Consider the following 243,793-nt stretch of genomic DNA (forward strand, 5'->3'; position numbering starts at 1 on the left):
CCAGTATCAGGGTACAGTGAACCTGATATCCCCAGTGTCGGGGTACAGTGACCTGATATCCCCAGTGTCGGGGTACAGCGGACCTGATATCCCCAGTGTTGGGGTACAGTGAACCTGATATCCCCAGTGTCAGGGTACAGTGAACCTGATATCCCCAGTGTCGGGGTACAGTGACCTGATATCCCCAGTGTCTGGGTACAGTGACCTGATATCCCCAGTGTCGGGGTACAGCAGACCTGATATCCCCAGTGTCGGGGTACAGTGAACCTGATACCTTTCAGAGTCCTGGTTCAGGTGACCCCAGTTTCATCCAACCGACGGTGTCTGGTTTTTGGCATGCAGTGATCTCTGAATATTTTGGGGAGTTTGACAGCAGTGTTGCTGAAGTCCGAGTACTCAGTGGACTGTGTGTGGCAATGGACAGCCCTGTTGTGCCCTGTGTTTCCGTGCAACCTTGCTGTTAATGTGTCTCGTGAGGCTAGTCGTCCAGTGCCCACTCCGTGTACCACGGGGAATGCTGAACATCTGCAAAAGCCAGGTTGTACCACCTGCTGCTCTCTGACATACTACAAGGATGCAGGTCAGTGAATCAATCGACCACTGCAAGTTGTCCCCAGTGTGTAGCTGGTGCTTGAGGGTTTGCTGATGACAGTGACATTCCCTTAGTCTGTTGAACAGAGTGTCAGGGCAATACATCTGTGGATGGAACCACCCACACCATTGAGACTGCTCCAGCTCTAATATGAAAGAGGTTGCCTCATCAAGATCAACACTGTCGCCCTTGAAAACCGTTAACAGAGACAACCTCATGCTGCAGTGGTGTCTGCAGGAAGTAAGGTACAACAGTGAGAACCGATTCCTCACACGTTGCTCCTACGTAAGAATTGGCAGCAGAAGTCGGTCACATGGCCAGTGAAGCCTGCTCCGCCATTCAGTAAGATCATGGACGATCCTACCACCTCTCCCCCGTAACTCTTAACTTCCCGTGCTATTTAGGAGATCTAGGCCTCATATGGAGCCAGTGATCATTAATGGAGAATGTGTGGAGCAGGTTAAGACCTACAAGTATCTGGGAGTACAGTTAGACGAGAAGCTAGACTGGACTGCCAACACAGATGCCTTGTGCAGGAAGGCACAGAGTCGACTGTACTTCCTAAGAAGGTTGGCGTCATTCAATGTCTGTAGTGAGATGCTGAAGATGTTCTATAGGTCAGTTGTGGAGAGCGCCCTCTTCTTTGTGGTGGCGTGTTGGGGAGGAAGCATTAAGAAGAGGGACGCCTCACGTCTTAATAAGCTGGTAAGGAAGGCGGGCTCTGTCGTGGGCAAAGTACTGGAGAGTTTAACATCGGTAGCTGAGCGAAGGGCGCTGAGTAGGCTACGGTCAATTATGGATAACTCTGAACATCCTCTACATAGCACCATCCAGAGACAGAGAAGCAGTTTCAGCGACAGGTTACTATCGATGCAATGCTCCTCAGACAGGATGAAGAGGTCAATACTCCCCAATGCCATTAGGCTTTACAATTCTACCTCCAGGACTTAAGAACTTTTTAAAAGCTATTATTAATGCTTTTTGAGATAGTGATTTAGATGCATATCATATTTTTTACTGAGTTAAGTATTGTATGTAATTAGTTTTGCTACAACAAGTGTATGGGACATTGGAAAAAAAGTTGAATTTCCCCATGGGGATGAATAAAGTATCTATCTATCTATCTATGCAAACGCCTGTCTAACTGTGTCCTAATTATTCTGCTTAGCTGTGTCCTGACTGGATTTCAAAGGTTTCCTTGAGCCAGTTGCACCTGGATAGCTGGGAGTCCAAGACTGAGCAGGCACCTCAGCCCACCTGTCCTTTCTACGCATCTTCACTTAGCCTATTTGTCTGTATCCTTTTATGCCTTGCCTATTAAAGTGTCTCTCTAACTGCCTCTTAAGCATAGTAATGCTATCTGATTCTCTGAGTCAAATTCAGATCCCCTTCCAAACTCCTCCCCACACCTTAAACCTGTGGCTTCTTGCTTTTGATAATCCCTACCATGGGAAGGTTATTCTGCGTATCTACCCTCTCATAATATTACATATCCTGCTGCAAAAATTCTGCCTTCTCTCTTCCTGACATGTGCCATGTACTGTGTGTCCACTCTAGCTACCCTCAAGTAATGCTGGATCCCCACTGATGAAATCAGGAGCAAGGAGTAACCTCAACACGCAGACCAAATCCTGGACATGGCATTGCCCCAAGAAAAGCGTTATTCAGTGACAGTCTTGCAAGCATTTATGATCCCTTCAGTATCAGGAGTTGGTTACCTACTGAATATTAAAAGGCCGAGATAGAGTGGACGTGGAGAGGATCTTTCCATTAGTCGGAGAGTCTAGGACCGGATTGCAAAGCCACAGAATACAGGCATGAGGAAGTCTGTAGGTGGTGGAAATCCAAAGCAACACACACAGGACACGGGAGGAACTCAGCAGGCAGAAGTAATAGGCAGGCGAGTAGAAGTGAAAGGTAAGAGTGGGGGGGGGGGGGGGGGGGGACACAGAAATTTGTTCACCAGAAAGTGAAATCGATATTCATACCCAGACAGAATATAAGGTGTTGCTCCTCCACCAAGGGTGGCCTCATCTTGGCACAAGAGGAGGCCATGGACCTACATGTCGGAACGGGAATGTGTTCTTAGAACAGACCGAAAGGGAACACTGGGATCCAGTCCAGCAACATGGGCGCAGAGAGAGTGAGCAATCTTTTTCCAGGGTTAGGGAAGTGGAAATCAGAGGACAGAGCCTTATGATTACAGGTAAAAAGTTTTCATTAAAGACCTTCAAGGCAACTCTTTTACACAGCAGGTGATGGGTATATGGAACCAGCTGGCAGAGGAAGTAGTTGAGATTGATACACTAAAGATATTAAAGAAGAATGTGGACTGGTATATGTAAGAGGTCAGAGAGATGTTGGGCCAAGTGCTAGGAAATAGGACTAACTTGAATTTACACATTAGTCAGTGTGGACACGAGCTGAAGGGCCGTTTCCTGTGCAGTACAACACTATGGTTTTATGATATCAAATCATGGCAATTTGAAGAGTATTGACCCAAAATGTCGACCGTCTATTTCTCTCCACTGGTGCTGCCTGGCCTGCTGAGGTGGTCCAGTCATTTGTTTTGTTGCTTTTAATGCCTACCTCTCTCTATTCTGTTAACTTCCAGCAGGTGGCGCACAACTCTGTGGAAAGCTGTGTCAGTAACCCACACAAGCCCAGTTAGGTGGTTCACCCTTCATTTGCTGTTCCGTTACTTCCTTCCCCCGGGATAATGAATTTATTTTTGACAATCTTGGAAGAGTCATTCCACCTTATTCCAGGTTATCTTCTTCTCTCTCGCTTATCATGACACAGGAGGCCATCTGATCCATTGAATCGTTGCTGGCTCCCAGCAAACTCTGCTCTCCTATTCTCCACCAGTTGCCTAGTGTTAGTACATTGACTTTAAAATTTGCATCAATGAATCCCTTCGCTACTCCCTCTGGGACTGTACTGAGCATAGGTGGAGAATGGGGCAGTCAGCAGCAGGAAACGATCCATCACCCGTCTCCTCACCAGCCCCTGATATCTAAAGGGGCAAGGCATGTTTGCAGGACAGTTGCTGAGTGATGCTTCACAACCACCGGCATCAATTTAGGCTCAATTTCCTAACCTATGTTCCCAACTCCTAATTTACCGGGAGCTGCCTAATCTTTCCCTTCAACCATTAGTAGTGGAACCTCTACAGAGCGCAATTTAAGAATATGGAATTGATGTCGAAGAGTCAGTCAGCACAAAGACAGTTGCTTCAGATACCAAGTCTGCACCAGCCACCAAACACTTTTATACAATAGTCCAACACTAATCCCCTATCCCCATCACCTCCCCCCAGACTCTCTGACTCACCCATGCACTAGCAACAATTTACGATAGCTAATTAACCTGCCATCTCACTCACCTTCGGGATGATGAAGAAACTGGAGTACCTGGGGGAATCCCACGTGGTTGCAAGGAGAACGTGCACTGTAGACCAGGATTGAACAGGGATCACTGGAGCAGCCAATAAACAGAACACCAGTGCTGCCAGGTCTCTGACTTGCACCATTTCAGTAGCTGCTGACGAAAAACAACGGGAGCACTGCTTATCCAGAACTCAAACCATTCAGCACAGCATGCAGAGGCTTTAATGCTGTTCATTTTAAAGATGAAGTGCAGCTCCATGAATTTACAATGTGTTTCCCTGGAGGCTGAAGACTAAGCACTGCGTATGTAAGAGCTACAGAGATCTAACGTGCCAGACTTCTGGGAGTCATGCTTGTGGACAGAACAGAGGTGTGCTTCAAACACATCTTCCAATCCACTCTTGTTCACAAGACCACATCATGAGCAGAGAGTAGAGGGAGGAAATGTTTTAATAGAGTACTTTATGTTCTCAGACGAAAAAGAATCCTTGTGGCCCAGGGCAGACTAAAAGAGAATGGGTGCAGGTGATGACTGAAAGAAGACCAGTATGTGGCCCAGGGGATGATCCCTTTGACCAAGTTGGGGGGGGGGGGGGGGCGGAGGAAGGGAAGGAGAAGATATGGGAATAGAATTAGGCCAGTCAGTCCATCGAATCTACTCTGCCGTTTAACCCCATAAATTCCTTCTCCCTGTAATCCTTAACCCTCTCACCAATCAAGAACCTGTCAATCTTTGCCCAATTACTCAGCCTCTACAGCCCTTTGTGGCAACAAATTCCTCCTCATCTCAGTTTGCTTATTCTGAGGCTGTTTTCTTAGATCCTAACCTCTCCAATTAATGGAATCATTCTCTCCACATCCAATGTATCCAGGCTTTTCAGGAGGTTTCAATAAGATCTCCTCTCTTCTTTCTGAATTCTATTGAGTATAAGCCCAGAGATATCAAACACTTCTCGTGCATTAAGCTTTTGATTGGTGAGATCAGTCTTGGGAACTCCCTCTGGACCCTCTTACATCCTTTGCCCATCCTTCTATATATATATGTATATCCCTCAGCATATTTCAAATACAACGAACTCCTCACAATATTCCGAATGCAGTCATGTCAATGCCTCATGGAGCCTCAGCAGTACGTCCTTGCTTTTATGTTCTAGCCCTGAAAAGGGTTTGGTGCCAAAGATCTCAGGGAGGGTAGGGGATGATACGCTGATGGCAGAGGTTGGGTGATGAAAGGTGAGGACAAGAGGAATCTAATGTTGGTTTGGTGACAGAAGAGCATGGGAAACAGCATGTGTGCAGGAATGGAAAGGACACTTAAGGTTTAAAGTTCAAAGTGCAAAGTAAATTTTATTAACAAAGTGCATATGTCATACCCTGAGATTCATTTTCTTGTGGGCATACTCAACAAATCTATAGAATAGTAACTATAACAGAATCAAGGAAAATCCGCCCATCTAGAGTGTTCAGCCAGAGTGTAAAAGACAACAAACTGTGCAAATACAAAAAAGTAATAATAGTAAATAAATAAGCAATAAATTTTGTAATATGAGATGGAGACCTTGAAAGTGAGTCCATTGGTTGTGAGAAAAATTCAATGATGGGGCAAGTGAAGTTGAGTGAAGTTATCCCCTTTGGTTCAAAAGCCTGAAGGTTGAGGGGTAGTACCTGTTCCAGAACCTTGACGTGTGAGTCCTAAGGCTCTTGTACATCTTCCTGATGACAACAGCGAGAAGAGAGCATGTTGTGGGTGGTGGCCGTCCCTGATGATGGGTACTTCTTTCCTGCGACAGTGTTTCATACAGATGTGCTCAATAGTTGGGAGGGATTTACATGTGATTGACTAGGCCATATCCACTACCTTTTGTAGGATTTTTCTGTTCAAGTGATTTGGGGTTTCCATAGCAGACTGTGGTGCAGCCAGTCAATATACTCTCCACTACTCATCTATAGAAGTTTATCAAAGTTTTAGATGGCATGCTGGTGTTACGTATCCCGTAACTGGATCACTTACCAGCAAAGATAGAGAGGTCCGCTGAAGTCTGATGGTACCATTTTCAAACGTTTTTATTTATAAAGGGGCACAAAAGTAAGGTTAATACAAACATTCAGATACCATAAGTCGTCAATACTCAATCTAAAGCGCAGGTATAGTAATAACCAATAAGAAATAAACTCTATCGTTGTCTAGGGGTAATGTATATATTATCCGCTGAATATCTGAAAGTCTCTTGTGGTCACTGCAGTTCCACCAGCTGCCGTCTTTTGTGGTGTCGCGTTGGTGCACTTTGTTAAAGAGAGAGAGATAGAGATTAAATGAAACAGTTACCCGGCAGGGTTTTCCAACCTTTAGGAGTTCGATTCGTCGAAGCCTCGTTGGGGAATGGACGCTCACTTGTGGCCTCCCCTGTAGCTAAGCCGTTCTTTCATGGTGAGGTCACCAATCCCAGGCAAGGAAAAGACGCACACAAACCTCACCACCGGCTGTCACTATTAAACGCTGTCGCAGGATTTCTAGTGTGTCTTCTGGTGCGTCTGGGGGGCCGTCTTTACAACCCCTCTTTTATCTGAACTCACGGGGTCTCAGATGTCAATCAGGGTGGGATGATGCAATCTCTCTCCATCTCTCCACCCACGTTGCCCTGAGGGTATACACGTAGTACAGTTCCCAATTCACAAAGGTGTCTCCACGAGACAATGACCACAGTCGCCAGATTTGCCTCGCCGTGAAACCAGAGACACCGCACGTATCTCTCTCTTCTCTTGGGTCATTGACCCCCCCTTCACTAGGGCTCTGGCGATTCTCACAAAGGAGGGGGCTGGGATCATAACACCTCCCCTCTTAAAAACGTTTTTACCAGCAGTTAAAACGGAGTGGTACAGAGTCTTACAGAGTTTTAGGATTTAACATAGTACAAAAGCTTTTCTTTTAACTACAGAGCTGTACCGTCATACATTTTTCAGCATCTAAACAGTTAACGATTACAGTGTCACTTCCTTTAATATGGCAACATCTTGTCCCTGACTAAAGGCTGGTAGCATCAGATTTCAACAGGCAGGGTTCCAAGGGGGTTGTCTTTGTTATTCACATGCTTTGTCAAAATCCCGTAAAGCCGGTTTTTCTATTTAAAAATGGTGCCCCCATTAGCCGTCACCTCTTTTCCAGTGAGTTCCTACGTGGGGGACCTGGGTAATTTGGCGAGGTACTCTCCCGCCTTTCCGTTCCATAAGGGTTATTCCCTCAACACCGTGTCCCAAACTTAAATCATCGTGGGAATTTCCACCCAATTCTTTAATGTTACACAGGTAGCTAACCCTTTTGTCAAGACCATGCAGGCTGATGGGTTTCAGTTCGAACCTTTCCCTCAGGCCGCATTTAAATTTCGGCCTTTTCACAGCGCTCTCTTGAATAACAACAGCGTGTGGGGCACCTTTACATTCCAAATCCACCTGTAATCGATGCGCAGGCACCGCGTTACCAAGCCCTCATTTCTGTAGCTTGGTTGCCTCTTCTGACACCAATCTAAACTTTAAAATTTCTTCATTCGATTTGGGAACTACAAACTTTCCGTTCCCTTCAATAATAATGTTTATCCCCCCATGGTCGAGTTCCACTTTAAGGTTCACCACCCCTTCGTGTACAAACACCTGGGAACCTTCCCTTCCCCCACTTACCAGGGTTAACCCTGTCTTCACTGAACCCAGTCCATCTGACCCACAGGGACTGCATTCCTTTTCAACTGAATCAAATACCTCAGACCTTTTCTGAGCTCCATTACTAGGTTCAGTACCACGTGCATCCACATCTTGGACACACTCAAACTTCCCCTGATCCTCCCAGTTCCTCTCTGGGCAACTCCCTTCCGGAGTAAACTCAACCCCGCGGGCTGAAACAACCTCGTCTGTCAACCCAGCAGACCTCTCCAAGGTAATGGCATCCTTTTCATCTAGGACTGTCTTCATCTCATTATCGGGAACACCTTGATAACTCTCAACTTCTTCAAACAGGGCTGCCATCCCCGACAGATCATCCATGTCCAACTCTGGACCTTTTAACAGCTTTTTCCGGTTCTCATCTTTATTTCCTACCTCTAGGACCTTTCTCTTCGCTAAGGGAAGATCTCGCTCCTCTCCCTTAACCCCTTTCACTTTACTACTCTTCGGTTTACCACCCTCAGAACCCCCGTGGTACAGGGTCGGTAGGACCGTCTCGGCCAAATCAATACTGGCCAGATTTAAACTGCTCGCTGTCTCAGCTGCCTTTCTCGACAGGCTGCGAATGCTCGTGCTTGTGGTACAGACTGGAGATGCGAGGGGCGGGGCTGCAATCCTCACAGGCTGTTTGAGCCGTGTCCAAACCTGCCCCCTTGGTAAATCATTTCCGAGGAGGACATCCGCGTCAGTTCTCGGGAATTCTGATGGCACCCCTATTTCGACTGGTCCAGATACCAGCTCACAATCCATAATTACCTGATGTAGGGGCAGCATTTCTATTCTTGTACCTATCCCCTTCACGGCGACCATTCCCCTTCTCCGACCGAAATCTAGTATCTCACGGCGGATCAACGACAGCTCCGCCCCGGTGTCTCGCCAGATTCGGACGGGAATGGGTGGGTCTCCCCCCTTCACGGACACGGTTCCGGGTGACAGCCAAGTCTCTCACCCTTCTCGTACTCTGTCTACCCGGGGCTCTCTCATCGATTTACTGATTACCACGGCACACCCGATAGGGACCGCTACTCTCCCTGTTTCTGGCTCCTTTCTTGGAGCAAAGCACCTAGAGGCAATATGTCCTCCCTTCCCACAATTAAAACAGGTCAAGCCCGGAAATCTCGGGCCGCCTGGCCTTTCCCCCTCAACCTTACCACTAGCTCCCGGCGGGACCTCTGCCTCAGCCGGCGGACTTTCCCTACCGTTCCGACGGTCTCTCGGGTAACCTTTTGGCGAGGAAATCTTTATCCTGTGGGTTAGGGCATATTCATCTGCGAACCTAGCAATTTCTGAGATGGACTTATTCGCCTTCTCATTCAAATACATCCGGATCTCCTCCGGAACACAACCTTTAAATTCCTCAATCAGAAATAACTCCCTGATACGCCCATAATCCCCGTCCACCTGTTCCGCGGTGCACCAACGGTCCAAGAGCACACCCTTTTCATGGGCTAGCTCGGTATACGTTTGATTCCACCCTTTCTGTAAATTTCTGAACCTTTGTCTATACGCTTCAGGTACTAGCTCATAACTCCGGAGAATGGCCTCCTTTACTTTGGCATAATTCTCTGCTTCCCCTTCCTGGACGGCCAAGGCTGCATATGCTCGTTGTGCCTTTCCCTTTAACACACTCTGTAACAACGCCACCCACTGCTCTTTGGGCTACTTCTGATTTACTGCCACCTTTTCAAAAAGCAAGAAATAACTATCAACATCCGACTCTTCGAATGGAGGTACTACCCTCAACTCCCGACTAACATTAAACCTCTCCTCTTGATCTAACCCTAGATCTCTTTGCTCTTTCTTTAACTTCTCCATCTCCAAGTCATGCTCCCTCTGTTCTCGTCTCTCCTCATACTCTCTTTGCTTTTCAGCTCGTTCCCTCTCGTTCTTGGCTCATTCCCTCTCGTTCTCGGCTACTTCTAGCTCTTTTAGCTGAATTTCATGCTGTCTTTGCTTTTCAGCTTGGTCCCGCTCTTTTTCCACCTCTAACTCCTTTAGTTGGAGCTCCTGGTCCCTTTCTTTCTCTCTCTCAGCCCGTTCTTTCTCTCTCTCAGCCGCTTCCAGCTGCTTCATTTTAAATTCATGTTCCAACCTTAATTTCTCCAACCCTAGCTGATCCATTCCACTTGCTGGTACTTTTTCAGGGATATTTTCCAAGACCCCAGCTTCGAACACTTTCTTCCCAATGTAATACCGAGTTATGGCCCCTCACACCTCCCACTTTTTCATGGACGACCTCACTTCTGCGAGGTCCAATCCCTTCACCAAATTTAAAAAGTCTGATTTGGTGGCCGCCTTTAGCGCCTCCACAGTTGGGTTTTTCAAAAATTCATCCACGTCCATCTTTGCTGGTTTCCCGTCTGGCTACCCCCGTACCAGATCCAAATTTATTTATTTATTTATTTTTGACTTACAAACCCAATTCACTGCCCTCCCAATTTTGGTTTCAAATCTTGAGACGAGGCTCCCACGTTGTTACGTATCCCGTAACTGGATCACTTACCAGCAAAGATAGAGAGGTCCGCTGAAGTCTGATGGTACCATTTTCAAACGTTTTTATTTATAAAGGGGCACAAAAGTAAGGTTAATACAAACATTCAAATACCATAAGTCGTCAATACTCAATCTAAAGCGCAGGTATAGTAATAACCAATAAGAAATAAGCTCTAACGTTGTCTAGGGGTATATATTGTCCGCTGTATATCTGAAAGTCTCTTGCGGTCACTGCAGTTCCACCAGCTGCCGTCTTTTGTGGTGTCGCGTTGGTGCACTTTGTTAAAGAGAGAGAGATAGAGATTAAATGAAACAGTTACCCGGCGGGTTTTTCCAACCTTTAGGAGTTCGATTCGTCAGAGACTCGTTGGGGAATGGATGCTCACTTGTGGCCTCCCCTGTAGCTAAGCCGTTCTTTCGTGGTGAGGTTGCCAATCCCAGGCAAGGAAAAGACGCACACAAACCCCCCCACCGGCTGTCGCTATTAAACGCTGTCACAGGATTTCTAGCGTTTCTTCTGGTGCGTCTGGGGGGCTGTCTTTACAACCCCTCTTTTATCTGAACTCACGGGGTCTCAGATGTCAATCAGGTTGGGATGATGCAATCTCTCTCCATCTCTCCACCCACGTTGCCCTGAGGGTATACACGTAGTACAGTTCCCAATTCACAAAGGTGTCTCCACGAGACAATGACCACAGTCGCCAGATTTGCCTCGCCGTGATACGAGAGACACCACACGTATCTCTCTCTTCTCTTGGGTCACTGACCCCCCCTTCACTAGGGCTCTGGCGATCCTCACAAAGGAGGGGGCTGGGATCATAACACTGGATACCCACAAACTCCTAAGGAAGTAGAGGCAGTGCTGTGTTTTTTTCATAATTGCCTGAATGTACTGGGGCCAGGACAGGTCCTCTGAAATAACACCAAGGAATTTCAAGTTGCCAGCCCTCTCCATCTCCAATCCTTCGATGAGGACTGGCTCATGGACCTCTAGTTTCTTCCTCCTGAAGTCTATAATCAGCTCATTGGTCTTGCTGACATTGAGTGAGAGGTTGCTGTTATGACACCACTCAGCCAGATTTTCAATCTCCTATATGCTGATTCATCTCCATCTTTGATTTGGCTTATGACAATGTGATCAGCAAATTGAATATGGCATTGGAGCTGTGCTTAGCCACACAGTCATAAGTGTAAAGCAAGTAGATCAGGGGACTAAGCACACAGCCTTACTGTTGGAGATTGCGGAGGAGATGTTGTTGCCAATCTGACCTGACTGAGGTCTGCAAATGAAGAAATCCCAGGATCCAAGGCTTTGGAGCTTATTGATTCGCTTTGAGGAGATGATGGCATTAAATGCTGAGCTGTAGTAGATAAACAGCATCCTGATGTGTGCATCTTTGCTGTCCAGATGTTCAAGGGTTGAATGAAGTGTCAATGAGATGGCATCTGCTGTGGGCCTGTTGCTCTGGCAGGCAAACTGGAGTCAATCTAAGTCAATTCTCTTTTTTGTAATTTATTTTTTTATTGAAGTTCATCATCAAACAAACATTTCCATAAGATGTATTTCAGACATTGTGCATATATATCATATAATCATATATGTCACAAATCTCCACATAGTATTTATCTGAGGTATACATTTATAGAAAAGAGTGGAAAGAAAAAACTATGTACAAGTAGGGAGTGATCTTTTTTTACAACATATTCATTGATTTGAGAGAATAAAATCAGGCCTATGAGGCATTATGTAGTTAAACCATTTTTCCCAGTATGGATCAAATTGTTTCAGCTTATGATTAACAGATGCTGTTATCTTCTCCATTTTGTAAATGTCCATTGTAATTTCCATCCATGCATTTAAAGTTGGGCTCTCCTGTGATAACCATTTCCTAGTAAGAGTCTTTTTACCAGCCACCAACAGTATATTCATTAAATATTTATCTCTTTTCAACCATTCTTGAGGTATATATCCAAAATATATGGTCTTACTCTGTAAGGGTATTTCACATTTAAAGATGTCTTGTAGGGCATTGTGTATCCCCCTCCAATAGATTTTGATAACCGGGCAGTCCCAAAAAATATGATAATGATTTGCATTTTGATTTCCACAATTCCTCCAGCAAACAGGGAGGTTACTATCATAATGGGATTTCTGAGAGGGTGTAATAAAATATCTTATCAAGTTTTTCCATCCAAACTCCCTCCATTTCTGTGAACTGGTACACTTCCATTGATACCTCCATATTATTGTCCATTCTCTCTCAGATATAATTATTCCTCCTTCCTTCTCCCATTTTGTTTTAATGTATGAAGTTGAATGTGTTTTAAGATTTGACAACCCCTTATACATGCTTGAAATGATTCTACTACCGTTATCTGAATTATATGCTTTTCTAAATAGCTCTATCAAGCATGTAATTGCCTTGGTTACATTTTTAAGCATCTTATTAACATATTGTCGCATCTGTAAATACCGATAAAAATCTTGTTTTTCTAAGAAGTGTTTCTCTTTAAGCATTTCAAAACTGAACAGTGTTCCTTCTTTCATTATGTTGCAAAGAACTGTTATTCCTTTAGCTGTCCAGTCAAATCTAGCATCCAATTTATTTGATGTAAAATCTGAATCATATGCACACCATTTAAGAATTGCAATATCTCCCTCTAGATTATATTCTTTTATAGTAGTTTTCCATATTTTAAGAGTCAATTTCACCCATGGGTTATCAATAGTATTTATGTACCTTTGCAGGTTGTTATCAGCCAAAATTGCTTGTATGGGGATGGGAAGTACCCGCTCCTCAATGTTTTTCCATTGAGTGTCATATGATGGGTTGCACCAACACATCACAGCTCTCAACTGTGCTGCAAAATAATAATCTCTAAGAGAAGGCAAGCCCCATCCCCCCTTTTCTTTTGCTAATTGCAAAGTTTTGAGATGAACTCTAGGCCTTTTACTCTGCCAAATATACCTTGATAACATCTTGTTCCATTCATTGAATTGATTTTGATTAATCTCTATTGGTAGGGTCTGAAAGAGATATAACAGTCTGGGCAGTATATTCATTTTAATAGACTCAATCCTTGAACTGAGACCAAAAAAAGGAATCAGGTTCCATCTTGCCATATCTTCCTTAATTTTTTTTATATAAAGGCTGATAATTACATTCTGATAATTTTGCCAAATCTTTTGGCATAATGATGCCCAAATATTTGAAAGACTCTGTGTGCCATGCCCAGGGGTATCTACTTTCAATTTCTCTTGGTGGGCTATAGTTAAATGAAAGTAATTGGGTTTTATCTATGTTGATCTTGTATCCTGATAATTTACCATATTGTTCAAAGGATTGCATCAATTTAGGTAAAGAGTACGTTGGTTGCTCTAGATAGATGAAAATGTCATCCACGTAACAAGTCAATTTATGCTCTGTCCCCTGATATCTTCATTTTGTCTGATGTATTGAGCTAATGGTTCCAGATATAATGCGAAGAGTAGCGGTGACCATGCACAACCCTGTCTCGTGCCCCTTTCTAGGGTAAAACTATTTGATAAATATCCATTGATTTTAATCCTAGCAGTAGGGTTGTCATATAGTGTCTGTATAGTTTTAATAATTGTGTCTTGGAAACCAAATCTATGTAAAACTCTGTAAAGAAAATTCCAATTAACCGAATCAAATGCCTTTTCAGTGTCCACGCTTATCACTATTGCTTCGATTTTATTTTTTGTATATGATCCATAATGTGAAGTGTCCTTCGTATATTGTCTTGTGTTTGGCATTGTCGTATAAAATCTGTCTGATCATTACGTATCAGTATGGGTAGAAACTCCTTTAATCGTTTGGCCATGATGGAGGTAAATAATCTATCATCTACATTAAGAACGGATATTGGTCTAAATGACCCACATTCCATTTTATCCTTGCCTTCTTTCGGTATAGCTGAGATTATCGCTTCCTTCTAACTGGGTGGCTTTTGTACCTTTTTTAGAGCCCAGTTCAGTGTGGGGAGTAAAACAGGAATTAACTCGTTTTTAAATTCTTTGCACCACTCTGCCGTATACCCACCTGATCCTGGTGACTTGCTTAATTTAAGCCTACTAATTGCAGCTTTTAATTCAACTTCAGTTATGTCAGCAGTCATCGTTCTATTTTGTTCTTCGCTTAAAGTGGGTAACTCTAGAGAATTCAAGAAGGTGTCAATTTGGGTTATGCTTCCCCCTGGAACTTTGGAACATAGTTTTGTAAAACACTTCAAAAGCTTCTTGAATTTCACTTAGCTTATTTTTTTTTTATCATTTTTGTACTTGGCTCCCTAATTCTATGAATTGTATTTTCTGCTATCTTTTTTTCAGTTTCCACGCCAGTATTTTCATAGACTTTGATCCACTTTCATAATGTCTGTTTCAGAAACATTAAATTTTTCCTGATTTCTTGCATAGCCAAACTATTAATTTCATTCCTTAATTTTTAAATTTCCCCTAATGTATCCTGTGCCAAATTCAATTTGGTTTTTTTTCCCTAGTTCCTTCAGCTTATTTTGTAATTCCTCTAATGTTTTATTCCTTATTTTTTTCTTATATGAAGATATCGCTATAATTTTCCCTCCTAAGACAGCCTTCAGAGTATCCCATAAAATGGGAGGTGAAACCTCTCCATTATCATTAAATTCTAAGTAGAGACCAATTTCTTTTTTAATTTGTTCCTTAAAGTACAGATCATTGAGTAGACTTGAATTTAGTTTCCAAATAGTATTCTTCGGTTGTCGGTCAAAATCAACAGATAAATATATAGGTGCATGGTCACTTACATCTATTGTCCCAATTCCACAGGTGTTTATCTTGCCTTTGTCTTTTCCAAATGTTACTAAGTCAATTCTCAGGCAGGAGTTGATAAATTTCATCACCAACCTTTCAAAACACTTAATCATTATTGATGTAAGCGCTACTGGGTGATAGTCATTGAGGCAGGTCACTACACTCTTCTTGGGCACCGGTATAATTGAAGTCTGCTTGATACAGGTGGGTACCACACATTGCCGAAGCATGAGGTTGAAGATCTTAGTGAACACACCAGCCAGTTGATCACCACAGATCTTTTTTTACATGGCTAATTACCCCATCTGGACTTGAAGCTTTTCATGGGTTTGCCCTCCTGAAGGCAGCTTGCTCGTTGGGCTCAGAGACTGAAGTCATTGGATCATTAGAGGATGTGGGAGTTCATGATGGTTCCTCCATGTTTTGATGGTCAAAGCCAACAGAGAAAGCATTGAGTTCATCTGGAAGTGATGCTCTGATGTCTCCTATGTTGCTTGATTTAACTTGATATGCGGTGATAGTATTCAAGCCCTGTCACAACTGTTGAACAATCTTCACTGATTCAAGTTCGGTCTGGAAATTCCACTTCGCCCGTGAGGTACATGGACCTCTTGTGCTTTTCTTGGTCACCAGATTTGAATGCCACTGATCTGGCTCTCAGCAGATGTTGGGTCCGATTAGTGAAGACTTGGAATGATTTTGTAGGGACCCACGTGTCTACACTGTTTTAATAATGCCCGTGGTGTATTCATTCAGATCCACAGATGTGTCCTTGAACACAGCTCAGTCTACTGACTCGAAACAATCCTGTAGCCACTTCTCTGCCTCCTGTGACCACCTCTTTGTAGTCTGGAGCTTTGCTCTTTAGCCACTGCTTGAATGCAGGTAGGAGAATGTCAGCTAAGTGATCAGATCTCCTGAAATGCGGTCTGGGCATGGAACAGCGGAAAGGAATTCGTAGAGTTATAGAGGCACACAGTGGGAAACAGACCCTTCGCCCATCATGTTCATGCTGACCATTAGGTACCCAATTATACTCGTCCCATTTTCCAACACTTGGCCATGTTTCTTTATTTTCTCATCTAAATATGTTTTAATGCTTTGATGTAATGGCCTTTGGCAATATTGTAAAGCACTCACAATCTTACTTAACTCTTCTCATCTCACACAAGTAACAGTATACATTTTCCTTTAGTCTAGATTGCAACTCCTTTACAATAACTTTTATTAAGGAGGGCGTCCCTACTCCTAGAATTAATCCAGAATACTTTTGAAAACATTGCACACGTGTTCTATGTATTTATTAACATCATTGTCTTCTGCACCACACTGAGTATTTTATGCCAATCTACATTGTGAGAGAAACTTTATTGGAGTTTCTACTAGATCAGCTAAAGGTACATTTAAATCAAAATATCACTCATTCCCTTTGTACCCCTCTGCGTCCCAGCACACCCTTCCATCTGTGCCAGGGCACCAGATGGCATCGCCCAGTGCTCAGGAGACGCCACTTTCTTGTAACTGAGGGCGGGGGGGGGGGGGGTATAGCAGGTCATAGTTATCTAGTTCATCTTCAAACTCTGGTGCCAGTTGTTTCCTCATAAACTCTGAAGTAGACACTGTTATTCTTTCGGTGACTCCTCCAGTAGTTTTTATTCACTGTCTCTGTCCTTTCTCCGAGATTCAGCTCGCTGCTTTTGCATTTTATTTCTCCATTGAACATACAGGCAATCCTACATTTCCTTTCTTTAACAATAAATTCGTCGGCGCTCACTTATTCCATTCCACCTACTTCTCAACATAGTTAATGCTTTCTGGTCCGTAACGTACACACCCGCGACGGGGACGTTCATACGGCCATTCACGCACACTTAATCGAGGAACTCACGCATACTTTGGAATTCTCTTTTATTTCAACCACACACGGAGGGCACTGCGCAAGATCCGACCCTGTCCAAGGCAATTTGTTCGCGCATCCGCGGGTACCCAACCCGGTGTGAACAATCTCCTTCCGTCCGCGGGTTCCCCAACCCGGTGCGGACAATCTCCTTCCGTCCGTGGGTTCCAACCCGGTGCGGACAATCTCCTTCAGTCCGCGGGTTCCCCAACCCGGTGCGGACAATCTCCTTCCGTCCGGGGGTTCCAACCCGGTGCGGACAATCTCCTTCCGTCCGGGGGTTCCAACCCGGTGCGGACAATCTCCTTCCGTCCGGGGGTTCCAACCCGGTGCGGACAATCTCCTTCCGTCCGCGGGTTCCAACCCGGTGCGGACAATCTCCTTCCGTCCGGGGGTTCCAACCCGGTGCGGACAATCTCCTTCCGTCCGGGGGTTCCAACCCGGTGCGGACAATCTCCTTCCGTCCGCGGGTTCCAACCCGGTGCGAACAATCTCCTTCCGTCCGTGGGTTCCCCAACGCGGGGCGGACAATCTCCTTCCGTCCGTGGGTTCCCCAACCCGGTGCGGACAATCTCCTTCCGTCCGCGGGTTCCCCAACGCGGGGCGGACAATCTCCTTCCGTCCGTGGGTTCCCCAACCCGGTGCGGACAATCTCCTTCAGTCCGCGGGTTCCAACCCGGGGCGGACAATCTCCTTCCGTCCGTGGGTTCCCCAACGCGGGGCGGACAATCTCCTTCCGTCCGTGGGTTCCCCAACCCGGTGCGGACAATCTCCTTCCGTCCGCGGGTTCCCCAACCCGGTGCGGACAATCTCCTTCCGTCCGCGGGTTCCCCAACCCGGTGCGGACAATCTCCTTCCGTCCGCGGGTTCCAACCCGGTGCGGACAATCTCCTTACGTCCGTGGGTTCCCCAACCTGGTGCGGACAATCTCCTTCCGTCCGCGGGTTCCCCAACCCGGTGCGGACAATCTCCTTCCGTCCGCGGGTTCCCCAACCCGGTGCGGACAATCTCCTTCCGTCCGCGGGTTCCCCAACCCGGTGCGGACAATCTCCTTCCGTCCGTGGGTTCCCCAACCCGGTGCGGACAATCTCCTTCCGTCCGCGGGTTCCAACCCGGTGCGGACAATCTCCTTACGTCCGTGGGTTCCCCAACCTGGTGCGGACAATCTCCTTCCGTCCGCGGGTTCCCCAACCTGGTGCGGACAATCTCCTTCCGTCCGCGGGTTCCAACCCGGTGCGGACAATCTCCTTACGTCCGTGGGTTCCCCAACCCGGGGCGGACAATCTCCTTCCGTCCGCGGGTTCCAACCCGGTGCGGACAATCTCCTTACGTCCGTGGGTTCCCCAACCTGGTGCGGACAATCTCCTTCCGTCCGGGGGTTCCAACCCGGTGCGGACAATCTCCTTCCGTCCGCGGGTTCCCCAACCCGGTGCGAACAATCTCCTTCCGTCCGCGGGATCCCCAACCCGGTGCGGACAATCTCCTTCCGTCCGCGGGTTCCAACCCGGTGCAGACAATCTCCTTCCGTCCGCGGGTTCCCCAACCCGGTGCGGACAAACTCCTTCCGTACGTGGGTTCCCCAACCCGGTGCGGACAATCTCCTTCCGTCCGCGGGTTCCCCAACCCGGTGCGGACAATCTCCTTCCGTCCGCGGGTTCCAACCCGGTGCGGACAATCTCCTTCCGTCCGCGGGTTCCAACCCGGTGCGGACAATCTCCTTCCGTCCGCGGGTTCCCCAACCCGGTGCGGACAATCTCCTTCCGTCCGTGGGTTCCCCAACCCGGTGCGGACAATCTCCTTCCGTCCGCGGGTTCCCCAACCCGGTGCGGACAAACTCCTTCCGTCCGTGGGTTCCCCAACCCGGTGCGGACAATCTCCTTCCGTCCGCGGGTTCCCCAACCCGGTGCGGACAAACTCCTTCCGTCCGTGGGTTCCCCAACCCGGTGCGGACAATCTCCTTCCGTCCGCGGGTTCCCCAACCCGGTGCGGATAATCTCCTTCCGTCCGTGGGTTCCCCAACCCGGTGCGGACAATCGCCTTCCGTCCGCGGGTTCCCCAACCCGGTGCGGATAATCTCCTTCCGTCCGCGGGTTCCCCAACCCGGTGCGGACAATCTCCTTCCGTCCGCGGGTTCCCCAACCCGGTGCGGACAATCTCCTTCCGTCCGCGGGTTCCCCAACCCGGTGCGGACAATCTCCTTACGTCCGTGGGTTCCCCAACCCGGTGCGGACAATCTCCTTCCGTCCGCGGGTTCCAACCCGGTGCAGACAATCTCCTTCCGTCCGTGGGTTCCAACCCGGTGCGGACAATCTCTGTGCGTCCACAGAATCCAACCTGGACTGGAGCACCCTTTTTTTAAACTGTTGCAGCTTTCCTATGTCGACAACTAAAGTATTGCCGTACCTTGACTACTCCAGACAGGGGGAAATTGGCGTTTCGTCTGAAGACGCAGTCCTTGCTCAAATATGAGCCGCCTAGGATTTAGGACTGATCAGCTAACGGGGCTGAATGCCATTTACCCATATAGAAAATTCAAGGTGTAGCCATTCGGGTGGGATCTCTAGTACTGTCGTCGCTGATGAACTGGACTCTGAAAACTCACACTCGTTTCTTATTAACCTGTGCACAAAGGACAACATGGTAACTATCACCGCGCTGTCCGGCAGTCTGAACAGAGAAATGCCATTCTGGATATTGATCACTTGGCAAGCTGTGTGTGTTCAAATTCCTTACCTGCACGATCACTCTCCATTACAGATGTTCAAAATTAATAGAGACTACAAGCTAACAGCCGATGATAAGCAGCTCACAGAAAATGCTGGAGGGACTCGGCAGTTCCGGCAGCAACTATGGAAATGAGATTTAGGGCTGAGACCTCTTCGTTGGGACTGAGAAGGAAGGGGGAACACACCAGAATAAATAGGTGGGGGAGGGGTTGAAGGCTAGCCAGAAGGTGATCGGTGAAGCCAGGTGGGTGGGAAAGGTCAAGGGCTGGAGAAGAAGGAATCTGATAGGACAACAGAGTGGACCATAGGAGATGGGGAAGGAGGAGGGGACCCGGGGGTTGATACCTTGAAGTTAGTAAAATTATTGTCCCTTACTGGTGTGTGTGTCCCTTGTATCCTTCCTAGTGCCGACCATGTAACCTACTCTAGAAACTGCCTAGTGTTACCCTACCACATAGCCCTCTAGTTTTCTAAGCTAAGAGTCTCTTAAAAGAGCCTATTGTATCCACCTCCACCACCTTCGCTGGCAGTGCATTCCAGGCACCCACCACTCTGTGCATGAAAAACTTGCCTCTGACATCCCCTCTGTACCTACTTCCAAGCACCTTAAAACTATGCCCCCTCATGTTAGCCATTTCAGCCCTGGGAAAAAAGCCTCTGAATATCCACACGATCACTGTCTCTCATCATCTTATATACTTATATATCTACAATTTATCCTTGCCTGGACATTAACTAACCCTTGCCTTGCCACAACTTCCTCACAAGCATGAAACACACCTTCCCATCTCCTCCCACTTCTGCATTTCACAGGGACCATTCCCTGTGACTTCCTGGTCTAGCCTTCCATTCCTACCAACAACTCCACTTCAGGCCAGAGACAGAAAAACCATTCAGTTTAACACATGGACAAGGAATTGGTGTAGGAGGGAGGGCTTCAGATTTTTGGATCATTGGGCTCTTTTCCAGGAAAGGTGGGACATATACAGAAGGGATGGTTTGCATCTGAACTGGAGGGCGACTAATATCTTAGCACGCAGGTTTGCTAGTGTATCACAGGGGTGGTGGGGGGGGGGGGGAGAGTTCTAATTCTAAACCAGAGTTGTTGTGGGATGGGAACCAGAGCGCCTGAACAGATGGAGGATGGGTTGTGGAGAAAGATGTTAAGCCAAAGTCAGAAATCGAAAGGTCGAGCATGGTGGGACTAATGTTCTGAGCTGCGTATATTTCAATGCAAGGAGTATCATAGGAAAGGCGGATGAGCTCAGGTCATGAAGTTGTGTGTGGAATGATGACATTGTAGCCATTAGTGAGTCTTGTTTGCAGAAGGGTAGGACTGGCACTTGGTGTTCTGAGGTTCTGTTGTTTTAGATGTGATAGAGAGGGAGGGATTAAAGAGGAAGGAGTGTCATTATTAGTAAGGGAAAATGTCTCAACTTTGTGCTCAGTCAGAATGGACTGGAGAGCTTGTCCTGTGAGGCTTTATGGGTAGAAATGGGAAATAAGAAGGGTATGACCAGTAAATGGGATTATATTATGGACCATCCAACAGGATTTAGAGTAGCAAACTTGTAGAGAGATTGTTGACTGTCACAAGTAATATAGGTTCAAGTTCAAGTTTAATTGTCATTCAACCATATATGAATATCCATGAATACAGCCAAATGAAACAGCGTTCCTCCAGGACCAAGGTACAAAACACAGTACCAACAGTCACACAAACCACAAGGCATATGGAGCACATAGCACATATAAGATTGCAACAAAATAGAAAAATACAGTCACACAAAAATATAGTTCAAATCCCTGAGACCATGAATATTGCAGCAGTCTGCAGTTGAACACACCACATCATATATTAAAAGCAAACAGATAGCAAGGGACAAATTTGGTCCTCGGGAAGATCAGAGTGGTAATCTATGCATAAAGCCAAAAGAGTGGGGGAGATCTTAAATGGATTTTTTTGCATCTGTATGAACTTGGGAGATGGACACAGAGTCAATAGAAATGAGGCAAAGCAGCAGCAATGTCATGGAAACTATACAGATCATAAAGGAGGACATGTTTGCTGTCTTGAGGCAAATTAAGGTGGATAAATCCCCAAGGCCTGATCTTGTGTTCCATCAGACCCTGTGGAATGCTAACGTAGAAACTGCAGGAGACCTAGCAGAGATATTTAAAACATCCTTAGCCACAAATTAGGTGTTGTTGTATTGGAGGGTAGCTAATGTTGTTCCATTGTTAAAGAAAGGCTCTAAGAATAAATCAGGAAATTATAGGCTGGTGACATCAGTAGTGGGAAAGTTAGTGGAAGGTATTTTATGGGACCAGATATCTGAGTACTTGGATAGACAAGAACTGATTTGAGATGGTGAACATGGCTTTGTGCATGGTATATCATGCCTAACCAATCTTATAGAGTTTTTCAAGTAAGTTACTTGGAAAGTTGTTGCAGGGAAGCCAGTGAGTTTTGTTATCTACATGTACTTTGACAAGGTCCCACATGGGAGGTTGGTCAAGAAGGTTCAGTAGCTTTGCATTCAAGATGAGGTAGCAAATTAGATTAGACATTAGCTTCAAGGAAAAAGCCAGAGAATGATGGTAAATGATTGCCTGGAGGCCTGTGACTAATGGTGTGTCATAGGGATCGGTGCTGGGTCTGTTGTTTGTCATCTATTCCAATGATCTGGATGATAATGTAGTAAACTGGACCAGCAAATCTGTGAATGACACCAAGATTGAGTGTGTAGTGGACAGTGAGGAAGACTATTAAAGTGTAGCGAGCTCTTTGGGATTGTGTTGGGAGCTGGAGTGCATTGGGCTCTGAGGTTTTTAGAGCACTGGAATTGGTTAATTGTTGTTTAATGAGAGTCGTTAATTATTCAGAGTTCCTTTTGTTTTTTTCTTGAGTGACTCACTCTTTGTAATGTGGTCTCCTGATGCTTTCTGTTAAGATTATTTTGATAGGTTTGGGGATTCAGTGTTCTTTGTATTATTTAAACAGATGCCCAATTAGCGCTCATCATGGGGTCATAGTTTTGAGAATGTTACGTCTCATGGTGTTGCTTGGCTGAGACACCGATCTTCTGCTGGAATTCTGATGAATAAACTCTGGCTATCCTCTCTTCATCGGAGTCTGTCTTTCTTCTGCACTTGGGTTTCGACGCTGCCAATGCACATCTTGCAGCAGGATCTGGGCTGATCAATAAGCTCCAAGACCTTGACCTCAATACTTCATTGCACAATTGAATCTTCGATTTCCTCTCTTGCAGACTCCAGCCTGTTCGGATTGGCAAAAACATCTCCTCCACGATCTCCATCAGCACAGGTGCACCACAGGGCCTACCAATGACTGTGAGGCTAAGCACAGATCCAAAGCCATATTCAAGTTTGCTGATGTCATCACTGTTGTAGTTCGAATAAAAGGTGGTGATGTATAAGCATATAGGAAGGAGATTGAGAATCTGGCCATAACAACAGCCACTTACTCAATGTCAGCAAGACCAAGGAGCTGATTATTGACTTCAGGAGAAGGAAATTGGAGGGCCATGAGCCAATCCTCATTGGAGGGTCAGCAACTTTAAACTCCTCTTTGTTATTATTTCAGAGGACCCGTTCTGGGCTCAGCACATAAATGCAATTGTGAAGAAAGCATGATAATGCCTCTTTTTCCTTAGGAGTCTGCAGAGATTTGGCATGACGTCAAAAACTTTGACAAACTTCTGTAGCTGTGCAGTAGAGAGCGTATCGTGGCCTGGTTTGGAACCATCAATGCCCTTGAATGGGAGATCCTAGTGGATTCAGCTCAGTACATCAGGGGTAAAGCTTTACCAACCATTGAGCACATCTACATGAAATGCTGTCGTAGGAAAGCACCATCCATCATTCAGAGAAGCTCACCATCCAGACTATGCTCTTTTCTCACTGCCTTCAGGTAAAAGGTACAAGAGCCTCAGGTCTCACACCACCAGGTTTAAAATCAGTTACTACCCCTCAGCCATCAGTCCCTTGAACTCACGCCCATCATTTGAGATGTTCCCAAAAGCAATGATCTCACTTTAAGACTCTTTATCTTGTTATTTCATGTTGTCTTTATTTATTGCTTTTATTTATATTTGCATTTGCAGTTTGTTGTATTCTGCCCTTTGATTGATCTTTCATTGATTGATTAGCTGAGTATGTCCACAGGAAAATGAACCCCAGGGTTTATGTGGTGACACATATATACTTTGATAATAAAGTTTACTTTGACTTTCACCTTTTGAAGTTTGAAGGCAGCATCTATCATCAGAGATCCCCACCACCCAGTATGATGTTGGAAAGGTAATAAAGAATATTTTGACCTTTTTCCACAGTACAGGGAATACTTAAAAACTCTTGAAACAACACACACAAAATGCTGGTGGAACACAGCAGGCCAGGCAGCATCTATAAGGAGAAACACTGTCGACGTTTCGGGCCGAGACCCTTCGTCAGGACTAACTGAAAGAAAAGATAGGAAGAGATTTGAAAGTAGTGGGGGAGGGGGAAATGCGAAATGATAGGAGAAGACTGGAGGGGGTGGGATGAAGCTAAGAGCTGGAAAGGTGATTGGCGAAAGTGATACAGAGCTGGAGAAGGGAATAGATCATGGGACGGGAGGCCTCGGGAGAAAGAAAGGTGGGGGGAAGCACCAGAGGGAGATGGAGAACAGGCAAACAACTAAATATGTCAGGGATGGGGTAAGAAGGGGAGGAGGGGCATTAATGGAAGTTAGAGAAGTCAATGTTAATGCCATCAGGTTGGAGGCTACCCAGCCGGTATATAAGGTGTTGTTCCTCCAACCTGAGTTTGGATTCATTTTGACAGTAGAGGAGGCCATGGATAGACATATCAGAATGGGAATGGGACGTGAAATTAAAATGTGTGGCCACTGGGAGATCCTGCTTTCTCTGGCGGACCGAGCGTAGGTGTTCAGTGAAACGGTCTCCCAGTCTGCGTCGGGTCTCACCAATATATAAAAGGCCACGCTGGGAACACCGGATGCAGTATACCACACCAGCCGACTCACAGGTGAAGTGTCACCTCACCTGGAAGGACTGTCTGGGGCCCTGAATGGTGGTGAGGGAGGAAGTGTAAGGGCAGGTGTAGCACTTGTTCTGCTTACAAGGATAAGTGCCAGGAGGGAGATCGGTGGGAAGGGATGGGGGGAACGAGTGGTCAAGGGAGTCGCGTAGGGAGCGATCCCTGCGGAAAGCAGAAGGGGGGGGGAGGGAAAGATGTGCTTGGTAGTGGGATCCCGTTGGAGGTGGCGGAAGTTACGGAGAATTATATATTGGACCTGGAGGCTGGTGGGGTGGTAAGTGAGGACAAGGGGAACCCTCTCCCGAGTGGGGTGGCGGGTGGATGGGGTGAGGGCAGATGTGCGGGAAATGGGAGAGATACGTTTGAGAGCAGAGTTGATGGTGGAAGAAGGGAAGCCCCTTTGTTTAAAAAAGGAAGACATCTCCTTCGTCCTGGAATGAAAAGCCTCATCCTGAGAGCAGATGCGGCGGAGACAGAGGAATTGTGAGAAGGGGATAGCATTTTTGCAAGAGACAGGGTGGGAAGAGGAATAGTCCAGGTAGCTGTGAGAGTCTGTAGGCTTAAAGTAGATAAGCCGTCTCCAGAGATGGAGACAGAAAGAACAAGAAAGGGGAGGGAGGTGTCAGAAATGGACCAGGTAAATTTGAGGGCAGGGTGAATGTTGAAGGCAAAGTTAATGAAGTCAACAAGCTCAGCATGCATGCAGGAGGCAGTGCCAATGCAGTTGTCGATGTAGCAAAGGAAAAGAGGGAGATGGATACCTGTATAGACTTGGAACATGGACTGTTCCACAAAGCCAACAAAAAGGCAGGCATAACTGGGACCCATACGGGTGCCCATGGCTACACCCTTGGTTTGGAGGAAGTGGGAGGAGCCAAAGGAGAAATGATTGAGAGTAAGAACTAATTCCGCTAGACGGAGGAGAGTGGTGGTAGAGGGGAATTGGTTAGGTCTGGAATCCAAAAAGAAGTGAAGAGCTTCGAGACCATCTGAGTGGGGGATGGAGGTATATAGGGACTGGACATCCATGGTGAAAATAAGGCGGTGGGGGTCAGGGAACTTAAAATCATTGAAAAAATTCAAAGTGTGACAAGTGTCACGAACATAGGTGGGAAGAGATTGAACAAGGGGGGATAAGACAGTGTCAAGGTATGCAGAAATGAGTTCAGTGGGGCAGGAGCAAGCTGAGACAATAGGTCTACCTGGACAGGCAGGTTTGTGGATCTTGGGTAGGAGGTAGAAACGGGAAGTGCGGGATGTGGGAACTATGAGGTTTGTGGCAGTGGATGGAAGATCCCCAGAGCTGATAAGGTTGGTGATGGTATCGGAGACAATGGCCTGGTGCTCCTTAGTGGGGTCATGATCAAGGGGTAAATAAGAGGAGGTATCAGAGAGTTGTTGCTGTGCCTCGGCCAGGTAGAGGTCAGTACGCCAGACAACAACAGCTCCCCCCTTATCAGCGGGTTTTATAGTGAAGTTGGGATTGGTGCGGAGGGAGCAGAGAGCAGAGCGTTCGGAAGGAGTGAGGTTGGAATTGGAACAGGGTGTGGTGAAGTCGAGACGGTTGATGTCCCGTCAGCAAGTAGCAATAAAGAGACCCACAGCAGGTAGAAGACCAAAGCGGGGTGTCCATGAAGAGAAGAAGGGTTGAAGACGGGAGAAGGGGTCATCGGTGGGGGTAGGAGAATCCTTGTCAAAGAAGTAAGCTCGGAGACAGAGCCGGCGGAAGAAGAGTTCAGAAGAGTTGAAGGTCGGAGGGAATGGTGAAGACCCGGCACGGATGAGAGATGGGATCAGAGGGGGGAGGGAGGTTGGTAGTGTCAGTGGAGAGGGAAGGGTTGGGGTGAGAGGAAGATGGAGCCTCTGAGGGCCCAGGAGCTGACGATGGGATCTGAGGGAGAGGGGATTGCCGAGTGGTGGTGGGGGAAGGGGAGACGGGAGACACAATTGCAGCATGTGAAGACCCGGCCTGGAGTTCAAGGCTGGAGTCGCAGTCGGTGGTTGCGCAATCGCTTTGAAGCTATCCATGGTCGTGGGAACCCCCGTTGATGGTGCTGGAGTCCGGGTTTTCAATATGCCCTGGGTCGCTGGGGCAGCCGAGATCGACGGCCGGGGCAAATCCATGGCCGTTGGAACACGCGGTGATGGTGCTGGAGTTTGGGTTTTCAATATGCCCTGGGTCGCTGGGGCAGCCGAGATCGACTACCGGGGCCGGGGACGCAATACGAAGACCATGCTCTGGGGTCTGCAGATGGAAGATCTTGCAATCCTTGCAGGACATGATAAACTCAAAGAAACAGCGATCGCACGCATGGATCCGACGGAGGATGAAATAACGGACTGACATTGCAAACTGAGAAAAAGGTGTCCCGGAGGCGTGGAAGGGATTGTGATAGGGACGCCAGGTACCTTCTCATGGCGGAGAGTGTCGCCCTCAGAGCTCGACGGGAGAAACAACGGGAGGCAGAGTCAATTAAATGTGAGTACCGGGGATCCTCAGAAGGTCCAAATTGAGAAGCTCGAAAACGGATCCTAAAGCCAACTGGAGTCAGTTGGCGGCGGAGACACGTTCCAAGGAAGGATATATGGCTGTAATAGCGGGTCTGGGTCAGAATATGATCGAAAAGTTGAAGGGCCGAAGGAATTATAGATGGGGAGAAGCGAGAGAGGGTTTCACTGAAGTCCCGTCGAAGAGAAGGTTTAAACTTCTTCAATGTAGGCATCACTGGCAGAGGCTTCGCAGTAGTGAATTTAAAGAGCAAACACGAGGAAATTTGCAGATGCTGGAAATTCAGACAACAACACACACAAAATGCTGGTGGAACACAGCAGGCCAGGCAGCATCTATAGGGAGAAGCACTGTCGACGTTTCGGGCCGAGACCCTTCGTCAGGACTAACTGAAGAAAAGATAGTAAGAGATTTGAAAGTAGTGGGGGAGGGGGGAAATGCGAAATGATAGGGAAGACTAGAGGGGGTGGGATGAAGCTAAGAGCTGGAAAGGTGATTGGCAAAAGTGATACCGAGCTGGAGAAGGGAAAAGATCATGGGACGGGAGGCCTCGGGAGAAAGAAAAGTGGGGGGGGGGGGGAAGCACCAGAGGGAGATAGAGAACAGGCAAACAACTAAATATGTCAGGGATGGGGTAAGAAGGGGAGGAGGGGCATTAACGAAAGTTAGAGAAGTCAATGTTCATGCCATCAGGTTGGAAGGTGTTGTTCCTCCAACCTGAGTTTGGATTCATTTTGACAGTAGAGGAGGCCATGGATAGACATATCAGAATGGGAATGGGACGTGGAATTAAAATGTGTAGCCACTGGGAGATCCTGCTTTCTCTGGCAGACCGAGCGTAGGTGTTCAGTGAAACAGTCTCCCAGTCTGTGTCGGGTACACCAGGAGCACCGGACGCAGTATACCACACCAGGTGGTTCGGCGAGGAGAGGAGACGAAGATAGATGTGCTTGGTTGACCACTTCGGGTGGTCCTGAGCTGCGAGTCGAGGAGTTCGGAGGGGATCGAATGGTGGCCAGAAGACTTCAGTAATTAAGCTCCAACAGTTGTGCACAAAGTGGTTTGGACTTTGATAAGTTTGGCACCTTTTCTTTTCCTTCATATATACTGTATTGTTATTAATCACTTAGTTTTAGTAACCTTTATAAATTGTACTCATTTAATCGCATATGGTGTACTGTCTGTTTTTGGGCGAGGCGGGGACATCACACAGCATCCACACCAGCTGATTACCCAGTTTGGCGGGGCCGAAGGCTGCTCCCCCTAGATGAGAACGAGCTGAGCGAGCCTGAGGCGACCCGGGAGTTACATAATCAATTATGAGGCACAAAGGATTATATGCTTATAATACATAATTAATTTATTGAATTAAGTCTGCCCCTTGCTACTGAGCACCTCCCACCACCCACTTTATCTTTATCACCTCCCACTCCCTTCAGAGGATAACTACTTTGGTGTTTGAGAATGAGTGAGCAAGGCAGCTTTTAAAGGGTTAACAGATGCTTGGCGATGCAGTTTGTCAGAGTGCCCATGGTTAATGAAGGTAATTGAAAACTGAATCCCTTTGTCAGATTCCCAGTGCCTTTGTCCAACTCACCTTTGGATTGTGTTGATATTTCAGGTGTATGGGGAATGTAAATATCTGCTCACTCTCACTAACATAATAGCTAATTTTCCCACTGGGTCTCCTGTGATTTGCATTTGAAGCCTAGACAGCTGCCAATGAAACCATGGGACTCCAAGCCCAGACAAGCACACAGACATGTAATTAATGGGGCTCTCAGGGTCTGACTTTTGAGCACATTGACTGGGTCCCACAGAGGGGATGTTAACCAGGCTCATGAAGTGGAGTAATGGGGAGCCATTCATTTCTCCTGCTTTGTTTATGGTACTGCATCAATACCACATCCTCACCCCTTATTCCTGATCGAAGCCACTCATATATTCCCAGCCTTCTTAGTTCAAAGATCTCCTGGCATTCTATTCCCGGATAAACCTAGTAAACCGCAAATTAGATGTTGTTTAGACATGTTGGAGGTGGATTTGGGACCTTAAACCTTATCTTCCACTTGGGGACACTGGTCAGAGTTGGGTCTTGTTGGCAATCCTTTCCACACACAGTGTAGTTTATCACCCCGCAGGTAGAGGATGAGATGTGGGTTAATATTCTGATTCAGCTTGTTGTTACTAAATACAGATTAAAACAAAAAAAAATCTTTTTTGTAGTTTTCTACATCGAGAAAATTCATTAACAGATTCAGTAGGGAAAAAAAGAGCTACAAGTAAAAAAGTTTCTGATAAGTCAATTACTCTGACTGTTTTCTATAACTACATTAAGGGCACCAAGGGATGTGGGGTTAGTGCGGGTAGGTAGCACTGAGGTAAAAGGTCAACTACCATCATATCGAAGGGAGAGACAACAGCTGGGAGAATGAGAATCAGGTTTACTGTCACAGGCAAGTTATGAAAATTGTTGTTTTGTGGCAGCAGTACAGAGCAAGACATGAAAGTTACTCTTAAGTTACAAAAGTAAAGAAGTAGTACCAACAGACAAAGGTGTTCATGGGTTCAGGAATCTGCTGGTGAAGGGGAAAGAAGCTGTCTCTAAGATATTGAGTGTGGGTCTTCAGGCTCCTGTACCTCTTCCCCAATGGTGGTAACAAGAAGAGGGCATGTCCAAGACAGTGAGGGTCTCTAAGGATGAACGCTGCCTTCTTGAAGCACAACCTCTTGAAAGTAGAGAGGATTGTGCCTGTAACAGGACTTACTGAGTCTACAGCTCTCTGCAGCCTTTTGAGATCCTGTGCATTTAAGCTCCATCCAATTCCTCGGATTTCTGCTGTTCCACAATGCTCTACAAATATAACCCTACTAAATCTCCATTTTCTTCTAGTTCTGGCCCCTTGTACACCCGCAATTCCAGCCATGCCGTCGGGTGTCTGTGTTCATGCTCTAAACTACCCTCCCTGCCTCTAGCCTCCAACCCTCTAATCTCAATGGTTCCATTTAATATCAGAGAATGTATACTGTATATAACTTCTCCCTCTTTCCTACCTCTCTCTCCCTTAGAATTTCCTCCCTTTCTTTCTTTTTCCCTTCCTCCTATTCTCTCTTCATCTATTTCTCTCCCTCCCTCCATCTCTCTTAGTTTTCTTGTTTCCTCTCTCTCACTTCCCCTCTCTCTCCTTCCCTTCCTCTCTCTCCTTCCCCCGCTCTCTCTCCTTCCCCCCATATTCCCTCTTTCTTTCTCATGCTCTCTCTCTCTTTCCTGCTACTCGCCCTCTTTCTTTGCTCTTCATGATCGTCCTTAAGACACACGCCTTTACTGGTGGCTTTGGTCACCTGTCTTAATATCGTCCCCGTGCCGAGTCAGATTTTGTTTGGCCAGCCTCCTGTGTAGCTTTACCATGTCAGTTGCTGACGATGCCTGTGCCCTCTGGGTGACTCTTTCCAGCACTGGATGCTAGCAAAGCAAAGACATCCTCTGTGTCCAGAGTTGCTTTTGAGCAAACGACAGGAAATGCTTCTGATCTGAATGATATTCGAGAGTCTCCGTTGAAGGAGTGGGTGCTGGGCCCTGGAGATAGTTTTGTGCAGGAGGAAGTTGACACCGAGCCACAACTTGCACGTGGTCAGCCGTGGGGTTGGCGAGGTGGAGCTGGGAGTCCATTCACTGGAGGTTTCTTATCCTAATCTTCTGTGCATCCTGAGTGTGTGGCAGACCGTCAACATTCCTAACGTTTTTGTCGTTTTCTACATTGAGAAATCCACTAATAGATTCAGTAGGGACAAAAAGAGCTACAAGTATTTAACATAAGAGGTCGTGCAGATGCTGGAAATCTAGAGCAATACACATAACGTGCTGGAGGAGCTCAGCAGGTCAGGCTGCATCTATAGATGGGAAGAAACAGTTGACATTTCGGGCCGAGACCCTTGATCAGGACTGGAAAGGAAGAGGAAGAAGTCAAAATAAGCTGGTGGGGAGAGGGGAGGAGGAAATACAAATGGCTGGGTATAGGCGAAACCTGGAAAGGGGAAGGGGGTGAAATAAAGAGCTGAGAAGTTGATGGTGAAAGAGATAAAGGGCTGGAGAAGGGGGGTATCTGATAGGAGAGGTCAGGAAACCATGGAAGAAAGGGAAGGAGAGGGGGCAACACCAGAGGGAGGTGATGGGCAGGTAAGAAGAGAAGGTGTGAGAGGGAAACAAGAATGGGAGATGGTGAAGGAGGGGGGGGGGGGCAATTTCTGGAAGTTCAAGAAATCAATGTTCATGCTATCGGGTTGGAGGTTACCTAGACAGAATGTAAGGTGTTGTTCCTCCAACCTGAGTGTGGCCTCATCGTGGCTTCCAATACTTGCAATATTTAATACCTTTAATGATTATATGTCACATAGGAGGTGGCAGGAACGAGCTGTTGAAAACGGAGGCTGGTGGGGTGGAAGGTGAAGTCTGAGGAAGGGCAAGAGAATAGAATTGCAGCAAACGAAACGTTGGGTCCATGTCAACATCAGCAAAGTGGCATTCTAGCACAAGAGGAAGATTGAGAACATAGTGATGTAGAGGACAATGAAGTACTCATAAAACTTACCCACTGGTTTAACGTAGTCAAGTTTGTGCACAGCAAGATCCTACTGTGTACTACCACAAAGCCCCAGGGACCTAGGTTCAATCCTGACTTCAAGTGCTGTCTATGCGGAGTTTGCATGTTCTCCCTGTGACTACGTGGCTTTGGGTGCACTGGTTTCCTCCTGCGTCTCAGTTTTGTATGTTAATTGCCCTCTAGTGTGTAGGTGAGCAGTGGAATCTCTGAGGGTGGGGAAATGGAAAAGGTTGATGGGAAAGTGGAGCGATCAGGGATTAGTGTAACTGGGTGCTTGATGGTTGGGTAGACTCAATGTGCAGATTCTGCTTCGGTGCTCCATGATTCCATAACTTCAAATCCCACAAAGAGTGATGTGATAACAAGTCCTTTAGATACAGTTGCAAGACTGTTTCAGGCCGCTGAATGTTTCCATAAAGATACGGGAAGTCCACCTGCCTCTAAGATATAAGAGGGACAGCAGATGTTGGAAAGCTGGGTCAACACATACTAAATGCTGGAGGAGCTCGGAGGTCAGGCAGCATCTATGGAGGGAAATGAACTGTCAATTATATCCTGCTGAGATGCCAGTTCCTCCAGCAATTTGCCCTTGACTGGAGTAGGGCCCTTGCTGAGGCAAAGTGGGTGGTAATCAACAGGTTTCAATAGGTACATTTAATGTCAGAGCAATGTATACAATTTACATCCTGAAATTCTTTCTCTTCACAAACATTCGCAAAAACAGATGGGTGCCCCACAGAATGTATGAATGTTAAACATTAGAACTCCTAAAGCCCCCCCAAGATCCCCCTCCCATGCACAAACAGCAGCAAGGCACTGACCCCCTCCCACAGCAGCAAAAAAGTATTGGCGCCCTCTACCGAGGGCACTCAAACATGCAGCAAAGCATCAGTAAAGACACAGACTTGCAGTACCCCAAAGACTACTCGTTCACCTGGTAATTCGACATACCACAGGCTCTCTCTCTCCCTTATAAGGGAAAAAGAGGTGTCCCTATTTCACAGTGAGAGGGGCGACATAACAAACAACTCGCTGATTTATGGTGTTAAAAACCTGTTGCGTCACTTCTTCCGAGCTCTGCACCCAGAGAATTGGCCCTAGAAAGGACCCACAGCCCACGACAGCTAACCCACTGCTCCCGATGTTCCGTGTTCTTAGAACATAGAAAAAACTACAGCACAATACAGGCCCTTCGGCCCACAATGCTGTACTGAACATGTATTACTTTAGAAATTACCTAGGGTTACCCATAGCCGTCTATTTTTCCAAGCTCCATGTACCTGTCCAGGAGACTTTTAAAAGACCCTATCATATCCGCCTCCACCACCGTCGCCGGCAGCTCATTCTACGCACTCACCACTTCCTGTGTTAAAAACTTACCCATGACATCTCCTCTGTACCTGCTTCCAAGAACCTTAAAACTGTGCCCTCTCATGCTAGCCATTTCAGCCCTGGGAAAAAGCCTATGACTATCCACATGATCAATACCTCTCATTATCTTGTACACCTCTATCAGGTCACCTCTCATCCTCCGTTGCTCCAAGGAAAAAAGGCCAAGTTCACTCAACCTATTCTCATAAGGCATGCTCCCCAATCCAGGCAACATCCTTGTAAATCTACTCTGCACCCTTTCTATGGTTTCCACATTCTTCCTGTAGTGAGGCGACCAGAACTGAGCGCAGTACTCCAAGTGGGGTCTGACCAGGGTCCTATATAGCTGCAATGCGATGCCTCAGTCAGGCACAGGCCTAGAATCAGCTTGTCTCCAGAGCCACGAAAGTCTGGCGCCCTGAAGGTGCGCTAGTCTTCCAGGCCATATCCTTGGGATATCAAAAAGTGGCTGGTCGAGAGGCCCTGACAGCAGGTCCCATTCCCACAAAGGACCAAAGTCAGAGAGTAACTCCAGGTCAAGGTCTTCAAAAGAACCTTGAAAGATAGAAATAGAGCTGTTTCTGAAGATGCAAGCAAAGGAGTTGCTGTTTAGTGCCGTCATAATCATTGGCATCAGGGTTTGGAGTGGGACAGGAGACTGAGAACTTCAGCCCTGCCTGAAGGATGGTCCAAAAGGCAGCACCAAAACTAAATCCAAGGTCATTTCTTAGAGTCCTTGAGGCCTAGGCCGAGTGAGAGAGAGAAGTTGAACAGGTATTTGTGGAGGGAGGGGAGGGGAGGAGAGGTTGGTGATTCAGATATGGGGGAAGGTGAGGGGAGGCAGACACTGGAAGTGAGTCAGTTAGGAGTTTTGGGGGAGGAAGTAACTGACCACCAAACAAGATGCTGGTGGAACTGAGTGGGTAAGGCAGAGCCACAGAGGGAAACAGTTTATATTCTGGGTTGAGACTCTTCATCCGGGCTAAAAGATAAAGGCGGATCAGCGTAAAGAGGCAAAGGGAAGGGCTGGAGTAAGAACAGGCAAACAATGGCTGGATCCAAGTAAGGAGGGAAGAGTGAAGATAGTGACAGAGGCTGGGATGGGAAGGGTGAGGGGTAGAGGCAACAGAGGGCTACAAATAGTAAAAATTGATGGAAAGGGAAGGTGGAGGAGTATGTGAGAAATGGCCCATTGGAGTGGGTGGAGGAGGGAAGAAAGAACCATAGGGGCTGGCATGGGTGTAGGAGGAAGTGGGCAGACAAAGACAAAGGAGTAAAAAATGTAGCACATAGAACACTGGAGCACTGTACAAGCTTTGGCCCATGACGTCTGACCTTTTAACCAATTCCAAAATCAAGCTAACACTTCCCTCCCACATAGCCCTCCATTCTTCTATCATCCTCGTGCCTATCTGGGAGTTCCTTAAATGCTCCTAATGTATCTGCCTCAACCCCGGCAGGACATTTCATGCATTCACCATTCTCTTACCCCTGACATCCCCCCCATACTATCCTCCATTCACCTGAAAAGCATGCTCCCCTATATCAGCCATTTCCACCCTGGCAAAATTCATCTCTGGCTGTCCACTCAATCCATGCCTCTTATCATCTTGTACACCTCTATCCTCCTCAACCTCTCAACACACACTCTCATCCTCCTTCACTCCAAAGAGAAAAGCCTTGGCTCACTCATCCTATCCTCTTAAGACAAGCTCTCTAATCCAGGCAGCATTTTGGTAAATATCCTCTGCAGCCTCTGGAAAGCTTCTACGTCCTTCCTATAATGAGATGACCAGAAGGGAACACAATATTCTAAGTGTGGTCTAACCAGAGTTTCACAGAGCTGTTCTTGAACTCAGTCCCCTGACTAATGAAGCCCAATACCCCACATGCCTTCTTACCACCCCATCAACTCACAGGGCAACTTTGAGGGATCGTTGGATGTGCACCCCAAGATACCCCTCCATACTGCCATTAACCCCGTATTCTGCCTTCAAATTCGACCTTCCAGACTGAATGACTTCACACTTTGCCGCGTTGAACTCCACCTGCCACTTCTCAAAGGGGTGGAGAAGTTTACCCAACTGAGCACAGTGGGCAGGGAGAGCTCCAGTGTCGAAAGTTTAGCAAAAGAGCAGAGAAAATCGAAACAGGAGCAGGCCAATCGGCTCCTTGAGCGCACACCGCCCTTCAGCAAGTGTGGTTGACCCTGTACATCAGCGCCGTAGCTTCTATCTCCGCTGGCGTCGGGCTGTGGAACGAGGGCCTTCTGCAATAAGGCTTAGTCTACCGCACCCTAATCTCTGCGCTTTGTTGCCGGCCTGCAGCGCACTTTCTCCGTGACTGTAACACTCTGCTCTGCATTGTGCTAATGCTCTTCCCTTTGTACTATCCGGATGTACTTGAGTTTGAATGATTTTTCCGGATGACATGCAAACAAAAAGATTTTCACTGTACCTCAGTGCATGTGACACATATAAACCTGTTACCAATCCTGCCCGCACCCTCCGATCCCTCAATATCCCAGAAAGCGAGACAGTGCTGCTGGTTTACTGGCTCTCAGCCCGGGCAGGGAGGGGTTAAGCCGGGGAGGTGGAGTGGAGGACGGCTTTCCCGTCGCCAGGGAGCGGGCTGAGTGGAAACACAAGTATGTAAGTGTAAACAACGTGTCCAAGAGGGCGAGAAGCCCCTTCTCGATAGCAGTCGCCGAGCTCTTCGGCCGGGGAACCCCTCCCGAGCGAGGGGCGACTTCGGACAAGTTTGCGACTGGTGAGTGCCGGGGCTGAGCCGGAGCCGGAGCCCCGAGCATGGCCAACATCCAGTCAGCCACGGCCAAGAGCATCCGTCCCTTCAGGTCGAGCGAGGAGTATCTGGTGGCAATGAAGGAGGATCTGGCCGAGTGGCTAAACAAGATGTACGGGCTGGACACCGGGCTGGAGCGCTTCCTGCGGGACCTGGAGACCGGCTCCGTGCTGTGCCGGCACGCCAACAACGTCAGCCAGGTGGCCCACGACTTCTGCCAGGACTACCCGGAGCTCGGGGACAAAATGCAGCTGCCCCGAGCCGGTGTCATCTACACGGCGGCCGCTCAGCCCGGCACCTTCCTGGCCCGGGACAACGTTTCCAACTTCATCCAGTGGTGCCGTAAGGAGCTGCAGATCAAAGGTAGCCTGCCGGCCCGTCGCTGCTCTCACCCCGGGGTTCCCAGCCGCCCTGGAACCCCCTCCCCTCCCCTCCCACTGCGACCCAGTCCCCCTCCCCTAGGTTCCAGTGAGCACCCTCTGCTCCGCGTTGCCTGAGTGCACACTCATCTAGAGTTAGCCAGGGCTGCGTGTGGTTATTTGAATGTTGCACCCGTTCCCCTGGGGTTGTACAGTATTCCTAAACTGTTCATCGCTCCGTTGTTGACCTTTCTTTCCTCTTACTCAGAATACACTACTGACTCTCCACCATCTCTTTGTTTTCCTTTTGTTAAGAAGAAAATAATTTGCATTTACAAGCCTACAGAAAGCTGTAGGAACTCAACAGGCCAGGCTGAAGGGTTTCACCCGAAACATCGACTGTTCATTTCCTTCCACAGATGCTGCCCGAACCGCTGAGTTCCTTCGGCGCCCGTGGATGTTGTTCCCGATTCCAGATCTGCTCTCTCTTGTATTTGGGTTGGTCACAGGCTCAGGACACGCTGATTATATTTATGTTGCCAGTGGAGTAGTTTTCCCCCACTAAAGTGGGTATAATGTGATGCATTACTGATCCCAGTGACAGCAACAAAGTCTTCTCCAGCCCTTGATCTTTACCACCCACCTGGCTTCACCTACCACCTTCCATCTAGCCTCCTTCCCCTCCCCCACCTTTTTATTCTGGCATCTTCTCCCTTTCTTCTCAGTCCTGAAGAAGAATCTCAGACTGAAAAGTTGACTGTCTATTCAGTTCCATAGTTCTGCCTGACCTGCTGAGTTTCTCCAGCATTTTATGTGCATTGCTTTGGATTTCATAGACTTGCTTGTATTTATAAAGTTTTTATAATCTGTTTTCATATATTGGTTGAGGGATAAGTCAGGGCTGGGCCTTGGGCCTTCTCTCTAGGTATTAGAATACTCTGTTTCTATTCCATCCAACTGAGGACCAAGAGACTCAGTTTAATAAATCTTAAGTGGTGCATTTGCTCAGTCCTGCACGGGACGTAGCCCAGTCCTGTAAGGGTGGGTGACAAGCTGCATATGAAGAACTTTTTAATATTTTACTTCTTAGAAATTTCCTGGGGGTGTGAGATTTTTTTTTAAGGCTAGCGTTTGTTGTCCTTCAGAAAGTGGTGAACTAGCTTTCTGGGTTGCTTCTGGAATGCTGGTGGAGTTCCACAATGTAGACCCAACATCAATGAAGGAATGGTGATATATTTCAGTCCTGCTGTATGACTAGGTGGTGGTGTTCCCACGTTGTGCTTTTCGGTGGAAGTGGAGACAGGCTTGGGAGGTACTGTAGGAGTGGTGTAAGTGGCTACCTGCTGTGCAGTTTCTTGTTGCATCACAGCCAGTGAGCACAGGACACGGAGGGAACAACACACTTAGGGTGGTTGAGTGGATGCCAATCTGTGCCAACCCTATCCTCAGTGGTGACAAGCTTCTTGACTGTTTTTGAAGCAGGTGGAGAGAATTCCACCTTACTCTTGAAATGATTGTAAATGGTGGAAAGGCTTTTGGGCATTAGGATATAAACCATTTACTGTAGGATACCTAACTTCTAATCTGCTCTGCTTGGGTTTCCATTTAGTAGTGACCTGCAGGGTATTATTGTCAATGTTAATACCACTGGAAGTGAAGGGCAGGTGCATGAACTTTTCTTGTTGGTGAAGATCCTTGTCTGGAACTTCTGTGGTAGATTGTTAGATGCCACTAATCAGCCCCTGCCTGAATGTTGCTTCATGTTCTGACACTGCAAATAGAATTGGATGTAGTACTGTCATCGGTGATCTTTATTCTCACCTAGTTGGAAGGGACTAATATGATCAAGTGGCTGGAGGAGCTGAGGACCTTGTGTAGTAATATCGTGGGTCTGGGAAATAAGATTCAAACTAATGTAGTGTTTTCCGTTAATGCTCATGGACTTCAGTTTTGTATGATATAACACCACCATCAGATGCACACTCAATGCTGAAGACGGTCACCTTCACTTCATCTCTGGAATTTGCCTCCCTGTGAAGCCAAATTGAGGGTCACTAACTCAGACTTGTGTCCTTTCAGTTGTACAGGTTAGGGAAAAATGGGTGGGGGAGTGCTTCACCTGCTGCACATCGCTGAATACTTGAACTGCTAGCACCTGTGTGGTGACACAAACAGAAGTGAGACTATCACCAGACACATAGCTAACTGTAGCAATAGTGTTTTGCATTTCTAAACAATGCCACTCTGATAATCAGTATGTTTGGGACTTTGGTGCTGGACTGGCAGATTTTCTGGACCATTGAATGTTACTTGTTTTACATTAAACTTGCTGAATGTGAGTCCTTAAACTACACGAGCAGATGGTTAAAAGCTTGTGAAGATGAAGGACCTAGTGAGTAACATGGGGAATAAAGAGGCAGAGAGATTTAGGGAAGGAGTTGGTGGTATTTCCTTCCCATTTGAAGGCGCAGATACCAAAGTACAAATGATGAAAATTAGGAGAGTGCTGTTGATGAGAATTGGAAGTCCAGAGATTTTGGAGGGTGCAGGATAGAAAGCATGAAAGCTTAAGGCTAGCAGTCGGAGTGAGGCACTGAGCACAAGGGACCATGGAAGACTGGAGTAGGTAGTGTGGAAGTGGGAGGAAAGTCATGCCAGATGTCCTACCTCCAGTGGGCCTGAACCCTAAAATACAACATCATGTGCGATAGAGGGTGGGGGCGATTCTCTGCCGATGATTGGATGGATGCATGTGTCCCACCTGATGGAAGAGTGTTGGCAAAGGAAGATGGCATGATGATCCCTAAATTGGACCACTACCTGTAGGACTGAACCCCAACAATAGGAATACCTTTGTGAATGAATCTAATGATGTACAAACACCTGTAGGGTTGAACACCACCTGTGGTCTTCACCTTATGATGCGCCAAAATTAATATCCTTGGGTTTTGACCCCTCACCTTTGGGGAATATATCTTTGCTCAGAATCCAAGCTCTGGACTTCCCTTTCGATCTGTCCTGAAACCTGACTCTGACAGGGCTTTTCATCACCTCTCCTGACATCTTGCATGATGTGGCGCGAGATTTGGCCTGATGATCACTCTCGCGAGGAACCTGGGAATATTTGGATATGTCAGGGGCACAAGGTTTGTGATGGATTTGATTATGATTGGACTGCATTTAACATGGGCACCATGTGGTTAACTGTGGGCTGTGCCATCTTTTTAAGCTGTAACCAGATCCTGGTGCATCTGGTATTCAGCAGAGATGCCACTGGAAACCTTGTCCATACCACCCTGGGACCAGACTGTTTATAGCTTAACCTTCAGGGAAACTAACATCACAAAGCACTGACAAACATCAGCAAAAGGGAACTGATGCTGAAATTCACTGCCATTTGTAGCTCCATTTGTTCTTTGTTTTTCCTTTGATCTTTACCAGGTCTTGCATCAATGATGTTGGGAGAGCAGTGGTCTAAAGATAACTTCCACTTCCTTAACTTCATTTGCAGCTGGGATCTGCTCGTTAATGTGGAAAATTGGAGAGAATTATGAGGACAGCTTGCAGAAATTGATTTGCATTTCATTGAGTAAAAAATATTTTAAGGGAGATGAAGAGCAATTGTATCCTCTGGTTAATGAATTCAAGGGCTAGAAACTTTGCAAACTTGTAGATGGGTAGATCTACTTATTTGCAGATGATACCACAGTAGTGGGCGACATCTCAAATAACAATGAGATAGGGAAGAGGTAGAGAATTTGGTGATTTCCCACAATGTCAACAAAATAAAAGAGATTCTCGTAGACTTCAGAAAAGGAGGCAGTGCACATGCTTTGTCTACATCAACAGTGTTGAGGTTGAGATAGTTGAAAGCTTCAAGTTCCTAGGTCACCGATAGCCTGTCCTGATGCAACTACGTTGATGTCACGGCCAAGAAATCTGATCAACCCTCTACGTTCTCGGGAGGCTAAAGAAGTTTGATGTGTCCGTGACAACTTCTATGAATTTTTATCAAAGCATCAGGGAAAGCATTCCATCGGGATGCATAACAGCTTGGTATGGCGACCGTACCTATGACCACAGGAAACTTCAGAGGGTTGTAGACACAGCTCAGCACGTCACAGAGGCCAGCCTCCCCTCTACCTGTATGGCATATGACTGTAAGCACCAACAAAGGATTGCAAGGATTGCTGAAATGATGATCAGGGTCTCTCTTCCACCCATTTGAGTTATTTATCAGGAGTGCTGTGTATGCAGGGCCTTAGCATTGTCAATAATCCCTTCCATCCATCCAACAATTTCTGTTTCCCCCTATTATTGGGTAGGAGGTACTGTAACAATAGGACAGAAGCTGTTAGTGTGGGAACAGCTTCATCAGGCGGTAAGGCTATTGAACTCCCTGACACCAGCCAGGTCTCATCACGCATGAAGTGCCAGAAGCAGTATACTATTTACTTTTTAGCTTGTGTCATAAATGCACAGTTTGTTTGTGGTAATATTACTTTGTGTGTTGTGTCTGAGTTATATGTGCACAATTGTGCATCTTGGTCCAGAGGAACATTGTTTTGTTTGGTGGTATACATGTATATGATTGATAATAAACTTGAATTTAACTTCATCTATAATTCTTGCTGCCTTAGTAAAGCAGCCAGTATAATCAAACATCCCACCCACCCCAGACATTCTCTCTTCTTCCCTCTCCTATCGGGCTGAAGGGACAAAAGCCTGAAAGCACATACCACTGAATTCAAGGATTGTTTCAATTCCACTGCTATCTGACTCTTGAATGGACCTCTTGTATGATAAGATGGATGCTTGGCTTCACAATTTACCACATTATGATCTGGCATTGCTTTTGTTATATCTTATTCTAGTTAAATGCTCTGTGTAATGATTTAATCTATAAAAGTATTATGCAAGACAAACTTTTCACTGCATTTTAGAACGTGACATAATCAACCAATATCAAATGGAACCATAATGCATTTAGGGAGACCCATTGGGGCAAGGGAATGTGCAGTAAATGGGAGGATATTGAATCAATGAGGGAAATGAGGGACTTTGGAGAATATGTCCACTGATCTGTAATGGGAGTGAGATGGGTCAGCATGTTTGTTAAATTTTCTTTTTCACACACTTTTATTCTGTAACTATTTGAAAACACAATAAAAAAAGTTTAAAAAAAAAGGTCTAACCGAATGTTTCCACTTGTAGCTGAGGCACAGAATATAGGAGCAGGGAGTTTAGGGCAGAACTCTCTACACTCTTAAGTTGCTTTGTGCTGTATATGAATGGATCTGGGGGTGGAAGGGCTGGGGGAGATGTTGGCAATGTGGAAAGAATAACAAATAGCCCAGGTCAAATTAATTGTCATATGCACAGGTACAATAAAAAGAAGTTGTTGAAGCATCACTCAAACAGATGTCCTATCTTGCTCCTGTATGCTGATTAGTTCAAAGTAAATTTTAAGGCTCAAAAGGTTCAAAGGTTCATTTATTATCAAAGTATGCAACTCCAAAACTCTTCTTCTCCAGATAGCCATGAAACCAAGAAAGAAAAGAAAGGCAGCACGATCATCAGCCCCCAAATCCCCCCTTCTCTGCACAAAAAAATGAACAAAAACAGAATAGGCACATCAACCCCCAAATCCTTCCTCACCACAGAAAAAAACGGAACAAAATGGAACAGGCACATCAACTCCCAAAACCCCCTCCCCCGCACAAAAAAGGGAAGAGATCAGGCAAAAAACCACAGAATGTAAAAAAAACTGTAAGACAGGAACAAAAGTCTATAGCGCAAGTCTGTATCCGAAACGCAGAAACTTTCTCCGGTCACAGTGGCAGGCTCCCCCCCCCCCCCCCCCCCCCCCCCGGTAACGGAGCGATCAAAAGGCAGGCAGTCGGTGCTCTCCTTCTGCAGTTGCCTTGTCCTTTATTGGTGAAATGGAGTTAAACATCGGCTTGCGTCCCGTCCCGCAGTCTGTTCACCACGAGGTTCGTGCACGCTGCCTCTGCCTCTCGGAATCTTCTCAGAGACTGCAGAGCGCTGGAACACCCAAGTGATCTCCAAGCTTTCGCATTCACCTCGGTTTCAATCTCCCTCATCACTTTAATGGGCACACAATGGGAGCTTCAGTTGGTGAAATGGAGTCGAATATCGACTTGCGCCCCGTCCCACAGCCTGCTCACCATGAGGTTCGCGCCTCTTGGAATCCTCTGAGAGAGTGCAGAGCTCTGGAACAGCCAGGTGATCTCCAAACTGCAAATCACAGACTCCAACAATTCCAGAATCACATCCAAATGAAAAGCAAAAGTAATAGACATAAAAGATGTGACATATATAGTTTCGTGACCTATCCAGAAGATGTCAACCAAAGAAGTGTTGTATGCAGGTGCCATCTTGATTGTAAGTTTTATTATCAAAATACATATATGTCATGATATACAGCCTGAGATTCATTTTCTTGTGGTCATACATAATAAATATAGGATAATAATAACCATAACAGAATCAATAAATAGTTATCTGTATGATTGGTAGTTGGTATGGTCTCATTGGGCTGAAGGATCTGTTTCCATACTGTTAGAGTCTATGACTCTGGTTAGGTTACAGCTTGCAGCTGTGCATAAGTCTGGTCACCTACCTGCAGGAAGGATGTGATCTCCCTAGGCAGAATAGAGAGATGATTTGCAAGGTTGTGCCTGAATTAGAAAATTGTGGCTATGAGGAAAGGTCAGGGTTTTTTTGTTTGGGACAGCAGAAGTTTGACCAGGGTGAATAAAATGTGTGAGGCCTGAGTGGGTTCACTAAAATCTCCCTAAGTGAAAGGGTCAAAAGGATTGAAAGTAAGTGGTAAGAGGATCAGAGGGAAGGTGAAATGAATCCTCTTTGCACAGAGGGTTCTGGGGTCAGAATTCCCTGCATGAGAGGGTGGCAGAGGTCAAAGTCCTCACCGCATTTCCACAGTACTTGGATTTATGCTTGGACCTCTGGTGGCTGGTGGTGCAGTGACATCAGCATCGGACTCTGGAACGGAGGTTCCTGGGTTCGAGTCCAGTCAGGCCGTTCCCGAGTACGCTTTCCATCCGTGCCTGGTTGAGTGTTGAGCTCGCAACTCAACCTCCTAAAATAAAGAAAAAAATACTGTGAAATGTCTTTCGTTCCACGCCTTGTAAGGAATGCTGGCCTCTCAGGCCTGAGTCGACATCATCATCATCATCATCTGTAGACTACAGGGCCACAGACCTAATGCCGGAAGATGGGTTTAAGTTTGGATAGAGCTTTTATATCAGCACAGATGTAATGTGTGTGTTTTTTATGATGCTATGGATTAGAAGTGATTTGAGTGGCTGAATGGTCTATTTTTGTTCCTGATGTTCTTGTCCACTTGTATGAAGTGTGTAGATCTCTGAAGCAATATTGGTTAGCGAAGACGTCACCATATTGGTTGGAAAGTATTTCCAGTCATTTATTTCGAGATGGAGGCCCTCAGTGGTTTGGGAAAGGGAGGGTGCACCTGGCTTGTGGATTGAGCAGTTCCAAATGCCATTCCATTTGAGAGGTTCTGTTCTCTGTGTGAAGCTTTTGATCAGCTCTGATACTATTCGTGGAAGTTAACTCGTGGTCTAGTGTAGTTGAATGTGATACTAGTTACAGATGAGACCAGACACGTTGAGTGGAAGGTCTGTTCCTGATAGTCATATAAGGATTAGCCCAGTGATCAGAGAGTGTATTGCTCCCCGTTACACCACTGGCATTTCGGGCAGCAATGAAAGTCCTCCAACTATGGTGGTGTTCCTCTATCATAGTGGCTTCCTCTCAGTTTTCACTACTGTCAGTCATGCAAGACCCAGGTGGAGACTCGGGAATACCGTCGCACTCAGATGTAGAAGGATTCTTTATTGCTGTTTCCGTAACAATTTTTGTTTTTTGACCAGTCGGGGTTGTTAGCCCTGAGATGAACCCTGAAACCTGGAGATCTGGTGGACCACCAGTCTGTCCTCTACCCTTTGACCTGTTTGGCAAGGGTGACCCCTACCAAGTGCCGAACCATAAAGCCTTGACTGTAGTCAACATAGCTCTCTGGGTCATTAAGGCACGCAAGCCTCCAAACCCTCCGACAAGGTTGTGGTCCTCTTGGAGGATCAGAGACTCAATGAAGACCCTGCTGGAGTGGTCTTAGCCCTCTCCTGCTGTGTTACTGTGACATACCCATCAGCAAACGATGATAGAGTGGTGAAAACTCAGCATTGCTGCCTGCAAGGAGACCAATCTCAGCATAGGGCACCTACTTTGATAATAAATGTACTTTGAACTTCTTAGGCCAAGTAAGCAGGCTTGATCCTGACTTCCAGTGTGATCTTTGTGGAGCTTGCATGTTTTCTCTCTATCTACACGGGTTCTGCTGGAAGACCAGGTGTTCCACTTTCACACCCCAAAGACTTTGTGGCAGGCTCATTGTCTGTGGTAAACTGCCCTCCAGTGTAGGGAACTGTCAGATGAGCCCAGGGGAAGCTGACCAGCACTGCAGTGCCACGGAGGAATAAGGAGAAGGGAACAGGACTGATAGGGGGCTGGATGGCCACTTCCTGTATGCAGTAAGTAACAACTTTATTAATAAATAAATTAAAATGTGTAATATCCTGAAGATTCAACAGGCCAGGCATGTCTTTGGAGAGGGAAAGAGTGTTAACCTTTCAGGTCAGTGACTTAGCATCAGGCAGGATGACATTTGTCTCTGATGTCATTGGTACACCAATGATGTAAATAAAATGTATGATTGAAAGAAGATGTATTTAGAAGTTTCTAATCCAGTAGTACTAGGAAATCACACAATGTGCAGGTCAGGCAGCATCTATGGATGGGAATAAAGAGTTGACGTTTCAGGCCGAGAGCCTTCTTCGGTGTCTTCCAGCACAGGGTGTGTATTGCTCGATTTCCAGCAACTCCAGTACCTCTTGTGTCAATAGGAAATCACCCAGGCAGGACACAGGTAAAAGCAAGGAAAGCAGCAAGCACTTGAGAGTTTTCCTTGCACACGGCAAACGTCTTATTTCTATTTAGTTATTGAGATTCAGCGTGGAATAGGCCTTTCTGGCCCTTTGAGTCACACTGCCCACAATCTCCCAGTTTAATCCTGGGCTAATCACAAATTAATCAGCCTACCAAATGGTACGTCTGTCGACTGTGGGAGGAAACCCACGCAGTCACAGGGAAAACATACAAACTCCTTATAGGCAGCGGTGGGAATTGAACACAGGTCACCTGTACTGTAAAGCGTTGTGCTAGCCACTATGCTACTGTGCCGCTGTGAATATGTAGTGGACTATGGAGGGATTGCTGCACTGGCAGAGGTTGTCCTTTCAAATGGGACTTTCAAGCCAATGGGCTACATAGAAACATAGAAAACCTACAGCACCATACAGGCCCTTTGGCCCACAATGCTGTGCCAAACATCTACTTACTTAGAAATTCCCTAGGGTTACCCATAGCCCTCTATTTTTCTATGCTCCATATACCTGTCCAGGAGTCTCTTAAAAGACCCTATCGTATCCACCTCCACCACCGTTGCCGGCAGCCCATTCCACATACTCACCACTCTGTATAAAAAGTCTTACCCCTGACATCTCCTCTGTACCTACTTCCAAGCACCCTAAAGCTGTGGCCTCTTGTGTTTGGCATTTCAGCCCTGGGAAAAAGCCTCTGACTATCCACATGATCAATGCCTCTCATCATCTTATACACCTCTATCAGGTCACCTCTCATCCTCCATTGCTCCAAGGGGAAAAGGCCAAGTTCACGTAACCTATTCTCATAAGGCATGCTCCCCAATCCAGGCAACATCCTTGTAAATCTCTGCACCCTTTATATAGTTTCCACATCCTTCCTGTAGTGAGGTGACCAGAACTGAGCACAGTACTCCAAGTGGGGTCTGACCAGGGTCCTATATAGCTGTAACATTACCTCTCGGCTCTTAAACTCAATCCCACAGTTGATGAAGGCCAATACACCATATGCCTTCTTAACCACAGAGTCAACCTGCACAACCTGTTTGTCCTATAAACATAAAAGCTTCCACTGCACTCGGGTACTCGATCAACTTCAGTAAGCAACTGATCAGTTACCTCTTTACAGACTATATTCAAGTTGACTGTTTTAAGTATTACTGCAGTAGCTACACTTAAGATTATTCTTATCTGGTTTAAAAAGGTTGCTGAACCCTCAAGGTTGTTAAAACCACGGCACAAATCCAGTTCTTTGCACTGATTCCTTGTTTGCCTGTAACTAAATTGTTGTGCATTTGTTTTAATTGCAGACGTGCTCATGTTCGAGACAGAGGACTTGGTTCTGAGGAAGAACGAGAAGAACTTTGTGCTGTGTCTGCTGGAGGTAGCCAGGAGAGCTTCCAAGTTTGGCATGTTGGCTCCTGTCCTCATTCAGATGGAGGAGGAGATTGAGGAAGAAATCCGTGAGGAGATGGACCTACCTGCTGAGGTTATCCCTCCCAAACCCAAACCACAGAAGCAGTTGTGTGACTTCAAGAACCTGGATGAGATGGTGAGTGAGCTGTGAATGAGTGTTCAGGCCATGCTCCACGAGAAGTGAAGGGTAAGATGTACCCTTTACAGTTCATGGCTGCTGTGTGGATACCTGCACTGGTCCTTTGAATGAGCCATCTGATTGGTGCCACTTCTCTGCTCCTTCCATGTGATTCCACAGGCACGTGTAATAGAACTGCTGCCTCCCAGCCATGATAACCTGGGTTTGATCCTGACCTTGGATGCTGTCTGAGTAGATTCTCCCAGTGACTCTATGGGCTTCCCTTGGATGCTTTGGTTTCCTGCTACGTCCAAAGAGGTGCAGATCAGTAGATCAATTGGCCACTGTAAATTGATAGAAGTTGATGGGAGTGTGGGGAGAAGTAAGATGAATTAGTATAAATGGATCATTGAAGGTCGACACAGACTCAGTGGAGTGAAGGTCCTATTTCTCAGTTACATGACTGACTGTTTCTGGTTCCCCTTTGAAACCTTAATGTCTTACCAGCACCACATGACAAGCTGTGCACTAAACTGTGAAGCCAGCTCTCCTGATCAGTCACAGGAACATAAAACATAGCAACAGAATTGGTCTTTTGGCTCATGGAGTTTGCTTCACAATTCGATCATGGCTGACTTATTTTTCCTCTCAACCCCATTCTTCTGCCCCCCCCCCGTATTCTTTGATGCTCTTACTAATCAAGAATCGATCAACTTCTTGCTTTAAGTATACCCAATGACTTGGCCCCCACAGCTATCTGTGGTAATAAAGTTCAAAGTAGATTTATTAACAAAGTACATATACAGTATTATATGTCACCGTATGTAACCCTGAGATTCATTTTCTTTTGGGCATATTCAATAAATCCATAGAACATTAACCATAACAAAATCAACGAAAGACTGCCCAACCGGTGCACTAAACCAGAGTGTAGAACTGTGTAAAAAGAAATAATAATAATAAAAAATAAAAATAAATATTGAGAACATGAGATGAAGAGTCCTTTAAAATGAGTCCATTGTTTGTGGGAACACTTCAATGATGGGGCGAGTAAAGTTATCCCCTTTGAATTAAGGGCCTGATGGTTGAGGGGTAGTAACTGTTCTTGAACTCTCAAGGTTGAGAGTCCTGAGGCTCTTGTACCTTCATTCTGATGGCAGCAGCAAGAAGAGAGCGTGTCCTGGGTGGTGGAGGTCCCTGGCGTTGGCTGTTGGTTTTCTGCAGCAGTGTTTCATGTAGATGTGCTCAGTGGTGGGGAGGGCTTTACCCATGATGGACTGGGCCAAATCCACTACTTTTTGTAGGGTTTTCTATTCAAGGACATTGGTGTTTTCATACCAGGCTGAGATGCAGCCGATCAATGGACTCTACACTAGACATGTATAGAAGTTTGTCACAGTTTTAGATGTCATGCTGAATCTCCACAAACTCCTAAGGAAGAAGAGGTGCTGCTGTGCTTTCTTTGTAATTCCACTTGCATGCTGGGCTCAGGACAGGTCCTATGAAATAATAACATCTAGGAATTTAAAGTGGCTACAGGTCTCCACTTTTGATCCTCCAATAAGGATTGATTTATGGACCTCATGTTTCCTTCTCCTGAAGCCAATAATCAGCTCCTTGGACGTTCAGACATAAAGTAAGAGGTTGTTGTTTTGGCATCACTCAGCCAGGTTTTCAATCTCCTTCCTATATACTGATTTGTCACCACTTTTTCTTTGGTCTATGACAAAGTTCAAAATAAAATTTATGATTAGAGTACATACATGTCACAACATACAACCCTGAGATTCTTATTCTGTGGGCATACTTAGTGAACCTATAGAACAGTAACTGTAAACAAACTATGCAAATGCAAATATAAATAAATAGTAATAAATAACAAGCTTGAAATATCAATATAACAGAGTCCTTAAATGAGTCCTTAACTGAATTCAAGAACCTGATGGTTGAGGGGTTGTAACTGTTGAACCTGGTGGTGTGAGTCCTTCTACCTGATGACAGCAGTGAGAAAAGAGCCTGGCCTGGGCGGTGAGGATCTTTGATGATGGATGCTGCTTTGCTACAGCAATGTTTCATGTAAATGTGCTCAGTGGCTGGGAGGGCTTTACCCGTGATGTACTGGGTTGAATCTACTACCATTGGTAGGATTTTCCACTCAAAGGCATTGGTGTTCCCATACCAGGCCGTGATGCAGCCAGTCAGCACACTCTCCACATACACCTATAGAAGTTCAGCAAGGTTTTCAATGACATGCCAAACATCCGCAGACTCCTGGGGAAGTAGAGGCACTGTCTGCTTTTTTCACAATTTTATTTATATGAGAGGGCCAGGACAGGTTACTGTCCCTCTCTATCTCTGATCCTCTAATGATTACTGGCTTATGGACCTCTGGTTTCCCTCTGCTGAACTCTACAATCAGTTCTTTGGTCTTATTGACATTGAGTGAGAGGTTGTTGTTATTACAGCACTCAGCCAGATTTTCAATCTCCCTCCTGTGTGCTGGTTCATCAGCCCCTTTGATACAGCCCACAACAATGGTGTCATCAGGAACCTTGTATATGGTGTTGCAGCTGTACTTAGTCACACGTTCATAGGCTTAAAGTGAGTGGAGCAGGGTGCTAAGTACACATCCCTGCTGTGCTCCTGTGCTGATGGAGATTGTGGAGGAGATGTTCTTGCTAGTCCAAACTGAATGGCGTTTGCAAGTGAGGAAACTCGGGATCCATTTGCACAAGAGGGCCCAGGTCTTGGAGTTTATCAATCAGTTTTGAGGGGATGATGGTGTTAGGTGCCAAGCTGTAATCGATAAAGAGCATTTTGATGTATGCATCTATGCTGTCCAGATGTTGCAGGGTTGTGTGAAGCCAACAAGATAGCATCTGCTGTAGACCTGTTGCTTCAGTAGGCGAATTGGAGATCCAAATGCCATTCAGGCAAGAGCTGATATGTTTCAACATCAGCCTCTCAAAACACTTCATCAACGATGGTGTAAGTGCCACTGGGCAATAGTCATTTAGACTGGTTACCATGCTCCTCTTGGGCACTGGTACGATTGAAGCCTGCTTGAAGCAGGTGGGTACCACACACTGCTGAAGCAAGAGATTGAAGATATCCGTGAATACTCCAGCCAGTTGGTTGGCACAGGTCTTCGGTACTCAGCCAGGTACTCCATCTGGACCAGATGCTTTCCTTGGATTCACTCTCCTGAAGGCAGCCTGCATGTCATCTTCAGACACTGAGACCAAAGGATCATCAGGAGACAGAGAGGTGCATGATGGATCCTCTCTGTTCTGGTGGTCAAAGTGAGCATAGAAGACATTGAGCTCATCTGGAAGCAAAGCTCTGCTGTCCCCTATGCAGCAAGATTTGGCTTTGTTGGAGGTTATGGCATTCAAACCCTGCCAGAGCTGTCAAGCATCCCTCATTGATTCCAGTTCAGTCCAGAATCTCCACCGTCTGAGAGATGGCTATTTGGATATCATACCTGCACCTCTTGTAGCATTCTTGATCTCCAGACTTGAATGCCTCTGATCTGGCTCTCAGCAGGTTCCAGATTTCATTGTTCATCCAGGACTTCTGATTGGGGAAAACCCTGAATGATTTTGTGGGTCACACTCATCCACATCTGTTTTAATAAAGTCGATAATAACCCTAGTGTAGCCACTCAGGTCCTCAGTGGTCTCATTAGCAAGTTTGAATATGACGTTGGAGCTGTGCTTAGCCTCACAGTCATAAGTGTAAAGCGATAAAGAGCAGGAGGCTTGTGGTGAACCTGTGCTGATGGAGATCATGGAGGAGATGATGTTGTCAATCTGAACTAACTGGGGTCTACAATTGAAATTGAGGGTCCAATTGCATAAAGAGGTATTGAGGACAACATATTGGAGTTTATTGATTAGTTTTGAGGGGATGATGGTATTAAATGTTGAGCTGCAGTTGATAAAGGGCATCCTGATGTTTGCATCTTTGCTGTTCAGAATGAAAAGCCAATCAGATGGCATCTGATGTGGACCTTCTGCTCTAGTAGGCAAATTGGAGCACATCTAAGTTGCTTCTCAGGCAGTAGTTGATGTGCTTCATCACGAACCTGTCAAAAAACTTAATCACTGTGGCTGTAGGTGCCACTGGGTGATAGTCATTGGGGCAGGTCACCACACTCTTCTTGGGCAACTCAATATATAATGCATCTCAACTTGTATGTAGTATAACTCTCGAACAGCTTGAAGTGACAGGAAAAACTGATGGAAGAAAAAGTCATGGTCAACGGCTCATGACATTCATGGAGGTGTGCACTTATGACATGGCATAATGATATATGCCATTTTACATATAACCCGTAATGAATTATGTAAGCAACAAAGAATGCTTAATCAAACAATATATTTACAATATTAAAATAACTGAGACAGTAAATACACAACAAGAGGGACTTTGATGAACGTGAGGTCAGCATAGAACAGTCTAATGTGCTGGGACATGGTGAAGTTAACCAAAAAGAGGGTGTGCTGGATCTTTTGGAAATCTTTAGTATAGCTAAGTCCCAGGCCAGACGGAATTATACTCTGGTTACAACGGGAAGCATGGGAAGAGATTTCTGCACCCTTGGCAATGATTTTTCCATCTTCACCGGCCACAGGAGTAATACCAGAAGATTGGTAAAGAAAGGCGAACACTGTTCAAGAAAGGTAATAGAGATGGCTCTGGGAATCATAGACTAGTGAGTCTTGCATCGGTAGCAGGCAAACTATTGGAGAAGATTCTTAGTCAGGAGTTGTATGCATTTGGAGAAGTGTAGTCTGATTGGTGAGAGTTAGAATCACTTTGAAAGGGGCAGAATGTAGCCCATGAGCCTGATTGACTTTTTTGTGAGGGGAGCTCGCAGCCTTGGAGCTCGATTGACCTTCTCAAAGAAGTGAAAAAACAAATTGATGATGGTAGAGTAGTGGATGTGCTGGTTATGGATTTTAATAAGCCATTTGACAGAGTTCCCCATGATTCACAATGTCAGGAGGCATGGATTCGGGGAGTTATTGACTGTGTGAATTTGAAATTGGCTTGACCACAGAAGGCAGAGGGTGATAGTAGATGGAGTATAATCTGCCTGGAGGTGTGTGACTAGTGGTGATCGGCAGGGATCTGTTCTAGCACTCATGCTTTTTGTGATTTTTATAAATGACTTGGATGGGAGAGTGAAATGGTAGATTAATAAGTTTGCAGATGACACAAGGTTTGGTGGTGTCATGGATAATGTAGGAGACCATCATAGGTTCCAACAGAGCACTGCCAGGATGCGGAGCTGGGCTGAGAAGTGAGAAAAATGATCCAATATCTATCGCGCTTGGTACTGGTCACTTGACCAGTGCACACTTGTGGGCAGCTTCCCTCTCAGCCTTCCTGGTTAGTTGATGTTGAGGGCAGAGGGTTGTGAATCTTCTCTTCCCTTGATGAAGTGTCTATTAGTTCATCTGCTGGGTTCCTATCTTCATCAGCAGAGGAAGCTTCTGTAGCTTCCTTGGGCCCCACATCAGTCCACTGCATATATAATCCAAATGTTGCCTAATAATTCTGTTAGCTCAAGTTCTGCTACCTGACTGACAACTCCAGACAACAGTCATGGGCAGTTTTCATACTGCAAGATGCGTGTGTAGACTTTGTCTCTGGAACCAGACATTTACAGCCTGGTGTGTATATTGTATTCTTGTTTCATGGCTTCTCGCTGCAAGTTTGCTCCTGGATGGCTGGCTGTAGATCTAATCTTCTGCGTACTGTGCGGTTAAACGTTACTTACGCGGGCGATGCACTTGTAAGTTCATTTAGGGTAACCCGATACTGGAAAGGAAGCTGCTTAATTTTGTCATCAGGTCACCCTGTGTTTGTTTGGAAAAGCATCATTTCACTATTTTCACGGACGGTACCACCGAGCCATTTGATGCTACATGATATGGAGCTGTTGTCAGATGCCTAATGCCATTATTCACAAGAAATTGCTTAAGTTCTGCACTGGTGACGGCCATCTGTATCACAGCTGCTCTCTATGTTTGATCAAGTTCATTTTCTACCTTTGTGCCCACCATATACGGCACTGGGTGAGCCTTGTAAAACTTCTCTTAAATTTAGATTTAGCTGCTGGACCACGGTAATGACCCGAAGTATCAGCTTGGAAAATCTGCTGGTGCCTTTGTAATAGGGATATCCATGCTGGGCTCCCCCTAATATGGTTGATGCAAGACAGAATTGATGGTATCTTTTTAATCCAATTTCCATCTTGTAGTTGGGCTGTTGGCCTCCCCCTGACCACACGAGTGGTTAAGTGAAATAGGTACCCCCAGTGAACCACTGTGTCTGTAAAAACACCACGCACGTCCACACTAGCTCCCGTGTGGCTGCAGAACATCGAGTTCGGCTGTTGCAATTTTGGAATCTGGTGTAAGAGTAATTCGTGTGCAGCTGACCCAGCTTCCCACTCAAGTCTCACGGGTTGTTCGTCTAGTCTGAATGTAACCAAGTAAAGATGCTGTTTCAGTGGCCCAGTCATGGGTTTGGGCCAGAGTGGCCACTGCTATGCTCTGGTGTCTCCTTGCGTGGAGCTGATGGTTACACTTTGCCATTTTCTCATGGAGTGTTGCTCAGAGGAACACAGCTTCTCGAGGAGCCGTACCTACTGACAGGACTGGCCAACTGTCTTTCGGGGCTTGAAATTGGACCATTGGGCATGAAGTTCTTCACTGTGGAATCTCTGGCATCTCTGTGGAGGCTTATGCGATCTGCATGGAGTCTGCAGGCTGCGGGTGTGTATCCCCTGGCAAACATTGATGTTCTTGGAAGGGGGCTAAATCTGTGAAAAGCTCCTCTTGACTGCCTCCTGGTGGTGAGTTGTGGAGCATGCTTTGTCCCAGGACAAATGGTACTCTTCCGGCAGAATGCTCTCCTTTGTCCTCCCATATGGGGTTCCCACAATCAATGCTTGAATAAGCATAATTTCTTTGCATTTGCTCAGAGTAAAATCTTTGCACTTGCATTCCTGCATTGTTAGGTTGATGAAATAATCTATGTTTTTGTCAGGGGTTTGCCGTAGCTGTGAGAACCTATAGTGTGCTGTAAAGACATTGTTCAGCTTCCACCAAACATTGCACAAAGCCTCAGAAGCATTTGTCAGGTCATATTTATTCTGTAGGTGCACAGTATTAACGTATTTCTGCTTGAGTTCTCCCAAGTGTATGTGCAACTTGAGTTTTACTGATTCCTCCAGTTTTCCCGTTGGTGTTAAGATCGGTAGGAGTTGGATTTTATGTTGATGAGCCACTTTGTCTTGGATGGGTTTGAGTCCATTTAACCATATAACCATATAACAATTACAGCACAGAAACAGGCCATCTCGGCCCTTCTAGTCCGTACTGAACGCTTACTGTCACCTAGTCCCTCCGACCTGCACTCAGCCCATGACCCTCCATTCCTTTCCTGTCCATATACCAATCCAATTTTTTTTAAAATGACAATATCAAACCTGCCTCTACCACTTCTACTGGAAGCTCGTTCCACACAGCTACCACTCTTTGAGTTAAGAAGTTTCCCCTCGTTTTACCCCTAAACTTTTGCCCCTTAACTTTCAACTCATGTCCTCTTGTTTGAATCTCCCCTACTCTCAATGGAAAAAGCCTATCCACATCAACTCTATCTATCCCCCTCATAATTTTAAATAACTCTGTCAAGTCCCCCCTCAACCTTCTGCACTCCAAAGAATAAAGACCTAACTTGTTCAACCTTTCTCTGTAACTTAGGTGCTGAAACCCAGGTAACGTTCTAGTAAATCTCCTCTGTACTCTCTTTATTTTATTGACATCTTTCCTATAATTTGATGACCAGAACTGTACACAATAACAGTCTTGGGTGTTGTTGAAGTTGCATTTGTGCAGGCAGGTCAACCATATTCTTGACTTGGTCTTGCTGATGCTGGAAAGGGCAGGAGATGTCTCACTTCTGGCTACCTATCCTCCGATCCACTATTGTAGGCATGGTGTTTATGTGGTTGGTCCCACTGTGTTTCTGGTTAATGATGACCTTCAGGATATTGATAGTAATGCATGCACTAAGTAACATCAAAGCAGGTGTTTGACTCTCTCTTGGAGACTGACAAAGCCTGGTAGTTTTGTTCCATGTCCATCTATCCATCAGTCTGCACCAGAGGTCAGAAACAAACCTGTGTGGCTCTGCCCCTCCCCAGACTGTGTCATCAGTAAAGCCTCGACCACCTCCAAGAGGACCACAAACTTGTCATTTGATTTGGTGGCTTGCGTACCTCAATGACCTGGAGAGCTATGTTAGCTGGAGTCAGAGCTTTATGCTTTAGCTTTTGGTAGGGCCACCCATGCCAAACAGGTCAAAGTGTAGAGACCAGGCTAAGAGTGGTCCACTGGTCCTCCAGGTTTGGGGGTAAAGCCCAGGGTTAACAACACTGGCTGGTCAAACAAAACTGTTATGGAAGCAGCAATGAAGTATCCTTCTACATCTGAGTGCGACAGAATTCCTGGGTCTTGCATGACTGACGGTAGTGAAAACCGCGAGGAAGCCACTGAGATGATGAAGGAAGCCCTGAACACCACCAGAGAGGGAGGACTTCCATTATTGCCCTAAATGCCAGTGGCGTAATGGGCAGTAAGTAAAGACTGCCAATTGTGACGTGTCTGAAGAAGTGTTGAAGTTGTGAAAGCAGAATTTTAAATGCGCATTCATTTTATTTTTAACCCACAGGTTTGCCATCTTGTGAGTCGCTGCACCTGTCCAGAGCAGTTTCCCATGGTTAAGGTCTCTGAAGGGAAGTATAAGGTGGGAGACTCCAACACCCTGATTTTTGTGAGGGTGAGTGAGATATTTATTTCTCAGCTCTGGACTTTTCAAGTGATTATCCAGGTATTTTCTGCAGCCACCATTCTTCTAGACCAAGAGTTGCAAAGTCAAAGTCAAGTTTATTGTCATATGCACAGGTATATGTATGCACAGGTACAATGCAAAGCTTACTTGAAGCAACATCACAGACACGTAGCATCAGATAAGAGCATTCAAAGAAAAATATAAATTATACAACTAGAGCAAAAAACAATGTCGATTGTAGTGCCAAGTGATCAAAGTGGTCATGAGGTTGCTGCACTGAGGTAATGATTATGGTTGTTGTGCGAGGTGTTTCAGGAACAGAATGGTGAAAGGATGTAGATGTTCGTGGTTTGGGTCTTCAGGCTTCTGTACCTCTCGCCCAGCAGTAGCTGTGAGGTGGCCCAAGTGATGAGATCTTTGCTGGATATTGACTTCTTGAGGCGGCACCTCGTGTAGATATTGCCGATGGTGGGGAAGGATATGCCCGTGATGTATTGGACAGATTCTTGTGTTCCTGTGCATTGGAATTGCCATACAAGACCACGATGCCGCTAGCCATGTTCCCTTCAAAGTACATCTAATAAAGTTTGTTAGTGTGATCATTGACTTAACTTTCTAAAAGAGTAAATTTTCACTATTCTAGAGGTATTAAGGTTTTACTTCAATGCATGTTCCTCTACTATTTAAGGAAAATCCACACCCCAGGTCATTGATTTTTTTTGACTAAGGTGGTAACTCCTTGGAGGAAAGGAGTGGAGCAAGAGCTGGCAGGTGATGCATGGATACATGTGAGGAGGTGATAGGAAGATTGGCAAGGGGAGAGTGGGAATAGTGACAGAAAGGGATAGGTGGAAGTGACATAGCGCTGAAGAAGATGGAAACTGATAAGAGATGAAGGTGGAGCATGGAATAAAGGTACGGGGGGGGGTTAAGGAGGACATATTGGAACAGTGGGGGAAAAGAATCAGTGGGAGGGTGACGGACTGATGGAGGGTAAAGAGACATGGTAATAGGATCGAGATGGATCAGGAGGAATGTGAATGGGTGACAGAGGGAGCAGTTTTACTGGAAGCTGGAGAATTCAGTGTTCAACTGCCAGGTTGAAGACCACCCAGGTGGGCTATAAGTCTAGTTCCTGTAGTTTGCTTCTAGCCTCATCTTGGCAGTAGAGGATGCCAAGGACAGACATGTCAGCATGAGAATGGAATGGGAATTAAAATGCTGGTACCTGGGTGATCGAACGATTATGGCAGCTTCACCTGTACTGTTATGGGAGGGGAAGCACTGGCAGCTCAGTTCACCCTCTGAGGGTCTAAACTGAGCTAAAGACAGAAAACTAATCTCCTCTGAGGGAAAGAGTGTATAATAGATTTATTCAAACTCCTTGAGGATGGATCTAACTGAATCAACAAAGAGGAGCCAATGAATAAAGTGTATTTAGATTTCTGAAAGGCTTTTGTTAATCTGCATCTGATAACAGGTCAGGAGGACCTAAGGAAGTAGGAACAGTAGGGCATTTGGCCCCTCAAGCCTACCCCACCATCCAGCATGTTCATGGCTGATCCTCTCCAAGCTCTTTCTCCTCTACTGTGCAGTTGCCCACGACCCTCATTTCACAAAAATTTCAAACATTTAAAGGCTCTTCAAGGTCTTCCAGTCTCCACAAGCCTTGAGTGCAGAGAATCCCAGAAATTCACCACTCTCTGTGGAAAAAGTTTTAAATAACCATGCTCCCAGCCTTGGCTATGTTCCCTCATTAGAGATTCTTCCATTAAAGCAGGAGTTCCCAACATTTTTTATGCTATGGACTCCCAGCATTAACTGAGGGCTCTGTGGACACCAGGATGGCAATCCTGGTTCTAGAGGATACATCCCACCACCTACCCTGTTCATGCCCCCTAAAGATCTTGTGTGACTCATTAAGATCGCCTCACTTTCTTCTAAATTGTAAAGAGTACAGTGTAGATGTACTTCCTTTAGTCACTCATGATAGAGCCACCCTCTTGTCCCAGGAATGAACCTAATGAATCTCTGTTGGACTGCCTTTAATGCCAGCACATCCCAGTACGTTTCCGTGATTAAAGATTTGGTTATAACACAGAAGCAAAGCGATAGGGTTAAATGGGATATTTTCCAGTGCAGGGTCTCTCAGTTTCCCCCTGCAACCTCCCTGCCCCTTTCTGAAACTTAACTGTTTTAACCTGAATTATTCTGACACGTTAACTCAGTTAACTTTCCGCAGATGCTGCCTAGCTTCCTAAGTATCTGATTTTATTGAATTGAATTATTGGACAAGGACTAGATCAAATTATTATTGACCATGTAACAATTGCCAGTTGTTCTATCAGACTGGGCCATTGATTTTACTTATCCTTGGACACTAATTCCATCTTTTGATCCTGAAATCCCATCTTTGATTCTTACGTAAAGTTCACCGCAAACTGAATTCACGTGCTGTACACTGTTCCAGAAATGAAATTAAAAATGTAAAATTGTGTAGCTTATTGTTGAACACAAGACGTCAATGCTCCTGTTGCTCTTCTGCTGTTTTTCTCAGATTTTACGGAACCATGTGATGGTGCGTGTGGGTGGGGGTTGGGACACCTTGGAACATTACCTCGACAAGCACGACCCATGCCGTTGTACATCACTCGGTAAGTGCCTGCTGGTTAGGAATGGGTTAACTCGGGAGGACAGGGGTGGGCAGCATGGCAATAACTGAGTAACGGGACCGGCCAATTCAAAGTTTTGCTCCACTAATCACTTTGTTCACCTGACTCTTGAAGTTTTTCTTTGGTATAACTTGGGTAAGATTCTGTAAATTGCTGAGCATTGGAGAAAACCATCATTTCCCACGATCTGGTGTGGGTGAAGGAGGTGGGTAACCCACATTCCCATGGATACTTAGGAACGATTGATGAATACCAATTAGCCTGACATCAATGGTGGGGAAGATGCTGGAGTCAATTATAAAAGATGAAATAGTGGCATATTTGGATCGATCCGAGTCAGCATGGATTTACGAAGGGGAAATCAGGCTTGACTAATCTTCTGGAATTTTTTGAGGATGTAACTATGAAAATGGACAAGGGAGAGCCAGTGGATGTAGTGTACCTGGACTTCCAGAAAGCCTTTGATAAGGTCCCACATAGGAAATTAGTGGGCAAAATTAGGGCACATTGGTATTGGGGGTAGGGTACTAACATGGATAGAAAATTGGTTGGCAGACAGGAAACACAGAGTAGGGATTAACAGGTTCTTTTCAGAATCGCAGGCAGAGACTAGTAGGGTACTGCAAGGCTCGGTGCTGGGACCGCAGCTATTTACAATATACATTAATGATTTCGATGAAGGGATTAAAAGTAACATTAGCAAATTTGCAGATGACACAAAGCTGGGTAGTAGTGTGAAATATGAGGAGGATGTTAGGAGAATTCAGGGTGACTTGAACAGGTTGGGTGAGTGGGCAGATGCAGTTTAATGTGGATAAATGTGAGGTTATCCACTTAGGCGGCAAGAACAGGAAGGCAGATTACTATCTGAATGGTGTCAAGTTAGGAAAAGGGGAAGTACAACGAGATCTAGGTGTCCTTGTTCATCAGTCACTTAAAGTAAGCATGCAGGTACAGCAGGCAGTGAAGAAAGCTAATGGCATATTGGCCTTCATAACAAGGGGAGTTGAGTATAGGAGCAAAGAAGTCCTTCTGCAGTTGTACAGGGCCCTGGTGAGACCACACCTGGAGTATTGTGTTCAGTTTTCTCTCCAAATTTGAGGAAGGACATTCTTGCTATTGAGGGAGTGCAGCCTAGGTTCACAAGGTTGATTCCCGGGATGGCGGGACTGTCATATGTTGAAAGATTGGAGCGATTGGACTTGTATACACTGGAATTTAGAAGCATGAGAGGGGACCTGATTGAAACATATAAGATTATTAAGGGATTGGACATGCTAGAGGCAGGAAACATGTTCCCGATGTTGGGAGGAGTCCAGAACCAGAGGCCACAGTTTAAGAATAAGGGGTAAGCCATTTAGAACGGAGTTCAGGAAAAACATTTTCACCCAGAGAGTTGTGGATCTTTGGAATGGTCTGCTTCAGAAGGCAGTGGAGGCCAATTCTCTGGATGCTTTCAAGAAAGAGTTAGATAGAGCTCTTAAAGATAGCAGAGTCAAGGGATATGGGGAGAAGGCAGGAACGGGGTACTGATTGTGGATGATCAGCCATGATCACAGTGAATGGCGGTGCTGGCTTGAAGGGCCGAATGGCTTACTCCTGCACCTATTGTCTATTGAATACTGCTCTGGCAGGCAGGGCCCAGGTGCTGAACATGGTAGGCTGATTGAAAGGATCCACTTTACATTGGCCTGGCTGTAATTGTTTTGCTTGTTTACTCTTTTACTGTCCTTACACACCCTCCAGCCTCCTGCTGTCTTCATCGTGCTGAAGGGCCGATGGGGTAATGCTTTCCAATGATCATCCTATTTGGAATTGGAGTTCAGGTGAGGGAGAGTCACCCTGCTCTCTGTGTGCTGAGCTACTCAAGGCTTCCAGACAGGCAAATTCAAAGTACCTTTATTATCAAAGAATAAATTATACAATCTTGAGATTTGTCCACTTACAAGTAGTCACAAAACAGGAAACCCCAAAGAACCCAATTAAAGAAACAAAATAAATAAAAGACCAACACCTGATGTGCAAGAGAAAGGGGAAAAAAAACACAAATCATGCAAACAATTGAAGTGAACAACAGCATTCCGAACCAAATTGAGTCCTCCGACCCAAACCCCGGAGTAGGCCCAAAGCCTCACTTATTGGTTTGTCATATTAGTGGGCATGGAGCATATCAGCTGAGGCAGTCTTCATAGCCTCAGTGTCACAGAGAGAGGAGTGACCATTGCAGAGAGTGAGTGAAATAGGCTCTCGCCTCAGATCCTGACAGCTTTTCTTTTCAGTCTATCTGGGCCAGTGTTTAAATTGACCAAATAACTGACTATTCCCTGTTTCTGTGGCAAATTGTGTTAAATTATGGCCACAAAAGGTGTTTACAGTGATACTTTTAGTCGGGTTTTTTAATATTCTAACTACCAGTGAGCTGCCATCTTAACTGACAGATTGTGGCTTGTAAAACTCCTTGAGTAATAGGGAGGGAAATGGGCAGAATATTGTTCATTAACAACTCTTTACAGTACCAGTGACCTGGGTTCATTTCCCGTTGCTGTCTGTAAGGAGTTTGTACGTGTGGTGAACTACATATACCTGTCTGGACTGCTCCTGTGGCTCCTCCCACAGACCCCTGCTGACTGCTTCTGTGGCTCCTCCCACAGACCCCTGTATAAAGGCGATTGAGGCCTGAGCCCAGCCTCATTCTCCAGGATGTAGTGTTGTTCATTCTTCCAGTCAATAAAAGCCGATATCTCGCTTCTTACGTTTCAGAGTGAATATTGATGGTGCATCAGTACGTTCTCCTTGCATGCTAGGTTTCCTCTGCATTCTCCGGTTTCCTCCCACAGTTCAAAGTCATACCGGTTGGTCATTGTAAATTGTCTCGTGATTGGGCTCGGTTTAAATCGGGGGTTGTTGGGCGAAGCGGCTCGAAGGACTGAAAAGGCCTATTGCGCACTATTCTCAATAAAATAAAGTGTTATCAGACACAGCTATTAATGACTCGATGACTACCGTCCTGTTACACTCACATCCACCGTCATGAAGTGTTTCGAGAGGCTTGTCATGAGGCATATCAAGACCCTGTTGCCCCCCTCACTGGACCCCTTGAAGTTCACATACTGTCCCAACTGTTCAACAGAAGACGCCATTGCCATCACCCACCACCTGGACTAAAAAGACACGTACGTTCAGATGCTGTTCATAGACTTCAGTTCAGCATTCAACACAATCATCCCTCAGAAACTGATTGGAAAGCTGAGCCTACTGGGCCTGAACACCTCCCTCCACAACTGGATCCTAGACTTCCTGACTGGGAGACATCAGTCAGTCCGGATTGGGAGCAGCATCTCCAACACCATCACTCTGAGCACGGGGGCTCCCCAGGGCTGTGTGCTTAGTCCACTGCTGTTCACTCTGCTGACCCACGACTGTGCTGCAACACACAGTTCAAACCACATCATCAAGTTCGCTGATGACATGACCGTGGTGGGTCTCATCAGCAAGAAAGCAGAGTCAGCTTACAGAGAGGAGGTGCAGCGGCTAACGGACTGGTGCAGAGTCAACAACCTGTCTCTGAATGTGAACAAAACAAAAGAGATGGTTGTTGACTTCAGGAGGGCACAGAGCGACCACTCCCCACTGAACATCGACGGCTCCTCGGTAGAGATTGTTAAGAGCACCAAATTTCCTGGTGTTCACCTGGCAGAGAATCTCACCTGGTCCCTCAACACCAGCTCCATAGCAGAGAAAGTCCAGCAGCGTCTCTACTTTTTGTGAAGGCTGAGGAAAGTCCATCTCCCACCCCCCATCCTCATCACATTCTACAGAGGTTGTATTGAGAGCATCCTGAGAAGCTGCATCACTGCCTGGTTCGGAAATCGCACCATCTCGGATCGCAAGACCCTGCAGCGGATAGTGAGGTCAGCTGAGAAGATCATCGGGGTCTCTCTTCCCGCCATCACAGACATTTACACTGCACGCTGCATCCGCAAAGCAAACAGCATTATGAAGGACCTCATACAAACTCTTCTCCCTCCTGCCACCTGGGAAAAGGCACTGAAGCATTCGGGCTGTCACGACCAGACTATGTAACAGTTTCTTCCCCCAAGCCATCAGACTCCTCAATACCCAGAGTCTGGACTGACACCAACTTACTGCCCTCTACTGTGCCTATTGTCTTGTTTATTATTTATTGTATTGCCTGCATTGTTTTGTGCACTTTATGCAGTCCTGGGCAGGTCTGTAGTCTAGTGTAGTTTTTGTGTTGTTTTACATAGTTCAGTGCAGTTTTTGTACTGTTTCATGTAAACCATGGTCCTGAAAAACATTGTCTCGTTTTGCTGTGTACCGTACCAGCAGTTATGGTCGAAATGACAATAAAAAGTGACTTGACTTGAGTTAAGGGATTTATTAAAAAGACATCACAAGTGTAGGAAGTTGGAATAGGGAGTCAGAGGCAAACGATCAAGGGAAGCTTGGCAGAGTAGATCTGGTGCCTGTTGAGTTCCTATTCTCATTACACATGTAAGTAACCTGGATGAACATGTGGGTGAATTGTGCTGAATTTGCCAGTATCTCCGAGTCGTGGGCACAGCAGATAGAAAGAAAGCTGTTGGCAGGGTAGGAAGAAGAGTGGCAGACACCGTCAAAAGTAAAGAAATATGTTAGTAAGAAGGGGGCAAGGAACTGTACCTTAAGGAGTAAAATTATTAAAAGATGTGAAGAGGAGCATTGAAAGAAGTGATGGTACAAGCAAATAAAGACACAGTGGAGAGGATTCTTAACATGGTGTCTATTGGCACACAATATAAAAGGACGACACCTTGGTTTGGTTCCAATCTGAGTTTTGGGGGAGGTTCTGATTACACCATTTGCAGGAAGTCTGTGTAAACTTTGGGCCTAACCCCTATACATCAGCTATTGAGTGATATGGGTGTTGACCGATTTCCACTGATTGATCAATAATCTCTTGAATTTTCAACAGCGCACAAGCAAATGTCAAGGTTCAGCAGCCCACACAGAGCCGCCATGCCCACGCACGAGATCAGGGCTCGCTTGCCAACCAGGACAGACCAGCCAAACAAGCCACAGACAGCACTCATCCTGTCGAGGTCCCAAAGTCCCATGCCTCCAGTGGAGTGGAGACTCGCCGCACCCTCTGCTCCTTCCCTGAGGAATCACAATGCTGCTCCTCGATCCCCTTCACCAGACGTTCCCGTCACCTCTGGAGGTAACTCAGTCAAGAGGAATCCCCGGGACAAGTCAGAACCACGGCAAATATTTCAAGCCAGGTAGAGGAACAGAACTACGTGCTTTAACACAGGACAGGGCCATCCGGCTGAGAAAACAATAGTTATTTTTTCCTGCCAAAATTATAAAGAATTTGGGACAAAGCTGGGTAAAAAGAATAAGATCAGAGCCCGCCATTACCTCTTCGCACAGGGCACAAGCTCCAGGGAGAAATACACTCCTCATTCTCACAGATTTACTAAACAACAATAGCATATTACTGATTTCAGCCTATGTAACTTATCTATCTCATATCAACGTGCCCAACCCAGAACTTCACCTTGACTTGTGTGTTATAACTGTCAACACTGGGTTCTCTCTTTACAACTCGTGAAATATTTGTTGAATGTAATCATCGACCACAAGATCATAAGACATAGGAGCAGAATTTTGCCTTTCAACCCTTCAGGTCTTCTCTGCCATTTGATCATGGCTGACTTATTTTCCCTCTCAACCCCATTCTCCTGCCTTCCATAACCTTTGATGCCCTTGTCATCCTCTGCTTTAAATATACCCAGTGACTTGACTTCCAGGCTTGCTGTCTGTGACATGAACTCTACGGATTCACCACCCCCTGGCTAAAGAAATTCCTCCTCATCCCTGTTCTAATGGGATATCTTTTTATTCTGAGACTGTTCTCTGATTCTCCACTCTTCCACTATTGGAAACATCCTCTCCACCTTCACTTTATCTGGTTCTTCCAATATTCAGTAGGTTTCAATGAGATTCCACCCTCCCCACCCAACTCCTCTAAACTTCAGCAGTACAAAGCCATCAAACTCTTTCATTCCAGGGATTGTTCTCATAAACCTTCTGGACCCCCTCCGATGCCAGTGCATCCTTTATTAGATGCAGAAAATGCTCACAATGCTCTGAATCATTGTGGCACTTTAGGAAGTTCAGTAGTAAACTACAGGAGCAAGATCTAACAAGCAGGACTGCAATAACAGATCATTAGTTAGAAATGTTGCAACTACATTGTCAAATTTAGTATGTGTCAGTCATTTGCAATCAGAGTTCTATGATGATCTTAGGACTGAGTGCCTACTTGATTTTTTCAAACTCTTCCATAGTGCAATGTACATCTTCCCCCTTCATTCCCCCCACCCTGTCCAACATATGACCCAGGTATTTTATGGTGTTCAAAATGTTCTCAAACTTGTGTGGTTTAATTGTGTACTCCATGCTCTCTCAAAAATTGGCTTGGGATCAAGGTCAGTCTGTTTGATGTTGAAATACAAATATCATCAGGATAGAACATTATCCTTTTGATTCCTGACAATATTTGCTTCATCACAGCCTGACCAAGCACCAAAGGGTAAATGATTGAGCTGAAAAAAAAAAGCAGCACACACAAACTGCTGGAGGAACTCAGCAGGCCAGGCAGCATCTTTTGGAAAAGAGTAAAGAGTTGACATTTCGGACCGAGACTCTTCACCCAGACTGGAAAAGAAAGATGAGAAGTCAGAGTAGAACGGTTGGTGGGGGTGAGGAAGAAGTACAAGGTGGCAGGTGATGGGTGAAACCGGAAGGGGGGTGGGGGACAGCGCAGTGTAGAGCTGGCAAGTTGATTGGCAGAAGAGATAAAAGGCTGGAGAAGGGAGAATCTGATAGGACAGCATAGAAGACCATGGAAGAATGGGAAGGGGGAGGAGCACCAAAGAGAGGTGATGAGGGAAATGGAAAGATGGAGGGGACGTTATCGGAAGTTTGAGAAAGCAATGGTCATGCCATCAGGTTGGAGACTAGGTGCTCAGCAAAACAGTCTCCCAATCTATGTTGAGTGTCACTCATGAAATGCTAATGTTTCATTTTCCTTCGTTACCAATGATTCAACCTGCAAATTAACCTTTAGGTAATCCTGCAGGAGCCTCTTTGCACCTCTGGTTTCTGAACTTTCTCCCTGTTTAGAAAATAGTCTACACCTTTATTCCTTTGCCCAAACTGCATGCAACAATACATTTCCCTACACTGTATTCCATCTGCTATTTCTTTGTCATTTCTCTTAATGTTTCAAAGGTTTCAAAGATACATTTAATGTCAGAGAAAAGTATACAATATACATCCTGAAATGCTTTTTCTTCACAGCCATCTATGAAAACAGAAGAGTGCCCCCAAGAATGAATGACAGTTAAATGTTAAAACCCCAAAGTCCCCCCCCCAGCTCCCCTCCCTCCTGCCTGTAAGTGGCAGCAAACAACAATCCCCCCCTCGCCCCCACTGGCGAAATAAGCATCAGCACCCACCACCGAGCACTCAAGCGTGAGCAAAGCGACAGAACAGACACAGACTTGCAGTTACCCCAAAGACTACATTGTTCACCCGACATTCGACACACCACAGACGGTCTCTCCCTAATAAGGGAGAAAGAGGTGTCCGTTTCATAGCGAGAGGGGAAACATGACAAACAACTCGCTGGTTTACTATGTTAAAAGTCCGTTACATCTTTTTTTTTAGCTCTGTGCCCAAAGATCTCAGGTCTCTGGGCACACAACTGTAGATCTTCCATCTCCCCCAACGACACTCAGATCTCCTGCTGTGACACCGACCTTCGATCCACCCATCACCAGAGCCCCGGGATCCTAGGCCTCCAAAGGCTAGCCGAATTCTTAGGCCGAGCCCTTGGTGTGCTGAATGACAGCCAGTTGTGAAACACCAAGAGCGGGTCCCATTCCCACAAAAAACTCAGCATGGTTTAACCAGGATTTTATGGAGATGCAACATTTGTGGCTCTTCAGCTCAATTCCCCAACTAATGACGGCCAACACACCATACTCATTCATAACAACCCTATCAACCTGCATGGCAACTTTGAGAGAGCTATGGACGTGGACCCCAAGATCCCTCTATTTCTCCACACTGCTAAAATCCTGCCATTAACCCTATACACACTCTGCCTTCGTCTGACCTTCTGAAGTGTCTCACTTCACACTTTTCCAGATTGAACTCCATCTGCCACTTGTCAGCCCAGCTTCGCACCCTATCAATGTCCAGCTCTGATCCACACCAACTTTCTACACTATCCACCAACTTTGTGTCAACTACAAACTTACAAACCCACTCTTCCACTTAATCATCCAAGTCATTTATACAAATCACAAAGAGCTGGGCCCCAGTACAGATCCCTGAGGAACACCACTGGTTACTGACCTCCAGGCAGAATACCTGCTGTCAGCTGGTCACAGTCCCATTGCCGTTGGTTTCAAGTAATGCTGTTCAGTTGTAATTTCCTCATGTTTGTTTCATGTTCTTTCTGAGGAATTCATTGCCACAGGTGGTTGTAGGGGCCAGTAATTGAGTATATTTAAGGCAGAGGTTGATAGATTCTTGATTATTGAAGGTAGGAGAAGGGGAAAATGGATCAGCCGTGATGAAATGGCGGAACAGACTTGATGGGCCAAATGGCCTAATTCTGCTTCTATATATAATGATCTTGTGTTGTTCCCTACCCTCCCCTATCAATAGGTAGCCCTTTAGCCAATGTTAAAATGTGTTTGGTGAGATCTCCAAGAAATAATAGAAACACAGAGAACCTACAGCACAATACAGGCCCTTTGGCCCACAATGCTGTGCCAAACATGTACTTACTTTAAAAATTACCTAGGGTTACCCATAGCCCTCTATTTTTCTAAGCATATATCTCTTAAAAGACCCTATTATATCCACCTCCACCACTGTTACTGGCAGCCCATTCCACGCACTCACCACTCTCTGAGTAAAAAACTTACCCTTGACATCTCCTCTGTACCTGCTCCCCAGCATCTTAAACCTGTGTCCTCTCGTGGTAGCCATTTCAGCCCTGGGAAAAAGCCTCTGACTATCCACACGATCAATGCCTCTCATCATCTTATGCACCTCTATCAGGTCACCTCTCATCCTCCGTCACTCCAAGGACAAAAGGCCTCATAATGAACGTTTCCACATAAGAGACCTCAAAGAAATGTTGGGGTGTTTTGGGGTGGGACAGGATGAGGTGTCAAATGGGTCAGTGCAAACAGTGTTCTCGTTATGAGAGAGATTCCCTTTCTTATTTCCCTCAATTAAAGGGAAAATATTAGTGAGGAAGATAAGTGATGTAGAGAATACAATGATAATGGGACTGTGTGACTGTTTTCTGTGTAATAATCAGCATTATTAAATCATTCCTGTAGAAGTGTTGTACCTCTCAGCCAGGCAGTGATCACAGTGACGCTGTACAGGCAAATAGTACAGGCTATTTAGCAGTTTACCCAGGGAGGTATGAGGGAGAGCAGGGGAAAGACTTGTAGAAGTTTCTTCTCTAGCATCCTAAATTTAGCAGAAACTGAGGGTGGTGTCCACACAGCACTGGATGGTGTCTTGTCATGAAATAACAGTGGTGGAAAAGGTACCCCATGTTAAAGCCCTTACAGTTGGTGGAGTCTTGCTTACAGTGTAGCTACAGCATAGCCGCTGGTAGAGCTTTTGTCTCGCAGTTCCAGTGACCAAGGTTTGTGTGCAGTCAGCATGTTGAATGGCAAGAGCCCTCAGAGCTGATACATGAGGCAATCTTGATGTTAACCCTGAAGAGAAAGTAATGCCATTATTGCTCAAGTGACCCTCATCAGCATGTGATATACCAACACGTTTCTTAATCCTAACGTCGGTGAAGTTAGCCAGATAGTAATATCCTCACTGCTCATTCTTGAAGTCCATAAGACCATAAGGCAGAGGAGCAAAATTAGGCCATTCAGCCCATCGAGTCTGCTCTGCCATTCTGTCGTGGTGATCCCGGATCCCACTCAACCCCATACACCTGACTTCTTGCCATATCCTTTGATGCTCTGACTGATCAGGAAACCATCAACTTCTGCCTTAAATATACCTATGAAGCCTTGTTTCAATTGACCTCATCTTCTCTTCTGTTGCAGTTCCTCAAGTACTCAATCCCCCCACTCTTCAAATCCTGCCAGTGGTCCAGTCTCCACAACTTTCAGGGGTAGAAAATTCCAAAAATCTCACGCCCTCAATGAGGGAGAACTCCTAACCGCCTTGGATTTAAATGGCTGCCCCCTTGTTCAAGACTCTCCCATTGCACTTCTAGCCTGTCATGTCACCTTAACACTTTCTGCATTTCAATGAGGTTACCTCGCCATATTATTAAATTCTAATGATTTAAAGATACAACTCGTTTAGCTGATTTTACAGTCCTCATATCCAGGAATTAACGTAGTATGTTTGGACTGCCTCCAGTGCTAGTGTATTAATTTTGAGACACAGCTTGCAGACTTTCAGTGCTTCCGGCGTGGACTGGAGACGACTTCTTGATAATATCTCCGAACTGTCAAATTTTGATTTCAATGTTTGCTGTAAGCTCCGCAGCAGTGGGTATAGTTTCTGTGCACCATTTAATTAAATACTTTAATTATTTCACGTATCACTTTCTAGGGAACATAGCCCTGTTCTGTGCAGCCAGTTTTATTTTTAGAACCATTGTTAGTCTAATGAAACCGCATTTCACTTGCTTTAAGGCTGATATTGTCCATCCCCACTGACCAATAACGTAGTCCAGTTGGTGTTTGACCAGACCTTTACATAACCACACAGTAACTTGTGATCTCAATCTATTCGTATAAGAGCTAACATTCCATTCGCCTCTCACAATCCTGTTTTTTTTTGCATGTCTGACAGTGAACCTGTTCAATATCAAGTGCCCTTGGAAATGATAAGTGGGATAATCTTGACGTTAACTCTGAAGAGAAAGATTTTGTCTTTAATGCTCAGGTGGCACAACACGGGGATGTCAGCGTACCAGGTGTGGGTGACACTGCCTTGTGGTATATCTGTAGCTCTCTTTATACCAAGAGAGGAAATTAAACCAGAATGGAAAATCCACACTGTTCATCATGTTAGAATGTTGAAGCTAATTGAACCCCGTTGATTGTGACTACTGGTGAATATTTATCAGTGACAGCTAAAATGTAACCTTGAGTTCTGAAAGCGTGAGGGTGTTTAACAGTGCAGCCTGTTTTACCAGTTCTCTGAGGGCTCTGTAGGAATACAGTCAACAGTCAGGAACAGCAGTTGTTTGGGCTTACTTTGCCGGAAGCTGATGATTCCCCTGTGGAGCTGTTAAATTGATTCGTGCCACCGCCCATTGCAATCGGTAGGGAAGATGGCCTGCCACAGGAGATGAGATAAAGCACTGACCATGGCCTTGCCCGGGGCAGTGCTCTGAAACTGCTGATCTCCAGTGTACTGGCATCGACTTCCTTTCAACCTCCCATTTCCCCAGCTCACAAAGCTGTTGTGTTGGTTGCAGTAAGCAGAAGAGCCCTGTGTAAATGTTTCCACATCAGAGCGGGCTGTGTGCTCCTCCCGCAGACATTGGAATGTCAGACTCAACAAGCACATTAAGATGATTGTCAGTGAAGCCCGTCTCCGGGTTGCAAGAGCTCATCCAGTCTCTTGCTCTGCCAGTGGGCACTTTTTCAAAAACCCATCAAGGTATGGAGGGGATTGAAAATGCAGGTCCCACAGTTAACAGCCTAACTCTTTCATTACATAAGAATGCTAATTATCTGTCACCAATATTATTCACCAGGAACATTTTAAAGATGAACTTCATTCTCTGCTTTCTGGGGGGGCTGAACAGAGCTGGAATTGATTGTGTGGATAGTCAGATGCTTTTCCCCAGGGCTGAAGTGGCTGGCATGAGAGGGCACAGTTTTAAGGTGCTAGAGAGTAGGTACAGAGGAGATGTCAGGGGTAAGTTTTTCACTCAGAGAGTGTGATGAGATTGTGGAATGGGCTGCCGGCTACGGTGGTAGGGGTGGATACAATAGGGTCTTTAAAGAGACTCTTAGATAGGTACGTGGAGCTTAGAAAAATAGAGACCTATGTTGTAGCATAATTTGAGGCACTTTCTAGAGTATGTTACATGGTTAGCACAACGTTGTGGGCTGAAGGGCCCGTAATGTGCTGTAGATTTCTATGATTCTATAAACCATTCCTATCCATCTACCTGTACAAATGTACAACCTGTGATGTAGCCACCGCTACCACTTCCTCTAGCAGGTCACTCCATATAGCCCCCAACCTCTGAGGGGAAAAATTGCATCTCAGATCGACTGTAAATCTTTCTCCTCTCACCTTTCAGATATGCCCCCTTTCTTATACTCTCCTACCCTAGAAAAAGACTCAGCCAATCACTTGAGGACACCTGAAAGATGCATTAAACTCCTCATTTACATATGTAAGAGGGCCCATATTTTAGGGGTCCAACAAAAATGCCTGTGAATGGTCCATATTAGGCACATGATGTTATACAGTAAAAATATCCCTTTGCTCCACCTTCTGATCCATTGTATTCTTGCTTTCTCTATGCCTGAATGGCATTTCAAATGATGGCTAGTAAAGAGTTGTGCATGATCTGTTTCACTTCCTACTGATGGATGTTTCTGATTTATTACTTAGGCAGAGAGATCAGTCCTCGACTCCATCTTGCCAGATTTCAACCAGCTTCAACAGCAGTAAAGCCAATTCCAGCCTCACTGCTGCAGCAAGAACAGGAAGAGAGAAGACCAGGGCTTTGCCAGTGGCCGCAAAGCCCTATTCTACAGCCCAGGAGAGTAAGGGCAGTGCCTTATCGGTTGTGGACAAATCCAAAGTGCCAAGTCATTATTTTTTTCCTCAACAGTCAGAGAACAGGATGAGCTGTTCTTGGGTCAACACCCAGAGTGTTCCTTCCAAAATTGACCAAAGCAGCTCAGATATGAACAAGCAAAGCAGCAGGACTCACAAAGCTGCTTCAGAAATAAGCTCTGTAATCGCCAAGGGAATGGCGAGAAGTCACTCACCCGCACCCGGCCAACAGTGTAAGCTGCAAGTACCTCAAAGTGCTGAGCAGAACACTTTGCCTCTTTCCCCCTCTGCCATGGACCAGGGTGGTTGCTGGCAAGATTCCAGCTCCACCAGAAAACCATCAGTTAATGGATCAAAGAACCCAAATCTGCAAAGAAGTCCAATTCGATCAAGAACGCCAGACCCTTATAGCTTAAATAACAACAACAATAAAGACATGAACACCAGCAGGAGCAAAGCATGCTTACTCACACTGCCGCCTTTTCATCCAGTGCAGGAGTCAGAATTGTATAGATGCTTTGAAGATGAAATTGTGTCCAATATGAAAGCTCTGGGGTTGTGTTCACTTGGGGAAAATCTGGAGGAGGGTGAGCCCAATGAAGGTTCTCCACCAGGAAAAATGGCCAACTTCCCAGAGCAGAAGGAAACTCAAAGACTTAATGTGGGTCCTTCAGAGTACTCGATTTCCCCTTTGCAAGCTGGAGCCAACCATATCAACAATGGCAATCAGTGCTCCAGTTGTGGCAATGAAGCTTCCTCACCCTCGGCAAAACTTATCCAGAACGACAGTGGTTTTGGTGATGTTCTTACCGAGCTTGTGAGTGGAGCACCTAGCCTCAATCATGTGGACATTGAGAACTGGAAGACCTCCTTGCCACGTGATTCCAGTGCTGGACTCCAGCCAACTGGTTTGGATGACTTGGAAATGAGCAAGCCATTCTCTGACAGAGCTGCAGACCAAAGTTCAAATAAGGTTGGTTCAACATGTGACCAAAAGAGAAATTCTTTTAAGGGAGCTACAAGTAGAGATATACCAGTATCTCAAAATGCAACAACTACTCTTGAGCTAAATTCATTGTCCACCAATGAAGGATCTGACACCAACTCATCGTTTGATTGGCCAGTCCCATCCTACAGTCTTCAGAAGACCAGGGTTCAACAGGGGAGACAAAAGAGGTCCTTAAAAAAGCCAGAGAGAGTTCCTTCCATCTACAAGTTGAAACTTCGGCCCAAAATACGTCCCAGGAGGGACAACAGGCCAGAGAAAAAGCCATCCAGAATCCCAACACCATTATCCTACAGACAGGAAGATAAAGCATTAAAGAGCACCACAAAATCTGGAAGTTCACATAAAGCTTTCAAAGCTAACAGCAGAGTTGTGGGATCTCAGGTTCAGGGCAAACAGAAATCCTCTCTGAAATTGACACAGCCAGAAGATTTTGGCTCGGAAGAGGACAGCTGGCTTCCTCGGCATATGAACTCTAGGCAAGGCAGAATTTTAGAGAAACAATCCATTACAGGGAACACTGGGCAGGGAAATGAAGATAAGGGGTCTTGGGTTTAAAACCTTAAAGCCACACACACCTAATCTCCATCCATTGATATTTTTATGTGGGGTTATTGCTTTGTTTAAAACCAGTGTTTCCAAATCATTCAGTTGATCAACTGCATAATTGAAAAGCAATGCAAAGCATTTATCACTTTGCAAGCTAAAGCTTTTTCTAATAAAATTAAATGTGGTGATAACAGCACAGAGTAAAAATACATGTAAATACATTCTGGACATTTGCATGTCAAACATCCCCTCTGAATGTTAATTTAACCTGATGGGTATGTGGAGAAAGCTGAAATCACAACTAAAATTAAGTATTTGAAGGGCAGCGACTGACAGATCTTTTTTACACTGATCAACATATTTATTCATTACTATTTTGTAAACTGAGTGTTTTAGAAAGTCTATGAGTAATGTTTACAAATGCTGATTTAAAAATTTGTTTACAAATCATTTCACAAAAAAATTATAATAAGCATGATGTCACCACTGGGATTATTGAAGAAATTGGGCTGAAGCACTGACTTAACAGGATATTTCCTTTCTTTTGGTTTGATTGAACATTAAATCCTAAACAGAGACACAGGAAACTGCAGATGCTGGAAATCTGGAGCAACACACAAAGTGGTGTAGGACCTCAGTGGGTCAGGCAGCATCTTTACAGACAGTCTATATTTCAGGCCGTGGCCCCTTTCAACCCAAAATATTGACTCTCTATTTCCCTCCACAGATGCTGCCTGACCTGCTGAGTACCTCCAGCATTTTGTGTTTTGCAATGAATCCATCATCATCTCATGCTAGACCTGTTATTTCACTGGTTCTTGGACACCTCAGTCTCCAGTCTTGCTCTAAATTGTGATTAAGTACACTTTAGGGAAAATGGCAGGTTAGAATATGTGAATAGAGAGCAGGTTGATGTCAGGAAACACTTCTTCACACACAAAGGTGAGCAGAAATTAAGAACACACCAGCCAGCATTGTGCTGAAGCTGGGGTTTGCCTACTGAACCTCTGAGATGAACTAATGTTCAATGAATGTATGAACGATTTCAGATGTAAGGTGTGTCTGTGGTGTGGCAGGTTAGATCCATCAGGCTTGAGCTAAAAGAGCTGATGACAAGCTGCTTGACAAGCTGTTGACCTTTCATCCAAAACAGGGAGTTTTAGAGAGAAACATCATCATTATGCTGAAAGGTAACAAGGTCTGGATTTTTGGCTATGATCTTTGGAGGGAATATCCTCCTTTTCTATGCAAGAAGGTTAGCATCATGTTGGTCTATTTTATATCCAGTGAATGTTAACCTCTTGAATGGAAGGCAGTTTAGGTAAGAGTTCTGACACAGTTTTGGGGGGAAAATAATTAATTTCTTGACATGTATAACTTGGAAATAGATGAGTAACTATCCACTATTTTGAAGGAAAGGAATCCTGATGTGGTTACAGACTGAGAAGCTAAATTACAAATAGCGTGTCTGATGGAAGCTCGTAAATTTATCTTAACTCTTGTACAAGATGTTGGTGAGACCACATATTGTGTATTTGGTTACCCTGCTATAAGAATTTGTCATTAAGCTGGAAAGAGCACAAAGATACTATTGCCTGGATTCAAGGGCCTGAGTTACAGGACAAGGTTGGTCAGGCTAGGATTTTATTCTTTGAAGTGTAGAAGACCTTATAGAGGTGTATAAAATCATTGGGTGGGGGGGGGGGGGTTCGAGAAAGGATGAATGCATGCATTGCTTTCACAGGGAATTTGCAATATAAAACTAGAAAGCATAGGTCGTAGGTGAGTGGAGGAAAGTTTTAAGTGGACCTGAAGGGCAACTTCTTCAGACAGAGCCTTTACTGAGCTGCCAGTGGGGCAAGTACATACAACATTTAAATGATCTTCGCACAGGTACATGGATAGGAAATGTTCAGGGCTTATAGGCCAATGCAGACACATGGGATAAGTTTAGAGGGGTGTCGGAGTCTTGGCATGGGGCAGAGTTGGGGCTGAAGGGCCTGTTCCTGTGCCCTATTACACTTTGACGGTGTCTATCTTTGACACAGAGCAGTATAGACCAGGAATTTCAGAGATAAACCAGTGTTTAGTGCAGGGGTTCCCAAACTGGGGTCCACAGACTCCTCGGTTAATGGTAGGGGTCCACGGCATGAAAAAGGCTGGGAACCCCTGGCTTCGTGTGTTGTTTCGTTATTAGTGATGACCTTGTCATCACTTGTGAATGGAAGTCACTAAACTGCAGATACTGCAAGCTTGAAATAGAAACACAAAATGCTGGAAATGCTCAGTAGGTCAGGCAGCATCCGTTGGAAGAGAAAAGGGGGGAATACAGATGTCTTCTGAGTGTTTCTAGTATTTCTGCTTTATTATTATAGACCAGCATCTGTTCCACTGAAAGTGTGTTTGCTGAGGACTCCTGAGATCTGCACTCATTTTCCCCCTTAACACACCATCATTTGCAGGAAGTATTCATGCCAATTGGTTGTGAACAGGTTACGCTGTGCATCACTATTGCTCAGAATAAGTATTCATAGTAATTATGGCCAGTTGCCATTGTGTTCTGTTGACTTCTGTTGAGAACAGTGCACTAACCCCTCTTGGGTACGTTCAATTCTGTGGAGTTGAAAATTTAATAAGAAACAATTTTCTTGCCGTGTCTACCAGAATTTTTATTTTCCAGCCTATATCCTTTGTGAAACATAAACAAATAACCATTTTGTAATAAAGGAATTTTCATTTAAAATGTGATTTATTCACTGACACTGTTTGAAACTTTGGTGTTTCAAGCAGTTGTAAATCAAGGCAACTGGACTTGCTACATTGTCTGGAAGACGTTCTGCCACTCATCTGAGAGGCTTCTTCAGTTCTGATCCATGGTGGGTAATTTTCCGGCTTGTAAACTCTGTGAGTTGTTTAAAGGTATAGCAATCACATAAGGGCCATTAAGAGTCATAGAGGTAATGAGAGGGTCACTAGTCTTATCTTTGCATGAATGGAGGTGTGAATGGTTGTGGAGATGTTAGGACTGCATTGTAAGTGGCTGATAGGTGGTGTCATTCCCCATCCCTGAACAGACGGGATGGGGTATGACACCACTATCAGCTACTTACAATGCAGCCCTAATATCTCTACCCCGACATCTCCACAGCCGTTCAGACCTTCATTCATGCAAAGGTAAGACTAATGACCCTCTCATTACCTCTGTGACTCTTAACCACCCTCATGGGATTGCTAAACTATACCATTAAACAACTCAGAGTTCATAAGCTGGAAATCTACCCACCATGGATCAGAAGTGAAGAAGCCTCTCGGATGAGTGGTGAAATGTCTTCTAGACAACACAGCAAGTCCAGTGGCCTTGATGTACTACTGCTTGATATATAATGACCTAGATGACTGAGAACCTTGACAAATATAACCCTTGGTGTTATATCCATAGTGAAGGCTGCTTCCTTCCAGTTTCATGATGTGGACCGAGTGTGCCCTTGCCTCATCTGAGCTTCAGATGTGCTCATTGGTGCCTTTGTTACCTCTAGCCCAGTGGTGCAGGTGGTTCGATTGCTACCCCAGATTCGATCCTGACCTTGGGTGCTGACTATGTGGAGTTTGCATGTTCCATCTGTGACCATGTGGGTTTCCCCCCATCAGCTCCAGTTTCCTCCCACATTTCAAAAACATTGAGTTGGTGGATTAATTAACCATGGCAGATTTATCCCAATGTGTAGGTGAGTGTAAATTCTAGGGTTGCTAATAAATGGGATCAGTGTAAAAATGGTGCTTGATGGATGATTTGGACCTAGTGGGGAGAAGGACCTTACTGTATGACTCTCTGCTTGACTATTCCTGGTCAGCCTACATTATGATCTTATCCATTAGTCTGGGCAGTCTAACTTTGTTTGCATCATAGTTCTTGGGCAAAGACTCTGCTCTCATCTCAAGGCCAGCAAACTACAATCCATCAGGGCAAGCTATTGGAATAACAAGTCTGCATTTCTAAGGGACACTCTTGGTTAAGCAGTTTGGAATTGAATCCCATTGAAATTGAGCAGTTTCCCATCAGCCTGGTTGTAAATGCAACCGAGTCACTGTTGCAGTAGGAACTCTAACAGATCTACACAGAAGGGAAATACAGGGTGATTAGTTAATATCTATGTATAGTTACTAACTTGTGTTTGATAGGGGCAGTGCGGTAGTGTAGTGGTTACACTACAGGGACCAGGGTTCAATTTCCACCACTGTCTGTCAGGAGTTTGCTTGTTTTCCCCATGACCATGTGGGTTTCCTCCAGGTGCTCTGGTTTCCTCCCACAGTCCAAAGATGTACCAGTTGGTAGGTAAGTTGGTCATTGTAAATTGTCCCATGATTAGGATTGGATTAAATCTGGGAATTGCTGGGGTGATGCTGCTCCATTGTGTATCTCAATAAATAAATAAAATAAATTACTCTAGTAACAGATTATAAATTGGTTTATTATTGTCATATGTACTGAGGTACAGTGTAAACTTTGTTTTACATGCCATCCATACTGACCACATAGTCACTTAAGAGTATCGGGGCAGTACAAGGGAAAAGCAATATAATAGAATGCAGAATAAACTGTTATAGTTACAAAGTTCAGTGCAGACAAAAAATAAGGTGCAAGGCCATAACAAAGTAGATTGTGAGGTCAAGAATCTTACTGTACTCTGGGACCATCAATAATTCTATAATAGTGGGATAGAAGCTGTCCTTCAGCTTGGTGGTGCATACTTTCAGACTTTCATATCATCTGTCTGATCGGAGGGAGAAGGGTAAATGTCCCGGGTGAGTGGGCTCTTTGACTGTGCTGGCTACTTTACCAAGGCTTCAGGAAGCATAAACAGAGTCTATGGAGGGGAGGTTGGTTTGTATGATGTGCTAAGTTGCGTCCACAGGTTTCTTGCTGCCTTACCAAGCCATGATGCATCTGAACAGGATAGCAGTTAAATTCCTCAGAGCACGTTGTTCAGCATCAAAAGCTGAGATGGAGCAATGAGAGTGGCTGCGTAGAGGTGTGTCACCGTGCACTGTGGTGGTCTTTAGGCATCGACAATCATTCCATTAATTTTTGATAGTTTTTAAGATTAGCTTTATTTGTCACATCTACATTAAAGCCTACAGTGAAATGTATCATTTGTGTTAATGACCTACACAGTCCAAATATGTGCTGGGGATAGCCCACACGGGTCACCATCCTAGCAACGCTAACACAGCATATCCAAAACCTATTAATCTTAACCAGTACATCATTGGAATGTGAGAGGGAACCAGAGCACTCAGAGGAAACTCGGAGAGAAGGTACAAACTCCTTATAGAACGTGTCAGGAATTGAAATTCAATTGTTGATCGTTGGTACTGTAATGGCATTACACTAACCACTACACTACTATGCTGCTGATTGTGCTTGACATCTCTTGGTGTTCTTCTTCAACAAGGAGTTGGAACTGTGATATGGAAAAGTGAGGTATGTGGACCAGTAGACAATAGTAACTTTAACTATTGCTCACTACGGTAGTTGTGCCAATTTCCAGGCCTCTGTTGTAGCAGTGTGAGGTTTTCTCAGATCAGGGTCTTCCCTTTGACCTGACCCCTTGCAGATAAACTTCTTTAAGCCTCAATCACACAGAGACAGACTGAAGGCAATGTAAGTATCTCTAACATTGACAGAAAGCTCAAGCAAATGGCAAGGTGAGGCATTTCTTTGATCACATCATGCTGAGTACATATCTTGAGATTTCCTGTCAATTAAATGCCTACTAGATGTAATCATATGCCTTTGAAATGGTTGATAGTGATTCCTCGACCTGGAGTTGTTTTAAGGGAACTGTGGTTCTCTGTACTGTTTGCACTAGTTAGCTGTTGTCAGTATCTACGGTGCTTGCCCCACAGAAGGTCTGGCATTAGTTTGTTTTATGACGCTCTCAGAGTTACTTCATGTGGCCGGACTTACTTCCCACAAAGTCCTGAAATTCACTCAAATCTGAGATCAGCGATAGTCAAGCAGCAAGGTATATGATGTGGCGTGTTTGAGAGTTGGAGACTTGGAGATCTCTGACTACGATCAGTAGCTAGAGCAGCTGATTGTGTTATGTCAGGTGTGTAGACTTTAATAATATAATTTCTTGGCAAGGTTCCTGAACCGTAAGGTATAGGAGCACAATTAGGCCATTTGGCCCGTCGAGTCTGCTCTGCCATTTCATCATGGCTGATCCATTTTCCCTCTCAGCCTCAATCTCCTGCCTTCTCCTCGTATCCCTTCATGTCCTGGCTAATCAAAAATCCATCAACCCCTTTCTTAAATATATGTGAAGGTGTGGCCCCTGTAGCTGCCTGGGACAATGATTCACAGATTCACCACAGATTCACCACTCTCTGGCTAAAGAAATTCTTCCTTATCTATGTTCTAAAAAGACGCACTCTATTCTGAAGCTGTGTCCTCTGGTCCTACACAGGAAACATCCTCTCCACATCCTCTCTATCAAGGCCTTTCAATATTCAATAGATTTCAATTTGGTCACTCCACATTCTTCTGAATTCCAGAGAACGCAGGCCCAGAACCATCAAACGCTCTTCATATGACAAGCCGTTCAATCCTGGAATCATTTTTGTGAAACTCCTTCAATTTCAGCGTTGCTTTCTAAGATGAGAGGCCCAAAACTGCTCACGATATTCCAAAGTGAGGCCTCACCATTGCTTTATAAAGTGTGGATAATCTGTCTATGTATGCTGCAAAGACCTTGTGAGCATTGATGTGCATGATGGGACTATCTTTGGTACCTTTCCCTAACTACAGATCTTCGGGAGTGATTAGTTATTTTGGCACAGAATCCATGGGAAGGTATGAGAATGGACATCACATTCCTGTTGCTTTGTTTACACTGGCAGCTAATGAGTTCCCCATCCTTCAACAGTCACTGGCTAGTGACAGCGGTCAGCTCTGTGCAGACTTGTTTCATGTTTCATTGCAAACAATGCCTCTGGTTGTGGGTGAGGTGTTCCACAGACAAGTGTAGGGGTTAGAGTCAGTCAGAAACCGCTAACCAATGAACATTGACAACTGAATCCCAAAGCCTGGTGAGGGAAGGGGTCTTCAACATTTACTCTCAGTCCATGGAGTACGGTCTTCAAGAAATTTTGCTTCAGTCTAATTGGCTTTCACAGTATGTTCAGAGGAAGGTTCTCCACTTTTCCACATCTCCCTCTAGATGTTTGCTGCAGGAGGACCTCACCTACAGGCTGAGCACTCCTGAAGATGAGGTTGTCCATGGAACAGCAGGTGATAATGAAGTGCCCAATAACCTCTGGGGACACACTGCCAAGGAAATAGATGAGGTATTGCAGAGACAGTGATTCACACCTCAAAATCATAGATAAAGTCTTCCACTGGGTTCCTGGTGATCTCTGGCAATGTGTATCCACAGAAACATGTTTCCCCATGACTGAGAAATGTGTCTTCCAAAGAAATAAGTCCTGACCTAATCAATGCCACCTCTGTATGTCCTCTGTGCCAAATGTCATGTGTCCACCAACATGTTTTGTGACCATACATGTTGGGTTACATTTCCTGAGTAGCATCATTTGTAGATAATTGTGCTTCCAGCATTCCCTCACAACAGCACTGCTATTTTAATTGTCTGGCACTCAGGAAAACAGCACTTCACCATTCAATTCTGCTTCACAATTGCCAGTTCCAAAGGGTCAGAAAGGGTCCAAAGGCAGGAAGCTACTCAAATCTCTCTGAACATTTGTGATACGAATTTGAGCCATTACTTTGCTGAAAATGTTATTCATTAAAATAAATGATGGCATAAGTGCCATTTAAAAATTAATCAATTCAGCAAACATTGCTTGTTCTTTCTGTACAATTGGTTGCTCTGGTATAAATCACTGGAGAATGTTTTCCTGAAAGAACTGATTATTTATGTAAAAAGTGCATGGCTTCACACTTACCTGGAATTATGATTGCTGTATCGGGCTTTGCTAACTGGTTCTTGCACGTAATATCGTCTAAAATGTTATGGCCAGACGTAGTTCATTTTTCTCAAGGGATAAACTGAAATGCAGAGATGTTACATTAATCTTGCTTGGAAATCACAAGAGCTGATGCCAGGTAAAAGGGTGTGGTTTACGCAAGTGTCAAAGATCGGTAACAATAGTGAGTGTGGCTTGGTCTGCCCTGAAGTGTGTGGTGGACTTGTGTCACTGATGCACAGGTCCTTGCTGTATCTGTTGGATTTCAAACTTGGTGATGAGTTGCTACATCACAGCTCCAGATAGCTGGAATCCTCACAAAATACTGATGGAACGCAGCAGGCTAGGCAGCATCTATAGGAAGAAGCACTGTCAATGTTTTGGGCCGAGACCATTTCTGACCTCTGGTGCATTGTGTGGGAACTTTGTACAATACGTTCTCTTTCTGATTGCATGTGTTTCCCCAGCTTACTCTGGTTTCATCCCACATCCCAAAGACATTGTAGCTGGTAGCTTAAGTGAGCACTGCAATTTGTCCAGAGCAGTGTGTAGGTTTGTGGAGAATTTAGAGGGATAGAAGAGGTAGGGAAAATTAATTGAGGAATGGGATTGCTTGGAGAATCAGCCTAAACTTGATGGGCTGAAATGGGCAATGAGGAAAAGTAGTTTGGTGTGGGATAATTGTCCCTGGTGGCTGTAAACTTTTTCCTGTTCTCGTGAGGACAACAGGAACTAACGAGTCAGTAGGAACTCTGGGACAAAGGTCCTAGCATGGTTCAACAAGCAACCAGGAGAAGACTTCATGTATCACAATATATATTAACACTTTAGCTGAGGGAATTAAATGCTCAAATTAGTGGATGTCACAAATTTGGGTGGGAGTGTGAACAGAGAGGTTCTGGTGTGATTTGGGCAGGTCAAGTCAGTGGGCAAATACAAGGCAGATTTAGCGTAATATAGTTGAGCTATATACTTTAGCTAAAACAGGAAGACAGATTATTACTGAAAGGGAAGGTTCTTTAAGGCTTAATTGTTCTTGTAAAGCAGTCACTGAAAATATGCATGCATATGGTTAAGAAACCAAAAGGTATGTGGACCTTTATTGTTACACGGTGCTAACCTGTCCTGATCTAATGATTCATTAAACTGCTTGAAACATTGAAACCAAGAATGGGGAACCATCTTCCTGTTGCTCACTAATGTGGCTACCTCCACCACACCTTCATTGAGTTGTCAGTGGATAGGGAGATTAATGTGCTGAGGGCTCTTGTAACATGGTATGGTAGTGTAATGGTTATCACAATGGTTTACAGTATCAGTGACTCGGGTTCAATTCCCACTGCTGACGATAAGGAGTCTGTACTTTCTGATCATGACCATGTGGGTTTTCTCCAGGTGCTCCGGTGTCCTCCCACAGTCCAATGATGTCCTGATTGGTAGGTTAATTGGTTGTTGTAAATTGTCCCGTGAATAGGCTAGGGTTAAATCGGGGGCACAGCTCAAAGGGCCAGAAGGGTCTTCCCTGAGCTGGATCTCAATAAATAAAGAAAAACACACCACCTCTCCAAACCCCAGGATTCTCTGAAGTCTAGACTAATCACAGCCTTTTTCCCCTCCCTCTGCTCTGCTGTCAAAACCAGAATCACTCATGCTAGTTAAGTATCTACATACAATAATTGAGAAGCTTCTTCTCCCAACCCAGTTCTTCCTGTCCAGTATTGGAAGAACCCTTCACTGTGGATTTTCTCCACTGAGCCCTTGTGGTGGCTGTGCCAAGCTTCAGCACGCACTCTCGCAGCCTGGAAGGTGCCAGTGGGCAGCTTTCCTCCATGAACATCTTGATGAGCTGGCAGACCAAAGGGCGTCTTTCACCAAGTTGATGATCTTCCAGCAGCACTTGTTCAACTTTCCGAGTGTCCCTGGGACCAGCCTGTAGATCAGGGAGTCTCTGTCACACATCTTCTCAGGATGAACCCTGACATTGGCCCTTGCGTGGTTCTCCATATCCCCTTGGCAAGCCCACAGTCTCATTCCCACTACAGTTACCTCACAGGAGGAGCGTGGCTGAACTGATGTTCTGGGCATGCAAGAAGAATCTGGCTGGGTGAGCACAATATTGGTGCCTGTTGGTGAGATCTGGCAGTGAGGTGTTCTGCCAAATGGTCTGGACAGTCTGCTCAGAGAACCATCCTACTGTATCCATTGAGTCCTTCTCCTGCAGGATGTTCCGTGATGACCACTTCCTGATGTACCTGAGATCAAAGGTGTTGGTCTGGAAGAACTTTTCCACAAGTAGTGCAGCAATGTCCAGCTGGCTGGTACATTGCACAGCAGTGGTGCCTGACCCATCCTTTGCAACACTGGGGACAGACTGAAGATATGACACGCAGTCACATCATACTCGGTGCCCATGTACTTGGGTTCCACACATAGCCAGAGGCAGCCATACACAAATGTGGTCATCAGGATGACGGGGACACTGGGTATGGTTTTGCGCCTGTTGTCCAGGCACTTGTGCACTGTGACTTGTTTGACTTGCTCCCTCTTAGATCCACAGCAGAACTGGAAGACGGCTCAGGTGATTTTCAACATGGAGGAGCGGGGGAACGGGCCACACCTGTGCCAGGTACAGCCAATTCTTGTTGCATGCCCTGGCCTCTCTGAACCAGACCCCTAGTATCTTCAGTTAATCAGGTCTGATGGTGAAGGGAACTCTGGATTGGCTGGGCTAGTTGCTAAAGAACATGGCCTCATTCTTCACACTGATTAACAATGACTCCTGATGCCAACTCAATCTGTGAACTGATCTCAGATCCAAGCAGAAAATGGTGATGTCATCCATATACAGGGAGGTTTTCACTTGAGTCCCTCCACTACCTGGCAATGTTTTTTTTCCATCCAAATTGAACTCTCACTTTATTTTAGCTACATATATTTTTCCAGCTATTAATTAGTACATTGCTATTCATAACAGGGGCTTTCATCATGGATGAGGAGTCTTGTGTTATAACCACTAGTTCCCAGATGTTCCTTCCTGATGATTTCTACAAGTCACAAGTTGATAAGAAGTTAACTTCTAATGATGCCAGAAAAGGAGTCAGTATTATGGCTCTTTCCATCCAAGCAACTCTGTATAATATCCCAAAAGATGTCCTTGACCATTCTCATTGACGATGACAAAACTTGGACCCGGGTTACCCAGATCAGTTTTGTTTCCCCTTTTTCTTAAGGGCACGTTGACTATGAGTGTTTGTCCACTCTTCTGAAATTCTCTCAGGGAGCAGTAAACAATAGAAATTACAGGCAAGACACTCTCACAGCAAATGTCCTGCTCACCTTAAGCCCCTGTGTTAACCCTTTTATGCTCCTGTCCTTCCAGATGGAGAGTGGGCAATCCTGCCTGACTCCAGACAATGGGGAACCTATCTGTTTCCCACCCCATGATTTGGACTGCTCTACAGATGTCTGTGTGGAGCAGTTGTATCCAATTCCTGATTCCTTCCCCAAAGCCCATTTTGTACAGCATGCCCACCATCAATGTGTGTGATATCCTGTAGAAGGCTTTCTCCTGGTCCAAGTTGACCAGGCAGTTGTTCATGCACCTATCCCGCTCGTAGGTGATGGTATCCCTGAACAGCGTGAAGCTGTCAAATATCTTCCTGCCAGGTACAGCACAGGTTTAGGCTAGGTAGATCACTTGTCCTAGAGCAGACTTGTCCCTGTTGCTGACGGCTACAGACAGGATCTTGAAATCTACATTCAACAGTGAGGTGGGTCCCCAATTCCTGATGGTATCCCTTTTCCCCTTTTGCTTGCAGATGAGGGTATTGATGCCCTTCCCCATGGAGTCTAACATGCTGCCTGCTAACATTGTATAACATTGTAGCATAACATTGTACACTTCCAGCAGATCTGACTCTATCCAGTCCCACGGAGTCAATACAAGTCAAACTGGTAAGTTGTCACTTCGTGGAGTTTTATAGGAGCAAAGGAATGAATGGGCCCAATATGTTCCTCCAGAATGAGTGGCTGGGCCAGACTCTCCCGCTTGCTGTTGTCTCATACCTCCATGATAGAGGACGGGATATTCTGGGAGGCTCTGCTGGATAATGCAATTGAAGTCACTGACCGAGACATCACCAGCAGCGGTGGGAGCTGCTAAGGCTGATCAGCACTTCATTCCATATGGGAGCACTGCGCACATTAATTAGCCAGAGTGGAATGTTTGGTACATTAGGTCTGCAAGGAGGAGATGCCTCCCATCCATCTCCCTGACGTGGGTGATTTGAGAAACCCCAGGCCTGAAGTGTTGACAGTCATTGCTCTCCCCACAGAGACAAACCATCGGACTGCCATCATGACCACCTCCGACAGCTGCAGAGGTGTGGTAGGCAGCACATCAGCCTTGTCCTTAGCAAGTTATTGCAAAGCATTGTCACCTCACACAGCGCTCTTCATATTACGTAAGTTTTATCACCCAGGACTGAGTTCTGGAATCAATCTGCCCACAGCTTTGGTGAACAGAATCAGAGTCTGCTGGGTCCTCTCACGGGTGTGGCAATGCTGGTGGTGCATCTGGGGGGAGGCTAGTTTCTACTCTAGCTTCGACATCCTACTCTAGTGGACCTGCATCCTCCATCTCTCTGAGCTGGTCTGCTCCCGGACTCCCGGAGTTTGAGGGTGACGGCTCCCTGGAGCTGAGGGCTTAGGACCTCTGCTGCTCTGGTTCTCAGGGCTGGGAAATGGTCAACAAAAATTCTTCTTCATCCCTATTTGCCTGTAGGGTCCCTTCCACTTTGTCCTCTCTGGTTTTGTGGTTCCTTTGCCTGCTTTGTCAGTTTCCCAAATTTGCTTCATCCTCCTATTAAAGTACACTCTGGACTTGGGATGTATAGCAAAGTATCAACTTCAGCAACCAAGTTTAGACCTGAGCATGGACTGTAGGTTAAATTGGAAATGCAGCTCTGGACAATGGGTTCCTAGAGCTGTGAACAGCTTAATTGAAAAACCACACAATATTGATTAATGTTCATTTTAGGTGTCTGGAGTGTGGGTGCAAAGGAGGAGGTGTGAAAGTTGTGTGTAATTCAAAGGAAGCGTTGTTCTTACGTTGTAAATATAGAATTGCCCTTTGATCTTTAGCACATAAAATGTCATGTAATGTTGGGTGAAGCAGGCCTCTCCTCCAAAAGGGTCTCAATATGATGCTGGCTGAGTCTCCTTTTGTCAAATGAAAGACTACTTCGTATCTACCAGCTATGTCTCTCTGGTGACTTTATGCACACTACAACACTCTGACTAGGAGAGGTTGCTGGCATCTGTCTTCTGCCCTGCCCTTTTCTTCCCATTCTCTTTATACTCTTGGATGGTGTCTTCTTAGACCTCTTCCTTTTCACTACATACCTTTCTTCTTCTTGTCCATCTGCACTAGCCTCCTCCTCTGATTCCTCTTCATGTTGTGGAGGGACCTGGAGAGTGAGTACTCAGGCCTCTCCTCGGCCCCAGTCTTTGTTTCAGCCTTGGCTTTGGCCACTGCACTGAAAGTGGGGGTGTCAGCATTTCTTTGGGCATTGTCAGTTCCAGCTTCCGCTCTTATTCGCCAAGTGTAGATGCCAACACTTTTTGTGAAAGCCTTGCAGAGGCAGCCCTCCTCTCCACACAGGTTGCAGAAGTATTTTTCCCTGTAGTTTGTGGTCTGATGGCCTTTGTTCTTGCTCATGACTAGGCTTGTTGGAATTATGGCACAGCCTGGGTTGATTGGCATTCACTCTGTAACCATGTTTCCCTTTGATGGCAAACACATAAGGAGGGTAGATGGCAGCACAAATCACATCTACCCTCAGTTTGACATTTCTCTTCTCTTATGTCTTTTGTTCCTTTTCAAGGTGGTTGTGGTTCTGTCGGAGTCTGTGACCTATAGTTCAAACTGCAAGTGGTGGGTTTTCGGACCAACTGTGCAGCCCAGAGCTTTGCTTTCTCCATGAATGGCCTGGAAGACACGCGCGCTTGGACTGGGAATCTGGAAGCTGGGGAGAGGCCCAGTGGATGACCGGGCTCTTTGCTGATTTCACTGACCGACGCAGCGTGAGAGACGAACACCAAGACTGGAACACCGAGACCACGGGCGGTGCATTGGCTAATTGCTGCTGCTGTCAGAGGAAGACCCCTGTACTCAAGTGATCTCTCGCCTCTCCCCGCTCCCCTCCCCCATCTCCCCACCCCCTCGAGCGGGGGACTTGGAGAGTGACACGGAAGATTGTAACATTGGAACAATGAGTTGGTGTCGTTTAGTAGGAGTGACCTCCTTCTCTTTCGATGGAGAGAGGGAGCCTGTCGGAAATAACAAAGTTATGGACTGTAGTTTTGATGCTCCCTGAATCAAGTTCTCCTGGGGGAGGGGGTCTTCTGCTGTTGCTTCCATGGTGAGGGGGTGGGGGGTGTCAGTGCTTCTGCTGGCACAAGTGGGGGAGTCAAAGCTTTTGCTGTTTCTTATATAAAGAGAGAGGGAAAGGGTCTTTGGGGCTTCGATGTTTCTCACATTCATTCCATGGAGTTTCTTGTTTCATGGCTATCCGTGAAGAGTACGAATTTCAGGTTGTACACTATGCATATTCTCTTGTATAAAACAAACCTTTGAATCTGGCACTTACTTGTCCAAATCCCAAAGATATCCTTGACCTCCCTTTGTATTAACACGTCAGGAGGGTGATGACATCATAAGTTGAGCATGTGCACTCTGATCACACGCTCCTTCTGAAGGTGGAGACAATGGCTGTTGTTTCAGTAGTGACAGAAGAGCCTTGTTCCCCTTTCCCAAAAATCCTGCACTTGAAAGTGATATCAAAGAAACCACCACTGGTGAAGTCTTGGATGCAGAAGATGTCCTTCACCTCAAACCAGCAACACTGTTTCATTGGAGAGGACCAGCAGGACCACCCAGTGAAGAAATGAAGGCGATTTCCCTAACCCCCCCCCCCCCACCCCCACAGTTATGATTCCTCACTGCCATCTTGTGAGTGTTTTGGAACCCTGGTCCTCCTGGCGAAGTGCTCCTACCTACATCTATCCTGGCTAAGCTTGAAAGTTGATTACTAGAAAGGGATTAGCTTAGTTTTTCACCTAGCATGAGGATCCAGCCTTACAGTACGTCGGCCTTATTGGCATTATTTGCTTGCGAGGAAGCTGTCTTGTCTTCCGTTCCCAATGTCGGTGTCTACAGAGAGCCACTGTGCAGAGATTACATAATCATAGCCAAAAGGCTGAGTCAGCATTGAGTCACACTGAAAAAGGCCTTTGCCCACCATGTTAGAGGCTTCACCACCCCCAAACTAATTGATTGGGAAGCCCTGAAAGAATATATTTTGGTGATTGGGCTTCTGAAGAGAAAAACAAGGCACAGAAAATTCTGGATCTCCTGTCTACCTACTTCACACCTCTCAGCCCACTGAAAGTTAGTAACATCCTGACATTTACCTCAGAATCTCAATGTATAAATCACTTTCTCAAAGCTTTTGCCAAAACCATAAATACTTTCCTCTGGTTACTGAGCCCCTGCCCGTGGTTCATTGCTTCCTACCTACACGATCACATAGGTGACTCTAGCCTACCTCTTAGTGCAGGTTACTATCAAAAAGAATCAAAGGGGAATTGGCTCTTGAATAATAAGTACAGGGACCAATAAGATTGCTTCCTGTGAGCCACTGTAGATCAGATGGGCCAAATGGCTGCCTTCTTGTGAAACAAGCTATGGAAAAATAACCACGTTAGCACCATGGGTCAATTTTTCCAAAACATTTTCAGCTCCGTCCCAGGTTCCCCAGGCTCCTGCAAACCTCATTTTCCCATCTGTGTACAGATTTAGCAAATCCAGAGGTACTCAAGGCTTTGACAACTTAATAAAATATGATGCCCGTTGTGGACACCATGCTCCAGTTGAGGGCCAATCAGCAGCTCTTTAATAGGAATATTCTTCAGTTCTTCATTATTTATGTTTTGTCCCTCCTGTTGCTTGCCCTATTTAAAACTAAAGAGATTTTTCCAATTTAAAATAACTATAAATCTGAATAATTTAAAAATAATTGGCTTTAAATGATCTTCTAAGAACTGGTGATCTACAACTTAAAGTTCTTCATGCAGACCTCCCCACTGCTTGGGATACATAGCCAGGCTGAAACTTGAAGCTGGGCTCAGTGTATATCTTGAACCAGGTGCATCATGGACTGAAACACAGCTAAAGGGGCCGATTTCCACACAGGTAAATTCTTAGGCGCCTGTTCATGGCCTGGATGTATTGCAAAGCAAGTGAATGACTTTGCTCAGTAGGGGATTTCTGACACAAGGCTATGGAGATGATTATTGTCCCTTTAATAAGAGGCAGTGCAGAGGGAGATGGGATCAGTGCAATTTCCCATGTCTCAAAAGCACCATTGAGGAGGAGAGTTAAGCAGAAAGAGACCTTTCGGGCTGCAATGTCTATGCTGAACGCAATGCCAAAATAAACTAAATTCCATGATCCATAACCCTCCATTCTGTACATATTTATGTGTCAGTCTAATGTCACTATTGTATCTGCCTCCACCACTATTCTGGCAGCTCATTTCAAGCTGTGCATAAGAAACCCTGCCCCATGTATTTCCTTTAAACCTGCCCCTCTCATTTTAAATGCACGCACCCTCTAGTATTTTTCACTTCTACCCTGGATAAAAGATTCTGACCATTGACCCCATCTATCCCTCTCATAATTTTATTAAAAAAGTCAGGTCTCCCCTCAGCCTCTGACACTCTATCTGGGCTCCACAGACCTCTCAGTTGATGGTAAGGGTTCTTGGCATAAAAAAAGGTTGGGAACCCCTGCAGAGCATAGAATCCAAGTTTATGCAAACCTCTCCTCCACTTGTATCCAGGCCCTGTCCTGGTAAACCCCTTCTGTACCCATCCTCTCTGTAATGGGGTGACCAGGAATGCACACAATACTCCATGTTGCAGGCTAAGCAGAGCTTTATATCGCTGCAACATGACTTTCTTGCTCTTCTACTCAATGCTGTGACAAGTGGCAGAAAGCACAGCTAATGCCTTCTTTACCACCCTGTTTTCTGTGGCCACTTTCAGGGAACTATGGTCTTGGATCCCAAGATTCCTTTGTACATCGGTGCTGCTAAGGGTCTTGCCATTAACTGTATACTTTCCCCTTGCATTTGGTTCCCAAAATGCAACACCTCCTTTTCCAAAGTGTTTCCTGCTTACCCATTAACTGCCTAAAATTCAGCAGCACAGGTGAAAGGAAGGAAGATTGTCTTTCACCAACCAGAGAGAGGGGAAAGACAGACAGAGGTAAACTCAGCAACGGGATGGAGAATAGAGAGAGACGTTGAGTGTTGGTATCCATGTTACATTGTCTCACGTGACAAGGGTGGTAGAGTGGTGCAGCTCAGGGTACCAGAGAACTGGGTTTGGTTCTGTCTGTCAGTGTGGAGTTTGCATTTTCTCTTTGTGATGACATGGGTTTCCCCTCGGTGCCCTGATTTCCTGCTATATCCCAGAAATGTGCAAAATGGTTTATATTGCCCCTGAGTAGAGATGGTGATGAAAAAAATAAACATAGAAACATAGAAAACCTACAGCACAATACAAGCCCTTCGGCCCACAAAGTTGTGCTGGACACGTCCCTACCTTAGAAATTACTAGGTTTATCCCATTCCATGCACTCACCACTCTCTGAGTAAAAAACTTACCCCTGACATGTCCTCTGTATCTGCTCCCCAGCACCTTAAACCCATGTCATCTTGTGGCAACCATTTTAGCCCTGGGAAAAAGCCTCTGACTATCCACACGATCAATGCTTCATCAGGTCACCTCTCATCCTCTGTCGGTCCAAGGAGAAAAGGCCGAGTTCACTCAACCTATTCTCATAAGGCCTGCTCCCCAATCCAGGAAACATCCTTGTAAATCTCCTCTGCAACCTTTCTATGGTTTCCACATCCTTCCTGTGGTGAGGCGACCAGAACTGAGCACAGTACTCCAATCGGGGTACTTTGGTCATGAGAGTAAATTGCAGGGGAAAGGCACTCATGGAACCGATCTGCTGAGAGTTCATATGAATTTAGTGGGTTGAATAGCCTCTTTTGGTGCTGTATTGAGATCTAAATAATCTCCAATGAGATCCAATAGAAACATCTATCAACATAAAGCTTTATTGACTCTGGCATCCTTTTATTGTCTATTCAAGGGATGTGGACTTCCCATAGTGAGTCTCCTCTACATATTTGAGACACGACGTATACTGGAGGACTGCTTCATCAAGCACCTTCACTGCATCTGCCAGCAAAGTTTGGCTCTCTCAGTGACCACCCCTTTTAATTCTACTTACCAGTCCCATTCCAACCTGTTGGTCTACGGCCTCCTCTATTGCCACAATGAAATTTTGAGAGTATAAAGTTTGCAGGTACCTGTCAGAATAAAAGGTAAAGATAACAGATTTAGGGAACCTTGCTTTTCAAGAGATATTGAGACCCTGGTTAAGAGGTGCATAGCAGGTGGGGAAAATTAGGTATTTACGGAATATAAGAAATGCAACAGAACACTGAAGAAAGAAATCATGAGGTTGCCTTAGCAGACAAGGTGAAGGAGAATCCTAAGGGATTCTACAGATATGTTAAGAGCAAAAGGGTTGCAAGGGACAAAATTGGTTCCCTGGATGACCAGGATGGCAGTCTATGCATGGAGCCAAAAGAGAAGGGGGAGATCTTAAATTGATTTTTTGTATCTCTATTTACTTGGGAGAAAGACACAGAATCTGTAGAAATGAGGCAAAGCAGCAGAGAGTTTATGGACCCTATACAAATTACAGAGGAGGAGGGGCAAATTAGGATGGATAAATCACCATGTGTTCCCTTGGACCCTGTGAGAGGCAAGTGCAGAAATTGCATCGGACCTTATCGAAGATATTTAAATCATCCTTAGCGACAGGAGAGGTACCAACATTATTGAAAGGTATTCTAAAAGACCAGATATATGAGTATTTGGATAGATAGGAACTGATTAGGGATAGTCAGCATGACTTTGTCTGTGGTAGGTAGTTTCTAACCAATCTTAAGAGTTTTTGAGGAAGTCAATGCAGTGTATGTTGTCTACATGGACTTTAGCAAGGCTTTTGACAAGATCCTGCATGTGAGGTCGGTCACTTAGCATTCAAGATGAGGCAGTAAATTGGATTAGACATTGGCTTTGTGGGAGAAGCCAGAGAGTGCAGTAGAGGGTTCCCTCTCTGTGGAGGCCTGTGACTAGTGGAGTGCCACCGGGATCAGTACTGGGTAGGATGTTGTTTGTCATCTGTATCAATGATCTGGATGATAATGTGGTTAATAGGATCAGAAAATTTGTGGATGATACCAAGATTGGGGGTGTAGTGGACAGCGAGGAAGAATATCCAAGCTTGCAGCAGGATCTGGACCAGCTGGAAAAATGGGCTGGAAAATAGCAGATGGAATTTAATGCCAACAACTGTGAGGTGTTGCACTTTGGTAGGACCGACTAGGGTAGGTCTGACACAGTGAATGGCAGGACACTGGGAATTCATTGAAAGTGGTGGCACAGGTAGATAGGTTTGTAAAGAGAGCTTTTGTCACATTGACCTTCATAAATCAAAGTACTGAGTACAGGAGATGGGATGTTGTATACAATGTTGGTGAGGACTATTTTGGGGTATTGTGTGCAGCTTTGGTCACCTACCTACAGGAAAGATGTAAATAAAGTTGAAAGAGTACAGAGAACATTTACAAGGACGTTGGCACATCTGGAGAACCTGAGTTATAAGAAAAGATGGAACAAGTTAGGACTTTATTCCTTGAAACTCAGAAGATTGAGAGGAGATTTGATAGAGGTATACAAAATGATGAAGGGTATAGATAGGGTAATTGCAAGCAGGCTTTTTCCATTGAGTTTGTGTGGGACTACAAATAGAGGTCATGGGTTAAGGGTGGAAGGTAAAATGTTTATGGGGAACATGAAGGGAAACCTCTTTACTCAGAGGGTCATGAGAATGTGGAATGAGCTGCCAGCTTAATTTTAATGTTTAAGAGAAGTTTGGACAGGTACATAAATGATAGGGATATGGAGGGCAATGGTCCAGGTGCAGGTCGACCGGACTAGACAGTTTAAATGGTTTGGCATGGACTAGATGGGCTGAAGAGCCTGCTTTTTTTGCTGTACTTTTCTATGACTGTAATGGGGCCACTCTCAGGCTGGAGGAGCCACATCTCGTATTCTGTCTGGGTAGCCTCCCACTGGATGGCCTGAACATTGATTTCTCTAACTTCCAGTAATTTCTTCTCCCTCCCCCTCTCTTCTTTTTAAATTCCCCATTCTGGCTCCCCTCTTAACCCTTCCCTTCTCCTCGCCATCCTCTGGTGCTCCTCCTCCTTATCTTTTTCCCATGGTCCACTCTCCTCTCCTGTCAGATTTCTTCTTCTTCAGCCCTTTACTGCTTCCACCTCTCACCTCCCAGCTTTGAATTTCAACCCTCCCCCACCTACCCACCTTCCCCCCCTCACCTGGTTTCACCTATCACTTGCCGGCTTGAACTCCTTCCCCCCCACCCCCCAAACACCTTATTCTAAATGCTTCCCCCTTCCATTCCAGTTCTAATGAAGGGTCTCGACCTGGAACATTCTCCATGGATGCTGCTCACCAGCTGAGATCGCCCAGCATTTTGTGCTTGCTGCCCAGCATGAACTGTCCATATTGGAGGCACTGTTCCCTCTAAGCCGGGCAGGTGCATTGTCACAGAAATGCTCCCGTGCACATGGCATTTGTTGCCAAGCAGCTGGAATTTCTTTTCTATAATGTTAATATAATTGTGAAATATCCTGTAATTATGTATTAATGAATATAATCCATAAATTTTCCAAGTAATAAATGTACCACAACTTTTACTTTGAAACATTTTAGGCCTGTTACAAATTGTACCAATAAACACAGAATGGAAGTCTGTAGCTAATTTTTAATAAAGCACTGGCTGACTGAACGCTGGCACCGTCTCGTCAAAACATTTTACTTTTGCCATTGGGCCTGTCAGTTATTTTCACCGCCTGGCACCATTTACTTGTGTTGTGCGATGTGTTTGTTTGATGTCCATTACAAAAAAAAAATTAAATACCGCACATTTTTCAGGCTGTTTAAAAGTTTCCTGCTCAGAGCAATGCTCAAAGCTATGAAATAAAAGAGGGAACATTGGTGGAAAGAAAGGATTTGTCCATGTTTCAATTTCTGCATCATCTGAAATGTTGATAATTTTACCTACCTCCCCTCCACACACACACACAGAGCCAAATGTTGCTTTACCCACTGATTTCCTGCAGCAGATTGTCTTTTACTCCAGATTCTAGCATCTGCAGTCTGTTGTGTCTTTTAATTATTCATGTCCAGTTGCCCTTGAAGAGGTGGTGGTGAGCTGCCACTTGAACTGACCAGCCTTCGAGGTGTGGGTATACCATAATACTGTCAAGGAGAGTTTCCTGTATTTTGACCCAGTGCTGGTGAAGTAATGGCGATACATTTTCAAGTCAGGATGTGTGCTTTGGAGGGCAATTCCAAGCTGTGCTGTTCCTCGCATGTTTCTACCCCAGTATGATTGAAGAAATATTTACAATTGGACAAGGAGTTACTGTAAATAAAATTTATTTTGCTTGATATAGCGCTTTTTCAGTAAATATATTTATCCAGTTTTAGGATGGGAACTTCTTTACTCTAGGTACAAGAGAGGGTGGTACAATGTGGAATATTAATAATTGCACAAACCCATCAGTATGATTAATAATCAGAATATGTACAATGCAAATGAAGGATCAGTTGGTAGTTAAATTAGTTTACTGTCTCAGTCAGACCACATTACAATAGTTATGGTTTGCTGAGATACTATTGATTGGGACCACAGCCAACAGGCTCCACCAATGAACTTGACATGTTTTGGAACTGAATGTCCAAGTCTCCTGTCGATTTTCACTTCAGGAAGTAAAGCCCTTCCTTTAACCACTGCTGATCTTTATTGTAAATAAAATAATAATTCAGTTAAACTTTTTGGTATCTTAAGCAATAGAATACATGCTGGTTAATGGCCCAACTAATTCCCCAGGCCATTCTGTTTGATAAAGCTATGTTCCAGATGTGTTAATGTATAAAATGGACTCGTATAGAAAATTCCATCTCAACTAATGAGATTCAAGGATGAGGAAGGAACTCCGATGTGGCAATCACTCTTACTGGAATTTAAATGAAGAGAACCATAGGAAAAGTAGGAATAATATGTAAAATTCACTTCATCAAGATGTGATGAACATACTGTCTCCAATGTTGTTCTTTTGAAGAAAAGCTACTATTGTTCTATGGGAGATGGGGCAGCCAATCTGTGCAGAGCAAGATGCTACAGATGGCAAAGATATAGTGAAAGACCATCATTGATACAGATTTACTCAGCTCATTCAGTGTGGTTCATGAGACCATGTCTGGGAGAGTCAGCCAGTGCAGCCAACAGCCAGGATACTCATTTATAAGCCAGTTGGCCTGTCTTCTGTAAGATTATTCCACATTTACTGATAAGTAGGGAAATGGATTGGTCTGTGAACACTCAATGGGCTGAATGGCCTCCTTTGTTATAAGAAAATAATGAAAGCAAAATGCAAGTGGCTATTAAGATTCTCTGTTGTGGGTTAATAGGTCTCGCTGGTGTAGTCATTTACAGAGTAAAAACTGGACTTCAAAGCTCATGTTTGCATATAATACTGTCCAATGGTGTTTGAGGATTAGTGACAAATAGAAATGGCCTACACCCCTGACACCAGTACCCCGTGACCAAACCTGGCATCCATGGGAAGAAAAACCCTTTCCCATATCATCAGAGATGTTACATTGTTACTGGGGAGCAATGAAACTACTGTCAGACGTCTGCTGTAGATGCACATTGCCTGAGTATTTTTATTTAAATTTTGTTCAGAAAATAATTTCTAAAATTACAAGTGAATGCCCTTCAAAAATTCCTCATTGGAACTAAAGAATTTGGGAAATCCTGACCTCTGGAAGGAAGCTACAGAATAATTTTTTTATGAATGGTCCTGATAAATTGGATACCATCTGCACAATTAAGTCCTGAGCTGATGTGCACATTCTCATTCTACCTCTGAAAGATGGTTATCTGGAATGTAATGTGAATTATAGATCTGAACAGCCATGCCCCCACCTGACCTTTGTTTCCTAGTCCCCCTTCAGAACGTCAATCAACATAAGATAATGTGAGCAGTTTAAAAGATGTGAGGGTTGATTATCTTTATGAAACAAACCATCTTACATCTGATAATCTGTTGTCTGATAAGCCACTACATCTATCATCTCTGAGCTCCCTCGGTCGTAGATTCAAAGCTATCAGTAACATCACCATATCAGTGTGGTAACGGAGCAATGTTGAGATTTGAAGGTGTCACATCTGCTGGTTAATTAGCCACACTTCAGGAGTGAGAAGATGCATCCACTGGTCTAAGTTATAAAGTGTTGAGAAGATGGATTTTGAAGTGAAGAGAGTGAAAAATATCCCTCTCATCTGGGTGAAGGAATGTGGAAATGTAGGTGGTAATGAGAATTAATGCTGGAAGAATGAAGGACCATTATAATATAAAACACTGCGAGAAAGATTTGCCACAACACAGGGCAATCTTTACACATACAATCTTCCGCGATAACTGAGCTCAGAACACAGGAAAAAAGCCCCTCAAGCCTTACACATTCTGGTTCTTCTCAGTGCTCAAAAGCTCCTTAAGACCTTATTGAGTGAAAAATAAGTGTGACAGGAGAGGAGACCTTGCCTCCATTGAAGTTTCCAGCATTGTGATGCTGTGTCCAATCTTGTAGACAAAGCTCATTAAGGTTCCAACATATTTGTAAATTTACCCTCTGGGTTTCTCTACTGCTTTCTACTTTTGTTTCTCCTGACTCGCAAAGACAAAAAGAGAGTCAGACCAACCTGTGTGTGGCATGATGACACCAACCTGCATGTGCAGTCTCCCCAGCCTGTGGTGAGATCAATCGACGTACACAGTCCCACCAGTCTGTGTACACACGGTCTCACCAGCTTACATGCAACACAGTCCAAGAAACCAGTTAATGGTTCTTGGAGCTGTGGGTGACCAGGACACTGGGGAGAAATTCATTCTTTTGGTGATTCGTGGCAGATATCTATTGAGGACATTTTGAAAGGTGGCATCTCACACAGGGGCACAGAGACACAGGTGGTGTCCCATTGTTCCAGTTCAATTCCTATCTCAATGCTGTGTGTGGAGACCACATGTTCACCCAACTGCTTTCTTTTAACATGTCAGGCTGTTAAAAGAGCAGGTAAATTGGCTGCTGTGAACCCCCCCCCCCCCAAGTGTATAGGTGCTGGGTATTGTCAGTAGTGGGGATGGGGACTGGTACCAGTGTATGACATGGTATCGGTGGAGATGGGTGCTTGTTGGTCAGTATTCTGACTCTCACCCAGCAGCAGGAGCCCAGTGGTGGACTGGAGCTTCAATGGATGTTGTGGTCAGTTCCATGGACCATGCGGCCACTGACCTCAAGCCTCTACTACCAGCCTCAAAGCGTCAGGACACCGAGTTCTCCATCCTTCCGATTCATTATTGCTGAAGTAACTGACGGGAAGAAATTGAAGACGGTTGTACAAGATTTAGTGAAGAGGCCGACAAACTCAGCCGCCGTTAACACACACACACAAACGCACGCACACACGGGAGCAGAGAGAGGCAGATGAAGGCGGCACGCCAGGCCTGTCTATTCGAGGCGAACATGTGCGCGGCGAGATGATGGTAGGGCAAGATAAAACCTCTCCCCAGCTCCCGGGCACTGCCGCCGCCCCTAGGACGGGCAGCGGCGGAGGATCACGTGACGGCGCAGCAGCTGGTCCCCGGCTGATCACGTGACTGCGCACCGGCTGGTCTCCAGCGGATCACGTGACGTCGCTGCGGCTGGTCCCCGGCGGAGGATCACGTGACGGCGCAGCGGCTGGACCCCAGCGGCGGATCACATGACGGCGCAGCGGTTGGACCGCAGCGCCCCCTGGAAACGGATGGCGGTGTGCACGTGCCTGCAGCGCGCGCAGCCGACGCTCCGCAGCAGCTCGCTGAAGAGCAGCAGGATGTGCCAGTTGTACTTGGCCGAGCACTCGATGTAGCCGCACTTCCACGTCTTCTTCACCAGGTTGGAGACGTTCCGCCTGGGGATGACGCGCCCTCTCTGCAGGTCCCGTTTGTTCCCCACGATGATGATGGGGATCTCGTTGGTTCCGATCACCCTGGGCGGGAGAGAGAGAGACCCGTGGATTATTACTAGGGCGCCAATTCAACCGCCGCTAAAACACAGTTGGACGCTCATTGTTGTTTTAGACAGTCCACAATACTGAAATATCAGAGAAGCAGAGAATTTACGGCACAGAACCTGCCGCAGAGACAGAAACAGGCTGTCCCTAAAGTCTGTGTGGCACTCCTGATACCTGACTCCATAGGTTACGGCATGCTCCATTCCTGGTTGTCTCAGCTTACAGCTGGGTTGTGGCCGAGCTCCGTTTAGCTGAGCAGTTTCTCACCCAGACAGCCCGCCAGCCGCGAACCGAGTTCCCACTTGACAGAAGATGCCCACAGCCCCGCAGCAGCCCAGAAATCCCTCTCAAAGGTCTGCAAAAATCTGATTAGGATGTACCAACATTGATGTAGCTGTTATTATATTTTCAGGATTGGTGTCACTGGTAAGGCCAACATATTTGCCCATCTATAATTGCCTTTAAATAAATTCAATTAAATTCAGTATAGGCATGTATGTAAGGGGGGGGGCGGGGGCTCAGATATAGAGATGTGCCCTATGAGAGACGTAGATAGTAAGAAACTTCCCTATAGCAGAGGCTAGAGGGTATAGCTTTAAGGTAAGTTTAAAGGGGATTTGAGGAAGTTTTTTTTAAAGCCCAAATGGTATTTGCTCTGCCTGAGAAGGTGATGGAAGTAGGTACTCTCCCTCTACTTCAGAAACACCCTTGAAATGCCAAGGTATAGTAGGCTGCAGGTAAATGGGTTTAGTGCAGGCAAAGGGCCTGTTTCTGTGCTGCCTGTCTCAATGAAGATTTCTTGCTCCATTACATAAGGAAATCCCTTAATGAAGTGTTCATCTTTGCGCAGTTATCACCATGCATCTGTAGATGGTGCTGTGATAGTATTCATTGTGTAAGCTGCAATAACCTGTTCATCAACTCTTCCACTGAACGCTCAGTTATATATTTCTCCCAAAATCTATTCACATGCTTTCTGGAAATTACAATTACAATTTTCATCTTCTAATATTGAAACAATGAGGAAATTGCTATAAATGAAGACAAAGGAAGCATGATTGCTTTTAAAATATTTCACAGTAGCAATCAGATTTATCTGCTGAACTGACCTCTGGTCTCACTAAATGCCCACCCCATGCAGACTGGTGCAGCCTTCTCTACTTGAATGCCTGGATACTGGTGAAAATCCTGAAATCTCTAATTGTTGTGAAATGGGGTAGAGGTTGAGAGAATTCTGGTGAAAGAAGAAATTGTACATCTTCAGTGGGAATGAGAAAATGTTAGAAAAGGAAGGGCTAAATCCCATTGAACTTCTGGTGTGATGTGGGAGGCTACAGACTGTTTAGTGTCCACATGGCTGAGGCAGCAGAGACGGAAGTGAAGGCCCGTGGAAACAAATGTTCTGAAAAATAATAAATGTGCTGAACTGAGGCTGTGGCTGTAGCCTGCTCCGGGCTTTGTGTCTATGGACTCACTTTTGTTCTGAGAGCTATTTGCTTACTTTTATTGTTTGCATGATTTGTTTCTTTTTGTCTGCACATTGGGTGGTTGTCAGTCTTTTTATAATGGGTTTGAAACATAGAAAACCTACAGCACAATAGAGGCTTTTTGACCCACAAAGTTGTGCCAAACATGTCCCGACCTTAGAAATTACAAGGCTTACCCATAAACCCCTTATTTTTCAAAGCTGTATGTACCTATCCAAAAGTCTCTTAAAAGACCCTATCGTATCCGCCTCCACCACCATTGCCAGCAGCCCACTCCACGCACTCACCACTCTGAGAACATAGAAGAATACAGCACAGTACAGGGCTTTCGGCCCACAATGTTGTGCCGACCCTGAAACCCTGCCCCCCATGTAACCCTCCACCTTAAATTCCTCCATATACCTGTCTAGTAGTCTCTTAAATTTCACTAGTGTATCTGCCTCCAACACTGACTCAGGCAGTGCATTCCACACACCAGCCACTCTCTGAGTAAAAAACCTTCCTGTAATATCCCCCTTGAACTTCCCTCCCCTTACCTTAAAGCCATGTCCTCTTGTATTGAGCAGTGGTGCCCCAGGGAAGAGGTGCTGGCTGTCCACTCTATCTATTCCTCTTAATATCTTGCATACCTCTATCATGTCTCCTCTCATCCTCCTCTCCAGAGAGTAAAGCCCTGGCTCCCTTAATCTCTGATCATAATGCGTACTTTCTAAACCAAGCAGCATCTTGGTAATCTCCTCTGTACTCTTTCCAATGCTTCCACATCCTTCCTATAGTGAGGCGACCAGAACTGGACACAGTACTCCAAGTGTGGACTAACTAGAGTTTTATAGAGCTGCATCATTACCCCGCGACTCTTAAACTCTATCCCTCGACTTATGAAAGCTAACGCTCCATAAGCTTTCTTAACTACCCTATCTACCTGTGAGGCAACTTTCAGGGATCTGTGGACATGTACCCCCAGATCCCTCTGCTCCTCCACACTACCAAGTATCCTGCCATTTACTTTGTACTCTGCCTTGGAGTTTGTCCTTCCAAAGTGTACCACCTTACACTTCTCCGGGTTGAACTCCATCTGCCACTTCTGAGCCCACTTCTGCATCCTATCAATGTCTCTCTGCAATCTTTGACAATCCCCAACGCTATCCACAAGACCACCAACCTTTATGTCGTCTGCAAACTTGCCAACCCACCCTTCTACCCCCACATCCAGGTCGTTCATAAAAATCACGAAAAGTAGAGGTCCCAGAACCAATCCTTGTGGGACTCGACTAGTCACAACCCTGCGATCCGAATGTACTCCCTCCACCACGACCCTCTGCTTTCTGCAGGCAAGCCAATTCTGACTGCACCTGGCCAAACTTCCCTGGATCCCATGCCTTCTGACTTTCTGAATAAGCCTACTGTGTGGTACCTTGTCAAATGCCTTACTAAATCCATGTAGATTACATCCACTACACTGCCCTCATCTATATGCCTGGTCACCTTCTCAAAGAACTCTATCAGGCTTGTTAGACACAATCTGCCCTTCACAAAGCCATGCTGACTGTCCCTGATCAGACCATGATTCTCTAAATGCCCATAGATTCTATCTCTAAGAATCTTTTCCAACAGCTTTCCCACCGCAGACGTAAGGTGCACTGGTCTATAATTACCAGGACCAGTCCTACTAACTTTTTTGAGCAAGGTGACAACATTCGCCTCCCTCCAATCCTCCGGTACCATTCCCGTGGACAACGAGGACATAAAGATCCTAGTCAGAGGTTCAGCAATCTCTTCCCTCGCCTCGTGGAGCAGCCTGGGGAATATTCCGTCAGGCCCCGGGACTTATCTGTCCTAATGTATTTTAACAACTCCAATACCTCTTCTCCCTTAATATCAACATGCTGCAGAACATCAACCTTGCTGATATTGTCCTCACCGTCATCAAGTTCCCTCTCATTGGTGAGTACCAAAGAGAAGTATTCATTGAGGACCTTGCTCACTTCCACAGCCTCCAGGCACATCTTCCCACCCTTATCTCTAATCGATCCTATCTTCACTCCTGTCAACCTTTTGTTCTTCACATAATTGAAGAATGCTTTTGGGTTTTCCTTTACCCTACTCGCCAAGGCCTTCTCATGCCCCCTTCTTGCTCTCCTCAGCCCCTTCTTACGCTCCTTTCGTGCTACCCTATATTCCTCAATAGACTCATCTGATCCTTGCTTCCTAAACCTTACGTATGCTGCCTTCTTCCATCTGATTAGATTCTCCACCTCACTTGTCACTCATGGTTCCTTCACCCTACCATTCTTTATCTTCCTCACCAGGACAGATTTATCCCTAACATCCTGCAAGAGATCCCTAAACATCAACCACATGTCCCTAGTACATTTCCCTGCAAAAACATCATCCCAATTCACACCCGCAAGTTCTAGCCTTATAGCCTCATAATTCGCCCTTCCCCAATTAAAAATTTTCCTGTCCTCTCTGATTCTATGCTTTTCCATGATAATGTTAAAGGCCAGGGAGCGGTGGTCACTGGCCCCCAGATGCTCACCCACTGAGAGATCTGTGTCCTGACCCGGTTTGTTATCTAGTACTGGATCTAGTATGGCATTCCCCCTAGTTGGCCTGTCAACATACTGTGACAGGAATCCATCCTGTATGCACTTGAGAAACTCTTCCCCGTCTAAACCATTGGAACTAATCAGGTGCCAATCAATATTAGGGAAGTTAAAGTCACCCATGATTACAACCCTGTTATTTTTGCACCTTTTCAAAATCTGCCTCCCAATCTGCTCCTCAATCTGCTGCTACCAGGGGACCTATAGGATACACCCAATAGAATAACTGCTCCCTTCCTGTTCCTGACTTCTACCCATACTGACTCAAAAGAGGATCCTGCTACATTACCCATCCTTTCTGTAGCTGTAATAGTATCCTTGACCAGTAATGCCACCCCTGCTCCACTTTCCCCCCCTCTCTCTCTCTTTTAAAACACTGAAATCCAGGAATATTGAGATTCCATTCCTGCCCTGGTGCCAGCCAAGTCTCTGTAATGGCCACTAAATCATATATGATAAGTTTTTATCTGCAATTTGAGAAGGATAAGGGAAGATCAGAGGTGTCAGTGTTGCAGTTGAACAAGGGAAACTATGGAGCCATGAGGGAGGAGCTGGCCAAAGTTAACTGGACGGATATCCTAGCAGAAAAGACAGTGGAACAGCAATGGCAGGTATTCTTGGGAATAATGCACAAGGTGCAAAATCAGTTCATCACCCAGAGAAGAAAGGATTCAAAGGGGGGAAAGGGGCCACAGTGGTTGACAAAGGAAGTCAGAGATTGCATAGCATTAAAAAAAAGGAAGTATGACAGACCTAAGGTGAGTGGGAGGACAGATGATTGGGAAGTTTTTAAGGAACAACAGAACTTAACTAAAAAGGCAATACGGGGAGAAAAAAATGAGGTATGAACGCAAGCTAGCCAGGAAAATAAAGGAAGATAGCAAAAGCTTTTTTAGGTATGTGAAGAGAAAGAAGATAGTTAAGAACAATGTTGGGCCCTTGAAGAATGAAATGGGTGAAATTGTTATGGGAAACAGAGAAATGATAGAAGAATTTAATGAGTACTTTAGATCTGTTTTCACTAAGGAAGACACAAGCAATCTCCCAGATGTATGGATGGGCCAAGGACATAGGGTAACAGAGGAAATGAAACAGATTGACATTAGGAAGGAAACAGTGATGAGTAGACTGATGGGACTGAAGGCTGACAAATCCCCAGGTCCAGATGGTCTGCATCCTAGGGTACTAAAGGAGGTGGCCCTGGAAATTGCAGATGCATTGGTAATCATTTTCCAATGTTCCTTAGATTCAGGATCAGTTCCTGAGGATTGGAGAATGGCTAATGTTATCCCACTTTTTAAGAAAGGAGGGAGGGAGAAAACAGAGAACTATCGACCTGTCAGCCTGACATCGGTGGTGGGGAAGATGCTAGAGTCCATTATTAAGGATGAAATAGTGGCATATCTAGATAGCAGTGATAAGATTGGGCTGAGCCAGCATGGATTTACCAAGGGTAAATCATGCTTGACTAATCTATTGGAGTTTTTCGAGGATGTAACCAGGAAGTTAGACGGGGGAGATCCAGTGGATGTAGTGTACCTTGATTTTCAGAAGGCATTTGATAAGGTCCCACATAGGAGATTGGTGGGTAAAATTAAAGCTCAGGGCATCGGGGGGAAGACATTGACATGGATAGAAAACTGGTTGGCAGATAGAAAGCAAAGGGTAGCGGTGAATGGGTGTTTCTCGGAATGGCAGGTGGTGACTAGTGGGGTGCCACAGGGCTCGGTATTGGGACCACAGCTGTTTACAATTTACGTCAACAATTTAGATGAAGGCATTGAGAATAACATCAGCAAATTTGCTGATGATACTAAGCTGGGTGGCAGTGTGACATGTGATGAGGATGTTAGGAGAATTCAGGGTGACTTGGATAGGCTGGGTGAGTGGGCAGATACTTGGCAGATGACGTTTAATGTGAATAAGTGTGAGGTTATCCACTTTGGGAGTAAGAACAGGAAGGCAGATTATTATCTGAACGGTGTAGAGTTAGGTAAGGGAGAAATACAAAGAGATCTAGGAGTCCTTGTTCATCAGTCACTGAAGGTGAATGAGCAAGTGCAGCAGGCAGTGAAGAAGGCTAATGGAATGTTGGCCTTTATTACAAAGGGAATTGAGTACAAGAGCAAGGAAATCCTCTTGCATTTGTACAGAGCCCTGGTGAGACCACACCTGGAGTATTGTGTACAGTTTTGGTCTCCAGGGTTAAGGAAGGACATCCTGGCTGTAGAGGAAGTGCAGCGTAGATTCATGAGGTTAATTCCTAGGATGTCTGAACTGTCTTACGCAGAGAGGTTAGAGAGACTGGGCTTGTACACGCTGGAATTAAGGAGATTGAGAGGGGATCTAATTGAAACATAGAAGATTATTAAGGGATTGGACAAGATAGAGGCAGGAAATATGTTCCAGATGCTGGGAGAGTCCAGTACCAGAGGGCATGGTTTGAGAATAAGGGGTAGGTCATTTAGGACAGAGTTAAGGAAAAACTTCTTCTCCCAGAGAGTTGTGGGGGTCTGGAATGCACTGCCTCGGAAGGTAGTGGAGGCCAATTCTCTGGATGCTTTCAAGAAGGAGCTAGATAGGTATCTTATGGATAGGGGAATCAAGGGATATGTGGACAAGGCAGGAACCGGGTATTGATAGTAGTTGATCAGCCATGATCTCAAAATGGCGGTGCAGGCTCGAAGGGCTAAATGGTCTACTTCTGCACCTATTGTCTATTGTCTATTGTCTATCATAATTCCATGTATGTATCCAAGCTCTCAGTTCATCGTGTTTCTTCCTGATGCTTCTTGCATTGAAGTACACGCACTTTAGCCCTTCTACCTTACTACCTTTACACCCTTTATTCTGCTTCTCTTTCCTCAAAACCTCTTTAAATGTTAGATCTGGCTTTACTCCATGCACTATACTTGCAGTTCTCGCATGACCTTTATCTTCCTCCACCTCACTATCTGCTCTAAAACACTCTGGTTCCCCTCCTCCTGAAAATCTAGTTTAACCCCCCCGGAGCAGCACTAACAGATCTTCCCGCAAGGATGTTAGTTCCCCTCCAGTTCAGGTGCAACCTGTCCCGTCGGAACAGGTCCCACATTCCCTGGAACAAGGTCCACTTGTCCAGAAACATGAAGCCCTCCCTCCTGCACCAACTCCTTAGCCACGTATTTAGCTGCATTATCTTCCTATTTCTGGCCTCTCTAGCATGTGGCACGGGTAGCAATCCTGAGATTGCAACCCTGGAGGTCCTGTCCTTCAACTTTGCACCTAACTCCCTAAATTCTCTTTGCAGGACCTCCTCTTTCCTATCCACGTCATTGGTCCCTACATGGACCACGACATCTGGCTGCTCACCCTCCCTCTTGAAAATACTGAGAACTCGATCTGAGATATCACGGACCCTGGCACCAGGGAGGCAACAGACCATCCGGGATTCTCGATCTCTTCCACAGAACCTCCTATCTGTCCCCCTAACTATCGAATCCCCTATTACTACTGCTCTCCTCTTTACCCTCCTTCCCTTCTGAGCTGAGGGTCCAATCTCAGTGCCAGAGACGCAACCACTGCAACTTGTCCCTGGTAGGTCGTCCCCACCAACAGTATCCAAAACGGTATACTCATTATTGATGGAAACAGCCACAGGGGTGCACTGCTCATTCTGTCTATTCCTCTTCTCTCTTACCCCTGACATCTCCTCTGTACCTACTCACCAGCACCTTAAACCTGTGTCCTCTTGTTCTTTTGGGTTTCTTTGTGGCTGCCTGTCAGGACACGAATCTCAAGGTTGTACAATCTATACATACTTTGATAATAAATATACTTTGAACCTACATAGCAAGTGGTGGATTGCTCTACTAGCGGTGGTGGTGAACGCAAGTATAAAAGTGGAGCTTAAGAGGCATTTCAACAGGTAGAAACGTGAAGCGGATGGAGGGATGTGGGTTATATTCAGGCAGATGAGATTAGTTTCATGTGAGATCACGGTCAGCACAGACATTGTTGGACAAAGGGTCTGTTCCCATGATGCCCTGATCTGTGCTCTAATATCCCTAGGGAAGGAATGAATGAAATGTTTCCAAGCCTGGCAATGACAGAAACATAGATGGAAGAGCATGCTGTGATGATGTCATTGTGATTGCGCAATGGGGTGAGTAATTGAGCAAAAACTTGGCAAATGGAGTTTGATGTGGACAAGTGTGAAGTTACATAAGAGGCAGATGATTATCTTAATGGAGAGAGACCACAGATATGTGAAGTACAGATGGACCGATGTTCTAGGGCATAAATCCCAAAAATACTGGCAGGCTGGTCCCACAAGTCATTAAGAAGAAGTTGGCCTTCATGGCAGAAGGGTTGGAGTTTAAGATAGGGATGTTTTCTTCTAGGTGTGCAGGGTGTTGGTGACACGTCACTGGAGTACCACACACAATTCTGGGTCTGTTTAACCTCTTTAAAAGGACATAGTAGCATTGAAGGCGGTCCAAAGGAGGCTCACCAGGATAATCCCCCGCATGAAAGGGATGCCCTATCAGGAGAGGCCTGTATTCCCAAGAGTTAGAAGAGTGAGGGATGGTGATTTTTGTTCAAGCATATAAGATCATCTGGGGGTGCGAGAGTGTTGATATTCAGGTATTTTCATCAGTAGGGAATACTTGGACAAGGGAATGTTCTCAGTCTTTTAAAACTAATGTGTCCAGAAATTACTTCTCTCAGAAGCTGGTGAATCTGTGGAATTCTCTGCACCCGAGGGTGGTGGAGGACAGGTCCTTTGATATATTTATGGTGAAGAAAAATAAGTATTTGTAAAATCAAGGAATAGGGAACTGGCATAGAGGAGGAGTTGCAGCCAGTATGAATCAGTCATGATCAAAGTGAATGACAGGGCAGTCTTGATGGGCCAGGCAGTCTGTTCCTAATTCATGCTTTTGTGTTCATAAAAATAGGTTCACACAGATAGTCACACATTGACAAATGCATAAACACAGACAAATGTACACACATACAGAAATTCTCTTCACATCCCTCCCTGTCAGAATCTCTCAGGATCTTCTGTATTTCAGTCTAGTCTCACTCTCCTAAACTCCTGTGGATACAAGCCTAGTTTTTTCTAACCTTTTCTTATAAGGCAACTTTCCCAATCTCGGTATCAGTCCAGAAAAACTTTGTCTAAAGTGCTTTCAACACAGTTCCGTAAACAGGTGCTTCATAAGTACACACAATACTTCATTGTAATTGAAACACTGCTTCCTTACTTTTGTATTCAATTCTCTTTGCAATAGATGATTGTATTCCATTAGCTTTCTTCACTTTTTGCACAGCCCTGCTTACAAGACTTCTGTGAATCATGCACTAGGAAACCAAGCTCCCTCAGCACGTCAGAGCTCTGCAATCTCTCATCAGTGGATAATGTGCTCTTTCTGTTCCCTGCAAATTCCTCGATTCCTCTCCAGTGTTGCTGACTGAAGCATCACAGGAGATTGAAACATTGAGACAGAGAAGTGTACACTGCTGTCAAAATAAGTGACGCTGCACACTGTAACATCGAAACAGCGAGCTGTTTACCTCCCTTCTTGCTGTGGCAGGAGCGATATCTCACTCTCTCCCTCGTTAGTGAGAGAGAGAGCCTGTGGGATGTCAAAGTGTTGGGATGGGCAGTTTTTTTTGGACTCTAGATCATGGTCTCTGAGGGCTTTGCTATTGTTTGCATGGCAGGTGGTGGTGGGGATTTGATGCTTTTGCTAAGGCAGGTGGGGAGGGGGAGGGTTGGTGCTTACTGCTGCTTGTGCGTGGGGAAGTGGGCTTTGGGTGTTTAACGTTTTTCTGTCATTCATCTTTTGGGGTTTTTCTTGTTTTGTGGATGTCTGTGAAGAGTAAGAATTTCAGGTTATATACTGTATACATTCTCTGATATTAAATTGAACCTTTGAACCATTGAAATTGACACATTTCCTTCATTATACATATAGGAGTGGAAAAACCATTGAGCAAAAGTCTTGTACAAGTTCCAAGCCATTACTTTAAATAACTTACCAATCTCTAATCCTAACCCTGTTTGGATATAAATGCAAGGTAGAGGCTACCCCACTATTTTTCTGTCTTGGTCTCTGCAAGCAGTAAACGCCATGCATGGCAAATCTCAGTAGAGTCAGTGTGATGATACTGAGGAAAGATTCCAAATGAGGGTGACCATAAATCTTCACTTTAAAAGCAGAGTAGGCACATGGGCTTTGCTTGCAACTTGAACTTTGTCCTGCAAGCTAAGTTGCGAAGGAAGGTCCCTCTAACATGGGAGAGTTGATTTCTAACACTCTCTGTTCTTGAAGCTGAGTGGCATTATACAAGAAGTTCTGCAAGTTCTGATTTGAACCTGAAAGTGAATCGTGTGCTATTTATTTTAGAGCTTTTTAAAGCAACATTTCAAAAAGATTGCTTGTGTCATTGAATAATAGAAAATGATGGTAGTGGGTTGGGCCTAGTAATCACGGGTAAAACCCTCCCAGCCAGGCCATGTTCTTTCCTCACTGCTGCCATGAGGTTGAAGGTACAAGTGCCTCAAGACTTGCACCACCAGGTTCAAGAAAGGTTACTAACCCTCAACCATCAGGCTCTTGAACGAAAAGGTATAACTATACTCATTCTGCTTCTGGTGTTCCCACAAACAATGGTCTCACTTAAGGACTCTTCATCTTGTTATTTCATGCTCATTATTTAATGCTATTTATCTATACTGTATTTCTCTTTGCACAGTTTGTTGTTCATTGATCCTGTTTACAGTTACTGTTCTATAGGTTGGCTAAGTATGCCCACAGAAAAAGAATCTCAGGGTTGTATGTAATGACATGTATGTACTCTGATAATAAATTTTACTTTGAACTTTGAAAATGATGATGACAAATTACAAAATTTGGGGTAAATACTTGGTATTGCACAATAGGCTAGAATTATTCAGGGTATTCAAGCAGCAGATATGTAGTATTATGGCTGTGGGGGGAAATGTAATAGTTGTAAATAAGCAACCTTTAAAAGGTGTGCTTAAAGGAATAAAACTTGGATCCTGCAAGTTAGTGGACACCAGCCTTCCCCAATGAAGAATTTGAAGATCATAAATAGACTAGAGGGCTTAGTGTGTATTAATTCCAAGCCCTTGGAGTAATGAATTGAAGTGATTACAAATTAGCATCAAGTGTTTTTAATTCTTTGAAAGCATTTTGCTGCTAGCATTAGCTGTCCCTGGAGTTTATGTATGATTATATTCAATCTAAAGTTTGTGATGTCTATTGAGAAATGAATCAAAGCTGTTTTCAGTAAAATTTCAAAGTACTAATGGTAATGCCCGTCTCCGAATGCACACCACAGGGGGTTAGCGCAGTGAGATTAAGAGCCGTGTAATTAGATAGATCTCCACCTGCTTTGTGAAGCCCACCTAATGCTGATAGACATAGCTGGATAATTTGCCAGCATGACTCGAGATCATCAGAGGCAGAGCGGGCAAGGATAAAGCTAAGCTTCATTTGTCACATGTACATCGAAAGAGACAGTGAAATGTGTTGTTTGCATCAACGACAAAAACAGTCAGGATTATGCTGGGCTATATGGGCATCCTGCAAGTGTCACTTCTTCTTGGACAAGTAGGGGTGGCTAAAGAACACTGACTTTGCTAGTGAAGACAGCACTGCGAAAGTCAACGGCTTGGGTTTAGCAAAACTAACACAGCAGGAGAAACCTTTATCAGGGTGAAGAGTCACAACTGGCTAAAAGATTTAGAAGCTCTGGTAGACCTTGATCACAGCTCAAGAGAAATGAAGAATGATTCCTTGACATGAAACCACTCTGCCTCTCTTTCAGCAGATGCTGCTCAATCTCCTGAGTATTTTCACCATTTTCCCATGACCAGTATGAGCAATTTTTTTTTGCTTTAGGTGTAGACTGTACATCAGTCAGTAGGAAGCGCAAGGACAGCATTTGCTTGGGAAGGTGAGGTTTCTTCTCCCAGTTACACACGGCACTTTATTTATTTATTGATGCAGAGTGGCACAGGACCTTCTGGCCCAACGAACTGCGCCGCCCAGCAGTCCACTATTTAACCCTAGCCCAATCAGAAGTCAATTTACAAGGACCAATTAACCAGTATGTCTTTGGACTGCGGGAGGAAACTGGAATACCCTGAGGAAACCCATGTGGTCATGGGAAAAACATACAAACTCCTTACAGATGGCGCCAGAACTTAGCTCTGAACTCTTAATTCCCTGACCTGTAATAGCATCATGCTACCACTACGCTACTTGGAATGCGTTAGGCTAAACTGAGCTGACCAAAAAGTGTGAGGTCCATGGGGTAGCATGCTTCCCATCTCACTGAAGGATATACCATTTAGCTCAGTACCACAGCAGTGATCTGCTGTGCATCTGGGTAATGGACCAATAGGAAGCATTATTCAAGAGCTGAACACAGGAAAAAGGCAAGTGTTGTTACGCTGGTGCTGACATCACTGGCAAAGTCAGTGTTCATTGGATGTCCCTACATGCCCAAGGTGACTTTTGGGAAGTCAAACCAGGATAAGACTTCCACAGTGAATGGTAGTGTCCCGACAAACCTTTTAGATAGATCGTTTATTTATCTATTTAGATACAGCACAAAATAGGCCCTTCTGGCTCTTCCCTGCCCAGCACTCCCCAACTTAACACTAGCCTAACCATGGGACAATTTACAATGACCAATTAACCTACTAACTTGGTACATGTTGGGACTGTGGACGGAAACTGCAGCACCTGGAGGAAACCCACGTGGTCACGGGGAGAATGTACAAACTCCTTACAGACAGCAGTGGGAATTGAACTTGGGTTGCTGGCACTGCAAAGCATTGTCTCATCCTCTATGGCACCGTGCCACCCTAGAGAGTTCCCTGAGAGTGGGGAAGAAGCTTTTGAAAAACTGTTCTTTATCAGTTACTGAGTATAGCAGTTGGGAAGTTATGCTGCATTTGTACAAGACATCGGTGAGGCCGCACCTGGAATATTGTGTTCAGTTTTGGGCAGAGGCTTAAGTCATTGTACTTTAGTTCAATATATTTAATTATTTTCAGGCATTTTACAATGTTTTCCGTATTGTTCACCAGAATATTCAAAGACATCTGTCAGTAGTACACATAGTAAGGGTACACTACTTTGATTCATCAAGTAATGTAGCATGGAAACAGTCTTCTGCCTGGCCTGTCTGTGCCAGCATCAAATATGTACTTATACTAATCCAATTTTCTAAAACTCAGCCCATAGCCTCCCATGTCATGGTATCATGTACTTAACTAAAATGTTGTGAGAGTACCTGGCTCCACCAGACCCTCAGATAGTGTTCAACCACCCCCAGGTGAAAAAATAATACTGACACCCTTTACCTTAATCCTATGCCTTCTGGTTATAAACACTTCTGCTAAGGGGAAAATATACTTACTATCCATACTGTCCTTGACACTCATAATTTAGTGTACCTCAGTCAGCATTCCTCCTCCCCCCAGCCTCCTCTGTTTCAAAGAAAACAAACCAGCTTGTCCAGTCTCTTGTCATCTCAGGCAACATCCTGGTGAATACCTTCTGCACCCTTTCCATTGTAGTTGTGTCCTTCTGATGCAATACACAGTCGACTTTCTGGACAAGACCTTCTCTTAATGAAGGGCCTCAGCGTGAAATATTGACTCTTTATTTCCCTCCATAATAGATGCTGCCTGACTTGCTGAGTTCCTCCAGCACTTTATGTGTGTTGTTCTAGATATCCAGCTTTTGCAGAATCTCTTACTGTACGTCCTTCCTATAGTGTGGTGACCAGAACTGTATGCAGTACCAGGGCTGGGATCTAAACAATATTTTAATTAGTTGTACCATAATTTCCTTGTTCTTACATTGTATGCCCGATGAATGATGGCATGTATTCCATATTCCTTCATAACCACTTTATGTCTCCATTGTAGCTTCACTGATCACAGGCTTTCAATTACAAGAGCAATCCATACATTATTTTCAGTCTCTTATCCCCAGGTTTATTTGATCCTAGATCCCATGGCATATTATGGAACAGTCTCCCTTGTTGGACCTCGTCAAAGGCTTGTACATCAACTGTACAACAACTTCTTGCATGGAAGGGAGGTAGTGGGGTGGGGGATGGCATCATGGGTGAATTGATACTACAGGTGCTAGTTCAGGAAACAAGCCCAATCTAGCCTGATCTGCCTATTGTCAAACCTTCCTTGTTGTTGGGTCTCAATCCTGGAAGACCCTCCTCAAGAGCACTGAGATGGTACCTTCACCAGCAAGATCCCAGTGGTTCAACACCACCTTTTCAAGGACAAAGGGAGATGGGTCCTGAGCAGCCTTCTTCAAATGCTACAGATCACCTGGTAAAGAGATCCCTACAGTACTCTTGCATAGGGGGCTCTGGAAATTTGACAGTGATGATAATAACAGTGTTGTATATTCAAACCAGGTCAACCTAGCACTGAGGGACTTAAAAGTGGGGACATTCTCTGTGCCAGCCTCATCTATCTCTCCAGGTGGTAGAGGTCATAGGATGGGAGGAGCTATTCCAGCTACAGGGCAGAATTGAGGAGAGTAAATCTTTAAGAGGATGCCATTCAGGCAGCTTGCTTCATCCTGGATGTTGTTGAGCTTTTACAGTTTTATAGAGGTGCTCTCAAACAGACAAGTGGGCAGCATTTCACCTCAACCCTGAAGTACCTTAAATTCAGTAATCTACTTTTCTTCTTGGTTTCAATGATATGCATGGATGCCCAAGTCCCTTGCTCTAACATTGTCACCCTCAATAAAATACTCAAGTTAGTCTTTCTTTGGACGAGATAAAGTCAGTCCATGAATCTCTTGTAGATTTGCACACACACTCAATTTGTTCTTGGACTTGTATAACTCCGCTGTATCTGCACAATGTACTCATGCATCCGGAAAGGAGAAAGTTTTCTAATGGGCAGAAGAAGAAGAAGAAGAAGAAGAAGAAGAAGAAGAAGGAGGATGAGGACAAGGAGAAAAAGTCAAAGAGGAAGAAGGAGGATGAGGAGAAGAAGAAGGAGTAGGATGAGGAGAAGAAGAAGAAGGAGGAGGATGAGGAGAAGAAGAAGGAGGAGGAGGACGAGGAGAAGAAGGGGGGAGGAGGATGAGGAGAAAAAGAAGAAGGAGGAGGACGAGGAGGATGAGCAGAAGAAGAAGGATGAGGAGGAGGATGAGCAGAAGAAGGACGAGGAGGAGGAGAAGAAGAAGAAGGAGGATGAGGAGAAGAAGAAGGAGTAAGATGAGGAGGAGAAGAAGAAGAAGGAGGAGGACTAGGAGAAGAAGGAGGAGAAGAAGAAGAAGAAGAAGAAGAAGAAGAAGAAGAAGAAGGATGAGGAGAAGAAGAAGGAGGAGGACCAGGAGAAGAAGAAGAAGAAGGAGGAGGATGAGGATGAGGAGAAGAAGAAGGAGGAGGAGGGCGAGCAGAAGAAGAAGAAGAAGAAGAAGAAGAAGGATGAGGACAAGGAGAAAAAGTCAAGAGGAAGAAGGAGGATGAGGAGAAGAAGAAGAAGAAGAAGAAGAAGAAGAAGGAGGAGGATGAGGAGAAGAAGAAGAAGGAGGAGGAGGATGAGCAGAAGAAGAAGAAGAAGAAGAAGAAGAAGAAGGAGGAGGAGGATGAGCAGAAGAAGAAGAAGAAGAAGAAGAAGGAGGAGGAGGATGAGGAGGAGGATGAGCAGAAGAAGAAGGATGAGGAGGAGGAGGAGAAGAAGAAGAAGAAGGAGGATGAGGAGAAGAAGAAGGAGTAGGATGAGGAGAAGAAGAAGGAGGAGGACGAGGAGAAGAAGGAGGAGGAGGACGAGGAGAAAAAGAAGGAGGAGGAGGAGGACGAGGAGAAGAAGAAGAAGAAGGAGGAGGAGGAGGACGAGAAGAAGAAGAAGAAGAAGAAGAAGAAGAAGGAGGAGAAGAAGAAGGAGTAGGATGAGGAGAAGAAGAAGGAGGAGGAGGAGGACGAGGAGAAGAAGAAGGAGGAGGAGGAGGACGAGGAGAAAAAGAAGGAGGAGGAGGAGGACGAGGAGAAGAAGGAGGAGGAGGACGAGGAGAAAAAGAAGGAGGAGGAGGAGGACGAGAAGAAGAAGAAGAAGAAGAAGAAGGAGGAGGACAAGGAGAAGAAGAAGAAGGAGGAAGATGAGGAGAAGAAGAAGAAGAAGGAGGAGGAGGGCGAGCAGAAGAAGAAGAAGAAGGACGAGGAGAAGAAGAAGGAGGATGAGGAGAAGAAAAAGGAGGAGGAGGGCGAGCAGAAGAAGAAGAAGAAGAAGAAGAAGAAGAAGAAGAAGAAGGACGAGGAGAAGAAGAAGAAGAAGAAGAAGAAGGAGGGTGAGGAGAAGAAGAAGGAGGAGGAGGGCGAGCAGAAGAAGAAGAAGAAGAAGGACGAGGAGAAGAAGAAGAAGAAGGAGGATGAGGAGAAGAAGAAGGAGGAGGACAAGGAGAAGAAGAAGGAGGACGAGGAGAAGAAGAAGAAGAAGAAGAAGAAGAAGGAGGAGGAAGATGAGCAGAAGAAGAAGAAGAAGGAGGAGGACGAGGAGAAGAAGAAGAAGGAGGAGGACAAGGAGAAGAAGAAGAAGATGAAGGAGGATGAGGAGAAGAAGAAGAAGGAGGAGGAGGAAGATGAGGAGAAGAAGAAAAAGGAGGACGAGGAGAAGAAGAAGAAGAAGAAGAAGGAGGAGGAGGACAAGGAGAAGAAGAGGAAGAAATAGGATGAGGAGAAGAAGAAGAAGGAGGAGTACGAGGAGAAGAAGAAGAAGAATGAGGATGAGGAGAAGAAGAAGAAGGAGGAGGAGGAGAAGAAGAAGGAGGAGGACGAGCAGAAGAAGAAGAAGGAGGAGGAGGAGGAGAAGAAGAAGGAGGATGAGGAGAAGAAGAAGAAGGAGGAGGATGAGCAGAAGAAGAAGAAGAAGAAGAAGGAGGAGGAGGAGGAGGACAAGGAGGAGAAGAAGAAGAAGGAGGAGGACGAGGAGAAGAAGAAGAAGAAGGAGGAGGACGAGGAGAAGAAGAAGAAGGAGGAGGACGAGCAGAAGAAGAAGAAGAAGAAGGAGGACGAGCAGAAGAAGAAGAAGAAGGAGGAGGATGAGGAGAAGAAGGAGAAGGAGAAGAACCCTTAACTCGGCAGTGGAGTTATCGGGGCACTGTCATGCAGTGTTTCCGTAGCAAGCTATTCTTGTTTTTATGAGGCCGAGTTGCTAGCTCGACACTCAACCCGACTTGGATTCCAACACAGGAACCTTCGCTCCAGAGTCTGGCACTGATATTATTGCGCCACCAAGTGGGACAATGGTTCTTTGAACTGTGGGATAATTGTTTCCATCTCACGGCCACTTAACAAAAAATACTCAATTCCTAGTTCCGTCAATGATAGTCATAAAAAGTAGCTAATTAAAGCTGTATCTACATCGAGAAATAGCAACTTGGAAATTTCTTCCACAATCGTAAAGGTTTTTTTTCCCTCAACTACCCACAGAATCGTTATTCCAGCTTAAACACATTATTCTCAGCTTGATATGGCATTTGCTCTGCCAAAGACTAAGAATTTGAAGAATCTTGTGAACACAATCCAGTCTATCACATAAGCCAGGCTCCCCTCTGGGTCTGTTCACACTTGCTACTACCTCAGGAAAACAGGCAGCATAATTGAGGTCCTCTCCCATCTCAACCATTCACTCTTCTACCCTCTCCCATTGGGCAGAAGATATAAAAGCTTGAGAGCATGTACCACCAGGCTCAAGGACAGCCTTTATCTTGCTGTCACACACTGAACCCTGACCTACTTCGTGGTGGTCGTTGCACTTCATTGGTCTACCAGCACAACACTTTCTCTGTAACTGCAACACCATATTCTGCAGCAAGACATACAAAATGCTGGAGGCACTCAACAGGTCAGGCAGCATCAATGGAAATGAATTTCAGACCCTTCTTCAGGGCTGAAAGGAAAGGGAGGAGGAGGCCATGGACCCACATGTTGGAACAGGAATGGGAATCAGAATTAAATTGTTTGACCACTGGGAGTTCCGCTTTTGGTGGATGGAGTGCAGCAGCTCGACAAAGCATTACCCCAGTTTATGATGGGTCTCGCTAATGTAGAGGAGGCTGCATCAGGAGCACTGGATACGATAGATGCCCCAACAGATTTGCCTCACTTAGAAGAACAGTTTGGGCCCTGAATGGAGGAGAAGTAGTGGTGAATGGACAGGTGTAGCAGTTTGACTGCTTGCAGGGACAAGTGCCTGGAGGGAGATTAGTGGGAAGGGACAAATGGACAAGGGAAATCACAGAAAACAATAAGTAGGCAACATTTCAGGCTGAGATCCTTCATCAGCCTGATCAAACAGTATTAACCTAAAATGTCAACTGTTTATTTCCCTTCCTAGATTCTGCCTGACCTGCTGTGTCTCTCCATCATTTTGTGTGTGTTGTTCTAGATTTCCAGCATTTATAGACTCTCTTGTCTGTTGTGTGAATATTGGAGTTTTATAATTTCAGGTAACCTATATTCCCACTGTTCTGTTTTTCTCCCATAACCTGTCATCTGTCCACCTTTATTTCTTCTCTCTTTGTTCACCTTTCCCACTTCGTTCTATCTGCCAATCATCTCCCTCTTGTTTGGTTCCACCTGTCACCTACCAGCCTCTGTCCCTCCCTCCTGTTGCTCATACTGATACAAACTGGCAGCCTCTTCCCTCTCAGTCCTGACGCAGGGTCTCGATGCAAAGCATCCACTTACACCCTTTCCCTCCACAGTCATTGTTTCACCTGCTGAATTCTTTCAGCATTCTGCTTCGTATCATTTGATTGTTTGCCAGTGGGAATTATACCGCTGATCTAGAAGACAGATTGAAAAAAAAGCAAGGCCATCAGAAGCATGATTAACAATAGCTGATTCAGTGTCTTTTCCAAAGCAATAAAGATTAAGAAATGTTAACAGTCCCCTTCAGTAATGCTGCTCATTGTCCCGAAGAAAAGGTTTTATTTGAGATATAAACTCCTTGAAACCTTCAATTACACAGCAATACACAGAGAAGAGAATCAGGGAACAAAAGGCAGCCAAGCAGTTTACAAATGTTTGCACCAGCACCAACAATAACATCCAGCATGTCAGTCAACGATAGCTGGCAGCTGGTGGTACTGCAGTCTCAGTCACCCACAAAGCTTGCAGTTAAGATAAAATGATAACAGACTTACAAGCACAGGAAGATCTGCAGAAGCTGGAAATCCAAAGCAACACATAAAAAGCTGGAGGAACTCAACAGGTCAAGCAGCACATATGGAAAAGAATAAACAGTTGACATTGTGGGCTGAGACTTTTCTCAGTCCTGATGAAGGGTCTCTCCCCAAAACATCGACTGTTTACTCTTTTGCATAGAACTTACTGGACCTGTCGAGTTCCTCCACCATTTTGTCTGTGTTACACCAGACTTACAGATTCACATAACTGCATAGGTGAGGCTTTCAATAACACTGGACAACAAAAATTTTGCTCCCTGAATACTTTTGGGTGTACCTTATGGATTTTAGTCTGCTGATCATGATAATCACCATGAAATTTCCCCATCATGCACCATTTTTTAAAAAAAAGTTGCTGCTTGTTTTGCTGCTGGCATTTAGGGCAGCAATGAAGGTCCTCCATCTTTGTCCATGGCCATCATCTCTATTGCTCCCCAGGTGTGGTTTAGGGTCCTCATTTCTGGCTCTATGGTTACGGCACCAGTTTGTCTTTGATTGCCACATTTCCTTCACCTTCAGGGGTCCAATGAAATGCTGTCTTGATGGAGTTATACAGCATGAAGATTTTTTTTTTGAAACTGCCTATGTTTGCTATTTCAATTCATAATTCAAGTCAGAATAACTGATGCCAAGATGAGGGAAGGTATTTATGTTGGTCCACACCTCAAACAGGTCATCAATAACAGGCAATTTGAAAACTAGTGGGACCAGAGAAAAATTGCACATTCAGGGATATTGGTGAAAATTTTCTTGGCAACTACAGAGCACCAAATTATGTGCAGCTGGTTGACAACATGCTTCAAGCATACAAAACCATGAAGTGCAACATGTCACTAAAGACTCTTTTTTTGCATTCCATTCAGACTTCTTCCCTGCAAATTTTGGCACTGTCAATGACGAGCATGGCAACACGTTTCACCAGGACATTGCGGTCATGGAGAAACGGTATCAGGGCAACTGGAATCCATCAATGCTGGCTGATTATTGTTGGACACTTTAGCAAGAAACCCCAGACATTGAGTATAAATGAAAATCATCAACAAAAGATTTTTAACTTAATTGGGCTATTGCAAAGCATCAGCACTATTATGCAATTAATTCACATAATATTCAATAAAAGTTAATTTCTTGTTTCTCCAAATTCCTACATGTTACAAGTAGTCTGAAATTATATTTGTGTTCACCTTCAAGTAGTCTACTATAAACACAAAAAAATTCTGAGGAAGCAACATTTATTGTTGTCCAGTGTAATCTTAATACCACCTGGATATCTCGTGTGTAACTTTGAATCTTATCAGCTTGGTTCACAATGAATACCTCACCTGAGTTTGTTCACCTCAGGAGAAACCAGTATTGTGGGAAATGTTGAACACCATTTCGAAACTATTGCCCAATTTATACTATAGGTTAAACTCTGCCTTAGCCCCCAGAACATTTGTCAGGCCATTAGGTTAATTGGATCTCAAAATCTATCAAATGTATCAACTGAAAGATAAAGAACTTATGTGTCTTTCATAACATTAATGGCATTAAAACTCAATTATCCGTGTCTCAGATGGTCAAAGGTCACAGACCTTGGTGAAGATAATGCAGAGTGAGTGTTAGTCCTTCAAACAGTATGGATTCAGGGAAACAGTGTCTATTATTCTGCTGGAGAATAAAAACTCTTCTTTGCCCACATCAAGCTCAAAATTGTTACTTCCAATGCTCTTAGAATGCTGCACTGCTATTGGCATAGTTTGGTAAGTTTTAAGCTGAAAAATAGTGCTAAGGAGTATGAACAAATCCCACTGAATGGTTGTTAATTATCCTGAAGCATGAGCAAAGATATTCTACTCGGGGTTAACTCAGTTTTCAACTGCACTATCATGTTCTTGGACTTCTACAGGTGGATTTCCAAGGTTTTTGGAGCACTACACAGTTAACACTCATCTTATTCCCAAGTATTTGAACCAAGCAAACAAGTAAAGAGAAGGATAAATTTCTAAATACTTCCGACATCTCTCAAAAATACTAACTAATCAAGGCAGGTGCCACACATTTCCCTCTCCAAGGTTCCATCTTTTCAGCTAACAGTTACAGAACATAGAATTTAGAACACCACAGCACAGTACAGGTCCTTCATCCCACAATGTTGTGACGACATTTTAACCCACTCTAAGAACAATTTAATCTTGTCTTCCTCGATAGTCCTCAATTTTTCTATCACTCTTGTGCCTATCTAAGAGTTTCTTAAATGTCCCTAATGTATCTGCCTGTACCACCACACCTAGCAGGGCACTCTATGCACCCACCATTCTCTGTGTTAAAAGAGAGGGCACTGTTTTAAAGTGCTTGGAAGTATGTACAGAGGAGATGTCAGGGGTAAGTTTTTCATGCAGAGAGTGGTGAGTGCGTGGAATGGACTGACAGTGACGAGGGTGGAGGTGGATACGATAGGGTCTTTTAAGAGGTTCCTGGATAGGTACATGAAGCGTAGAAAAACAGAAGGCTATGGGTAACCCTAGGTAATTTTTAAAGTAAGTACATGTTCGGCACAGCATTGTGGGCTGAAGGGCCTGTATTGTGCTGTAGGTTTTCTGTTTCTAAAACTTACCTCTGACATCACCTCTTTTCTTTTCTCCAATCACCTTAAAATGATGCTTCCTGGTATTAACCAGTTCCACCTTAGGAAAGACGTCTCTGACTATCCACTCAATCTATACCTCTTATCATCTTTTGTACACCCCTACAAAAATCACATACCTCGTGTGGGCAATAGGAATGTTATAGATGGGCAATAGGGACAGCATTGATCTGGTAGGCTGAAAGGCCTGTTCTTGTTTTCTGAGCTCTTATGATTTAGCTATGGGGAAAAGCAAGGCTTTAAAATGAAAGTACTCCTGCAACCTGCAGCTACCTTGTACAACATACCTTACAAGATTCAACTGAAAGCAGAATCCATTTTTTCCCAAAGTGTATTTCAGAGTCATCTTCTATAGTATCAGATTTACTGTTATCTTTTTGCATTCTGGTTAATCTACGGGCTGGTGATGTCGTGGCATTTGTACCGGACTTCGGGGCGAGTGGTCCTGGGTTCGAATCCAGCTGGCTCCTTGCATGCTTTCTATCCATGCTAGGTTGAGCATTGAACTAGCAACTCCCCCTCGTAAAAACAGACAAGAATGCTAAAGAAACGGCAAGGTTGCCGTCCGATGCGCCGCAAGGCGTGGAGAGAAACAACAGCAATTCTTATTAATACATTCCGACAAATAATACATGTTATAATGAGTTGGAGAATCACTGTTTCTCTTCTATTTTTGTTTATTTATCCTTCCCGTTTTGTTCTTTAGATTTTATTTCTGTGTCCTGACACAGAGTGGAAGCTCTCACACCTCAGGCTGAAGGCAAGATGGACGAGTCAACATGCCCCCTCCCCTCAACCTTCTCTGTGAGGAAGCAACATGCCTGTACTTCCCCCAGGAGCTTGGCTACAAATTAAATGCATTTGCACACCAGTTTATCTACAGCTAACGCATTAATGATTCAATGGGAGAAGTCTGTGCAAACCACATGTAGCAATGAGGGAGCTGTTTTATTTTCGGAAAAGACATTGTGTACAAGCCTGTTTGGCTTTGGGCCTGCTAACTTGCGTCTTCAGCTGTTACTGAGGCTTCAGCTTCTGTTCTGCTTTGGCTTTCTGGCATCCACAATCCGGAAGGGTGCTGACCTTTGCTCTCTGATGATTGGCAGTGACCAGTGGGCAAGTACATATATTTCATGCAGGTGGGACCTTTTCAAATGGGACTATTTAGGATGGACTGTCACCAGATTGTGTATTGAGAGGGGGGTGGGAGGGAGAGGGGAATATTAGATTTTGGTTGTATTCTTAGTGGATAGCTTGCAGTCCCCTGAACAGAATCCTTATTGTCTACAGCAGCCTTTGTGTAGCTTGCAGTCAAACAGTAGCTTGTAGTAAACATTTCCTGTGGCAGCTCAGCAGGCATGGATATTGTTCAGCAAGGAACAGCCTGCTGGAGGGGCTCAGCAGTTCAGCTGAGATTAGGGTTTAGATTCTGCATTCAGGGGTTTGACCTAAATTGTCACCCATTTGTTTGCATCTGCAGATGCTGCCTGACTTACTGAGTGTTTCTGGCAGATTTCAAGCATCTGTAGAATTTTTCTTTTCCACCACGTTGCAGCTGGTGTCCAACCCAGACGGAAGGACCTACACTTATTAAACCTACCGTACTGTGTCTCTAACATGATGCGATACAAGGCCTTGTACCAGTCTGCTAACAAACAAAGCCAACAGTAATAATAATGTGCATGGCACCATGAATTATCAAAGGAATTAAAAGAATGGTTAAAGTGTGTTAAAATGGGTCATAAACAAGAGAAAATCTGCAGATGCTGGAAATCCAAGAAACACACATGAAATGCTGGAGGAGCTCAGCAGGCCAGGCAACACCTATGGAAAAAAAAGTACAGTTGCAATTTTGGGCCGAGAACCTTCAGCAGTACTCAGCTTTTTTCCTCCAGTCCTGCCGAAGGGTTTCGGCCCAAAACGTCAACTATTCTTCTTTCCATAGATGCTGCCTAGCCTGCTGAGCTCCTCCAGCATTTTGTTTATGTTGCTTAAAATGAGTCAAATGGATCTCATTTTTTGGTAAATGTGAAATATCCACTCTAGACAGACTATTTGCTTTGTAGTGAAAGCCTAAATGTGGTGGAGACTCAGAAATAGATGTTTTCATACCCAGACTATTAAATCATTAAAATAGTCATATAGAATCACACATCATGACCCTTCAGCCCACTGACCTCGAGCTGACCTCACATTTACACTAAACCTAAATTAATCTCATTTTATGTGCCCCACTCAACCCGATTCTATCCCTCACCCAATACATGTTCTAGTCTCACCCAACCTCAGTGAATAAAGCCTGCTTGCATTTACCCTATCTATACCCTTCATTATTTTGTATATCTCTAACAAATCTTCCCGCATTCTCCTGTGCCCTAAGGAATAAAGTCCTATCCTATTCAACCCTTCCCTATAACTCAAGTCCTCAAGTACTGGCAACATCTTTGTAAATTTTCTCTACATTTTTCAAACATTGATATCTTTCATGTAGGTTGGTGACCAGAACTCCACTCAATACTCTAAATTAGGCCTCATCAATGTCTTATTCACCCTCAACATAGCATCCCATCTCCAGTACAAATACTTTTATTTATGAAGGCCAGTGTGCCAAAAACTATCTTTATGACCCTATCTACCTAAAGTAGTGGCACTTTCAAGGATTATATATCTGTATTCCCAGATCCCTCTTCTACTGCACTCCTCAGTGCCCTACTTCTCTCTCTTGTGTAAATGCTTCCATGGTTTGTCCTCCCAAAGTGCAAAATCTCACATTTGTCTGCATTAAGTTCCATCCACAATTTTTCAGCCAATTTTTCCAGCTGGTCCGGATTTTACTGCAAACTTTGATAGTCTTCCTTACTGTCCACTACACCCCCAATCTTGGTGTCATCTGTAAATTTGCTGATCCATTCTGCCACATTATCATCCAGATAGTTGATATAGATGACAAACAACAACTGACCCAACACAATTCCTGTTTCACACCAGTAGTAACAGGCATACAGTCAGAGAGGCAATCATCCACTACCTCTCTCTAGCTTCTCCCATAAAGCCAATGTCTAAACCAATTTACTACCTCATCTTGATTGCCAAGTGACTGAACCTTTTTGACCAACCTCTGACGTGCGAAATTGTCAAAGGTTTTGCCTAAGTCCAAATAAACTGATTCCACTGCCTTTCTTGAAAAGTTCTTTAAGATTGGGTAGATATGACCTACCACGCTTAAAGCCATGTTGACTGTCTCTAATCAGCCCCTGTCCATACAAATACTTTTATATCTAATCCCTTAGAATACATTCCAATAAGTTACCTACCACTGATGTCAGACTCACCAGCCTATAATTTTTTGGTTTATTCTTAGAGCCTCTCTTAAACAATGGAACAAAATTAGCTATCCTCCAACACCCCAACCGTGGTTTAAATATTTTAAACATCTCTGCCAGGGTCCCTGCAAATTCTGCACTAGCCTCTCACAAGGTCCAAGGGAACACCTTGTTAGGCTCTAAAGATTTATCCAGCCTAATTTAAGACCATAAAACCACAAGGCAGGATTAAGCCACATAGCCCATCAAATCTGCTCTGCCATTCCATCATGGCTGATTCATCATGCCTCTCACACCCACTTTCCTGCCGTCTCCCCATAATCTTTGACACCCTGACTAACCAAGAACCTATCAACCTCTGCTTCAAATATACTCAATGACTTGACCTCCACAGCTGTCTGTGACAATGTATTCCACAAATTCATCATCACCTGGCTAATGAAATTCCTTCTTATTTCTGCTCTAAATGGGCATCCCTTTATTCTGAGGCTGTGCTCTCTGGTCCTAGACTCACCCACTATAGGAAGCTTCCTCTCCACATCCACTCTGTCTGGGCCTTTTAATACTTGATCAGTTTCAATGAGATTGTTCCCATTTTTCTAAATTCCAGCAAGTACACACCAAGAACTATCAAAAGCTTCTCAAACATTAACCCTCCATTCCTGAAATCATTTCTTGTGAACATCCTCTGCACCCTGTCCAATGCCAACACATCTTGCCTCAAGGCAGCAAACACCTCCTCTTCTGTAAATTGAAAATGTTCCACGACTTCACTGCTGTTTTGTTTCAATTCTATAGACTCTGTGTCTGATTCCCGAGTAAATACAGATGCAAAAAATCCATTTACGATCTTCACCATCTCTTCTGGTTCCATGCATAGATGAGCACTCTGATCTTTGAGAAGATCAATTCTGTCCCTTGCCATCCTTTTGCACTTAATATATTTATAGAACTCTTGATATTTTCCTTTACCCTGTCTGCTTGAGCAACCTCATGATTTTCTCCTGAAGAGTTCTTTTGCATTTCTTACACTCCTCACATAGCTCATTTGTTCCTCACTCCCTATTCCTGCAATGTATTCTCTTCTTCTTCTTAAACAGGGCCTTAATATCTCTCAAATACCAAAGTTCCCTGAACCACTTATCCTTGCCTTTTATTCTGACAGGAACACACAAACTCTCTACTCTCAAACTTTTACTTTTGAAGGCCTTCCACTTACCAAGCATATCGTTGTCAGGAAACAGCCTGTTCCAATCCACAATTGTCAGATCCTTTCTGATGCTATCAAAATTGGCCTTTCTCCAATTTAGAATCTCAACCCGAGGTCCTGGCCTACCTTCTCCATAATTATATTGAAACTAATGGCATTATGATCAAAAGGTCCAAAGTGTTCCCCTACACATATTTCTGTCAGCTGCCCTGTCTCATTCCCTAATAGGAGGTACAGCATCACACTCCCTCTTGTTGGGACATCTATTTATTGATTAAGGAAACTTTCATCAACACTTTTGACAAACTCTATCCCATCCAGACCTTTTACAGTTTGAGAGACCCAGTCAATATATTTAAAGTTAAAATAACCTACTATCACAACCTGTCCAGTCCTGTTCGAGCACTGCCATGACGTTTTCCCTGACTAGTAATGCCACTCCCCACACCCTTTAATATCTCCTGGTCTATGATGTCTAAAACAATAGAACCCTAGAACAATGAGTTGCCAGTCCTGCTGGTCCTGCAGTCAAGTCTCACAAATGCCTCCAATGCCTAATTCATGTGTGGATCCATGCACTTTGCAATGAAATATATACAACTAAAATACTAGTCCCACTATGCTCAATTTTCAATTCCTGACTTTACAAGTAGACTTAACAACATATTTCCCCACTATTTGCTCTGGCATTCTAGTTCTAATCACTCTGCAACTCCAGTTTATCCCATGTAACACTAGCAAACCTTCCTGCTAGGGTATTAGTCCCCCTTAGTTAAGGTACAAACTGTCCCATCTGTCCAGGTCCCATCTTCCCTGGAAGAGAGCACAATAATCTAAAAATCTGGAACACCCCTTCCTTCACTATTTCATAGCCACATGTTAATCTTCATTATCTCCCTATTTCTGGCCTCAATAGCATATGGAACTCCATCATGGATGGTCGCAAAGCTGGCTGTGAAAGGTCAGGCACGTGGCTAGCAACCCAATCCCATAACAACCCAGAGCTACAGAAACAGCAGCAGAAGCTGTAAATCCCTGGAAGAGGAAGGAGAGGAAGATGGGCTACACCTGGGGATAACCTGAGAGAGTAGCCCAGGATAGAGGACTCTGGCAAGCTACTGTTGGTGGTCTATGCCCCAGTCAAGGTGATGGGCTTAATTAACCAATTAACACATGGCATGGGTAGCAATCCTAAAATCAGAACTCTGGAGATTTTGTCCTTTAACTTATCTTCGAACTCCCTGAATTTACTTTATAGGATCTCATCACCCTTACAACACATACCATTTGCACTGATATGGACCATGACCTCTGGCTGCTCACCCTCTCTCCTTGATCTGAGATGTGCCTGTCTCTGGCACCTGGGAGGCAACACATCATCCAGGAATCTCATTCTCATTCACAAACTTCCCCAAACCATTGAATCCCCTATCACTACACCTTCTCCCTCCTTCTCTTCTTACAGAGCCAGACTCAGTGCCAGAGACCTGACGACTGTGGATTTCCTCCGATAGGTTATTCCACCCCCACCAAAAGAGCTGCCAAGCCAGAAGGGTACCCTGTACTCTCTGTCTATCTCCTATCCCCCTCCTGACAGTCACTCAGTTATCCGTGTCCTGCACCTTAGGTGCAAATACCTCCCTGTATTGCCTGTAAATCAATTGGAGGCCACAGTCACAGGGAGAAGGTGCAAATGCCACACAGACAGTACGTGTGGTTACAATTGAGAATACGGGTCTCTAGAACTGTGAGGCAGCAGCACCACCCACTGCACCGCAGTGCCAACATCTGAATGGATATGAAAATGATCATGAAGGCTGAGAGAAGGCTCTCTATACTGAGAGGCCTGGAACACAAAAAGTTGAAAGTCTAGACCAGTTTTCCTCAACAACAAAGCCGCAGGCCAATAGCTGAGATGACGGCGCGTAAAAATTCCTTCTTTAGAATGGAAATTTCCCTCCAATTTTCTACTACACTAGTGCAGTTTGTTCACTCCCATAAGTGAGTTGGCAGCACGAAAGGGGAAGTTGGGGGAGGTGATTTGGGAGGGAGAAGCTGACATCACAGCCTAAATTGGGCGAGTCCATTCAATGCTCAGAAAACGCACTTTACACTCTCATCAGCCTGCCATCCTCCCCTCCGTACAAAACAGTGCTCACCAATTATCAGCCTACCATCCTCCCCTCTGTGCAATACCGTGCTCACTAATGATCAGCCTACTACTCCACTCTATGCAATACAGCACTCGCGAATTATCAACAGCCTCCCCTATCTCATGTCTAAAACTGAGAATAAACAAGGTCCTACTGCGCACTGCCATACTGGGCTGAGAGACCTCTAACGAGATTGCTGGTGGGGCTACTCAGTCACTGCCCACCACTGTGAGCACTAGCATTGTGTGAAGTTCAAAAAACAATGTTTACTTTACTTAATCACAATCTCTCGCGGAACCCCGATTGAGAAACCCTGGTCTGCACTGATGTTGGGGACTGCTGCACTGCAGGACTTACATTTTTAGGATTAGCACCAAAACCACAAGCCCATCTGTATCATATCCTCGAACACTTATATCAAAGGAGCATGCAGGAATTAATTCTACTGTCACAGAATCAACGTCATCACACTGACATTTGTGGGAGCTTTGTGCAAATTGGCCACCATCTATCCATCATTACAACGGAGCACATATTGAAGACACTTGTGACATCCTAAAAATGGGAAACGTTCTATAAAAACTCAAGTCCTTCACTTTTTACTTTGAAGTGCTCTGCCCTCCTTTGGTCTGAATGCAAAGGAGATTCTGTCTGCCACTTTGTAAGATGCAGCTGTGAGGGAAACTTGGTTTACCAATGGAGAACCACAACTGGGATGCCTGAGTTGGGGAGCACAGAATGTAAAGGAGATAGCAAATCGATGAAGAATAACAGAGATTATTCTGGAAGATGTTGGTTGTCAGAAATTGGGTCAAATTAAGGGTCCCCTACCCAATCTCAGGTCAGATAAATAGGTGAAGCAAATACTCGATCCATCACACAACAACCTTTGAGACTGCTGGAAGCCATGTTGTTCAAAGGCACCTTTGCACACTTGCCCTTCACTGATTGCAATTTCTGTTCTATTATCTGGAAGATGATTGCATGCAGTGAACTGTGAACCTGTTTAAGCTGTGTAATCTAGCCAAATGCCCACGCTTACAAGGAGATAACAGACAATATAATGGAGCAGTCAGGAGGGACAGTGTGTGGAAAGGGAATGAACTCAGACTTTCAATTTCAAGTTACCTCAAATAGTGATATTAATTCGTATTCTATTACCCACTGCAAAGACACAGACAAGCAGGTCATCAGAACTGTGACAGGAATTGTAAAGCAGAGAAAGTTTACAAGACTCCTCTGTTGCTGAGGAATGCTTGATGCTTTGGACAGTAGATAAAGTGTCCTGTAGGATCAGAAGGTGCCAGGTGACTCAGTTAGGAGTATTTGGAAATGAAGAAGCTATTTAGGGCCTTGAACTTGATCCATCCTTCACTTCGATGCTATGCTTGGAACTTAACTTCATTCACCAACATTTGACATGTATTGCTGTCTAATCTCAGCTCTGTTTCCAAGGCTCCAAAGACTCACATCTCAGTACAAGCTAAATTCCATGTTTCTGATACACCTTGTGTGGAAGCTCCTTTGGGGCCAGGCATCAATTTTAAGGGCAACATACAATCTACTAGAGGAAGTCAATGGGTCGAACAGTACCAGTGGGAGGGAAAGAATTGTCAACATTTGATGAAGTGTTTTGACTCACAATGTCAACGATCATTTTCCTCCTTCAGATGCTAATCAGCCTGTTGAGTTTTTCCAGCAGATTGTTTGTTGCTCCAGATTCCAGTAACTGCAGTGTCTTGTGTCTCCAGTTTTTGTGTCTTTCAATATTTAGGGCAGCATGATAACATAATGTTAGCGCAACACTCCTCAGTGTCAGCAATCACTGATCAGGGTTCCCGTTGCTGTCTGTAAAGAGTATGTATGTTCTCCTTGGGTTTCATTTGCATGCTCCAGTTTCTCCCACAGTCCAAAGTTGTATGGGTTAGGGTCAGTGAGTTGTGGGCATGCCATGTTGATGTTGGAAGCATGGAGACACTTGCAAGCTACCCCCAGCAATCCTTGGAACTGTGTTGGTGGTTGAGGCAAAAGATGCATTTCACTGTATGTTTCAAAGTTTCAATGCATATGTGACAAATAAAGCATATCTTTAATCTGTAATCTTTAAGATCCTGGTCTAGAAATATAATCTTGTGGTCCATATATATTTTTTGTAAACTGATCTCAAACCAAATGGATACCTCCCAGTATATCAAAAGACTTTAGATTGTCTGTATCTGTGCAAGTGATCCACCTACACACCAAGCACACACAACACATGCTAGTGATCTCAACCAACACCTTGTACCAACTTTGTATATTTAAAGCGGAGGTTCATGATTAGTAAGGGTGCCAAAGGTTATGGGGAGAAGGCAGGAGAATGAGGCTAAGAGGGATAACCAACCAGCCATAAAGAAGCATGTTGGAGCAGTCTTCATGGTTGAATAGCTTAATTCTGCTCCTATGTCTTATGGTCTAAAGTTGCAAATAACGTGGAAAAACTCATGAAAATCATAATCACAAGGCACAAGCAAGAATCTCATAAGACTAAATGTGGAAATATGACCAGGCTTGCATTCTGGATGCAGACATTGTGGATTTGTTCATGGGATGTGAGTGTCAAAGGCATTTTGGAGGGTGTGGAGTCACATCCAGACTCCACCGTAGAGGGCAGCCGATGTCCTGAATGTACTTACGAATTGAGATTATCCAGCTGCTTTAGTGATGCTTCAACCTACTTTTCTGAATCAAAGGCCTGGTCCACAAAGGACAAAGGCAGTTTCAAGTCTTAGCAAGGAACACCATGGAGGCCTCGGAGTCCAGGGTAACACTGGGCTTCTGCACTGCTGCAGGTATTGTCCTTCAGATGAGAAAACTTAGATCCCTTCTGCCATCCAGAAGCCATAAAACTCTCAAAGTCAGGAAAGGCAGACTTCTCACAACACTCTATCATCCACAATTCCCAGACCCCTAACCTTGTGATCTCAATGGCTGGCAGGTGGATGGTACTGTTCGATCTGATTGGATACCTTCCTGATACTGGAATTCCTGGACCACTCTGGCCACGTGACAGCCTGAAGTACCTTCACTAGACAAAGATGTAATGAGGAAACCAGCATTACCTTCCAAAGATATTCAGAGTAAGCAATTGAATTTGGCCCCACCAGCAGCATCTATATCTTGGAATTAATATCTGTGCCACTTACACTAAGAATAAGACAAGAATAACTTGGGATTGAAGTAAAGTTTACCTTCAATGCAGTGCTCTCCATCCCCTCTAATACAGACATACTCTGCTACAGGGCTGGGATTCAGAAAACAAATTGAATTAGTTTAAGTTTGGCTTTGAGCTTCTTAATCTGTTCTCAAATCCCAAAATGCACAATGCAGAGGATATGTGCTTAACAAGCAGTTGATTCAAAAACCACAGTATTATGGATCAAAAAAGGGCACAAAGTGGCACCACTGAACCGGCAGGGCATTACCTAGAATTCCATTACTTCTAGGTGATCAATAACAGGTACACAGTCATATCCCATTATGTCATATAGAACAGAAAACTGGGAAAGGCAGTCTTATCTATATACAATTTCTGGGGAATAACAATCTGATCCAGCAGCTGAAGACTGAAATAAAGAGAAGAGATCTAGAGATTAAAAAAATAAAATCTAGGGCCAGAAGCACATACAGTGTCAGGGGCCTGATATCACATACAGTGTCAGGGGCTGGATATCACATACAGTGTCAGGAGATGGATATCGCATATAGTGTCAGGATGGATATCACATACAGTGTCAGGGGATGGATATCACATACAGTGTCAGGATGGATATCACATACAGTGTCAGGGGCTGGATATCACATACAGTGTCAGGAGATGGATATCGCATATAGTGTCAGGAATGATATCACATACAGTGTCAAGGGATGGATAACACGTACAGTGTTAGGGGCTGGATATCGCATACAGTGTCAGGATGGATATCACATACAGTGTCAGGGGATGGATATCGCATATAGTGTCAGGAATGATATCACATACAGTGTCAGGGGCTGGATATCACTTACAGTGTCAGGGGATGGATATCGCATATAGTGTCAGGAATGATATCACATACAGTGTCGGGCTGGATATCACATACAGTGTCAGGGGATGGATATCGCATACAGTGTCAGGATGGATATCACATACAGTGTCAGGGGCTGGATATCACATACAGTGTCAGGATGGATATCACATACAGGAAAGCGGCCAGTGAGTGAGTGGGCCAGTGAAGGAGTGGAGCTTTGAGGCTTTGACTCGAGAGGCTTTGACGAGAATAGTTGGAGGATGAGTTTGTTCCCAGTTAGTCTTTACAATGCCTCCTGAGACAGTGATGTGCCTCTCCTGTGAGATGTGGCAATCTTGGGGGTACTCCCCTCTCCAGCAGAGTCACATCTACCAGAAGTGCTTGCGGCTGGGCGATCTGGAAGACCGTGTGAGGATCTGGAGCAGCAGCTGGATGACCTTCGACTCATAAGGGAAAATGAGGCAGTCATAGATGAGAGCTACAGGGAGGTAATCACACCTAGGCTGCTGGGAGCAGGTTGTTGGGTGACAGTCTGGGGGGGAAAGCGAAGGAGAGTAGACAGGTAGTGCAGAGCACCCCTGTAGCCATTCCCCTGAATAATAAGTTTACTGTCCTGGATGCTGTTGGTGAGGACAACCGACCAGGTGTGAGTCACGGTGGCAGGGCCTCTGGCACTGAGTCTGACCCTGTGGTGCAGAAGGATGGGACAGAGAAGAGGAGAGCTGTCGTCATTGGAGACTCCATAGTCAGGGGAGCAAACAGGAGATTTTGTGGACGTGAGAAGGACATCCGCATGGTTTGTTGCCTCCCGGGTGCCAGGGTCCGGGATGTCTCTGACCGGGTGCATGACATCCTGGTACGAGAGGGAAAGCAACCAGAAGTCATGATACATGTTGGTACCAACGACATAGGCAGGAAGAGGGATGAGGTCCTGAAGTGTGAGTTTCAGGAACTAGGCAGAAGGCTGAAGAACAGGACCTCAAGGGTGGCATTCTCAGGATTGCTGCCAGTGCTACGTGATAGTGATGGTAAGAATCGGAGGAGATGGCAGTTGAATGCGTGGCTGAGGAGTTGGTGCAGGGGGCAGGGTTTTAGATTTTTGGATCATTGGGATCTCTTCTGGGGAAGGTAGGACCTGTACAGATTGGATGGGTTGCACCTGAACTGGAGGGGGAGCAATATCCTTGCAGGTAGATTTGCTAGCATGGTTTGGGAGGGTTTAAACTAATTTGTAAGGGGGATGGGACCCAGAGCGATAGAGCTGTGAAAAGAGTAAAGCCAGATCTAACATATAGAGAGGCTTTGAGGAAAGAGAAGCAAAATAAAGGGTGTAAAGGTAGTAAGGTAGAAGGGATAAAGTGCGTGTACTTCAATGCAAGAAGCATCAGCAACAAAGGTGATGAACTGAGAGCTTGGATACATACATGGAATTATGATGTAGTAGTGGCCATTACAGAGACTTGGCTAGCACCAGGGCAGGAATGGATTCTCAATATTCCTGGATTTTAGTGCTTTAAAAGGGATGGGGGGGGGGGGGGAAGGGAAGGAAGGGTGGCATTACTGGTCAGGGATACTATTACAGCTACAGAAAGGGTGGGTAATGTAGCAGGATCCGCTTTTGAGTCAGTATGGGTGGAAGTCAGGAACAGGAAGGGAGCAGTTACTCTATTGGGGGTATTCTATAGGCCCCCTGGTAGCAACAGAGATACTGAGGAGGAGATTGGGAGGCAGATTTTGGAAAGGTGCAAAAATAACAGGGTTGTTATCATGGGTGACTTTAACTTCCCTAATATTGATTGGCACTTGATTAGTTCCAATGGTTTAGATGGGGCAGAGTTTATTAAGTGTGTCCAGGATGGATTCCTGTCACAGTATGTTGACAGGCCGACTAGGGGGAATGCCATACTAGATCTAGTATTAGGTAATGAACCAGGTCAGGTCACAGATCTGTCAGTGGGTGAGCATCTGGGGGACAGTGATCACCGCTTCCTGTCCTTTAGCATTATCATGGAAAAGGATAGAATCAGAGAGGACAGGAAAAGCTTTAACTGGGGAAGGGCAAATTATGAGGCTATAAGGCTAGAACTTTCGGGTGTGAATTGGGATGATGTTTTTGCAGGGAAATGTATGATGGACATGTGGTTGATGTTTATGGATCTCTTGCAGGATGTTAGAGATAAATTTGTCCCGGTGAGGAAGATAAAGAATGGTAGGGTGAAGGAACCATGGGTGACAAGTGAAGTGGAAAATCTAGTCAGGTGGAAGAAGACAGCATACATGAGGTTTAGGAAGCAAGGATCAGGTGGGTCTATTGAGGAATATAGGGTAGCAAGAAAGGAGCTTAAGAAGGGGCTGAGAAGAGCAAGAAGGGGGCATGAGAAGGCCTTGGTGAGTAGGGTAAAGGAAAACCCCAAGGCATTCTTCAATTATGTGAAGAACAAAAGGATGAAAGGAGTGAAGTTAGGACCGATTAGAGATAAAAGTGGGAAGATGTGCCTGGAGGCTGTGGAAGTGAGCAAGGTCCTCAATGAATACTTCTCTTCGGTATTCACCAATGAGAGGGAACTTGATGACGGTGAGGACAATATGAGTGATGTTGATGTTCTGGAGCATGTTGATATTAAGGGAGAGGAGGTGTTGGAGTTGTTAAACAAAATTAGGACGGATAAGTCCCCGGGGCCTGACGGAATAGTCCCAGGCTGCTCCACGAGGCAAGGGAAGAGATTGCTGAACCTCTGGCTAGGATCTTTATGTCCTTGTTGTCCACGGGAATGGTACCGGAGGATTGGAGGGAGGAGAATGTTCAAAAAAGGTAGTAGGGATAGTCCGGGTAATTATAGACCAGAGAGCCCTACGTCTGTGGTGGGAAAGCTGTTGGAAAAGATTCTTAGAGATAGGACCTATGGGCATTTAGAGAATTATGGTCTGATCAGGGACAGTCAGCATGGCTTTGTGAAGGGCAGATCGTGTCTAACAAGCCTGATAGAGTTCTTTGAAGAGGTGACCAGGCATATAGATGAGGGTAGTGTAGTGGATGTGATCTACATGGATTTATTAAGGCATTTGACAAGTTCCACACGGTAGGCTTATTCAGAAAGTCAGAAGGCATGGGACCCAGGGAAGTTTGGCCAGGTGGATTCAGAATTGGCTTGCCTGCAGAAGGCAGAGAGTCATGGTGGAGGGAGTACATTCAGATTGGAGGGTTGTGACTCATGGTGTCCCACAAGGATCTGTTCTGGAACCTCTACTTCTTGTGATTTTTATTAACAACCTGGATGTTGGGGTAAAAGGGTGGGTTGGCAAATTTGCAGACGACACAAAGGTTGGTGGTGTTGTAGATAGTGTAGAGGATTATCAAAGATTGCAGAGAGACATTGATAGGGTGCAGAAGTGGGCTGAGAAGTGGCAGATGGAGTTCAACCTGGAGTAGTGTGAGGTGGTACACTTTGGAAGGACAAACTCCAAGGCAGAGTACAAAGTAAATGGCAGGATACTTGGTAGTGTGGAGGAGCAGAGGGATCTGGGGGTACATGTCCACAGATCCCTGAAAGTTGCCTCACATGTAGATAGGGTAGTTAAGAAAACTTATGGGGTGTTAGCTTTCATAAATCGAGGGATAGAGTTTAAGAGTCGCGGGGTACTATAAAACTCTGGTTAGGCCACACTTGGATACTGTGTCCAGTTCTGGTCGCCTCACTATAGGAAGGATGTGGAGGCATTGGAAAGGGTACAGAGGAGATTTACCAGGATGCTGCTTGGTTTAGAGAGTATGGATTATGATCAGAGATTAAGGAAGCTAGGGCTTTACTCTTTGGAGAGAAGGAGGATGAGAGGAGACATGATAGAGGTGTACAAGATATTAAGAGGGATAGACAGAGTGGACAGCCAGTGCCTCTTCCCCAGGGCACCACTGCTCAGTACAAGAGGACATAGCTTTAAGGTAAGGGGAGGGATGATCAAGGGGGATATTAGAGGAAGGTTTTTCACTCAGAGAGTGGTTGGTGCATGGAATGCACTGCCTGAGTCAGTGGTGGAGGCAGATACACTAGTGAAGTTTAAGAGACTACTAGAGAGGTGTATGGAGGAATTTAAGGTGGGGGGGTATATGGGAGGCAGGGTTTGAGGGTCGGCACAATATTGTGGGCCAAAGGGCCTGTAATGTGCTGTACTATTCTATGTTCTATGTTCTATGTTCTATGTATAGTGTCAGAGGCTGGATAGCACATGCAGTACCTGGATGGATCTCATATACAGTGTCAGGGGCTGGATATCAAATACAGTGTCAGTGGCTGGATATCGCATACAGTGTCAGGGGCTGGATATCAAATACAGTGTCAGTGGCTGGATATCACATACAGTGTCAGGGGCCTGATGTCACATACAGTGTCAGTGGCTGGATATCACATACAGTGTCAGGGGATGACAATAAAACACAGCCAGAAGCTGATGATTAAAATTCAGAGTCAGAGGTCAAATATAAAATTCAGTAACAGGGCTGAAGATTAAAATTCAAAGTCAGGGATTGGAAATCAATAGGTATGGATATATTATATTCTTTGCATCTATGTATGTATCTAGCCACAAGAGTCGGGAGATCCACATCTCAAGGTACAACAACAGCTTCTTCCCCACTACCCATCAGGTTCTTGAACTGAACTGAAAAATTTTAAACACAAGAGATTTTGTCAGTGCTGGAAATCCAGAGCAACACGGAATAATGCTGGAGAAATCAGCAGGTCGGGCAGCGTATATGGAGTGGAATGAACAGTCGACATTTTGTGCTGAGACCTTTCATCGGGACTGAAAACCCTTAATTCCTTCTTGGGCTATATTTAGTTTTCTGCCCTCCAATACTGCATTAGTGTTGTTTTGTTTCATTTTAGCAAACATGTAAGTTATGAATAATTTATGTTAACTTCTTGTTGTCATGTTTATAATGTATTGTGCTGATGCTGCAGACAGATAATCTTTATTGAGACCAGTGAGGCCTACTTCAGTTGTAGGCAAGTTGTTGGAGAAGATCCTGAGAGGCAGGATTTGTGAGCATTTGGATCGACATAATCTGACTAGGGATAGTCAGCATGGCTTTGTCAAAGGCAGGTTGTGCTTTATGAGCCTGATTGAATTCTTTGAGGATGTAACAAAACACATTGATGAAGGTAGAGCAGTGGATGTAGTGTATATGGATTTCAGTAAGGCATTTTATAAGGTTCTCCATGCAAAGCTCATTCAGAAAGTAAGGAGGCATGGGATCCATGGAGACCTTGCTTTGTGGATCCAGAACTGGCTTGCCCACAGAAGGTAAAGGGTGGTTGTAGATGGTTTGTATTCTGCATGGAGGTCGGTGATCAGTGGTGTTCCATGGGGATCTGTTTTGGGGCCTCTCCTCTTTGTGATTTTTATAAGTGACCTGGATGAGGAAGTGGAGGGATGGGTTAGTAAGTTTGCTGATGACACAAATGTTGGGAGTGTTGTCGACAGTCTGGAGGGTTATCAGAGCTTACTGTGGGAAATCGATAGGATGCAAAACTGGGCTGAGAAGTGGCAGATGGAGTTCAACACAGATAAGTGTGAAGTGGTTCATTTTTGTAGGTAAAATTTGAAGACAGAATATGGTAAGAGGCTTGGCAGTGTGGAGGATCAGAGCGATCTTGTGGTCCGTGTCCATAGGACACTCAAAGCTGCTGCACAGGTTGACAGTGTTGTTTAGAAGGCCTATGGTGTGTTGGCCTTCATCAACCATGGAAATCGAGTTCAATAGCAGTGAACTACTGTTAGAGCTATATAAGACTTTAGTTAGAATATAGAATAGTACAGAACATTACAGGCCCTTCGGCCCACAATGTTGTGCTGACCCTCAAACCCTGCCTCACATATAACCCCCCACCTTAAATTCCTTAAATTAGTTAGACCCCATCTGGAGTACTCTGCTCAGTGCTGGTCACTTCATTACAGGATGTATGTGGATACAATAGAGAGAGTGCAGAGGAGATTTATAAGGACGTTGCCTGGACTGGAGAGCATGCCTTGCGAGAATAGGTTGAGTGAACTTAATCTTTTCTCCTTGGAGTGACAGAAGATGAGAGGTGACCGGATAGAGGTGTATAAAATGATGAGAGGCATTGATAGTGTGGATAGCCAGAGGCTTTTTTCTCTAGGGCTGAAATGGCTAACATGAGGGGGCATAGTTTTAAGGTGCTTGGCAACAGGTACAGGGTGATGTTAGAGGTAAGTTTTTCACACAGAGAGTGGTGAGTGTGTGGAATACATTGCCAGTGACGGGGAGCCGGATACATTGGGGTCTTATAAGAGACTCTTAGATAGGTACGTGGAGCTTAGAAAAATAGAGGGCTATGCGGTAGGGAAATTCTATGCAGTTTGTAAAGTAAATTCATGGTTGGCACAACACTGTTATCTGAATGGCCTGTAATATGCTGTAGATTTCTATGTTTCTATGAATGAAGTCACCACAGAGAAGTACTGGTAGTTATGAAGCAGCCTCTTTATTCAAAAAAACAAGATGCAGCAGGCATCATGTGGAGATGCTTTTGGTGGAAAGGTCTTCCTATGCCCAGAACTACACACATTTTATATGCTAAACATCAAAGAAAATTCAGCATAGTTCAAACAAATCCATATTTATAACGCCCTCTTGAACTATACAGGTAAAAGTTTAAAATGTCTGGATCTTCCCACTATCACACCCAAAACAAGTGCATCCAAGTAGCTCAGTGCCGGTTTTCTGGTCTGTCTGATCTGTGATTCAAAGCTTTTAGGAACCTATTGTTCAGAGCTGCATTAGAATCAAATTCACAATCCATATTCAGATCTAAAGACTGTTAGGCAAAAATTGCTCTAACAATCTTTATATTTGTACCCTGTCTATATGTTAGTGACAACTATAAACTTAAACTTGAATATGTGGATGTGTACTGATCTTGTCAAATAGAAGAGCTATGAGGTCATGTAGTAATTTAAAAAATGGATCAGTACATTTAAGGTTAAGAGGAGCTTGAATTTTAACAGGGCTAAACCTACAACATTGTTATGGTCTTATATAGATTAGGGGATGATGCTTCCCTATCTGTGGACACTAGAACTTTGGGCCATTGTCTTGGAATAAGACAACAGCTTTTGAGGGCAGAAGTGAAGACATGTCTTCGTTCAGAGGGCAGTGAACTTTGGAATTCTCTGCCCTGGGGTGTGTGGAGACTGTCACTTAGTAGAGTCAAGGCAGGGTCTGATAGATTTTGAGATGAGTTAGTGTAGGGAAGTGGTACTGAGGTAAAAGCTCAGACATGAGCTGATTGCATGGGGGAAGGGGCACAAATAGCTCATCTGCCTCCTCCTCCCTCTATTTCTTGCATTGTAATCTTCAGTCTTCTGACTTACACATTAGTCACTACCTCTTTTGCTGTACAATACACTATATTTAATGGATTTGTGAAGACAGAACAGATGGGCGATACAAAGGAATCACAATTAGTTTTTCTTTAAGCTTGTTGGTGGCACTGAATGGCAAGTTCTAGGTAATTGTGTGGCACCCATACTGACTGTCGCAGTGTTAGCATGCAGCCTCTCACATGGAATCTGGTTTCCCAGATGTCTGTGTGTACAGATGATAGCTCAGCAAGTCTAGGCAAGGGACAACAGTGTTGCCTTATCATACTGATTAAATTTAGCCCCACCACAGCAGAACAGCAGGGTGTGAATCTGCCTGCCCTGAGTGGTTTTATTGAGAACCTCACCATGTAAAGCCAAGCTCAAAAATCATTCAGCTTGTGAACTGAACAAATGGACGTGCTCTTTAGAGCTAGAGATATCTTAAAGATAGTGGTATTGTGAGAAAGCAAGTGTAAGAGAGTTGTGCTCAGTGGACACTGTGGAAAAACTACACAAGGTGAAAGAACTCTTGTTTAAAGATAATGTAAAGAAAATTCTAATACAGTTTGCCAGAAATTCCTGAGAACTTTCAAACGTGGAGCTCAAAATATGATCCTGTGTTCACCGGGAGTCACTTTGATGATTGTGAGATCAGTGTAGAACAGACTAATGTTCTGTAGCATGTCAAGGTTAAGAATGAGGCAGAGTTGGAGCTTCAGATAATAGGGTAGATAAGTGTCCAAGTCCAAACAGAACTTACCCCAGGTTACTAGGGGAAGTTAGAGAAGGGATTGTTGGAGCATTGACAATGAATTCCCTGGCCACAGGAGTAGTACCAGAGGATTGGAGGGTGTCAAATGTTGTTCTGTTGGTTGAGAAAGATAATAGAGATAATCCTGGGAATTATAGACCAGTGAGTCTTACATCAGTGGTGGGCAAACTAATGGAGAGGATTCTTAAGGACAGGATATATGAGCCCTTAGAGAAGCAGAGTCCGATTAGGGATAGTTAGAATGGCCTTGTGAGAGGCAGGTTGTGCCTCGTAAGCCTGACTGACTTTATGAAGGATGTGACAAAACAAATTGATGAAGATAGACCATTGAAGGGATTGTATGTGAATTTTAGTAAGGTGATTGACAAGGTTGCTTATGGTTGGCTCATTCAGAAAGTTATGAGGCATGGTATCCATGGAAACTTGGCTTCATGGCTTTGGAAATGGCTTTCCCACAGAAGGCAAATGGTGGGCAGTAATGGTCCGTATTCTGTCTGGACATTTGTGACCTGTGGTGTTCCAATGGGATCTGTTCATGGATCCTTGCTTTTTGTGATTTTTATAAATGAGGAATTGGAAAGGTGGTTAGTAAGTTTGCAGATATCACAAAGGTTGGTGTGTGTGGAAGGTGTTCTTGGCTTCAACAGAACATTGACAGGATGCAGATCTGGTCTGAGAAGTGGTAGATAGAGTTGAAGTGATTCACTTTGGAAAATTGAACTTAAAGCTGGAAAACAAGGTTAATGACAGGATTCTTAGCACTGTGGAGAAACAGATGGATCCTGTGTTCCTCCTCCACAGATCCCTCAATGTTTCTGCTGAAGTTGATGGGGTCTGGTCTGGTGTGTTGGCCTTCATTAGTTGGAGAACTGAATTCAAGAGGTCTGAGGTACTGCTGTACCTCAATGAAACTCTGGTTAGACCACACTTGGAATATTGTGTTCAGTTCTCATTACCTCATTATAGGAAGCATGTAAAAGCCTTATAGAGGGGGAGAGAGATCTATCAGGTTGCTGCCTGGATTATAGAGCGTGTGTTATGAAAAAAGGTGGAGCAGACTAGGATTTTTCTTCTTGCCATAAATGACAATGGGAAGCAACTTGAAAGAAGGTGATTTAAAGTGAATGGAGGGACAGTTAGGAGAGATGTCAGAGATAAGATGTTAACTCAGCTGGAATGAATACACAGCTCTAAGTGCCTGGAATGCACTGCTGGGAATGGTGGTTGTACAACTACTTATCAAATAAATAGAAGCATGAACACGGAGATGTGTCTTTAACTGGTGTATTCACATTGCAATGAGAGAGAGAGATATCAATGTGCATAGATAAGTTATCAGTCCATACGTAGCACTAAGGGGAATCATTACTCTAAAAGAATTAGAGCCATACATTATGGTGATAGAGGCTGATAAATTAGGGACATTTAGGAGGGTCTTAGATATGCATATGGATGTAAGAAAAATAGAGGTTGTGGGCTGTGTAGAAGAGAAGGGTTAGATTGATCATGAAACAGGTTTATATAGGTTAGCACTTCATTGTGGGCCAAATGGCCTCTAGTCTGCTGTACTGCTCTATATTCCATGTTCTATGATGAGACATTTAATAAGTACTTTGGTTTATTAAAGAACTTACCTTGCATTGCAATTTTGATGCATTTATTACTTCCAAGATAGATTTTTGCGGGGGATGGTAAATGAACAAATTAAAGTCTGGCTATTGATTATGTAAAACCTGATATTCAGACTTGCATGTAAAGTTGCTGTGTCAATGGAAATGATAGGCAAGAATTTTGTCAGCACAAGTGACAGGAATAGCTGCAGTCCACATTGGGGAGTTGTTGCAAAGCCAAAGGCTACATCACTGGGTTCAATCTGCCTTTGTTATGGCCAAGAGTATTAGTCACTAAACTGAAGGTCACATGTTAACGCCTGCAGATCCAAGGCTAAGACAAGTGACAAAATCAATTACAATGCCAATGAAAAGTCATCAGAAAAAGGTAGTTTTCAGAATTTGTAAGTTTATTCAAACAGTGAAGAGCTGGGATGGTGGAGTTTCACAAGCAATAACAGGAGGAAATAGATGGACTTTCAGGTCAAGGTGTGAATCAACATCCGGTGAATTGGCAAGAGAGTTGATATTGCCACTGAGTATTTGGTTAAGTCAAGTCATAGACTTGCCAACACTTGTCCAGTTACCAGTGATGGAAAGAACCATCATACTGAAACCGACTGATAGTTTTGCCAGCATCTGGGCAGAGCATCGCAACAGAGAAGCAATGCAGATGCCCATCAATGCAGCTAACCATATAAAAACAGGCCAGCTTTAATTCTGAAGGATCGCCTGACACAAGCCAAGTTGGATTGGAAGAATGCTTTCATCATCAACAGTACAAAGTTGCAGCTTTACTGGTGTTAATGAAGTTGAGGCTGAGCCAGTTTACAAGGTGAAATGCTATTCCTTAAGCTTCAATGGAGCCTCATTGAAACAATGCAGGAGGCCACAGACAGATTGGGAACTGAATGGACAATTAAAATGGCAAGCATCTGGGAACTCGGGGTCAATCCTGTGGACAGTGCAAGGGCTCTGCAAAGAGGCTCCCAGTCTCTGGTTTTTCCAGTGTGTGAACACTGAATACAGTACTTTAGATTGAAATGCAAGTGAATTGCTGTTTCATTTAGAAGGCTCCCTGTGTCTCTGGATGGTGGGAAGGGCATAGGCAGAAGAGCAAGTGTTGCAGTTCTTGCTGTTTGTTGTGAACTACATATACCTCTGCTGACTGCTCCTGTGGCTCCTCCCACTGACCGTGGCTCCTCTCACAGACCCCGGTATAAAGGCGATTGGAGCCTGAGCCCTGCCCGCAGTCTCCAGGATGTAGTATGGTGGTCAATTGCTGCTTGCTCTTTCTTCCAGCCAATAAAAGCCTATATCTCGCCTCATGTCTCGGAGAGTTATTGATGGTGCATCACTGTTGTATAGGTTGTAAAGGGAAATGTTGGGTGGAGATGGCAGAGTGGACCAGAAACTTACGAAGCAAACAGAGTTCTGAAAGGAAACGGGAGCTGAAGCTTGATCTGGTGACACACCTCATGGTGGTGGAAAATGCAAAGAACGATCCCTTTAATGTGCAAAAGGTAAGGAACAAGGGAACATTCCCTGTCTGAGAGGAGAGTGGGTGAAAGCTGAGGTGTGGGGAAGATGAGCCAAAGGCTGTATCACCTACAATAGAAGATACGCTCCTGTTAAACAGAAACAAAGACTTCTCAAAAGCCACTGTTTGGAAGGTCTCTTTGTTAGATCATTCCAGTATCTACCCTTTCAAGCACTATAAGATCAAAAGCCTCTGTTTGGAAAGTCTCTTTGTTGGATCATTTCAGTATTTACCCTTTCAAGCACTGTAAGAATTTTGTTGTTTAAATGAGATTTCCTCTTGTTTTGCTAAACTCTACACGATGTTTTCTCATGAGCAGCCAACAACATACTCTGCTTGGAATAACAAGACCCAAGTTCCCCAGACATTAAAAGGAGCAATGTATTGGTAACAGATGCAGGCAGGTTGGGTAGTGTAATTTAAAGCAAAATTGGATAGGTATATAGACATGAAAGGAATGGAGGGTTATGGGCTGAGTGCGGGTCAGTGGGACTAGGTGAGAGTAAGCGTTCGGCACGGACTAGAAGGGCCGAGATGGCATGTTTCCATGCTGTAATTGTTATATGGTTATATGGTTAACATGACATAGTGTCTATGGCTGGCACATGAGATGTGCAAGGACGATTTGTGACCAGATTTCCACAACGTAAGTATAATTGCATTCCATTACAGTAGTAGGAAATCTTCATCTTGTGCTTTTGCCTGAATTTCTAGGAGTGAATAGTTAAACCAGACATTATCACCTATTACCAACCTAGGCATCTCAACTTGGTTGAACAAGCAAAGTCCTCCTCATGAACATCTGGGGTATACTTTGAGAGAAATGTCCTACAGTCTACTCTCGCAAAATTTCAGTGGCCTCAGGTACCTGCTGTAGCCTGCCTGGAGAATTGAGTTTTGTTACAGCTTTGAAGTACAGTATTCCTTCTGGTCTACAAAATGTGCCATAGAGGTGGTGCTGGGCCCGCAATGTTTTACAACTTACCTACAGTGGATTCCAGTTAATTGGGCCACATCAGGATGAGTACGTTTTGCCCAATTAGCCAAGGTTTCATGGAAATAGATAAAAAGATATAAATTCAGATTCAGATTCAGTTTATTGTCATTTAGAAACCACAAATGCAATGCAGTTAAAAAATGAGACAACGTTCCTCCAGAATGATATCACAAAAGCATATGACAAAACAGACTACACTAGAAAATCCACATAACGTTTGGCAATCCCCAATCCAGAGTCCGGAGAGGCTGCTGCATATTAATATCGCGCTACTGTCTTAGCGTGTTCCCCGGAAAGGAGCTCCAAATCCACCAGACAAACAAGACCAAAAACTAAAGCTACAAGACCTGCACAAAACCACATAGTTACAACAGTGCAAACAATAGCATAATTGATAAAAAACAGACTATGGGCACAGTAAAAATAGTCCAAAGATGTTAAAGGACTGTAAGTTCAAAAGAAATCACCAGACAGTTTCCACAAGTCCTCAGGGTCCCGACAGTCTCGCCATTCCACGCTGGCGGCAGAAGGGAATACCCTTGCTATGGACTTTAACGGCGCTGCCTGACTCAGACTCGCAGACGCAGCACACACCGAAAGTTCCGTCGAACCCAGCCTCGCAGACGCAGCACACACCGAAAGCGACCTGACCGCAGTGGACTCCGAATCTGTCGAACCTCCGAGCCGACGACCATCCCCTCCGGCACAGCTTCTCCGAGCACCATCCTCTGCCGAGCGTATTAAGACGGCCCCGCCAATGGCCATCGGTAACGCAACCCCGAGGACTGGGGGCCTGTTCTTCCCAGCAGAGTCCCGGACCTCACACATCCTTTTTCAATCGATTATGATTGAGCACGGCACCCCACTTCACAAATAACAGATAATCAGTTCTGGAGTGGTCACTGCAAGCTGCGTCGCGCCGCCATCTTGGAAAATGAAATAAAGATAAACTACTATTTAACTGAGTAACAAATTATATATTTAAATGAAATACAGAACAAATTAGAACACTATCAATACTACTACAGTACCATAAAACTGTATTAATTCCTAATAGTTAATGACAGAGGAAATCATCCAGTTTATGAGTTCTTTTGATGACTGTAAATTAACAAAATCAGTGCAGATGCAGGGTAGATATTGGGCTGCCTTTTGACAATTGCATGCTCCAAATCTTCATTTTCATTGTATCGTTGAAGATAATTATCAATACCTTCGAATTATTCATAGTTTCTAACTCCATAGTAGTGTAATTTTTCCATTTTCAGTCCTGGCTGTTTCTGGCGTCTCTAAGCTTGAATGCTTGAAACCACAGTGAGCAAAACGGTTCTGAATTGTCTTCCTACTTATTTCTTGCCAACTATCAGTGACAAAATTTTCTGCTTTTTGAACACAAGCACACGCAACCGAGGCAATTTAAGAACTGTTGCCTCTGAGCACGTTGTGGTGTCTAACAGCCACGCAAGTGCACACGTCTAACGCTAGTTAAAAACTGTGCAGCAATGGACTGCTGCCCTAATTCAATGGCAAGTGTCCTAAATAAATGAAGGGAATCCAGGTTATTTTCTCATTTAGTTTTTGTTCTTTAAGAGTTGTCCCAAATGAATGGGGGGTTGGGGCGGCTGGCCACATTAAACAACATCCCAATTAACCAGAATCCTGTGTATATGGCTTGGATGATTGCTCCAAAGGTCTTGCTGCATGTTCTTTGTGGGAATCAAAATCTGAGCCATCATGGTAAATTTCATTACTGATGTTTATGCTGAGGGGGAGTAGTCTGGCAAAGGACCTTTGTTTCATTGGTTTAATAATCACTGGCATATGTTGTGAAACATACAAATATACACAAAAATTAAATTAAATAAGCAGTGAAAAAAAGAGAGGAAAAATACTGAGGTAGTGTTCATGGATTCAGTGTCCATTCAGAAGTCTGTTGGTGGAGAGGTCAAAGCTATTCCTGAAATTCCTTACAGTTCTTGTAGCTCCTCCATGATGGTAGCAATGAAAAGAGGGCATGTCCTGGATGTGTGTGTGTGTGCACCCTTAACTCCTGGTGGAGTCGTCGGCGTGCCGTCATGACAAGCTTTTTGCACCGATCTTTTTGTTGATTGCTCATTGTACGGCGTGTCTTGGGTATCTGAAACCTGGTGGAGCCCATCCCTCTCCAGGTTTTTGGAGCCGGCTGGATTTGGACTCGGGAGCCTTCCCTCCAAAGTCCGGCGCTGATGCCACTACGCCACCAGCCGGCTTGGATGTCCTGGATGCTGGAGAGGCTTGTGCCCATGATGGAGCTGGCTGAGCTTATAACCTTCTGCATCTTTTTTTCCGATCCTGTGTAGTGGCCCCTCCTTACCAGACAGTGATGCAACCAGTTAGAATGCTCTCCACAGACCTGTACATCTGTGGAAATTTGTGTGTGTCAATTCTGCTCAAACTCCAAATGAAGTATGGCTGCTGCTGTGCCTTTTATTGTAATTGCATCATTATGATGGGCCCAGGATAGATCTTCAGAATATTGACATCCAGGAGCATGAAACTACTCACCCTTTCCACTTTTGATCCCTCGATGAGGACTGGTGTGTATTCCCTAGACTTGCACTTTTCTGAAGTCTACAATCAATTCCTTGGCTTTACTGACATTGAGTGCAAGGTTGTTGCTGCAACACTACACAGTCAGCTGATCTACCTCAGTCCTGTACGCCTCTTCATCAGATGATGTTTGAGCTGTGCCTGGCCACACAGTCATGTTTGTAGAGCAGTGGGCTAAGCACACATCCTTGAGGTGCACCAGTGTTGAATGTCCATGAGGAGGTGATGTTATTTCCGTTCGGCATGGACTGAGGTCTCCCAGTAAAAAAGTCAAGGATCCAGTTGCAGAAGGAGGTACAGAGGCTCAGGTTTCGGAGCTTGTTGTTCAGAAATGAGGGCCCATCCTGTGGTATGCTTTGGTGAAGGAGTTTAACAATGGTTTGGTGCTCACCCTCTGCTGATATTTCCTGCATGCTGTAAGCCAGTGAACAAAGTTGGGTGACTGCAGTATGAGATGGAGACACTGTGTGCTCAACATCTTTTTTATTCATCCTATAGATTTGCTCCACTGCATCGAGAAGTTTGTTGGAATAAGGTGCAGTAATATAGAGAGGAGGATTGTGAAGACTGTTGGGACAGTGACACAGACTTGATTGAGGTTGGTCAGGTTGTGGATCCCACTGCCCACCACAGCATGAGCCTTTTTCTCCCAGCAGCAGAACTTGGTCCTCAGTTGTCCTGGTTTCTTTTGCCTGGAGATGAAGATCTCACTAAACAGGGCACTCATGTATGGCATCAGCTATGTACCAACTGCCTCACAGGCTAGTAATCCTTCTCTAAACCTTCTCTGAACTACTTTCAACCATTTTCAATACATTCGTGACCCTCCATAAATAAGGACACCAATGCTGGACACAGTTCTCCCAGTGTGGTCTGACCAGTTCTGTTAACTTTTCTAATTTAATTACTCTCCTGTAGCAGCATACTAGTCTTTTGCCTAGCCTGCATCTCAGAGCTCGGTGATCTCTCATCATTTGGACAACATGTTATTTTTCATTTTCTCCTGACTAAATGACAATTTCATATTTCTCACAGTGTACCAGATACTTCCCACTCAGTTAACCTATCCCTAGTGTCTGTAGCCTCCTTATGTCTCTTCTTGATTTATTTTCCTGTTTACATTTGAGTCATATTGAGCAAACACACTTCGATACTCTTATCCAAGATATTTATATAAATCATAAAATGTTGAGGCCCCAGCAACAATTCCTGTGCCATATCACTCATTATTTCCTGATGGTCCAAAGAGAATTTAAGCATTTACTCTCTGTTTCCAGCTAACCAGATCTCCTATCCACACCAGTATATTGCCTATTACACTGTGAGCCTTTATTTCTCAGAAAAACTTTTGATATGTCACCTTATGAAATGCCTTCTGGGAATAGGCTGTGAAAGGAGCAATGCCTGCCTCTCCCTTGTTAGTGAGAGAAAGGGCCTGTGGGATGTCAAGACTTTGGAGTGAACAGTTAATTTTTGATGGACTGTAGACCAAGATCTCTTTTTGGGGGTTTGCTTTTGTTTGCATGGTGGGTAGTGGGAGTGCTGATACTTTCTGCTAGAAATAAGGGGGAGGGGGAAGGGTTGATGCTGCTTGTACATGGGAGGGGGCAGGGGGCTTTGGGGTTCTTATGTTTTTTTCTGTCGTTCATTCTTGGGGGTGGGGTTTTTCTGTTTCGAGGATGTCTGCAGAGAGTAAGAGTTTCAGACTGTATATTGTGTACATTCTCTGATATTAAATTGAATTGAATTGACTTTATTTCTTACATCACTCACATACACGAGGAGTAAAATTTTTTATGCTACGTCTCCGTCTAAATGTACAATGTGCTATTTATAGTAATTGGTAATAAGTAGCAATAAGTAGCAATAAATAGTATGTACAACAGGATAGTCAATATAGCATAGAAATACAATTGTATCAGTGTGAATCAGCGTAAATTAAATGGAACTATTGAACTCAGTCCACTGGTTCCCACTATCACATCACATGTTCCTTCCCAAACTGTTTTCCAATAAGATACTATTTTATGGCTTGAGGTGACCCTTGACACCAGAAACCAGGAAAAAGAAAACAGTAAGCAAGCAACATTAGATTAGGTTATAATACGGGGAGAAGGCAGGAGATTGGGGCTGAGAGGGAAGATGGATCAGCCATGATGAAATGGCAGGGCAAGCTCGATGGGCCAAATGGCCTAATTCTGCCCCTGTATCTTATGGCCTTATAATAATGTTTTTATAAGTATCAAAGTGATCATGACCAGGTGTATCATAATATTGTAATATCATTGACTAATAGATAAGTATTAGCCAGAATGCCAAGCAGAACTACAACCAAAAATGTTGGAAACACTCAGCAGGTCAGGCCGTACCTGTGAAAAGAGAAATGTTTCACACTGAAGACCTTTCAACATCTTTGTTGTTGGTACATTATACGCCCCTCATTTCTCTTTGTATTGTTATGCATTGTATGACTGATCTTTATTTCTACAATAAGTACTATGCTGCCTTGGAACATGTGTTCTTTGAACCTGGATTTGTGTGACTGAACCTCTGGAGCAGGACTTGAATGCAGCACCTTCTGACATGGAATGGTAATGTAGGGATTTAGTTGACTCCCCCACAGAGAGAGAGAGAGAAAAAGTAATGTCCATATATTGAATTAACGGTAATGGGTATATCCTTCTCTTCCTACCTCTCTCTAAACGGTCTCTCCTTCACACTTTCCCCCACTCTCTCCCTCACAATTTTCTCTTCCTCATTTTGCTCTCTATCCACCCTCCATCCCTCCACTTTCTCTTTCTCTCCCTCTTTTCCACCAGTCTCTTCCCTCCATTCTCTCTCTCTCTCTTTATCCTCAGTCTAATCTTCCTCATGATCAGGGACTTACCTTTGATTGTATCTTTGTTTATTTTGCACTGTCTTGTTTTTACACAGTCTTTTTTGTCATTATTTATATATAACTTATATTCCATATCTGTTCACATGTCTGACTGCACATGGGGGAGGAGAGGGGCTCTGCCATTTTCTGACAGTGGGGTGGGGCGAGAAATCTAAGGTCTAAGGATGTGTGTGATAAAAGAGATTTACAGACATGGGTGCAGGGAAGAGAGATTACCATTACGTGAATAGACTAGAGAAGCTGTGCAGATTCTCCCTTGAGCAGAGGTCGGCATGTTTGATAGGACTTGTTTAAAAACTTGAAGGTAGATAGAGCTGAAGGCCTAGTGATTTAAGGTAATTGACAAATTAACCAAAGGGACTCAGGGAAAACTTTGTTCTTTACAGAAAAATAGTAAATGCTATTGCCTAAGCAATACAAATTGATACAAATTCTGTGGACTTCAAAGGAGAATTGGATTATTATTTGATGAAATTGAATCAAAGGAGTCAAAAGTAGACAACAGGGATTTAAGGAGAGTAGATAGTAGACATTTCCTAGCACAGAAATGTCAAACACTACAGGCATAAGCTTAAGTGAGAGAGGGGAAGTTTAGTGGAGATGCATGAGGCAAGTTTCCTTACACTGAGAGTGAGGCTGCTAGGGCAACTGATAAAGTGGATACGACAGCAATGTTTAAGGAGGGCTACGGACCATGTGCAGGCAGATATGCGGTTTAGATTGGCATAATTGACAGCACAGGTATAAGACCATAAGATATAGGAGCAGAACTAGCCCATTTGGCCCATCAAGTCTCCTCCGCAATTTCATCATAGCTGATCCATTTTCCCTCTCAGCCCCAATCTCTTGCCTACTCCCGGTCTCCCTTCATACCCTGACTAATCAGGAACCTAACCTCTGCCTTAAATATGCCCAGTGACTTAGCCTGCACAGTCACCTGTGGCAATGAATTCCACAGATTCACCACTCTCTGGTTAAAGAGATTCCTCCCCATTTCCATTCTGAGCCTATGTCCTCTGGTCAGTCTCAGACACCCCCACCATGGGGAGACTAATTCAGCATGGAAACAGGCCTTTTGGCCCATTGCTCCCACAAAGAATCAGAATTATGCTTTATTATCACTGATGTATGGTCATCAGTAAAAGATATAATTTACAGTAAGAAATATAAAGATAATAAATAATACAAAAACAGAGCGAAATAGTGAGTTAGTGTTCATCGGTTCATGGACTGTTAAGAAATCGGATGGCAGAGGGAAAGAAGCTGTTCTTAAAACATTGAGTGTGCATCCTCAAGGTCCTGTGCCTCCTCCCTGATGGTAGTAATGAGAAGAGAGCACGTCCTGTGCTGGCATTGGAGAGGGTCCAGAGGAGGTTCACAAGGATGATTCCAGGAATGAAAGGGTTATCATACGAGGAACGTTTGATAGCTCTGGGTCTGTACCCGCTGGAATTCAGAAGGCTGAGGGGGGATCTCACTGAAACCTTTCAAATGTCAAAAGACCTAGACAGAGTAGATGTGGAAAGGATGCTTCCCATGGTGGGAGAGTCTAGGACGAGAGGGCACAGCCTCCCTTTCAAAACAGAGATGCAGAGAAATTTCTTTAACCAAAGAGAGGTGAATTTGTGGAATTTGTTGCTATATGCAACTACGGAGGCCAGGTCATTGGGTGTATTGAAGGCAGAGATTGATAAGTTCTTGATTGAACATGGCATCAAAGGTTACGGGGACAAGGCCAGGATCTGGGTTTGAGGAGGAGATAGGAAAAAAGGATCAGTTATAATTGAATGGTGGGGCAGACTCGATGGGCCAGATGGCCTAATTCTGCTCCTATGTCTTATGGTCTTATAATGGTACTACATAATGAATACCATCTTCTTTGGCTCCGCCATTTGAGGATGCCTGTGATGGTGGGGAGGCTTGTGCCCATGATGGAGCTAATTGAGTCTACAACCCACTGCAGCTCTTTAGATCCTGTGAATTGGAGTCTCTATACCAGGTGGTAATGAAATCAGTCCAAATGCTCTTCACAGCGCATCTGTAGGAATTTGCTTTTCTTTGTTGGCATACCAAATCTCATTTCCTAAAGAGGTAAAGCTACTGGCTTGCCTTCTTCATGATTGCATTAACAAATTGGGCTCAGGGTAGGTATGCTGAGATGCTGAAGCACAGGAACTTGAAGCTGCTCACCCTTTCCATTGTTGACCACCAGATGAGGACTGGTGTGTGTTCTCTTGAATTCCCCTTCAATGTGTGCTCACCTTATCAATGCTCCTCCTGATTTCATACACCTTGATAATGTTACCCCTCAGTCTTCTATGTTCTAAAGATCAAAGTCTTACTCATCTTCTCCCTATTACTCAGGCCCTTCAGTCTCAGCAACAACCTTGTGAGTCTTCTCTGCACTTCTTCCAGATCAACAATGCCTTTCCAATACAGGGCGAGCATAACTGAACACAGTAGTCCAGTTGCTTTGGACACTCATTTTAAATCTGCTTTCTATTCCTATTCTGACATGTTGGTCAATGACCTCGTCTGTTGCCATGATGACACCACATTCAGGTTAAGGAGCAACGCTTCATATTTTGTCTGGGTAGCCTCCAACCTGATGGCATGAACATTGATTTCTCATACTTCCAAAAATTACTGATTCCTCCCGCTTCTCTCTTTTTCTATTTCCCATTCTGGGTCCCCTCGTTTCTCCACCCTCTGGTGCCCCTCCTTCTTCCCTTTCTCCTGTGGTCCACTCTCTTCTCCTATCAGATTCCTTCTTTTTCAGGCCTCTTCCTTTTCTACCAATGACCTCTCAGCTTCTCACTTCATCCCTCTCCCTCACCCACCCACTTTCCTCTTCACCTGGCTTCACCTATCACCTACCAGCTTGTACTCTCCCCTCCTCCCCATTCTTTCCCCTTCCTTTCCAGTCCTGGTGAAGGGCCATGGCTCAAAATATTGACTGTTTGTTCCTCTCCATAGTTGCTGCCTTCCCTGCTGAGTTCCTCCAGCATTCTTTGTATTGATACGGTAGTCCAGGTACGGTCTCGCAAACATCTTATACAATGCAAGGTCCTAACTGTTGAAAGCTAATGTGTCAAATGCCTTCTTCACCATGAGGAAATACAGTTTCACCAGGGAGTGTTGAGGCTCGGGAGCTTCCCGTCTGAACGGATGGTGGAGGCAGAGAACCTCAAAGCATTTAAAAATGTAAGTAGCTAAAAGTTTGATGGAAGTTATTGGAATATGGGATGAAAGTGAGTAGCCCTTTTTGACTGGTAAAGGCATGATGGGCTGAAGGGCTTCCTTTCTGAGTTATTCATTTTGCACAATTTCAGGATTTCTATGATTGCGGAAACATAGGGAAAGCACACCGACTGGAATTCTCTCAGAGTGAGCTGGGAGGAAGGGAATAATTCATTTTGTGCTTTACTACTCCAAGGTTGTAGAATTTATTTTTGTATTGGTCCTCTTTTTGGTTGGAATCATTGCATGTCAACCTGAGAACACGGCTCATTTGTGACCGAGGCACTGATGTGTGGATACGGCTGTGGCTCAGCCTATGAAACTACTCACCAACGCAGTGAAAGTACTAGTGTCTTATGTGGGTGACTAACTGAACCCAAGGAAACACCGGAGTGCAGCTGGTAGAGCTGCTCCCTCTGTACCTCAGCAGCCTTGCTCCAAGCTTGACATCTGATACTGGCCTTGTGGAGTGTGCATAGTCTATTTTGTTTAAGTGAAGGGCCCAAGAAGACAGAATGGGTTTTGGTTACGAGGGGCCGACATGAAGCAGATGTTTTAAGTGCTCACCTCAGCTCTTGGTGAGCATGGGTGCTTGAGTACACTTGGAAAGGATGGTGTGTGACATAGAAACAATACCTGCATGAAGTACTCCTGTGAGATCAAGACAAGAACAGAGGAGGAGGATGCATACAATATAATTGTATTTTCAATAAACTCCTGATATAGATGCATCCATTCCCATTCCCATTCTCCCATTATAAAGAGCAAAACCTGGAGTTAGGGAGCAAGAACAGAAAGCAAGCTACATACAAAGGGGAAGACAGTGATTAGGGATTGAGTAGTTATTTGGACCAGAGAGAGAGTCAAAGTAAAGGATTTAGACCTGGAGATCAGAAAAATATACCAATACAGCTAAAATTGGGAAGGATTGACTCTATGGAAGAAGTGTGTTGATAGTATTAAAGATATTAAAAATACAGAATATGAAGATAGCAGATTAATATTAATATAAATGCTGGAGCATTTTGGTGAGGATATTAAAGAGGTTGCTGGCCGATGTGTAATGGCATTGGCAGTGGACTTTGAGGCAAATAGTCCCAGATTCGAATCCGGCTGGTTCATTGCATTCTTTCCATCTGTGCTGGTTGAGCATCAAGTTAGCAATATGGCCTCGTAAAAAACAGACAAATGCTAAGGAAACGTCAAAAAATGCCACCTGATGCGCCACAAGGACCGAAAAGGAACGACAATAAAGAAGACGAATATTTTTGGGAAGTACAAAAACGATTGTACTTTCTTAAGTGATTGAAAGAGTAAGTGCAAGTCGACTTGCTGAAGAAACAAGATAAAAGGCAGAAAGGGAATTGTTATAAATATGTATCAAAATACAATAAAGAAAGGAAATCTCTGAATCCCAATATTATAGACTGTTGAGGAGCAGAAGGAGCCTTCTGCCCACAGGTGTTCACCATCTCTATGAGAGGGTGATTTAGTTATCAGCAGACCCTTGATCTTTCCTAGAGATTTAGCAGTTTGTACTTCTGCAAGTATTTATTCAATTCCACTTTGAGCAGTATAATTTATACCCACCACCGTATCAGCAGTGTAGAGTAAATCTAAACCAGCATATTGTTTAAAAGTAAACAATTTGTTTTGATTTTCTTACCACTCACTTATTTGTGACTCCCCCCTCTTGTAACCAACTCTTCAGCCACAGGAAACAAATTCTTTCATTGCTCTTTCAAGTGCCTTCATGATTTTCAATCTACTTGTAAATATCCCTTCTGCTCCTTTATGATCAGCATCAACTTCTCCAAAACGTCTATAAAATTGCAATTGCACATTCCCACGTGGGGTGCGCAGAACTAGCAACATTGCTCTTTGGCAGAAAAATAAACTGCTGGAAGAACATTGTGGGTCAAGTAAAATCTGTAGAAGCAAACGGATAGTTCAAGTTCAGGTATGATTGGCATTCAACCATACATGAGTACCCATGACTACAGCCAGATGAAACAGGGTTGCTCCGGGGCCAAGCTGCAAAACACCGTACTGACAGTCATACACAGTGCAAAGCACGTAAAATACAATCACACAAAAAAATACTTCACGTCCCTGAGTCCACGAACGTTGCAGCAGTCTGCAGTTGAACACAATCTAGCTGGCCTTCTGCTGAGTGAACAGTTGGAGGCTGCGCCATGGTGCTTCCGGCAGTCAGGTGTCCCCCGACTCCCCCTCCCCCAGGCAGCTGCCCCTGGTGTACCACCTGACTCCCCCTCCCCCCAGGCAGCTGCCCCTGGTGTACCACCTGACTCCCCCTCCCCCCACCCCCGAGCAGCTGCAAACAGGCGACACATGGCTGAGGCCTAGTCCTCGCTACACTCGAAGCCACAAAGTTCCCTTGCCATTTGGCAATAAACCACTGAATTAGACTTGTAGCATTCCACACCATCAATGTCCAACAAGGACTTGCAAAGACAAGAAAAGTGACTGAAGATGATCACTGGCTGTTAGAATGCCCACCTCTCTCCTGCATTGCACCTCTCTGACTCAGGCAGCAACACGATCCACACTGTTTGGTTTCTCTGCTGACGGGGTTCCTACTGTCCAGCAGAGTCTTACCATCATAAAATATATATTTAAAAATGACAATAACACCATTGGTTTACCCCATAGAAGCCACTGTGTCCGAGTTTGCCACCATTTTACTGGAAAAGTATGGCAAGCACCATCTTACTGGCTGAGGACTCTTTGGGCTGAGGACTCTGATTTACGGTCTCAGTTCAAACATTTACCATCTCTTCGCCTTCACAGATGCTGCCAGAATCAATTCATTCTTCCAGCAGTTCATTTTTCAGTTCCAGACTCTGCAGTCTCACGTCTCCATATTAACTGGGGCTTGTATTTTATTGACATGCGTTCACCTTGTACTCTCTGCTTCTCTTTATGAAAACCAAGATTTGACTACCTCTCTTTCCAACCGCTAAAATTTTGTACAAACACCCACAGACTATTCTTATCTCACACTGTTGTTCTATTAAACCCGGGTTTTGAATCTTCCCACCAAAACATATCATCTCAAAATGTTCTGTTTTGAATCTCATTGTCTGTGTGCTCATGCATTCCTTTAGCCTCTCTGTATTTTCACGGAATGTATTATTATCTGCCTCACTGTTTACAAAACTTTCATGTTTGATGATCTTTCAGTATTCAATTCCATTTGCAACACCTCAACAAGCAAAGTAGCCCAACATTGAATGTATTAAGCTTTTGGCAATGTTTATGCATCGCAGGGAACAACCATCACACGCACAAGGGAATTTAACCAGCTACCCTTCATATTCAATGGGATTAGTAGTATTGAGTTCTCCCCACCATCAATATGCTGGGGGTCACCGCTGAGCAGAAACTCAGCTGGACCAAGAAATTGTATGACATGGCTACAAAAGGTCAGGTGTCCTGTAGTGAAGATTCACCCCTGGCATTCCAAGGGTTTTCATATCAGTAAGGTACATCTCAGGACATGATGGAATTATGTCTACTTGCAAGGATAAATAGAGTTCTATTAATTCTCAGGTACCTTGATATCATATAGGACCCGTGTAAACATTTATTCCCTCTACTAGAAGTTGAAGTGTGTACCATTTACAAAATGCATGGATTTATGCCCTTGTGCCACTTGCAGGAAGGTGCCACTCATGCACCAACTACCTTTCTAAATTCTGCTCTAAGTTCCTCACTACCTTCGTTGGAAATACCTCATCATTTCTTCATCGTTGCTACCTGTAGAACCTGGAACAATGCAGTGAAAAACCTTCAGCAGAAGTTCCAGAAGAAAGCTCACCACCACCTTCTCAATGAATGTTGGCCTTGCAGTGACGTGCCAATTCCAAAGATTGAATTACTTAAAATGTATTCTGGGAAGACGAGAACAATGACTTAATTCCCCTGAATATTTTGTTCTGGTTAAATTCTCTTACCTTGTGTCTAATATTTGTTGCCGAATTGTTTTGATATATTCAAAACTGTCAAAGCAGCAGATGTCATACACCAGGATGTAGGCGTGAGCACTCCGCAATCCCCGACAGCAGGTGTCTGCCCATTCCTGGAATTGATGAGAAAACCAGAATTAATCCAGAGATTTTGGTTATCCACTACATTAAACAGTCTGAAAAACTGAAATGCAATCTAGCAGTCATTATTACCCAATGGAACAACATGCAATAAAGAACCTATCAATCAAATGTCCCATGATATATTTTAAATGGATGTGGCCAGTATGATTTCTCCACTCACATGGAATCCAAGTGTGTTTCAAACAGACATGGAGAGTGGGAGGGCTTCATTGGATGCTGTCAAAAATGGTCAGTTAATCCCCATCCTCCCACCTGTACTGTGCGTTGCAGCACTGACCCCAGTTAAGGTTGTCCTGTATCTGTCAGCACAGCTTTGCTGCTGGAGTAAGTGCTGGCACCTGAAGCTGACCGGGAACACAATGGAGAATAGTGCAACATGGAGGTGGGATCTCCAGCAACACCAGTGGGAGTGTAGAGAAGAAGAGAGGTCCTCTCTGCTCAGCTACTTCAACATATTCCCCAGGAGCAACAGATTCAGAAAGCATGGAGGTGTCTTGCCTCAAGGACCTGGATGCAGTGGTGTAGGGAATACAATAACCTCACAGATGTGGCCTGTATCGTGAAGTGCATCTTTAAATGACACATTCTGCTAATCTGGCAGCAGCCTCTTTGCAGAGTTAATGGATCATCCCTTACTAACTGCTTCTCCCCACCTCATCAGTAATCCTCCGTCATTTGCCTGCACACATATTTTCCACTATACAAATAACACACTTCCTGTCTCACTTATCTATCTCACCGCCAGCCCCTTAGACATTCAATGTTACCCAAACACAACGACAACCTTACACATTCTGTGTCGGCAAGAGCAAGTGACTGATTGTGGACTTCAGGGAAGAGAATTCAGAAGAACACACACCAGTTCTCATTGAGGAAACTATGGTGGAAAGAGTGAGCAGATTCAAGTTGTTGGATGTCAACATTGCAGAGGACCTATCCTGGGTCCACCATACTGATGTGATCACAAAGAAAGCACTATATTTCATTAGGAGAGATTTGGTATGTCACCAGAGACTCCAGCAAATTTTTCCAGATATCCAGAGCATTCTGAATGGTTTCATCACTGCCTGATATGGAGGTGCCAATGAACAACTTCCTCCAAGAGGACCATAACTCTGTCATGGTTTGGAGGCTTGCATGCCTCAATGACTCAGATTGCTAATGTTGGCAGGAGTCAAGAATTTATACCTTGAGTCACCCATGCTAAACCTGTCAAAGGCTAGAGGCCAGACTAAGAGTGGTCCATTGGTCTTCTAGGTTTGGGGGTTTAGCTCGGGGCTAACAACCCTGACTGATAAAATTCGATTGTCACAGACATAGCAATAAAGTATCCTTCTACATCTGAGTGTGACGGTATTCCTGAATCTCCACCTGGGATTTGCATGACTGACAGAAGTGAAAACCGAGAGGAAGCCACTGAGATGAAGGAAGGCCTGAGATAGAGGACCTTCACTGCTGCCATAAAGTCCAGCGGCATAACAGGCAGTAAGTAAGTAATGCACAGGTTTCAAAGAGGCTGCCGAGGGTTGTGGACTCAACCAGCACCGTCACAGCCAGAAGCCTCCCCACCACCACAGATATCCTTAAGAGATGGATATCTCTTCCTTGCATAATGCCAATTTATGTACACTTTATATTTTTCTTGTGAATGTTGTTTAGCAAATCTATGTGCCTGTGGTGCTGCTACAGTTAAGCTTTCCATTTTGTCTGGGCATACACATGACAGTAAACTCGACTTTGGCTGTAAACTTTAGAATCCCAGTTTCAAAGGCTCCTCACTCAAAGGGTCTGGGCTGATACTGTCACGCTGGTCAGACAGATCCCCCAGAGAAGGAGGTACAAAGGGGTGCCTCACCATTGGTTTCAGATCTCATGGTGTCAGGTCAAACACAGGTGAGGAAACCTCCTCCAGATACTGAATCAGGAATGCAAGTGTGAGTGGAGAGGGGACAGAGGGTTTTCAGTGGGTGCAGTGCTACCACTGGTTACAGTGCCTCAACTGGTTACTCCTGCTGGACACAGTTGGGTCTGCAGCCAGTGTGGGATAAACTGTCTCGACCAGATCCTCACTTATGGCAGGTACTTGGTAGAAGGGACCACTGAAAGGTCCTTGAAATGGGACAAAGTCCCAGCTTCATGCTCAGGAGACACTCCATTTTGTGGCGAGGCATCACACACACACGGACGTGGGAGCAGAGAGTAACATCTGGAAATCTCCAGGAAGGCCTTCTTCATTGCTGCTGCTGCTGTGAGGTCTGGGTCTCTGCTGAGAAGAACAGGCCCCCAGTCCTCGGGGTCGTGTTGCCGGTGGCCATTGGCGGGGGCGTCTTAATGCCCTCGGCAGAGGATGGTGCTCGGAGAAGCTGTGCCGGAGGGGACGGTCAGAGGCTTGGAGGTTCGACTGACTCGGAGTCCGCTGCAGTCGGGGCGCTTTCACTGTGTGCTGCGTCTGCGAGGCTGAGTCGGGCGGCGCCATGGAAGTCCATAGCCGGGGTATTCTCTTCTGCCGCCTGCGTGGGATGGCGAGTCTGTCAGGACCCTGAGGGCTTGTGGAAACTGTGTGTGGTTTCTTTCGAACTTACAGTCTTTTAACATCTTTGGACTATTTTTACTGTGCCCATGGTCTTTTTTTTAATCAATTATACTATTGTTTGCACTATTGTAACTATATGTTGTAACTATGTGGTTTTGTGTAGGTCTTGTAGCTTTAGTTTTTGGTTTGTTGGGTGGTAGAGTTGATCTCTTGACTTGGTGTGTCTGGGTAGTCTTGTTTTGTCTGGTAGATTTGGAGCTGCTTTCCGGGGGAACGCGCTAAGATGGTAGCTCGATATTAATACGCAGCAGCCTCCCTGGACTCTAGATTGGGGATTGCCAAATGTTATGTGGATTTTCTGGTGTAGTATGTTTTGTCGTGTGCTTTTGTGATATTATTCTGGAGAACGTTGACTCATTTTTTAACTGCATTGCATTTGTGGTTTCTAAATGACAATAAACTGAATCTGAATCTGAATCTGAACACACACTCACTGGGATAGCGTGGCAGCTCAAAACTGGCCATCCTGAGTCACTGTAGACTTTAACAGGAATGAACACCAGCACAATCTGTAGCATCATGGCCCAACATATCCCCCAGTAGGAAACCATTGGGCTTGGGGCTTTTTGTTGGAGAGGAGATGAAGAGAGAGGGTGCTGGGGAGGACCAGTCGTAGCATACGATCCGGTGGGAGACCCATTTGAGATGGATCACGAGCGGCGTTCGGAAGGTGGTGTGGGTGTTCACATTGACCGAGGGCCCAGTGCGTGAGTGACGGAGAAGTTCTAGATGAACTCCAATTTGTGCATGTTGGACTGTTTAATTAGAATGGGCCCTTTCCTTTTTGTTATTCTTTACTAACCCTTTAATTAAGATTTATAAATATAATTCCTTTAATTGTATGCAGTGTGCTGTCTGTTATTTCGTGGCATTAATTTGTAACAGGGTAGCAAATGACACGGCATCCACACAAACCGGGGTTTGGGGTGGGATCAAGTGCCCCTCAATCTCACAAGTTTGCCAGGGCTGGAGGTTGTCTTCCCTAGACTTACACAGCCAAGGAAACCAGGTTGTTTCAGGTGTTTTAAGTTAGAGACCCAGAGTTTAAACACAACTGTCAATATTGAAGATAAAAGTCAAGAAATGGGGATCAATTTAGAATGAAGGTGAGTGTCAATGGTGGTGAAATCACTGGATTGTTGAACAAACCTGGTTCACTCTGGAAGGAAACCTATTGCCTTCACCTGGTCTGGCCTGTGCCTGACTCCAGGCCCACAGTATGAGTAGCTACATCCTGAAATAGCTGTGGTTTGGGGTGGGCAAAAAATGCTGACATATGTGTGGACACTTCCCATGAAAGGACCCCTTCTGGGGGCAGCAAAGTGGCACAGTGAGCAGAGCTGATGCTCCACAGCTCCAGGCATTTCCTAGTCCAGTCCTGCTCCCCAGCGTCATCTGTGTGGAGTTGGCACATTCTCTCCGGACCATTTGGAATTCTTCCAGATTCTCCTGGTTCCTTCCACATCCCAAAGACAATACATCTCAGTAGGTTAAATTGCCCCTAGCATGTAAAGAGTGGTAGAATTGGGGGAAGTTGAGGGGAATGCAGGGAAAATAGAATAGAATGGGTTTAGTTTAGGATTGGTGTAAATGGCTGGTTGACGCTCATATGCACTCTGGCTGAAAGGTCTGATTCTATTCTGTATAACTATTGTAGGAGCTGTGTATCTGTTCGGTATCTACGTTGTATTCTGTGTTGTGCGTTTATTATGTTTATTACAGTAACTAGTCGTGTGAGTGGGGGCATGGTAAAAGCAAAGGAATAAGTTACGTAGGTTTGCTTATTTTGTGGCATTTTGTAGCTTGGGACTGGCGGAGGTCAAATCTTTTTCCGACCGCTGAGGTAACGCTGAATAGTGCTTGGCTTTCACTTTGGTACGCTTAAGTTTCATCACTTCAAGGTTGTATGTTTGCTAATCGCAAATAAAAGATGGAATTAGGGATTCGACTCTTTGGAATAATTATTTTGTTGGAGCTGAGGGCTTGTCATGCAAGGTAACAACTCCGTAGTGGGCAATTGTTTTTAGTTTTCATTTGGTTTTCGGTTTAGATTTGCCACTACATCTATGGAAGCCCAGATACAATACTATATATTATACAGCATTTACATAGTCAAAGCATACTGTACATCCAGTCTAATTGGAAGGTTATTATTAAAGCTGCCTCCATTCTCTTTTCTGGTAAGGGATTTCAGGTTATAACAACTCATTACATGAAAAAACGCCATTAAACTTAAACTGATCCATCTAATGGAAGTCGTTCATCTGTATTTACGCCTTCAAAATCCTTCATAATTCCTGTAACGTTTTAATTTCAATGAAGGCAATTCAGAATACTGCATAATGCACAAAATGCTGATCATACTCAGCATGTCAGGCATCTGGAGGTGGGAGTGGGGTTTGGAAAGAGAGAGAGAAAGGAAAGGAAATGAAAATGTGAGAGAGAGAAAGGGAAAGGGCAAGAGAGAGCGGGAAAGAGAATGAAATGAGAGAAAAGGAAAGTAAAGGAAAAGTGAAAGAGAAAGAGAGGGGGGAGAAGAGAGAGAGGGTGTTAAAGAGAAAGAGGTGGTTCGTTGTGTAGAGAATTTACATTCCAAGTTGCTGAAAACACCACTGATCCGATCAATATATTCTCCCCCCCCCTCCCCCTCTCTCTCTCTCACTCCCCACATAGTTGCTGCGTAGCTGAAAACAAGTCTCAGGGTTGTATATGGTGACATAAATGTACTTTAATACAGTAATAAATTTACTTTGAACTTTTTGGTTGAACTTTGAACCTGATGTGCTGAATGTTTGCTGGACTTTGGTTTTGTTTCAGATTGCCACAAATTGCAGTATTTTGTTTTTGAGCTAAAACAGCACTTTCGGCAGCCAATTTGCAGTTATTCGTCCTATTCCAATTAATCTCTTCTGCATCCTAAAGGCTTCAGGGTTTTCTTCTGCCTGGTGCTCAGTATCAACAGAACTTTTCAGATGAATCCTACTCAACTGGCGATCCCCTTTTCTTTTGTACTCGATGGCTTTCTTAATACATTCAGGAATACTTAGAAATTTTGACAGTTTTCTGTATTTATCCAGCCACCTTTAAGACTTGTGTGAAAACTGAAATCATGCAATTATATAAATGCCTACAATTGGGGAAAGACCATTCAGCCCATTGTGTCTGAGCCAGCCAAAACAAAAGGTTTCTTTTTTTCTAAAGGTTTCTAGATCCCTATAACCCTGTGGCTGAAATCTATCTCCCTCACCTAATCCTTCCTCCACACACTTCTCTTCAAAGAAAAAGAAAATGGGGATGTTTTAAAAATACTTTTTGATGGCTTTAGATAGCTGAAAGTACTTAAAGTTCAAAAGTTCTAAGTATATTTATTATTAAAGTATAACTATATCATGGTATACAACCCTGAAAATTTTTGCCCACATACATAGTAAATCCAAGAAACACAACAGAATCAATGGAAGACCATACCCAACAGGATGGGAAGCAACCAATCTGCAGAATGTGAAAATACAGAGTGAAAAAAGAGCAATAAATATCGAGAACATGATATGAAGAGCCCTTGAAAGAGAGTCCATAGGTTGTGGCAAAAGTTCAATGATGGCGTAAGTAAAGTTGAGTGAAGTTATCCCATCTGGTTCATGAGCCTGATGATTGAGGGGTAGTAACTGTTCCTGAATCTGGTCGTGTGGGTCCCAAGGTTTCTTAACCTTCTTCCTAATGGCAGCAGCGAGAAGAGAGCATGGCCTGAGTGGGTTCCTTGATGATGGATGCTGCTTTCCTATGACAGCTCAGTGATGGGGAGGGCTTTACCATTGATGGACTGGGCCGTATCCATTACTTTTTTAAGGATTTTCTGTTCAAAGGCATTGGTGTTTCCATAATAGGCAGTGATGCAGCCAGTCAATATAATCTCCTCCGTACATCTATAGAAGTTTGTCAAAGTGTTGAGTGTTGTGCTTTCTTCGTAATGGCACTTACATGCTGGACCCAGGACAGATCCTCTGAAGTGATAACACTGAGGAATTTATAGCCCTGCCACAGCTATTGACCATCTTTCAGTGATTCGGGTTTGGTCTGGAGTTGCCACGTCACACGTAAGATGGCTTTCTGGAGATCATACCTGGATATCTTGTATCCTACTTGCTCACCAGACCTGAATGCCACTGATCTGGCCCTCAGTAGACTGCAGATCTCATGGTTTCTGCCAGGGCTTCTAGTTGGGGAAGACTGAATGATTTTGCGGGGGTACATTTATCCTAGGGATTGGTTTTCAATTTCTGGAGACTCTGGGACTCTTGTAATCCCAGAGCCTGTGTTGTTTAAGGAAACATGGAATAGACTTTTGGCTTCAAGTAAGTTCAAGTAGGTCCAGGCTCTGGGATAAAGACCTGTTCTCATTTTGCCTAAAAGAAGCTGGAAAAAGAAATAATGGGTCTCCTGAGACAGATCGCTCCTGTGAGGTGAATAAAATAAATGTAGGTCTGTTCCCTTGGCAATTAGTCTTTGCAGAAACATAGGGAGGGGTGGTGTCCTTTGCAAACAGAACAGTCACCTGGTGGTACGTTCTTAGGTATAACAGTGCCAGTATAATTGAATCTAGAGAAAATGGTTAATAATTAAACATTGATTGATTGATGTCTTATTAAGTTGGATATTGATTAAAGGCAGTAGTCTCCAAGGTAAATAACACAGGAAAATCAATGGCAGAGGCACATGCAGAGGCCACTTTATTAGGTACTTCCTGTACTTAATAAGTGGCCACTGAGTGTATGTTCATGCTCTTCTGCTGCAGTAGCCCATCCAATTCAAGGTTCGATGTGTTATGCATTCAGAGAGGCTCTTCAGTACACGATTGTTGTAACACATGGTTATTTGAGTTACTGTTGCCTTCCTGACAGTTTAAACCAGTCCAGCTATTCTCTTCTGACCTCTCTCATTAATAAGGTGTTTTTGCCCATTGGATGTTTTATGCTTTTGCCACCATTTGTAAACTCTAGAGACTGTTGTGCATGAAAATCCAGATTCTGAGTTACTCAAACTATCCTGTCTAATACGAACAATCATTCCACAGTTAAAGTCACTTTCTTCCCCATTCTGATGTTTGGTCTGAACAACAACTGAATCTCTTGACCATGTCTGCATGCTTTTATGCACTGAGTTGCTGCCACATGATTGGCTGGTTAGATACTTGCATTAATGAGCAGGTGTACATGTGTACCTAATAAAGTGGCCACTGAGTGTAGCTGGCCATGAGGCTTCTTGCCACAGATTGGGCGAGAGATGGTAACTAATTCTCTGTATGTAGTTGGAAGCATTTTACCCCATCTCACCTTTTGTCCAATGGCAGAGAGTGCACAGGCTAAACAGGGGGCAACAACCAAGATAATGGAGGAACTCAGCAGGTTGGGCAGAATCTGGAGAAGGAAATGGACATCTGATATTTCTGAAACCCTTTAGCTGGACCCACAACGGGTGATCTGGATGGGGCTATTCTTCAGAACAGACCTTGTGCGTGATGTTTATTTTCACTGTTCTACACTGCTCTTCTGATTTGGATCTCTGCAATCTTTATGAAACTTTTAGCTGCAGGAGCTAATTTTCTTAATCATGAAAGCAACAGAATTACAAGACTAATTATTCTGCCTCAGAAAACTACTTATACTGGTATCTATGAAGCATAAAATTGAAATATTACCACCTATCTGCACTGCATAATTAACTTTGTTAGGTAGAGACTGTCTGACTGTTTAAGCTCCCATACATTTTTTTTGTAAACCATCTGTCTTTCATATGGCTTCTCCCTTAAACAATCACCACTGTGAAAAACTTCACTGGCCATTTGTCCCACTGATTTATTATGGGCCTGATGGCTGAAGGTGGCCTGTTTTGCATCCTATGTTGGTGCAATTGCCATCAGAAGTAATTCACATGAAGTGAAGGCACTTGAGAGATGACCAGATTTGGGTTACCTTTGCTATGTCAGATGGCAAACTTATCTTCATATTAGTTGAATAAAGAGAGACAAAGGGTTCAGCTCTAGGCTCTCAACAGGCTGCAGCTCAGGCAGCTCTTGACTGACCCAATTTGCAATACCTTCGTCTGAATTTGGTACAATTTCAAGTTTTCCTTCAGCAAAAATGCAATTTTATTTAAATGACTAAATTCAAAACACTGCAAGGCCATGGGGTGGTATGATAGCATAGTGGTTGTTACAATCCTTTACAGTACAATGACCTGGGTTCAATTCTGTCCGCTGTCCAGTATGTTCTCCCCACGACCATGTGGGTTTCCTCCGGGTGCTCCAGTTTCCTCCCTCAGTCCAAAGATGCACCAGCTGGTAGGTTAATTGGTCATTGTAAATTGTCCCGTGATTAGGCTAGGGTTAGATCGGGGATCGCTGGGCTGTGCAGCTCGAAGGGCCGGAAGGGCTGTTCCACGCTATATCTCAATAAGTTAAAAACTTCTTTGAGCACTAACACTGGAGGTACTGGGAAGCAGGCAGAAGTGACAAGCATACCTTCTCACAGCACTATCTCACTTTCACAATTTCAGCTGATTAAAATAGGTCCAAGCTCAAGCAACTCTATGGATATTGTCAGTCTAGGAGCGGTGAATAAAATGCAGACAATGCATATTAAAGAAGGATAACACAAGATCAGAACGATTTTAATTCCACACAGGTTCTTGAAGCTTCCCTCCTTGACATAATAATAGAGCTGCACTATTATTACAATTGATTTTTTAAAATTAATCTGCACTCATGCAATTATGGGCACACATAGATCAAATATTTTCAACTTCCCCTTTTACACTCCTTGTGGTTGCAGAGATAACCATTACAGTCATGAGGGTAGAAGAAACATTTGAGAATATTCTCCACTGCAGTGCTGTGCAGGTCTATATATCAATGCTGTGAGGTATTTATACTGTCTGGTACATCTCCTCCCAGGGGTGTTGGATAGAATTCACTCACAGTTGAATCAGGAGTACAATTTGCCCATTAAAGTTGGCAGCCAATCTCGTTTTTGATCTGCGGGTAAAGCGATTTACACACAGATCCAGAGCTGCAAGAAGTGCAGTAAACTGGGGCATTTTCTTGCTCTTTTCTTCAGGTGTAGGGAAAGACAAGGGCAGACACAGCCTGGGAATGGCAGGGTTCAGAGCAGTTTCCATCTCTACATTCAATAGCCTGGTTGCAGACTCAGGGCTGTGGGAATGAAAACTGAAGGCTTGAAGATTTATTTATTTTTGTTATTTTACTTATTGAGATTCAGCGCGAAGTAGCTATGCCGCCCAGCGATCCCCCAATTTTTAATCCTGGCCTAATCACGGGACAATTTACCATGACCATTCAGACTACCAACTGCTACGTCTTTGCACTGTGGAAGGAGGCTGGGACACCCGGAGGAAACCCAATGGTCACAAGGAGAACAAGCACAATCCTTACAAGCACTATGGCACTGGTCAGCAGCAGAGTCAGGGGGCAGGGATTGTCCCCTGAAGCTCTGAACGTGTGTGTGTGTGTGTGTGTGTGTGTGTGTGTGTGTGTGTGTGTGTGTGTGTGTGTGTGTGTGTGTGTGTGTGTGTGTGTGTGTGTGTGTGTGTGTCCGTGTCCACCATACCATTTGAAATAGATACCACAGCAGGTGGAGTGGCTGTTTCAGTTACCTATATTCAATACTGACCTCCGGTGCTCTCTGTGTGGAGTTTTCATGCTCTCGGGGTATTTTTCGCTTACCACTCACTTCTCCTCCCATCTACACACTAGGGCAGGGGTTCTCAGCCAATCTAGCATCCACAGACCTCTTGCTTAATGCTGTTGGTCCATGGCTGAGAACTCCAGCACTAGGGCAATTCACAGTGGCCAGTTAACCTACCAAACTGCATGTCTTTGTGGAAAGAACGTGATGTACCCAGTGGAAATCCATGTGGACACAGGGAGAATATCTGAACTTCACACAGATAGCACCCCATGGGTAGTACTGAACTTGGCTCACTGGAGATGTAAGGTAGCAACACAGTTAGATGCACCACAGTGAGTTTTGTGCAAAGGACCTAAAATGGCTGGGTTAAATGGCCATTATAAGTTTCCTCTCGTGTGTAGGTGAGCATAGGTGAGTGGAGAGTAAATTAGCATTGATACAAGGTTATTGCAAATGGATGGGCAGAGCAGACTCAGCCAGCTAAAGGACCTGGTTCTGTGACTCTCCCACTCAGTCACTCAGAGTAGAGCAATTATATTGAAAGATTACAAACCAGTGTCAGTTAGAGGAGTTTTAACACCATAGTAAGAGTGGGGGGAAACTGAAAATGTGGATCAAAATTCTCAAATCAAGCTGTTTCTGGCCAGTAGCTTACATGCGTTGGTGTGGACAGGTGATGGGTGAAGGAAGAACGAGGTGTCTGAAGTCCACAGAGGTAGAACAGCATATAGTGGTAAAGATAAAGAACTCGCCACTAATACTGAGGTCCGTGCCAGAGGCATGAGATCAAATCCAAAAACGGGATCTTGAGAATATAAAGTTAAGTAAGCAAGGCCTTCATTAATCAAAGTATTGAGTACAGGAGATGGGATGTTGTTTTGAAGTTGTATATGACATTGGTGAGGCCTAATTTGAAGTGTTGTGTGCAGTTTTGGTCACCTACCTACAGGAAAGGTAGAAAGAACACAGAGAAAATTCACAAGGATGTTACTGCATCAGGAGGACCTGATTTATGAGGAAAGATTGAATAGGTTAGGACTTTATTCCTTGGAATGCAGAAGATTGAGAAGAGATTTGATAGAGGTATACAGAGAGGGAAAATGCGAGCAAGCTTTTTCCACTGAAGTTGGGACATCAGCCAGAAGTCATAAGTTAAAGGTTGAAAGGTGAAAAGTTTAAGGGGAATCTGAAGGGAACTTCTTCACTCAGAGTGTTGTGAGAGAGTGGTACGAGCTGCCAGCACAAGTGGTGCATGCAGGCTCAATTTCAACATTTAAAATAAGTTTGGAAGTTTGGATAAGTACATGGATGGTAGGGGAATGGAGGGCTATGGACTCGGTGCAGGTTGATGGGACTAGGCAGTTTAAATGGGTCAGCACAGAATAGATGGGCTGAAGGGCCTGTTTCTGTGCTGTACGTTTCTATGTCTCCATGACCAAGTAACTCTGGAATTCTGAATAAAAAAATGCTGGTCACTAAGGTGGCCTTGAGCTGTCTATTTGCTCAGCTCCGAGTTCTTATTCTCTATTTAACTTCGAACTGTACAGTACGGGCCATGATGTTATGATGACTTGTATAAACCTACTCTGCCTTCAGTTCAACCATTCCCTCCTCCATAGCTCATAATCCTCAATTTTTCTTTCATCCATGTACCTAAGTCTCTAAAATGTCCCTAATGTGTCTGTCTCTACCACCACACCTAGCAGTGTATGTGTAAATCTCTGACAGCTCCCCTAAACGTTCCTCCAATCACCTTGAAAGGATGTCCTCCTGGATTAGCCATTGATGTTTGAGATGTCTGATCTATCCACACTCTACAGGACCAGTGACCTGGGTTCAATTCCTGCCACTGTCTGTAAGGAGTCTGTACGTTCTCCCCGTGATCTTGTGGGTTTCCTCCTACAGCACAAAGACATACCGGTTGGTAGGTTAATTTGTCAGGGTTAAGTCGCGGGTTGCTGGGTGATATGGCTCAAAGGGCCGGAAGGCTTATTCTGTGCTGTATCTCAGTAAGTAATCTTATACACCTCTATCAAGTTGCCTCTCAACCTGCTTCACTCCAAAGAGAAAAGTATTAGCTTGCTCAGTTTTTCCTCTTAGAGATATGTTCTCTAATTCAGGTGGCATCCTGGTAAATCTGGTTTGGTTTGTCAACTAAAATACTCGAAAACTTCTACGAATGTACTGTAAAGAGCATTCTGACTGACTGCATCATCATCTGGTATGGGGGGAGGCCTACAGTACAGTATCAAAATTAGTTGCAGAAGCTTGTAAAATTGATCAGCTCCATCATTGGTACTAACCTCTGTAGTATCCAAGATGTCTTCAAGGAGCCGTGCCTTAGAAAGGTGGCATCCATCATTAAGGATCTCCACCACCCAGGACATGCTCTCTTCACACTGTTACTGTTGGGAAGGAGGTACAGGAGCTTGAAGGCACACACTCAGCGATTCAGGAACAGCTTCTTCCCCTCTGCCATCCGATTTCTAAATGGACATTGAACCCATGAACACTCTCTCCCTATTTTTTTACTTCTGTTTTTTGCACTACTTGCTTTAACTCAACTATTTAATAGACAGATATATACTTAATGTAACTCCATTTTTTTCTGAGTAATGTTATCAGTAATTAATGCAGTTAATTGCTAAGGGTTCACAAACTTTTCTTGCAACTTCTACAAGCTTTGCATCTTAAACCTCTGAAAGTGCTTGTATTAAACTAGTCTGCAGTGTTAAGAAATTATTGGATGAGCATAGGACATAGGACAGTACCGCACTGGACAGCTATTCAGCCAGCCTATGATACTGATTTTGGTGCCAATTTATACAAAATGTCCTCCTTCTTCATGAAAAAGCAAAGCAGAAAGATTAGGTTTCAAGGAATGGGGGAGATGGAGAGGAGCTAGATGCTTGGAAGAGATTTTGACAGTATTGAGTCTGAAGCAAAGGCACATTTGCCAATGGTGGAGACACGCAGGGAAGAATAAGGAGACAGAACAAGAGGAGGAGGATGTTTTGGATATAAGAGAGTCCAGCAACACTGTCTCCTTAAACAGACATTATTTTCAAAGCTCTGTAATGGGAATAGACAGAGGAAAAGATTAGAGGATGGGCTCTAAGTTTCCTTGAAAACATGCTGCATTGTCGGTGACCCTGTGGATCTCTGATACATCATCATTCAGGTTGGAGGAGGAGTATTCTGAACAGCAATGAGAAGGTTGAGGCTGCCAATCAGGAGCACACAGTAACCATGTATAAAGAGGGCATTGCCTCACCAGTGATCCACCAGCACACTGTGTCAGCCACCCACTACCTTACCCTGTACAGAAAAGTCTGCAGTTCCCACATTGGCACTGTTACGAATGTGCCACAACTCTGAGGGGCCGAAGGGTACAAAGCAGCCCCCCTCCTTCTTGAGAATTGCAAGATCGCTATTAATTCAGGTCTGGGACCCAGGAAATGAGAGAGAATCCTCAAGGTTTTGGAATGTGTCCTGGCCTCAGCAAGACAAAGCCACGGATAACGGCCATTGTCTCTTGGAGACGGAATTGTGTATTGAGTACTGTACTATTCATTGACGATGTCAGGGGATGACCAGAGTGGGCTGGTTGAGGGATTGCATCATCCCAAACTGATTGACATCTGAGACCCCGTGAGTAAGGATAAAGGAGGGTCTGGGGAACAACCCCTTTAGACGCACCAGGAGAAATGCTAGAAATCCCGCGACAGCCGGTGGGGCTCGCGTGCATCCTTTTCCCTTGCCTGGGACTTGGCGGGCTCACCACGGAAGAACAGCTTTAGCTAAAGGAGAGGCCACAAGTGACCGGCCACACCAACGGAACTCTCGAAGGATCGAAATCATAAAAAGAAAAGCCGGCAAGTTTCTAAAAATCTCTCTCTTGTCTCCGAACAAAGGCTGCAGCCTGAATGAACTGAGTGACTTTTATATTTCCATTGGACAATACATTATCCCCTAGACAACGATAGAGCTATTTCTTATTGATTATTATTATACCCGCACTTTTAGATTTAGTATTGATGACGTATATTATCTGTATGTTTGCATTGATATTATTTTTGTGTATTTTTACTAATAAATACTGTTAAAAATATTATCATCAGACTTCGACGGACCTCTCTATCTTTGCTGGTAAGTGACCCAGTTATGGGGTTCGTAACAGCACCAGTAACTCTAACCTGGAAGCCAGTCAGCCTCAATTGCAAGGGATGATGCCTAAGGAGGAGGAGGAGAAGGGAAGAGGAAAGGTTTTGAAGGATTTAGAGAAGGGACAAAGGAAGTGTCAGGGCTCTGGAGAAAGATAAGCAGGTTGAAAGATACAGGAGAAGCAGTGGGAGCTGGCATTAGGACAAACTGATTTAATGGGAGTAGAGAGTTACAGAGAAGCATTGAGAGCTTCACAGTGGCAAAATGTGGAGACAAAACTGCCAATTTGCAGATCTTCTACTCCAGTGGCCGAGGTGATAACAACATGCAAGTGGAAATAGAGAAGTCTGAAAGTGCATCTGGTAAAAGTACTCCCTCTCACAGAGTCATACAGTATGGAAACAAGTCCTTCAGTCCAGTTCATCCAATGCATGCCAAGCTATCTAAGCTAGTCCCATTTACCTTCAATTGGCCTAGACCCCACCCCCAACCTTTCTTATCCATGAGCTTGTCTAGGTCCCTTTTAAATGTCATTAATGTCAATCATTTCCACCAGCAGCTTGTTCCATATATGGGACTACTCTCTGGGTGAAAAAGCTGCTCCTGAGGTTCTCATTGCATCTCTCTCTCACCTTTAACCTACACCCTTTATCTCTTGATACCCCAGCCCTGGAGAAAAGGCTGTGTGCTTTCACCCTATTCCTGCCCCTCAGTCTCCTACAGTCCAAGGAATAAAATCCTAATCTATTCAGTTTCTCCGCATAACTCAGTCTCTTTCACTGTTAATTCTTAGTACAGTATAGCTAAACTGCTGATGGTAGAGCTCAATTATTTACGGTCTAGTTAAAGTATTAATGCATTATCAAATCTGTTTGCAGTGTGTGACCTGTTTACAGTACATGGCTACACCTTACGACTCATATCCGTACTTCACACAATAAACATTCGCCTTCCTCTTCCAGATGCCAACCAACCTTCTTCACATCTTTAGCACCTTTGTTCTGATTTACAATCTGCTGCTTTCATTATTTTATGTCTTTATATAGAATGCACAAACTCCCTTCGGAATAAACCCATTATATAGTTTCAATCTTAAGACAAGATGCCAGATGTGACTTGAAATATTATGGTAAAATCAAGTGCTCAAGGAGCTGACCCATTCTGTCTGTGGAGCTGGGAGGTTTGTGTAAATTCCAGTGTAAGTTTTTCTTTGTAACAATAAACCAAATCTCATTTCACTGTTTCTGCCTCAAAGCTGGACCACCCTCTCTGAATGGACAGGTTGCTCAGAGATATCCTCATCCAAGAAGAATTTTTTTATCAACAACCTTTAGAATCAGATTCAGGTTTATTATCACTGGCATATATCATGAAATTTGTTAACTTAGCGGCAGCAGTACAATGCAGTACGTGATAAATATAGAAAAATAAATCGATTACAGTAAATATATATGTATTTTAAATAGTTAAATTAAAAATATTGCAAAAACAGAAATAGTAAAAAAAAGTGAGGTCGTGTTCATGGGTTCAATGTCCACTCAGAAATCAAATGGCAGAGGGGAAGAAGCTGTTTCTGAATCATTGAGTGTGTGCCTTCAAGCTTCTGTACCTCCTTCCTGACAGTAACAGCAAGAAGAGGCATAACCTGGGTGGTGGGGGACCTTATTAATGGGCGCTGCCTTTCTGAAGATGGGCGCTCCATGAAGATGTCTTGGATGCTACGGAGGCTGACTAATTTTACAACTTTCTATAGCTTCTTTCAGTTCTGTAGCCCCCGCACCCCCCACCGAAACCAGACAGTGATGCAACCTGTCAGAATGCTTTCCATGGGTACATCTGTAGAAGTTTTAGAATGTTTTAGTTATGCTATTTAGTTATGAATGCTGACAGTCTATTTAACAGCAGAGGCTCTTGCACTAGCACAGATGGGAGGAAACTTGATTCAATATTTCAGCCCTGGGTGCAACAGCTGATCATGGTTCTAGGGCTATGTTGTGTTTTTACACCATCCAGTCAGATTGTAGATCTTATATGAAGGTTTCCCAGTCTTTGAAAGTACATTAGGTGTTTCATCTTCTTCTTTCCTTCTCTCCATTGTAAGCTGGCCTGCTGCACAATTCCACCACCTTCTGTTGTGACTTGGGATTTATAACTTTATCTACCCTACAGAGGATCCCAACAGTGGAGAGGTTCCTACTGAGTGTACATCAGTATACAGTATTGTATGTGGAAAGGTTTATTTAGGGAGTGCCTTTCATGCTCACAGGATGTACCAAAGCACTTTACACTGTGGGGGTGCTGCGAAGTTGCATCATGATAGCACTAATCCTTGTTTATACTCAGCAATGGAAACAAATGGGAATCTGGCTCAATGATGCTGGCTTCAAGATAAATGTTGGTTAGGATGCCAAGGAAAAGCCCCAGTCCTTTTTTAAAATTGGGATTTTTTTGGGTTAACCAAAATGGAAATATTTCAGATTTTAATTTAATTTCTTAGCCAAAGGCTGCACTCTCAGAATGACCCAAGGTCATAGAGTTATAAACACTTGAAAGACACTCCCAATCACAGGTCCCAACTCACTGCTTCCCCACCAATCCCAGGTTCCGACTCACTGATTCCCCACCAATCCCAGGTTCTGACTCACTGATTCCCCACCAATCCCAGGTTCCGACTCACTGATTCCCCACCAATCCCAATTTATGACTCATCGACCCCCCCTCCCCCCCCACTGTATCACAGTCACAGATCCTGACTCATTAACTCCCCCCATTCACAGGTCCTGACTCACTGTCACCCCAATCACAGGTCCGACTCACCGACTCCCCATCAATTCCAGGTTCTGATTCACTGACTCCCCACCAATACCAGGTTCCAACACTGACTCCCCCACCAATACCAGTCAATGACTCATCGACTCACCACCAATCACACATATCCTGAATAACTAACTCCCCCCAATCACAGGTCCAACTCACTGACTCCCCCCAATCACAGGCCCCAGTTTATTTGTACGTGTTGACAGGTTCCAACTCACTGCCTCCCCACCAATCCCAGGTTCTAACTCATCGACTCCCATCCAATCATAATTCCTGACCCACCAAGTCACCACCCCCCATCATGTTCCAACTCAGTGACTCCCACTAATCACAGGACTCAACTCACTGCCTCCCCACCAAACCCAGGTTCTGACTCACTGACTACCCACCAATCTCAGGTTCCGTTTCACTGACCTCCTACCAATCCCAGTCAATGATTCATTGACTCCCCCCAATCACAGATCCTGACTCACTTACTTATCCCAATCACAGGCCTCAATTCACCAACTCTCCCTAGTATGGACTTTGATTCATCCAGTGGTCCCTGCCCCTGACCACAGAGTCACATTCACTGACTCTTCGGCACTGAACAGTGGTCCCCAATTTGCCAACTGTCCCCCAAATGCAGAATGCAACCTGCTGCCTCGGTGACCCTCCCCCTTCCCACTATAGGCCCCTGACTGACCCTCTACCCCACACTTCACCCAGCCCCTACTTACCAACACTGGAACCTTGACCGATCCCACCCCCTAGTCATTCATGTGTGACTTCTTCCTTAATGCCAGTGTTGGTGAACCGGTACAAGGGAGAGCCTTCCTGTGGGAAACTCAGCCCCACAACCAGTGGCTCCCCACACTGCTGCAAGTGACAAGCACTGATGAATTTCAATTTCTTTGTTCAACACAAGATATTTTCACACTATCGGGGGGGGGGGGATGGTTGTGTTGGCACTATGTATCTTTAGTTGTCATGTGTGGGACTCATTTAAAGAGCAGCAGGGTAAATTTTGATCTATTTGGATGTGAGGTGGTAGCTCAGAGTGGTGTGTGTGGTAATAATTTGTGTGTGGTACCAGTCTCTGTAGTATCCAAGACATCTTCAAGGAGTGATGCCTTAGAAAGGCGGCGTCCATTATTAAGGACCTCCACCACCCAGGAGATGCCCGCTTCTCATCAGGAAGCACACACTCAGCAATTCAGGAACAGCTTCTTCCCCATCCATCCGATTTCTAAATGGACATTGAACCATGAACACTACCTCACTTCTTTTTCTTCTTTTTAATATATATTATCTGTTTTTGCATTATTTTAATCTATTCAATATGCATATATATACTTACTGCAATTGATTTACTTGGTTATTTTTTGTTCTTTCTATGTTGTCATGTATTACATTGAACTGCTGCTGCTAAGTTAACAGATTTCACGACACATGCCAGTGATGATAAACCTGGTTCTGACTCTAATTGTCAAAGTACCTGAACCTAATAAGTGTCAGGTTGAGTAACATTGGATAACAAAAGCATCGGGTTCAACCAGATCATCCTCATGAATAAATCACAGCAGATTAATAACCATGCTGGACTGGACTGGACTGCTATGTTTGTGCATGATGCACAGATTCCCCAAGTGTCTTCATCAATTGTCCTCTCTGGTTTTTGGAAGATAAAGTAATACAAGGATATTTGAGTATGTCGTCTTTGGATTAACTAACAGAGTTGTCTAGCTGTCCATCTGCACTGCACTTTCTCTGTGACTGTAACACTATTCTGCATTCTCTTTTCCTTTTGTTCTGCCTTGATGTACTAAAGCATGAAGCATTCTATCTGGATTGAAGCTCTTCACTGCACTTACGTCTCAGTGCATGTTACAATGACGAACCAAACACCAGAGTGCCTTGGCTATAATCTCAATAGCAGAGAGAGTGTGTGACCACAGTGAGAAATGACACTCTCGCCCAAATTAGAACCATTTTATCATAGAGGGATACTGACATTTCAGCCTGTGCTGAATATTAAACGCATATTAAGAGTAGTCCTCCATTAATCCCTTGTTTTAACTCCCCACATTCCCAACAACTCCCCTCCCCCACAGATTTATCTACTCACGTAAACATTAACCTACCAACATGCACAGCTTTGGAGTGTATAAGGAAACTGGAGTGCCTGAGAAATCATGAGGTCACATGGAGAGCATGCAAACTCCACACGAACAGCACCAGAGGTCAGAATCGAACCTGCGTTTCTTATGCTGTGAAACAGTGACTCTACCAACCATGTGCTGTGCTTGCTTTCCTTATTACTAGATCAATAAAAATGAGAATCAATGAAATGTAGGTCTCTAAGGACATTCAGCCCATTGTTCTATGCTGACTCCTTTCAAATCCAGTCAGCCCTGCCCTTCTGCTCTTAACCTATGGCCTTTAAATTATTTTCCTTTGAACATCAGTCCAGTTTTCATGTGAAAATTAGTATTTAATCTGCTGCCACCAGTCTGTTCAGATGGCAACAGCCGGCCATTTGGCCCATTTAACCAATTGCTGAACTTATGCACTCATCAAATTGCTTCCAATTCTTCTCAGACACATGAGAGTTTCCACAGATGCTAGAAATCCTTAGAAAGAGGTGACATAAGCTTGGAAGATGTAGAATCCTTGTGGGTAGAACTAAGACTCTGCAAGGGTAAAAAGACACTGATGGGAGTTATAGAACAGTAGCCAGGATGTGGGCTACAAATTACAAGGGAGAAGTAGAAAACACACATAAAAAGGGCAATGTTACAATAAGAGAGGTATTTATAGAATGCCTGTGAGATGGCTTTCTAGAGCAGCTTGAGGTTGAACCCACTAAAGGAGAGGCAATCCTGGATTGGGTATTATGAGATGATCCAGTCTTGATTACAGAGGCAGTGATCATAATATGATAAAATTCACCATATAGTATGAGAAGGAGATGCTAAAATTGGATTTATCAGTACTACTGTGGAGGAAAGGGAATTACAGAGGCATGAAAGAGGAGCCGGCTGAAGTTGATTGCAAGGGGACACTAGCAGGGATGATGGCTGGTGTTTTGGGGGGAAATTCGGAAGGCACAGGAAAGATACATCCCAAAGATGAAGAAGTATTCTAAAGAGAGGATGGGGCAACCATGGCTGACAATGGAAGTCAAAGATAGCACTAAAGCAAAAGAGAAGGCATATAATATTGGAAAATTAGCGGATTGGGAAACTCTTAAAAACTAACAAAAGACAACTAAAAAGCTGCAAAGAGAGAAAAGATGAACTATGAAGGTAAGCTAGTCAGTACTATAAAAAAGGATACAAAAAGCTTTTTTATTGATATAAAGAGTAAAAGAGAGACAAGAGTGGGTATTGATCCTTTGGAAAATTACCTGGGAGAGATAGTAAAGGAGGACAAACTTAATAAGTATTTTGCATCATTTTTCACTCCGGAAGACTCTAACTATCACTCTTCACTGTGGAAGACAGAATGCAAGAGTGTCAAGGGCAGAGGTGAATGCCATTGCTATTACTAAGGAGAAGGAGCTTGGAAAGCTGAAAAATCTGAAGGTAGATAAGTCATCTGGACCAGATGGACTACAGCCCAGCGTTCTCAAAGAGGCAGATGAACAGATTGTGGGGGCATTAGTGATGATCTTTAAGAATCACTAGATTTTGGAATGGCTCCACAATACTAGAAAATTGTAAATGTCACTCCATTCTTTAAGAAGAAAGGGAGGCAGAAGAAAGAAAATTATACGCCAGTTAGCCTGACTTCAGTGGTTGAAAAGATGTTGGGGGCTATTATTAAGGTTGAGGTTTCAAGGTACTTGGAGGCACATGATACAATAGACCAAAGTTAGCATGGTTTCCTTAAGGGGAAATCTTGCCTGACAAGTATTTTGAAAATTGTTGAGGAAATAACAGGCAAGATAGACAAAGAAAGTCAATGGATGTTGTTTATTTGGATTTTCAGCAGGTCTTTGACAAGGTGCCGCACATGAGCCTGCTAAAGAAGATAAGAGCCCGTGGTACTATAGGAAAGATACTAGCATGGATACAAGATTGGCAGAATGGCAGGAGGTAAGAGAGGGAATAAACGGGTCCTTTTCTCGTTAGCTGCTGGTGATTAATGGTGTTCTGCAGGGGCTGGTGTTGCATCCACTCCTTTTCACGTTATATGTCCATAATTTGGATGAAAGAATTGCTGATTTTATAGTCAACTTTGAGGATGATATGAAGATAGGTGGAAGAGCAGGTAGTGTTGAGGAAGCAGTGCGTCTGCAGAGGGTGGTGAATCTGTGGAATTCATTGCCACAGACAGCAATGCAAACCAGTTCAGTGGGTATATTTAATGTCGAGCAAATAGTTTCTTGATTAATCAGGGCATCAAAGGTTATGGGGAAAAGGCAGGCGAAAGGGTTGATAGGGATAATAAATTAGCCATGATGAAATGGCTGAGCAGACTCGATGGGATGAATGGCCTACTTCTGCTCTCTCATGTCTTCTGGTCTTTTGGTCTAAATCTTCAGCAACATCCTCAAAGTGCTGGAGGAACTCAGCAAGTCAGGCAGCATCTATGGAGGGAAATAAACAGTTGATGTTTCAGTCCAAAAACCTTCATCAGGTCTGGTAGCATAAAAGGTTCTGCTGACACAGGAAGATGAGAAGAATTGGAACAACACACACAGATATGATCGCCAGGACTTCCTCAGAAACTGGCCCAATCCTAATGAAGGGTTTCAGGTGGAAATGTCGACTGATTATTTCCTTCTATAGATACTGAGTCCTATAGATTCTATAGATTGCTGCGTTCCTCCAGCACTCTGTGTGTGTTGTTCCAATTCTTCTCGTCTTCCTGTGCAGCAGAACCTTTTATTTCCTTCTCCCTGATATGTTTAACTAGTGACCCATTAAATACAATTTCTCCTTGGTGTCAGATGCCCACTGTCACCACTTCTCCTGAACTCCTGTGTCTGTCTCTTTCATTCAGCCCTCCCTTCCACTTCTGCTCCAGTCCACTTGTGTTTCCACAGTACTTCCTCTGGCCTCATGTTAAAGACTGGTTTTGATCACCCCTCTCTGCCTTCCCTTGTTTCCAGGGGTAAATTGTACAGCTGCCAAAAATGAGCCCAGGAATGACGAGCAGCATTGCTACCGACTGATGCAGTCGCAACGGCTTCCTGCGGCCAGCTCATTTACATGGTTGCTGAGTAGAGCCCGCACTAACTGTGCTTTTTATTGTCATGTTGCCTCAGCAGGGCTGCTAACTTCTGCAGCTTCCCCCAGTAAAAGCAAGCCCGCACTACTTACCATCAGCCTGCAGCTCTTAAAGGGGGAGGAGCACTGTGAAGGCAGCGACTCTCCGGCAGCCAAACCCTCACTGAAGAGGCTAATATAAGGTTAAGCTGCTGGAAGTTTTGTTTTAGTGCATGAATGTGGTAATGGACTGAATGCGCCAGCTGTTGACTAACAACTGCACAGATTAAATATTCATTATCAAGAGGAATTTGAACTGACATTTAAGGGAAGCAGTATTGTGAACATAGTGCGTGTTTTGAAAGTGGAGATGTCCTGGGAGACATTCATCGACGAATAGAGCTAGCTTCTAGGAACCTCTTTGCCTACTGTAAATTGTCAGCCATCATGTAACCAGTACCACAGGGGAACTGTGTTTGATGGAGTGAGTGCACTAATGACCATCAACAGCACACTGGAGGTGTTGGAGGAGACAGAGATACAAGGACACTCCCCGGATGCATGGACGAGAAGAGCAATGCCACAGTCAAGCCTGAGGAGGTAAGTTTATCCTCAAATGCCACATATACAGCAAAACTCTCCAAGACAGCACCTTCAAAATCCAAGACTTCTACCGGTAGAAGGACAAGGGTAGAGGAAGGACAAGGGGCTGTATGGTAATGTAGTGGTTAGTGTAACGCTATTACAGCTTGGGGCGTCAGAGTTCAGAGTTCAATTCCAATGTCCTCTGTAAGAAAGTTTGTACATTCTTCCCGTGTGCGTGTGTGTGTTTCCTCCAGGTGCTCCAGTTTGCTCTAACAGTCGAAAAACATGTCATGTTTTTGGTCATTGTAAATTGTCCTGTGGCTAGGCTAGGGTTAAATCAGTAGGTCGTTGGCCAGTATGGCTGGGTGGGGGAGGCAGGGCCTCTTCCGTGCCGTATCTCTAAATAAGTAAAAGCATGGAGAGACCACCTACCTGCAAGTTGCCCTCCAAGCCACACAGTGTCCTGACTTGGAAATATATCATTTCCTTTCACCGTCACTGGGACAAATTCCTGGAACTACCTCCCCAACAGCACTGTGGGCATACCCACACATCAAGGACTACACAGTTCAAGAAGGCAGCTCACCACCACCTTCTTAAAGGTAACTAAGGATGGGCAACTAAATGCTGTCTCAGTCTGCAAAGCCCACATCCCTTGAATGAACATTGTCAAAAAACAACTCTGTTAATCTGGCACATGTGGAATTTGATGGTGATCCACTAGCAGATTAGTATCCTAGTGAATGATATTTTAGTAATACTTCAAACACTGCAAGTCCTCGTTTTAAAAGGGTGATACTTAATAATATTTCAGCAAACCCAATATTTTCAAGGGAGCAAGACCAACAGTACCAGGTGAGTTTATAAAGAGTGTAGGAACTGGGGCCCTGGTGTGTGAAATGGGAGAGTAGGAAATGGGGCTCCATTGTGAATAGGGAGAGAGAGAGAGAAGGAACTGGGTTGCCATTGTGAAATGGGAGAGTAGGAACTGGGGCCCCATTGTAAATAGGGAAAGTAGGAACTGGGTTGTCATTGTGAATAGGGAGAGCAGGAACTGGGGTTCTATTGTGAATAGGGAGAGTAGGAACTGGGTTGCCATTCTGAATAGGAAGAGCAGGAACTGGGTTGCCATTGTGAATAGGGAGAGCAGGAACTTGGTTGCCATTGTGAATAGGGAAAGTAGGAACTGGGGTTCTATTGTGAATAAGGAGAGCAGGAACTGGGTTGCCATTGTGAATAGGGAGAGCAGGAACTGGGGTTCTATTGTGAATAAGGAGAGCAGGAACTGGGTTGCCACTGTGAATAGGGAGAGCAGGAACTGGGTTGTCATTGTGAATAGGGAGAGCAGGAACTGGGTTGTCATTGTGAATAGGGAGAGTAGGAACTGGGTTGCCATTGTGAATAGGGAGAGCAGGAACTGGGTTGTCATTGTGAATAGGGAAAGTAGGAACTGGGTTGTCATTGTGAATAGGGAAAGTAGGAACTGGGTTGTCATTGTGAATAGGGAGAGCAGGAACTGGGGTGCCATTGTGAATAGGGAAAGTAGGAACTGGGTTGCCATTGTGAATAGGGAGAGCAGGAACTGGGGTGCCATTGTGAATAGGGAAAGTAGGAACTGGGTTGCCATTGTGAATAGGGAAAGTAAGAACTGGGTTGCCATTGTGAATAGGGAGAGTAGGAACTGGGGTTCTATTGTGAATAAGGAGAGCAGGAACTGGGTTGTCATTGTGAATAGCGAGAGCAGGAACTGGGGTGCCATTGTGAATAAGGAGAGTAGGAACTGGGTTGTCATTGTGAATAGGGAGAGCAGGAACTGGGGTTCTATTGTGAATAAGGAGAGCAGGAACTGGGTTGCCATTGTGAATAGGGAGAGTAGGAACTGGGGTTCTATTGTGAATAAGGAGAGCAGGAACTGGGTTGTCATTGTGAATAGCGAGAGCAGGAACTGGGGTGCCATTGTGAATAAGGAGAGTAGGAACTGGGTTGTCATTGTGAATAGGGAGAGCAGGAACTGGGGTTCTATTGTGAATAAGGAGAGCAGGAACTGGGTTGCCATTGTGAATAGGGAGAGTAGGAACTGGGGTTCTATTGTGAATAAGGAGAGCAGGAACTGGGTTGTCATTGTGAATAGGGAGAGTAGGAACTGGGGTTCTATTGTGAATAGGGAGAGTAGGAACTGGGTTGTCATTGTGAATAGGGAAAGTGGGAACTGGGTTGCCATTGTGAATAGCGAGAGCAGGAACTGGGTTGTCATTGTGAATAGGGAGAGCAGGAACTGGGGTTCTATTGTGAATAAGGAGAGTAGGAACTTGGTTGCCATTGTGAATAGGGAGAGCAGGAACTGGGTTGTCATTGTGAATAGGGAGAGTAGGAACTGGGTTGCCATTGTGAATAGGGAGAGCAGGAACTGGGTTGCCATTGTGAATAGGGAGAGCAGGAACTGGGTTGTCATTGTGAATAGGGAAAGCAGGAACTGGGTTGCCATTGTGAATAGGGAGAGCAGGAACTGGGGTGTCATTGTGAATAGGGAGAGCAGGAACTGGGTTGTCATTGTGAATAGGGAGAGCAGGAACTGGGGTGTCATTGTGAATAGGGAGAGCAGGAACTGGGGTGTCATTGTGAATAGGGAGAGCAGGAAATGGAGCCCTCGTACATAGACATGGAGAATGGGAGCTGGGGCTCGGTGTGTGAACTGGGAGATTGCAAACATAAACTGCAGAGCCAGATACTGAATTATTGTCAGACAGTCGATTATCAGCGTTTTACTCTATTGATAGCATCACTAACCCCTCACACTAATCAACGCACCACATCATCAATCGCTCATCTCCCATCAATCAGGATCTGTACGTGACACTCCCAGGCAATGCATCACCCTGATTCTTGGCTGGAGCTTCCGCACCACTAACCCAAGGGTCACCCATTTGGGTGATTTGCTTCTGGACAGTTCGCAGAACCACACTACCCAAGTGTGAGTATCTCTCACACAATCGCTGCCATCGGGAGATGTAAAGTCACCCACAGTGTTGTGGACAGAAAGCTGACAACTGCACCCTGAGACAGAGACACTGGAGCAAAACAGAAACTCCTGGAAATACTCAACACAATATCTACGGAAAAAGAAACGGCTAATGAACATTCATTGGAATCTTATTTCAAAATCTCCTCTCACTAATATTGGTTAGCACAGACTCAGAGGGCAGAAAAGTCTGTTTCAAGTCTATTTTCCAGTGATTCTATCCCATTTCCATCTTATCTCAAGGTACTAATTTATAAGTTGCAGACACATAGCCCTCACTGCCCTTAAGCTCCTAGCATCCTGGTCCTCACACTCTTCCCTCACTGAGATAAGGAAGGTGAATAGTATGCTTGCCTTTAATAATGGAGTCATTGAGTTCAAGAGTCAGGAAGTGGTTGCTGCTTTATAAAACCCAATTTAGGACTCACCTGGTGCATGGCATTCATTTCTGGTAAACCCATGAAAGGAAGGATTTGAGGACTTTGGAGAGGGGCAGAAGAGATATACCAGGAAGCTATCTGCATTAGAAGGCATGTGTTATGAGGAGGGGCACAACAAACTTTGGTCATTTACTCTGGAGCAGTGGAGGCTGAGGGGAAGACTTGATAGAAGTCTGCAGGATTATGAGAGGCATAGAAAGAGTAGACAGCTGACAGGATCAAAGTACCAGAGAAGATGCAAATTTCTTTTTTTTTGCACAGAGTGTGGTTGGCGCTTGGAGTGCGCTGCTGGGGCGATAGTCAAGGCAAATACAATATAGGCATTTAAGATCTCAGATAGACGCATAAATGAGGAGAGAACAGAGAGATACTGCATGTTGATTGTGTAGGCAGAAGAGATGATTCTAGATTAGTTTTGTTTAATTACTACTTTAAATAGTTTGACATACTATCATGGACTGAAGGGCCTCTTCCTATGCTGTACTTGTGTTCCAATGTTCAACAACCCTGTCCTTGGTTCCTTCTCTTTTCAAGAACAAAGGCTCAGTTAGGAGATGGTGAAGGTGAATGTAAACCCTCTGACACATTAACACAGCAGCAACAATTAAGATATGGATGAGGGACATGATTTTAGTCAGTACTTCAGAGACAGGGCTTCCTGGCACAATGTCATTGACTAGGCAACTCAGTGGAGAAGGTTGAATCACCAGCCTCATTGTGCCTGGTGTAATGCTCAATCTATCAAATAATCTGTGTGAACAGCCTGTCAAGGCAAGGAGAGACTGAGAACTCAGCCATATACAGAGGATTGTTCATACTGCCAGGAGGTCTTCCACTCTTCCCAAAGATCTGTAAGTCAACAGACTCAGTAAGTGGGAGGCCCAGTTTCTGTGTTGTATGACTGTATGACAAGCACAGTTACTTGGGTCCAGTTGGAAAAGAAGTAATCAAAAAACCTTTTAAGTTATTCAAAAATGTCTTCTAATGCCATTTAAAAATGTAGACATTGCTTTCGATGAGAACCATTGAAATAAATATACAGAAATAAAAAGTAATATATAAAAATCTTAAAGTTGGTATTTAAATGAAAATTGGAGATTCTACTCAAACATTTGTCAGCATCTCAAAGAGGCATAATGGTAAAGTCTCCAAACTTGTGGATAATGTTCGGCGATAAGTTTTATTTGTCAAAACATTGAAGCAGGATAATGTTCTTTGAATGGGTAGTTCAGTAGTCTATCTCCCAGCAACGTTGATCAGAGTCCTGTGTCACCAGATACGTTTTCCCATCTGGGTGAGGTGTTGCTGACCTGACGTTTGCCTGGGGAGAGACATAATTTCCTTCCATTGGTTCCTTTCTAGATACCTGCAAGATTCCCATTTCTGATCTGCAGACGTGCTGTTCAGCCCAAGCCAGTGGCAACCTTCTCTTACTCTGAGGTTATGATTGTCTCTTAGATAAAAGGTGTGGACGTGGTAAATCAGGTTATACCTTCACAGCTTCCGAACAGGTCTCTGAGGGCCCAGTCTGTCTTTCAGGTAGAAGTGTTGAGTGGAAACACCATCTGCCTCGTGCTGCTTTCTCTTACCACCTTGTCTGAAATGTTTGCTACGCCACATCATCATCCTGTCTCTCCTGCAGTGATCTCCTGTGTCAGCAGCTGACAGATTGGAACAGTCTCAGATTCAGTATCCTCAGTGTCCCATGAGACACATTCAACCACTCAAGTTGTCTGCATGCATGTATTTGATCAGACAGTGATCCTCAGAAGCACTGTGCAATTTCATTACTTTTCCACAGAGGACCAACACGTAGAAGGCTCTAAACCATCTGGTGTGGGGAGTAAGCGGGTTAAGATTGCAGCTCAAAAATAATTTGGTTAGTCCACATTTGTGGGATTGTGCTCAGCTCTGGTTGCCTCATTAGAGGAAGGATATGGAAGCTTTAGAGAGGGTGAAGAGGAGATTTACCAGAATGCTGACTGGATTGAAGGCTAATGAGAATAGGTTGAGCAAGCTTGGGTTTTTCTCTTTGGAATGAAGGAGGAATGGGGGTACTTGATAGAGGTGTATGAGATGATCTGAGGCATATATAGAGTGGACAGCCAGCGCCTTTTCCCTGGGGTGGAAGGCAATGGCAAAGCACTTCTGTAGAAATATTTGCTAAGCCAATCATGGTCAAAAGACTATAATTGCCCACGTCACATGACATGGCACAAAATGGTGGTGATGACAAGGAAAGTATGGAGGAGGGGTAGATGTCAGAGATAGCTTTTTAACACAAAGATTGGCAAGTGCTTGGAATACACTTCAGCAGTGGTGGTTGAGTTGGATACAGTAATGAGATTCAAGGAACTCTTAGATAGGCTCATGGATGAAAGAAAAATAGAGGGCTATGATTGAGGGAAACATTAGATTGTTCTTGGAGTAGGTTAAAAGGTTAGCACAACATCAAGGGGCAGAAGGGTCTGTACTGTTGAAAGTCTTTGAGGAAATAACAGGTAGGACAGTCAAAGGAGAATCAGTGAATGTTGTTTACGTGAGTTTTCAGAAGGCCTTTGACAAGGTGCCACACATGAGGCTGCTTGACAAGATAAAAGCCCTTAGTATTACAAGAAAGATACTGACAGGGATGGAAGATTGGCTGACTGGCAGGAGGCACAGAGTAGGAATAAAGGGGGTCTTTTCTGCTTGGCTGCCAGTGACTCATGGTACTTCACAGGAGTCAATATTGGGACGGCCTTTTTTACATTATATGTCAATGATTTGGAAGACGGAATTGATGGCTTTGTGGCCAAGCTTGCAGATGATACAAAGAAAGGTGGTGGGGCAGGTAGTGTTGAGGAAGCGAAGAGTCTGCAGAGGAATGAGAGAGATTGGGAGAATGGGCAAAGAAGTGGCAGATGGAATATAGTGTAGGAAAGTGTATGCTCATGCACTTTGGTAAAAAAAAAAGAGGTGTAGATTAATTTCTAAACAGGGAGAAATTCAGCAATCTGAGGTGCAAATGGACTTGGGAGTCCTCATGCAGCATTTCCTAAAGGTTAACTTCTGGCTGAGTTGTTGATTAGGAGTGCAAATGCAACGTTGGCATTCACTTTGGGAAGTCTAGAATAGAAAAGCAAGGATGTAATGCTTAGGCTTTATAAGGCATTGGTCAGACTGCACTTGGAGTTATGTGAGCAGTTTTTGGCCCCTTGTCTAAGAATGGATGTGCAGGCATTGGAGAGTGTCTAGGGGAGGTTCATGAAATGATCCCAGGAATGAAAAGATTAAGGTACAGTATTAGGAATGTTTGATTGCTTTGTGCCTGTACTCACTGGAATTTACAGGAGTGATCAAGGATCTGATTGAAACACATTGAATGTTGAAAGGCCTAGATTGAGCAGAAGGGGAGAGCATATTTCCTATGGCGGGGGAGTTTAGAACCAGGGGGCACAGCCTCAGAATAGAAGGACATTCCTTTAGAACAGAGATAAGAAAGAATTTCTTTAGCCAGAGGTTGGTGAATTTGCAGAATTCATTGCCACAGACAGCTGTGGAGGCCAAGTCAATGGGTGTATTCAAAGTGGAAATTAATAGGTTCTTGATTAGTAAGTGTGTCAAAGGTGACAGGGAGAAGGCAGGAGAATGGGGTTGCGAGGGATAATAAATTTGTCATGACAGAATGGCAGAGCAGACTTCATGGGCCAAATGGCCTAATCTTGCTCCTATGTCTAAAGGTCTTAATGTCTTATGGCACTGTTCTGTGTTCTAATTGTCAGCATGTACCTGATGTACCATGGGCTCTTTCTGTGCTGTGGGACACAGAAATTGTTCAGAGTGACTTGTCATTGCTACCCACATGCACAGTTCTCCCTGTGTATATTGGTGTAAAGCTACACCGGACCCCAACTCACAGCAAGTACCTCCTAAACTTGCACATGCTGCATCTGCCGTGTACCCTGCCAATTGATCTGCCCATGTGATGGTTACTGCAGTTTCCGGCTGTGGAATCAGCTCTTTCACTGCACAACCTCAACCTTGACAATCTCTCTGACTGCCCACTTCCTCGTGAGGGTCCAGCAAACACTGCGTCATGTTCCTGGTCAGCTCCTCATTCAGTTGGAGCAAGATTGACAGTGAACCTCCCTAGAAAGAATTATGCTCCTCTTTTGTAATCATGACTTTGGCCAGAGATGGCTTCAGGCTATCTCTGGTCTCCAAGCTGACTTTCTTCACTCTGAATTTGCTCACCCAGCATCAAATGCTTTTACCTGAATCTGCTCCTCTGGCTTCGAACATGGTCCTTTCCAGTGTTCCCTTTCCTGCAAAGACTAATATTCCATCTGCTATCTTCTTTACTCTACTGGGTCCTTAAAGTACAATGTCCAGCCTTTGCTGAAATTCCTTTAGTATTGCTTTGCTTCCAAATGGCCACCTTCTCCACTGGCACGTAATAAATAACCTTCTGTCACAGGTTAAGTTGGAGCTTTCTCCATTAAGCTTCATGTTTGAGAACTCATTTCTTGCATCCAGTACGCTGTGGATTTTTGCCTTTCTCATGTTTGCCTAAATATCATCTTCGTAGGGCAGTGGCTCCTCTTCAGGCCTTTCATTAGGTTTCTTACATCCAGGTCAATTCTCATTTGCCCTGTAATTTCCTTCAGAAAAGGGAAACCAGAGGTCCATGAACCAGTCCTCATCAGACGATCAGACGCGGAGGGGATTAGCAACTTTAAGTTCCTGGGTGTTACTATTTCAGAGGACCTGTCCTGGGCCCAGCATTTACGTGCAGTTGTGAAGAAAGCACAGCACTGCTTCTGCTTCCTTAAGAGTCTGCAGCAATTCTGCGTGACATCTAAACTTTGACAAACTTCTATAGATGTGCAGTGGAGAGCGTATTGACTGGCTGCATCACAGCCTGGTGTGGAAAGACCAATGCCTTTGAATGGATTCATCCCAGTACGCCACAGATAAAGCCCACCCAACCACTGAGCAACATGAAGCACTGTTGCAGGAAAGCAGCATCCATCATCAGAGATCCCCACCACCTAGGTCGTGCTCTCTTCTCGGCGCCTCCATCAGGTAGAAGGTACAAGAGCCTTAGCATTCACACCACCAGGTTCAAGAACAGTTACTACCCCTCAACCATCAGGCTCTTGAATAAAAGGAGATAGCTACACTCATTTGCTCCATCATTGAAGTATTCCCACAACCAATTATTTCACCTTTAAGGACTCTATCTCATCATCTCATGTTCTTGTTACTTATTGCAATTTATTTATATTTACATTCACACAGTTTGTTGTCTTCTGCACTCTGGTTGATCTTTCATTGATCCTGTTATAGATACTATTGTATAGATTTGCTGAGTATACCTACAAGAAAACAAATCTCAGGCTTGCTTATGGTGATGTATATGTACTTTGATAATAAAATTTACTCTCACTGTCACTTTGACTTTGAAACTTGATCCCTAGAGGTAGAGAACTCTACAGGAGTCACTGTCTCTGAGTAATCTCTCCAACTCAGCCTTAAGGTTCTTGTAGAGAATCACAAGAATGTGTCTCGGTAGATGCCTGTCTGGCTGCTCCCCATCAACTACATAAGAGTAGATGACATTTGCTGTTCTTGTTTCCCTGTTCTTTGAAAGGCGCCTACGTATTCTTCTGTGGATGGTGCAAATCAAGTGATTTTCTGTATTGAGTGAATCTTCATTATCTCTCTCTTCAAGTCAACTGTAATACCTCCAGTTACAGCTGCAACATCTTTCTGATCTACCATGGTGAAATCCACATGATTCTCCTCCCTTCTTTGGTCTCACCACCTTTGGGGAACATCTCAGAGTATGTTACAATGTACAGGCTGTCCTTAGTAATGAACTAGTTCTATTTTTACAGGCATCAGTGAGTTGACTTTCTTCATATGTCAGGAAATATACCAACATCACTCAATATGGCAACTATGCTCGATGGCATTTAAAAACATAATATTGTAAGAAAAACAAATCTACTAAAAGTGAAGACAGAGTAAACATAAGGAAATCTTCAGATGCTGGAAATTCAAGCAACACACACAAAATGCTGGTGGAACGCAGCAGGCCAGGCCGCATCTATAGGAAGAAGTACAGTTGACTTTTCGGGCCAAGACCCTTGGTCAGGACTAACTGAATGAAGAGATAGTAAGAGTTAGTCCTGACGAAGGGTCTCGGCCCAAAATGTCGACTGTACTTCTTCCTATAGATGCTGCCTGGCCTGCTGCATTCCACCAGCATTTTGTGTGTTTCGAAGAGAGAGTAAACTAGTTTTAATGTTTATAGGAACAAATTCATGTACATAAATTGGACTTTCCAATTTAATAATATTATGGGAGCTTCTTCATACGTAGGGATGTCCATATGCCAGGCATTCATAACCTGGGGATGGTCTGTAGACTTCTACATCAACAGCACGCGACTCATTATTTTGAACTGTACTTTGAGATTTGATCCTTGTTTGGCTAGGACATTCCACCTTATTCCCAAGCCAAACTGAAATATCTCTGAATGCCTTTTCACCAATATTTGGGGGTGGACAGTGTTTGCTCCATGTCCACCCCCAGAGATAAGAATAACCTTGGTTGCATTGTCTTCCACTGAGACTTGGATCTGAGTAATTAGATGCAAGGAATGAACCCATTTGATCATATTGTACCTTCATAGTTTAAGATTCTGACCCCATCACTGTCCCAGAATGACTCATCTCAGCCACCCTATGTTCTTTCAATTCCTTCTTCATCAAGCATAGTTTATACAAATGATTTTCTAACTCAAAGCTAATTAACCATTTTAATAAATGTCATGATTTGCTTAGGTGCCACACCTGGCACTATACATTAGGGTCTTTGTCGATGGCACCAGAGCATAGCAGGTTAGTAAAAGTAGCGTAGTGCTTTATTAAACAAAGAGACTTAAAGATAGTCTTTCTCGGTTTCATGTCAGCCAGACAGAGACAAGCAGACAGCTCCTACTCCAGAACAGAAACTTTCTGGGAGCTTTGCCCTAAACATTATCACATTCTATACCAAAAGCAGTTGGTTATTTGCTACAATCCCTTAAAAAGAGGAACCTCCAATATTACATGACAAATGTATTACAAAGGCAAACAAACATATTTACTCTTGTTCATACAAGTACAAATAGCAGAACCACAAAGTGACCACCATGAAGATAAATGTGTTATTTCCTGAATGGTATATGTAACAATATTCTGGACCTCTACACAGCACGATGCCTCAGAAAGAAGTTATCTATCAGAAAGGGTTCTCATCACCCAAGACATGCCTTGCTAGTGTCAATATAAAGTATTCATGGAAGTTTTCATGTTTTATTATTTTACAACATTGAATCATTGTGGATTTAATTTGGCTTTTTTTACATTGATCAACAGAAGAAGACTCTTCTGTGTCAAAGTAAAAACAGATTCCTACAAAATGATCTAAATTAATTACAAATATAAAACACAAAATAGATGATTGCTTAAGTATTCATCCCTTTTAATATGACACTCCAAATCATCACTGGTGTAGCCAATTGGTTTTAGAAATCACATAATTAGTTAAATGGAGATCACCTGTGTGCAGTCAAGGCGTTTCAATTGATTGTAGTAAAAATACACCTGTACCTGGTGAGTCAGTATCCTGGCAAAAACTACACCATGAAGACAAAAGAACACTCCAAGCAACCCTGTGAAAAGGTTATTGAAAACCACAAATCAGGAGATAGATAAAAGAAAATTTCCAAATCACTGATATCCTTTGGAATATAGTTAAGTCAATTGTCAAGAAATGGAAAGAATATAGCACAGCTGTAAATCTGCCTAGAGCAGATTGTCTTCTGGCCATGCAAGAAGGGGACTTGTGAGGGAGGTCACCAAGAGACTGATGAGAACTTTGGAGGAGTTATAAGCTTGATTGGCTGAGATGGGAGAGACTATGCATACAACAACTGTTCTCCGGGTGCTTCACCAGTCACAGCTTTATGGGAAAGTAGCAAAAAGACACTATTGAAAAAAAACATGTGAAACCTTGGCTAGAGTTCGCCAGAAGGCTTGTGGGAGATTCTGAAGTTAGCTGGAAAAAGTTTCCATGTTCTGATGAAACCAAAATTGAGCTTTTTGGCCATCAGACTAAATACTATGTTTGGCATCAGCCAATCACTGCATAAATCAAAAGCACACCATCCCTGCCGTGAAGCATGGTGGTGTCTGCATCATGCTGTGGGGATGCTTCACTGCAGCAGGTCCTGGAAGGCTTGTGAAATTAGAGGGTAAAATGAATGCAGCAAAATACAGGGAAATCCTGGAGGAAAACCTTATGCAGTCTACAAGAGAACTATGACTTGGGAGAAGATTTGTTTTCCAGCAAGACAATGACCCCAAGCATAAAGCCAAAGCTACACAGGAATGGCTTAAAACAACAAAGTTAATGTCCTGGAGTGGCCAAGTCAGGGTCCAGACCTCAATCCAATTGAGAATTTGTGGCTGGACTCAAAACGGGCTGTTCACTCATGATCCCCATGCAATCCGACAGAGCTTGAGCAGTTTTGTAAAGAAGAAGGTCACGAAAATTGCAGTGTCCAGATGTGCAAAGCTGTTAAAGACCTTTTCACACAGACTCAAAGCTGTAATTAAAAGTTTGAGAGAGCCATGGTTTTCAAGGGATATTGGAAACTTGGTTCGGAAAAAGAGAGAGATCTACAATAAATATAGGCAGCATGGAGTAAATGAGGTGCTCGAGGAATATAAAGAATGTAAAAAGAATCTTAAGAAAGAAATTAGAAAAGCTAGAAGAAGATATGAAGTTGCTTTGGTAAGTAAAGTGAAAATAAATCCAAAGGGTTTTTACAGTTATATTAATAGCAAAAGGATAGTGACGGATAAAATTGGTCCCTTAGAGAATCAGAGTGGACAGCTATGTGTGGAGCAAAAACAGATGGGGGAGATTTTAAACAATTTCTTTTCTTTGGTATTCACTAAGGAGAAGGATATTGAATTGTGTAAGGTAAGGGAAGCAAGTAGGGTAGTTGTGGAAACTATGATGATTAAAGAAGAGGAAGTACTGGCGCTTTTAACGAATATGAAAGTGGATAAGTCTCCGGGTCCTGACAGGATATTCCCTAGGACCTTGAGGGAAGTTAGTGTAGAAATAGCAGGGGCTCTGACAGAAATATTTCAAATGTCATTAGAAACGGGGATGGTGCCGGAGGAATGGTGTATGGCTCATGTGGTTCCATTGTTTAAAAAGGGTTCTAAGAGTAAACCTAGCAATTATCGGCCTGTAAGTTTGATGTCAGTAGTGGGTAAATTAATGGAAAGTATTCTTAGAGATAGTATATATAATTATCTGGATAGACAGAGTCTGATTAGGAACAGTCAACATGGATTTGTGTGTGGAAGATCATGTTTGACAAATCTTATTGAATTTTTTGAAGAGGTTACTAGGAAAGTTGACGAGGGTAATGCTGTGGATGTTGTTTATATGGATTTCAGTAAGTCCTTTGACAAGGTTCTGCATGGAAGGTTAGTTAGGAAGGTTCAATCGTTAGGTATTAATATTGAAGTAGTAAAATGGATTCACCAGTGGCTGGATGGGAGATGCCAGAGAACAGTGGTGGATAACTGTTTGTCAAGTTGTAGGCCGGTGACTAGTGGTGTGCCTCAGGGATCTGTACTGGGTCCAATGTTATTTGTCATATACATTAATGATCTGGATGATGGGGTGGTAAATTGGATTAGTAAGTATGCAGATGATACTAGGATAGTTGGCATTGTGGATAATGAAGTAGGTTTTCAAAGCTTGCAGAGAGATTTAGGCCACTTAAAAGAGTGGGCTGAAAGATGTCAGATGGAGTTTAATGCTGATAAGTGTGAGGTGCTACATTTTGGTAGGGCTAATCAAAATATGACATACATGGTAAATGGTAGGGCATTGAGGAATGCAGTAGAACAGAGTGATCTAGGAATAATGGTGCATAGTTCCCTGAAGGTGGAATCTCATGTGGATAGGGTGGTAAAGAAAGCTTTTGGTATGCTGGCCTTTATAAATCAGAGCATTGAGTATAGGAGTTGGGATGTAATATTAAAATTGTACAAGGCATTGGTGAGGCCAAATTTGGAGTATTGTGTACAGTTCTGGTCACCAAATTATAGGAAAGATGTCAACAAAATAGAGAGAGTACAGAGGAGATTTACTAGAATGTTACCTGGGTTTCAGCACCTAAGTTACAGAGAAAGGTTGAACAAGTTAGGTCTTTATTCTTTGGAGCGTAGGAGGTTGAGGGGGGACTTGATAGAGGTATTTAAAATTATGAGGGGGATAGATAGAGTTGTCGTGGATAGACTTTTTCCATTGAGAGTAGGGAAGATTAAAACAAGAGGACATGAATTGAGAGTTTAGAGGTACACAAGGGGGAACTTCTTTACTCAGAGAGTGGTAGCTGTGTGGAACGAGCTTCCAGTAGTAGTAGAGGCAGGTTTGATATTGACATTTAAAAAAAATTGGATAGGTATATGGACAGGAAAGGAATGGAGAGTTATGAGCTGAGTGCAGGTCGGTGGGATTAGGTGAGAGTAAGCATTCAGCATGGACTAGAAGGGCCGAGATGGCCTGTTTCTGTGCTGTAATTGCTATATGGTTATATAATTGCTGCCAAAGGTGCATCTACTAAATACTGACTTGAAGGGATGAATGCTTATGAAATCAATAATATTGTGTTTTATATTTGTAATTAATTTAGATCATTTTGTAGAGATCTGTTTTCACTTTGACACGAAAGAGTTCTTTTTTTGCTAATCAATGTCAAAAAAGCCAAATAAATCCACTGTGATTCAATGTTGTAAAACAATAAAACATGAAAACTTCCAAGGGGTTGAGGGTGAATACCTTTATAGGCACTGTACCATCAGGAAGGAGGTACAGAAACCTGAAGGCACACACTCAATGATTCAGGAACAGCTTCTTCCCCTCTGCTATCTGAGTTCTGAATGGACATTGAATTTAGGAAAGCTATCTGTTGTTGTTGTTCCTCTCCATGCCTTAGGGTGCACTGGGCGGCAACCTCAGCATTTCTTTAGTACTTGTCTGTTTTCTACAGGACCAAGTTGCTTGCGCAATGCTCAACCCAGCATGGATAGAAAGTGTGCAAGGAGCCAGCTGGATTCGAACCTGGGACCACTCGTCTCGAAGTCCTTTGCAGATGCCACTACACCACTGGCTGCTGAGTTTTTTTATTTCTATTTAGTTTAACTATATATATTTATTTGAACTGTCATCCATGTTTTTCTATTATTATGTATTGCATTGTACTGCTGCCGCAAAGTTAACAAATTTTGTGACATATGCCAGTGATATTAAACCAGATTCTGATAGCTGGCAGGTACTATAAAGGTCACTGACTCTTATAGATGACTAGATAACAGTAATGCATCCAAGTTATTGACGAGTGAAAGCAGTGTGGGAAGGTGAGCTCTGAGAAGGACACAAAGTACCGTGTGTAAGTATTGTTGGCAGGAAGGTAGCAGAAAGAATATAATGTAGCAGTATGAGGAAAAGAAAGGGTGGAGGAACAACACCTCATATTCTGTCTGGGTAGCCTCCAACTTGATGGCATGAACATCGATTTCTCTTTCCAGTACTTCTTTTCCCCTCCACTTTCTCTCTTCTTCTATTCCCCACTCTGGCCTCTGACCTCTTCTCACCTGCGTATCCCTCCTCCGGGTTCCCTCCTTCTTCCCTTTCTCCCAACTCCCATTCTCCTCTCCTATCAAGTTCCTTCTTTTCCTGTCCTTTACCTTTCCCACCCACCTGGCTTCACCCATCACCTTCTAGCTAGTCTTCTTTCCCCACCACCTTTTTAATCTGGTATCCTCCCCCTTCCTTACCTGTCCTGATGAAGGGTCTGGCCTGAAATGTAAACTCTTCATTCATTTTGATAGATGCTGCCTGACTTGCTGACTTTGTGTGTGTTGCAGAAGGATATGTTTTTTTTATAATAGAAAGAAGCTATTAAGCAATTGGCATTCTTTGAGCTTTGGGAGTTCTTGAACACATAATACTGAAAGATGATGTGCAGATACAGGAAGCAATTAGGAACAAAATGATATGTCAGCCTTTATTTGAAGAGTGCAAGAGTGGAATAATTTTGCTGCCATCGTACACAGCTTTGTTGAGACCACACTCCCTGCTGTTTTGATCTCTGTATCTAAGGAAGTATAATTGGTTGCCTTAGAAATTTGCGACAAAGATTTGGCAGATTGCTTTGTGGGATGAAGGAATTGTTCTGTGAGGAAATACTGAGAAGGAAAGCCATATGTTTTCTGGAATTTGCAAAGCTAAGAGGAGAGTTGATCAAATTCAGACATGTTGAGAAGGACTGACCAAGTGGATACAAAGAGAGCGTTGGAGATTCTCGAATTAGGGTGTAAGATAAACTTGAGGGGAAGCATCAGCTATGATTATACTGCGAGTACTGAAGTGATGTTAAGGCTTTATAATCTAATGCCATTTCCACCTTCCGTGTTCTTCAGTGCAGTGCCAAACAAATGCTCACTTTTCTCCGTTGTCTAAGTCTGTGTACTCTAACTGCCAACTGTCCTGCCACTGGAGGCACAAATGATGCATCAAAACTCCTCACACTTTTGAACCCTGTATCAAACTGAGAAGCAACACACACAAAATGCTGGTGGAATGCAACAGGTCAGGCAGCATCTATAAGGAGAAGCACTGTCGACGTTTTGGGCTGAGACCCTTCGTCAGGTGTCCTTCTCCCTATAGATGCTGCCTGGCCTGCTGCATTCCACCAGCATTTTGTGTGTGTGTTGCTTGAATTTCCAGCATCTGCAGATTTCTTCATGTTTGCTTATCAAACTGAGAAGAGCAGCTTTCTGGGTCTAGGTTGGTGAAGCTAGTAACAGGTTTGCTGCTCAGGAAACAATCAAAAACTGCCCCAGACAAGGGGAGTTCTACATCTCTCCTCTTGACATTCATCAACATTCCCAACACCTAATGTGATCTGGCAAGAGATTGGGATGTGGAGTAGGAGCGTGGCACTTGGATAAGGAACAGACAAAGACTGAATTGTAGATTTATAGACTTGACAAAGCACATGGGAGGAATGCAAAGCTGGCAGCAACTATTTTAAGGAATCTGATCGGGGAGGCTGTTGAATTTAGGGCATTAAATAGCACATATGATTTGTTTACTATTATGGAGAAGCGGCAGAAAAATCGGCAAGGCTGGTTCATCAACATCCCAGGGCACAAAATCTGTGTAATGTAAATGAGGAGGTGCTGTTCTGATTCCTCGGCTGCAGTAAGGAGGGAGGATATCCTAGAAGGCTCTTCAAATATGGCTAGAGCTTAGAAATGGAAAAGGAACAATCACCTCTCTGGGTGTGGCGGTGGGGGGGAGAGCTGTGCTACAAACTTTCTAACGATCAGCAGGAGATAGAAGAACCGGTTATGTGAGAGGTATAAAAATAATTCAGTAATAAGCCAGCTGGATTTATACTTCCCAAATATTAACTGGTAGACCCCTAATGTGAAAGGCTCAGAGGAGAATTTTTAAAATGCAACAGGCTGAACTTTTTTGAGCCAACATGTGGGTAAGAGACCATACTGAATCTAAAACTAGAATGCAGCTGGCCAGGTAGTAGAAGCATCGCTGGGAGAGCATTTCGGATATATTGAGCAAAACACAAACTTTTAAGGTTTGGTCCTGGAGAAGGAGAAAAATGGGTTGGAAGTAAAGGTCCTGAAATCTGAATTGAGGGGAGGGTGGTTTCAAATGATCTGGCAAAAAGCTCAGCAAGTGACCTGTAAACAGCAACTTTCAGGCAAGTCTAGATGCCGCCAATGGGTTTCATTGTGTCAGGGTCAACATGTCGAAAGGTAAGATGAACATTTATTCAAGTACATCAAAGGTTGACTGAAGAAAATTGAGGCATGAAAAAGCGCTGCCTGGCAAGATTAGGAAACATTCCAAAGCAATTTGTAGGTATATTAAGAGCAAGAGGATAAGCAGGCAAAAGTCTTTGGCCCATTAAGGACCAACAAGGCAATCAGCACGTGAAGTCAGAGAATGTATGTAAGGTATTCAATGAACATTTACATCTGTGCTCAGTATGAAGAAGGATATTACAGTTGAAGAATTCAGGTGGAATTTTGGAATAGGTTACCATTGTAAAGGAAGAGATGTAGTGGGCTTACCATGATCAGGGCCCAACAAAATGCATCCCAGGCTGCTATTGGAGGCAAGGGAGGAGACTGCTAGGAATCTGACAGAAATTTTCAGATTTCCCCTTACTGCTGACGAGAGGCTAGGTGACTAGAATACAGCACGTATGGTCCATTTGTTTAAGAAAGGCAGCAGGGATAAGCCAGGTAAATAAAGGCCAATTAGTCTAATGTTAATGATAAAGGAATTATTGGAAATCTGCACCTGGGGAAAACGGGACTAATCAGGAATAGCCAGCATAGCTTTGCTATTGGGAGATGCTGTTGGATGACTGAAATACTTAGAGGTAACAATGTGAGGCACTGAGGGCAGTGTGACTGAAGAGGTCAGTGTGGACTCGGTCCTTTGTGGAATACTGGTCCAGAGTGTGTAAGAGCTCATGGGATGTGGGGCATTTTGGCAAATTGGATCCAGAATTGAAGCAACACACACAAAATGCTGGTGGAACGCAACAGGCCAGGCAGCATCTATAGGAAGAAGCACTGTCGACGTTCTGGCCGAGACCCTTCATCAGGACTAACTGAATTAGCCTGGTGATAGGAGGCAGAGGGTTGCATTTATGATAGGAAATCTGTGAACAGCAGAGGCAATTGCTCTTTGTTGCATACAATAACAATAGGATGTAGGAGGTGTGATTAGTAAGTCTGTAGTTGACAGTCAGTTTAGTGTTGTTGGTAGCAATGAAGGTGGTCTTCAGATACTGACTGATATTGATGGCAGAGAAATGGCAAATGAAATTTAACTGTAAAGAATGTGAGGTAATGCATTGACAGAGTGTAGATTAAAAAGGCAGGATTTTCACAATCAGTGGTATGATCCTTGGAAGAACTAAAGAAAAGAGGGACATGGGCCTCCTGTCTGATAATCCCTAGAGCAGCAGCACACATAGATAAGATGGAACATAGAACACAGGTCACTACAGCACTGTACAGGCCCTTCGGCCCACAATGTTGTGCTGACTTTTTAACATTCCAAGATTAATCTAACCCTTCACTCCCACATAGTACCCCATTTTTCTTTCATCTATTTTTATTTCAACCTATCTAAGAGTCACTGAAAAGTCCCTAATGTATCTGCCTCTACCACCACGCTCCGTGTAGAAACCTATCTTTAGCATCCTCCACACCCCCAGCCCATACTCTCCACCAAGCACCTTAAAATGATACGCTTTTGTACTGACCATTTCCAGCCTGGGAAAAAAGTCAATGACTGAAATACCTCTAACAAGTCACCTCCTTCGCTCCAAAGAGAAAAGCTTAGCTCTATCCTCATAAGACATGCTTGCTAATCCAGACTGCATCCTAGTAAAAATGACAGGAATGCATGAAAGGAGTGGAGGGTTATGGGCTGAGTGCGGGTCAGTGGGACTAGGTGAGAGTAATTGTTCGGCATGGACTAGAAGGGCCAAGATGGCCTGTTTCCGTGCTGTAATTGTTATATGTTATATATGGTTATATAGTAAATCTGCTCTGCACCCTCTCCAAAGTTTCCACATCCTTCCTATAATGTGGTAACTAGAACTGAACACAATAGTCCAAATATGGTCTAACGCAAGTTTTATAGTTTTATAGAGTTGTAACATTACCTCATGGCTCTTGAATTCAATCCCCTGACTAATATAGGCCAACATAACATATGCTTTCTTAACTACCCTATCAACTTGTGCGGCAACTTTGAGGGATCCATGGACTTGAATCCCAAGATCCTTCTTTTTCTCCATTCTGCTAAGAATCTTACCATTAACCTTGTAATCTGTGTTCAACTTCAACCTCCCAATGGTATAAAAAGTATAGGATCCTTGCTTTTGTTAGCCGGGACATAGACTGTTGGAGCAGGGATGCTATCAGACAATTTTATAAAATATTAATTACACAGCACTTTGAAGTTCTGGTCCCCACATAACAGGAAAGATGTGATTGGACTCTGGCGAGTGTGTGAAGTGGATGCATCAAGATGTTGGATGGAGCGATTCATCTATGAGGAGAGATGGAATAATCTGGATTTGTTTTTCTTGTTTTGGAGGTGGCTGAGGGAAGACTTGGTTAAAGTTTGCAGAGTTAAGATGAATGAGAGATAACGTGATAGGGAAAACCTTTCCCCCAATAGCAGAATTGCCTTTATGCAGAAAACATATGTTCAAGTTAAGAGATAGGAGTGTTAGAGGAGATGTGTGGAAGAATATTTTCCCTGGAGTGTGGATGAAATGTGTATTACCTGAAAGGGTGGTGGAGGCAGATATTTCTTTACCGTTTAAGAATTATTTAGGTGAGCACTTGAATCGCCAGGCCAAGTGTTGGGAAATGGGATTAGCCTAGATATGTACATGATGGTTCTCTGCGGCATAATCCTATAAACCTCATTTCATGGTCATACTATGAAGCAGATTGGGGTTTGGGGGAGGGGGGATTGGTTGTAGTGTTGGTCATCAACAATTTAACTGGACTTCTCACTGTAAATACATTTTCTACAAGAACATGTCAAAGGCTTGGCAAGCTGGAGCATGTGATCTATTCATTAATTCTCCAAGGGCTTTCTGTTATCTTCAAGGCACAAAATTGATGGAAAACTTTTCCCTTGCCTGAACAGCTGATGCTTCAGTAACACTCAGGAGACTTGACATCACCTAGACCATCTGACTGTCTCGCTTTTAAAACTGTCATCTGTTCCATCAACACAAAGCTTCCATACAACCGTGAACTCCTTTCTCACTCAACAAGGATGACTTGGTCGCCTTGATGCCTTTTATTCCCAATTCAGCAGCAGAAGATGATTCATAGGTTAGACTCAAAATGACACAGTTTGCAATGTGTCAATTTTACTTGCAGCTGAAGAATTTATTGTTGCCAAGAGATGAGTCCTTTTTTTTACAATTCTACCCGATTGAAGATGTCTGGAGGAAAATGTAGTAACAACCAGTTCCTGACTGTTGGCATCACTCCATGTGACTCTGACATAATTGCGGTTTCAGGTGTGTGGTGGAGAACGATGGGAAGGGCTATCATGGAGACCTAAACCCAACCTCATGCCCTCTTCCTTGCTCTTGATCTGAACTACCTTCCTGCCTATACTCATACCCTTTTGGGTTTTCACTTGCTTGCAGACCTAAACCAACTACAGTCCCATCTAAATCGTGATGCCCATTTGGTAGCCCTGAGACCTGAACACACGGACACTATATCTATGGAACCTCAACCAAAATGGCCATTGATGCAGTGTATAATGACCATCAGAGTGCACATTAATTCTCTAGGCACCTGGATTTAATCTTAATCCTTAAATGCTCTGTGAAAGTGTCTCAGTTAGATCTTTGAAAACAAACATAGCACATAAAACAAAATAAACAAAATATTACCACAAATAGGTTAATAAAATATAAGTCAAAATTCATGTGAAGTGCACAGCAGGGGTAAACAGTAAACAGCTTGCTGTCTTAGTGACAAGACCTTGGTGGTAGCAGGGTGTTTGTTAGTCTCACAACCTGACGGAAGAATCTGTTACCTAGTCCGGCAGTCCTAGTCATAATGCTCCTGTACCTCCTTCCTGTTGGTTGTGGGTTAAAGAGATTGCTGGATGGGTACTGATCCTCAACAATGCTTCAGGTCCTTCATCTACAATGTTGCAAATAGAGAGGAGGGAGACCTTGATGATTCTTTCTCTGGTTTTTACTGCCCTCTATAGGGCCTTGCAGCTTCTGTACCACACAATGATGCGGCCAGACAGGACACTCTGAAAGGTGCTCCTGTAGAAAGTTGTTGGTATGGAGGCAGGGAATATTGCACACCTAAATCTCATCAGGAAGTTTAGTCACTGCTGTGTCTTCTTGACTAGTGAGGAGGTGTTGTGGGTCCAGGTTAGATCGTATGTTCTGTGCACATCAAGGAATGTTGTGCTCTTCACTCCCTCCATGGCAGAGCCATTGATGCACAATGGAGAGCAGTCGACCTGTGTCTCCCTGAGGTCCATAGTCATCTCGGTTGTCTTGTCCACAATGAGACCCGGGTGGTTATTTTTTTACATCATTTGGCAAGTCTCTCTACCTCCTCTCTGTATGCCTACTTATCATTCTTGCTGATGTATCATCAGCGAACTTGACGGTGCATTTGAGCTGAATCTAGCAGTGCAGCTGTGAGCCAGTAACATGAAGAGCAGTGGGCCGAGCACCCAGCCCCGGGGAGGAGCCAGTGCTCAGCGTGACGGAGCTTGAGATGTTGCTGCCAACTTGGACTGACAGGGGTCTTTCCATCAACGAGTCAAGATCCAGATGCAAAGAGAAGTGTTGAGTCCCACCAAAGGCAGCCTCTGAGGGCTGATTGTGCTGAACGCCCTGGCGTATGAGGCATCATTTTCAAGGTGGGACAGGACGCAGTGGAAGGCCGAGGCTATGGCATCATCAGTGGATGGGTTTGAGCAGTAGGCTAAGTGGGAAGGGTTCAATGTAGCTGGAAGGTGGGACTTTATGTTACCCATTCCCAGCCACTCAGAACACTTCATGATTGTTCAGGTCAGTGCTACTCAGTGGTAACTGTTTAGGCCAGAAAATGTTGTTCATTTGGGTTCCGGAATGATGGTGGCTGCCTTGAAGGCTGCAGGGACTGTGGACTGTTGCAAGGAGATGTTAAAAATGTCCATTAAGACCTCTGCTAGCTGGGCTGCACAATTCCTCAGCACTTGACCAAGTATGTTTTCCAACCCCACAGCTTTGCATGAGTTTACCCTGGCTAAGGTCCTTCTCAACTTGACTGCGGCCAGACAGGGTGCCTGCTCCTCAGGGAGAGGGGGCTTTCCGCGATGTAGCACCTTTCATTGTGTCAAATCATGCATAGAAGGCATTCAGCCTACCGGCAAGGGAGGCATCACTGGTATTAATATGCAGGGTAGACTTGTAATCTGTTATGGTTTGTATGTCTTACCATGTGTGCTGTGTGCTCCTGGTGTCACAAAAGTGGCTGTGAACTTTCTGTGAGTACTCTCACTTTGCCTTCCTGATGGATTGGGAGAGCAGAGCTTTTGCTGACCACAGAGTCATCTTAACCTCGATCTGAAGGCAATTATTGCCCTCACAGGGGGATATAAACAGAAATAATCACAACGGCAGTGACCTCCCTCAGTAAGTACAAGGGCTTCCACTTCACAATTAAAAACCCTATCTGTGGTGAAAAGTAGGCCATTACTACCAAGGCATTAGTACACATCAGTTTTTATTGATGTAGGCCCACAGACCTCCTCCGCAGGTCTTATCAGATGTTGCAGCGTTTCTGCCTACCCAGAAGGAGATTAGGCCTAACTGGATGGCCAAGTCTGGAGTGATGTTCTGGAGCCATGTTTCTGTCAGGAGGAGTGTAAGCAGTCCCTCATTTCCTGCTGCTTCAGACGCATATGCAGGTAATCCATTTTATTTTTCTATCATTCAGCCATTAGCAAGTAGAATCTTTGGAGCACAGGCCTGCAGGGATTTGAGTTAATTCCCGTGTAAATACTGGCGTCCACATCCTTGAGCACTGCCTCCCTGAGAGGCTATAGTAAGCTGCGGCGCAGTGCGATTAAGCCATAAGTGTGCAGAGCCTTATGTTATCCAGTTTGCTAGAGAGATAGATTTGCAGATTTTAGTGTTCTTTATGGTCAGTTGTGTCCTCAGTCATAGAAAACATGAAATTTCATCATTGAATGGAGCTGGAGAGGCTGCTGTGACTGTGCGCGGTGCCATCTTGGCTCAAGGTGAGTAAAAGGGACCATGTGACACCCAAATGTGATCACTTCATGTCGTAGGAGCCATTAATTTAAACCCTGGTCTCCTGGTCATGACAGAGGTGCTTAACCTAGGAGTGCGTAATGCACAAGGTAACCTACCACAGCCTGTCACCTCTAGGGTAAGTTCACCACCAGAGGACAACATCACAGATAACAGCAGGACACTCTTCTTCAGGCAATCAACCCACTTGCCACACACAGACAAACTGTTGGTAAGCAAATCAGATGTGTGATTCCAAACATAACCTCTTCCTAGGGAAGAATATATAAGCCCAAATGGATATTTTATTGAGGAGTCTATACCCCATCCTGGACTCTGAAATTGTAATGAAAATCAGGAAAAAAAACAGCAGAGGCTGGAAATTTAAAATAAAAACACTCATCTGTCAGGCTTTTCACTTTTCACATCTTTTCACAAGCATGTTATTTTTTAAAATTTAAATTTATTTTATTGTATAGCACCGAGTATACCCTTCTGGCCCTTCGAGTCATGCTGCCCAGCAACCCCACAACCTTGATTTAACTCTAACCTACGCATTTCACGATGACCTATTAACCCACCTGGTAAATCTTTGCACCGTGGGAAGAAACCGGAGGATTAGGGGAAACCCATGCATTCCACACAGGAACTCCTTACAGAATGACGCTGGAATTGAACTCCAAACTCTGGAACATCCCGAGCTGTGATAGCGTTGTACTAACCAGAACTCGACCACCTTCTGTTTTTATTTCATCTACAATAGTTATTCTAAGAGCTTACTCTAAATCCGAATATTGATTGTGATTCTCCACAGCTCTGTAACAGGGATTATGAATCTGTACTGGGTACCTTGCTCTCCAGTACCATGTCTCTGTACCAGTGGGAGCAGTATGACGCCGGAGGAGGATGTTTAACCCACGGTTTACATGTTGTCTGCCTGCAGAGCAGTGCAATCGAACAGTCTTGACCCTGGCCTCACAATCTACCTTGAATTCTATATTTAAGTCCTGTGTCCTGCATTCTTTTGTTGCTTTTCCCTTGAACTACTTTAATGTACTGTTGTTTTGGAATTAACTGTTTGGGCATCATGCAAAACAAAGTTTTTCACTGTACCTTGGTTTATATATCGATAATAAACCTATTATTGATAACAAATTACCATTCCCCTGCTCCATTCTCATTAGCTCTGACAATTTTCCCCTTATGCGCCCTTGCACTTCTTGTTGGAACCACTGATCACCTCTGTGGGCATCACCACAAAAGCAGTAGGTTTCTGGTCACTGTCACTTGTCAGGCTGTCCTCATATCTGCAATAACACGTCCCCAAAACATCATTGGAGTCTCCTAGTCCTCATTGATTCAATTAATGGAAATAACTTCTCTTTGTCTGCCCTATCTAGAGTTTCAATACTCTTCCACACCTCTGTAAAAACTCCTCTCAACCTCTCCTGTCATAATGAGACCAGAGCAGAAATGAATTTAATAATCCATTTGTTGTCTAACCAAATCATTGTGGCAGTTTAGCATTACTTCCCTTTTCCATCTAGGAACAGGGTTAAAGACCATAGGACATTGGAGCAGAATTAGGCCATTCAGCCCATTAAGTCTGCTCCACCACTTCATCATGGCTGATCCATTTCCGTCTCAACCCCATTCCTCTGCCTTTGCCCCATAACCCTTCCTGCCCTGAGTTATCAAAAATCTTTCAACCTCCACCTTAAATATACCCAGTGACTTGGCCTCCACAGCCACCTGTGGCAAAGAATTCCACAGATTCACCACCCTCTGGCTAAAGAAATTCCTCCTTATCTTCATTCTAAGTGGTCTTCCCTCTATTCTGATGTTGCACCCTCTGGTCCTATACTCCCTCACTAAAGGAAACATCTGCTCCATATCCAGTCTGTCTAGGCCTTTTAACATTCAACAGGTTTCAGTTAGATCCCCCCCCCCATTCTTATAAGTTCCAGTGAGTATAGGCCCAGAGCCTTCAAATGCTCCTCATATAAAGTGTTTCATTCCTGAATCATTTTTGTGAACCTCCTTTGAACTCTTTCCAATGCCAGCACATCCTTTCTTAGGTAGGGGCCCAAAGTGCTCACAGTGCTCCAAGTGAGGCCTTAGAAGTGCCTTATAAACCCTCAACACTACATCCTTGAGAGATCTAGCACAGCCCTTAAGGCCATCTAGTCTGCCCCAACCATCAGTCACCCCTTTACACTAACCCTACCTGATCCCATTTCTCTCCACATCCCCCAGAGTCTACTGCACACCCACATCCGAGGAGCAACTTACAGTGACTAATTTATCTACTAACCCACAACTTTTGGGAAGTGGGATTAAACCGGAGCATCTGGAGAAGCTCCACGTGTTCGCAGGGTGGATGTGCAAACTCTGTACAGACTGCACTGGAAGTTAGGATTGAACCCAGGACGTCAGGGCTGCAAGGTGACAGATCTAAAGGCTGTACCATCATGGCCAGGACTAACTCCAGAACAGTGTGATGGAGCCCGTGCCCAATATCAACTCCTCAGTGTTCCTGAGTCTGCACCCACTTCCATACTCTTCTGCAGCTTGTTCGCAGTACCCACTTTTCAACATTGTTCTCTCCAGTGTTGAGTGTAAGAGGAGTGACTCAGTTCCTGTCTGTGCACCTATTCTGTCATGGAAAACTCACCACCTTGCTCACCATTTTCTACAGATGCTTCTGGCTGCTGAGTCACAGATTCATGGTGACTCCAAGACCTTCGAAAGCAACTCTAACGAGCTGTTTTCTTTTCATTTCCAATAACAATATCCAATCTTTATTTATTCTACTTCTGACCAGCTAGTGTTCTGCCCTCAGTGGATGCATAACAAAACTGATATCAGGTCCTCGCACGGCTGCCAAGGAGGTCTCAGTCCACATTGGAACGTGTCTGCTGAGCAACCTCTCAGCTGCGTGCAGAAAGAGTTAATCAATCTCTCCGCAGATCACTGTGTGCCACCCCACTGCTTCGTTGCTCGCTGACATCTGCACATATTGCCCTCCCTTCTACTTGACCCACTGTAGGGCACACGAGGACATCTCGTTCAGCTAGACCCCTAAATGCTCACCTTCAACATCAAATTGATCTGCTCTCTGCAGAGGATGTGCAAGAAGATCTCCTCCTTATTTCATTTACTCTCCACCCCTCCCTGCATCTCTCCCAGATCATATATTACTGCTGATACATGTTGAACTACGTTTAGACTGGAATTATCAAGGGTGCAGATGCAGTGGGTGGGGACTTCAGTGTCCATCACTAAGTTGGCTTGGTGGCTCTGCTGTAACTGTGAACTAAGTCACCGGAGAGGCTCTGGAGCTAGTGGATATAGAAGTGTTTTATTTAGCAAAAAAACAAGCAACAGGATTCATATTGAGACAGCCATGGAAGAAGAGCCCTGCTCGAAGCAATATTACATGACATTTATATGCTAAAGATCAAAGGCAGCAGCAGGACAATTCTATAGTTACAAAGTATCTACAATGCTTCCTTTGAGCTAAACACCTCCTTCTTTGCACCCACACTCCAGACAGCCAAAATAAATGATAATCAACATTGTCTGGTTTGCAATTAAGCCCAGTCTGCAGCTCCAGGAATACTATTGTTCAGAGCTGTATTTAAAATTCAATCCGCAATCCATGTTCAGGTCTGAAGATCAGCTGCTGTTAAAAATTAGTATTTGCTATATACCGTTACTCCAGAATACACCCTAACAGAGCTGCCCAGGTCCTGAAGGACACAGCTGCCAGACAGGGTTTGTGGCAGATAGTGGGTGAACCAACACGGGAAAACATATTTGACCTATCCTCAGCAATTTACCTGTGGCTGATGAATGATGACATTGGTGGAAGTGATCATTGCAAAGTCCTTATGGAGCCAAATTCCTTGCCTATACACCAAGGACATCAAAAGCATCAATACAGCATTGGGAGCCTTGGTGTAGCTGAATTCATCAATTGGATCCATTGAAAGCGATCCAATGGAGATGTTTGCTGATAATTACAAATGCTCAGTCCATCTCTGAATATAAATAGACCGTGCTTGCATATGGGGACAAGGCAGGAACCGGGTATTGATAGTAATTGATCAGCCATGATCTCAAAATGGCGGTGCAGGCTCGAAGGGCCGAATGGTCTACTTCTGCACCTATTGTCTATTGTCTATAATATTCAGGTGCCTGGCATCACTTGACTTGAAATATCTGGTCATCCTTCATTGCCCCTGAAGATTCCTCAATGGCTCTGTGGGAGTAATTTCAGCACAGACTGAAATAGTTCAACAATAAGGCTGGCCATCATCTTCTCAAGAGCAAATAGGGTTGAACAATAAACCTTGGTCCCATCATTGATTCCCACATAAAGGATATACAATAACAAAGCAAAACACATTTTTAGCAATCTATGCACAATGTAGCAACACTGGTCACACCTATACATTCTCTTCACAAACATATCTTAATGACAACTTCAAGATAAACAAAATGACCTTGTTTGGTTTGTAGGAGGCAGGAAGTCCAAAGCAAAGTGGAAAAATACAAAATGAGGACTCTGATTTGCAATATTATCTCCAAGCCGTGGTCTTGCAGCATGAATCAAGAACCTTAACTCCATATGACCCCTGTGTCAAGACAGAACATGTTTCTAACTGCATAATTTGGAATAATTCTTGATCTTACTTTTTCTCAGAAAGGTCAAGTCTAAGTGTCAGGTATTTTTGACTTTTTGTTCCATGGAGCTTCACAACAGGCAGCCCATTTAGTAAATTAACCACACGGGAAAGTAGGTGAAGGTCTAAATTTCTTTACACTTCATCGCACTCAGCACAGTGAAACCTGGGGCATTTAAATTTGTGAAAAGTCAATTTAAAATAAAAACAATTTTTCATTTCAAGTTGTCTGGATTGTTTGCCAAACTGGGGTGAAATATAGTAACTAGGCTTGTTAACTGGAGGTCTAGCTGTGAATGTATGACAGCAGTGTGAGACCAATTTGTATTCAGTCATAAAGATTGCCTTTTGGAATACAGGTATGATACAAATGTCACTGAAGCCCTTGTTAAAATCTGTCACGCAGGTCTTCATCCATACTAGATTTGACTCCAAACACATTTAACCAGCTTTTGATCTGAACCAGTTGAATAAATGCAACCTTGCTAGTAAGCCTGACAGTGAACTAAAAGCAAAAAAATAATGAGAAACGATTTTTAAAATATTCCACCTGAACAGATAATCAAGGTAAAGATGCCAAGGGCATTCAATATGCAATTAATTGACAAATTGGTGCAGTAATGGGCAAAGCCATCTTTAATGATAGGATGATAGAAGTGGGTTACATCAGAAAGAGTTATGAAAGGAAATGGAAACAAGAGGAGGGTGTCTTCAAAGGTCAAATGTCAACACCCAGCCTGACCTGCTGTCTATCCTGCATTTTCCGTTTCTATTTCAGATTTCCAGCATCTGCAGTTTAGATGTAGGAAATGGAGACCTGGAGAAGGCAAACTGAAATATGCAAAACAAAGAGGGAAGAAATGAAGAGGGAGTGAAAGAATGGAAAATCACAAAATACCATCAATAGGTGAGTCCCTTTGCCATGAGTCTGAGCAACTGGGCAACTGAATGCCTGTCACAGATTTGCAGGAGTCTCCCCCTCAGTAACCAGGGAAGGATTTCAGCTCCTGTGACCTGTGGAAGTTGTAAATGTCAGAATAATTTACCTGCAGAGTGTTGACTGGAAAGGACGGAATGGGTGGAAAGTCCATTATCTGTAGGTCGTGCACATGCTCGTTCATGACCACAGCAGGCAGGTAGATGTGGCGCGTTTTTGTAGGCATGTAGTGGTCACTGTAATCGTTGTAGAGAAACTGGTGCACAATTGCTGATTTCCCAACCCCTTGCGCTCCAAGGATTGCTATTTTGAAAGTTGTCACCATGCCGTTGTAGGACACTTGGTGCAGATGGGCTGAGGTCATGCATATTCCAGGGGCTGCCAGTCAGATACTCCCAAGAAACATGGTCATACAATTCCAGTTGGCCTGCTCCTGGAATAAAAAGGAAAGGCTCTTCATCACTCACACACGAAACAACAACACATACAGTATATTAAATGTGTTCTCACTGTAATTAGTCACATGAAAATAATTTGCAATGATTACTTCTGACAAATTGAGAGAATGTGGGTTGGAACCAAATGATACTGATTTGGTAGGACCAATAGGAATTAGATTATCAGCACATTTGAGTGTTAGTATTAAGTTGCAAACTCTGGTTTACAGTGTTCACAACTTCATATTGACACAGTTACAGTTCCCCAAGGCTTTTCCCATCCTTATCCAAAACTGGAACCTTATAGCCTTAGCTGTGGGGCAATCACAGAGCAGGGACACAAGCTGTCCGTGGAAGGGAAGGAAGCAAAAGACAATTATCTCCTGCCCTTCACTCAAACATGCTACAGGTTCCACTGGCTGAGAGATCAGAAGCATATTGTCTTCTTGGCCTCTCTGACGAGTAGGTCCCACAAGGTAATGTTACAGTAAAGGAAGCAAATGAGAACTTTCACAAGGTGAATCACACTCTCCATCACACCACGCCATCTCAACAAGTAGACACAAGATGTAAGACACAGGGCACTTTAATGTCCACTCCGTCTCCCTTCCTCTTCAAAGCTTATAACACATGGCAAAGCCTCACAGCTTCAGTCACCAAAGTGCAGTGCTGGTTGTGTGGAGTTTTGCCTGGTTACTGTGTGGGACCTCTACAGCTGCTCCAGTTTCAACCCAAATCCCAAAGGTACGAGCTGGTTGGTTAATCGCCTCAGTAATTAACCTTCTGCTTCCTCTTCATTTCTTCCCTCTTTGTTTTTCTGTATTTCAGTTTTGCTGGTGCAAGTGGGGGGAATGGGAGGGTGAGGGTCGATAGTTTTATTGCTGCTTGTGCTTGGGAGGAGAGAGGGGTCTTTGGGGTTCTGATGTCTGTGAAGAGTAAAAATTTGATGTTGTATACTAAATATACATTTTCTGACATTAAATTCGAGCTTTGAACCACTGAGCTGTATAAATTGCCCCTAGTTGTAGGTGAGCAGTAAACACTTGATGGTTGGCATGGGCCCTGTTCCTGCACGATGATACCAATTGTGAGAATGTCTATCCTTAAACACCTACAGCCCTTCCATGCCTCACCCCAGGAGGGCAACTGGCTCAGTTGTTTGAAGAGGGGGCAGTCATGATATAGAAATACCCTGAAACACAGGAGATGCCGACACATGCATCAGAGGCTGAGGAGACCTGATAGGATTCCGAGAGGCATCGAGAGTCAAGATCGATTTCTCAGACACTGGAGGATATAAGGCAAGAGGGCACAGTTTAAGGGAGATGCATGTGGAAAGTTTTTTTAGACAGATGCTGGTGGGTGAATGGAACGAGTTGCTGGTGTGGTGGCGGGAAAGGATACAACAGTGGCATTTCAGAGGCTTTTAGACAGACACATGAACATGCAGGGAATGGCGGGGTATGGATCGTGCACAGACAGAAGAGATTTAGTTCATGTTGGCACTGAGTTTAGCGCGCACTTTGTGAGCTGAAAGGCCTGTTCCTGTACTGTACAGTTTTATGTTTTATGGAAGGAGCCCCAGCTGAGTTGAAACAATGCTGCCTGCACCCAGAATAGTACTGAGCTGGAGCCACACTCATCCGAGTAAGCGAAGACTGTCCCTTCACTCTGCTTGTATGTTGTGGCCAGGACTTTGCCTGGAGGTGAATCACTCAGCCTCCGACAACCTTGTGTAGCCACAGTATTTATACAGTTATCCAGCTAAGTTTCTGGACATTAGTGACCCCTAGAATATTGATGGGGGATGCTCAGGGCAGGCGTCACCCCCATTAGATATTGCCAGACAAGGTCCTAAGCAGTACCTGTAAGCAGTTTGACTCCAGTAGAGGCTGAAGCCAGATGCAAAAGGTCAGAAGACCTCGGAGCATAATCAGGCCATTCTGTCCATTGAAATGTGACTGATTTATTTTCCCTCCCAACCCATTCCTCTGCCTTCTCCCCATAACATTTGATGCCCTTACTACTTAAGAACCTATCAACTTCTGCTTTAAATATTCCCAATATTTCACAGCCACAGCCGTCTATGGCAATGAATTCCACAGATTCACCTTCCTCTGGCTAAAGAAATTCCTCTTCATTTCTGTTCTAAGGGGGCAACCATTTTTTTCTGAAGCTATACGCTCTGGCCTTAGATTCTCACACTACACTCCATGTCCACTCTCTCTAGGCCTTTCAATATTTGATAGGTTTCAATGAGACCACCCCTAATTTTTCTAAACTCCAGTGAGTACATTCCCAGCGCCAACAAATGCTCCAGCTGAAACCATGCTCCACTTGGGGCAGGGTGAGTGTTAGTGACGTGTATCATTAGAGGGTCCCTGGGCAATTAGAGGCATCACTGGGTGGGGGTGTGGGAAGGGGGGAGACTGGGTGGGGGTGTGGGAGGGGGGGGACTGGGTGGGGGTGTGGGGAGGGGGACCGGGTGGGGGTGTGGGAAGTGGGGGAGACTGGGGGGGGGGGGTGTGGGAAGGGGGGGAGACTGGGTGGGGGTGTGGGGGGGGGACCGGGTGGGGGTGTGGGAAGTGGGGGATACTGGGTGGGGGTGTGGGAAGGGGGGGAGACTGGGTGGGGGTGTGGGAAGGGGGGAGACTGGGTGGGGGTGTGGGAAGGGGGGGGAACAGGTGGGGGTGTGGGAAGGGGGGGGAGACTGGGTGGGGGTGTGGGAAGGGGGGAGACTGGGTGGGGGTGTGGGGAGGGGGACCGGGTGGGGGTGTGGGGAGGGGGACCGGGTGGGGGTGTGGGAAGTGGGGGAGACTGGGTGGGGGTGTGGGAAGGGGGGACCAGGTGGGGGTGTGGGAAGGGGGGGAGACTGGGTGGGGGTGTGGGAAGAGGGGAGACTGGGTGGGGGTGTGGGGAGGGGGACCGGGTGGGGGTGTGGGAAGGGGGGAGACTGGGTGGGGGTGTGGGAAGGGGGGACTGGGTGGGGGTGTGGGAAGGGGGGAGACTGGGTGGGGGTGTGGGAAGGGGGGACTGGGTGGGGGTGTGGGAAGTGGGGGAGACTGGGGGGGGGTGTGGGAAGGGGGGGAGACTGGGTGGGGGTGTGGGAAGGGGGGAGACTGGGTGGGGGTGTGGGAAGGGGGGACCAGGTGGGGGTGTGGGAAGGGGGGGAGACTGGGTGGGGGTTGGGAAGTGGGGGAGACTGGGGGGGGGTGTGGGAAGGGGGGGAGACTGGGTGGGGGTGTGGGAAGGGGGGGAGACCGGGTGGGGGTGTGGGAAGTGGGGGAGACCGGGTGGGGGTGTGGGAAGGGGGGACCGGGTGGGGGTGTGGGGAGGGGGACCGGGTGGGGGTGTGGGAAGTGGGGGAGACTGGGTGGGGGTGTGGGAAGGGGGGACCAGGTGGGGGTGTGGGAAGGGGGGGAGACTGGGTGGGGGTGTGGGAAGAGGGGAGACTGGGTGGGGGTGTGGGGAGGGGGACCGGGTGGGGGTGTGGGAAGGGGGGGAGACTGGGTGGGGGTGTGGGGAGGGGGACCGGGTGGGGGTGTGGGAAGGGGGGGAGACTGGGTGGGGGTGTGGGAAGTGGGGGAGACCGGGTGGGGGTGTGGGAAGAGGGGAGACTGGGTGGGGGTGTGGGGAGGGGGACCGGGTGGGGGTGTGGGAAGGGGGGGAGACTGGGTGGGGGTGTGGGGGAGACCGGGTGGGGGTGTGGGAAGAGGGGAGACTGGGTGGGGGTGTGGGGAGGGGGACCGGGTGGGGGTGTGGGAAGTGGGGGAGACTGGGGGGTGTGTGTGGGAAGGGGGGGAGACTGGGTGGGGGTGTGGGAAGTGGGGGAGACTGGGTGGGGGTGTGGGAAGGGGGGAGACTGGGTGGGGGTGTGGGAAGAGGGGAGACTGGGTGGGGGTGTGGGAAGGGGGGAGACTGGGTGGGGGTGTGGGAAGGGGGGACCGGGTGGGGGTGTGGGAAGAGGGGAGACTGGGTGGGGGTTGGGAAGGGGGGAGACTGGGTGGCGGTGTGGGGAGGGGAGGGGACCGGGTGGGGGTGTGGGAAGTGGGGAGACTGGGTGGGGGTGTGGGAAGTGGGGGAGACTGGGTGGGGGTGTGGGGGGGGGACCGGGTGGGGGTGTGGGAAGGGGGGGAGACTGGGTGGGGGTGTGGGAGGGGGGGGACCGGGTGGGGGTGTGGGAAGGGGGGACCAGGTGGGGGTGTGGGAAGGGGGGACCAGGTGGGGGTGTGGGAAGTGGGGGAGACTGGGTGGGGGTGTTGGAAGGGGGACCGGGTGGGGGTGTGGGAAGTGGGGGGGACCAGGTGGGGGTGTGGGAAGAGGGGAGACCGGGTGGGGGTGTGGGAAGTGGGGGAGACTGGGTGGGGGTGTGGGAAGGGGGGAGACTGGGTGGGGGTGTGGGAAGAGGGGAGACTGGGGGGGGTGTGGGAAGGGGGGAGACTGGGTGGGGGTGTGGGAAGGGGGGAGACTGGGTGGGGGTGTGGGAAGAGGGGAGACTGGGGGGGGGTGTGGGAAGGGGGGAGACTGGGTGGGGGTGTGGGGAGGGGGACCGGGTGGGGGTGTGGGAAGGGGGGAGACTGGGTGGGGGTGTGGGGAGGGGGACCGGGTGGGGGTGTGGGAAGGGGGGAGACTGGGTGGGGGTGTGGGGAGGGGGACCGGGTGGGGGTGTGGGAAGTGGGGGAGACTGGGGGGGGGTGTGGGAAGGGGGGAGACTGGGTGGGGGTGTGGGAAGGGGGGGAGACTGGGTGGGGGTGTGGGAAGGGGGGAGACTGGGTGGGGGTGTGGGAAGGGGGGACCAGGTGGGGGTGTGGGAAGTGGGGGGGACCGGGTGGGGGTGTGGGAAGAGGGGAGACCGGGTGGGGGTGTGGGAAGTGGGGGAGACTGGGTGGGGGTGTGGGAAGAGGGGAGACTGGGTGGGGGTGTGGGAAGGGGGGACCGGGTGGGGGTGTGGGAAGTGGGGGAGACTGGGTGGGGGTGTGGGAAGGGGGGGAGACTGGGTGGGGGTGTGGGAAGTGGGGGAGACTGGGTGGGGGAGTGGGAAGAGGGGAGACTGGGTGGGGGTGTGGGAAGAGGGGAGACTGGGTGGGGGTGTGGGAAGGGGGGACCGGGTGGGGGTGTGGGAAGTGGGGGGGACCAGGTGGGGGTGTGGGAAGAGGGGAGACCGGGTGGGGGTGTGGGAAGTGGGGGAGACTGGGTGGGGGTGTGGGAAGAGGGGAGACTGGGTGGGGGTGTGGGAAGAGGGGAGACTGGGTTGGGGTGTGGGAAGGGGGGACCGGGTGGGGGTGTGGGAAGTGGGGGAGACTGGGTGGGGGTGTGGGAAGGGGGGGAGACTGGGTGGGGGTGTGGGAAGAGGGGAGACTGGGTGGGGGTGTGGGAAGGGGGGGAGACTGTGTGGGGGTGTGGGAAGAGGGGAGACTGGGTGGGGGTGTGGGAAGGGGGGGAGACTGGGTGGGGGTGTGGGGGGGGGACCGGGTGGGGGTGTGGGAAGTGGGGGAGACTGGGTGGGGGTGTGGGAAGGGGGGGAGACTGGGGGGGGGTGTGGGAAGGGGGGGAGACTGGGTGGGGGTGTGGGAGGGGGGGACCGGGTGGGGGTGTGGGAAGGGGGGACCAGGTGGGGGTGTGGGAAGGGGGGGAGACTGGGTGGGGGTTGGGAAGTGGGGGAGACTGGGTGGGGGTGTGGGAAGGGGGGGAGACTGGGTGGGGGTGTGGGAAGGGGGACCGGGTGGGGGTGTGGGAAGTGGGGGGGACCAGGTGGGGGTGTGGGAAGAGGGGAGACCGGGTGGGGGTGTGGGAAGTGGGGGAGACTGGGTGGGGGTGTGGGAAGGGGGGAGACTGGGTGGGGGTGTGGGAAGAGGGGAGACTGGGGGGGGTGTGGGAAGGGGGGAGACTGGGTGGGGGTGTGGGAAGGGGGGAGACTGGGTGGGGGTGTGGGAAGAGGGGAGACTGGGGGGGGGTGTGGGAAGGGGGGAGACTGGGTGGGGGTGTGGGGAGGGGGACCGGGTGGGGGTGTGGGAAGGGGGGAGACTGGGTGGGGGTGTGGGGAGGGGGACCGGGTGGGGGTGTGGGAAGGGGGGAGACTGGGTGGGGGTGTGGGGAGGGGGACCGGGTGGGGGTGTGGGAAGGGGGGGAGACTGGGTGGGGGGTGTGGGGAGGGGGACCGGGTGGGGGGTGTGGGAAGTGGGGGAGACTGGGGGGGGTGTGGGAAGGGGGGGAGACTGGGGGGGGGTGTGGGAAGGGGGGAGACTGGGTGGGGGTGTGGGAAGGGGGGGAGACTAGGTGGGGGTGTGGGAAGGGGGGAGACTGGGTGGGGGTGTGGGAAGGGGGGGAGACTGGGTGGGGGTGTGGGGAGGGGGACCGGGTGGGGGTGTGGGAAGGGGGGAGACTGGGTGGGGGTGTGGGGAGGGGGACCGGGTGGGGGTGTGGGAAGGGGGGAGACTGGGTGGGGGTGTGGGGAGGGGGACCGGGTGGGGGTGTGGGAAGTGGGGGAGACTGGGGGGGGGTGTGGGAAGGGGGGAGACTGGGTGGGGGTGTGGGAAGGGGGGGAGACTGGGTGGGGGTGTGGGAAGGGGGGAGACTGGGTGGGGGTGTGGGAAGGGGGGACCAGGTGGGGGTGTGGGAAGAGGGGGAGACCGGGTGGGGGTGTGGGAAGGGGGGGAGACTGGGTGGGGGTGTGGGAAGTGGGGGAGACTGGGTGGGGGTGTGGGAAGAGCGGAGACTGGGTGGGGGTGTGGGAAGAGCGGAGACTGGGTGGGGATGTGGGAAGGGGGGACCGGGTGGGGGTGTGGGAAGGGGGGGGAGACTGTGTGGGGGTGTGGGAAGAGGGGAGACTGGGTGGGGGGTGTGGGAAGGGGGGGAGACTGGGTGGGGGTGTGGGGGGGGGACCGGGTGGGGGTGTGGGAAGGGGGGAGACTGGGTGGGGGTGTGGGGGGGGGAGACTGGGTGGGGGTGTGGGAAGGGGGGACCGGGTGGGGGTGTGGGAAGGGGGGGAGACTGGGTGGGGGTGTGGGAAGTGGGGGAGACTGGGTGGGGGGTGTGGGAAGAGGGGAGACTGGGTGGGGGTGTGGGAAGAGGGGAGACTGGGTGGGGATGTGGGAAGGGGGGACCGGGTGGGGGTGTGGGAAGGGGGGGAGACTGGGTGGGGGTGTGGGGGGGGACCGGGTGGGGGTGTGGGAAGGGGGGAGACTGGGTGGGGGTGTGGGGGGGGGAGACTGGGTGGGGGTGTGGGAAGGGGGGACCGGGTGGGGGTGTGGGAAGGGGGGGAGACTGGGTGGGGGTGTGGGAAGAGGGGAGACTGGGTGGGGGTGTGGGAAGTGGGGGAGACTGGGTGGGGGTGTGGGGGGGGGAGACTGGGTGGGGGTGTGGGAAGGGGGGAGACTGGGTGGGGGTGTGGGAAGGTGGGACCGGGTGGGGGTGTGGGAAGGGGGGAGACTGGGTGGGGGTGTGGGAAGGGGGGGACCGGGTGGGGGTGTGGGAAGGGGGGAGACTGGGTGGGGGTGTGGGAAGAGGGGAGACTGGGTGGGGGTGTGGGAAGGGGGGAGACTGGGTGGGGGTGTGGGAAGGGGGGGAGACTGGGTGGGGGTGTGGGGGGGGGACCGGGTGGGGGGTGTGGGAAGGGGGGAGACTGGGTGGGGGTGTGGGGGGGGGGGGAGACTGGGTGGGGGTGTGGGAAGGGGGGACCGGGTGGGGGTGTGGGAAGGGGGAGACTGGGTGGGGGTGTGGGAAGGGGGGGAGACTGGGTGGGGGTGTGGGAAGGGGGGAGACTGGGTGTGGGTGTGGGAAGGGGGGGAGACTGGGTGGGGTGTGGGAAGGGGAGACCGGGTGGGGGTGTGGGAAGGGGAGACTGGGTGGGGGTGTGGGAAGGGGGGACCGGGTGGGGGTGTGGGAAGGGGGGGAGACTGGGTGGGGGTGTGGGAAGGGGGGGAGACTGGGTGGGGGTGTGGGGCGGGGACCGGGTGGGGGTGTGGGAAGGGGGGAGACTGGGTGGGGGTGTGGGAAGGGGGGAGACTGGGTGGGGGTGTGGGGCGGGGACCGGGTGGGGGTGTGGGGGGGGAGACCGGGTGGGGGGTGTGGGGGGGGACCGGGTGGGGGTGTGGGAAGGGGGGACCGGGGTGGGGTGTGGGAAGAGGGGAGACTGGGTGGGGGTGTGGGGGGGGGACCGGGTGGGGGTGTGGGAAGTGGGGGAGACTGGGTGGGGGTTGGGAAGTGGGGGAGACTGGGTGGGGGTGTGGGAAGGGGGGGAGACTGGGGGGGGGTGTGGGAAGGGGGGGAGACTGGGTGGGGGTGTGGGGGGGGGACCGGGTGGGGGTGTGGGAAGGGGGGACCGGGTGGGGGTGTGGGAAGAGGGGAGACTGGGTGGGGGTGTGGGAAGGGGGGGAGACTGGGTGGGGGTGTGGGAAGGGTGGGAGACTGGGGGGGGGTTGTGGGAAGGGGGGGAGACTGGGTGGGGGTGTGGGAAGAGGGGAGACTGGGTGGGGGTGTGGGAAGTGGGGACTGGGTGGGGGTGTGGGAAGAGGGGAGACTGGGTGGGGGTGTGGGAAGAGGGGACCAGGTGGGGGTGTGGGGGGGGGACCGGGTGGGGGTGTGGGAAGTGGGGACCGGGTGGGGGTGTGGGAAGAGGGGAGACTGGGTGGGGGTGTGGGAGGGGGGGAGACTGGGTGGGGGTGTGGGAAGAGGGGACCAGGTGGGGGTGTGGGAAGTGGGGGAGACTGGGTGTGGGAAGTGGGGGAGACTGGGTGGGGGTTGGGAAGTGGGGGAGACTGGGTGGGGGTGTGGGAAGGGGGGGAGACTGGGGGGGGGTGTGGGAAGGGGGGGAGACTGGGTGGGGGTGTGGGGGGGGACCGGGTGGGGGTGTGGGAAGGGGGGACCGGGTGGGGGTGTGGGAAGTGGGGGAGACTGGGTGGGGGTGTGGGGAGGGGGACCGGGTGGGGGTGTGGGAAGGGGGGGAGACTGGGTGGGGGTGTGGGGGGGGACCGGGTGGGGGTGTGGGAAGGGGGGACCGGGTGGGGGTGTGGGAAGTGGGGGAGACTGGGTGGGGGTGTGGGGAGGGGGACCGGGTGGGGGTGTGGGAAGGGGGGGAGACTGGGTGGGGGTGTGGAAGGGGGGGGACCGGGTGGGGGTGTGGGAAGTGGGGGAGACTGGGTGGGGGTGTGGGAAGGGGGGGAGACTGGGTGGGGGTGTGGGAAGGGGGGGAGACTGGGGGGGGGTGTGGGAAGGGGGGGAGACTGGGTGGGGGTGTGGGAAGGGGGGGAGACTGGGTGGGGGTGTGGGAAGAGGGGAGACTGGGTGGGGGTGTGGGAAGTGGGGACCGGGTGGGGGTGTGGGAAGAGGGGAGACTGGGTGGGGGTGTGGGAAGAGGGAGACTGGGTGGGGGTGTGGGAAGAGGGGACCAGGTGGGGGTGTGGGGGGGGAGACCGGGTGGGGGTGTGGGAAGGGGGGGAGACTGGGTGGGGGTGTGGGAAGAGGGGAGACTGGGTGGGGGTGTGGGAAGGGGGGGGAGACTGGGTGGGGGTGTGGGAAGTGGGGACCGGGTGGGGGTGTGGGAAGGGGGGGAGACTGGGTGGGGGGTGTAGGAAGGGGGGACCGGTGGGGGGGGTGTGGGGAGGGGGGGAGACTGGGTGGGGGTGTAGGAAGGGGGGGACCGGGTGGGGGTGTGGGGAGGGGGGGAGACCGGGTGGGGGTGTGGGAAGTGGGGGAGACCGGGTGGGGGTGTGGGAAGGGGGGAGACTGGGTGGGGGTGTAGGAAGGGGGGGACCGGGTGGGGGTGTGGGGAGGGGGGGAGACTGGGTGGGGGTGTAGGAAGGGGGGACCGGGTGGGGGTGTGGGGAGGGGGGGGAGACCGGGGTGGGGGTGTGGGAAGTGGGGGAGACCGGGGTGGGGGTGTGGGGAGGGGGGGGAGACCGGGTGGGGTGTGGGAAGTGGGGGAGACCGGGTGGGGGTGTGGGAAGGGGGGGAGACTGGGTGGGGGGTGTAGGAAGGGGGGACCGGGTGGGGGTGTGGGGAGGGGGGGAGACCGGGTGGGGGTGTGGGAAGTGGGGGAGACCGGGTGGGGGTGTGGGAAGGGGGGGAGACCGGGTGGGGGTGTGGGAAGTGGGGGAGACTGGGTGGGGGTGTGGGGAGGGGGACCAGGTGGGGGTGTGGGAAGTGGGGGAGACTGGGTGGGGGTGTGGGAAGAGGGGACCAGGTGGGGGTGTGGGGAGGGGGACCAGGTGGGGGTGTGGGAAGTGGGGGAGACTGGGTGGGGGCTGTGGGAAGGGGGGGAGACTGGGTGGGGGTGTGGGAAGAGGGGAGACTGGGTGGGGGTGTGGGAAGGGGGGGAGACTGGGTGGGGGTGTGGGAAGGGGGGGAGACTGGGGGGGGTGTGGGAAGGGGGGAAGGACTGGGTGGGGGGTGTGGGAAGAGGGGGGGACCGGGTGGGGGTGTGGGAAGGGGGGACCGGGTGGGGGTGTGGGAAGAGGGGACCAGATGGGGGTGTGGGAAGGGGAGACCGGGTGGGGGTGTGGGAAAGGGGAGACCGGGTGGGGGTGTGGGGGGGGACCGGGTGGGGGTGTGGGGAGGGGGGGGAGACTGGGTGGGGGGTGTGGGGGGGGACCGGGTGGGGGTGTGGGGAGGGGGGGAGACCGGGTGGGGGTGTGGGAAGTGGGGGAGACTGGGTGGGGGTGTGGGGGGGGGACCGGGTGGGGTGTGGGGAGGGGGGAGACCGGGGTGGGGGTGTGGGAAGTGGGGGAGACTGGGTGGGGGTGTGGGAAGGGGGGGAGACTGGGTGGGGGTGTGGGAAGGGGGGAGACTGGGTGGGGGTGTGGGAAGGGGGGACCGGGTGGGGGTGTGGGGAGGGGGGACCAGGTGGGGGTGTGGGAAGGGGGGAGACTGGGTGGGGGTGTGGGAAGAGGGGACCAGGTGGGTGGTGTGGGAAGTGGGGGGAGACTGGGTGGGGGGTGTGGGAAGGGGGGGAGACTGGGTGGGGGTGTGGGGAGGTGGGAGACTGGGTGGGGGTGTGGGAAAGGGGGGGAGACTGGGTGTGGGTGTGGGAAGGGGGGGAGACTGGGGTGGGGGTGTGGGAAGGGGGGGAGACTGGGTGGGGGGTGTGGGAAGAGGGGAGACCGGGGGGGGTGTGGGAAGGGGGGGAGACTGGGTGGGGGTGTGGGAAGGGGGGGAGACTGGGGGTGGGGGTGTGGGAAGGGGAGACTGGGTGGGGGGTGTGGGGGGGAGGACCGGGTGGGGGTGTGGGAAGGGGGGGAGACTGGGTGGGGGAGTGGGAAGAGGGGGAGACCGGGTGGGGGTGTGGGAAGAGGGGAGACTGGGGGGGGGTGTGGGAAGGGGGGGAGACTGGGTGGGGGTGTGGGAAGTGGGGGAGACTGGGTGGGGGTGTGGGAAGAGGGGAGACTGGGTGGGGGTGTGGGAAGGGGGGACCGGGGTGGGGGTGTGGGAAGGGGGGGAGACCGGGTGGGGGTGTGGGAAGGGGGGGAGACTGGGGGGGGGTGTGGGAAGGGGGGGAGACTGGGTGGGGGTGTGGGAAGGGGGGGACCAGGTGGGGGTGTGGGAAGTAGGGGAGACTGGGTGGGGGGTGTGGGAAGTGGGGGAGACTGGGTGGGGGTGTGGGGAAGGGGGGGAGGACTGGGTGGGGGTGTGGGAAGAGGGAGGACCGGGTGGGGGGTGTGGGAAGGGGGGGAGACTGGGTGGGGGTGTGGGGAGGGGGACCGGGTGGGGGTGTGGGAAGGGGGGGAGACTGGGTGGGGGTGTGGGAAGGGGGGACCGGGGTGGGGGTGTGGGAAGAGTGGAGACTGGGTGGGGGTGTGGGAAGTGGGGGAGACTGGGTGGGGGTGTGGGAAGGGGGGGGGACCGGGGTGGGGGGTGTGGGAAGGGGGGGAGACTGGGTGGGGGTGTGGGAAGAGGGGAGACTGGGTGGGGGTGTGGGAAGTGGGGGGAGACTGGGTGGGGGTGTGGGGGGGGACCGGGTGGGGGTGTGGGAAGGGGGGGAGACTGGGTGGGGGTGTGGGAAGGGGGGGAGACTGGGTGGGGTGTGGGAAGTGGGGGAGACTGGGTGGGGGTGTGGGAAGGGGGGAGACCGGGTGGGGGTGTGGGAAGTGGGGGAGACTGGGTGGGGGTGTGGGGGGGGACCGGGTGGGGGTGTGGGAAGGGGGGGAGACTGGGTGGGGGGTGTGGGAAGGAGGGGGAGACTGGGTGGGGGGTGTGGGGGGGACCGGGTGGGGGTGTGGGAAGTGGGGGAGACTGGGTGGGGGTGTGGGGGGGGACCGGGTGGGGGTGTGGGAAGGGGGGGAGACTGGGTGGGGGTGTGGGGAAGGGGGGGGAGACTGGGTGGGGGTGTGGGAAGTGGGGGAGACTGGGTGGGGGTGTGGGAAGGGGGGAGACCGGGTGGGGGTGTGGGAAGGGGGGAGACTGGGTGGGGGGTGTGGGAAGGGGGGACCAGGGTGGGGGTGTGGGAAGGGGGGGACCAGGTGGGGGTGTGGGAAGGGGGGGAGACTGGGTGGGGGGTGTGGGAAGTGGGGGAGACTGGGTGGGGGTGTGGGGGGGGACCGGGTGGGGGTGTGGGAAGGGGGGGAGACTGGGTGGGGGTGTGGGAAGTGGGGGAGACTGGGTGGGGGGTGTGGGAAGGGGGGGGAGACTGGGTGGGGGTGTGGGAAGTGGGGGAGACTGGGTGGGGGTGTGGGAAGGGGGGGGAGACTGGGTGGGGGTGTGGGAAGAGGGGAGACTGGGTGGGGGTGTGGGAAGGGGGGGGGACCGGGTGGGGGTGTGGGAAGGGGGGGAGACTGGGTGGGGGTGTGGGAAGTGGGGGAGACTGGGTGGGGGGTGTGGGGGGGGACCGGGTGGGGGGTGTGGGAAGGGGGGGAGACTGGGTGGGGGTGTGGGAAGGGGGGGAGACCGGGTGGGGGTTGTGAAGGGGGGAGACTGGGTGGGGGTGTGGGAAGAGGGTAGACTGGGTGGGGGGTGTGGGGGGGGGAGACTGGGTGGGGGTGTGGGAAGGGGGGACCAGGTGGGGGTGTGGGAAGGGGGGGAGACTGGGTGGGGGGTGTGGGAAGTGGGGGGAGACTGGGTGGGGGTGTGGGGGGGGGACCGGGTGGGGGTGTGGGAAGTGGGGGAGACCTGGGGTGGGGGTGTGGGAAGGGGGGGAGACTGGGTGGGGGTGTGGGGAAGAGGGGAGACTGGGTGGGGGGTGTGGGAAGGGGGGGAGACTGGGTGGGGGTGTGGGAAGGGGGGACCAGGTGGGGGTGTGGGAAGGGGGGGAGACTGGGTGGGGGTGTGGGAAGTGGGGGAGACTGGGTGGGGGTGTGGGGGGGGACCGGGTGGGGGTGTGGGAAGTGGGGGAGACTGGGTGGGGGTGTGGGAAGGGGGGGGAGACTGGGTGGGGGTGTGGGAAGAGGGGAGACTGGGTGGGGGTGTGGGAAGGGGGGGAGACTGGGTGGGGGTGTGGGAAGGGGGGACCAGGTGGGGGTGTGGGAAGTGGGGGAGACTGGGTGGGGGTGTGGGAAGGGGGGGAGACTGGGTGGGGGGGTGTGGGAAGGGGGGGAGACTGGGTGGGGGTGTGGGAAGAGGGGACCAGGTGGGGGGTGTGGGAAGTGGGGGGGGACCGGGTGGGGGTGTGGGAAGTGGGGGAGACTGGGTGGGGGTGTGGGAAGGGGGGAGACCGGGTGGGGGTGTGGGAGGGGGGGAGACTGGGTGGGGGTGTGGGAAGGGGGGACCAGGTGGGGGTGTGGGAAGTGGGGGGAGACTGGGTGGGGGTGTGGGAAGGGGGGGAGACTGGGTGGGGGTGTGGGGAGGGGGGGAGACTGGGTGGGGGTGTGGGGAGGGGGACCGGGGTGGGGGTGTGGGAAGTGGGGGAGACTGTGTGGGGGTGTGGGAAGGGGGGAGACCGGGTGGGGGTGTGGGAGGGGGGGAGACTGGGTGGGGGTGTGGGAAGGGGGGACCGGGGTGGGGGTGTGGGAAGAGGGGAGACTGGGTGGGGGTGTGGGGGGGGGACCGGGTGGGGGTGTGGGGAAGTGGGGGAGACTGTGTGGGGGTGTGGGAAGGGGGGGAGACCGGGTGGGGGTGTGGGAGGGGGGGAGACTGGGTGGGGGTGTGGGAAGGGGGGACCGGGTGGGGGTGTGGGAAGAGGGGAGACTGGGTGGGGGGTGTGGGGGGGGGACCGGGTGGGGGTGTGGGAAGTGGGGGAGACTGGCTGGGGGTGTGGGAAGGGGGGGGAGACTGGGTGGGGGTGTGGGAAGGGGGGGACCGGGTGGGGGGTGTGGGAAGAGGGGGAGACTGGGTGGGGGTGTGGGGGGGGGACCGGGTGGGGGTGTGGGAAGTGGGGGAGACTGGCTGGGGGTGTGGGAAGGGGGGGAGACTGGGTGGGGGTGTGGGAAGGGGAGAGACCGGGTGGGGGTGTGGGAAGTGGAGACCGGGTGGGGGGTGTGGGAAGGAGGGGGAAGTGGGTGGGGGGTGTGGGAAGTGGAGACTAGGTGGGGGGGAGACCGGGTGGGGGTGTGGGAAGGAGGGGGAAGTGGGGTGGGGGTGTGGGAAGTGGAGACTAGTTGGGGGGGAGACCGGGTGGGGGTGTGGGAAGGGGAGACCGGGTGGGGGTGTGGGAAGTGGAGACTAGGTGGGGGGGAGACCGGGTGGGGGTGTGGGAAGGGGAGTAATGATAGGGGCCATGGGTTTTAGTCCATGGTGATTGGGTTTCGAGTCCTCCCCGAGTAACTTCACTTCTGACAGAGCCATATTCCCTGGCTCTGATCATGTCTCAGTGGCGAGAGAGAAGCTCCTAAATCAGTCGTTACCAAGGGAGAAAATGCATCTGGTGAAATAGCAATGGCAAGGTGATGCATAGATTCTGAAAAAGGTAAAAATTGTGAGGAGGAAGTAGTAGACATTTGAGTTGCTCCTCATTTGGATAAATCGCCTGGCTGAGATCGAATACATGCTGGCTTATTGCTGGAATATAAAAGAGTTAAGTGTAGAGGCCCCTAACATCTGTGGATTACAAGAATGTCTCTGGATTGGAAAACTGCAAAGGCTATACCTTTGTTATTTCCTTGGACAATGGATGTTTTCATGTGGACGGAATACAAACAGCTAACATTGGGCAGAAGACGTGGAGCCTGACGTGCCACACCACCAGCTTCAGGAACTACTTTCCTGTAACTAACATGTTGTTGAACTGACCTGCGCAGACCTGGCCCTACCTCAGCAATGGAACACTGTGGACCCCCTCTTGCACTGCCATTGTGTTATCACAGAGATTCTGCAGATGCTGGAAATCTAGAGCAACACACACAAAATGCTGGAGGAACTTAGCAGGTCAGGCAGCTATTCCAATGAGGAGGAATAAACAGTTAATGAGATCCTCTCTCTATCCTTCACTGCTTTTTTTGCACTATTGTCTAGTTTTGTAGAGTCTTCACTGTATTGTATAATTTACATTTTCTGTGTTGTCTGACATAAGTGGGGCTGCTGCAAGCGTACTTGCATTGTACATTTGCCTCATTGAACTTGAGCAGTTGTCAATAAATTCATCCTGACTTGAGACCGGGCCTGTCCCCTCTCGAGTGTGGAATAATAAGAGGAGATCCTATTCAAACACACAATTCCTGGGGCTGACAAGACAGGTGCAGCTGTGATGATTCCTCAGACGGCATTGTCAGAATCAGCCGCCACAGTTTCATAATAAATTCAAGATTAAGATGAGATAAGTATTCTGTTACCCAGAGTGGGGCAAGTCTTTGGAATTCTCTGGCCAATGGGGAGGTGGAGTCTGATTCACTGAGAGTATTCAGGACAGGCTTTATAACATTAAGGAAATAATGGGATTGACAGTTAATGTAGGAAATGCCCCAAGGGACAGTTCAGCGATGATGTTATTGACTGGTGGAGCAGTCACTAGGGGTTTCCATTCCTTATGTTGTTGGGATAAACACCACTAACTATAGATCCCTCAGGTTATCCTCAGTGATGGGAATATTTCTAGAAAGAATAACCACTGACTGAATTGTCAGTCACAAAATTTGATTAGAGAGCACCAACTTTGATTTAAAGGTTCAAAGGTTCATTTTATTATCAAAGTATGTCAACAGAATACAGCTTTGAGATTTGCCTTCTCCAGATAGCCATTAAGTATGGATAACCATAGAAATATTTGAAAGGAAGACATGAAAGGCAGTCATAAATTCATGGAGAATACCTGACCTAGGAGGTCGCCATTCAGGCCATAGTGTTGTGCTGATCAGGAAGGAGTTAGTCCCACCAGGTCTGTAGTCTTCAAGGACACATCCAGGTAGAGTTAAGCAGTGATCAGAGTGTTTGCCTCCACCAATTCCAATTCTACTGTCCAATCCTGCACCTTCTGACTAGATATAGACATTGTATTCTATATCCTGTTAAAGGTCATGTGTTAAAGCTGAATTTCACAGCTTTTTGTGAGCTTGCAACATGCATTGACAAACAAGGATATTCCATAACCTTCACTATGTGGACAGTCTAGTGCTTGGGTCATGGCTTTAACAAGTTCACCCCTCATTTTTATCTTCAAAGATTATGGAATTATTGAATTAATCTTTTCTGGTTTTGCAGCGCTGTAGAATTAGACAGCACAAGAACAGGTCCTTCAATCTACTGAGTCCTTGCTGATCACAGATTATACCAATTCTACACTAATCCCATTCACATTCCTACCTCCCTGAAGATTCTACACCAGGGGCAAATTGCAGCAACCAGTGAAACTACCCACCATTAGATTTGTAGGATGTTGGAGGAAACGAGAGCACCTTAAGGAGCCCCACGTGATCATGTAGTTCTTCCATAGGATTCAACTTGGGTTGCTCAGCTGTGAGACTGCAGTTCTACAAGCTGCATCGTTGTAGCACACTCCAAATCCCTGGACAACAGGCAGTGAACCTTCAATGCAGACCCTGTAAGGAAAGTTTATTTTGCTTTGGATTAAGGGACCAAACTTCTATAGTGTATCAGTGTGTGGTATCACCCAAGTTATAAATGTATATTTGTATCTAGGCTTCACTTTTTTTACTTCACCCAACCATTTGTAATAAAAACTAACCATGTTAAGTTTCTTGATGAATCTGTGCATTAACTTCACCTCTGTCATGTGCAAGTATGTAAAATCCCTGGCATCCCAACATTTACTGATCTCATTTTCAATAAATGGCTCTGTTTTTCCATTCTTATTGAAGGTGATTATACTGCATCTGCCACCTCCCTGGCCACTGATTTCACTGATCCATCTTACTTTGCAAGACCCCTGGCCGACACCACTCCCCTCTCATTCCCAGTCACATTGAGAACCACTTCAGTATGCAGAAGAAGATGTCATTTGCTGAAATCAGATTCAGTCTCCTCAAACTGATTACTGATATAAGCTGGATGACTGCCAACAGCTTTGAAGGCAATAATTCAGTGAAGGAGATAATTTGATGAACAGAAATCACTTGTGGTTTAAGATATCATTTGACCTTTTGATTGGATTTCATCTCTACAAATCACCAGTCACCCTCTGACCACAGAAACCTTGCATTCTGTGCACTTCTAAAGCATGGTGATGAAGGAGAATTTCACCACCTTTAGGCAAGCTTGCAACATGCACTGGGGATGGTTAATCTGAACAGTTGAAATAAGTGTTTGGGACACTGTTTGGAGCATGTTTTTATCTATCTAATACAGGGGTTCCAACTTGAGGTGCACAGACCCCATGCTTACTGGTATTGGACCATGGCATAAAATAAGTTTGGTAACCACCGATCTAATACAATTTTTGTTGGTTTACTGGCTATACCTGGTTAGAAACAGGAGAATGGAGAAATGGCACAGTTTTTGCTGTGCTGCAATTAAGAGCTCAATTCACCTTCATGAAACTTGTATACTGTTGTAATTTGTCAGCTCTTCGACCAGTAGTGAGAGAAGGAGTGTTAGGGTTTGGCTCAAAGGAGGCTACAGCTCAAAAGACTCAGGGTTAGCTTCTCTCTCTTTGCTCTCACTCTTACTGTATCTAGTACAGTAAATGGCTGTAGTGTGTACTTCATGATGGATGTTGGAGTCCTAGGAAACCCAGAGTCTCCTAGGGAAATACATCTGCGTGAAGTGCTTCCGGCTGCAGCTCCTTGAAGACCATGTTAGGGATCTGGAGCAGCAGCTGGATGACCTTTGGCTTGTACGGGAGAGTGAGGAGATAAATGATCAGAGTTACAGGGAAGTAGTCACCCCGAAGTTGCAGGAGGTGAGTAGCTGGGTGACTGTCAGGAGAACTGGAAATGTGGATAGGCAGTTAGCACAGAGCACCCCTGTGGTCATGCCCCTCAATAATAAGTATACAGGTGTGTCATTTTGGATACTGCTGTGGAAGATCACCTCCCAGGGGACTGGACCAGGTTACTGGCACTGAGCATACATCTGTGGTGCAGAAGGGAAAGAGGGAGAAGAGGGGAGTGGTACTGATAGGGGACTTGTCAGGGCAACAGACAGGAGATTCGGTGGACGTGAATGGGACACCCAGATGATGTCCGGGTCAGGGGCGTCTTGGATCACGTCGACGGCATTTTAAAGAGGAAGGGAGAGCAGCCAGATGTCCTGGTACATACTGGTACCAGTGACATAGAGAGGAAAAACAATGAGTTCCTGAAGAGAGAATTTAGAGAGCTAGGCAGAAATCTGAGAAGCAGGTCCTCCAGGATAGTGATGTGTGGATTGCTCCCTGTGCCACATGCTTGTGAGGGTAGAAACAGGATGATTTGGCAGATAAATGTCAAAGAGAAGCTGGTGCAGGGGGCAGGGCTTCAGGTTCTTGGATCATTGGGATCTCTTCTGGGAGAGGTATAATGTACAAAAGAGACAGGTTGCCCTGAACCTGAGGGGGATCAATATTCTCACAGGCAGGTTTGTTAGAGCTGTTGCGGAGGGTTTAAATTAATTTGGCAGTGGGGCGGAAACCGGAGCGAATGGACTCAGGATAGGACAGATGGTAAAAAATAAGGTGCAGTCATACTTTCAGGAAAGGGAGGCACATGATAGGACAAAATTGCAGCCAGCAGGGTGAGTATCAGTGCATCAGGGATGCAGAATCAAAAAGGGTAGCAAATGCAGCACTCAGACTGTCATATCTCACTGAACGGAGTATAAGATATAAGATGGATGATCTTGTTGCACTTTTACAGATTGTCAGGTATGATGTGGCCATCACTGGATCATGGCTGAAGGATGGTTGTATTTGGGAGCTGTGGTTACATATTGTATCGGAGGGATAGGAAGGAAGGCAGAGGGGGTGGCGTGGCTCTACTGGAAAAAAAATGGCACAAAATCAGTAGAAAGATGTGACATAGGATCAGAAGATGTTGAATTCTTATAGGTGGAGTTAAGAAACTGCAAGGGAAAAGGACCCTGATGGCAGACATATATACAGGCCTCCCAGCAGTAGCTGGGCTGTGGACCACAGATTAAACAGGAAACAGAAAAGGTGTGTCAAAAGGGCAATGTTATGATAGTCATGAGAGATTTTAACATGCAGATCAATTGGGAAAACTGGGTTGGTAATGAAGCTCAAGAGAGTGAGTTTGTTGAATGCTCTTTAGGGCAGTTTGTCGTTGAACCTATTAGGGGGTCAGTTATACTGGACTGGGTGTTATGTAATAAACAGGAGGCAATTAGGGAGCTTAAGGTAAAATAACCCTTAGGAGCTAGTGATCACAATATGATTCAGTTCAACTTGAAATTTGATAGGGAGAAAGTAAAGTCTGACGTAACGGTACTGCAGTAGAGTAAAGGAAATTACAGTGGTCTGAGAGAAAAGTGGCCAAAGTAAATTGGAAGGAGCTATTGGCAGGGATGACAGCAGAGTAGCAATGGTGTGAGTTTCTGGGAAAAATTAGGAAGGTGCAGGACAGATGTATTCCAAAAATGAAGAAACACTCTAATAGCAAAATAGTACAACTGTGGCTGACAAGGGAAGTCTAAGCTAATGTATAAACAAAAGACAGAGCATGCAACCAAGCAAAAATTAGCAGGAAGATAGAGGATTGGGAAGCTTTTAAAAACCTACAGAGAGCAACTAAAAGAATCATTATAACCTTTCCCTCCTCCTTAGTCCATAACACACTGTACACCATCTTAACCACCCCATCCACTTGCATGGCAACTTTGAAGGCCCTGTGGCCTTGGACCTCAAATCCTGTTTCTCCACTCTGCTAAGAACCCTGCCATATACTTTGTATTCTGCTTTTCAAATTCAACCTTCTGAAGTGAATAACTTCACACTTTTCTGGACTGAACTCTGTCTACTACCTCTTGGCCCAGCTCTGCATCCTGTCTATGTCTCGTAACCGGCGACAGCTTTCTACACTATCCACAGCACTGCCAACCTTTGTGTCATCTGAAAATTTACTAACCCATCTGTCTAGTTCCTCATCCAAATCATTTATAAAAAGCACAAAGAGCAGGGGTCCCAGAACAGATCCCCATGGAAAACCACTGGTCACAGACCTCTAGGCAGAATACTACCACCATCTGACCTCTGTGAGTTAGCCAGTTCTGAATCTACACTTCCAAATTTCCATGGATCCTATGCCTCATGGAAAGCTGTGTAATGTAGTCATTCTGAAGTTGTTTACAGGAGGTGAAATTTATGGACCAATTCAAAGGCATAGAATCAGGTAGAGAGCATCGTTCATGGGGGAGTCATCAGGAAAGTCCACTGCCGTCTCTCAGATGGAAGAATGAGAAGGCTTTGAGAGGAAGAATGAATGGACTGAGATCCAATCTTTATTCACTGGCCATTTAAACACTGTCCACCCAGTTTAAACCTACAGTTCCTGGACATGTCCTCCACCCCTTTCTGAACATAGGTCTTTCCCTTGTCCTCTATCTTGATGGACTCAAGCAGCTCCATCATGGTCACTAGCCTCCCCAGCATCCAGGACAACTTCAAGGAGCAATGGTTCAGAAGGGCTGCACCCATCATTAAAGACCCCATCACCCAGGACATTCCCTCTATTCATTGCTACCCCAGGGAGGAGGTAGGGGAACCTAAAGGCCCACACTCAACGATTCAGGAACATCTTCTTCCATTCTGCCATCTGATTTCTGAATGGACATTGAACCCATGAACACCACCCCACTAGTTTTTTTTACATTACTTATTTAATTTTGTGTATATATATATATATATTTACTGTAATTCATGATTTTATTACTGTGGATTGCAATGGACTGCTACCTTAAAAACATCAAAATTTCATGACATATGCCAGTGATATTAAACCTGATTCTGATTTTGATTCTAACACTGACTCCCTTATCTTGGAAGACTGGAATATTATAGGGAACACTCTGTGGATTTCCACAATGAGGATGGCATGATCTCATATTATAGGGTAAGGGTATTAGGACTGAGATGGAGAAATCTCTTCATGTGGAGTGTGTTGAATCTATGGAACTTGCTACATCATAGCAGTGTGGAGGTCAACAGCTGTAAACTTTAGAAGAGATAGAAATATTTTTAGGCACATAATGTATTGCAGGACCTGAGGAGAGAGTCGGAATGTGGTATTGAGGTAGGTAGTCAGCCATGGCTTTAGTGAATGGCAAAGCAGGGTTAGAGAGTGCAACAGCCGACTCCTGTTCCTATTTTCTGTTTTTTAATATTTGGCATCTCATTATTGCTGCAGATGGAAGCCACCAATCTAGATCAGTATACTCCTGACCTAGTGTCAAAGTCTCAGTAACAAAACATCTGGGGAACAGGGAGCATTGTGCCTGATGCACAGGGGTAAGGCAGGAGGCCAATGTGTGTGAAACGAGGGGGCATCCAGCCCAGGTAAATAGAAATCAAATTTGGCAAGCAACATTTTAACAAAACAGTACCCTGGACTGCAAGAGGTAATAATCTGAGAGAGTCTAGTACATTTCCACAGGGCAAGGCAAGCTCATCAGAGTTCCTGGGCAAGAGAGTAAAATGAAGCATAAAAAGCAGGTTCGTTCATTCATTCATTTGTTTTCTATAAGTTAGGCAATCATAGTCTTGACCATAATTGTTCTTGGCAAATTTTTCTACAGAAGTGGTTTGCCATTGCCTTCTTCTGGGCAGTGTCTTTGCAAGACACGTGACCTACGGCCATTATCAATACACTTCAGAGGTTGCCTGCCTGGCGTTGCACAACAAAGACTTGTGATAGCATCACCTGCTCATATGACCATCCACCACCTGCTCCCATGGCTTCATGTGACCCTGATCAAGGGGCTAAGCAGGTGCTACACCTTGCCCAAGGATAATCTGCAGACTAGTAGAGGGAAGGAGTGCTTTACACCTCTTTTGGTAGAGATGTATGTCCACCATGCCACCCCACACAGATGACTGATATAAATCACTCTATTGTTACAAGTAAGAACCTGGTTTAACATAAAGGCTCTGAAGGGAAGTGGAAACTGAGGTAACGAGAGGACATACAATATGAAAATAGTCTGACAGCCAACCCCTAAATCTTACATGTTCATTTATTTGAGGATGGGTGGGACTGATTAGCAACACAAAATTAGTTCATTGCCTGGAGGCAGAGGGAGCAGTGGAAGTACTTAATGAGCATTGTGTATCTGTCTTTACCAACAGGCAAAATTCTGCAAACTCCAAGTGGAAAAGGAGAGAATAGATAAGAAGGAAGTACGAGAGAGAGGCTGGTTTTATTTAACGACAAGTGAAAAGTTATACAGCATAGAAACTTCCTTCAGCCCTTCAGACCCATGCCACACATCATGCCTATCTAGACTAATATCCCACTAGCCTTCATTAATTTCATACTCCTCTACGCCCTGCTCATTCAAATGCCTCTTAAATGTTGTTACTGTTGCTGCCTGTAGAAGCTCATTCCAGATACCAACTACTTTGTGTGAGCTTTTTACCTCTCAACACCCCACCCTTTGAACTTCCCATCTTTCACTTTAAACCTATGGCTTCTTGTTCCAAGCACTTTTACTGCGGGGTAACAGGCGCCATCTATGCATCCTGCCTATACCTCTCATCATTTTGTATGCCTCTGTCATATCCCTTCTGAGCCTCCGCCATTGCAGGGAAAGCAAGATAGATAGATAGATAGATACTTTATTCATCCCCATGGGGAAATTCAACTTTTTTTCCAATGTCCCATACACTTGTTGTAGCAAAACTAATTACATACAATACTTAACTCAGTAAAAAATATGATATGCATCTAAATCACTATCTCAAAAAGCATTAATAATAGCTTTTAAAAAGTTCTTAAGTCCTGGTGGTGGAATTGTAAAGCCTAATGGCATTGGGGAGTATTGACCTCTTCATCCTGTCTGAGGAGCATTGCATCGACAGTAACCTGTCTCTGAAACTGCTTCTCTGTCTCTGGATGGTGCTATGTAGAGGATGTTCAGAGTTATCCATAATTGACCGTAGCCTACTCAGCGCCCTTCGCTCAGCTACCGATGTTAAACTCTCCAGTACTTTGCCCACGACAGAGCCCGCCTTCCTTACCAGCTTATTAAGACGTGAGGCGTCCCTCTTCTTAATGCTTCCTCCCCAACACGCCACCACAAAGAAGAGGGCGCTCTCCACAACTGACCTATAGAACATCTTCAGCATCTCACTACAGACATTGAATGACGCCAACCTTCTTAGGAAGTACAGTCGACTCTGTGCCTTCCTGCACAAGGCATCTGTGCAACACTCAGCCTATCCAACCTCTCCTAGCAACACAAGCCCCCCAAGTCAACCAATATCATTGTGAATTTTTTCTGCACCGTTTCTAGCTCAGCTAAATCATTCCTGTAGATGGATGTGGTCAAGGGGATACATTGGATGATTCAGAAGACTCTCATTTCCAGAGTGCTGAGAAATGAATCTTGCCACCACATGAAATTGTTGATATCACTAACTTGCATACATTAGATATAGATGCTGTGTAGGCAGAAGGGAATGGTTTAGTTGGGTATCTGATAACTAATTTAATTAGTTTGGTGAAACTTTGCTGATTTCCCTGCAGTGTAGGAGGTCAGAAGTGACATGATAGAGGCATATAAAAATTACGAGAGGCATTAACAGTGCAGGTAGTCAGAGTCTATTTGCCCATAGCAAGGGTGTCTTAAACAAGAAGGCGTAAGATTGAAGTGAAACGTGGGAGGTTTAAACAGGGTTTGATGGATGAAACAACAAGGGAGAGGTAGTAATAGAGTACAAAGAAATGGCAGAAGAACTCAGTAAGTATTTTGCATCAGTCTTCATTGTGGAAGACACCAGCACTATGCCAGAAATTCAAGAGTGTCAAGGACAGAAGTGAGTGTAGTTGCTATTACTAAGGAAATGGTGCTTGGGAAGTTGAAAGGTCTGAAGGTAGATAATTCACCTGGACCAAATGGATTACATTCCAGGGTTCTAAAAGAGGTAGCTTAAGAGATTGTGGAGGCATTAGAAGGGATTTTTCCAAGAATCACTAGATTCTGGAATATGTCCAGAGGACTGGAAAATAGCAAATGTCACTCCACTCTTTAATAAAGAAAGGAGGTGAAGACAGGGAATTATAGGCCAGTCAGTGATTGGGAAGATGTTGGAGTCATTACTAAGGATGAGTTTTCAGGATGTTCTGAGGCACATGATTAAAAAGGCCAAAGTCATCATGGATTCCTTAAGGGGAACTCTGTTAGAAGTCTTAGAGGAAATAACAGGCAGGATAAACAGAGGAGAATCAGTGGATGTTGTTTACTTGGACTTTCAGAAGGCATTTAACAAGGTGCCACACATGAGGCTACTAAACAAGATGAGAGTTCATGGTATTACAAGAAAGGTACTAGCACAGACAGAAGTCTGGCTGACTAGTAAGAGGCAAAGAGTGGGAATAAAGGGAACCTTTTCTGGTTGGCTGCCAGTGACTAGTGGTGTTCTGCAGGTGTTGGTGTTGGGAGTGCTTCTTTTCACATTGTATCTCTAAGATTTGTATGATGAAATTGATGGCTTTGTGGACAGGTGTGTGGACAAAATGAAGACAGGTAGATGGGCAGGTAGTGTTGAGGAAGCAGGGAGTTTGCAGTTTGGTAGATGGAATAAAAGTAAAATCTATTTTATAAATGGGGAGAAAATTCAGAAATTAGGGGTACAAAGGGACCTAGGAGTCACTGTGTATAATTCCTTAAAGAATAACATTGCATTTGTCTTCCTCACCACCGATTCAACCTGCAATGTTAGCATGCATTTCAGGAGGACTAGAATACAAAAGCAAGGATTTGTGATGTTGAGGCTTCATAAGGCATTTGGCTGACTGCACGTGGAGTATTGTGAACAGTGTTGGGTCACTTATGTAAGAAAGGATGCACTGGCATTGGAGAGGGCCCAGAAGAGGTTCGTGAGAATGATCCCTGGAATAGAAGAGTATAACATATGATAAGTATTTGATGGCAGGGGTTAGAGCAAATGACTGAGCCTGTGTTTGGGAATTGCTCTCAAACTGGAAGCTGGGTAGGGATGGCAGGAAGTGACAGAAAAGACAGAGGTTGTGAATGGGAGATAGCTTTGGGTGATAGGAGTTGTACAGTGGAAGGCAAATGGCAGGTTTGTAGCAAACAAAAACATAAGCAGTGAACCGAGTATTGTGGCGGCTTGTCATCCAGTGATGAAGGAAAGAAGAATTTAAAGTTTTGGATGTGGGCCTGCTTCTGATATCAATCCAATCAGACCACCAAAGAATTTGAAAAGACAATTAGGAGATACGGTGTGCTCAAAACCTTTAAGAGATGGGGTACTCTTAGTATCTTGTAAAGATAGTAAGCAATGTGAGAAAGCTATGGAGTTAAAAGCTGTGGGAGGAAGGAAAGTAACCTTAAGGAATTATGTTGAATGACAGTGGCTTTGGAGAGTAATCTCTGGAGTACCTCTGGTTGTATCCACGGACCAGGTTAAAAATAATTTAGTTGTGGATACCAAACACTTTAAAGGATTTTATGGTGGAGTGAGAACAGATCAGTGTTGATTAAATTTGAAGAGAAAGATTGCCAGATAGCGTTAATTTTGGTTATGTGAATTATATGGTTTGAGTCTATGTATTGTCCCCTCTTAGATGTTTTCAGTGCCAGAAGTTTGGCCATGTAGCAGCTGTGTGTAAGTGTAAAGCGTGGTGTGGTCGATGTGGAGGAGAACATGATTACAGCAATTGTGGAGAAGGCGTTAGGCTAAAATGTAGCAACTGTGGAGGGGAAGTACAGTGTGCTTGGATAGAAGGGCATATATATCATATGTATATCATATCAGAAAGTACAGAAGACAGTTTCAATGAACTGAAGTTTGTCACTTTCACGCCAGACGTGATAAATTGTACAGCATGAACTAAAAGTAGAATAGAAAAAAATTAAAATTATATTAAAAGCTGCAAAAAATAGAGATAAAGGACTTAAATCTAGAAGTTATTAATATTGCTTTACAAGGATGAATAAATAATATTCAGACTTGAAAGGAGGGTTTTAAATTGTTTTTCTAGTCTTACAATGGAATGCTAGAAGCCTGGTAGCTCATGGACAAGAAATAAGAAATTTACTGAAGATTTACCAAATAAGCCTGATGTTATATAGATAGATAGATAGATACTTTATTCATCCCCATGGGGAAATTCAACATTTTTTCCAATGTCCCATACACTTATTGTAGCAGAACTAATTACATACAATACTTAACTCAGTATAAATATGATATGCATCTAAAATCACCCTCTCAAAAAGCATTAATAAATAGCTTTTAAAAAGTTCTTAAATAGTTTACTAAAATACATTGAATGGTAACTTCAATATGTGTACAGGAAACCTGGTTGAAATCTTGTTTAAGTTTTAAGATCCAAAGTACATTTATTATCAAAGTAAATATGCAGTATACAACTCTGAAATTTGTCTTCTCCCACAGACAGTCATGAAACAAAGATACAAGGCTATGTTGATATAAGATACAATTGGAAAAAGGGTAATGGAGGAGGGGTGGCTACCTTTGTTGAAGTAAGATAGCACATAGAGCTATGGAAATTGGAGTTGTTTAGGTGTCAATTGTGGTTGAAACTTAGGGAAAGAATAGTAAAGTACAGATGATAAATTTCTATAAGCCATGTGAAAGGTTAACACCTGATATATTGGAAAGTGTGGGTGAGATGGGAAAAATAAGGTGTGGTGTAGTAGTGACACAAATGTGAATGGGACTGGGGTGAAAGACTTTCTGGAAGCAAAGTGTTTGGTGTGCTTGAGTGATGATAAGTGTGCAAGGATAGATCTATTTAATAACACTGTTTCTGCTATGGACCTTACACTGGTATCTGACGATATAGAAAGTGTGTGTAACTGGGAAGTGTATAATGAGAGTGGGGAGTAACACACACAAAAAGCTGGGGGAACTTAACTGGTCAGGCAGCATCTGTGGAAAAGGGTACAGTTGATGTTTCGAGCTGAGACTCTTCACCAGTCCTGATAGAGGGTCTCGGCCCAAAATGTCAACTGTTTTCTTTCCATAGAAGATGCCTGGCCTGCTGAGTTCCTCCAGCATTTCGTGTGCGTTGCTTGGATTTCCAGCATCTGCAGATTTTCTCTTGTTTCGTCTCAACAGTGGGGAGTGATTTTTTCCCCCATTATCAGTACAATGGAATTAGATGTGCATCAGAGGAAAGGTTCTCATATCCCCAGACTGAATTTTAAAAAGGCAAATAGGGATGTACTTGATGATTTATGTGAAAGTAGATTTCCTGATCTTTAGGTTTTGGAGGATATCGAGTTGAGTAATAATACCTTGAGCTCTGCACTCAACTCAATAGCTGAGGAAGCAATTCCCACATCAATGGAAGATAGTAAAAGGAAAGGTGTTCCCTGGTGGCATGAAGTTTTTAGGAAAGTTAGGCTGCGTTATTTATCTTTCATTCGATATAAAGAGCTAAAGTTATAGTTAGAAAAGTAGTGAGAAGGACAGAAAAATGTATTGGAGAACATGTTAAGATAGCATCGGGAAAGAAGCGGAAGTTTGGGGTATGATACAGAAAATGGGGGGAGTTAGAAATCTTGATGCATTACCAGTTTTATGTAATGGGGAGGGGTTGCAGTTACAAACTTTGAAAAAGAACTATTAGCACAAACATATGTCAGTGCACATAGTTCAGCCAATTTAAGTAAACAGGAGAGGTCTTATTGAGGGGTAGTTTTAGCAAGTAATCCTCAGATTGCTGAGAAAATAAAATCTTCCAGATCCTGCTTGGATGGTGAATTTACATTTTCTGATCTTATAAGGGCTAACAATAGTGCTGGGCTGACATTACTGGGAAAGATGGTAGTTGTGCTAAGTTTGGAATCTGATATTCATAAGGCACAAGTTAATACAGAATCTGTGGTAGCAGGTTTTCTTGATATAGAGAAAGATTATGATATGCTATGGACATGAGGATTGCTGCTTAAACTTAAGAAGATGGGAATAGGTGGTAGAATGTTTAATTGGATTCAAGGGTTTTTATGTGACTGGAAGATACAAGTTGGGGTAAGATCAACATATTCTCTAAGGAATATGAGATGAAGAATGGGACTCCACAGGGGAGTACTTGTAGCCCACTGTTTTCTAATATTATGATTAATTATATTTTGATAAATGTTGGCTCAGATATTTCCAAAAATATGCTGATAATGGTACTGTGTGGAAGTGAGGCAGGAATATAAATTATATTGTTACAAAAATGCAGACAGTAGAGGAATGGGATCATCAGTGGGGGTTTAAAGACTCACGTTATTTGTTTTTCTCAAAGGAACATTACATCACAATTGATCTCACATTATATGGCAAATTAAGACAAAGTATCAATATTCCCATCTGAGATGATTGCTATAATTTTAGCCTTGGAGTGGAGTGAAGATGTACGCCCTGGTAATGCACTTCCATGCTCTTAATTGTTTTTGGTTTTGACATCTATTAAAACAGGTATGTAAAACTGTAGGCCAGGCATTCTTCTTGAGATTTGACAAAATCTGCTGAGGCTCCAGGGTCTTGTCTTGTACACTCAGTTCTTATGGGTCCCTGCCCATGTTGGGATTGAAGGAATTAAGGTGACGGATTTATAGCCAGTCAATCAGTTAAAATTAAGGATGTAAATGTAGTGGTGCCTTTGCATAAAGGGGAGGTGAAAGCCATATTTAAAAAGTCTATTTGATCACTGTGGCAACAAAGTTGGTATAAGGAAAAGTAATGTCAGCATTTATAAAAAGTTCAGAGGATGGAGGGAACTCAACTGGGAGATGGGTATAACAGGAGGGAAGGAAACATACTTACATCTTTATGCATTGGACATACTAGATTAAATAATTCCTTGTTAAGAATTAATATGCATGGTATGGGCATTTGTTGTGCAGTCGTCAAGAAAGGGTGTAGCATACAATATATTGTTTGAATACAGTTCCTATGAAGTGCAAAGAAAACATCTACTTGCTAAATTGAGATCTTTGGGGTTGACATGATTCAATATAAAAAGTTTGTTAGGTATCACTGCCAGCGTAATGTCCTTAGGTATGTACTTAAGATAAGATGAGATAAAACTTTATTTATCCCGAAGGAAATTATTGTTCCAATGTTGCTCAGTCAGAAATATATACTTTAAAATACAAAATGTAAGCATTGAGGTAAAAAAAAATACAAAATGTGCATTATAAAGTAATAGTGCAAAATACAGATCTGCAATGGAACCATATACTTATATACTAAAGGAGGAGGAGTTGTAAAGTCTTATAGCCATAGGGAGGAACAATCTCCTGTGGTGTTCAGTGGTGCATCTCAGTGGAATCAGTCTATTACCAAAGGTGCTCTTCTGTTTGCCCACTATGTCATGGAGGAGGTGAGAGGGGTTGTAGCTTCTGCAGTATCCTCCTTTCAGACACAACCACCAAGGAATCCAGCTCCACCTCCAAAACAGAGCTCGCATTAGACTTTTTGAAATTATTTGAGGTTTTCCAGGAGGGTGGAAATTTAGTGATTATACTCCTTATCTCTTTGCTCCACACTCCAACTCAGTAAGAGGTGGTAATGCACCTTATGTTTATCTGCCAACCACCTTTTCTAGAAAAAGAAGAGAAGAAGAAGAAAAAGCAAAAAGAAAGAGAAAGAGAAGGAGAAATAGTAGTAGAAATGTTTGATGGTTCTGGGCATGCACTCACTGGAGTTTAGAAGCATGAGGATGGGAAGATCTCATTGAAACCTATCAGATATTGAAAGGCCTAAGTGGAGTGGATGTGGGAAGGATGTTTCCTACAGTAGGAGAGTCTAGGACCAAAGGATACAGTCCTCTGGGGAGGAATTTCTTTAGACAGAGGGTGTGAATTTGTGGAATTAATTGCCATGAATGGTTGTGGAGACCAGGTAATTGGGTATATTATTATATATACAAGGAGAAAATTTGAACACCAGAGGTGCAAAGGGACTTAGGAGTCCTTGTGCAAGACTCACAGAAGGTTAATTTACAGGTTGATTCTGCGGTAAAGAAGACAAATGCAATATTGGCATTCATTTCAAGGGGAACAGAATATAAAAACAAGGAGATAATGCTGAGGCTTTATAAGACACTAGTCAGGCCACTCTTGGAGTATTGTCAACAGTTTTGGGCCCCATGTCTCAGAAAGGATGCGTTGTCATTGGAGAAATTCCAGTGGAGATTCCTGAGGATAATTCTGGGATGGAATGTGTTAACATATGAGAAGCGTTTGGCAGCATTGGGCCTATACTCAGTGGAATTTAGAAGAATGTGGGGGAGCGGGGGTTCTCATTGAAAACTACCAAATGTTGAAAGGACTAGATAAAGTGGATGTGGAGAGGATGTTTCCTATGGCAGGGGTATCCAGAACTAGAGGGTACAACCTCAAAATTGAGGGGTAACCCTTTAGAACAGAGGTAAGGAAGAATTTTTTTAGCCAGAGAGTAGTGAATCTGTGGAATGCTCTGCCACAGACAGCTGTAGAAGTCAAGACTCTGTGTATATTTAAAGCAAAAATTGATAGTTTCCTGATTGGCTAGGGCATCAAAGGCAGATGCAAGAAGGCAGGTGTATGAGATCAGCCTGGATGGAATGGTGGAGTAAACTTGATGGGCTGAATGGCCTAATTCTGCATCTATGTCTTGTGATCTTATATTTAATGTGGAACTCGATAGGTTCTTGATTAGTAAGCATGTCAAAGGTTATGGGGTGAAGGCAGGAGAATGGGGTTGAATGGGATAATACATCAACCAAACTGGATTGGTAGAGCAGACTCGATAGACAGAATGGCCTAATTCTGCTCCTATGTTCACAAAAAGTAGTTGGTATCTGGAATAAGCTTGCAGAGAAGATGGTGAAAGCAGTAACAATATGCCTGTTCCTCTTGAATGTCATATTTAAGTATATGAAGTAGAAACAATGAGGAGGACATAATATTAGATGACTGGAATGAATGGGAGTGTACTGTGCACAGCATATACCTATTTGGTTAAGTATTTTGATTAATTTCTATTAATTAGGTCATAAAATATAGCCTTTAACATAATGTAGACACCATGGAGAATATAAAACACCAGGTCTTACACAGTAAAAATCAAACAGCTATTTAATAAATTTTATCACTTAATACTAAACCATCTAGAATTGCACCTTAAGATCATGTTCATTAGTAATATTTTTTGAATGATTTAAGGCATCAGTAATCACAACAGAAACATCTTTACTGATGTCATTAGACAGCCGAAGAATAAGGGCTAATACTGAAGGATTTATTTGAACTAAATTATCATTAACAGCCTCGAACAAGCCCTTAATTGGCATTTATTAACAACTGGCAATTAATTATCAGCGGGTTGGTAGTGTTAATAGGGTCAGTGCTAACAGCACTTTATAAAATCCTATGAATGCTGTTCTTCCTATTTTCTCCTCAATCCTACTTAACCCCCATTCTCACTAAAGGAGAATAAAAGCTGAAACAGCGTGACTGAGTGAATTTACCTTTCCGTCATTCTTTCCTATACCCATGTAGATTTCGCTATCTAAACTCGTGGGCTCTTCTCATCACAATGTTATAACACGGAAAAGATCCTAAGAATACGTCCTTTGCTAATCTCTAAAACATCCTCTCCTACGTTCTTCAATTCTTGTCCATTTGAGCTTCCTGCTCGCAAAAGGTTAAGCAATGAGTCTATTATTAGAACAAGCCCGAAAATAGCCATGTGATGGATGTAATAAGGGAAACATTTGACTTAGCCTTGTAGATTAACCCTGTTCTCACTGCCCATAACCTTTTTATCCGCCTGCATTTACCTATAGGATTGTACATGAGAATACCGGAGCTGAAAACTGTCGCTCAGGACGAACAATATAGAGGCGCATAAAAAATGGGTGCGCTAGAGCGTTTACTCAAATAAATACTTATGCACACACACACAAATACACACAGCATAACACTCACAAACCCACATAAATCTTGTTGTGTGTTAACATCGCTAATATAACCTTAAGGAGCCCCGGGACCTATAAATAGCAGGACGCTATGGAATCCCGTGAAGTGCTGGGTTATATACTAGCGGTTGCTTGCAACCGACAGGAACGAGAATATTTTTATATCCCTGTGCTAATTATAACAATGTGTAAAATTATGCGAAACATAGCTATCCTACATAGGCAACAGGCAAACTGAAACTCGTTTGTACAACAGAATGCTGGAAATACTCATCTGGTTAGGAAGCACCGCGGAGAGAGAAAAATACAGTTAACGTCTCAGGTCAATGACCTTTCAACAGAACTGACCTATTGAGTATTTCCAGCATTTTATTTCATGCTCACGGTATCTGCAATGTTAGATTTTTCCATAACCAAACTCATTGCCAAAGAAAATGTTCCAGGAAGTCTCTGAGATAGGTACATGGAGATTAAAAAAATAGAGGGCTATGCGGTAGGGTAATTCTAGGCAGTTTCCAGACTAGGTTACATGGTCGGCACTATTTTGCGGGCCGAAGGGCCTGTAGTGGGCATATATGTTCTATGAAATAACATCGCAACCTGCTCCAGTAAGTCCAGTAAGGTAGGTGCTGCACCCGTTATACCATTTTCCAAAATCCAATGACCTGTAACTGCATCTGGTCTGGTTTCGTAGAGGGATTCTGATCATAATTTGTCTGATGTTCTCCCCAAGTTTATGGACACAAACCCTCTCATTGCTTCGAGATTTAAACAACGAATATATAATCCACTTATATGATGAGTAATTACTATGAATAATGTGCTTTCTTCGCTGTTTCTGTCTGTGTCACTGCAAAGCAACGGGTTTAGAAGCGGAAAGCTGGCCGTGGGTTTTAAGATGAGAGGCTGTCAAATTAGCAACCGGGGACAGCACCACAGTCAGTGGTTGATCAGCACCGTGGATAGCTCCACGGTTAACTCCGCGGTCAATACTGTACCAATCTCAGTTTCTAGTGAGCGGCAGACATCTGAGATTTCAAACGGAGCGGCCTTTTAGTTTTTATATTGAATGCCCCATGGAGTACACTCCCCTCTCCCAGTTAGTTCACTCTAAAGATATGATCAAAATACCCATTCTAAACGTATTCAGAAATGCTCGGAAGCATGCAGACCAATAGAAGAAAACCCTACATAAATACATGCTGTCACACCACACGGGCAAAATGTATGCCGTAACAAACACGCATACAGAGGTACGTTAAGATACCAACGACCAACGTAGATGCAAAGCAACTATACTTTCGATGCTGCAGTTATAAACTAAACATAAATAGAAAATGAGAGATGAATTCGGGACACACTAGCTTAAGAGTAAACATATGGATGCATGCAATCTACTCACGGCCTCTACAACAGATTTACAGACATACACACTCAATCCCATTCTATCTATCTCTCTCTTTCTCCCTCCCTCTCTCTCACACATACACAACACGCACACAGTTTGCTTGCAATAGCATCATTCCATTCTAATGATTTGATTGCTGTCCGCTGACAATAGAAAAGCTTTTTTTTAGCGTTATGCAGTGTAACGGGGCAACTTCCTGCGCCTTCCAAGATCCTGAGACAGGTGATGTGGGAATGGGATCTGCAGCCAGCCCACTTCCCGAGACTGCACTAAGTCTGCAAACCAGCCTCCCGCTCGGATTAGAGACGTCCTCTGGAATCTGCTAAAGTTCTTACCTTCTGCACTCAGTTATTGCCGGAGTTTGCGATCAGGAAGCGAAGGATACTTAGTGGGTAAAACAATTTTGCCCAGAGTAAAGATCCTTTCCACAGGTCGAACAATCCCAGACACTTGGAAACTAGATGATTTCGGGATAAAGCTCCTGTGAGTACTATACACGAATCCTCCTCTTAAACCGTTTCAGTGGAGGGATAGTGTAATTTTCTCTTTGCTGTTCTGCCTTAAGAGAGAATAGCGCTCTAACGTCCTATTGGTGCATTCTCTGTCTCCTGTTCTCCAACGTACAAGGTTTTAAGCTTCTCCATGGTCCTAAAGCCCATCCAATGCAGCCTCGCGATTCGAAACAGAACCGTCTCAATTGTCATTTCCTGCGGTTACTTTTGACTGTTGTCGTGTAGTCAGACTGCCATCAATTTGTCAGATAGTTAAGTGATTATTCAGTAGTGATGGTGAGGGAGAAAGGGGGCAGGAGAATCCCACTCTCCCACCTTCCCCGTTAGTTCAAAAAGGCCACGGCAGTCATCAGTCAGGACTGGCTGTAATATCACTGTAATATAGCAAGAACTACCATTATATTACGCCCGTGAAATGATCCCCTCATCTAACAGAAGTCCGAGTGGCAAACAGAGTTAGGGGCAAGAGTGATGCCAACTGAGCCAAACCTGGGGCTGCATTCAAGGAAGCCGAATCCATTGAAACATTCTGAGGAAGCTGAACGAAAAGGAAACACGTATAATGATGTGGGAGTATAGGACATGGGTACAATGGGATATCTGAATCCAAAGAGCTGGGACAGAATCAATTGTCCCCTCTACTCTATGTTCCAGATAGATAATCCTCCACCTCAGGCTATTGACTATTTCTTTGTCTGGAGTTGGCAGTTCACTCTCAAGAGATGGTGGAACCCCTGACAAAAGAAAAAAATTCCCACTGCTCCTTACGGACTCCATATTCAAAGCCCTGGTGTCACTGATCTGAGTGAAGTCATAGACGGCAATCATAAGTTAACAA

General features: G+C 45.5%; 2 protein-coding genes across 2 annotated transcripts; one reads left to right on the forward strand and one right to left on the reverse strand.

Annotated features, from left to right (window-relative positions):
* Positions 1 to 35,828: 35,828 nt before the first annotated feature.
* On the forward strand, positions 35,829 to 74,511 carry gas2l2 (growth arrest specific 2 like 2). The gene is made up of 6 exons (XM_073053791.1): positions 35,829 to 36,331; positions 46,643 to 46,884; positions 55,615 to 55,722; positions 58,292 to 58,388; positions 63,382 to 63,688; positions 71,121 to 74,511. The coding sequence occupies exons 1-6, from the start codon at positions 35,974 to 35,976 to the stop codon at positions 72,850 to 72,852; spliced, it is 2,844 nt and encodes a 947-aa protein (XP_072909892.1). The 5' UTR covers positions 35,829 to 35,973; the 3' UTR covers positions 72,853 to 74,511.
* Positions 74,512 to 94,436: 19,925 nt separating this feature from the next.
* LOC140731865 (ras-like protein family member 10B) lies at positions 94,437 to 242,994 on the reverse strand. The gene is made up of 4 exons (XM_073053792.1): positions 242,779 to 242,994; positions 208,297 to 208,620; positions 155,910 to 156,034; positions 94,437 to 98,164 (listed from the first exon to the last, which is right to left on the reverse strand). Exons 2-4 carry the CDS (start codon positions 208,549 to 208,551, stop codon positions 97,894 to 97,896), a joined length of 651 nt encoding a protein of 216 aa, XP_072909893.1. The 5' UTR covers positions 208,552 to 208,620; positions 242,779 to 242,994; the 3' UTR covers positions 94,437 to 97,893.
* Between the last annotated feature and the right edge of the window lie 799 nt (positions 242,995 to 243,793).

The sequence above is a fragment of the Hemitrygon akajei genome, chromosome 8 (assembly GCF_048418815.1).
Source record: "Hemitrygon akajei chromosome 8, sHemAka1.3, whole genome shotgun sequence".
Lineage (NCBI taxonomy): Eukaryota > Metazoa > Chordata > Chondrichthyes > Myliobatiformes > Dasyatidae > Hemitrygon > Hemitrygon akajei.

Coding starts and splice junctions, on each gene's coding strand:
- gas2l2 (XM_073053791.1), top strand. CDS start 35,974: ATGGCCAACATCCAGTCAGCCACGGCCAAGAGCATCCGTCCCTTCAGG. Junction 36,332..46,642: donor TAAGGAGCTGCAGATCAAAG/GTAGCCTGCCGG, acceptor TTTTAATTGCAG/ACGTGCTCATGTTCGAGACA. Junction 55,723..58,291: donor ACACCCTGATTTTTGTGAGG/GTGAGTGAGATA, acceptor TGTTTTTCTCAG/ATTTTACGGAACCATGTGAT.
- LOC140731865 (XM_073053792.1), bottom strand. CDS start 208,551: ATGACCTCAGCCCATCTGCACCAAGTGTCCTACAACGGCATGGTGACA. Junction 156,035..208,296: donor TTCCAGTCAACACTCTGCAG/GTAAATTATTCT, acceptor CATCAATTCCAG/GAATGGGCAGACACCTGCTG. Junction 98,165..155,909: donor CAACAAATATTAGACACAAG/GTAAGAGAATTT, acceptor TCTCCCGCCCAG/GGTGATCGGAACCAACGAGA.